The sequence below is a fragment of the Vipera ursinii genome (genome assembly GCF_947247035.1).
Source record: "Vipera ursinii genome assembly, chromosome: 9".
Classification (NCBI taxonomy): domain Eukaryota; kingdom Metazoa; phylum Chordata; class Lepidosauria; order Squamata; family Viperidae; genus Vipera; species Vipera ursinii.
Window position 1 is genome coordinate 14,099,547 of NC_139523.1, and position 279,174 is coordinate 14,378,720.

Sequence of the window (279,174 nt, forward strand, 5' to 3'; positions counted from 1 at the left end):
TCTTTTTTTTTAGACACATCCAACAGCAGAGTGACCTAAAAAGGATTTATTACATTAGGAACTATACTACTTGCCGCAATAGCTTTTGTAACAGGAATCATCAAATCTGCACTTACAGTTTATAATTAATAAACTGTAAGACTAATAATTAATTAGTCTTATTTTATCAAACCAAGGCAAAGTTCTTGCTCCTGGTTCCCTGTTTATAATCTGTATTATACCCCCTAATGAAAGTAGAAACAGAATCATAGTCTCTGCCTATTTATTTGGAAATAAGACCCATTTAACTCTGACAGGGTTTGTGCACTAAAGCATGGTTTTTGTGACATTGCGTTCAACATTTTGCTGAACCACACCATAAAGGGTTTGGTTCACATAATGCATGCACAACACACATCAAGGTGCTGTGTGAACAAGGAGATTGTGAGAAAATATGCAGAGCCTGAGTTTTCAAAGCAGATCAGGCTTTAGGTATTCTAATTAGTGTGTTGATTATCCATAAGGCATTAACTTTGCATTTTAATCTTCCAGAAATTAAAAGACAGCTGCATTTCTCTGCGTTGATGGCTCAAAAGACAGTGATGTATGTCTGTCACGATATACTCGGTTGGGCGGTCTTTTCTTTGAAATCCAGAATGCTTTCTGAATTTTTATACTGTAACCTTGTAAGGCTTTCCAGAAGTCCTTTGCAGATGAGAGTGTTTGAGTCATCTTTTAAAGGTAGGATTGTCCTTGTTCATACACAGCCCTCACAGCTCCAAATGGGAGAAATAGAATAATGAAGGAGGGAGGAAATATTGACTTTGGAAGCCCTTTTCCTTTTGCATTCCCCCCCCCCTCCGTTTCTTCCACAGATGGATCTTGGCCTCCAAATAAGTCACCTTTGAAAGAAAATGGCACAGACGAGATCTAGGTCTCCATGCGGCTTCTTTTTGAGGTGCCTGCTCATTGGGGATCTTTTCAAAATTGCTAGCAGAGCCTAAAGGGATATATGTTGTGCCACTGCTGAGGAAATCAGTCAATTAAGCCATTGTAGCATGCATCAAATTACCCGCATGATTGGAGATGGAGTAACCATCTTGATAGGCTTTCTAAAGACAGGACTGCAACTCACCCATATTCAATCTAGGTGAAAGGCTAATCCTCAGTGGGTTTTATAGGGGTGTTTTTCCAGACAAGGAAAAAAGAAGGTGTGTGGGGGGGAGAAACCCACCTTGCTATTGAGAGGACATTGTACTGCTTGCTCTTCATTAAATTGTAGCTGCAATCTCAAGCCAGGGATGCCACTTAGCAGAATTGTGGGTTCACAAATGCAGTAGGGAGGGGGGTGGTTCGCCACAATGCAAACCAAGTAAAAGGATGCATGTTATCTCTTACACTCCTCCCCCAGTTAGACTGCAGTGTTCAGAATAAAAAAAATGACTCAACTGCACCACTGTTCTCCAAGGCCAGTTCTTTTTTCAAAAGAGGTTAGCAAATATCTATTGCTAATATTTTTACCTTATGCACGTGTGTCATGAAGGATGGGGCTCTTTTTCAATGAAAAAGGTTTTGAATTACATGTCCTACTGCCAGCATGGAAGGTCTTTTGCTAGTAACTAAAACTGCTAAAGCTGAAGATTGATTTAGGTCAATCAATCAGCTATAAGTTCCGTTCCTATTATTATTAAATCTGGCAGAAGGATCTCTGTGTGTGTGTGTCTGTGTGTGTGTGTGTGTGTCAAAAACAACCTCATAAATGTAAAACCCATCCATCCCTTCCCCCCACCCAAATCTCATCTCATTTCTTGAGATGTTGGCAAATTCATCCAAAGATCTCAGGAGATAACAAGGCTAAAAATGCATGAAAATGTGTGAAATCCAAGCCATTTTTAATTTTTTAATAAATAATCATATGCACCATTTTGTGTAGCAGTGATAGATGTGCTGGCACTTGCAGACATTCTGCCAATTCCTAATTTAGCCTGACTGTTAGTAAGTAGCTCAGAAATATCACAGACCCTGCCTCCCTTAAAATGGGTAACTCTAAGAGGTAAAAGAGAAATTGTACTTTTTAATGCCTCGTTGTTAATTCTCTGCTCTTGGAAAGGTAGCAAAGCCTAGTTTTCTTCATGAAGTGTCGATTTTGATTTTTTTTGTTTGTTTGTTTCTGATGTGTTTGCAAATATTTAGCAATGTCAAGTGTATACCCCTATCTCCTGTGCTGGTACAGTCCCTTGCAGAACGGTGCTGATTTTATTGCGCAAGGCACAATAAATAAATTCGCTCCGAAGGGATCAGTGCAGCAGCACCACTGGGCCTCTCTTGCTGATGTGACTAGAGAACTTAACCCTAGAAGCACACAGCAGTGGTCTCTGGTTGAAACAATGCTTTTAAGCATGCCTGGCATCTTGGGTAATGCAAGTCAGGGGCTGCATTCTTTCGTGTTTTCATGTACCCGAGTTAAGTCCATTTATGCCTTTACATTCTCTGGCCAAGAATGTAAAGGCAGGATGATTTCAAACCGCAGAACTGACCATGTGCCTCCAGCAAGAAAGCCATGTTATTGACTAGCACTGGCCTCCTAAAACAGTTATAAAAATATGGCTTTATGATTGCAATGCATCTGCCACTAACTCACTTCTGTGCCTACTGTTATCAGGTCAAGGAACAGCTGACCCTGGGATGGTGCAGAAAGCTTTGCCTGTCTTTTGTTTTAAGCCTAAAAACAGTTTTGGTTTTAATTAGTATAGCAACCAAAGAAAAATGATGGTGGGGGGTGCTCGTTAGAATGCGCCTTACACTATTTGTCCAATTTTTGTCTTTTATCAAATTCTCATTAGAACTACAGACTTTTGAGGGGGGGAAACCCAGAATGCCCATATTTTCTCTCTTCCTATGTAGTTGTGTGATAGGAATTGGAATAATAACGACATAAGTTCAGGTTCCTCTCTTTCAGGGCTAACTTCTTTGATCAAATTTGGACTACTTTGAAATTTAAAAATGTAAACAAAATAATTTGTTTGGTATTAACCTAAGATCTCATCCTATATCTTTTGTATCAATGGGGCTAGGGTCATATCCTATTACAGGCAGTCCTCAGCTTACAACAGTTCAGTTAGTGACCATTCAAAGTTACAATGGAATGAAAAAAAAGTGTAAAAATGTTTTCACACTTACGACCATTGCTGCAGCATCCCCCTGGTCACATGATCAAAATTCAGCCACCTGTCAACTGACTCATATTTATGACGGCTGCAGCATCCCGGGGTCATGTGATTCCCCTTTTGTGACCTTCTGACCAGCAAAGGCCACGGGGAAGCCAGATTCACTGAACAGCCGTGTTGCTGACTTAACAACTGCACTGATTCACTTAACAACTGTGGCGAGAAAGGTCTTAAAATGGGACAAAACTCACTTAGCAAATCTCTCTCTCAGCAACAGAAATTTTGGGCTCAATTATGGCCGTAAGTCGAGGGCTACCTGTATTGTTACATATTCCCTGGATGGATGAAAATATGAACATTATTGGATTTCTCTTGAATTTCTATCAATGTTCCTTGGGGGTCTTAGGAAGAAAGCTCTGCCCGCCAATAGTGGTTTTTGACTAGACACCAAAACTGTCATTGTTCCAGTCAAGGTGAAAACAAGACCTCAGATAGACAAGTAGTCAGCTCTCAGCTTTCCACACAAACATCTGAAAATGGACTGCCAGACAAAGGAAGTGTAGGTATTAATAATTAAAACAGCACTCTAAGCATCTACCATGCTTTTTAGCTCTTACAGCATAATATAGAAGACCAACCGATGTGGCGTTGTTAAGCTCATCTCAGTTTTGCAGAAGAGCAATGAATCGTCCATTAAGTCAGAGTGAAATTCCCATCAAAGGTAAGTTTGCTATATATAAACTGCGATATTTATATCTTTTTTTTTCTATCTTAATATTGGGAAGATGCACCTTTCTGAGATGAGAGAAACATTTGCATTTTTTATGTTCGTCCCGGCCATCTTGACCGCATGCAGAACTAGCTCTTAGCCAAGGGCAAAATGCCTTGGAAAAACAGGATGAAGTCCACTCTGTTCAAGGAAACAGTGCAGGCCAATCACCAGGCACAATCTGTCTCCTGTTTTGGTGGCCAGGAAAACAGGCAATGGTCATCAAGTCCCTTCACGTCCTGTCGAGTCGTATCAGAGGCTGCACGCCACAAAATGCAATTTCTTTAGAAGAACCGATCGCCTCTCTTTGGAAGCGTTTGAGCAGAGCCTGAAAAGCCATATGGCCATGGATACTTTAATTTAGATTCTTGCATTGAACAAGGAGTTGGGCTCATTGGCCTAACAGAACCTTCCAACTAAGATTTTATGGTTCTAAAGGGGAGAAAGAGCTGTTTGAAGATTTTTTTTTAAAGATGGAGTGAAGCAAATCTAAAAGGCATCCAGAGCAATTAGGCTGGTCAAAGAAGTTCTGGCTTGTGCTGCACGTTCTTGATAGCCACGGTGAACATAGAAAGACATGGACCCAGATGTTGGCTCAGTGCCTGGAGCATGCAATGTTTGAAAACCACAGGTCATCACCAAAGGCAGGTAAGGTGGCCTTCTATGCCCCATGACCACAAGGTGGTTTTTGTGCTTGCAAACTGCCAAAGAAGGGAATGAGTCATAGCCCATCTGTCACTGGGTTAAAAACATAGAATCATAAACTGAAGGGACCTTTAGAGGTCTTGTAGTCCAACCCTCTGGCCAAGACAGGAGACCTTATACCATCCTGAACAAAGCCCAATCTTTTTTTTTTTTTGGAAGATCTCCAGCAATAGAACACCCACTCCGTATCCATTTTAGCCGTGTGAAAACAGTTCCCATCGATTTGGCTGTTCAAACAGAGATTAGCAAGTTTGGTGGTAGTAATCCCAACGCTACGTTGTTTTCAGAGGTGACTAGAGTTGGCATACAACTCTACAGCTGGAGAGCAGCAGAATGCGCAACCCGATCTTTCTGCCACTCCAATACCATCTCCCTGAGTCTGTGATAGATCAAAAAGAAATAAATAGATGGTAAGGCCTGTTAATAAAGCTTAACTCCAGATAGCCCTGTCAGCATAGTTTCCTCTCAACTAGAAGCAGTTGTGAAGAACAAATTTGCAGCTGTGGTCTTTTCTGAACTTGTTGGTGTGTGTGTGTGGTGTTAATGCCCAGTTCAGTCTACAGTCTTGGGATGTTTTGGGGCCCGTCTCCCACCTATGGGATAAACAGGTTCAATCCTGCTTGGATTTTTGCAACCAGCCAATGCTAGTTTACTGCCATCTAGCTGTGCCGTGTCCCTTACTGTAGTTTTAAAAAGGGGAGCCACAATTGTTTTATTTATTTCTTAGGTAATTTTTCAATCAGAATTTTCTAAGTAAGGATTCAGCTGCAAGATTGCATAAAGATAAGTTCTTCCATCTGCTACAAGGATGTTTGCATGGGATAGTTTAAAAAAAGAGGAAGGTTGTGTCCACAACAGACTGACTGAAACTCTGCCCATTTTTAATATGCATCTCACATTTGATGTTCATAAAAAGCAAGCAGAGCTTTGACTGCACTATTGTGGATGCCGTCATGACTTCTTTGACTATAGCCTGTAGAGACCTGGGTCTGCTATACGGTCAGATGCTCAGTGGAAATTACCAATTATAGTAACTGCTTCTGAACACTTAAAAATATTGTTGTTTTTTTACCCACCTTTCAGGTTATACTGCCCTCTGAAGCCAGTTGATGAGACAAGAGCCAGTGCCTAGTTAAACATGGTTTTAAAAACCCTTAAACAAGTGACAATTAAAGCTTTTGTTTGCTTTTCTTATGTGTGTAGCACAATTCCTGCCAGATGCAGAACAGAATTAATTTGGTGTTCTGAGTTCTTTTAGAAAGACAGCAGTGATCATGCCATATCTTTGGATTCTGCTGCCAGAATTCAATGGCACAATTTCCAAAATACCAGGGGCAGAATTTCCTTTATGGCTCTCTTCTCCATTCCTTTGAGCCCATGAAACGTTTGCTACCTTTCTTGCTAAAAAGCAGAGGTGCCCACAAGGTACAGTCAACACTTCAAGTTGGCAACTGTGATGATGTGATCAAACCTCCACCCATTCTTATGCAATTGAAGCTCACCTAAAAAAAACACACTGAGCTGCAATTGCAGTCTTCCCATCCATTTCCTTGGCTGTTTTGAGAACCTCCTGTGTTCACCCCTGAAAACTCTCAGCTTGATCTTTTCCTTTTAATGAACCTTAAAAAGTACACGGTTGGTCTATGCTGGCTTGTGACACTGTGTCCTACAAGGTAATGTGTTCTTTTTTATTATTCCTTTATTTGCTCAATTTACATACCAAGCTCAGGAGCTGAAGAAGCATTCATAACTCCCCTTCCTATTATTTTTGTGCACAACTCCGAGATAGGCTGGATTGATGGAGAATGCCTGGCCCAGAGTCACCCAACTGAGTTTCCAGACAGAGGAACAGCCCAGGATTCTCCAAGGCTAGTCCAATGGCTTAATAATTATAGCATAATAGCTCTTATAATGCTGAACGGATGTAACAACTGATTAAATGAATTGAACTGTGCTGAAATGAAATATTCTTGACCTCCCCATCAAAATAGTCAAGGTGGAGTTGTATACATGTACTGCATGCGGAAAGGTGATGTGCAGCGATAGGACTTTAGAACGATGTGTCTTTTCTTGTATGTATATGCTAAGTTTGTGTAAATAAGTATCCACTTTCCCCCCACCCTTAATAAAGTGACTCTTGTGTTGAATTTCTTTAAGCAACAATTTGCTGTCCTGTATGCTATTAAGGGACGTAGGCACGTGGGTGAAACAAATTGCTTACTTATCATTCTGATTTTTAATCTGCCTGGGAACTGAAATTATCTGACAAAATTGCTACATCCTTTAAAAAAAACAATGATTCTGAAACATACACTTAAACTCTCTCACAACTTGCTGCCTTCCAGATGTCTGGATGGTTCTAATACAGTTTTTTAAACATGTATAACTGACAACCCACCAGGAATATTGTCTTAGCTAGAAATGAAAATTCCCAGTTCAAATCTTATCCCTAAACGTCCATTTCTGGACCCATACAGGTAGTTCTTTACTTACATTTCATTTAGTCACCATTTGAAGTTATAACAGCACTGAAAAAAAATGTGTTATGGCCATTTTTCACGCTTATGACCCTTGCAGCATCCCCATGGTCATGTGATTAAAATTCAGACACTTGGCAACTGACTCATATCTATGACGGTTGCTGTGTCCCAGGGTCATGTGATCATCTTTCGCGACCTTCTGACAAACAAAGTCAATGGGGAAGCCAGATTCACTTAACAACCGCGTTACTAATTTAAAACCTGATTCACTAAACAACTGTGGCAAGCAAGGTCATAAAATAGGGCAAAATTCACTTAACAAATGTCTCACTTAGCAACAGAAATGTTGGGCACAATTGTAGTCATACGTTGAGGACTACCTGTATAATATTCATCAACTTATGTCAAAAACTACCTACGAGTTTCCCTATTATCAATGAAGAGATTTATCTCCTTGTAGGAACAAATGCAAATGATACTATATTGGTTCTAAATGGAAATTACTTCCATTGCTGAAATTCTTAGGTTTCATCTCAATAAATGTTAAAGTGTGGTTAGAAAACAACCACTTCTCATTTTAGGCAGTTGTCACAAGAAGCTTAGATTCCCTCTGCCCTAAACGAACTTATGGCTGGAGAAACTCGATGAATAGAACCACAATTTTTGTTCTTGCTGCAGACTGATGTTCTGGTTCAGGAGTCTTCAAACTTGGCCCTTTTATGACTTGTGGACTTCAACTCCCAGAATTCCTCAGCCAGGCATGCTGGACGTGGAATTCTGGGAGTTGAAGTCCACAAGTCATAAAAGGGCCAAGTTTGAGGACTCCTGTTCTAGTTTCTGTTCAGAGAAACTGCGCCTGGATTGCTGTCTCCCTCGTATGCTGGGACCAAAGCCTTTTGCATCCCGGTGTAGCCTATGGAAGCAGCTGTACCCCATATTTCCATGTGGCAAGAGCGGCTCACACAGAGTGAATCTGCTAGGCTCAGGGATTGCACAAACATCTCACGGCTCCTGGCTTATACACAGCCATTACTTACATCATGGAAATGGGCAAACTCAATGCATTAGCAACAGGAAGAAGGAGCAACTGATGAAAGGCAAGCCAACTGCATCAATTGGGTCTAAACAAGAAGCTGTTAGCAGGGAATGACAGAAAGTAGCTCATTATATTAAAAAAAAAGACAAGAAACTCTGTAGCAAGCTTTCCTACTATGATTTCCTCCAGATATGTATTCCATGGATGCTTTTTCAGGAGGCAACTGGCCTTTCTTATTTTTCTTTTGAAGACGTTTCGCTTCTCATCCAAGAAGCTTCTTCAGCTCTGAGTTAGATGGTGGGGAAAACGGAAGGATTTATACTCCTTACAGACAGCTGGTCATTCTAATGCAAGAAGTATAAATCCTTCCATTCCCCACCATCCAATCAGAGCTGAAGAAGCTTCTTGGATGAGAAGCGAAATGTCTTCAAAGAGAAAACAAGGAAGTCCAGTTGCCTCGTAAAAAAAAACATCTTTGAGATAACTATGACCTGGATGATTGAGAATATCCATAGACTTCCAGATAGGTAGGAATTCAATTTCCGTTACCCCTATTCCAATTACCCCTGTGAAAAGCTGGAGGGTCTGGAAGGACCAAACTATAGGCAGCCCTCGCCTTATAACAGTTCATTTAATGACCTGCTCCCCCAACCTCCATCTACGGTAGCAGATGGCTACCATATCACCCTGTGCCCTGTTGGGTGAGGGCACATTATAGAAAATACAGACACAAATAAATGCTTCTTTTGCTGGACTGAAAAAGATGTAGTACTTACTTGTGTAAAAGTGGGATTTTGCTGGTTTCTATCAGCAAAGACCACTTAGCAGATCATAGGACTAGGTTATATTTCCTAAGAGAGCCAAAATGCATCCATTAACAATTTCTATCGAAACAGGAGGACCTAAGCTAATCAACGAAGCAGCAGATCAGCTCAGAGGACTCCAATTAATGTCTCTAAAAAAGATCTTAGGCGTTGCAGGCTGCATGTTGCTTTAAAGCAAAGATTTTAAGTGTGCTTGATCATTCCTGTTGTGGTCAGCCTCCTTGAAATCATAATTCCTCCTCTGGTTGGCTCCTCCCAAGGCACATTGGTCATTTTTCTCCATAGCAACCACTATCATAGAAAGCTGAGCGGGGGAGTAAGTTCAGGGATACCAATTTAGGTCATTCTGCTTTTGAGAAAATTTAAAAGGAGAAGCAGAGGTAGATTTGTGCAGCTTGAGTTGAGAATTGATCAAGCCAAGCCATTCTCCAGAGGAAGCTTCATGCCTCTCTTGGGTTGCATCTATGTGGCCTAATGATCTTCCCTATCAAGATCAGCATACAATAGCTCCATGTTTCTCAATCCTGGGCACTTTTAAGATGTGTCGACTTCAACAGCCAGAGTTCCCCCAGCCAAGATGCTGGCTAGAGAATTCTGGGAGTTGAAGTCCACATGTCTTCTAGTGGTCAAAGTTGAGGAACACTGCCCTAGGTGCTATAGACTATCTTCCCATTTCAATTCTGGTCACTAGTTATCACTTTGCACATGAATCAGAGGCTCACAACTTGTAGCCCTGAGGACACTTGCTCTTCCAAAGCCTTAGGTTTTGAGCAAGTGCTAACTTACAAATCCACGCAGAGCATTCACTGGAGAGCATTGCCATGTATTGCCTTTAGTTTTTGAATCAACCTTGCTTTCTTCATTGTTCTGGCCCTTTTTTTTCTTTCTTTTTTTGGCACATAGCTCCTGAACAGCTAAATGATCCTTGGCTCCAAAAGACGGGACCTGCACTTAGTAGATGAAAATAAAATAAGTAGATGGAATGGGAAGGCACAAAGTGAGGGAATTTAGGTGAGGAAGTCAGAGAAAGCAATGTGCAAATGGTATATAGCCACCATTAATCAGAAGAGGACGTAGAGGACAAAAGGAAGTCAAGAATGCCAAAATGCAGGGAACCATTATTCACAGAGAAAGGCTGCGGCATCTTAGAAACCTCTGGGTCCGTGGTGCGATTCAGCCAGTTCGCACCACTTCAGCAGAACCGGTAGCTAATTTTTTTGTTGCCCGGGCCCAGAAGGGACTTTTGGAAGCGGCATCCACACAGAGAACCGGTTGTTCGCTCCTTCCGGTGCGATCTTAAAACCCATCTCTTTAAACAAGCTGGCCTGGCCTGATGGGACGGGGTGGGATTTTTATAAATGGACTTCAATTTTAATCTGTATTAATTTATTATGGGCATTGTTTAATCACGTTTTAATAATTTTTAATTTTTGTATCTAGTTTTTATGTATTGCCCTGTTCACCGCCCTGAGTCCTTCGGGAGAAGGGCGGTATATAAATTAAATTAATAAATAATAAATTAATAATTTGAATCCCACCACTGCTCTGGGTGCATGCATAAGAACTACAAGTAGTCCTTGACTTATAACAGTTCATTTAGTGACTGTTCAAAGTTACAATGGCACTGAATAAAGTGACTTATGACCATTTCCCCCAGTTACAATCTTTGCAGCATCCCCTCAAAATTCAGACACTTGGCAACTGGTTCATATTGGGGAAGGTTGCTGTTGGGGGGGTGTCATGTGATCAACTTGTGCGCCCTTGCTGACCAGCGAAGTCCATGGAGAAGCCAGATTCACTTAACAACCAGGTTACTAACTTAACAACTTCAGTGATTCATTTAACAACCGTGGCAAGAAATGTGGTCAAATGGGGCAAAGCTCACTTAACAACTGTCTCACTTAGCAACAGAAATTTTGGGCTCAATCATGGGTGGAAGTCAAGGATTACCTGTACGGTTAGCTTGGACGGCAAAAATTGGTCACTTCCCACCTCGGTCAATTACCATTTGGTTTACTGCAATACGCCTTATATGCAGTGCTTTTTTTGTAAAAGAAAAAGGTGCCGGAACTCACACATGTTATACAACCCGCCTCGCCTACCCTACAAGGTTCCATCCAAAGAAGGTGCCGGAACTCCGTTCTGAGCGTTCTATGAGAAAAAAAGCCCTGCTTATATGAGGCTGTCCTTGAAGACTATCTGGAAGTTACAACTGGTTCAGAATACAGTGGCACGCACAGAGATGGGTGTTCCTAAGTTTGCCAACATCACTCTTGTTATATGAACTGCACTGCCTTCCAGTTTTCTTCCAAGTGTAATTCCATATGCTGATTATTATTTTGGAGCCTTACATGGCATGGGACTAGGTTATCTTTGGGTCCACCTCCGCCTGAGGACATTTGCCCATCTCACCAGAGCAGATAGGACGGCATGCTCCAGGTCACTTCCCTTAAATTTTGCCATCTTGTGTCTCCTGGAAAGCAAGTCTTTTCCATTGCAGCCACTGCCCTATGGACTATCCTTCCCTCTAAGATCCAACAGGGTCCACTCTTCTATCTTTCTGGAGAGCTCCTTAGATCAGCAGGGCCGGCTGGGGAATTCTGGGATTTGAAGCCCACAGGTCTTAAAGTTGCCTAGGTTGGACACCCCTGCCTTGAAACCTGGTTCTTCACTCAAGTGTTGGGATAGAGTGAAGATTTTTAAAAATGTTTTAATTTTTAATTGTTTAGTTAATTTATTTTGGGGCTGTTTATTTAATCTCTTTTAACTTTTGTATTGTTGTTTTTTATGGTTGTTAGCCGCCCTGAGTCCTTCAGGAGATAGGGCGGCATATGTCCCAAAAATAAATAAATAAATGTGTGTGTGCGCACGTGTGCGAATGTGGGCTCTGGTGCCAGAATTTTCCATTTTTGGTTTTACTGTTTTTTATATTGTTTTATACCATCTGCCTGATTGTTAGCTGCTCAGAGTTGTTTTTAAGCTGGGTGGTAATATAAAGATTTGAACAAATACATACATTGCCCTCACCCACCTGCGCTGGAAGATCTTCCAAATAATTAAGCACCGTCAGAGTTTCCCCTCTGCTTTTGTGCCACCCTTCACCAGCGCTGCCACCAAAGTTTGCCAGCAGGACCAGATTCCACACATAAGGCATATTTTAAAACACAAGGAACATTCTGTGCAACTGACAAATCGCAGAGAAAGTTGTGCTCAACAAGGCTGGGTTGGCAGTTGCTGCAAAGCAGGTTTATACCCTGAAGTAGCATTTTTGGTGAACCACCCACATCTCAGTTACAAGCCTTGGTTAACACATTATCTCCCCAACCTGGTTGCCCCCAATAATATGGTTCACTATGTCAACCCACCGCATGATTTTAGCGCATTAACTCCCTGTCCATCATATTTATTTGTTAATTCCAGTCCCTCCCTGACTGCAGAATGGGACAGATTCTTATTCTCTTTTGCTGATACCTCCTCCAATGCAATCAGAATTTAAGTTAGGGGTCTTCAAACTTGGCAACTTTAAGACTTGTGGACTTCAACTCCCAGAATTCCTCAGCCAGCTGGCTGAGGAATTCTGAGAGTTGAAGTCCACAAGTCTTAAAGTTGCCAAGTTTGAAGACCCCTGATTTAAGCCGATCACATTGGCCCTCAAATCAGCTGCATTCAAGAAGCTGTGGTGCCCATTTTGCTGAAATTTCAAGCCAGATGCTTCCCATGACTTCCTTGTAATAAAGGTTTGATTTTATTTCCTTTAACCTAATAAAGACTGGATGAATAAAAAGCCGCATGTTTTATGGAAAGAGAGAAAGCTCATCTTCTCAGGTTGCTTTCCCCTCCCCCCCCAAACCAGGACAAATCACTGTCCCTGCGAGGTGACTTTGACAGGTGAGCACAAATGACCTTTCAAAATTCTCTCTACTGGGTTTATGGCAGGAAAGTGGGAAGGGCCAGTAGGAACGATTGATTGGAATTTCTCCAGGCAAAGGAGAAATTCTTCAAGAAAGACAGGATTTTCTTACAAAGGGCAATCAGAGCACTACTGAAAAATTGTAGAATGATAGGGGCTGGAAGGGACCTTGGAGGTCTTCTAGTCCAATCCCTTGTCCAAGGCAGGATACTTTGTTCCATCCCTGGCAAATGACTGTTCAATCTTTGCTTGAAAACTTCCAGTGGAGCACACACAACAATTAATATGAGCTGAGTTTAGTGTGGACTCGATCACTTATTAGCCCATGATCTTAACCTGCTTATCAGTGCCACCCAAACCAAGCCTTGCCAAAATATACCTGAAGGAGAAATGTTGGCAGATGGAACTGGCAGATGGCAGCAGGATCTAGGTAGCAGTTGGAGGTAGGCTTTGAAAACTCTATTGCAGACAGCGCTGCTGATTAAAAAAAATGGGCATAGCTGGATGTTGGTCACAAAAAGGGGGGATATTTTTGATCAATTAATAAGGAAGTATAGCTCAGATGTGATTATTTAGACTATAACTCCTTGACGCCAGCCATGTTGAACAATGTTGATATCATCCACATCCCTATAAACACAATTCCTATGGACTCAAACTGTAGGTTAGATCCCCCAGGAATTGTGAGGTATCAGGTTGTCCATTCTTGCCCTAACCAATTGGATGTCAGGTGCAAAGAATCAGGACTATCCATAAGGTTGCAGCAGAGGTTTATTTGAACCTATACACAAGAATCTGGTTGACTAAAGTTCCAAACTAAATTGGCAGCAGATAAGTCAATGGAATTCAGGAGGGGTCTGACTTGGAACACTTGTTGGAATGCAACAACTCTAAGCTTAACACCACCCCCACCACCCCAGCTCTGTATGCTCTTCTCCTACCCTGGGTTTGCTATTTAGTTTAACTGAATTAATTCAGGATTCAAACAGAATCCTTCTGTAAGCCACCCAGAGTCACCACGAGTGAAATGAGAGCAAGAATTCTCTTTCCCACTGCATGTTATATTAGTTACCATGGGACCCAAATTCCATCCTCCTAGATAAGACCGAATTTTTCTTTACTATCCATCTGTAGACTAACACATTGGGTTAAGATTATAAGTGTGGGAGGCATAAATAATTCTTTTGCTTATTCCGTAAGCTGTTCTTATAGGCTAGATTGAAATACAGTGATAAATAGATCATTTCCAGCTAATGTGGAAAAAGTGGGATTTTTAAAAATAGGTCTTTGGGCATGTATCTATCCGTGCGTATGCATGTGTGTCTATTTAAATCAGTTCCTTTTCCTGATTAGCTCCCACACTCTTTCGCATTAATAATCAATGCCTGAAAAATGAGGTAGAATTGATTACTGTAGCAAATTGAGTTCCGTTCTTTCAGGAATGGCATCGTTGTACTTGCTCCTCAGTTCTGGTCCAGAAACAGGCGCTGATAATTAATCACACAGAGTGTGGAAGAAAACCTGGAAGGAGACATGCTGCTTTGCAGTATATGGAGACCATTGGTCCATAAATAAATGCATCTCAGGCATAAATGCAAATGAGTGAGCAGCCACTGGTGCAGAGAGAAGAACACGGGCTGGAGCCTCAGGGACAAAAAAGCCTCAGGAGTCCTCCAACTGCTCTGCTGCTTTTCTCTTGCTCCTTCCTTGCACCAGCTTTGAGCATTTTATTAACTGTTTGTCTTTAACCCTTTCGGCCCTCACTTTTCCCCTGCCCCTTCTCAACATATCAGTCCTCGACGTACAAGCATTTCTTTAGCAACAATTCAAAGTACTGGGGGAAAAAAAGTGGCTTGCAACCAAATCCTCATCCTTACGACTGCTGCAGCATCCCCGGGATCCTGTGATCAAATTTGGGCACTTGACAACCAGCATGTACTTATCTTATGATGGTTGCAGTATCCTGGGGTTTGCCCTTTTGTGTCCTTCCCAGCCAGCTTCCAACAAGTAAAGTCAAGGGGGAAATCTGGATTCACTTAAAAATCATGTGATTCACTTAACTACAACTAAAGCAAAAAAGGCATAAAATCAGGCCTAGGAGCTGAAGTCCACAAGTCATAAAAGGGCCGAGTTTGAAGTCCCCTGCACCATGTGGTGTGAGGCTGAGGAATTCTGGGAGTTGAAGTCCACAAGTCATGAAATGGCCAAGTTTGAAGACCCCTGCTCTAAACCTAAGGGCAGCTGAGAGTGGATAGAAAGGCCACTGTAACAGAGGTCAGCTGAGACCTTTTCTCTTTCCATTCTGACTAAAAGCCATTAAGGAGAATTGATGGGATTCGTTAGAAAACAGGGAAGAAGTTGGCAAACATCAAATCATACTACAGTCCTTAAAAGGGCAGTTGATACCATCAGAAGGTGGCTCCAAGGATTGCAAAAAGGTCCAAACAGAGCTGCAATAGAGTATTACTCTTAATTCCCCATCTATATTAAGTGTTGATAAGGAGGCTTGCGTGAAGTCAGTTCTTATAATGGCATTAAATGTTCATTAAATTTCCTCCCTCTCCTGTCCTCCAAAACCCCCCACATTTGGGCATGATTCTATTCCTCTATTTCTTCGATATTAGTGTAACTCTTGTTGTGTGGCAAGTTGTCCTAGAGCAGGGGTAGGCGACCTTGGCTCTTTTATGACTTGTGGACTTCAACTCCCAGGAATTCTGGGAGTTGAAGTCCACGAGTCATAAAAGAGCCAAGGTTGCCTACCCCTGTCCTAGAGTCAAACTACCAATGCACTGCTGCCATCTGGCGGCTTAAAAAGTAATCTGATCCGATTTACAGAGAGGCATTCAAGAGGAAGAAAGGGATTTATTTACTTGCAATCATAACTTGAACAGAACAGAATAAAAGAGTTGGAAGAGCTCACCATCCAGTCAGAGCTGAAGAAGCTTCTTGGATGAGAAGCGAAACATCTTCAAACAAAAACAAGAAAGTCCATTTGCCTCGTGAGAAAAGCCCCTTTGGAATAGCAATCCAGACACGTTTACAAATATGGAACTTTAAGCAGGCCCAGCTATTTGGCAACTTATTTAGCTCTGACATTTTTTTTTAAAAAAGAACAATATAGTGCAAAGATCCAGGGGAGGATAAAGTTCTTTTTTGCTTTAAATAATATATAAACTTCGCTCAATGCAGCGCTTAAGGGACTGAAGATTGTACGTAATTCTAAAATATTTCTAAGGAGCCTGGTAACATCTTTCTGCTATGGATTAATTTTAATTTTGTGTGCGTTTGTTGTTAAACGTTAATGGATTCTCCCAAATTGTTGCAATAGTGCTCAGCTGTCGCTTACTAAGCATCATCCCAGCAAAACAATGTCTATTGGGCAAATATTTATACTGTACAGCATAATGCAACGTATCTCCTCTCTAGGAAGAAATGTATTAAATTTACATGCCCCCATCTCACTATCCAGAGCAAAATGGGTGATCCAGGGTTTCCCAATAAAACTATCGGCTAAGATTAATCAACCTGCACCATGATCCCCATAGTCCCTAACTACTGGAGATACTGGTTAGAGTTTTTCCTACCAAGCTCCCTGCAAAGAATCATCAAGAAACATCTAGTGCTTTCTAGAGTTTTACACAGGTGTTGATCTATCAACTTCTGATAACGTGGGAAAGGGCCAGGAGTTGCAGAAACCAGTCCGGCATCTGGTTAGAAAATGCTGATTCTCAGAAATATGTTTAGTGTTCTTTTCATGTATAGAGGCTATTTCTAGTTTCAGGTGCTAGAGCTAGATTAATGTTCTATATTGGTAAGGTGTAAGGTGCAGGCAATCACAGGAATGCTTGTTTACATCAAACAAGAAGAGGCATAAAGTTCGTTTTTTTAGGAACTGCCAGTCCAAACCACAGCTTTTCTAATCAAGAACAAGTATAGGTGGCCCTTGACTTACAACAGTTGGTTTAGTGATCGTACAAAGTTACAACAGCAGTGAAAAAAAGGGACTTATGACCGTTTTTCACACTTAACGACCACTGGGGCATCCCCACGGTTGTGTGATCAGAATTCAGATGCTTGGCAAGTGACTCATATTTATGAAGGTTGCAGTGTCCAGAGGTCATGCAATCCCCTTTTGCAAAATCAATGGAGAAGCCTGATTACTAACAACTGTCTCACTTAGCAACAGAAATTTTGGGCTCAATTGTGGTCGTAAGTCAAGGACTTCCTGTATTTGATGACTTCAATCTATATGTAGTAAAAGCTGTTACTATATTATAGGCTGTTAAAAATCTTATCTCTGGTGAGTAAATAAATACAAGTTGCAAGATCTAACTTTTGTTGTTCTTAGTGCAATGTGGGGATTGTCTGAAAGTGACAAATTGATCAGGTGCCTCAGGCTGCACAGACAATCTGGTCTTTCCAGCTCTACCTGAACTTGCCCGGGCTTTAATCTGAGACACCTTGCATGCAGCTATTTCTCACTAGGCTTCAACAGAGACTATGATTTCATAACATAAATGAAATGCATGGAAAAGCTGCCTTTTAATGGACAAAAACTCCCAGAGAAATCGGTCTGAAATAACCCTTGTGTTTTTTTTAATAAATGGCTAAAAAAACCAACACATTCCTATGGCTTCACAGAAGAACGGATTGCATCTTATAAGATCACTTTTACAATCTACTTATCTCCTGGCAGTACAATGGTGCAGCTAACCGTATCAGACATTACGCTGAGGCTGTGGACATAGCAGGATTCATTTCTGTGCCTTCTTTTGTAAATTGGTCGATGGTAGTGGAAGTTTAGATCTAGGCATTCAAATCTCAGTGACTAAATATTTTGGGGCATTCAGCATTACCTCGTATAAGCCTTGTTATTAAATACACCAGGGCTTCTCAACCTTGTCCATTTTAAGATGTGTGGACTTCAACTCCCAGAATCCCCCTACCTGCTTTGCAAACAGACATCAGGTTTTTTTTTCTTTAAAAAAGGACAACCCTAATATGAGGACAGTCTTGGTTTTGCTAAAGCTTCTTCTTCATCATCATCCAAGCACATAAAACACAAAATCTGTAAAGGTAACTTATCATAACATCTAAACTCAGCGTCCCCAAAAGCCAGGATTTATAAAATTTACTTCCATCTTGCAGTCCTGCGCGGAAAGAACATAACAAAATTCTGTATTTGGATCTCAGAAAGAATTAGGCTGTTTTTTGGTTTGCCCATTTATAGCAAGGCAGGAATCCTGGATTTTTGTTACATGGGAATAGGGTCAATACTTCAAAACGTCACGATTTTTTTTTAAAAAAATGAGCCTGCTGCTCAAGTAAATATTTCCCTAAATTCCAAATGATAAATACAACCTTTGGAAAAAAATGTTCACAAAAAACAGATTGAATACTCCTGTGTGAATGCCTCCTGCAATACTTATACAGGTACTCCTCAACTTACAACAGTTCATTTAGTGAGTGTTTGAAATTACAACAACACTGAAAAAGTGACTTATATCTGTTTTTCTGACCCCGGCAGCATTTTATTTTTATTTTTTTATTTTTATTACATTTATATCCCGCCCTTCTCCGAAGACTCAGGGTGGCTTACAAGCTTAGCAGTAGCCTTCATTCTATGTATATGCCTGCTTGTTAGGGCTTTCACACACACCCCAAGCGGCATTATTACAAAGTCAGCTTAATTGCCCCCAACAATCTGGGTCCTCATTTTACCTGCCTCAGAAGGATGGAAGGCTGAGTCAACCTTGAGCCTGGTGGGACGCGAACCTGCACTAATTGCAGGCAGCTGGTGTTACTTAAGGAGGCATTAGCCCACTGCGCCACCAAGGCTCATGGCTCTCCTTATTACAAGTAGTCTTGACTTACAAACGTTCACTTAGTGACTGTTCAAAGTTATATGGCCCTAAAAAAAAGAGACTTATGACTGTTTTCCACACTTACGATCATTGCAGCATCCCCAGTGCTGCAATGATCAAAATTCAGACGCTTCGCAACTGACTCATATTTATGAGGATTGCTGTGCCTCTTGATCACTTTTTGCAACCTTCCGACAAGCTAAGTCAATGGGGAAGCCAAATTCACTTAACAAGCAGGTTACTAACTGAACTGCAGTGATCCACTCAGTGACTGTGGCAAGAAAGTTTGTAAAACAGGACAAAACTCACTTAACCAACCAACTTGCTTAGCAGTGGATATTTGGGGCTCAGCTGGACTCTCTGTATACATCTAAAGCCAAGCTTCGTTTTCCTTCTAAGTTGGAGTCTTCACTCATAAACAAATCCAGTCAAATAAACATGCAAAGGTTTCTTTATCCAGGTGAGAAGCCTCGTCACCTTTATCCTCATCTCTGGCTCCACAAAAAGGCCGTTTCCATTTGCCTTAGAACAGCACGGCAAGACTAGTGTAGCTCCATTCTTTGACTTCATTAGAAATACGACTTGATTCCAACAACTAGCAACCTGCCACAGGGTAGTCCTTGACTTACGGCCACAATTGAGTCCAAAATTTCTGTTGTTGTGCTAGGCAGTTACTGAGCATCGCCCCATTTTATAACCTTTCTTGCTACGGTTAAGCGAATCACTGCAGTTGTTCAATGAATCATGGGTCATTAAGCGAATTTGGATTCCCCCATTGAGCTTGTCAGAAGCCAGCTGGGAAGTTTACAAATGGTGATCACATGACCCAGTGCAATGGTCATAAATACATGGCCTTTGCCAAGTGCCTAAATTCTGATCACGTGAACATGGGGATGCAACGATTGTTAAGTATGAAAACCGGTCATAAGTCACTTTTCCCAGTGCTGTTGTAGCTTCGAATGGCTCTTAAGTCCAGGGCCCCCTGTAGTTGCCAAACGTGTGCACATGCATGACAGATTAAATTGGGAGAAGGGGGGCCATATAATTTGCTATAAACTATTCTGGTTTTAATCCAAAGCTGGTTATGCTTCTAAAAACAAACAAATGTATACTTGCTATTTGTAGGCACGGATAAAGACCTATCACCAAGACACCAGTTGCCCAACAACTGGTCATTATCCATCATTTACTCACAACCTGTAATTTATGGCGGTACTTTAGATCTCCTTTGTAATCCTGAGCCTGGAAACTCACATTCCTTTCTAATTACCCTAAAGACAGTTTCAGCACTTGGAAGTGCAACTGCAGCCCATGGAGTAGAGATCGTTCTTGACTTACAACCATTTGCTCACTGACTGTTCAAAGTAACAATGGCACTGAAAAAAATGACTTAGTGTCAGGGGTCCCCAACCCCTGGTCCGTGAACCAGCATCAGGACGAGGCATGCCAGAAAATGGTCTGCACAAAGCCCCATCCGCAGGATGCAGGCAGTACACGAAACCATGCCCACTCCGGTCCACAGAAAAATCTCTCTCCATGGAACTGGTCCCTGGTGCTCAAAAAGGTTGGGGACCTCTTGACTTATATGACCGCTTTTCATACTTACAAACATTGCAGCATCCCCATGGTCATGTGATCCAAATTTGGACTCTTGGCAACTGTCTGTTTGTGATGGTTGTAGTGTCCCGGGGTCATGTGATCCCCTTTTGCGACCTTCTGACGAGCAAAGTCAATGGGGAAGCCAGATTCACTTAACCACCGTGTGACTAACTTAACTGCACTGGCTCACTTGACAACTGTGGCAAGAAAGGTCGTAAACTGGGGCAAAACTCGCCTAGCCGTCTTGTTTAGCAACAGACATTTGGGGCTCAGTCGTAATCACAAATCAAGGACTCCCTGTATAGTCGTCATATGGAGAATTTACCTAATCTTTGTAAATCCTTCTGAAATGCAGAACCTAACTGCAGATTGAGTAAAGGATTTTATACCCCACAAATTAGCTGCTTGATATTCATTTAAAGAACTTTTTTTTTAAAAAAACAACCCTACATTTCAATTCAATGGACTAAGAAAACACACACGTTGGATAAAACTTTTGCTGCGACATTCAAGGTCATGTACATGCTGCATGCTTTAAAAGAAAAATGGCGGATACATTCAGCCGTGTGATAAGTCCACCTTGGTTTGGTTAAGAGCCAAAGTTGGTATGAATGTCCTGTTTGTGCCCTTATAGGACACAGCGAGCTGCAGAGGTCCATATATCCTCAACCTTAATTGAATGTCTTAACCAGTGCTTTTTTTGTAAAAGAAAAAGGTGCCGGAACTCACACATGTCATACAACCCGCCTTGCCTACCCTACAAGGTTCCGTCCAAAAAAGGTGCCGGAACTCCATTCTGAGCGTTCTATGAGAAAAAAAGCCCTGGTCTTAACCATTCACCAGATGATGGGTTGGCTTTTATTACTTTTGATCTTGAGTCCCAGTTGTATTATGATGATGTAAGGTGTTGTTTTTTAACCTGATTGTATTTATTTTCATTCCCAATTACAAACTAGGGAGTTGTATGCTGCTCAGAATCAGCTGACGAGAGTGACTTATAAGCTCCGTAAGCAAGCAAGCAAATTAATAAATAAAAGGATTCCCCAGAAAGGAGGCCATATTGAGATTCATCTGCAGCATGCCATAAAATATTTGACATTATTGTTCTGAAATGACTTAAGATAAAAAGCCCAAATAAAGAGACCTACCAAGGAAAAATCTCAAAACATTAATTAGAAATTTTAAAACAATTTTTTGCTTCTTTATGGTTGTTTTCCAAGCTCAAGTGACCAAAAGAATTGGAAATGTTTAAAAACCGGAACAATAGTAATAGCAGTAGTGCTATTTCTATGTGCCCCAAATACTGCATCTTATCCAGGCTACCTTTTACAATCTCATGAGATGAAGAATAGTGGATTTAAATTAAAAAATAAAATTGGCAAATATGGAGTGGCAAATATGGATAAGGCAAAAAAAATAAAAAATGGGTGAAGGTATTAAATATGAATTTGACAAGACAATTATTTATATCTAATTATCCTACAAATCTTCTCTATGAAATTCTAATAAACACATCGAGATCAAAGAAAAGTGCACAGATTATAGTACTGTACTTTTTAAGGACACAGCATTTGTTATTTGACAGGTTTGATTTGACTACACCTCTCCCCCACTCTCCCCTCCCCCATATTATGATGTGTTTTGATATGAAATTTTGGGGGAGGGAGGGTGTCAAGTCAACCTTAGTCATGCTCTGCTAGTTTTTTTTAAGCACATATTTAACCAGGAAATCCTCAAAACGTTAGTCGTGTAAGTTAGTCACTACAGCACCAACAAGAAACGTCTACCACAATATATAGCAGGCCAAGAGTTAAAAACACTGGCCTATAAATATGGAAAGAGCTAATTCATGTCACTTGTTAACATCAAGTAGATCTTCAAACTTGGCCCTTTTATGACTTGTGGACTTGAACTCCCAGAATTCCTCAGCCAGGCATGCCTGGCTGAGGAATTCTGGGAGTTTAAGTCCACAAGTCATAAAAGGGCCAAGTTTGAAGACCCCTGAAGTAGATGATTTGGTGTTAAGACAATAGCAGAGCAGCAACTTCCAAGGCTGCCAGCAGATTGAAAAGTGCTACCGGTACCACTTAGGCTGATTAAGGCTGCACTTTTTCCTCATCTAGGAGCACTAAAACACTCACCTACCCACTAAATACTAAGGCCAAGAAGTGATGCTCAACAGGATCTCACGTTTATTATTGAGAAGTGATTAATGGTGAAAGAAAGGCATCACCCATTCCTCATTGGCTTAACAAGAAAACTGAAGAAACATTCACTACACAGTTTACAATATTTTTTTTCTTCCCAAATTAATTTTCCTGTAAACAAACAAGTTTTTACCACTGTTCTCAGCCTTCAAATCAAATCAAGCCAGACTTAATCTGTAATCCATATAATGCACAAGAACAGAACATTTCTTAGGACTCTTCGTATTTCACTTTTGAGAGAGAGAAAAATGAACCACCCCCTCAGACATGACCTCGTAGACAAATCTCATTCAAATCTTCTAGGCATAAAAAAAACAACCATCAGAGTTCTTCATAAAATTCCTCTTCCAGTCCATGGGGGGGAAAAAAAAGTTACTCATTCCACTTTCCATGGTGGACGTCCAAAAGAAAGTCACAACTCGGGTTTTCCAAGTGCAAATATAAAAAAAAAATCAGGAGGAAGAGGGGCTTCAGAAGGCCAGGAAACCAGGTAAGCGGCAGATTTAAAAATCAGAAGGGGGGGAGAAATGGGCATATGCCACTTGCGGACTTTAAAATCCGATAACATAGTAAAAAGACAAACAAAAGAAGAAACAAAAAACCCCAAAGCTTATGCTCTGAAATTACAACCAAAGCAAAAAAAAAAAAAAGGAGGGGGGAGAGAGTTTTTCACTTCTACTCTACCTAGAAGGGGTTTTTTTGTTTCTGAAGTCCTATGTCTCTTGTGAAATTTCAGTACTTTTTTTTTTTAAACTGTACGTTTATAAGAGTTTGTATGGAGTCAATGAAATAAGTCCTAATTCTTTCTGGTGTAGTCTTTCTTCCTTTTGAAAGATATCCGAGATGCATCATCTCTGTTGCAGTCTCTGTGAAAAGGGCCAGCAGTTTTATTTGACGCGGCCTTGACGTTCCTGTAGGAAACAACAGAAGAAAAGAGAGATTGTTAGTGGATAGCAGTTACTGAAATGGATTACAGTGCCACAAGATTACATGGAGGCATTTTTCCGTATTCTTAACTTCTTAATAAAATACCTGCTTTTTTGCCAATTTTCATACCTCAAACATACAGCAGCGATGGCGAACCTTTTAGAGACCGAGTGCCCAAACTACAACCCAAAACCCACTTATGTATCGTCGGGTGCCGGGTGGGCGTGGCCCGTTGGGTGGGCGTGGCCAGTGCTTTTTTTTGTAAAAGAAAAAGGTGCCGGAACTCATACATGTCATACAACCCGCCTTGCCTGCCCTACAAGGTTCCATACAAAAAAGGTGCCGGAACTCCGTTCTGAGCGTTCTATGAGAAAAAAAGCCCTTGGCGTGGCCCATTGGGTGGGCATGGCTGCGGTGGTAACGGCAGACTGGTTGGAACTAAAAAAGTTCAATCAATCAATTCCAACTTTGCGAGATCTTTTTTTTTTCCTGTGAGAAGTTGAAATTGATTGAACTTTTTTTTTCTTTTTTTTGCACACGGCGGCAGAGCCCTAAAATGAAAAGGTTTTATAAAACCCAGCTGAAGGCCTAGGAATGGGGCGATGGTGCGCGTGCCCACAGAAAGGGCTCTGTGTGCCACCTCTGGCACGCGTGCCATAGGTTCGCCACCACGGACATACAGCTTTTGAAACAAAGTGTGTTACTAAAAAAAGCCTTTCATTTATGCCTCCTCCCAGCATATTTCAATTCTTTGAAATCTCACGCAAATGCTTTGCATACGTTTAACTAACCATACATTAATTTTTCCAGTTATAAGAGTAAAAACTGCAGTATAAATTAGGACACTACCCCATGGTTTTGCTCACAATTACAAATGCCACTTTGCAATGTGGAAAAGGTCAATAAGCGTCTGTTGCATTGTTTGCTATCTATCCACATTCCAAGACATAATATGCATAGGCAAATGATCACTTCTTCATCATTTGGGGAAGATACGTTTGTTCAAATAACACACTGGTAAGATTTCTCCTAAAAGAAGCTATTTCAGGAGAAGGAACTGCGGCCCTAAAAACAGTCTGTAAATCTGTCTGGTTTCTCTGAAATTTCTTTTTCCCACCAAAAGTATATTGGCATATTATGCAAGGTTAGGGTTTCTCTCTAGAAATTCTAACTTCATAACTCTTGAGATTCTGTAGGCAACCTTGGACAAAACAAATTTTAACCTCTGCCACAAGAAATGGGTGCGGGAAAGAATAATTTGCTTTCAGAAGCGACGGAACAGAAAACATTCTAGTACAATCAAAGGCAGCAACTATAATCATATTATTTGGTGATGGTAACTCTGAAAGAGGGCTTAATCTATACAAACTATTGCTCCTGCTCATCAGAGATACACTTTTGCTCCACATTTGCTTATTCTGTGGCAAATAACAGAAGGCAGAAAGATCAGCTTCTATTGACTTATGTCTGAGATAGGAAGCCATGTTCATAGTCTAAAGATCAAGGCTAGTGGCACTCGTTAACAAGTACAAGCAAATCTAATAGCTATTCAAGCACAACCAATCCTTTCTAAGTTATTCAGAACATTGTGTCAGTTGGTTATCACACACTGGTATCAAGATTGGGATGGAAGCAATGCAAATACTGTCCTCACATACAGCTGAAGGAACAAAGATAAGATTCAGTGTATAGAAGTTTCAGGAAATTAAATACAGGCAACAATATTCAATTGTTGAATATTCTGTTGGCAAAGTTTATCTACTGACCTGTTTGGTCAATGCCGTCATAAAGAATATTTTAGCTACAAATTCTGGAGATGGATAAACTGAACCATAGACCGAGTGACACTGAATCACCTGCTAGCCACCCCCAGGCTTTGGACTACAGTCTTTATCAATGACTGCTGGCCACGATGGCTGAAATCTACGGGAGTGACAGCAAAAACTATAAGGAAGCTGCTCGGGTTGCTTACCCTGACCTAAAGAGTTAAACTACCTAGGACCGTGGTGGTGAAACTGTGGCACGCAGAGCCCTCTCTGTGGGCACGCGCGCCCTCGCCCCAGTCCTAGGCCTTCAGATGGGTTTTATAAAACCTTTTCACTTTAGGCCTCTGCTCCCGTGTGCAAAAAAAAAAAAAAAGGTTCAATCAATCAATCAATTCCAACCCTACAGGAAGAAAAAAGATTTCGCAAAGTTGGAATTGATTGAACTTTTTAGTCCCACCCAGTCTGCCGTTACCAACGCAGCCAAGTTCACCCAATGGGCCACGCCCACCCGGCACCTGATGACACATAAGTGGGTTTTGGGTTGCACTTTGACCACTTGGTCTCTAAAAGGTTCGCCATCACTGGCCTAGGAAACATATCTAAGAGCCAACAATCCATATTTCTTTTACCTTGAGCTGCTAACAGGTGGTTGTATCTGTTTTGAAACCATCTCCTTTGGTTATCAAATTAGAGATCGCTGCTAAAACATCTGAATGTCTTAAATATAATTTATTCTTGCCTCTCCCCCCGCCCTTCTCAAAATAGGGTCTTAAGATCTGTTTAGACTAAAGGTAAAGGTTCCCTCGCACATGCGTGCTAGTCGTTTCCAACTCTAGGGGCCGGTGCTCATCTCCGTTTCAAAGCCGAAGAGCCAGCGCTTGTCCGAGGACGTCTCCGTGGTCATGTGGCCGGCATGACTAGACGCCAGAGGCGCACAGAACGCTGTTACCTTCCCACCGTAGTGGTCCCTATTTTTCTACTTGCATTTTTACGTGCTTTCGAACTGCTAGGTTGGCAGAAGCTGGGACGAGTAACAGGCAACCTTGGCAATTTTTAAGACCTGTGGACTTCCAACTCCCAGAATTTCCCCACAGGTCTTAAAGTTGCCCAGGCTGGATCTGGTTTAAAACCTGATCTATCTTTCTTAGAACCAAGTCAACTGTCTCCTAGACATTTTTTCCTTTTCTCTCACCGTTCCCCCTTTCTCCCCCTTTGGTACTGTACATCCTTTTTCACTGAAAGCCTACAGGTAGGGATTGCCTTTCATTATTTGGTAAATTGCACTAGGCATCCTTTAAAACTTAGGGATGAATTTATTTAGAGCATTTATATCCTGTACTTCAATCAGAAAGGTTCCAATGCAGCTTATAAATCAATAAAACTAGAAATTCCAACCAGCAAGTTTAAAGTCTGAAATGACACAACAGATAAAGATAAATTAATGAAGGAATACTAAAATGACATTTCTTATTACAAGGATCTTAGTCTGCTAGAGTTCACAGGGATAGCTATGAGGGAGGAAATAAAACCCAATGTACAAAAATAGAAAAGCACTTTACTTGTAGAAGCAAGTGTCTTTGAATGCAGTTTAATATGCCTATGTCTTGTTTATGTGATAACGCATTTATTTCACAAGGCAATCTCTGCTTTTTGATGTTTTATTAATATTGTTTGGTGTTTTATATATTACAGTTTTAATTTAATTCTAATTTATTCCAGGTAAGCCATACTGTACTGAAAAACGTGAAGGAAAAGCCAGCCAAATAAAATTAATCCCCACAGTAAAGAACTATTTTCTGTTTGCCTTTTTAAAAAAGGACAACTTGGAGTAATACTTGTAATGCTTCCTTATCCTAATCCAGCCTTTCTCAACTGGGATTTTGTGAGGGATTGCAATTAAAACCAAATCAGCCAACACTGTATTTTAAATTTTGTGCACTCCACAATACCACAAATCACGACCCAACTGCCTCCCTGCCAATGTGCTGTTGTTGCAAAACAACAGCACATTGTACTGATTAGACATGAATTGTATTATAAACTGTTCATTTATTTTAATTTTTATGCAGGGATTCCCTGAGACTTGAAAATTATTTCAAGATTCCTTCAGGGTAAAAAGTTGCCCTATATCTATTCTATTCTATACAGATCCTGTCCTTTGCCAGTGAAAAACAGGGTCTAATGTCTTATTCCATACCTTTCGTCTGATTAGTAGACAGGGTGATGGTCACAACATTTTTTTTAAACATAATCTACTTATATCACAATGTTTTACTCCAATTTAAGTTTTTGCAATCTGAAAGAATTTAACAATACTCCTTATGCATGTATTCCAGTTCTGCTCACTGCTTCTGAGAAGTATTTGTTTACCAGTCATCATTTAATGCAAGATTACTGGAAAACACACAAAGGAAAAGTAAAATGCCATATAATACAATGCTACTGACATAACTTTATGCAGGGTTCTGTGAAAGGAAGGACACAGCTTTCAGACTTTTATAATAACCAGCATTTTGGGTTTTATATGAAATGAATCAGCATACATTACAGCAAGAAAGGCCAATCATCAGATGAGACATTAATCCAAGAATTGATTTTTATGCACAACCATGAAATCTGAGGGGCAGTCTCTCATATTTAATACAAAATCTCCACCCATTTTATTCAACTTTGTTTTAATACAAAATTGTAAATGCAATAACTCAATGAAGGATTATGTTACCAGGAGAAGCTCTTGAAAATTACGGTACAAATTCAAAGATATAATTTGAATGTCTTGCAAGTCACAGTACAGTCAGTACAGCAGTGGTTCCCAACATTTCTGGCATCAGGGACTGGTTTTGGAAGGGGTGAAGGATTTTTTCGTGCACAATCTAGATCCAAATGAAGCTTCACTCATTCACCAGCTGCTTATACAGCCCAGGTCCTAATAGGTCACAGACCGGGACCGGTCCACAGACCAGGGGGTTGGGGACCCCTGCAGTATAGCATTTTTCTGTTATGGCAAAACCTGAATCCATATATAAAGTACAGCTAAGACTGGGGCATGAAAACATTTTTTAGGTTTGCAGACTCATATCAACATTCTGACTCCATTTCTGATTAAACACCCACTTAGCCATGGATCCCAGAATGGAACAAACTATAGCTAAGCAGCGAAGCACTGTAAACTGATTGGCTGTAAATTATCTGATGAAGCTACTTGCTTCCACAAGACAGGCCTCCATGTTTTCCCCAAAACACCCAATTTCAGATGTACTGTAAGCCTGAAATGAACAATCTAAGACAGGTAAAGGTGCCTGTGGAAAATAAGGGAATATCCACCATGCTGTCTTGTACCAAAGAAAAGTGCTTTCCACTTTTACAGTGCCTATATATGAACATAATTCAAAGATAATTTTAATCCTCACCCAGGCCTTTGGTGAGATGAGAATTAAACCCTTCATTTTATTGTATCTGGTCTCTTACACTTGCCATCTTTTAGTATTATTTTTATGTTTTATTGATTTCATTGTAGTTTGATTGTTGTAAGCCTCCCCCCCCCACGTTGAGTCAGGTGGCATACAACCTGAATGATTAATAACTTAATCTAACACACGGTTTTCTTCACCATACCTAGTTATTTATCTTATTTGCTTTTCATTCTGTGGCCTAGTTTTTTGCCCATTAGGCATTCTAGGCAGAATGATGTCTGAACTGTTCTTGAGAGGTAGCCTAAAATCTAGAAACACACAGAACCTTCCAGGTATTTTTTTCTTATTAAGAGCCTTTATATAGTATCCCAACATATGACTTTTCTATGTATCTTAAGCAGCACTTTAGATGCCCACAAGTACATCCCAAAATAAACAGGCTCATTTCAGTCAAAGAACAGCTACAGGTTGAAAGCTCAAAGGTTTTTTGCCTCATGGCTCTCCTTATTACAAGTAGTCTCAACTTACAACAGTTCGCTTAGTGATTGTTCGAAGTTATATGGCACTTATGTTTTCCACACTTACAATCGCTGCAGCATCCCCAGGGTCACATGACCAAAATTCAGATGCTTGGCAACTGACTCATGTTTATGACGGCTGCCGTGTCCTGGAGCAAGTGATTATCTTTTGCAAACTTTTGACAAGCAAAGTCAATGGGGAAGCCAGATTCACTTAACTGCAGTGATTCAACTTAACAAATGGGGCAAGAAAGGTCATAAAATGGGGCAACAAATGTCTCACTTAGCAACAGACATTCTGGACTCAATTGTGGCTGAAAGCTGAGGACTACCTGTATTTCAACACAAGAACGAACCTGGGACTGCTATTCTATTCAAAAATGAAATTAAAATATCACGAATAAGTGCATGGGACACTCTTTTAATGTCAACCATATTAAACTATTCCAAAAGGAAAGGATAGAGACTTCCTGTTCTTCATACTTAGCCTGGCAATTATTGTTGACTTCAGTTAATTTGATTTACATTACCCAAGTGTGTTTTGTCCAGAAAGGCAAATGAAAAGCAGACTGCAATCATCAGGCAAATTCTTAAAGCTCAGATATGTGCTTTGTTGATGCAGTTCAGAATATTAGGAAAATATATGCATTACAGCCCTACATAAGATATTACATCTATAATTGATGAGCTGGGAATAAATTATTAGTAGCCATTTTAACACGAGCAGAAGCGCCAGCATACACTAGAGGAGACAATTTATTTTTGCCATTAAGCAACATAAAATACTTTACACAGAAACATTTATGATACTTTAATGCAAACAGAAAAACTGCTTTATTCAAAACTTGGACAATTTGCAGCATTCACTGGAATAATATTATTCAATCAGTGTTTTCATGTTAAGGTTGCAGTTCTGGGTTCTATCTTATTGATAGGATGTTACAGTTTCAAGATACTGTAATACATCCAGAGAGACTTGGAAATACAGTTTCTGCAGTATCACAGTGTTATAGTTACACAGGAAGAGTTACACAGTAACAAGTAATTATCCAACCAATGAAACAGTGTAACCCTCCCCTTTTTTTTAAAAAAAAAAAAGAAGCTGTACTAGTAGTCAAATTTAAAAAATGGAAGCTTCAAAGAGTACAAATAGATACTCTCTTAACATTATTCTGCAAGGGTGAGAACAACCAGTCTTAGAAATAGCATTTTATATGCTACAGGACAGAGACATCAATAAATGCTTCTGTCCAGCAAACCTAAAGGCCAACTCCTATTAGTCTTGGATTCTTATGGGTATGTGTCATCCAAAACTGGCATGCTGAAGATCAAATACAAATCCTATATAAGAGACTGTGAGAAACAGTTCATTCTTTAGGGAGTACTGTTAGCTTATTCAAGTTGTTTAGAAAATGTCATAGGATACACATACGTTGTTTCTGAGGTCTCTCAATTCCAGCTAGAAAGAGCAGCTTATGGACCTTTTCAGTTTTAACCTTTAAATATCAGATCACTTAATAAAATACTTTAAGATAAAAAAAAATACTTTTTTGGGGGGGGGGGGGAGAGTGCCTTTACATCAGTGTCAACTCCCAGACAGGTCCCTACAATTTTCTTGGCAAGATTTTGAAAGTGGTTTGCCATTGTCTCCTTCCTAGGGCTGAGTGTGTGTGTAACTGGCCCAAGATCACCTGTCTGGCTTGGTGCCTAAGGTAGGACTAGAATTCACGGTCTCCTGGTTTCTCACCTGGCGCCTTAACTATTACACCAAACTGGCTGCCTATCAAAAATGATCAAGCACATCCAAGTAATATATTTCTGCTGACCTGCTATTTTTCATGCCTGTATTTTCTTTACTACTTTGAATCTCCATGATGAATTTTAAAATTAATTTTTGCTTCTTCCAGATGCTTTGTTGACATGGTTACCCTAAAAATATTATGCCTATATGTTTTCACATTTCTGGGTCTTACAAATGATCATATTTTTTTCATTTAGAGACTATGGTTGCCTACATTAATCTTTCCATGTCCACAGCCACAACTGTAATTACGATGTGACAGCATAAATCCTACCCACTATAAGAAAACATGTATTTCAGCATAAACAAGCGGAACAAAAAAAGACCATACCTATGATTGTACAAGATGTACTGTTATATTAGAAAAATCAGTATGTTAAGTTAATGGTTTAGATACCAAGAATTACATAAAGGTAAAGGTTCCCCCGCACATGCGTGCTAGTAGTTTCCAACTTTAGGGGCTGGTGCTCATCTTCGTTTCAAAGCCGAAGAGCTAGCGCTTGTCCGAGGACGTCTCCGTGATCATGTGGCCGGCATGACTAGACGCCAAAGGCGCACGGAACACTGTTACCCTCCCACCGTAGTGGTCCCTATTTTTCTACTTGCATTTTGACGTGCTTTCGAACTGCTAGGTTGGCAGAAGCTGGGACGAGTAACAGGCGCTCACTCTGTTATGCGGCACTCGGGATTCGACCCGCCAAACTGCCAACCTTCCGATCGACAAGCTCAACGTCATTTTCTTGTACAATAGTCTCATGTCAAAGGACACTTAAATAAAACAAAACCTTGTAAGCAAGTTGAGAGGGTCACTAATAACTAGAGCAGTGGTTCTCAACCTTTTCTTCACCATGGAACACCCCCCCACACACACACACATACTTTAAATACCTTTTGTGGTCATGGACTATGGCCATGGACGACCAAGACTTAACTCAAAATTTAAACGATAACATTTCTTCAAGACTTCATAGACCCCTGTGACGACATTGTGCCCCCCCTCCAGGGATGAGAACCACTGAACTAGAGTATATCTTTAGCAATTTTTAGGGTACATCGGTGGTACACTGACTATCAATTCCTCATCAGTTAGTGCCTCAAGAAAAAATAATAATTGCAGAATGCAAAGCTGATCTTATTCCTTAAGTTAAAATAAAGCATGACACTAGAGGAATCATGCCAAAGATATTGATTGAAAAGCATTTCCACCCATAATTCAGTTTACAAACAATAAGCACTATTATCCAGGGCATCTCATGGAGAATGGGAAAAAGCCTACTTGCTACCACTATATGCTTAAATCTAATGCTCTTTCATACTACACAAACTCACTACAATTTGGCTAGAACAGATTCTAGTTTAAATACCTTTGCCACAAGTTATACTTAATGATGACCTCTGCAAATCTACTTGGGTATTGATGTTCACAATTTACTCGATCTTAGACCGTAACATCCAGCCTCCCTTTTATTTCTCTTCCCTGACTGCTCAACATTACCTTTTTCACATTTTCCTCCTCTTCCTGGCGTTTCTCATAGTGTGAGAAGTCATCAAAGATGGAAGTGGTGTGCTTGTAAGTAGCAATGATTTTCAGCACCTGTTTAGCCTTTTCCAGAGGCACCTCCTGAGTGTCCCTGGAGTTGGTCACTGGTTTATTCTCATTGTTCTCTAAGCGAATGTGCCGCAGTTGGCTGTTGGGAACGTCCTTCACAAAAATCCACCTGACATCAAATCGCCCCTTCCATTTGTCCTGGGACCACACGCCAGCGCACGTATTGTAGTCCACAGCAGATTTCATTTCTGCCACTCCACAGAAATGACCACTGCCGTTGACACTGAATAGTAAGTAAACAGGACCTTTTCCATTCATGGACCGATAAGCAGCATCCAGTCTCTTATTACCGTGCTCTGTACTGCACCAGATGTTATATTTAATGGAACGATGGATATCGTCTTCAGAATAGCTCTTGATAATAAAGACCCTCCCATGTTTTGGGTTCCAGTCAAAATCCTTTGGGTTGTAGTTGTTGATAGATCTCAACTTCTCCAAGACAGGGTGTGGCTCCAAAGGCGCAGACCCAGATGTGGTTTGAGACTGTCCTACTGCATTACCATCAACTCCATTTTGGCCAAACCCATTTCCACGGTTACGAGGTGCAATCCAACGGGCAGGCTGAGCTGCCTGTTGCTGAACTGGCAACTGAGTTGGTTGGGATGTTGCAGGTGGCAGAGGTTGTGACTGTTGTCCTGCTGAAGGCTGCATTGCTGGCGGACTATTATTCATCTGTTGACCCATTGGTTGGGGAGATATTTGGGTTGGTGGCTGACCAATATTCTGAACTAAAGCCTGGGAAGGGGGTTTTGCCACTGGTCCTTTATTATCCCAAGTTCCAATGTCCATATTGTGTTTAATGGGGGGTGGTGGAAGACTTGAACCTGCAATCCCATTCTTGGTCTTCAGCTTGGGCTGTTGCTTTGCAGGTTTGCTTGCAATATCCGCCCAGGATGTTGGTTTGGGAGGAGCAATAGTAGCTGGGGGCAAGCTATTAGAAGTTCCAATATTACTGGCAATAGACCCACTGCCAACAGCAGAGCCAACAACTTTGGGGACATTGCTTGCTACATCAGTGCTGCCTAGTTTCAAGGCTGCCATTCCTTGGTCTATGGTATTCATGCCAGGTGCCTTGTTCAAGGTGTCATTGGCAAACGCTGACTGTCCATCAATCATTGCTCCACCCAATGAACTTGGTGCATAAGCATAGTTGCTACTGTATCCTGAACTTTGAGTTGATTGCCCCTGAGAACTGTTATTTCCCCAAGCAGAGAAGTCAATTCCACTGGGGAAAAAATTAAAGCCATGCTGTCCCAGAAATGGTGTACTGCCAAGGGCCCCTGGCTGTCCAAACATGGCATCTGGGAGAAAATGAGGCTCTCCATTGCTTAGCTGTCCATAAGAAGTCAAATAGGGCATGGGTGGATCGCCCCCAGTAGACCAAGCAGCTTCGCCCAAGGAGTAGGAAAATCCAATGGATGGGCTGTAGTAATTCGGCATGTAAGAATCGGACATGGCAGTATATGCGTTGTTCTGGAAGAAAAAAGCAAGAACTAAAGAGTTAGACTGAACAATACATGCTACAGCACAAAAACTAAATTAAATCTATGTAGATCATTCTTCCATGTTACCGTTCAAGCCAAAATTATGCTTTAGAATGCAGGACTACACGAAAAAGCGAGATATTATTTTAGTGCATCAGAGAAAAATGGGGCCATCCTACTTCTTATGCAAACCCCCAAAATAAATTCACTTTTGCCACTAAACACCATCTAATGTGTGTGGGGGTTGTACTTTTTAATCTAGGTCAGTGTTTTTCAACCACTGTTCCGCGGCACACTAGTGTGCCGCGAGATGTTGCCTGGTGTGCCGTGGGAAAAATTGAAAAGTAATTATAAAATACTTTCTTTGTGTTTATTTGATTCCTATTCAAGAGAATTACTTTATATATAGTCAATATACCTCTACTCCGCGAGCTGCATTGGCTTCCGGTTGCCCTCCGGGTGAAATTCAAGGTGCTGGTTATCACCTATAAAGCCCTACATGGCCTGGGTCCGGGATATCTGAGGGAATACCTGCTGCCGGCATCAAACGCCCTTCGCCCAGTGCGCTCCCACAGGGAGGGTCTGCTCAGGGTTCCGCCGGTGAGAGATTGCCGGCGGGTGACACCCAGGGATAGGGCCTTCTCAGTGGGAGCGCCTGCCCTCTGGAACCAGCTGCCGGTGGAGCTGAGGACTGCCCCCGACCTCCGATCATTCCGCCGGGGCCTGAAGACCTGGCTTTTTCAGCTCTCGGGCCCAGACTGAGGAAGAATTTTTAATTTGGGGTTTTTTAACTGACTACAGGGTTAATTTAATACTTTTTAATTTGTTCTTAATTTTTGTATTTTGGATTTTTAATTCCCTGTAAACCGCCCTGAGTCCTCAGGGAATAGGGCGGTATATAAATATAACTAAATAAATAAATAAATAAATAAATATAGGCACAGAGTTAAATTTTTTAACATTTTCTAATGGTGGAGTGCCTCGTGATTTTTTTCATGAAACAAGTGTGCCTTTGCCCAAAAAAGGTTGAAAAACACTGATCTAGGTAGCCCTTTACCGAGGTATAGCTCGATAATGAAACACATAGGAAGATGAACTACAAGTAATGCTAGCTTGCTTCCTTTTTAAAAAAAAACAGCTTGTAAGAGGACTAAAAAAATAACTTAAATATTGTTTATTTAAGTGGTTTATGGAGAAAGGAATTCCACACATCACCTTAAAGTAATAATACTAATGCAAATTAAAACATCACCTAAGTGAAATCTTGGACTTTGTTTCACAAGCCAACGAATATACAAAAGAAGATAAAGAATTTTTTTTTCACCTATTGTATTTCAATACCAAATTTCTTAGCAACAGAATATTATATCTTTCCAACCAAACCACTGGAAATATCCCATGTGTGTTTTGAATGGAATAACTGGCACCAAAGGGAAGGCAATCACTGACTACAGGATTTCTATCATTTCATTCTGTAATTCCACCACTCAAACCTTTAAATTTCTCATGTATGTTAGCTCAGAATTCAAAATACAAAAAAAAGTCAGTGGCAACCCTTCACTATCAACAGCTTCAGATAACAGTAAGGCAATCTTCTGTTTACAGTACTCAAGTGTAGGTATAAATAGCATAATAAATATAAGATTAGAAATAAACCAAACAACTGAAGAGTTACTGTTTCCCCAAAAATAAGACCCGACCTTTTTTCCCCCCTCCAAAATAGGCACCAGGTCTTATTTTCCGGGGGAGGGGGGTGTTTTCCACTCACCTCCGGCACCAACAGCTCCACCCAGCCGGCCCACTTCTTCTGGGACTGAAGGAGCAGCTTCATTCTGCAGCTGAGAATAGACCTCCAGCCTGCATTTTACAGTCAAAGGCCTTTCCGGAAGGCCACTGCAGCCGAGAACCAAGCTATGGATTCAATCCATAGCTCGGTTCTCAGCTGCAATGGCCTTGCAGAAAGGCCTCTGATTGTGAAATGAAGGCCTGGAGACACTACAGAAGACGTGTGTGGGCAAGGAGAGGCCTGGCTGATTTTTAGGTGTGTGCCTTGCCCCAAAACTAAGGCTTATTTTTGGGGGTAGGGCTTATATTAGGCCCACACCCCAAAATCAAGCTAGGGCTTATTTTCAGGGACGGTCTTACTTTCGGGGAAAGTCATATTGCTTAAAGGAATTTTATTACTTTAAGGGAACATTTAGGTCTGTTTAAAGAAGTCTATGCTGATCACCAACTGCCTACAATTGCTCTAAAATGATGCCTAGGAATGACAACACCGAGATTTGTCCCACCTTCATTCAACTGAGTATTTAAGAATGATAACAGCAACAGAGAAATATAATTCCATAATTATATTTGTTATATGACCATTAACTGAACCCCAAACATCAGATGGCTGAATATAATTCATGTCTAATGTTAGGCCGAGGTTTTAATTTAACATTTATTTATAAATCATTGTGTCTGAAGTGCACTTTAAAACAAAATAACTTCCTAAAGGTCCAACTGCTTTAATAACATAAAGAGATTAAACAAGCATATCAGAGTTTTAAAGGTGTTAAACAGAGGGGTAACACTGAGTATGGTACTGTACTCACATAAAAATGTTCTAAATATTCATTGAAATTACTTGGAAATGGACTTTGCCATTAACTGCGCAGGTTAGGAATATATCCTGTTGCAGCAAGTGTGTGATAAGTAACATGTCTAAAACATCCCCTACTCACCACTTAAAGGATTTTCTAGAATGACTCAATGTCTCATAAAGTTTTCTGACGACTGAAGTAATGACAAAGCTCAAATGCATGAGTATTTTTATCAAAATCAGATTAACATTGCAGACTATTCTTGCCTATGTTTAACCAGTGATATTCCAATTTACAACAGGAAATTAAAAGGTTAATAGGTTGCATCCTTTCCTAGTAAAAACAATCTGCAGAGATAGTGCTCTGCTGTCACTGCTAGGAATAAACTATGACAAAACAGCAACAAAATAGCCTACAAATTAATGGTTAATCAACTTGTATGCGTTTAGATCCCTAGCTTAGGACCCATCTTTTAAATAGAGCTTATTCTATATAAACTTAAACTTGGGCATGTTGACATTTACAGGTCTGTTCTTGTTTTTTAGATATTTGGAAGGAGGGAAGTCATTCCCATCAACAGCAAGGATATAATTACAAGAGTACAATTGCAAGTTTAACTCATGTGCACCTTTTTATAATTGACAAGTAGCCAAGAAACTGGGCAATGAAAATGCTTATTGTAGTTCACATTAGCTATCTCCTAAGCTGGAGTTTTAATGCACAGTTTTCTGTGAAGTTCCCAGATCAAAATATTGCTACTGTTTCTCAGCTTAAAGTTGATACCTCTCCTTTATGATTTTATAACTTGAAAGTTCATCTACAATGTTGTAGTTCGCTTTCCTTACAAGACCTCTCAGAAACTGCACAATTACAATATATACTTAGCTGCAGACCTAAGAATATTTTACAACAGCATTCCTCCAGCCTTCCAGCTATTTTCACACTACAAATCCTATTCTCCAATTGTTCGCCATGAACAATGAACATGTACTGGGCACTAGAACCCAACACCATGCAGAAATTCCTAGAATCCTCTTCCAAATGATGAAATTCTTGGCCCCCAAACCTCTGCAAAAGTTTGTGCACAGAAAAATATCTGTGACTTAGTAAACAAAGAAAATGAATTTAGAGCTTAAAAACTAGAAGTCTCGACACTTAACCTGCTAAAAGGTTGTTTAGAACAATGACAAGTAGGTAAAAAGAACATTTTTTGACTCAGTCTTGATTATTGAAGACTAAAAGACATTTCCATGAAATTTTCTTGGCAACCACACACACAAAAAATGCTATTATGATTTTGGGGGATATTTTTTCAACTTCCACATTTAGTTTACAGCTTATATTTCCTAGCTCTTCTAGCTGAACACTAACAAGACTCATCCCTATTTAGCTTTTGGGGATCAGCCAAGATCAGCCATGTAAGAGAACACATTCTACATATAGTTTACTAGCTCTCAACCTCTATGTAATGTTAGACCGTACTAGATGTATGGTCTAGTTAAGATCCAAAGCTAATTAAGGTACTTTTCAATCTAACAATTTCAATCATACCCACAATTCATTTTTATAAATTAACAGTTTATTTCAGTACAAGGTGAAATATAAGCCACCTAGAGATGCCTTTAGGAGAGATGGGCAGCATATAAGTTTAATAAATAAACATACGTGGAATAGAGTTGGTCAGCTTATTTTAAATGTACTTACTCAGAAATTCAGACAATTCTGTACAAAATTATTTCTTAATGTATTAAAGTTGGTCCCACTGAAGAGGCTTTAAAGATTTATAAAGTGTAGGACACTGTTATAAGCTGCTAGCAAGCATTAACAGGTAATTAGTAAATGAGCTGAGTATAAATTATGAAAGCAGAGAAATAAACAGAATTCTAGATGGCATGAGTAAAAGGGCAGAATAAAAGCAAAGAACACCATGAAACAAATAAGTACATTTTTTAACACTCACCGGTCTGGCCTGAGGACTCAAGTAAGGTTCAATATCATCATCATTTAAGCTGTCTTTCTGATGCACTGATCCATTTTGCACTAAAAACAAATGTTTTAACAAGGTTACTCAATTCTGATATTAATGTTCAATAATTTAAGAGATATAAAATTGAAGAACCTTTTGTCAGAAATTAAACGTTTAAGATTAGCTATTACTGCTCAAGGATAAGAGAATACACTCACTTCTCATAGTATCCATCTGTTTCATTGGGGATTAGTGGTAGGTAGTGAGGTTAAATTAAGTCTTGCAAATAGCTTACAAAGTCTTTGTAAATAGCTCCAATGTATTTTACTAGACACTACAGCACACCTGGAAATTGGGTGGTATACAAATTAAATAAGTAAAAACATCATGTAATGTGACAAACACCCCTCCCCCATCTGAGACTTGAAGGGAAGCTTTAGTTGACTAACATATACAGGCGTGTGGGGAGGAGGGAATAAAGCCTATCATCCAATATATAGTGGGCTGTCATGCAGAAGGCAATGTCAACACCTTCCTGCTGCACCAAGAGTCACGATTATCATTAATTAGATGGAAATTACAGAAAAATAAATCAATCATGTTTACATGTTAATCATGGTTTAGGTATGAGCATACATAATACACTATCAAAAACAAAAACCACATTATGGTTTAAGTATGATGTGAAACTTCTTCCCTCTATGGCACAAGGTGCTTCATTAAGAATAAGATATTTTTTTAATAGAGCAATAGTCCTAAGAGGAACATTTTTGTTGCTTCTTTTTTTACAAACAGAAGTTAATCATCTCTCAAGGATGTTGAGGACATCTCTATGCATCTGAGGAAGCCAGCTGCGGCTCAAACATGTTACATCTTTTAATAGAATTTGTTAGTCAAAAAAAGATGTTAGCGGATTCCTGACTTTTTTCAAGAATATTACTGCACATTCAGCACTAGATAAAAGAGTCAGACTGAATGACCTTCCCTTCATCTGGATTTTAAACTTTTGAACTCATAATGGAGTTTACAAGCACTTCCCCTTCTGACAATCTATGTCATATTTACAGGCATTTCAAGAAAAAAAACCCTGCATGGTTTTCAAGGAGTTTTAATTTGCTTGTGGAAGCCATAAACTGGGCCCTTGAGGCAGCTGACTTTGCAAACTACTCTCACTTCAGCCTTCAAAGGCTACATTTAAAGCTACACATGCTCATTAAAACAAGGAAGGAAAGTTAACTAATCTTATCTTTTACACCTTCGTATTTGTTTTTCATCTATTAATATCTGATCAGGCCATTTCTCTCCCCCCACCCTTTGGTTTGAAATACTGCAGATCAGCTACCTAGGTGCAATGATTAAGAACCAGCAGTTTTAAATCAAAAGCCAGTTTTTACTTTTAAAAGTCTGCCTGGAAGAGAGGCCCTCCCTTTTTGTATGCGCTTCACACCAAGCCATTCCTTATTTTATCACCCTTCTGCCAATATGGGTGGGTGGCCGAGCTGGAGAGAATAGAGAATAAAGAGGAATGGGGAGAGGGAGAGGGAGAGAGAGAAGAAAGAGAGAAAAAAAGAGAAGAAAGAGAGAAAAAAAGAGAAGAAAGAGAGAAAAAAAGAGAAGAAAGAAAGAAAGAAAGAAAGAAAGAAAGAAAGAAAGAAAGAAAGAAAGAAAGAAAGAAAGAAATTCATCTATCGGAATCAGCCACTGAATCCCCTTTATGAATGTTTCAGGCGGCTTTTAATTCTGACTCAACTTTTACAGTAATCTACATCCTCCAGCAGCCCGATAAAAAAAAAAAGGACCTATTCACCGACTGCTTTGCCTTTTACAGACATTCAACTATCCTGGCCAACCAAGCTGGCCGTTTTCAGGGTGGCTGGCAGAAGGCACCTCCGCAGACAGGGCAGAGATTGGAAGCCTCCGATCCCACATCTTGGCGGGGGTCTGGCTGTTTAGGGCAGCGTTTCCCAACCTTAGGAACTTGAAGATGCGTGGACTTCAACTCCCAGAATTCCCCAGCCAGCATAGCTGGCTGGGGAATTCTGGGAGTTGAAGTCCACGCATCTTCAAGTTCCTAAGGTTGGGAAACGCTGGTTTAGGGTAGCCCCCTCCTCCTCCCTAAGAGAGCGAGGCAGCCAGGCCCGCACACGGGAGAGAAAAGGGCGCTGGAAGTCGGAGCCGCCCGCCCTCCCTCCCTCCCTCTCCCGAGGCTCCCTCGGCAACCGCCGGCCCGGAGCCCCCCGCCGCGGCTGCGGCTTCCTCACCTTTGCTGCCTTGTCCCTTCGGTCTCTGGAGCGGAGACGACGACGACGCGGCGGCGTTGGCCAGAGCGAGGCAGGAAGAAAGGGGAAGAGGGAGAGAAGCGATAAGTCATGCGGCGGCGGCGGCAACAACAGGCCCGGCCGGGAAAGAAGGGAGGAGGGGAGGAAGAAGCCCCAGCCTAGGCCGCTCCGACCTGCCGGGGGGGGGGGAGACGGCACGAAGCGAGCGAGGGAGGGAGGGAGGGAGGGAGGGCCGGGCCCGGCAGGGGTTTCTTTTGCGGAGGGAGGGAGGCGAGGGAAGTGGAGGCGCGAGCCTTTCTCCGTCCGTTTGGCCGCCCCCCTCCCCCCCGGCTAGGCCTGAAGCCGGGGCCTTTCCCAGCGTGGCGCCCCTCACGCCTGGGGCGCCGCTCTCTCCCGCCGCCGGCCTCCCTTCCTTGGCTTACCTGCTCCAAGAGGCTGCTGGCCGACATGGCGCTCCGTTCAGCGGCGAGGTTCCGAGGCGAGCGGCGCGGCGAGGCGAGGGGCGGGGGTGGCGGCAACCGCGGCGGCTTTGTCCGGGGAAGGAGGAGGAGGAGGAGGAGCAGCAGCAGCAGCAGCAGACACACCGCGCGGATCGCTCTCGGCTTCCTGGAGGACTCTGACTGGCTCGCCCCGCCCGCTGCTCCGCCCGCTCGGCTCGCGCTGCGTCGCCGCTCTAGCCGCTCGAGGGCTGCCCACAGCTCGCGCTCTATGGTGCTCGCCCGCCCCGCGCACGCGCGCGCGCGCGCGCACTCAGGCGCGGAGAGAAGGGAGGGGGCGAATGGGCGGGCGCGGCAGGCAGGCCGGCTCGGCTCGGCTCACCAGGCGACGGTCACGCGGCCGAAAGGCGAGAGGAGGCGCGCGCGCGCGCGCACGGCGAGAGAGCAGGCGCGAAGCCAGGCGGGGAAAAAAAGGGGGGGGGAGAAAGGGGCGGGGGTAAAAGAGGGAGGCGGTGGCGGCAGCCGCAAGCAGCATTGGTGGGAAAAAAGCACGACGGGTAAAATGGCTGATGCGCTTGTGGGGTCTTGTTAAGGGTGTTGGCAGCGCCCCCTTTGGGGAGGTTTGGAAACGCAGGGAAGAAAAGGCCCAGGAGAAAAAAAAAGTTGTGAACGATGCCCGCGTCTCTTTTCGCGCGTACATGGCTTCTGTCGACACGCGTTCTGACTTGAATCTCGTGTGGGCGAGGGATCAGGAGAACTGATTGCAGTGATAAGGACTGTTCCTTCGACTGGGCTTACATCAGTGAACCCTAATCCCCAACTAGCGTCTCCAAATCACCCCTATCTGAAGGACCCCCAAGTGGGGAAGACAGGGAAAAGTAACGTTCGCCTCGGAGTTGAGTTTAACGTTGATGGACAGTTTTCGTGGCAAGCTCAAAGTGTAAGTTGCAGTTTTCTCCCTCTTTTGCTGACTTCACCGTCTAGCCTACTACAGTCTTGGATTTCTCGGGTGACTCCAGATCCGTGTATAAACCAGGAAGAAACTGATTAAACCAGGAAGAAACTGGCTTGCCTGGCTCTCTTTATCTGCCAAAGTCGGCTGGTGATTAGTTATGCATAATATGCTAAGCCATAATGGGTTTGGTTTGGCTTGTCAAGTTTTGGGATTCCAGTCACCGTGATTTGTAAAATATTGTTGGATTGGTACATGTTCTATGGTCTCCTGCTTGAATGGGGGATTGGACTAAAAGGCCTCCAAAGTCCCTTCCAATTTCATTATTCCATTATTTCCTTCTATTTTCTCCACAGACGCTTGTGGGATAGACTGGGTTGAGAGTGGTAGCCCTTACAGTCATCCAGTGTGCTTGTGATTGATGGCAGACTTGAATCTTGGTCTGTCTGATCCTACACACCTTCATCACAAATCACACCGGCTCTTATCATGTGCTTTAGAATAGATGCGCCATCCCTTGAGTATAAAACTAGTGCATGAAAACCTGGACTTATTGAGTCAAATAAACACATAGTAATTAAACCATGTTAGTTCACATGTTGTACTGTGCTTTGAACACTGCACTGAAAAGTTACACTTAAATATTCTGAATGTTTTGAGTCAGTACAAATGGATCATTTTTAGCAAACAAAACCTTGTTGAGAAAAAGGGCATGTTAGTTTAGTAACCTTTTCTTTGAACTGGAATGGGCTGTTGGGTTTACAGCTGAGATCAGACACTTTTATTAACTGTGTTAACTAAAGAAGAATTAGGAACCAGCTTTGGACAAATGAAAAGTCCTAAGTTGTCAAGGATGGTTTGTAAATTTCTGCCATTTTTCATCTTCGTAAGGACACTGATCAGATCCATACCCTGTGCTTAACCATATTTTCATCATGCTTTGTTAAATAACCCACCTTTGTTAGAGTTCATGCCTTGCACTAAAGCAAAAAGAGATCAAATTGAGCCTCAGCACAATGGGTTGAAGATCCTTCTCCCACCAAACCTATCACCTACTTTTTATTCCTCTTTTTTGCTTTTGATGGAGAAGACTGAAGCTCCAATAGGCTGTACTACTTTCTTTAGCTTTAGGTGTGAAAGGGGCACCATCCACTTCACACAAGAAAGCGAACATAGGTGGTGTAGAACAGTATTTTTCAACGTTGGAACTTTAAGACACGTGGACCTCAACTCCCAGAATTCCCCAGCCAGGAACAAACACTCCTGTGGACCAGCCAGGGACCATCCTCTTTTCAAGAGACTCCATTTCAACATTTGGTGGGAGTTCCCCTTTGGTTTTCTTGTGTATATGTGACCTCAGTTTCCCAAAGAAAGTGAGGAAAATGATTTCACTTTGACATGATCAAAAACAGACTGACTTTTCTGTTTCTCTTTACTACGGCATTAACATTCTTTTAAAAAATAGCGAGTCTTAAATTATATTCCACTGACTTTTGACTGGTTTTAATGACCCAAAGAAGAATACCTGTGCAGGTAATCCCCAATGTACGACCACAATTGAGCCCCAAATTTCTATTGCTAAGCAAGGGAGTTGTTAAGTAAGTTGCGCCCCATTTTATGACCATTTTGCCACAGTTGTTAAGTGATCCACTGCAGTTGTTAAGCGAATAATGAGGTTGTTCTCCCATTGACTTTGCTTGCCAGAAGCCAGCTGGGCAGGTTACAAATGGTGATCACGTGACCCTGGGGATGCTACAGTGGTCATAAGTGCAAAAACTAATCATAAATCACTTTTCCCAGTGCTGTTGTAACTTCCAACAGTCACTAAACAAACGATCATAAGTCAAGGACTACCTGTGATCACACTGCCAGGAAACAGTCCTTCTTTAGAGCAGGGGCCCAGCCCTGCTGATTTCTTTTCTGTGGGGAGAATGGTGGCATAGCCGCTATAATTGCTGATGGATGTGGCCAGACAAGACTTCTTTTTGCAAGGCCGTTCATTCTGAGCAGCAGGGAGTTTTTGCTGGCTTCAGGCCCTTCCCTTTAATGCTCAGCCCCACGTGGTTCTCATCATATTTACCCCTTCCTTGAATTCCGATCTCTGAGCAGCCCTTGTGCTAACCTTTGGCCATTCCAGCTCCATCAGGCTACTCAAGTCCTTCCGTGAGGAGAAAAACAGAGAAGTGAATGGAGACCAGGTCAACACAATGAACAAGTCTCTTAGGCTTTTGTTTTGCTTATCTTTTAATGCAAAGAAAACCCAAACAAAACAAATGGCGCCACCCGACTCCTGTAGGGATTTTTTTTTTCTTTACAAAAAACCTGCTGTTTTAAAACGGTTGAACTGGTTCACTCTTCCAAGTCTTCCAACTCTGAATTTTAACTTCTTAAAATATGGAGAGGGGGACCATAAGCGCTGTGTTATAGCCAGGAAGAAGGCGGGGAAGGAAATCCTTTTTTCACTCCTTTCTCTTCCTTCCCATACGGAAGATACTCAAAACAACCCACACATATCCAGCCTAACAAAAAGGGAGACCAGACAGCCACATTGCTGAAGTGATCTGCCATCCAGACTCCTGTAATCATTTTTTCCAAAAAATTATGAACATCAAACATACACACACAGAGACGCACACACACACCTAAGCCAGCATGGTATGGTTTCCCAGAGTGCTGAGTAAATTGCAGGCATGCCCTGTTGGCTGAGCCCAATTCTCCCGCTATGTATACAGATAACTCATCCCCGAACATCCAGATTGTCCATTCTGTACTTGAGAGAGCAGGTGGCCATTGGGTGCTATGTCTGCCGTATCTGTTCCTAGTTTCTCCCTGTATCTGCCTGCATGTGCATAAAGCGTAAGCAATTCCTAGAAATCTTGTAACAACCAAGGGAAAAGAAAACCTGCTGGAGAAAGTACAAAAAGAAAGAGCCAAGAATTCCAATTTTTGAAGCCACAAATGGGCAAACAGCTTAAGGAAAATGTTTTTTTTTTAAAAAACAAAACAAAAACAATACATTCCAAAGAAGGTTGGTGACCTGATCGATCAAATCAGGTGCTTTGTTTTTCCTCCACTTCCAAAATGCAAAATGCTTGGAAAGTCAGAAACTGACATGAGATTTCCCTTCCTAGGATGTGAAGAATAGCTAAAGATCCAGACGGAAGCTCTTGCTTCAAGGTCACTCTCATCCAGTAGTTATTTCCACTTTGTTTCTGAGACAAATGATCCAAGAAGGGTCACTTCAAATCTGGGTTTACGGACTGCCATCCCTCCTCCCCGAGTGATAACAGCAATGGCTTGTTTCCCCTTTCACTAGGCAGGTAAAATTCCGACTCTCCCTATTCCCACAAACCATCATCCACACTGGAAAGCACAGCCTGCCTGCTCTTTCCCCCCTGGAGAAAATGACTGCTTAAAAATGATCATCAGCATTTGTGTGAACTTACCTGAAAAGGGGGGATCAAACAAATAAAAAGGTAAGAGGTGAACAAACATTTAGCATCGCAGGATGGCTTGCTGACTAGTCCTCCAAGACTACGATCTCTACATTATGGACTTGATGCTGATGTTCATCAACCTCAGCCACCACCTTTTCCTCAGTCCTCAACTCTGTCCCCAAAATCACAGCTTTCCCCGCTGATTCTTCAGGATCAGCTTCTGGATCAGGTGCTGGGTCTATTTCTATGATTGTCTGTCCATCCTCTGAAGTGCCTTCAACAGCCTGGATGCTAGAAGTCAGGCCAGACTCCATGGCCACCAGTTCCACAGGATTCATCATGGTGGCCACATTAGCGAGAGCCCCACTGTCCTGCATCGCTGCCGAGCTCAGCAGGGCTAAGCTTGAGGAGGGGTGAAGTGTCACTGTATCGGATGAGCTGGTTTTGGAGGAAGAAACCACCGTGGCATAGCGGAAAAGCTGGGAACCTGAGGGCAATGTGTGGACAGTCACTGGGCTGGAGCCCTGGCTGATCGTGGCCATTGGAATGTTGCTAACAGAAAACTGCTGCCCCATGGGTGCGATGGTGATGGGTGAGATGACGGTGAATTGAGGTTGCTGGATGGGAGCCGAGGGGCTTAGAACTGTGGCTGAAGCTGGACGTTTCAACCGGGGCCTTTTGGGAGGCTTTGGAGCATTGACTGGCATCAGGACCACATTCTGAATGGATGGGTTCCTTGCAAGCTTCTTCTGCTCTTCTAGTTGGCGATCTAGTGCTGCAGGAAGTATTAATGGCATAGTCTAGTCAAGGAAACGCTTTGGAAATTATCAGACAAGCAGCACAAAAGACAAATGGAGATAGGAAAACAATTTCTAGGCATAACATTCGGTCATTTCTCCTGTGCCAAAAGAACAGAACAATGGACAGGAATGTCTGCCTCATGAGGATAACACCAATTACTTTGTGAACAAAAAAAAACTGGGATGGAGAGGAGAAACTACTTCTCCAAGTACTGCTTAACCCCATCTCAGAGCTGCAGACTACAGTAGCTTTAAAATTAAAACAACATCATGTACAGGTTTTCAAACCTCCAACGTATACTAAAACTACCAAAAATATTACAGCAAAAATACTGGCCAGAATATAGCTAGTGCCTCTTTGGAAAAGATAAACGTGTATTGTCCCAAAGCTGCTTTTCCAAAAGGCAAGTAGACTTTCTTGGCTTTTTCCTTGAAAACGTTTTGCTTCTTATCCAGGAAGCTTCTTCAGAACTGATGAGTTCTTCTTGAAGCAAAACATTTTCAAGGGGAAAAAAAGTACATCTACCTTTTGGAAAAGCAGCTTTAGGACCACCATCACCCGGATGATTGAGAATCTCCATAGACATACTGTAAATGTACATTCAATGTCATATTTTTGGTAATTGTAAGGAATTTGCTGTATTTAACATAAGGAAAATGGGGGAGGAGGAGGAGAATGTACAATGTATAGTTTAGCCTCCACATCAAAAAGGCAAATTTGAGAGAATATGAGTGTACTACTGCAACCAAGCAATCAAGGAATATTTCTTGCACAATTAATTGATGAGCTAAGAGAGTTCAAATTTCAAAATTACCTGCAAGAGTGTTAAGAAATTGCTCCTCTCCCTGATCTGTTTGACTCTTCCTGTTATCCAGCACTCTTTTCACTGTGTCCATCAGACCAAAAGTATGAGCGACGTTATTTAAAACAGCAGCATCTACAGGAAGACATTCACAGATATTGACTAATATTCTAAATGGGATCCAGCTCCCAGGTAGAAAAAGCTGAGCTATTCCTTGTTTGCCCATGCAGGATTACTTAACACTTTGGTAGCACTTCCTGTCTTGATTATGCAAGATGCACCTACAACAGCCATAGACACTGACACGAAGGAGAGAGTATTTAATAATTGAAAAAGATAAATACTTATAATAATACTATCTTCCTGAATTTTTAGCAACCTACTTGCTCAAGAATTCCAAAGCAGGAGCTGTTCATGCCCTTCTACCCAATTTAGTCTGCAAATAACAGTGCAGGTGAGACTACATCAGAAATTTTACAGTCAACAAGTGCCAAATGTAATATTATGTAAATTGCAATGAGACATTTTGCAGAAAATAACACATATACAACGTCCTGAAGTGTTTTTTTTTCCCCTTTAGCCTAGGGACAGACCCTCCTGGCATCACTATTGATATATTTTCAGCATAAGGCAGACCCTCTTCCCCCTCCTCCTATTATTATTTCTATTATTATTGTTGTTATTGATCATTGCACAGTCAGCCAGATATTCAAACTGAATTTAGCATTTTTGTCTACCAATCAAGTCTTTATCAAGGAGTTGGGAAAGACAGATCTCTATGTTTGATCTTGTTACAGATATCGTCGCAGGATGGAAGCTGTTCCCAGTAAAGCTTTTGCATTATTGTTGTTGTTATTATTATTAATCATTGCACAATCAGATGTTCAGACCCGGTTTGGCATTTTTCTGTTGTTATTATTATTATTATCATCAACATTGTCACCTGGCCATTCTAGTATGCTTTAGGAGGGTTTCTTGGTGCTCTCTGAGCTTGCTTGTTTTCTTGCAGACATTTCATTACCCAAACTACCCTAGCACTGATAATATTACCTAGTTTGGGTAATGAAACGTCTGCAGGAAAACAAGCAAGCTCAGAGAGCACCAAGAAACCCTCATGTCAACCCGGAGCTACAAATATTTTCCTTTATTAGTATGCTTTATAGAAGATTCTTTTTCCAATACTTCTAGCTTCTTCACTCCTGAAGCAACAGGCCTTTCCTCAGGGTGACTGGAAACGATGGGAGCTACATTTAGACAATGAATTGCATTCTGGAAAAAGATGATTTACATGACTTTGATGGATTTTAGTGGGTTTTGGCATTTTCCTACTTTTGACTTTTTTTAGGATTGCACTGCATTTCAAAATAGTTACTCATAAGAAAATTATCATTGGAAAGTAGTTAATAAAATGGCAAAACAAGCACTATCGACTCATATAATTCACAAAGCATAAATACAAGTACTCCTCGACGTACGACCACAATTGAGCCTAAAATTTCTGTGGCTGTTAACAGCTGTTAAGTGAATTTTGCCCCATTTTACAATCATTCTAGCCACAGTTGTTAAGTGATTCACTGCAATTGTTAAGTTAGTAACTCGGTTGTTACGTAAATGTGGCATCCCCATTGACGTTGCTTGTCAGGAGGTTGCAAAAGGGGGATCACGTGACCCCTGGACACAGTGAACATCATAAATATGATCCAGTTGCAAGCATCCAAATTCTGATCACGTGACCATGGGGATGCTGCAATGATCGTAAGTGTGAAAAACAGTCATAAGTCACTTTTTCCAGTGATGTTGTAACTTCGAACAGTCACTAAATGAACTGTTGTAAGTCGAGGAACACCTGTAAGGCAGGAAGTCTGCCCTAGTGGTTATCATTTCATATCAACATGGAGACTGCTGACCTCTTACCCACCGGTAATCTGGAAAGGGGACTGGGCAAGCCTTTGCTGGACCCCTCTTAGCACCTCCTCTATCTCTTTCTGAATATTACACACCACTTCTTCCATTAAGCCCACATCCGCAATGCCTTTCCAAAATATCAGCATGTCCTCTGCCACGGAAAGATAAACATTTTTAAAGAAAGAACTGGCAATTATACAACAAAATGTCTACTACTGGGATCAGCAAACTACTATACATTATCAAGCACCTTAAGGAATTGATTGCTAACTTGTCAACCCAAACTACACTCTTACCTGGAAGTATCACTGAATTAAAAGACACCAATTCCAGACACACGTAGACCAATGTTTTTCAACCTTGGCTAATTGAAGCTGTGTGTACTTCAGCCCCCAGAATTCACCAGCCAGAATTCTGAGAGGTGAAGTCAAATCTTCACGTAGTCATTGTTGAGAACACTGATGTAGACAGTTCATTGGCCGTTTACAAATTATGCTTGTAGCCCATGTATGTTCACAAACAATTGCAACAGGCTGAAAATAGTTTTCAGGGCATGTTAAATAAAACACTAGAAGCCTTTGGTCTTTTGGTGCAAACTGTCAGAGGATCGTTCAAGGAAGGTGCATGTCACTGCTCATGAGTCAAGTTTAGGAGCAGCTTTCCCCAAACGGACCCTACAGAAAGATTGAGGATGCAATGCCGAGCGATCCCAACCATCACTGACAAACGTTTGCTTCTCTTACTCTACTTCCTCTCCTTTCCAAAGTGTGTAGAGGAAACGAAAAAAGTGTGCAAGCTGCACAGAAAAACAGGAAGGACCAACCTGAAATCTCCTCTGGGTCTTTCTTGATTCCCTCATCGGTTGCCATAGTGACCGCTGCTGTCATAGCAGAATTCCATTCAATCCCTTCTTCTACACTTTCCTCAGATACTGCAATTTGTGTGATGCTTCCTGCACAAGAGAAGACCAGTCTGATACTCTGCTGCCACAGTAAGTCCTCACCCACCCACACACCTAGGTGATACATCAGGATAAGTTCTGTTAAGCCAACTATTCATCTGTAAATCTATGACTTGATATGACATGATGACAGGGTTCACACCCTCTGTTAAGCCATACACCATAATTTCCAAATTACAATGGCTGGGACCTACAAAATACAGCTCAAAGCAAACAAAGCACATTAGGTCTTAGCACTGTGTGTGAATTCAGTCATTCCACCCCAGTCTTGTCCATTTGACTCTTATCTGGAGATGGCAGTTCCTCAGATTCTCGGCCAGTAGGATCTCAGTGCTGGCTGGACAGTTTGAGAATTGCTCTCTGAAGATGCCACATCGGGCAGGTTATGCTTTGGGCTGATCAATGTATCCTGAGGACTGGCACAATGAAGCCATTGCTTTTGAAATGTTATGTAAACTCTGTAGATGCTGCAATGAATGAAGAAATGTTTGGGTGTAACTACCACATTGTGTATGTTACATTAGTTTCTATTTCAGTTTGATGCTGGCTGTGGAATTCTGAGAGTTTCAAGTCCACCCCAGGTTTAAAGTGGGGTGGCCGAGGTTGAAAGTCCTACCTTTATACAAATTTTTAATGTTCAAAGCCACATCTGAATTGTGTGAAATGTGTGAAATGCTTCGCCTTATACATTAAATTTGTTATGCTCTAATTAACTGAAGTAGCTGAACTGAAAAAAAAACCTTTCTCAGAAAAAGAAACAAAATGTGGAGTGGGAAGTAAGATAATATGTCCTCCAACAGTGGGCATGATGCTCTTCTGTCTCAAAGCCCTTTGGATATAGCCCAGTGTGCTCAAGATTAAACCACATGATAAACATTTCACACAGTTCAGGCATGTTGTCAGCCCTTTAAGATAGACAAAGGCAAGAAACAGAAGTTCCTAGAAATGTTGGAAAGTACCTAAATGCAGTTAGGATATTTAACAGAATTTGAAAACCTGTCCAAGCCCCACTCTATTTCAACTTACACTTAATCTAATCAAGGCAGAATTCTAATATGTGAGAGGAGGGAGGGAGGGAGGGAGGGAGGGGGTGGATGAATGACAAGATAAGGGTGAGTCTTAATGACCAAGGAATATACTAATCAGCAGGAATTTACTTTTTTACTTTTTTCCTACCATCAGAAGTGGGCGTCTGTACCAGGCTTGGTTGCCCTGGTACTGGGGCCCTGGCACTGCTGAAGAGGAGGTCAAACTTCGTGCTTCGGCAAGTGTTGGTGCACACTTTGTCATGCTGATAGAAGTCAATTTGCCCCGAGTCCATCATCTTTCTGCACAATGAACGGAAAACAAAACAGTCATCTCAGGGGTGAAAATCTGTTCAAAGAACTGTCTAAGAGAAAAATGTGAAAAGATGAAGCTTTTGACTGTCACGCATCAAATAATGCTCAGTCCCCTTTAGCTTATGCATAACTGCAGTCATATAATTCAACAGAAAGGTTAATATGAGGTGTATGGTTCTGTGTCGTAAGAAATTTCTCTTTCCATCCAAATTTATTCAGCAATGTGGAAAGGAATAACAACTATAATTTACTGGACCCTCCATAGTGGCCCTCATTATTCATTGGAGGCTGTTCCAGCCCAAAGACTGTGGGATAATAAAATCAAGGATAATGAGAGCCTTACAAGAATACTTTATAATTGGGCAAAACACCTCCATCGTTTTGTGCGTATTACACACCCAGAAAAATTCTCCAAAAGTTCTCTCCCAAATAGAGCCATATGCATCATTAATGATGATCTCTAATTTGTATTACCAGCTTTAGGCACTTGAAACTGCAGTTAAGGAAACCATGAATAACACCATCCCCTTATAAAAAGTAGTCCTTGACTTATGACCAGTTGCTTATTAACCATTCAAAGTTCTGACAGACCCCAAGAAAGATACTTGCAACCCACATTTGAAATTCTAAAGAATGCCCCTTCTGTGGTCATGCAATTGTATTTTGGGTGCTCAGCAACTGGCCACATTAACCGCTAATTGCAATGTCCCGCAGTCACATGACTGCGATTTATAACATTTTTTGCCAGAAACTGGCATTTACTTCTGGTTTCCAGCAAAAGCCCTTCATGGCATGGGTCCGGATTACCTACGGCAACACCTGCGGCCAGCGTCAACTTCCCTCCGTCCAGTGCGCTCCCACAGAGAGGGCCTCCTCAGGGTGCCACCGATCAAAGAATGCCGATTGGTGACCCCCAGGGGGAGAGCGTTCTCTGTGGGCGTGCCAGACCTGTGGAACCGCTTACCGGTTGAGCTCCGGATGGCCCCCGACCTTCGCTCCTTCCAGCGCGATCTCAAAACATTTTTCTTTGAACAAGCTGGCCTGGTCTGACGGGATGGGGTTGGGTTTTTATAACTAGTTTTAACTTTAATATGTATTGATTTTATGGGCATAATGTTTAATGGCTTTTTAATTTTTGTATTCGATTTTTATTGTGTATTGCCCTGTTCACCGCCCTGAGTCCTTTGGGAGAAGGGCGGGATACAAATCAAATTATTAAATTAAATTATTAAATTAAATTTAAAAAATGCCCATTGTGTACAACCAGTCACTTCATGACTATGGTGTTCATTTAGCAATCATGGTGATTCATTTAATGACCACCGCAAAAAATGTTGTAAAATCAAGTTGTTCACGTGATGACCCACTAAACAAACAGTACGATTTACAACTTATTTCTGGGCTCAGTTACGATTGTAATACCTGTAAGATCAAAGTCTTATTCCAGAACCCCCCATCTAACATTCTATATAAAATGGTCCTTGAAATCAATGGGGGCTTTTATTAGGAAAGTTCCATATTTTAAAATACATAGGTTTGAACTCTCAGAACCATTTTTGTTTGGCAGGAAATGACCGGCACCATAGTTTTAAGGAGAGAGGAAGACTTCTACCCAGGCGTCTCCACCAGAGTTTTGGTACAGCTAGTCCTTGACTTACAGCCATTCATTTAATGACTGTTCAAAGTTACAACAGCACTGGAAAAAGTGCTGTTTTTATGCCCGTTTTCACACTTATAACATTGCAGCATCCCCATGGTCACATGATCAAAATTCTGAGGCTTGCCAACTGGTTCATATTTGTGATGGTTGCAGTGTCCCAGGGTCATGTGATCACCTTTTGTGACCTTCTGACAACAAAGCCAATGGGGACGCCAGATTCACTTAGCAACTGTGTTACTAACCTAATTCACTGAACAATTGTGACAAGAAAGGTCGTAAAATGGGGCAAAACTCAATTGTCTCGCTTAGCAACAGAAATTTTGGGCTTAATTGTGGTCATAGGTTGAGGGCTACCTATACATGACAAGACGGTTACCTCAACATGATTCCTCCTAGGCGGATGGCTCGCTTCCAGTCCTTCAGGGTGGACTTGCCAGCCAGGTGAACAAAGTGCTTGGGGCTGATAAGCTGGTCATTGAACTATCAAAAGAGGAAGGAACCATTTATTTTCTCATGGTAAGGATATAATCCAACCATTCAGTCTTCAAGGCAACACCCATTATTCATGGATACATGTGATCAAGACACACTAGGACTTTGTTAATACAACCTGGGCTTTGTGATTTCAGGCTGACACTGGGCAATTTGCAGACCTGTTTGAGGATAAAAGTGAGTGGATAAGTGGTAGAATTTTGGCCATCTAATTATATATTGTAGAATGGGATTCTCAAACATATATTATGGCAGATATAACTCCATGTTCTTCCTACAGTGGTATCCAAGTCTTTGTGGCAGGGGGAGGTGTCTCCTCCTTGCAAGAATGAAATAAAGGCATTACCTTCAACACTGCCACCTAAATAGTTTATTACTAAGAGTTTTATGTGTACCAAATACTCCTGTGCATATCCAGTGGAAAGCGGGACATTTTTCAAAGGAAAAGAATACTCCTGTCATAAACCCAGGAACACAGAACAAAAAGAAAGAAAGTGAGCTGGCAAATTCACTTTCACCATGGTATTTACCTTAACACATTTGACATTGATTCCTGGACACACAAACTTTTTCCAGAGCAACATGGCCTTGCTATCTCCACAGGTAATGGGATAGGCAATCTCAATTTCCTCATTGCTTTCAAGGGCACTGGCATCTGCAGATGGAAATGGAGACGTTTGGGAGAAATATAGAGATCTCCATGCTGATTCATCTAACCCAGGTTTGTTCAGCCTTGGCATCTTTAAGACTTGTGGACTTCAACTCCCAGAATTCTCCAGCCCACCCAGTTCTGGGTTGAAGTCCACAGTTCTTAAAAGTTGACAAAACTGGACACCTCTGATCTAACATTTTCTCATCCTGTATCTTTTAACCTGGAGATCCTAAGTGAACTAGGGATACTCTTGTATGAAAAATCACATGGCAAGCCATTATTTCTTTCTTTAAAAATACTCCCTTTTTATGACCCTTTGATCCCTTAATTCGGGGTAGAATCAAGGCAACTGGATGGAGCTGAGCATTTACTAGCCGGATAGCCTTCCTGACACCACGTAGAATTTGTAGCACATATTTTTTTCTTTGCACCTTAGGAAAGAAACATCTGCCGCTACCTAGGATTGAACTCTCAACCTGAGTGAGAGGCAAGCATCTTCACCACTAGGCCACCACACCACTCAACTTCTTTCTTAGAGACACTGATAAAACTATGTAATTTGTTTCACATTTACAACCTACAATGGAACCATAAATATTGTACTATATATGTATTTAGACAAGCATCGGAGTAGAGTTTCGTAATAGCCAGAAGAGTTCCAAGTATAAAAGGAATATGATTCATTGTTGTCCTTGTTGCTATTAACAAGGCAGGGTTTCTTATGGACTGAGTTCAATCTTACTGTACTAATACATGGTCTGATTTGTTGAACTCAGCCATAAAACATGATATACAAATCACAACCCAGCCAGGAATCATGGTACATAAATTTCAGTGGCTAGACTCACACTGTACACCAAGCCAAAATTAAACTACAATATAAGTGCAAAGTACCTAGAAAATCATGTTTGAATTGCGTGTTTCGGAAAATGTAGATCTTTGGGATACTAGCCCCACAATCTCACACTCTTGAATATCCAATATAATATGCAAATTTATACAACACTTTCACAGGAAGAGATGGTGAAAGAAAGCTCCCTCTTAGTTCAAGAATCCTTTTTTTCCATGGATTCTGGTTTTTTTCAGTGCTACAGGCTTTATTCCACCTTGTGAAAATATGTACAAAGGTTGGTATTTCCCTTAATTATATGAAGTGGGGGAAAAGCTACCATCCGTGCCAGTAACTATTGCAGAAACTGTTATGCTCCAGGATCAGCCCATTTCCGCCTTTGCTGAGCCAAGTTTTGCTTTGGAAGAAAGACAGTGGACATAGTATTTCTTTTTCAGTGTTGTCCTCTCAATATTAACCCAGGGATGTACAATGGACTGAGAGGCAGTGACTGCATTAAAGCCATTCGGTGCATCCAAGTTCATCATGTCTTCCTGGTCCTGCTTCAGCACACTAACCACTGCACACACAGCCTGCAGGCTTTACCCAAAGCACCCCTATTACACTGCAGTACAATTGAGCTAACATAAAACTGGTGCATCATTATCACTGAGAACTCACCGATGCCATCTTCAAGTTTGTGTATGGTATGTGTTTCTACAGCCATCACAGCCGCATTCGTTTCAGAGGTCTCTTGATAAATCCTGCTGTAAGTGTGACAATAAGTACACAAATGATACAATTATTTGAAAAAGGGCGACATGAAAGAACACCTCCCCTCCACATCAACCTGTGTACCCCTAGCATCAGAAGAGATCATATTTATGGAATTTTCCGTAAATTGTTCCATATTAATGGGAATTTGGCACTGTTCAACAGCAACCCAAAATCTTAATTTTAATAGTTCAGCTTTTGGTTATTGCTCTTCCCATCGGTTTATATGGCAATAACCTGTTGTTAGACCTATCAATGTTAGTTTGATATATTTAACATTAATATTATGCAAGTTTCCCTCCATAATATTTTATTTTGGATTACATAAACATTTGTATAAAAAGTAATATTCATAGCAGTATTTTTTTCACCAATTTCATAAGGGATACCGTACTTTTTATCTCAAAGGAAAGTTAATGTCATGATAATCAAGTTCTGTTGCTGTAGCTGAAAGGACTCAAGTCTACATACAAGAAAGGAAATTGTTATTAAACAGTAGAACCTGTTTTGATGCAACTTGCTTCACAGTGGAATGAACTGACTGGGGGGGGGCTGAACTCTTCTTTATTAGGAATGCTGTACCAGTTGCAGGTTGATCAAATTGTCCTTAACTTTGATTCTGTCCTCTATCCAACCATAAAATGAACGATGGAGTTCCTTCATATTTTTAGCGTATCTAGAATTTCCCAGTACCTCAAACTCTTGTTAAAATTCCATCTTCTGCACAATTGGTAAATCACAAGAGTTTCGTCTGCTTTCATGCCTGCAGTCTCAATACTCCTTGCAACAGTCCTCTAAACCCTCAATTTGGGCAAAATTACTTAGGAATATTTTGTATTGCTCTTGGCATGTCACTCACCCTTGTTGCACTGGCTGTAGTTGTAATATAACCTGGGTTTTTGTATCTTCTGGGTTTCCCCCCTCTGTTCCTTCAGTTGGCACAACAACCACATCTCCTACAGGAATGCTTACTTCAGCATTTGCCATTTGTTCACATGAAGTCTGAGCCACCGGGTGACAAGTATGCTGTAGCGGACAATAAACAACCGAGGCAACCTTGATTTGGGAGTTGAGAACTGTAATCTCTAATTGCACACAATTATCATATTCTATAATAGTAGGTCAAAAGGGACCACATACGTGATAAAAATATCCCCAACACCTCTGGGGCTTCTCTTAATAGTCTTAACCTCTTCTCACAACCTACAATTGCTCTCAGAATAATTGACCAACCTATCTACCACTATTGCCTTGGGAACTCAAAAGTGGCTTGGTCTTGTTAGCTTTTTTGCACGGTTTAAGAGGTTATTGTGACAGCAATTAAAAGATGCACAGGCATTCCCTTTTTTTCTCTATTCTGGGCTATACCTGCTACAGCAGAAGCATGAGCCATCTGAAAACAAGAGGGGGTATTTTTACATAACTATTATTTAATAATGAACTTGAATTCATTAGAAAGTGAAAGCTGCAGTCCCATATACAATTGGCTTAGCCGACTACCTACGGTAGTACCTAGCTGATTTGCTTTTTCTTTTTTAAACCAAGCAATTAGGCTGAAGCACTGAACAGTGTCACTCAACATGCAGAGAAAGCTGGAAAGCCTCTCTGCAATGATTGATGTATCTATAGAGGGCTTGAAAAATATGTAATGGTGACTTGGATCTTGGTGGGAGGCATTTGCTGCTTTTAAGTGATTCAAGAATGTGGGCGTTGCTTTTGCTTTCTCTTTGTTCCTTTGCCAGCAGAACAATACCAGAACCAAACCCCCTCTCCAAAAGGACCCCCAAATGCAATTTTGGCTATTGGTTGCTCCCAGATCAGGAGATGAGCTGTGGAAGCAAGGATTTATGGAATTTCCACTAAGACTAGTCATACACATGATTCTTTGGAAATAAGAACTTTAACACAAAACCCTATTTCATATGTGAAATTGTATGGTTTCCTTGTTTTCAGATTCAAAATCACAGGCCATTGTTACTGCAGGATCAGATGATCAGTCCAACAAATTCAACTTCACACTACCAACCAGCCCCTCCTGCTGGCTGTAGAAAACTCATTAGCAGTAGACAAATGTTAATGCCAGTTCCTCCTCTCATTTTGCATCAGAGGATACCCAGAGAAATACTGTGGTAGTATTGAATCTGAAGGTTAGATATAACTGACTTTTCTGTCTAATAATCTTTCTAGAACTGTTCTAAACCCCTCTTATTTGTCATTGTATTACACAATAACAATGAATTTTAAAAATTATTCAGTATGTAAAAATGTATTTTATTGTGTCGCTTAAAGGCAAGATTGAAATGATTAATGATTAATCTCTGACCCATGTTGGAAAATAGTTCTTTAAAGACATGTCTGAATTCAGGATAAATTGAATGAGACTGCTCATCAGTTCAATGGTTATCAGCTAGAGCTATTTTATAGAGTATTTGCCTCAAATAAATTCCCCTGGATGTTAATGGATTTACTTCTACAAAAGCAGAAACAGTATCATAGCTTTCCTAATTTACTTTTAGGTAAGTCCAAATGAATTCAGTACTGTTTATGCTTAGTCAAATCACAGCCATTATTTTAGATTAATGGAAGTAATGCCATAAATATCGGCAGGCAATAATAGAAGGCTCAGAATGCCTTAGCTGCTTATTGTTATGGGAAAACAAAAGGTGAGGCAAGCAAGAACATTATTTGCATCTTTATTTTTTTTTAAAAAAATAAGGTTTAGCAGTTTTCTTCATACGAAACAGAGTTGTCCAATCAACAATGGTATCCTTCCAATAATGGTGCCAGGTCATCAATTTTGTCCTTATTTTAAAAAGCCAAAAAAAAAACCCACCCCTTAACACTGAATAGTGTTATCATGGTGATAGAAGAAGGACATTTAAGGACCATTTCAGCTGTGATTTTTTTTTAATTTGGAAAAGCATTGTTTTCTAGAAATGCAACCCCAAAGCCAGCATTGTGCCACATTAGCATTGCCATTAAAAAGAGGGGTATGGAATACAATTGCTTTTTATTGCAATTTATTTGTTTTTATTCTACAGAAATCAAGGCAGCCTTGTCATAATTTCTCATTTATAAAGAATGCCAATTCTTGGTAAGCCACACTTTGATCTCGGCTACTCCAACAGGTTGTTTAAATTCATTTATCCTACATCCCACTGCAACCACCAGTCTGTTATCTAACATAGCGTAATGGATATTCTGTACCATAAATCAGATTTTCACCGAGCCTGGCTCCTGCTCTAATAATGTATTAAATTGGAATGCAGCCCAGAGACACCAGGCTGTTAAACATACAGCAATCCTAGTTTCCTTCAGTTTTAATTTCTGTTATGGATCCTACTTAAAACCGGTGGCGGGCTTCTCTTTTGAGTTTTGACTCCGTTTATTGAGTTTTGACTCAGTTTAAAGAGTTTGATTAACCCCGGACGATTTCGTCATTAAACGGGGGACGAGCTTTTAGCTCGGCCAGGGAAGGAACTCCTCAATCCGGCCGCCTCAGGAAGGAAGTCGGGGCTTCGAACCAAGTGGCCTCTCTGCTCGGGAAACCGCGACTTGCAAGCCGTCGGCGGTTCTTCCCTCAGAAGCGCGAGCATCAAAGGCGGCGAAACTCGCTCCACTCGCTCCCCGCCCCGCCCGGCGGTTCCAGGGGAGAGCCGGCGGGGCAGAGCAAAGCGGCCCGCGCGCCTCTTTTCTTTTGTTTGCGCCCGGCCCGACCTCACGCCCGAAGACTCCAGCTGCCATCATCCCCAGCTCGCCAGGCCACTGGGGATGATGAGAGGTGGAGGTGGCGGCGGCGGCACGAGGCTGAGGGGAAACAAGCCCGCGCGGTCCGGCCGGGAAGGGCTCTCCTGACTGGGCGCTCAGGGCGAGTTCGACCGCGCCCGCGCGTCTGAGGGAAAAGCCCGCCTCCCCCCGCCGGCCCCGCCCCCTCGCCTGCCCCGCGAGCCCCTCAGCCCTCCGTGGCCCCGCCCCTCTTCCCTTGCTTCAGGCCAGGCGCAGCAGCAGCCGCCTCCTCCTCCTCCTTTCCCCACCCTCCACTATTCTCCCCCCCCCGCAGCGGCGCTGCGACGTCCGCTCTCCCGGCGGCGGCACGTACGGCGGGGTAGCGGCCGTGCGCTCTCCCAACGCAACCCCCTCCCTCGTCGCCACGCACTCTGCGTCCCGGCTCCCGTAGCGCAGCGGCAGCAAGAACGTCGCCTTGCGTTCCCTCCCCCCCCCCGTTACCGTCTCCGAGCGGCCGAGTCCGGGGCTGGGGGGGGTGGGAGGAGGGAGGGAGCATGCGCAGGAGCTGCAGCGGCTCGCCTGCCAGGACTTCCGGCCGCCTCCTCTCTCTTAAAGGGACCGCGAGAGCCAAAGCAGTTTTGGCGCTCCTGCGGCTGTGCGCGATGGGATGTCTTTGGGGGCGGGGAAAAGGGTTGCCTTTGAAGCCTTTGGGCACGCCGGTCTCCGCTGAGCGAGGATCGGCTCTTCTCAGCCGTTCTGCCGACTGCCAGAGTGGCTGCTGCTGTGTTGATAACATCTGCAAGTTTTGCAGCTATGGTATATAGTTAACTTAGTCAAAATAGGTAATGGGACTGTGAGGCAACATTCTCCGGAATGCTCTCATTTATTATTATTTATTTTATTAATCCCATTTATATCTCGCCCTTCTCCGAAGACTCAGGCCGGCTTACAATTTAAAGCACAAATCAATGTGCTTAGCAATAGCTAATTAATTAATTGCATGCACGGATCGTTAAGTTTCCAGTTCAAAGCAGGGCCTTTTCATGCTAATCCAAAGACAGGTAGTCCTCAATTTACAACAGTTCGTTTAGTGACCGTTTGAAGTTACAGCGGCACTGGAAAAAGTGACTTATGATCGTTTTTCAGACTTATGACTGTTGCAGCATCCCCATGGTCACGTAATTAAAGTTCAGACGTTTGGCAACAGACTCATGTTTATGACGGTTGCTGTGTCCCGGGGTCATGTGATCTCCTTTTGCGGCTTTCTGACAAGCAAAGTCAATGGGGAAGCCAGATTCACTTAGCAACCGTGTCAGTAATTTAAAAAGTGCAGTGATTCACTTAACTACTGAGGTCGTAAAATGGAGCAAAACTCACTTAGCAACAGAAATGTTGGGCTCAAATTATGTTTGTAAGTCGAGGACTACCTGTAACGGTTTTCCTGCTGCAAATATTTATTTTCCGGGAATTTAACTCTTATCACTTCTAAACTACCAGAAATCCAGAGACCTGCTAAATGGCAAACTACAGTAACGGAGAATTTATGTCTTGACTGTCATCCAGTGATCTGGATATTTACAGCCCAAAGACAGCAGCCCTAGTCCCATCGCTCTGCCAAATCTGGAAGGAGACGGGAAGCCCCTTGTGTGACTTTCAGCAAATGAATGTTTTGCCCAGCTGATGGCGCCAGCAGCCTTCTGATTCTTTCTCAACCTCCTTAATATGTGTGGACTTCAACTCTCAGAATGCCCTAGTTGGGCTGGGAAATTCTGGCAGTTGAAGTCCACACCTCTTAAAGGGTCTGAAGTTAACAAACGCTGGAAAGGCTTAGGGCACAAAGCAAAAGGTTTGTGCTGTTATTAAGTCTCCAGTAACAAGATACCTCACTGTCTGCAATTTGCTTTTACACCCATGTCTTTATAGCTATAATCCCCTAAGAGTTATTGACCCAGTTCACAGGGGACATAATATGGTTTTGACTTCACCCAAAACCATCCTTAGGTTTAAATAACCCAACTGGAGTTTATTTAGCAAATGGCAACTAAGTAAGTCAAAGTTTAGAATGATGCAGGAACCTAGCCATGGAGAAATCAAAAGGCGCCAGATAATATCTAATCAGGTAAAGGTAAAGGTTTCCCCCGCACATGCGTGCTAGTCGTTTCCAACTCTAGGGGCCGGTGCTCATCTCCGTTTCAAAGCCAAAGAGCCAGCGCTTGTCCGAGGACGTCTCCGTGGTCATGTGGCCGGCATGACTAGACGCCAAAGGCGCATGGAACACTGTATCTAATCAATAAACTATCAATAATGTTTTGGCACAACCTGGTAGTTTCTCATCTCAATCTTGCAATGAAGGTGACCTCTCCACTGTCCCATTGGATCAAAGCAGAGCTGACATTGGACAGATGCCAGAATGCAAACTCCCAATAATTAAATGATTTTCCCCATAAACCCCCAAATTAATTACCAGCCTGGGGTCTTGGGAAAAAATAAAGAGGCTCAGGATTGTTTGGTATATTGTCAATCCCACCACCACCACCCCGCCCCTAGCATAGTAAATTCACCAAGCCAGATTTATATAGCTTAAACCATAATTTAATACACTAGAATGACTGCTTTCATTTAAAACACTAAGTCTTTAAACCAGACATGTCAAACACAAGGCCCAGGGGCCGGATCCGGCCCGCGAAGTGGTTTCATGTGGCCCGCGAAGCCATCCTGGAAACAGTGAGGGAACGGCCCCCACTGCCTTGGCCCTGGTCCAGAGACCCTCCTTCTGCCAGAGACCCTCAGATCTCTCCCACTCCCACCCAGGCCCCCATAGGCACCCTTGATGCGAACGATGTAGAGCTGGCCACACCCACCCAGTAGGCCATATGCACTCTAGCCACGCCCACCCCATAGGCCACACCCACCCTGGCCATACCCACCCAGCCCCTTGAGGGCAACCGCAGTGCTGATGCGGCCCTCAATGAAATTGAGTTTGACACCCCTGCTTTAAACCCTGGTTTCTCAACCCTAATAGCTCAGATATGTTTGTTCTTGGCTCAGTGCTGTGCCTCAAATCTATCATTTTTAAAAAAAATTATTAATTCATTTTCAGTCTTAATGTCTGATTTTGTAATTGTAATGTATCAATATTAGAGGTACAGCAGAATGAATACATTTCCAAAGAAGTCAACACTTTATTTATTAGAATTATATCCTGTCTTTTCGCACAGGAGCTCAAAGCAGATTTTGTAGTGTTCTCTCCCCTTGTTTGTCTCCACAACAACAACCATGTGAGGTGGGTTGGACTAAAAGTCATCCATCCAGCTCTCATGCCTAAGATGAGACTAGAACTCGGTGTCTCCTGGTTTTCTAGGCCAGCACCTTAACCCCTACACCAAACTATCCAACCTCAGTTTAGTTCTCTGTTCTTCATCAACACTAAACAGAGTGTTTCACACAAACTGCCTTCCTTTGGCTGATTCAGCCTAATAATTAAAGGGCTGATAATAATAATCAGCCAAAGATGTTGATGGTAGTGACTGAATACACTACTACATGCAGAGGTTTACCTGGAGAAGTTGGTTAAATTCCAAGTGGAGAACAAAATAAATGAAGTGAATGTTAGTTAAAAAAAACACCTCAAATTGGTTTACGTAACAGAAACATGACTATAAAAATATGAGATGTTTACAAAAGTAAAACAAAAGCACTATAATCTATTACCTACCCTAAAACCAAGAGTAGTTAGAACAAGTCAACTGCCTTGAATACACAACAAAGAATACAAACCATAAAAACAAACCATGCCTCTGATGAAATTAGTTGCCAAGGTTCAACGCCTCTGCTTTAAACCACCTTTGCTATATTGTGACCAAACCAGCTGCCTTTTCTTTTTCAGGGCTCAACACCCAACCTATGGTCAAGAAACCATTTATTATTATTATTATTATTATTATTATTATTATTATTATTATTATTATTATTATTTTATAGAATAGAGCTGGAAGGGACCTTGGAGGTCTTCTAGTCCAGCCCCCCACCCCCACCCCACCCCCCACCCCTTAAGCAGGAGAACCTACACCATTTCAGGCAGGTGATAATAATAATAATAATAATAATAATAATAATAATAATAATAATAATAATAATAATAATAATAATATTGGAAGGGACCTTGGAGGTCATCTAGTCCAACCCCCTGCTCAGGCAGGAAACCCTATACTATTTCAGACAAATGGCTGTCCAGTCTCTTCTTAAAAACCTCCAGTAGTTGGAGCATTCACAGCTTCTAGAGGCAAGTTGTTCTACTGATTAATTGTTCTCGCTGTCAGGAAATTCCTCCTTAGTTCTAGGTTGCTTCTCTTTGGTTAAGTTTTCATCCGTTGCTTCTTGTCCTGCCTTCAGGGGCTTTGGAGAATAGCTTGACTCCCTCTTCTCTGGGGCAGCCCCTGAGATATTGGAAGACTGCTATCATGTCACCCCTCATCCTTCTCTTCATTAGACTACACATACCCAATTGTCTAGTCTTTTCTTAAAGATCTCCAGTGATGGGGCGCCCACGATTTCTGGGGTGATTTATAAGGTGTGTTAAGAGAGGGCAGAAGGACCCTACCCCGATCTCTTTGTGCTTCCCCCTCGAACTAGGATTTCGATGGCTCCCGATCCACCCCTTTCCCCCTTTCTAACACCGTTTCGTCGTGGTTTTCCACACACACACCCTCCCCGATGAGGGCTGATTGCCTCGGTTGTTGGACAGCTGGCGGGCTGGGCGTCGACCGCTCTTCCTCGACGGGGCAGCGAGACCCGTCTTGGAAAAGTTAGCGGCTCGGGCGGGGCCAATGACCGACGGGAGGCTTGGCCCCTTCAGCCAATCGCGCGAGGCGAGGGGTCGAAGCGAGCGCGCGCCGGCCGCCGCCAGCTGCAGACGGGCGCTGTTCGGCCAGCTGAGGCGATCGAGCGGGCAGATCCTGCCGTGGCGCCGATCGACGATGCGCCGGGGGCTCCGAGGTGCGCTCCGGCTGCTCCAGTTGCTGTGGTGGCCCCTGGACCTCTCGACGGCCAGCAGTCAGGCGGGTAAGTCGCGGCTACGGCAGCGCGAGACGGCCGGCTTGTTAAGCGGAGTGGCTCTGGAGCGAGCGGGGACGTTGAACGAGGAAAGGAGGCTGGCGAAAGGAGCGCGACCGCTTGAAGGAAAAAACGCTTTGCGCCACCTTCTCTCCCAAGCTTTGCTTGTCAGAGGCGCTGCGTGACAAGCACGAGGCCCAGCGCCTCTGGAAAGCATCAAGATAAGGAAGAAAACGATTAAGAAGGAAGAATGGGGGGGGGGGGGATTTAATAGAGGTAGTCCTTGAATTACGACCACAACTGAGCGCAAAATTTCATGTGGCTAAGTGAGACATTTGCGAACGAGTTTTGCCCCGTTTTACGGTCCTTTCTTGACACCGTTGTTAAGTGAATCCCTGCAGTTCTTAGTGACACGGTTGTTAAGTGAATCTGGCTTCCCTACTGACTTTACATGTGGGAAGGAAACCCACCCACCCACCCACCCCGCCACTGCCGCCGCCAGACACTGCAACCATAATAAATATGAGTCAATTGACAAGCGTCTGAATTTTGATCTCATGACTGTGGGGATGTGCAGTGGTTGTACGTGGGAAAAATGGTCATGTCACTTTTTTCACTGCCATTGTAAGTTTGAACGGTCACGAAATGAACTGTTGTAAGTCGGGGAGTACTTGTCTTCCAAATCAGCAGGGCTCTCTTCAGAGAAAAACAGGGGTTCTTTCTACACTGAGATCTAGCTTGCATGTTTGTAAAGAAGCAGCTTCACTATTGCCTGTTGAATCAATGTCTGGGTTTGTGCCATACTGTGGGCTGAACTCCCAAGCCATTGTCTGCAAACCACAGTGGCTCTGGCAACATGCCAAGTCACAAACCAGTCCCTTTTTGACAGCACAGCTGAAAGAGCTGAGTTGTTAAATTAGTGGTTAAGGCTGGAAGAAAGCTACTATTTTAGGGTAAGAGCAATTGCTGAAAGTAGATCGTCTTTTTTTCCAAAGCTGAATTGACTAGAGAAAAGTTTCTCTTCCCCAACAGTCACAATTTGTCTCTTCTGGGCTGTGGCAAATAACTTTGTTGTTTTGCTTCTGATTAATTATCAAATGGCCACAGTCAGCTAAGATTTCTTTAATTAAAGGAGTTGCAGCCCTGGGAGAAACACAGCTGATTCTTTTGCAGAAGGTCACTGTTCCATGGCAGCACATTTGCCTGTGGAAACAAAATCTAAACAGGATCCTGATGTGAAATTATTTATCATCCAAAGGGTTGTGTGAATAACAGCTCAAAGAACCATGGAAATAATTTTCCAGGTTTATGGGTAGTCTTTGACTTACGACCACAAATGAGAATAGAATTTCCATTACTAAACAAGGCTGTTTTTAAGTCATACCTGATTTTACAACCATTTTCCCCAAAGTTAAGCAAAGCACTGCAGTTGGCAGATGAATCATGCAGTCATTAAATGAATCCGGCTTCCAGCATTGACTTTGCTGATGGGAAGCTGGCTGGGAAGTTTCCAAATGGGGATCACATGAGCCCAGGATGCTGCAACCATCGTAAATACAATCCAGTTGTCAAGCACCCAAAGTTCGATCACATGACCACGAGGATCCTGCAAGAGTCACAAGATCATAGAATCATAGGGCTGGAAGGGACCTCGTGCTGCCTGCATCCCATGGATGGGGCTTTGCTTGTTTGCATGGACCGGTTTCTGACATGCCGTGAACCAGTACTGGTTCATGGACAGGGGTTGGGGGGCCCTGTTTTAAAGGCTTTTTTTTCAGCCTGCCCCAATCTGATAGTCTGACTTTTGGGGACTACATGTTCAAATATGCTAGCATGCTCCTAGAATTCTGGGAGTTGACGGCCACACGTTTTTAAAGTTGCCAAGCTTGAAAAAGACTGACCTAAACATAAGTTTATAGATACTATCAATCTAAATAAATTCCTTCCTGGAGAGAATGTTTATTTCTCATCTTTCTTGTAGATCCAATCAGGAAGATTTTGCGCCCCTTCTGGGAAATGCAGCAAATAAATGACCGATCATTTATGTGTAGAAATAACAACAGTGGTGGCCTGAAAGGAACTGTATTCATAAAAAAAAACTTTAACTCAAGAGAGAGAAGTATTTCCTTCATTATTGCAACATCTGTCCTGTTTCGTCTTTCCCACATCCTGTTGAAAAATACATTGGCTAGCTAGGTTATTATGTTGGTTAATGTGGCACTATCTCCCTGTTGAATGAACCGGATAGAATAAGAATAAGAGTAGAACAGAACAATTTGGCTAAGTGTGATTTGTCTCCAGTTCAGAAGCTCTCATTTTACATGCTAACCAATAGAATGTTATTATTCTTATTGGTATCATATTATGATTATTATTACTTCTAGTGACCTTAATGATGTCACATCATCGGCCACACAGTAATCCACCAAAACTTTTTCTGCCTCTGGTTATTAAACTGTGGCCTTAATGAATGACCGTGCCTCTACTGTATGTGCGAAGGGGGGGAAAAAACAGGCAAAAAACAATTGGTCATATCGTGAGGTTCTACCCAGGCCCTCATACCAAATATGGAATGATTTCACTCCTTGCCTTCCAGGGGACGGTTGTGGTCAATCAGTGCTCACATCTTACAGTGGGACATTGTCTTCCAAGAACTTTCCAGGCACGTATCCAAACTCGACTTCTTGCGAGTGGCAAATTCACGGAGCAGCAGGCAGCCCCCTCAGCCTGGCATTTGGAGACATGGACATCGAGGCCTCCGAACAATGCAAATATGGCTTCTTGTTGCTTTCATCTCCCTCAGACGGTTCCAGCTTTGGTAAGGACATTCCTTGACTTCATTGCTAAAGATAATGATTCTAATTATACTTTCCCATGGAAGCGAAAATGTAGACATCATTGTCAAGGGTGGAAGGGTGAACTTGCACATCCAAGAGCACCCTCCCCTTTCCATGCACTCCATCTCCCATGGATCACTTCCAGGAACAATAGTCTGAACAGCTCTCTCTGAACCAGGACTGATTCCTAGGATAAAATCAGTTTCATATAGATTATTTTTTTCTTATACTGCAGCATTCTAAGAGTGAAGAGTGCCCAAGGTTTGTAATCTTAGTCTAAGCTGACGAATGGCATACCAGAAGCCATAGCTAAAGGGAGGGATCTTCAAACTTGACAATTTAAAAACTTGTGGATTTCAACTCCCAGAATTCCCCAGTCAACCATGCTGACTGGGGAATTCTGGGAGTCGAAGTCTACAGGTCTTAAATTTGCCAGGTTTGGAAACCCCTGATCTAAAATAACGGTTGCAACTAGCCAAAAAAATGAATTTGCTTCCATTATATTTGAGTGGTTTAAAATGAACCAGAGTGAACAGGACTCCAGAACCAAATTTAATGATTTCCACTTTCTACTATCTTAGAAGTTATAACTTGGCAGCAATTTTTGAAGGTCTCTGAAAAGCTTCATGGGCTTCAAGTTATATATCTCTATAAATGGCTATAGAAAGACTGTACTTCTTTGCTACAGACTTGTTTGTCTGGTTGCCTTCCTTCCTGCATTCTTCCACAGACTGTCAACGTGACCTTTCATAGTTGGGTTCTTTGATTATCCTACTGGAAGCAGGGGAAGAGAGGTATATCGGCTCTTGAGAGAATCTGAAGTGTGTCATTTAGACCCAGCACAAAAAAGATCTTGTCTTCTGGAGCGCTTTGACCTTCTTAGATCTCTGTTCCTTCACTACTTCCTTGGCCTGTTGAATTTCTTCCCCTGGTTTGTCCTATATTTAGTTCTGTTCCATTCTCATCACTTCTATCACTTTCAATTCCTGCGAAAGGCTGTTCCGTGATTCTCTGGAATACAGTTCTAGGCAGACATTTCCAAATATTGTTTTGTTTGTTTCCTTCCTTCTTTTCTTTTTCAGCTTCTCCCCTCCACTTTCAAGACCTTTGTAGGTTTATCCAATTTGAAATCCATTAAACGTCTTCTATGAAACCCTGCAAATATTGGGGTGCTATTTTTCAGCAGGAAGGAAACTTGAATTGATACATGCATCTCCTTTTTCCTTCTCTATAACTAATTTTCTAAGCAGGCCATCTTTAGAAAGTTAGATTTTCCAGAACGTTCTTATCTAGGACATTGCATTAAAACCGTCCACTTCAGCAGCATACAGTATGTACATGTGTAAATATTTCCATTGGAGACTTCTTTTTAACAAATATGAGTTTGGAATCTCTGGCAAGACATTTGCACCAATCCCCACTTGGATATCTTTGTACATTCCATTCTCTCCCTTCGGAGATCATTTTGTCATATGCAGTACAACCATTTGCTAGTTGGTGTGTGAGATTGTTAGGGGGAAAAACAGATTGGTCTTTATTGCAAACTGTTTCCAAACCCAACAATCACATATTGTTTCACAATGATTTACAGCCCTCTCTAAGGGGTTTACAGAGTTAGCCTATTGCCCCCGACAATCTGGGTTCTCATTTTACCAACCTCGGGAAAGATGGAAGAATGAGTTAACCTTGAGCTGCTCAGAAGGAAACTCCTGGAGTGAGTAGTGAGTTAGCCTGCAGTATTGCATCCTAAACACAGCATTGCCACCACAGCACAAAAAGTGATCCGGTGACCCAGAAACACTGCAAATATCATAAACATGAGCCAGTTGACAAGCGTCTATTCTGATTATATGAGCATGGCAAGGCTGCAACAGTCGTAAATGTGAGAAATGATCATAAGTCCCTTTTTTTTAGTGCCGTTGTAATTTCAAATGTTCACTGAACAAATTGTTGTAAGTTGAGGAATACCTGTACAGAAAGAAGGGCAGAAGCATTTCTTAAGCTTCAAGAAAGGACGTACTATTAAGAAGAGGCTCAAGCTGGCTTCTTCCTGGCTTAATGAGGAATATGAGGAAGGGAAAGTAAATTACAACCAGACTTTACAATGAAGTTACTATTGATTGATTATGTGCCATCAAGCTATTGTCAGCTCCTAGATAGATTTTCTCCATGTGATCTGTCCCTAACCTAGTCTTTTAAGTCTTCTAACAAGGCACCCATCACGAATGTAATTGAGTCCAAACACCTCAGTGCTCATCTTGCTCTTTCCTTCTATCTTTCTTACTACGGCATAATGTGTCTCTTATTACAGCCTAGGTCAATTTAATGTAGTTTTGTTCCTTTTGTGGAATTATTTTCTTGATCTGGCCTACCTCAGATGGCTGACAACTGTGGACTTTAAAAAAGAAATAATCTCAATTCCCCAAACATCCTCTGTTCTTGAAAGTCTTTGGTATACTCAGAAATCTTTAAGGATACCGAATTGGTACCCAATTATATTTAACAGAAGAATTGGGGGTTGGGGGTTGGGGTGGAGAATGACTCTGTGAACCCAATTTCATTTTTTTTGTCATTTCAACCACACTGAAATTCAGTCGAGTTTAGTTTCGCTTTTGACCCCATCTGCTTTGGAGACTGTGACTCCTACACTTCTACCTAAATCCCATCTTTGGGCCAACAGAAGGCTGCACCGCTGATTTAATTCTATTGGTCGTGGATTGCAACTCTTTCCAGACTCTTACGCAGTGTTTTTATGCTTTTGATTTGTTGATTTCTTTTTTAAAAGTAGATTTATGGAAGGGAGGGGGGATTGTGCGCCACTTTTGAGTCAATTGTGATTGGGGCAGTCTCTGTGCCCTGTTAAATCACCACAGACATAAACCTCATCCTTGATATTGCAACAGGGTTTGTGATCTGGTGCTCCTGACAAAACCCAGGCATCCCATGCAAAAATTGCCCAGTTTCCCATTGGTAGCCAACTCTCGTTTGAGTTAGCTGGACTTTCTCTTTTTTTTTTAGAAATGTTTTGTTGATTTTTTACAACAACAATCCTTAGTGCCTAGTGTACAGTGTGTTGTCTTGGTTCATAAATTTTGAAAACAACAATCAATAGTAATTAATTAACAGTCAGTAATAATTAATTTTTATACTTTCATAATTAGTATTTTGATTAGTATATTTCTTTGATCTTCTCTTCTCCCAATAGTATTCTCCTTCTTCAATCTTAAACAAATATAATTGTTAATATTTTCAGTGCATAAATGATTGAATATGAATATTTTTTTCCCATGTTTACACAAATGATAATAGCGTCCATACATGACCTTTTTTCTTATCGACTTGGGTTATTTTTGTAAAAATCATCTTATTAGTTCATCATCTACCCTATTTTCATAATTCTTGTTTAAGCTTAACTTCTCTTTAGTATTCAAACAATTCTTAACGGTCATAATTTTCTCAGCATTTATCCTCTAAATAGTTAGCTGGATTTTCTCCATCAGCTCCTCTTTTGGCAGTGGGGACTTTGAATGTGGACAGAAAAAGTGTCATGCATTTCCAGGAATGTGTGTACTTGCCCCATAGTTTTCTCCCTCCCTCAATGGTTTGGCTCCACCAGAGGCCCTGTGACAGTTGCTGGCTCTGAAGCTGAGCCTTTTCCCGTCTCCTTCCAGCTTTCAGCAGAAATTCTCCGGCCTGGGCATTTTGAGCAGGTCTGACCTCGGAGCCGAGAGAGCTGCCCTTATGACAGAGAAGGGAGAGAGGCCTTTTGGCAGCGTTAGGGAGCATTGTTTTGCTCGGTTGGCGAGGAGCAGCAGGGGAAATGATGCAGCTGCCGGGAGGCAGCACAAGGATAAAGGAAGCCGGATGGATTTTATTTGTGTATTTATTGCTTTTGTATCCCACCCCAATTGCTTCAAAAAAAGCATTTAATGCCACAGCATTGTAAAGGGGCTTTTGAGATGGGGGCAAAATGAGGCTTAAGAAGGATCTCATCTTGATCCCATTCACAGCCGCACCCCCCAGCCCCCACCCCCACCCCCGTTAGAATTGAATTGGCTAGTTGTTACTTTTGCTTCAACAGACTTGTTGCCCCCATCTGTCCATCCCTTTCTTTCCTTCCTTCCTTCCTTCCTTCCTTCCTTCCTTCCTTCCCTCCCTCCATCTCTTCCCCCTCCATCCTTCCTTCCTTTTTCTTCCTCCTTCCCTCTCTCCTTCCTCTCTCACCTCCCTCCCTCCCTTTATGTTCACTGGCATCATAGAGGGCAAAGGAAAAAGCCTTGAGGGACAGGAGAAAGACAGGAGAAGTTACCAAGGCAACTGTAGGATAAGCAGAGCTGGAGCCTGGGCCAAGAAAGCAATGTGAGAAAATGTCTCAGACATGGTTGACCTGAAGGTAAAGTGGGGGGGGGGAGGAAAAGCACATTCAAACTTGTAAGATTCTGTTACTGTAGATATTACAATAAAAATAGTCCCGATCTCTCTGGCATTGATTACTTAGACTGGTCTAGCTTGCTGAGATAACCTCAGTCTTGCAAGACTGAATGTGTTTCCCCCTCCCTCATCTTCATGTGAACCAGAGATGGGCTTGTCCAAGACCTTTTTCAGATTATTTTCTTGGCCAGGCTCAAGCCTCTCTCATCTGACTACTGCCATGGTATGCCATGCTCTTCCTCTGGTCTTTCAAAGCCGTTCTTATGCCATCTACGGGCATCTATTTCACCAATCATTCACTTGTCCCTGTGGCGCTGATGTACACATTTGTGGTTAAATTTTCCTATATTAAGAATTGCTCTTGGACCTGTTTCTTCTTTATGGGTCATTGTATTCTTTTGTTGTGGCCAAGGGCACAGCAAGTGCTCAGAAAGGTAGCTTACCTCTTCTGCTGAAGGGATGATGCTTGAGTGGAACCTTATCCAATGAAGACAGGGCTAGACTCTAGCACAGGCGGAGGCAACCTTGGCTCTTTTATGACTCGTGGACTTCAACTCCCAGAATTCTGAGAGTTGAAGTCCACGAGTCATAAAAGAGCCAAGGTTGCCTACCCCTGCTCTAGCAGAAGCATCTTTGGATCTCCTCTCCTGTTGTTGGATATACTTTTCCCCCCCATCACCATCCTTACCAGCAAGTCTAATGGAGGCACCAAAGAGTATCAAAAATGGAAGAGAGGTGTAGGAGACGGCCAGGCTGAGCCCGAGGGAGGGGTCAAGCATGTCATCAGTCAAAAGTCCCTTGACACCCACAAGAGAAATTCCTTTCTATGCTTAACTCCCCCAAATTTCCCTTGATCGTTAGTAGTCTCTTGTAGAGAGCTTAATCTTGCAATAAATCTTTACAGAGGTAGTCCTCGATTTACGACCACAGTGCAGCCCAACATTTATGTTGCTATGTGAGACATTTGTTAAGTGAGCTTTGTCCCAGTTTACAACCCTTCTTGCCACAGTTCCCAAGCGGATCCCTGCAGTTGTTAAGTTAGCAATGTGGTTGTTAAATGAAACTGGCTTCCCCCATTGACCGCAAGTCAGAAGGTCACAAAAGGTGCTCGGATGACCCAGGGACACTGCAACCATAATAAATATGAAGTGGTTGCCAAGCATCTGGATTTTGATCATGTGACTGCAGGGATGCTGCAAAGGCTGTAAATGTGAAAAGCGGTCATAAGTCACTTTTTCTGTGCCGTGGTAACTTTGAGCGGTCACGAACTGTTGTAAGTTGAGGACTACCTTTTTCATTTGAACTTCCTGAATCTCCTGTTTTCTCCGGCACTTGACATTAGGCTTTGTTTTTCAATAATAGGCTCCAAAATGTCTCCTTCAGTAGAGGAGGAACTGCTTCTCTCTTCAGCACGTAACTGAACTATCTGGAAAACCCACAGCTTTGGGAAAACATTCTTTCCCCCATTACTATTACCATTAGTATGGATGACTGTAAGATTACCAGACATGATGAGACCAGGAAAAAAGTATTGGGAAACAAAAAATTGAATCCTCTGCTGAAGACTCAACCCCACATCCTGTCTCTTAAAGCAGAAATTTGCAGCGACAGTTGTTTATACTTCAGCTCTGGCATTCCACTTCCAGAGACACAGAGAGTTTACCACCTGAAAATAGTGGCAAAAACCACCAAGGTCAGCAAAGGCAAGCGAAGGCGAAAGCAGGAAAGCATATCTGCAAATGTCCTGCTGTGTTTGTTTCGCTTCACACCTATTCCACAACTCTTTCCCCACAGCCTCGGTTGCCTGCTTGGGTAAATAAACCTGCTCTTTGGCTTGTTAGTTGTAAGGGCCATTCCAAACAGGCTTGGTGGAGGTGGAGGTATACAAGTTTGCTCAAAGGAATTTTGAGGGATAAAGACAGAATTGGTACATGGAAGAAATTCCAGAGGTTTTCCTATAATTTGGGGTCCTGGGATTTGGGAGGTTGGGAGTGCAGAGTAGAGTTTAAGGTGGGGATACGGGGATTGCATACTGCTGACTCAGTTGTGGTTTGTGGCTGCTTAATCAGCAGAGTTTCCAATGTTTGCAGCATTGACACAGAGATAGTGTTGCCATCATCGTATATCCTAGAGAAGTCATTTTCCTTTGGTTTTGGAGCTGTTTTTCTGTGCTTCACGGTCTTCTGTTTCTCACATTTTTATTTTATATTTATTTATTAAGTTTTTCTTACTTAGATGTTTGTTTCTAGCCTTGCAGACAATGAAAAGGTTTTGTATCGGATTTAGGGAACACAATGGCCATCGGTTTTAATGCCATCATTTACAGATACTTTTAATTTTAAAAAAAATCTGGCATGCTGCAAAATAAACATCAGCCTGGAACATTTATAGACTACTAAAACTCTTATTCTCATGATCTTTACCCGAGTGAAATAATGCACCATACTTTTTGAATCAAGGTAGCACAAATGGGTTAACTTACAGAACACATCCAAAATCCAGGACCTGTGATTCCCGAGGGCAATAAAATTTGAGAAAGTTGTGGCCGCTTTAGTGTTCCTGACTGCTGCTGCAATGCTGCTGTGGTCATATGCTCTTCATTTTCAACATTCTGTGACAATTTCCAAGCCAGTCTCACAATCCTCGCACCTTCCTTCTTCAGTAGCAGCCACTTACCTGCATGCTAGAAAGGGAAGAGAAGATTTCTGATGCTCCCTGACAGATTCCCATGAGGAAACTCAATGGGGAAGCCAGCAAGAAGTCAGAAGTCATTTCTGCTCCCACTCCTTTCTTGCCCACCCTTGTTCAATCTGTTTTTCTGTTTAGGTAAAAAAAATATCTCTGAACCAATGACCCAATGGGGCATGCATTAATCTATTCATCTCTATATATTTACATAATTTATTTTTTCCTTGTATTGCATTATTGTAATTCATGATTTTTTTTAAAAAAAATGTATGGATTGTTCACTGCCCAAAGTTGTGTATTTAGGAGGGGTGGCTATATCAATTTCCTAAATAAAATAATATTAATTTGCTTAAGTTTTAATTATGTTTGATCATAAATAAACCCAGATTTAGTTTTCCAGCCGTATACTTTTGGAACAGAATTTCTGGCATGCCACAAAAAGGTCTTGGGTAGCCTTTAACTGGAGAAAAATAAATGGAACAATCCTGTTTTATGAGATGTGTATGCAACTCTAAGCCTGCACTGTATCTTTGGACTGCTGTTGTGACACTAAGAGAAGCAGACTTGTTCTGAACTATTTTGAAAGCTTGATTGGGTGCTCTCAGAAAAATGAACTGGGCTCCTTTGGAGGAACATGAGAAGAACTTTGCGGGATCAGGCCACAAGACCCATTCTCCAGGATCCTGCTTCTCAGAGGCGCTTCCAGGCAGAGAATTGAAACAAAGGAGTTCCCCCTTTAGCTACTTTTTCCCAGCAACTAGCAAATTACCATTTCTGCATGCAAAAGTCCCCTGGAACAATAAATCACTCTTTCCAACAGGAATCCTCAGCCAACAGAAAGGAAGCCAAAACTAAGGCATGGGAAATGAGTGGGGTGAATCAACAGGCCTGGGGGCAGTTCAAGATTTGGCAGAGCAGTGTACTAAATCCTAATAAGGACCCTCTTGGTAGAACACAAATACTTTGCAGTGGGCTGATGTCTAATTTCGGGTTTTTTTTCTTTTTCCTTGTTGGTTGCGTCGTGACCTTTATTGAGTCCAAACTCTTTAACTTTTGGGGACAGTGAAATCTTAGTCAGCCTCCCACTGTCTGTCTTGGAATTGTACTGGCTGGGAATGTCTGCATAAAATCTAGTCTATAACAAGATGTGTGGGATGAGATTTAACCATGATGAAGCTGGGCTGAGGGAAAGGAGTAAGCAGTGTTCCCAAAGGCACTTTCCTCTCTTCCTTTCCTAGCATTATCCCTTTCGCTCTGTTGCTAAAATCAAGTTCTTGATGGAAAATTCAACAAGGTCCAACTGGGGGAGGTTTGTTGGGAGAATAGAGGTTGATTGATTATCGCTGAAGGATACATCAAATGGCTAGTGTGACTCTGGATGGAAAAATTCCAGAGTTTATGCTCTTTCTTTCTCATTTTTCCCATTTCCAGGTCCATACTGTGGCAGTGCATATCCTCCTCGCTCGGTCTTGGTAATCAGTTCCACCTCCATAACCATCTTATTCAACAGTACAAAACATCGCTCAGGTCGTGGCTTCCTTCTTTCTTATGCCAGTGGCAACCGGTCAGGTAAGCAATACATCTCCATTGCATATTTTGCTTCAGCTGCCAAAGCTGCACACTGCTTAAAAACAAAAGCAACAGTGATGATGTTACCTACGTCTGCAAGAAAACCGCCCAGCTCAGGGCGCCCCAAGCCTGGTTCAGAATTCCAGAGGGAACATTTACAGCTGGCCTTCATCTTGAAAGAATTGCCACAGGGCCAGTTGCAATGTGCATTGCCATGAGTTATTTATGAGTCACCACTCCACCCAAGTGGCATCTTGCAATCTGTGGGGTGAAATCATGAAAACGGGTCGCCTGGAATTTCTTTTATCCGGTGAAAACGGAAAATAGCACCGGTAGCTGTCCACATTGGGATACGTTGCATTCCTCATATTGGTTTCCCGTTTTCTTTCTTCTGTTCAGTTGTGGTTTATTCCTAAAGACTGACTGGACGAGTCCCTGCAGTTTTCTTGGCAAGGTTTTTCAGAAGCGGCTTGCCATTGCCTCAGTCCTAGGGCTGAGAGAAAGTGACTGGCCCATGGTTCAAATGGCTTCATACCCAAGGCGGGACTAGAACTCACAGTCTCCCAATCCTCCTGAAGCCTGAACCACTAAACAAACAGGCTCTACCTTGCAATTAATTTAGGGCAGGGGTCTTCAAACGTGGCCCTTTTATGACTTGTGGACTTCAGCTCTCAGAATCCCTCAGCCAGGCACCCTGATCTAGGGGTCCCAAATCTTATTCAGCCAGAGGAAACATAAAGTGTGTATTGTGGACACTCACATAAACATGGCCATAGCAGATATATTCAGCCATACACATTTACCAGAAGCAATGAAGTGAAAATCCAAAAAGTACAACTAGAATTTTTGGATTTTTTTAAGTGAGCAAAAGGACCTATATTTTTCAGTACTTCATTTTTAAATGCAGAGGCAAAATAAATGTATTGAAGTTTAGGCCATACTTACACCAAACTAAAATTGAATGGACATATGAAAGAGAAATAACAGAGATAGTTTCAGGAATCAGATTCAAACCAGATCAAACAGCTCCATGTGACTCTTGAGTGTTTTCTGGGACTTGCACATTTTTCCTCAGAGTTTTTTTTCTTTAGATTACTGTGTGGTATATTTAATTCACTTGGAGGTAATGAAAGACAGAGTCCAAAGTACATGACACACTTAGTTTTTAAACAATATTAATGGTATCTTCTATTTAAAAATGTAGAAATACTCCATTGCTGAGAATTCAGCAACTTGCAGCATCTTTGTAGCCAGAAGGAAAAAATGTTGTGCAATGTTTACAGAAAATTCAACAAACGCTTCATGATTATATAAACAAAATCACAAAGACATTCTCTGCATGCAAGAAATTTCAGCAGTAAGCTGTACTTTCACTTGAACGAGAGTTGCCTCAATCTTTTTGCTGCAAAATGACTTTACCCATTTCAGCACCTCAGAAAAGTGGGATGGAGACTAGATCCCATTGTAGTTTATGAGCCAACTGTCAGGTGCAAAAAAAGTCAGGAACCAGGATAGAGTTCAAAAGTATTAGTTTATTTCATGCTATCTATACACAAGAGTTTGAACTACTAATGGTCAAGGCAAATTGGCGCCAGATAAAAATCAATGGACTTCAAGGGTGTGTGTGTGTGTGCTGGACTTAGGTCTCTTATGGGGTGTAGAGACTCTAAACTGATGATGCATTTGACCCCACCATGTGGCTCAGGCTGGCCATCTCCAACATCAACAGGCTGCATAGAAAACTTCCCTTAATGACAAAAAACAAATTGAAAATCCACCTCCCTTATTTTTCCAATGTAAAAATTAATCCAATTGTTTCCATCATCTGAACTTTTGTGACAATTTCTAATTGCCTTCTTCCTAAATTTATGTATTAATATAAATACAAATATTGAAATGGAGGTGCTGCAACCCCCATGATAACACCCATCTTCTAAACCCTCTGTGTTGTCTCATTCTCGCTTTCAGATTTGATTTCATGCTTGCAAAAAGGCATCCATTATAACAAAGAACAAATCAGGTAAGAATTTCTGATAAAAACCATCCTGGTTGCTTCTAAATAAAGGAAGATCTTTTATGCAGTAGAACAAAATGAAATGAGCTCATTAAAGCACACCTATGTGCAATAGGGGAAGGAAGTTTAAACCTGGGTTTTCTACCAACCCTAGTTTTAATTTTCTAATTGTTTCAGAAATGGTAGCTGTGGAAGCAGTTTTCAACAGGTCAAGGATACACAGAGCTTATTTCTGTTAAGAAAAGGACACCTTAAACATTATTTCCAATAGCTCTATTTCTCTGCCTTTGTTTAAAAAATCCTTAACTAATCTCAAAAAAAGCAAGCAGATCCAGTTAGGAGTTTGTGCTGTATTTTGCTGTATTTCCTGAGATCATGTTTCTCAGTCTTAGCCACTTTAAGATATGTGGACTTCAATTCCCTGAATTCCTCAGCATTTCTCAACGTGGCAACTTCCCCAGCATACTGGCTGGGTAATTCTGGGAGTTGCAGTCCACACATCTTAAAGTTGCCAAATTTGAGAAACATTGCTTTAGTTCTTGCTGCTACCCTCAAGTAAGGACTGGAATCTGTCTGCTTTTTGGTGCAGTTGGCTCATTGTGTGTTTTTATGCAGTTTGCTGAGTTGTTATGTAATAAAAAGGAACCCACAAAACATAGAAATAGCATCAGAACTATTTGAATCTTATTTGGCTAACAGTCTTTTGCATCTTTCTCTCTCACACAAATCATGTTCTTTTCTATTATTTTTATGCAGAGCTTATTGTCCTGCAGGCTGCAAGGGAGTGGCTGGTGACATCTGGGGAAATGTGAATCAAGGATACCGAGATGTGGGTTGCTCATTGTTGATCATGCATTCAAATGTGCTCTTGTTCAGAAAGTGGTGGCTTCAGAAGGTTATTTTCCTGAGGACATGGAAGTTTCAAATGCTAGCTGATTGCAGGGCCATTCCCGTTCCCATTTCAAGAGAAACTTCCCTTGAGGCAATCAAGTTCAACTTTCTTTGTGAAGAGCTTCATGATGCGCTGACCGTGGTCCTGACTTCATTGGCCTTGATTTTTGTTAATCTTGACCAGCATACATCTATATCTTTCAGTTTAATGATATGGGTTTCAGATTGGGACATGAGGAAGAGGAGTTAATAATATAGAGTTTGGTTCACAAAGGGTAGTAATTTATAGATCGTGTGATCAAGAATAAGATTGTTTCAGCTGAAGCCTATATTTGTGGAATTCTAACTCAAGAAAGATTTACCTATCTCATAAGCCCAGGATTTCAAATCAGCTCATTTCAAGTAACTTTCTCTTTTCACAAGTATCAACTATTGCTATTTTAAATTTATTTCAATTGCCTGTGATTATATTTACTTGATATTAGACTCCTTTTAAACTGTTCACACTATTCTAGTTTAAGCTGTTTGAATATGGTTAATGATATTTTTGGTTAATGCTATTTTTCTATATTGGAAGCCACCGTGTGAGATCAGAGTCCTTAAAGGCAGCCTAATTACATCTCTAATTAAGAATAATTTTTGTATTGGCCCACCTTTTAAGCAAAGAATAGAAAAGCATCAACATGACTCAAGGCAAAGGGGGGAAAAACAACCAAAATCTGCAACACATTATAGCAAAAAACAGAGCATTTTTAAACAGCAGCAAAATGTGTAATAATGTCACACAAAACCTATTTAATGATTATTAATATTATTTTTATGCTTATGTTTCTCTTGGGTGGCAGTTTGGAATCTGTCCAAGCCATTCCATAGGCAAAATTGGTTGCTCTGATCAACCCTTCAGCTCTTTCACAAATGTGAATGAAGTGAGCCTAAGAAACTATAATGAAAAGCAGAATTGTTCTCATGGTACACTTTCCACTTGATTTCTGTTGCCTGGAGATTTGTCACAATCGTCCCCTTTTGTTTATTGCCCTCCAGACATCTGTTCTTTGCAAAGCAGCTGTCCATGCTGGTGTAATCTTGGACGAGCTGGGAGGACCAATTGTGGTATCGCAAGAGAAAGGAGTCACTCTTTACAAATCTAGCGTTGCCAACGGACTGCATTCAAAAAGGTGAGCATCCAACAGAACTGTAAAGTAGCCTACAAGGACCACAAAACAATTGGTTCCTTTAGATCAGGGCTCTTCAGACTTGGTCCTTTTATGACTTGTGGACTTCAACTCCCAGAATTCCTCAGCCAGCTTGAAGAGCCAGGTTTGAAGACCCCTCCTTTGGATGATCAGTTGATACTTTGCAGTTTAGTCTCAGATAAATTAAAATAATCCTTATTTTGCTATCTTCCATCATTTTTCATAAAAATAAAAATCCTATAGCCTTCTAAATACTATTGCTTTATTATGGAAAAATCAATACTACCCATATTAATGCACAAAGTATTTATCATTTTTTTGTAAAGTAAGCAAGATATAAAATACTAATTGGCAATTTGTAGAAAGACACGATCCTCTGAGACTGATTGTTCATTATGGTGCTGGCTTTACAAAATGTACAGTAGTTGTTTTTTTTTCACGAGTTAAAATAAATAAATAAAAATAAAATCCAGCAGAACCAGTTCCCATGCTGTGCCAACATCTGCCTTGCCTCTTCTCTGATGGTTTCAATTCATCAGGAAAAAAGCTTCTGTTTTTACTGTTCTCAGACTGAAAGTTCTTTTCCAAGTTAGTAATGATCTTGGGCTTAATTGATGGTAAAAAGAGCCACTCTAAGTATCCTGAGACCCTAGAAATAATGCAGAGAAGAGCAACAAATGTAGTAAGGCAGGGGTGTCAAACTCAATTTCATTGAGGGCCGCGTCAGCATTGCGGTTGCCCTCAGGGGGCTGGGTGGGTGTGGCTTGGATGGGTGTGGCCTACTGGGTGGGCATGGCCAGCTCTACATCGTTTGCATCAAGGGTGCCTATGGGGGCCTGGGCAGGAGTGGGACAGATCTGAGGGTTTCTGGCAGAAGGAGGGTCTCTGGGCCAGGGCCAAGGCAGCGGGGGCCGTTCCCTCACTGTTTCCAGGATGGCTTCGCGGGCTGCATGAAACCACTTCACAGGCCAAATCTGGTCCCCGGGCCTTGTGCTTGACATGTCTGTAGTAAGGAGTCTGGAGGCTAAACTGTTTGATGGAAATCTTCCAGTATTTAAAGGCCTCTCACAAAGAGGGAGTCAATTTATTCTCCAAAGCACTTGAGAATAGGACAAGAAGCAATGGGTAGAAGTTCATCAAAGATCCAACCTAGAACTAAGGAGAAATTTCCTGATAGTGAGAACAATTAATTAGTGGAACGACTTGTCTCCAAATGTTGTAGGTGCTCCATCATTGGAGGTTTTCAGGATGGAGGTTTTCAGGAAGAGGTTGGACAACCATTTGTCCAGAATGGCATAGAGCAGAGGTGCCCCACCTTGGCAACTTTAAGACTTTTGGACTTGGCGTGACTGGCTGAGGAATTCTGGGAGTTGAAGTCCACAACTCTTAAAGTTGCCAAGGTTGGACACCCTTGGTATGGAGTCCCCCGCTCAAGCAGAAGGTTAGACTGGAAAACCTCCAAGGTTTTCTGTTAATATCTCTGTTATTCTGTATTCATTTACGTATGTTTCATTTTGAACAGGGGATCATTATCAGAAAAGCGCCTTGTTTTTCACAAAGGTAAGTCCTTCAACGCTATCCATTTCTTTGTACGCTTGCTTGGAAAAACGTCTGCCTCCTGTTTCTAAAATCAAAATGGCAAAATAATCATTTACAATAAACTGATGCTATTAAATCAGCAAAGTGCTGTTGAGATCAGCAATTGGGTTTCCTCTGGGGAAAAAAAAGCAACCAAGGAGAATTTCTACAATAGGAGTGCTCTATTAAAAAGGGCCTCTTGATGGATGGCAATGGAGCAGAAATCTATTGAATCTTGGATAAAAAATGTCAGCTATATTTAAAGGATGTTAATTCCATTCTATTTAGGGGTCCCTTCCCAATCTAGAACATTTCAGCTGTCTTGAACTAAACCTCTGGTCTCTCCAGACAGCATTAACAGGAAATTATAATGCAACATTTTTGGAGAAATCCTGAGGGAGGAAAGCTGGTTTTTAGCTAAAAGGTCCAGAAGAGCACTTAAAGTCAACAATTAGGAACAAAGTAATATGCAAGTGTCAAGTGATAGGGCCAGAATGATAGACTTCACTTCCCCACTCAACCACGTAATTCATGATTGCAGCCAACTGCTCTCAGCCCAACCCATCACCTTTTCAAATCTTTCCTGAACATTCAAAGGAAAGCTAGGATAAAAATGCAATACTGAGTATGTATTTTTCTTGAAAAACAAGAGTTCTGGGAATAAAGAAATCGTGATGAGCTGGGCAGGGTAACTGTGAGGCTGACTGAAGAACTTCACTTCACCGGGTCCTTCTTCCCCCAGACTGTGCCAGGGCTTTGGAAGTTGCCAGCTTCAATGCTTCATCCTGCTGGCATGAGCAGAACATGCTGGGGGGCCATCATGCTTGGGCCGCTGAGCAAGCAGCTTTTGCTGCTGATGGTTCGTCTTGGGCAGCCGATCACAGCTCTGCAAATGAATGGCTGGAAATAGATTTGGGTGGAAAGAGGAACATCACAGGTCAGTAAGTATCCTCATCATTTCCCTTTGTCTAAAAAAACAGGGGTATCCAACCTTGGCAGCTTTAAGATTTGTGGACTTCAACTCCACATTCTGGGAGTTGAAGTCCACAAGTCTTAAAGTTGCCAGGGTTGGACATCCCTGATTTAAATCAAATCATATTCTTGGACTCAGTGTCGGATCTGAACGCCTTCTCCTTTTTCGTCCATTTTTGGCCTCCACCCTTTCATTCTCTCTGCCTTGCATTTCCCGGCCCTCCTCCTTTTCCGCCTACCCAGTCCGGTTCAATATGAAAGATGGGTGGACTGAACAAGCCTAATATATTCTGGCAAATCCACCCTTTGTTTCGAGATGCCTGTGTCCACGTGAGGTTTTTGTGTGGCCACCCTATAATGGAGCTTGTTTGATGAAGAAAATGGAGGCCTTGTAAGACCGAGGGACTGGAGGCTGGGTGGAATGCAAGAAGGGAGAAGGAAGGTTATCAAACCTCTCTCTCAATGGGGGTTGGTTGGAGCAAGGAGGCAGCCTTGGACATTCCAGCTGACCAACCTGAAGCTCTGCTGGACATCTCTTCTGTTTTTTTCCCGGCTGACCACAGTCCTTCAGTTAAATAGAAAAGAAACTGTTTTTGATTTTGTTCTAAAGGAGAAAAAATGTTAGAGAAATTCTTATGGCTGAGGGGTTGGCTTTGGTACTAATTGTTATTCCAAGGTGGTCAAATTTGGGGTGAATACTCTTGTTTTCACTGCAGTCTTGCCTCTCCAGCTGTCTGCAACTTCCCTGGCTTCTCTACTGCTGTTTAATGTAAAGGAAAGACATTAGGAGCAACTGCCAAGGGAGTCTTGTAGCATCCTTTTTCATCAAAGATTAAAATTAAGGTCAGCAATCCAGCCAGCATCTCTGGATTTCTTGTTTGCTTGAAGAAATAGATCTTGAAGGGTTCAGAGAGCTTGGAGAAAAGTTAGAAGGGTTCCGATAAAAAGTTAAGAGAAACACTACTGATCTGTTTTAGCCATTGCTTGTCTCCTTAGAAACTATTAGCAACTGCCCAATCTATTGTTATAACAATAACAATAATACAGTTGAAAGGGACCTTAGAGGTCTTCTAATCCAACCCCCCCCCCCCCCCGTTTCAGACAAATGGTTGTCCAGTCTCTTCTTAAAAAGAGCATTCACAACTTCTGGAGGCAAGTTATTCCACTGGTTAATTATTCTGTTAGGAGATTTCTCCTTAGTTCTAGGTTGCTTCTCTCTTTGATTAGTTTCCATCCATTGCTTCTTGTCCTAGTTCTGAGTCTAATCAGCGCAGGTCTGGATGTGCATTCTTGTTTGAAACATGATGTCTCTAGAACAACCATTTCCCCTATCTGGTATCTGCAGAATATCTTGGACAACCACCATTCTGTTGTAATATTTTTAGTTCCTCCTTCTTGGATAGAGGTCATAGCTGGACAATTGAATGTAGTTCCATCATAAACATACTTGAGTTGTGCCTAGAAATTACGATACAAATTTTAACCATATCTCTTCTAGGAATTGTCACCAAGGGGTCTTCCCATAAATACAATTACTACGTCAAATCCTACCAGGTTCAGTTCAGCAGAGATGGCAAGAACTGGAAGACCTACAAATCCAGCAGCACCAATGAGGAAAAGGTGAGGTGGATTAAAATGAACAGCTGCTTTTAGTAAGGGTGGAAAAGATCGATCACCATTATTGGGTATTGAGTCTGTCATCTGTACTTCTATAACTGTCTGCTTTGGTCCAGCAACCAAACAGGACAGGTACAGACTTCAACAGATAGGACTGCAGAAAAAGCAGTTGCAACCAGCCTGCCTTCCATGGAGGACCTGTATACTGCATGGGTCAGAAAGAATGCTGAGAAAGTATCTACCAACCCTTCATATTCTGGACATACTTCACCCCGCAGGACACCTCTATAGACCATTGCATGCCAAAACATCTAGGCACATCACCCTGCTAAAATAATAATAATAATAATAATAACAACAACAGTAGTAGTAGTAGTAGTAGTAGTAGTAGAGTTGGACGGGACCTTGGAGGTCTTTTAGTCCAACCCCCTGCTTAGGCAGGAAACCCTACACCATTTCAGACAAATGGTTGTCCAATCTCTTCTTTAAAACTTCCAGTGTTGGAGCATTCACAGCTTCTGGAGGCAGGTTGTTCCACTGGTTAATTGTCCTCTCTGTCAGGAAGTTTCTCCTTAGTTCTAGATTGCTTCTCTCTTTGGTTAGTTTCCATCCATTGCTTCTTCTCCTGCCTTCAGGTGCTTTGACTCCCTCTTCTTTGGGGCAGCTTCTGAGATAGCACTGTCTTATGTCTAAAGATATTTACTCATGTTATATGGCTGTATTACTAATACCTTTCTCATCTGTTACCTTCAACTAGTGGTATCTTTTAATTGTATAACTTCGTTGTTTATATGTACACTGAGAGCTTCTGCGCTGGAGACAAATTTCTTGGGTGTCCAATCACACTTGGCCAATAAAGAATACTGTACCAACCTGAGCACTAATCAGATCATGAGACCAGGGAGCCTCAATTTAATGGACCAATTAAGTAGAGGGGATGCCCCTTTTTTCTAAATGCCTGTTACATTTTAAAGTATGTCATCATGGCCATTTATGTAATCTTGGTAATAACGTCATTACGAAAATGATATAAATTACCACAAATGGCATCATTTGAGTTATTACAACAATGATATAAATTGTCACTGATAAGGAGAGCTTTGATAATTTTTTGCTTCATTCGGGCCACTTTGGATGTAATAGTTACGATCATTATTTTGAGGAAAGATCTGAATGGAAATGTTCATGGAGTCCAAAGTCTGATAAATGGGAGACTGCTAAAATAAGGTTTTATTGTATATCCAAGAACTGGACAAGGGAAAAAGTTGTGCAAAACTGTAGAGGGAAAAAATCATTTCCAGAGGAGATTGGAACAAAAGCCAAATACAAAATGGAAAATCCCAAATTTGATTGATATACAAAATGATCAAGAGAGGTTGAACTGGAATTAAAGCTGGTGCATCAAAGTGGAATTTTTATGAGATAGTGATAGGTTGTGATAGTACAATTTATGACCACAATTGAGCCCAACATTTTTGTTACTAAGCCAGACAGTTAAGGGAGTTTTGCCCCATTTTAAGACCTTTCTTGCCACAGTCATTAAGTGAATCACTGCAGTTGTTAAATTAATAACACAGTTGTTAAGTGAATCTAGCTTCTCCATTGACTTTGCTTGGTAGAAAGTTGCAAGAGGTGATCACATGACCCTGGGACACAGCAACCGTCATAAATATGAGTCAGTTGCCTAGCGTGTGAATTTTGATCACGTGATGATGGGGTGCTGCAACGGTCGTAAGTGTGAAAAGCAACCATAATTCTTTTTTTTTCCAATGTTGTTGTAACTTTGAGTGGTCATTAAATGAACTGTTGTAAGTCGAGGACTACCTGTATTCATGTGAAGAGCAGAAAAGGAATCCAAGGCCAAAAGAGAAAGTTGGAGCTTCAACTTTCAGGTCAAGTAGAGGGCAACTGTAGAGCCCAAGGAAGAACTGAAAATGCTTTTGAAATTGAAAATCCATTTTCTGTGGCACTAAGTAAAACCTGTAATTCATGGGATTATAGTTTAGCACAGGGGTCTTCAAACATGGCCCTTTTATGACTTGTGGACTTCAACTCCCAGAATTCCTCAGCCAGGCATGCTGGCTGAGGAATTCTGGAAGTTGAAATCCACAAGTCATAAAAGGGCCAAGTTCGAAGACCCCTGGTTTAGCACAAGGGTCTTCAAACTTGGCAACTTTAAGACTTGTGGACTTCAACCCAGATTGTTGGGGGCAATTAAGCTGACTTTGTAATAATGCCGCTTGGGGTGTGTGTGAAAGCCCTAATAAGCAGGCATATACATAGAATGAAGGCTACTGCTAAGCTTGTAAGCTGCCCTGAGTCTTCGGAGAAGGGCGGGATATAAATGGAATTAAAAAAACAAAAACTCCCAGAATTCCTCAGCCAGTCAGGGCTGGCTGGCTGAAGAATTCTGGGAGTTGAAGTCCACAAGTTCTAAAGTTGCCAACTTTGAAGACCCCTGGTTTAGCACATCTGGAGCACAAAGGAAAGGATGGCTGCATTAGATTATGTCTCATTTGAATAGTGATGGTGTTGCTTTTATTTTGCTGACCTCTGTCCTTCCTTCCTGCACTGAAACCATCCCAGATCTTCGAAGGCAACAGCGACAACTACCAGGAAGTGTCCAACGCCTTTATCCCACCCATCCTGGCCCGTTACCTGCGCGTTGTACCCCAGAGCTGGAACCAGAGAGCTGCGCTGAAAGTAGGGGTGCTTGGATGCCAAACCCTTCGTCAGAAAAACAACGGGGCTGAAGGTAGAGCGCCAACAATATTTGGAGGGCTGCAACTTCCCTGTCCTTGTTCTGAAATTGAGGCGATTGGTAGCTTTCTCAGGCAGTACCTGTGCTGTCTTGCATTAACAGACTTGCCTGAAATTATTCTCTTTGCAGGCCAGAATAACCCAAAGGTGTTCCTTGGGGTGACCAGCACCCCAACCATTTTCACAACAATCCCAGGATTAGTGATCAATCCAGAAAAAAAGGGTAAGACTTCTTGCTCACAATGCCAGAAATGGTTTAATTAAACTTCAAGATAAGCAAGGGTAGGGTAGGAAAGAATTAACAACTGCTTGTTTGCAAAAGAAAAACAAACCAGGGATAACCACAAAGGCTGCAATGCTGTCCACTCAAACAAACTAAGAATGGACTTATACTTTACACTAAATCCTGAAATAGTTGACTTGGCCAAGAAGCTAGTATGCTTTTTAATTTATTTATTTAACAGCATTTATAAGCTACCATAGTCTGGAAGGACTAACTATGGTTTATGACTAAAGGTATTGTGCTTGACAGTCAAAATGTGATTCATTCAGTAAACCATCATTAAGTAACCATGATTTACAGCATGGATAGCCAACCTTTTGGCTTCCTTGGGCTGCACTGAGTGAAGAGGAATTGTCTTGGGCCATATATAAAATATAAAATATAAAGCTTTCTAATATAAAATGACATAGTAATGTTAACAGTTTATGATCTTATGAGCCATATTACTAGCTGTCCAGGGCTGTGGATTGGACATGCCTGATTTAGAGTGTAAATGGAGTCCAGATCATAACAATTAAATCATTTTTCCAGGTGTAGTTTAGTGCCATGAAACATTGTGGTATATTGAATGAACTGTGGGTTCCCATGAGGCTGTCACATCATCCTTGTCTAGTATGCTCTGAACTGCAAGCAACCATGCTCCATAATTAGTCCAACCCTGTAGGAGATGACCAGGCTGAGCCTGAAGGAGGGGTCAAGCACATCATAGGTTTAGAATCCCTTCATACTCACAAGAGAGTCCAGCTCATCTTGAATTCCACTGACTCTTATCTACTGCCAATTTGTCTTGACCATAGTAGTTCAGATTCCTGTTGAGAGATAGCAGGGAATAAAACAGTACTCATTTGAACAACCTTGATTCCTGGTTTTGCGCACTTGGTAAACCCTAGAATATTACTGGGAGGTGGGCTAGAAGCAGCCTTTGGTGATTTATTTCCTCTTTCTGCAGGTCCTCCATTACTGGTGATGCTCCTAGCTGGAGGTTCACTTTTGATTGCCGCCACTGTCTTGCTGCTGGTCTTTCTCTGTTATAAGAAGAGGTGAGTCTTGTTCCTTTATCCCTGGAACTTTTCGGAACTTTTCTGAAAGATGGGCGCAGTCATGGGCCCACGCTTCATGTGAAGCTCCAAACCAGCAAGTCCCATTTATTTATTTACATCCTATCTTTATTATTTTTGCAAATAACTCAAGTCAGTGTGGCTGGCCTGGGAATTCTGGGAGTTGAAGTCCACATATCTAAACATTGACAAGGTTGGCAGAGAGGCACTCTAATCCACTCTGTACTTTTCAACCCGTTTTTCATCCCTTCTTCTCTTTGGCAGGAAGGCACCAATCCAGAACGAAGGCAGCTTTATAAAAGGTAAAGCACCAAACGATGCAGAGCATTAAAATACAATAGTAGAAGGTTCGCTGTGTTTCGGGTTAATGAGCAGGTCCTACCTACGAAACCAAATTGAGGCAGACACCCTGACTTGCTTTATCTAAGGCTTTTGCATATTGGAAATCGTCTTTTGCCTTTTCCGATCACACTGTTCTGTACCAGCCTGCTACCGGCCCTGCAGAAAAGGCAGGGACAACCCCTTTTACAAGAAGGCAAGAGGCTGGAATTAAGCCTGCCAAATTTATTAACATAAAAACACAGAGAAAAGAGAGCAAACACGAACCATGAAACAGGAGCTTTTCAAGCGGTTGCCTTCAGGAAACCAGCCCTCCCACGCATTCCCCTTTTATACAGTTCAGGGCGTGGCTTCTCTGTGCCTCCTTCCGAGGTGCCCCATTGCCTTCCTCTGTTTACTCCTGATTGACTGGCTCCTGCGTCGGGTGTCCTTGAACAGGGCCAGCTGTGGGTCATCTTCATCCACGCTATCAGGCTCACACAGCTGGGTCTCCGTAGTGACCAGGTGGGAGGGGCCTGGCTGAGGGCTCTGCGGAGCCTCAAGGCCATCATCAGCAAGCTCTTCAACACCCCCCCTCCTCCTCTGAGTCGTCCGACCCAACTGCCGAACCCACAGGCTGACCCTGAATCACAACACACAGATGGTCGGAATTGCCTTTTGCATTTCAGCACAGGAAGCCATGGCTTTTTATGAAATGTCCCAGGATTTATTGGATGGATGCTGATCATTGTGTGTTTTAAGCTGCTTTATTGATTTACAGAGAAGAGCGCTTTGTTTTCTTCTTACATCCGCATGCAACTTTGGGGCGGCGTATGAAAGTGCAGCACATCATGTCTCCAATAAATGAAGAACAGCTTCCTTCTAGCCTGTGCCAACTTTCCCATTTATTTTTCTTCCTTTTCGCAGCCTCTTGATTTTATTTTGCTTTTTTTTGCAACAGCTGTATTTGAAAGGAGTCACTTGAATTCAGAAAGTGGATACATACTCAGAACATCTTTCTCTGAAGCTTTTAGGTTGCCCCATGGGCAACCTTTATGTTCAAAGCACTAAAGTGGAATTGCAAATTAGGGGGACAACGGAGGAGCTTGTAATATTTGTTTTGCTGTGTCACTTCTATCCAGTTTGGGTTTTAACTGTAATTCAGAGGTTTTCAAAAATTTTCTGGCTGCAGAGTTAAATGGTTTTTAACTCAGGTTTCTCCAAACCTTTGGTTTGCTTGGGCTGCACCGAGCGAAGAGGAATTTTACTTTAGATATAAATTATCTAAATAACTAAAATAAATAACTTGTCTTAGGCTGCATATAAAATATATACTTAATGCATAAAAATTACAAACTTTCTTTTTTTTAATTTTATTCAAATTTTCATTTATCTCTAAATTTTATTATCTCTAAATCTATAGATTTATATTACAAGCTTTTCCAGTAGTACCCCTCCTAAAACTCCAGACAGAGAGGCCAAGTTCTCGTGATTAAAAAAAAAAATGGCTGTGTTCTAGTAAATTCTGCTCTCATTGCATTTCCTTGTTTTGAAGTCAAGGTTCGGACTATCCCCGCTTTTTCCTACAATAAAATTAATTCATCTGCATACTGAAGTTCATCATAGCACATATGTTCATTGTGCCAGCTGTGAGTTCTTGTAGGGTACAAGTATTCTTGATTTACGACCATTCATTTAGTAACCATTCAAATTTACAATGGCACTGAATGAAGGGACTTATGACCAAAAATTGTGGCTCTTGCAGCCCCCCCCCCGTCACATTGTCAAAATTTAGATGCTCGGTATGACTGCAGAGGGAGGTGCAACTCCCACACATCCAGCTATCCCTTTCTCCCATCTATGCCTCTTTGGGGCCCACCACACTGGCCTTGCTGGGGGGGGTGGGGGGCAAGCCAACTCAAAGCTTTAGCCACATGTTGCAAATGATGGCAGGAGAAGCTGGGTCCTAAAAGGAGTCAGACTTAATTAAGTCACATTTAATTAAGTCACATTTAAGACAAGCTTAATTTTGTTTCTCTTGATATTTCTGAAAATGCTGAGACTTTATAAAGCTGCCACCTTCCTCTCTCTGTGTAACATACACAACAGTGCTTTGGATACACAAAGGTCTGTATATGGAAGGTGAATTTATAAATACCAGATGAGATGAATGGTGGCTGAAGAGCACTGCAAGCCTTGCAGAATTTTTTTTTAAAAATTCACTTTAATTGCAATATGCCCATTGGCTTCTAGCTTCTGCTGGTTTCTCTAGGTGACCCTGCAACTCCATTTTAGGTTACTTGATACCAGAAGCCAGCCAGGTATGTTCCAGGGGGAACTTGCAACTCTCTGCCTCTGAAATTGCCTCTTTTCCTGGGCCGGCAACGCCGGTAGATCTTACTGGAGCTCAGTCACCAGGTGAGTTACTTTCTCCTCGTGCCACCTAAGAGATCATGTATCCTCTTCTCCTGCCCTTAAGATTGGAAGGTGTAGAATCATAGTGAAATCCCATATATGTTCAGAAGGATCTATGCCAGGGATGTTCAATTTGGCAACGTCAAAACTCGTGGACTTCAGCTCCCAGAATTTCCCAGCTAGCATGGATGGGTCATAAAATGGGGCAAAGCTCACTTACCAACTGCCTTTTTTAACAATGGAAATTTGGGGCTTTTTGTGGTCGTAAGCCAAGGACTTACGGCAGTGCAGAGTAAGTGCTGCATTTTTCCTCCCTACCATGCTAGAAGGGGCTTGTTGTCTTCTGCTCTTGCCTGCAGTGGAAGATGTTGTCTTACTGCTGATATTGAAATAACAATTCAGCTGTTCATCCAGTCAGTTTTGGTATAAAGAATGGAGGTGAGCAACCTCTCATGCTTTGCTTTAGCACAGGGGTCTCCAAAGTTGGTGATTTAAAGCCATACTGGTTGGGGGATTCTGGAAGCTGAAGACTACAAGTCTTAAAATTGCTAAGTATGAGCTGTGGTGGCGCAGTAGTTAGAATGCAGTACTGCAGGCTACATCTGCTGACTGCCAGCTGCCAGCAGTTCGAGTCTCACTGGCTTAAGGTTGACTCAGCCTTCCACCCTTCTGAGGCCGATAAAATGAGGAGCCGGGTTGATGGGGGCAATATGCTGACTCTGTAACCCCTTAGAGAGGGCTGGAAAGCAGTGAAGTGGCATAAAAAGTGCTATTGCTATTGGAGAACCGCTGCTTTAGCACATCCAGCAAGCAGCTTTCTGCATCTGATCAAAGCAGAAGAGTCCGTGTGTCAGTCAAGCCTGAACGTGGTCAGGTCTCCATCCTCCTACAGGAATGTCTCCTTCTTCCCCCACTCTCTCTTTCTTCTTCGCAGAATATGCTGAGCCAGACCTGGTTCAAGTCAGCCCAGGCGGCCAGGTGGCCCCATCCACCTTCAAGCCAGCCATGGACGAAGGTTACACGCTGCCCCTAGTGGTGAATCCCTATGATGTTCCAGGCAAGCAGCATGAGTACACGGAGCCCTTGTCCCTGGAACCTGAGTACGCCACCCCTTTCATCGAGCAGCCTGCAGAACTGGGGAGGGGCCCTTGCAGGACGAACCTCGGTGTCCAGATGCTCCCTTTCTCTGAAAGACTGGGGGGCTCCCTAGCTTCACCGGGGCTCCACAAATCTTCACTGCAATATGATTTCCCAACTCAGTGGCCGGCAGAGAAGTTGGACAGCCAAGTGGGTAACACCAGCCAGCAGGAAAGATCTATCCAAACTGACCTTGGCTGCCTTCCTCCTCCTCCTCCTCCTCCGCCTCCAAGCGAATGGATTCCAAGCCCGGGAGATACAGCCTCATTTCAGGGCCGCCATTTCCAACAGAGAAATTCCCCCTATGAACACGTCTATCACAAACCCTTGTGAGTCCTGCAGGAAGGAAACCTTCCAATCAGGCTGCTGTGAAAAAGGCTTTGGGGAAGGACCCAAAGCTCCACTCCTTCCAAGTTCAAACTGACACGATCTATCACAGTTCTTCAACGTTGTAGATAAAGGTGTAAGGCCAACCAATTGCTGCCCAGTCCTTTTTTTAAGCAAGGAGACTCCAGTAGATAAAACTGTGGCCTTCTTTCCATGGGGCGGCAAGTGGCTCAGTGGTTAAGATGCTGGCCTTGTTGGCTGGGAAGTCGGCAGCCCAGGTTTGAGACCCGAGCTCCATGTGACCTTGCTCCAGTTCCTGCCAACCTAGCAGTTTAAAAGCATGCAAGTAGATAAATAGGTACCACTTTGTGGGAAGGTAACAGAGCTCCATGACATCATGCTGGCCACAGGACTTGAGGAACATCTTCGGAAAGCACTGGCTCAATAATGGCCTTAAAATGGAGTTGAGCAACCCACTACACAGTTGGCAATGACTCGCAGAGTAAAATCTTCAGGGGCTCCTTTATTTTTACCTTCTTCCTATGAAATCTGCATTCAGCATCTTGCTGTGCTCCTAGAATGACCTTGATGTTTTGCAAAGAACAAGATGTCACCATCTTTCCTTTGATGTGCAAACATCCACCAGTGGAGGGATTAAATCTAGCTTTGAGGCTGATGATAAAATTGTGTTTTCCAGTTAGACTGGTTTGGAGAACACATGACAACCAGACAAAGGAACCCAAGTTTTTCTCCCCATATATCTTACTGCTACCTCCTAGGATTTTCCATCTGTGGACATTGCCTTACTCTACCTAACAACAGGATCAGCTGATTACATCTACAAAAGACAATCCTTCATTTGATCCATGCTTACTTTCCCTGACCAAGCTGGGGAACTTTCTAAGTCTCAGGTTGTTAAAACTCATGAGAATGACAAGTATTCCAACAATCCTTGCTTGCCTGCATTGTAATCCAAAAACAATGTGTGGGGGTGTAGATTGCATTTATAATTTCTTTTGGCTGCATTGCAGATATTAAGAACAGATGTACATCATGTTATGAGATTCCCAGCTGGAGGAAAAGAGTGAAACTTCATTCAGCAGAGCTCATTAAACTTACTTTCTATTCTTATTCCCTTGAAAAATATTTTGTAAAATAAATTTTAAAAATCTACTGCTTTTTTTCCATATTCCCCTTGCCATCTATTACTAACACATCTGCTTTGAGTTTTTTAATTTTTGCTCCTATTCAGAAATGAAAACTCAAAAGGTTTCCCTGGCTGTAGTAGATGTTTGCATTAATAGTCAAATGTAAATGCTCCCCAGGGATCAATATCCACGAAAGATTTCCAAGAAAGAGGAGGTGAAAGCCAATGTGATCATCACAAGGTTTATTAAAGGTAAATACTTACAGGGGAAAACATATCATGCTCCCTAGGACAGACAACTGGTATGTATGTTGTTGGAATATCTCTGCCAAGGAACTGGTTTGTACAGCTTTTATAACCACGTGCAAAACAAGATATATGAGAAACCAGCCTAGCAGTGAAATGCCCTTCCTGTAAACCCCTCAGTGCTTTGCACCTGGCATTACCTGTGTGCATTCCCAGATACCTATGCATCTTACTATATTTTATACTAAAAGTTCACAAAGTGGTTAAACTTCACATTAGTGTGTTTCAGTGTATGCACACTTGCATGCATTTTACAGTAGTGAAAAAGAAACATGGTTAGGGATGGTGATTCTCTGGCCTCCTATATTATGTATTTAAATATAGCTGCCCTCCCCCAGAGATGCAAATACCAAACAATAAAAGCAGTTAAAATATACATCAGTGCAGGCAACCCAATTAAAACAATCATTAATGGGGACAAACCAGAAGCCGCACAGCCACATCAACTCCAGGCCTGAGACCAGAACCAAGTCTTAGTGTTTTTCAGTGTCTTAGAAAGGAGGGTGCAGCCATATTTGCCAGCCTTCCAAGTAGATCATGCAGAAAATGCAAGAGGATAAGCTAATTCTATTTTAGGCTATACAGGTAGTCCTTGATTTACAACAGTTCATTTAGCGACTGTTCAAAATTACAAGTATTGAAAAAAGTGACCTGTGACTGTTTTTCACACAACCGTTGCAGCTTTCCCATGGTCACATGATCAAAATTCAGATGCTTGGCAACCGACTCATGTTTATGACGGTTGCAGTGTCCTGGGGGTCACGTGATTACCTTTTGAGATCTTCGGACCAGCAAAGTCAATGGGGAAGCCGGAATCACTTAACCACCGTGTTACTAATTTAACAGTTAACAATTGTGGCAAGAAAGGTTGTAAAACGAGGCAAAACTCAACTGTCTCGCTTAGCAACAGACATTTTGGACTCAATTGTGGTTGTAAGTAGAGGACTACCTGTATTTACAGAATCATCCAAGTCTGAAAATACAACTCCCACCATCACCACCTCTTTTTACCACCTGAAAAGTTAGCAGTTTCTTGCTCTGCCCATTATTCAGTTGTGGGCTTCCCCTACTTTTACAGGATTGCTCTCTAGGCAGGGTATCTTCCTTTCGCCTCCCAAGGACATTCCTAAAAAACATCACAGGGGGATGCTGGTCCAGAGAGTGAGGGCTGTGACAAGGAAGCAGATGAGAACGCTTATTAGAAGGACCTGGAGTATACCCACTCCGTTGTATTGCACGGCAGAAACAGTTGAGGATAAGGGGTCCTTCAGGGACCCCAGCCCTATGCCACGCATGGCTTTTTAAATAGTGGTCAAATGTGGTTCAACAAGAGTTCCTTCCAGCCCCTGCTGCCATGCCCAGTAGCAAAGGAACACTATAGGTCAGCGGTCCCCAACCTTTTGGGCACCAGGGACTGGTTACATGCTGCCTGAATCCCACAGGCGGGGCTTTGCTTGTTTGTGCAGACCGGTTGCTGGCATGTGCGGCCCGGTACTAGTCCATGGACCAGGGGTTGGGGACCCTTGCTGTAGGTAACATCTGGAAGACCAAAGACTCCCTTGCTGCACTGACAGTGTAGAATATTTCATGGCCAACATAGAGAAGTTAATTTTCTCCCTCAGGAATTTTTTTTCCTCAATTTCTCAATTTCTCAATTTTCTCCCTCAGACTAGTCTACAGTCCAGGAACACCCTTGTGGTCTCCAATACAAGTACTAACCAAGTCCAGCCATAGTTAGCTCAAGGCCAACAGATGCTGTTACCTCACTTAAGTGTTCACAAAGATGCAGTCATAGAACTATTTGTTGACTTTGTCTGAGGCCAGCTAGCAAGATTGGAAACGGTGATCATGTGACCCTAGGACACTGCATGTCCTAAAGACATGACAGGTGCCCAGCACCCAAATTTTTATGACATTACTCTGGGGGTGCTGCAACACTGATAATGGTGAGGACTAGTTGTCCCATTTTGACAGTCATAAGTGTGAGGACTAGGGCTAAAGTCACTTTTCTCAGTCTGAAGTGGGAGGATGAATTATAACATACGGTAGTGCAGGGGTCTTCAAACTTGGCCCTTTTATAACTTGTGGACTTCAACTCCCAGAATTCCTCAGCCAGCATGCCTGGCTGAGGAATTCTGGGAGTTGAAGTCCACAAGTCATAAAAGGGCCAAGCTTGAAAATCCCTGCGGTAGTGGGTGAGATTCTGCCAGTCCCTCCCTCTCAGCCCTAGGAATGAGGCAAAAACAAACAGCCTCCGAAAGCGACCGCTGTTATTCAGTCGCGCATAACTCTTTGCGACCCCACGAACCACAGCACGTCACCGCGGTAACAACGCTGACGTTCTCATCCTCTGACGTCTCCCTTACCTTTTCTGCCTTTGATAATTTCCAACATCCGCACTCTTCCCACGCTTCCTCTCTCTCCTCATTTATCGTCCAGAACGAACTCAAGCCACGTTTAACAACGGACCAGCCCAAAATTGTTATTCAACAGCTATGAAGCGGGGAGCCGGAACAAGCGATTACCAGCTACCCCCCTTTGCAAAAATTATGCTTCCGAAATCTCTTGATAGCGATTCCGCACGGAAAGGAGCAAGCCGCAGCCACCCCTCTCCATGTGCTACTCACAGCAGAAGCCCTTTTTTAAGCGCGCGCTTGGCGAGCGCCGCTGCAATTAATCCGCGACATTGTTTTAGATCACAGCGAGAAGAGTACCAAATTACAGCCACTCTAGTCCTCTCCACGGAGATTTGAATTACTACGTGTTGTTAAGGACGGTTCTAAATCCGGTTTAATTTTAAAACACGGCAACATTTCTCTTTTTCTAGCTGATATGCAAATTAACGCGCGGAATTCTGGGTAGAAGGGCTGGGAGTGAGTTTTCGGAGTTTAGACAGACCTGTCAAATAGATTTAGCGCGGGAAGTGGAGGGGATTTACCTTCTCTAATTAATAGGCGCACCAGATCGGGCTGAAAAAAAATAAATAAAGTGTCTTTGCTGGAATAAATCAGTTCCGCTGAAGTACAAGGCAATTCCTTTGAAAGTAAATCGTGTTCATCTATATTTGTCTCCTGGTTTTTCTTTTCACTTGAAAGTTGGCTGGCTTAACTTTAATGCACAGGGGGACCTTCCGAATGAAAGCTCGACTGCATTCGCACAATACGTTGACCCACGGCCGAATGGGCTCCACTTCTTAGATTCGTGGGGCTGGCTGCGCCATAAACCGATGGCATGCCTGGGCTGCATAACCAAAAGGGAGGGGCTCATCTAGTTTGCAATTCAGTGGGTTGTGCGAACGCAGTTCTAGTTCATTTGGAATTGGAACCGCAATCTCCCTTCTCCAAATCTTGGGTTATATTTGAGGAATGCAGGTATTTCTAAGTTCTAAGATGGCGGCGCCTGGAATGGCTGCAGCTGCATTGGCTTTTGAAGGTGAATAGTTTTGGGAGGGATAGTAAGGGCTATAGGCCACATGATCAGGAAGATTTTAATGTGTTTGAGCAACATGGTGGAACTAAGGTAACATATGACATTACGACCGACAATCTTTGCTGGCCTGGCGAGTTTCTAGTTGTTTTGGAACTGTTGGTGAGACCGTTAAAAGTCGTTGGCGCTGTTTGAATTTGTTCTGCCAGCAGCAAGATCTGACTGCTGGCCCAGTGATGGATTCTACTGCAAATCAGGGCTGTTTCCAGAGGAGGCAGAGGAGGAGAGGACCTGGAGCTTATGGAGCGAAGGAACTGGATGAGGCTGTCGGCAGGCCCAGAGGAAGAGAGAGAGGCTTTTGGAGGAGTTGGTGGTGGCGGCAGCAGCGTGCCCCAGGGGCGAAAAGAAGCAAGGCCTCTTTAAGGAAAGGGTGGAAGAGTCGGCATCAGAAAAAGGAAAGAAGGCGAGGTTGTCAGAATACAAGCTAGCTTGAGGGCTAATCCACATGGAGCCCCATTTCCATCTGTCCTGTTTGCCATCGTTCACTCCCTAGAGACTAAAATGGACAGTGTGAAATTTGAGCGGGCCCCGAACAAGGAGTGTATATCGGAGGTGGTGACCCTTTGAGAGCTGTATGCAACGAAATTTCATTTTTATGTATGCCGATTGGTGTACATTCAAAGTGACAATAAAGTTATCATCATTTATTTCCCTTTCCCAAAATATTCGTGCAAAATCCATCGGTTTCCCTCATTCTTCTCTCTTCTCTGTTCACACAAAATGCTTAGCCTGCGGACCGAAGTCGGCACAATGCGCTGAAGAATAACTAACCCAAAGAAGTAAGTTCACCAAAAATAACTAATCTCAGGTTGCCCAAATGAACCTCTTAAAATTGACAGTTCCCCTGGACAGGCCCGTGCTGCGAGCGGGCAGTGCTGTCTACCGGGGCAGAACGAGAGCCTTCTTCTTCCTCACGGTTATTCCCGCGGTTGGGCGGGGTTCGCTTCTTGCACAGAACAAGACCCTGAAAAACTTCCCCGCGGGCGCTTGAACTACAACTCCCGCTAGCGGCGGGAGTTGTGGCGCTTGCGCAGTCAAACCAGGGCCGCCCAACGAAAGAAGGGCAGAAAGGGACTTCCCCCATTGGTGGATGAGCGGGCCAGTTGGCGCGCGGGCTGATAAAAGGGGCGTCTCCCGACACTTCCGTGGCTTCGAGGTCGTGACCCCGGAAGTGCTCTGTAGGCGGAGACCCGCTGAAGGCGAAGGCGGCTGGCAGCTCGACTAAGGGAACCCGGACGCTATGAGAAGCTGAGACGCCGGTGAGTGAGTCGGCCGTGACAGAAACAGCGTGGTGGTGGCGGCCGGGAGGAAACCCCGCTTAAAATAAGGAGAAAAAGGAGTCGGAGATGGCCGTTTCCACGTTAGTGTTCGGCGTGGGCGCCATATCTAAGTGTAGCCCAAGGACATCCCCCCACGCACACACACACACACACACAGACCTTGAGGTAGGCTGGCCTGAGCGGGGTGCCTGGCCTCCAACCTCCCGTGGCTGGCTGGCTGGCTGGTTTCGGGGGGGTTGTAACTTATTCACACGCTCACACACTGTCAGCCCGATACTCCAATAGTTGGTTTCTCTTAAATCGGGGGTCTTCAAACTTGGCCCTTTTAGGACTTGTGGACTTGCAACTCCCAGAATTCCTCAGCCAGGCACGCTGGAAGTTGAAGTCCACAAGTCATAAAAGGGCCATGTTTGAAGACCCCTGTCTTAAATAGGCTTCCTGCCCTTCTCCTCTTGACTGCAAGCGGCCCCTGCTTTCGTGTTTTCAAACACCTGTATGTCGCCTTTTAGCCTTGTGTATGTGTTTTGAAAAATAATAAATTGTCTCTTAGTGCAGGGAATTGTAGTCCACAAGTCTTAAAGTTGCTAAGGTTGGAGACCCTTATGTTAGTGCATTATTGTTATCGGTACTGTATTTTGTGGTAGTCCCATGTGTACACCTACTCAAGCAACGCAGTGTGGGAAGTCAGCTCCCCAGAGAAGGAAATATTAAAAGGGCAGGAAGATACATTTCCTAAAAAGAAGTTTAAAAAGGCAGAAAAGCATGCCCAGGTTTTCTTAATAGCCCCAAGTCTCCCTCCCCCAAGCAGAAACCAACTCTATAGAAATGCAGATGTAAACCATTCAGGAAGGTTGAAGCTAAGAAGACTTCTAAAATCTACATACCCTGCCCCCAGGGAGGTGGGCTGGGACAGACAACCAGCAAGAATCCTAGAGGGGCACACCTAGGCTCAGGAAATACAAAGGAAATACAAAGCTTGAAACAGGAAATAACCCCAGACAATAGAGTCCAGGGGGTATAAAAACCCACTACCCACATGTGCTCACTCTCTTTTCCTGTTGGATCCATCTTTCTGTTTGGCTTTCCTCTGCAATAAACTACAACCTTCTCAAAGCAGTTGCCACTTGGAGGAACCATGATGAAGACTTTTCTTCCTACAGCAGAAAACTCATTAATAATAACCAAAGCTGTTTAGTCACTTTGAACTTTTAATTACTTGATGAACATAATATCACCGAGATTGTCTTTGGGTAACTGCTGCTTTGATTTCTGTAAACTCATGCTTGTGTTGTCAATGATATCATATTGACTTTAGCAAAATGTTTGGATCAATAACCTCCAAGATTATAAGACCATTTTTAAAGGAGATGTAGGAGGAAAAGTCCTCTGTTCTGGTGGGGGGTTTTTTGCATATCAAAGTCTCTATTGTTTTTCAGGCTGGAGGCAGGAATGCAGAATGCTCTGAAAGAATTTGATAAGTGTTCACAGCCAGGGAGCAACTGCTATGTAGGTTAATTCTGACTATTTACTTGCAGGAATATTTTTTTTCTTTTTTGAAAATGGCCTCTCCATTCAATGGCCCCACAGCAGTTTCTGATGTAATTAAAGATCTAGATACTCAGATAGCTGTAAGTAAATTGGCTTGAAGTGACCATTGCATGGCATGCTAGCATCATAATGAAAAGCTGAAGGTTTGTGTCTTTTTAATTTTAATCTTGCCAAGATTGAAATCTAATGGTAAACAAACTTTGCAAGAATATATTGCTTTCTTGTTAATTAACAATATAATATGATCTGTGTGTAATTTCTTAAGTCAAGACATTGAATATGAGACTAAATCTTCAGAGTCCTTGTACAAATTAGAATTTAGGTTTGGTTTATTATTCTATCAATCTCTCTGTATTTTAGCAATTCATTCTTGTTGGAACCATTGAATATTTTATAATTATCCCCTATCCAGAAAAACCTAGTTTTAACTTGGTTTTAGGACAACAGTTAATCCATGAATGATAAATTGGATTGTACCTACTTACTGTGCAAGAAACATAAATTGTGAAGCTTTCAAATAGGTGAGATTGAAGAAAAAGCCAATAGTCAGTATGTATATTTCTTTAAAATAAACCTGAGAGAAGATACATCTTCCTGGGAAATAGATATTGAGAAAGCCATGCAAATAGTTCTGGAAGTGGCTAATCCATGTTGCATCTAACACAGTGCTTCCTCTCAATAAGAAGTTATTACAACTACCCTATTAATTTGGAAATCAGAGAGAACGCTTTCTATGCAAACCAGTATCCTAGCACAATGTGAATGAGGCAAAGTAATTAAACTTTGCCCAGTATTGGATAGGAAAGAGAATCTAAAGTTTATTCTGGCTTTGAGCTCCATGCCCTTCCTCGCTTTCATAGCCAGCTCTTTTTAATGGCCGATGGGTTCTCCTTTGCCAAGAAATATTTGATTATATTGAAAGCAGTTCTGGATTCTCCCTCCAAAACTTAGTATCATTGTCTTTTTATCACAGTGTGTTGAATAAAGTAAAATGCATGATAATAAGAATCAAATATTAACATTGTAATATTCTAAATATTCTTTTGTTTATTATTCTGCTTGGATCTTCTTGTTAAAATTGAAGTAATAAAGATTATATTGAACTTTCTATTTTTGATTGTACACATACAGCATGGTTTGGTCTTGAAGTGGTGTTACAAGGTGCAGTGTTAAAGTAAACTAATATAGCCTGAGCTGTATTAATATACTACTAACTTATGGCTCAGGGGGAAAAAACTAAGAAATGGGCTGTTTGCAATACTTGCTGTATTTTCACTGATAAGTTGCTTTTCTTAGTAACAGGTTCCTGAACTCAATTAACATGTCCAAGATACTGACATTTCAATCTACACCTTGTTTTTAACTTTGAGGCCTGTTTCTTCTTCTAGCTGGTTGGTTTGGGTCCACATAATCCAAAAAAGAAGCAAGACCTGGATAAGCTCTATGACCTCAAGACTAAAGCTCAGCAGATTATGAACCAGTTTGGTCCGTCTACCTTGATCAATTTATCAAACTTTTCTTCAATCAAAGCAGAAGCAGGCAATACTCCTCCTCATAGTTCCATGGCAAACAATACCTCTGTGGCAAAGATGCCAGGGACCCCCAGCAGTGGGGGGCGCCTCAGTCCTGAAAGTAATCAGGTAACTGTCCAGGATGTGAGATGTAGTCAGCACAGCTGGAGGGCTCTGGGTGGAGGTGGCTTTAGAGCAGGGGTGGGAAACTATGGTCCTTTTCTGACTTGTGGACTTCAACTCCCAGAATTCCTGAGTCAGACATGGTGTCTCAGGACTCCTGGGATCTGAAGTCCACAGGTCATAAAGAGGCCATAGTTCCCCACCTCTGCTTTAGAGGATCCACTTAGGGGTACTATCGTATATGTTGCTGACTGGAAGTGCTTCTAAGCAAGATCTTTTGATTTTAACTGTGGAGAAGTGACTATAGCAGAATGAACCTGGTAAAATATGCTAATATTTTCTATAGATATTAACGAAGAAGAAACTGCAGGATCTGGTTAGAGAAGTGGATCCAAATGAACAGCTGGATGAAGATGTGGAGGAGGTTGGTCTTAGCTGAAATGAGCATCACAAACGTCTAAGCCTCTGATTAAAATGTGCCGTTTTATTTCTTCTAATTTTTCGCTTGGGGATGTGCGTCTGTGTCTTAAGAATGCTCTGTCAGTACCTTGAATTATCAGAAGAATAACCTGAAACAGCAGCAGCCATTCTTGCTGATGCTGAATTCCATTTTGACAGATGTTGCTGCAGATTGCTGATGACTTCATTGAAAGCGTGGTGACCGCTGCCTGCCAGCTTGCACGGCATCGCAAGTCTAACACTTTGGAAGTAAAGGATGTCCAGCTGCATCTTGGTCAGTGCAAAGATATAAATGTGTCTACTTCATTATAGCTGCCAGCTAACTTTATCACTTTTGGATTGTTTTGTCCATAACCTGCAGAGCTACGTAACCTAGGCTACATTGCAGGAACAATCACTTTCCCCTCCAATTATGTTGATACTGTGCCATCAAGTTGTTTTTGACACCTAGTGACTATATAGAAAGATTTTCTCCATAATCTGTCCCTCAACAGTTCTGTCAAATCTTCCACTGGTGCATTTATTGCCACCGTAGCTGAGTTTGTCTATCTTGTACCCCACCCCACCCCCACTTGTGCATAGTAGAATATTAATTCATTGCTTTCTAAATGACTGAACCTGCTTCTCATGGCTGTTTATTACTCGTTTAAATTGTCTTCTGCTTATGATTTTATTTCTTCAACTACAAACCATACCAATGCTGTTGCTGCCCCCAGAACGCCAGTGGAATATGTGGATCCCAGGTTTTGGCTCTGAAGAAATCAGGCCCTACAAAAAAGCCTGCACTACAGAAGCTCACAAACAGGTAAGGATCTCTTCCCCTCTCCCCCCCCCAAAATAATTCACACCTAAGTAAAATGATGCTGTGTGAAGCAGAGGGTTCTACTGTTCAAATTCCACCTTGGCTTTTTTTTTTAAAAAAAATCACAATGCATGCCTAAATCTCTCTTCTTAATTGTTTATATGATTTAACCATAGAATAAATAATAGTATCTTCTGAGCTACACTTTTTCCCCACTTAATACTTCATTGCGGTTCTATTTTTAAAAAAAATTGTGGGGAATGTTGTTCTGAACCAGGACTGCCTACCCTGAAATTACTATTTTGACCTAAAAGGGAATAGGTAAATAGAATCTTTCCTCCAAACTCAAAGGGCAATTTTGGAGATATAAAATGATATGCCTTGGGAGTAATTTAAACTGGGCGGAAAGGAGAAGAAACCTCTTTAACTGGAGCCTTAATCAAGCTTGAAAACTCAGTAGCTACGGGTATTCTGGAGGGATGGATTCTTGGGTGAATTGTAACATTACCTGTTTGAGTTCCATTAATCGTATTCCTAATTTAACTTACCAAGTCTAATGGAAGTCATCCACACATCTCTTTCCCTCATCCCCCAAGGCCATCCACACTTTCCATTATATCAAGAAACCCATGTTCATGCTGTCTTTTTCCCCCCCTTTTCAGAGAATGGCATTGATCCGCAAAACTACCAAGAAATAACTCTGGGAAGAAATCAAAAAGAAAAAAAAAGAGACTCTTGTAAGAGAAAAAAGTCTGCCTCTGAAGCTGTGGAGTGTCCTTGAGGTCATCTGTTGGATAATTATTATTTTTTTTTGCCATGCTTCACAGAGAAGCATATATTTTCACAGTGCAGCAATAAAGGGTTACTAGAGAAGATCTGCCAAACATCAATAGGTCTCCTCACATCTGTTCCCCCAAAGGAACTTATCTCGAAGCATAGACTTTTATTTTCTCCTCCTATGTGATACACGGTGTCCAGGATTGTCCATGGGATAAAATATATTGCTATTTTTGAGAACAGTATTAGAAGTGGCCATAGATATTTTTTTTCCTATCCCCCCCCCACACACTTGTAATGTTGCTGTTCAAGGTATTTGGATTTCTTTCAGAAAATGAATGAGGGATCTCAAAAGAAGACCACAGTATTGACAGGAGTGTTTCAGTTGGAAGTGAATTTCTTTCCTTTTTATTTAACGGTGGCCTGGGGGCAAAGTTGAATTCTTTTTGTACCACAAGTCCTGTAAAAATGCAGTAGAAACAGATTTGAGCTACACAATTTAAGAAAAGCAGTCTGCTGGCATGGTTAAACTGCCTTACTGTTCCCAAGATAGTCTCTGACAAACAGAAGTTTGGGTACAATTTGTGGTTTGTTCCTTTTTTCCCCCTGTAAGTGAGTGAGATACACTTTTTGATTTCCGGGAGGGCTCTGCATTCTAAAAGCACACTTGGCACCCAGCATTTTACTGGCATAGAAGTATTTGCTGGCTCAGATATTGTGGTGCATTGTGAAAGCGACTTCACTATTTCTGGAGGGGAAGGTTGTTTCTGAAGCAGACTCTTGCCGAAAATGTATATTCTCCCATCCCACTTCACACTTGATAAGCTATATTGGAGCAGCCAAGCGGTGGGGGCTGTGCTTGGCCAAGACTCTGAATGGAGGGAACAGCCATTGATTTGGGTTCCCCATCCTCATTGTCTTTGGTTCTCTGTATAAGGTCTGACTGCATCAGCTTTGCGTTGAGCCACCCGACAGGGACTTTAAAGAAGAATCTGTGTAAGTTTCCACTAGTTGAAAATGTAACAATAAATGAATACCCTATGTATCTGCTTTTCTAAGGTGTCTTGTGAATTATGCTAAGGCGGCATCCACAGTTATTGAGTTCTTTGAATAAGAAAATGGCATCAACAAGCTCGGTCAGTGGTGGCAAACCTATGGCACGGGTGCCAGACGCAGCACTCAAAGCCCTCTCTGTGGGCACTCGCACCATGCCCCGGAGGTGGCAACTGTTCCTCTTCAACCAGCCGCCTGCTAATTCACCGAGGTCCCATGTGGTTGAATGCATCCCGGCACGGCTGGTTTCCCTCCCCCACTGTCCCATCCCTCCTGGCCTCACATGCTCTCCTTTTCCCAGGCACGACCCACTGCATCACCTCAGCTGTTGGCCGACCATCCATCTTGGAGGCGGCTTCTTTGAACTGCTGGCGATTGGCTGCGGAGCCCCAGAGTGCGCCTGTCGAGGGGCCGGCAGGCTGTGGCTACTGACGGACACTGTTGGCCCCCATGTGCTTGCTGGCCTCTGTGTGCGGGGGCCGATGGTGTCAGGCAGCAGCTGCCCCAGCCCTTGCCTTGCCCCATGGCAATGGCACCCCCACCCTGCCTCACCTCCACAGGATGAGTCCTGCCTATCGCCCCACCTGCCAGAGACCTCCTGGAGCTCCCCCAACCCTGCCCACCCCCCACAGGTGTCCCTCCTCACGAGCAACATTGAGGTGGCCACACCCACCCAATCTTCCATGACCACCAGAGCCACACCCACCCAGTGGGCCATACCAACCTGGCACCCAGTGATAAGTGGGTTTTGGGCTGCAGTTTGGGCACTCGGTCTCAAAGGTTCGCCACCGCTGAGCTAGATGGACCACAGTGCTTCTCCTAGTAGGGAAACCAGCTATGAATGGTGTGAAACATTCACGTTTCCATTCTTCTAGATCTTCCCTTTTCTCAGGGTAATGCTTAGTAGAAAGGGATATTAGCTCTCATTTTATCCTCAGAAACACTATAGAATTGAGAAATAACGAGCAGCCTAAAAGTAACTCAGAACTGCACAGGGGGATTGGAGCTGCATCTTCCCAAGACAGTCCACTTCTTTAACCCAGTGTTTCTCAACCTTGGCAACTTAAAAAATACGTGGACTTCAACTCCCAGAATTCCCCAGCCATCACACTAAGGAAGTTGCCAGAGTTGAGAAACACTATCTTAAACCAATACAGCCACATGGACCTCTGCTCTATCTCATTGTTAAAACTGCCCATCTCACGTGGGCCCTTTTCTCTCTTTGCCTCTGGGATTAGCCACTGACCTGCACCCAGCTTCTGGCTCTGATGAGGAGTTATTAACTGTGAAGACATTTCCATGTGACGCAGGAGATATATTCATACAGGGCTGTTGATACATGTCTGCTTGTTCATGCGATTCAATGGAAGCTGTAGGAGGCCACATTCATAATCCAGCTTCTAGTGCTTTCTTAAGGGCTTTTTTTTGTTTTTTTCATTGAAAAAAAAGTTGATTAAGGAAAAAAGATGAAATAACCACTGAATGGGTTTAGATGAGCATATTTAATCCATCCAGGTGTATTAAGATAGAACTCACACCATTTCTGACCAGCAACCATGCTAGTGATATATATGTGTGGGCTGTACCCATGCACTGAAGTGGACTGTTTATTTTAAATGCAGCTGCAAAATCTGTAAGGTGAAATTATTACTGTGGTCACAACAAATACCATGCTTCAGAGTCAATGTCTCCTAATCCTGATATCAATAACTTATAATGCCATTTGTCTTTTCCAATGTCATCTACTACGTAACCGGTAGATCTAAAACTAGGAATCTGAAATACATCTGCAATGTCTTTAGTGTCTACATTCTTTGTTACTGAAAGCTAAATTAATTACCAATAAGAAGCATGGAAAACTCTCCTCTTTATGCCTGATTGAACCTGTGAATATTTTATAGTTGTGATACTTAAGTATATCATTTGGTACCCTAGGAAACTACAAGAGCTTTTTTAAAAAAAAAAAATCAAATTGTCAGTACTTAAAAAGGCGAAGTCTCCTTTTTATACATTATTATTGCACTGCTGTAGAATTAAGCATGTTTTAACTTGTTAAGTCTGCAAAGTACTTTCATCTTTAAAACTGTTGCGTGTACTGTACTTGTTCGAGGAGAACACAGGAAAATTACAAAGGAAAAGTGACAGTATGAATGAAACAAGCAGTGCCACTTAATAAAAGTCTTACCTGGAAGAAATTTATTTCAAGCTGTGCTACTTTTCATTTGTTGCTCTGCTTGGCATTAAGAGGGCATCTTAATAGAGATAGCAAGTTTATATGACATGGCACCACCTGCTAGTTCTACATCTTACTTTACAAAAGCAGAAAACAGTGTTCTCTTTTTTCCTAACCACATGATAAAGCACAGTCTAAAATCTGCCAGTTAAAGAAATTGAAGTAACTGAGTTGGTTACCAATCAGATTAGAAAGTGATATATGGTATTGGGTTTCTTAGATGATGCTTATGTTTGTCTCTTATATTTCAAGCTGACTCTTCACTGGAGTATCAGACACAGCAAATTTTGAAGCAATGTAAGACTGTTAACTATAATTATACTGGGGACAATATATTGTCACTTGGACATAATGCTAACCATCCTTTAATGTCACAGACTAGTGATGCCGTGCAACATTGTGTCCTGTGTTTATTTGAAGGTGTGAATAGACGAGTACAGATGGAATTCATGAGGTTCACCCTAAACAAATCAAGGTTCACACTGAAAGATTTCAGCCAAGGTAGCTTGAGAATGATGAATAAATAATCACCGGCTCACAAATCATTGACTAATAGCAATAGCATTATGACTTATATACTGCCCCATAGTGCTTTACAATGCTGTATGGGCGGTTTACAATATCAGCATATTACCCCCAACAATCTGGGTCCTCATTTTAATCAACCTTGGAAGGATGAAAAGCTGAGTCAACATGAAGCTTTTTTTTTTTTTTTAAAAAAAAGATTCTGTATTATCCCCACCACTTCAGTGACAATGGGTAGATTGGGAAAGGACTCTTACCACTGTAAGTAATTTATGGAAACAAATTTAATGAACATGATCCAGTTTTTCAAAGACACAAGATGTAGCTTCTGCAACAGAAAATTATTCTCAGCTCTGATGTGAAGTGCACCAAGAAGCTAGAAGTGTGAGGTAACTGCCAAGGAAAGACAAGCTGAGCTCTGACAGTGAATCCTCGTTTAGTGTTAGAGATATGCAGTGCTTTTTTTGTAAAAGAAAAAGGTGCCGGAACTCACACATCATACAACCCGCCTTGCCTACCCTACAAGGTTCCATCCAAAAAAGGTGCCGGAACTCTGTTCTGAGCGTTCTATGAGAAAAAAAGCCCTGGAGATATGTATGGAAAGTTGATCACAGCTGCCACACCAAACTACAGTAGGTACCGTGCTCCATGGGTATCCCAGCTTGGTTCTTCATTAGTTCAACCCTAGCCTGGCAGCTACACTTGATCACTTTTAAACACTTTCTCTACATTTGTGACTTGCAAGACTAAACGAGATTGTAGGCCTCTGTGACGGAGTCTTCAAGACTTGTGCCCACAAGGTAGGCTTACAAAATTTGCTTTGAGCTTTTTCTGCTCTGCAAACCCCATTGTGCACATATAAATCATATTTGACGACTCTGCAGATTGTGAGTACTTAAACCATTAGTCAACAAATCGTGGCTTCACAACCCACAATGTAGCAAGATGTATAAATTCTTTTGCAAAATTGTTAACACAAGAACATTGTCCCAGTGGCACAGTGGTTCTTGTCTTTAGTTAGCTAGCAGGAACACGTCTTTCTCTTTTCCTGAGCAGGAATCTCTGGCTGAACCGGCGATGGCAGTTTGGTTTTCACTCCATCCCACTGTGGACCAGGTTTCATTACCCCACTTTTCAAGGCTTTGTAGATGCCCAGAGTTAACATTTGGAAAACTGCCTCCACATTCCTGCTGCTTTTCGCCGAGGTCTCAATATACTTTGCTTCGAGGGAAACAGCCAGCTTCTCAGCTTCCCTTTGTTTCACCTTCCGTTCAGCCTCCAGATCACTCTTGTTCCCCACCAGCACGAAAACTGGGCAGTGAGGTTTGACTGTGTCCACCACTTCCTGGTGCCAGCTCCTGATGTTCTCAAACGATGCCCGATTGGTTAGGTCAAACATCAGGACTCCCCCAGCTGCATTACGGTAGTAAGAACGTGTCACTGATCTACATCACAGAAAGAAAATTTGCTGAGCATGGAAACATTGCAAGAAGCCAGAAATATCTTAAATTAAAGCAGGGTTTCCCAAGCTGTACTTGCGTTCAACGAGAGAATAAGGACAAATCTATCGCTTTCACCCAAATGGAGCCAGGAGCATCCATTTCTATTTTTCTTAAGGAAAGTAATTGCTTCCCAGTCAATGGAGGTTATTTTATTTGGCAAAAATATTACCTTTCTAATTTTATTTCCAGTTTAATGTTAGTGCTTAGTAAACATTAATTTTGCATTTACAGTATGCACTTTGCTGTTTACAGTTACATTGCGTGGAGGAACTTTCTGGCACATTAATTGGAGCATCTATTTTTGTGAAATTCCAATAACTTTTAATATAGACATTTGCATAATAAATACATTAGAATAAGCACAAGTCTCATTTCATTCATTCATTTTCCATCACTTGGCTGTCCTTCTTGATCAGGGATTCTAGATTCTTTTTGAACAAAACTCACAACTTCCAGAACCCCAAAAAGTCTGAAACCCCCTGAACTAAAGCATTCAGTCAAACTAATCAAGTTAAACTAAGCTTTGAGGTTCTCTGTTAATGTGTGAATTGTAATATTGCTCTGGTATTTTATGTTCCTTAGGGTGTGGTGGTAGAAATCTTACTCCAGCAGTGCCATTTTTGGTATCCTTGGGAGTTTCTGACTGACTCACAGAACACCATCTGGAGCATAGAGAGTGAAGTAACAAGGTTGGTGGGGGTTTTTGTGGTCACACGAGTCATAGGGAGTGACTCTAGTTCCCTGTCTCACCTGGATGCTTAGATTAAAGCAACTCTGAATGTAAGGTGAGGACTTCTTGTAAGGGAAAGGAAAAAAAAACTGGAGTCTTTCAGCTCGTCTGAAACTAAATAGCTTTGCTCTTTCCCTGGGAATATCTAATCACCAGACTGTTGCAGTTAGTAAGATCCTCATCATGGCGTTGCTCGTTTTATTCTTTTTCTTTTCCTCGTGTGTCCCATCTGTTCCTTTGTTTGCTTATTACTCACATTTACACAGCCACCCTTCTCGGAAATTTGACACTGGGAGGCGTACAAATAAGAGCCTTGGTGGAGCAGTGGGCTAATGCCTCCTTAAGTAACACCAGCTGCCTGCAATTAGTGCAGGTTCGCATCCCACCAGGCTCAAGGTTGACTCAGCCTTCCATCCTTCCGAGGTAGGTAAAATGAGGACCCAGATTGTTGGGGACAATAAGCTGACTTTGTAATAATGCTGCTTGGGTGTGTGTGTGTGAAAGCCCTAACAAGCAGGCATATACATAGAATGAAGGCTACTTCTAAGCACATTGGTTTGTGCTTAAATTGTAAGCCGCCCTGATTCTTCGGATATAAATGGGATTAAAATAAAAAATAAATAAAATTAAATTAAAAAACGACCATAAAAAAATAACAGTGAAACATTCCGTAATAAAAAGCATCAATACAGGTAGTCCTAAACTTACAGTCACTCGTTTAGTGACCAGCTGAAGTTTACGGCACTGAAAAACATGACTTGTGACTGGTTTTCACAGTTATGACCATTGCAGCGTCCCATGGTCACGTGACCAAAATTCAGACACTTGGCAAGTGGCATGTACTTATGACGGTTGCAGTGTCCCAGGGTCATGTGGTCACCTTTTGCAACCTTCTGACCAGCAAAGTCAATGGGGAAGCCAGATTCACTTAACAACCATGTTACTCAACAACTTCAGTGATTCATTTAACAAGTGCAGCAAGAAAGATTGTAAGATGAGGCAAAACTCGCTTAACTTGCTTAGCGACAAAAATTGTTGTCGTAAGTCAAGAACTGCCTGTACATTACACCAGAGGTCCCCAACCCCCGGGCCGTGGACTGGTACCGAGCCGCAGCCTGCCAGAAACTGGGCTGCGCAAACAAGTGAAGCCCCATCCATGGGATGCAGGCAGTACACGAAACTACGTCCCCTCCGGTTTGTGAAAAAACCTCTCCCCACAGAACCGGCCCCTGGTGCCTAAAAGGTTGGGGACGTCTGCATTACACTGACTGTCTTCATACTCTATGAGAATCTAACCAAAAACAGTGCTGGGAATCTAAAGTTTTTACCCCTCTGAACAATTAGGAAGCAAAGCTTAAGCTTCCTTTCATTTGCAGGCTTCGATTCATTTCATTAACATCTTCCAAGGCGTGGAAAAAGCCCATCATTTCTGGCCCTTTGGCTGAGAGATCCCAGACCAGCCTGTCTCCCAGGACTCACCTGAACCGTTCTTGGCCCGCCGTATCCCAGAACTGCAGCTTGAAACGCAGGCTGGGCTCCATGTCCAGAAAGTGGACATAAAAGTCCACCCCCACCGTTTGGTTCATGGACTCCACAAAGACCCCGTCAGCATAGCGCTTCAGAAGACACGATTTCCCCACCGTGGAATCGCCCAGCATGATGATCCGGAACTGATAGTCCCAGGGGGAATCCACAGCCATTGGGAAGCTGTGGAAGAAGGAGAGCCTCTGGAAGCTGCTATCTCTTGTGTGCCTGTGTCGGTGTGGGTCTGTGGGCGTGCATGCGTGTGCACCGGTGGAGCACAGCGAGAAAGCTCATGCCGGCTCAAAATAAAACAGGAACACTCCCATCCGGGGTTCAACCTGGAGTCCCGAGCAGTGGAAAAAGTTCTCACCCAGGTAGGAAACTGGTTGAGACTTGTTTGAGATTAGCACAGGTAGCTACTCTCCCTTTGACCGCCTGAGGCTGCAGCTCTCTTACTCCATGTTTGGGCAGGCAGGCTGCTCCTAAGGGGGGCAGGATGTGCACACTCTCCCTGTCCTGCTCCGCCCTGAAAATGGGCCGTGTTTAGCGAAGGCCAAGCCAGGCCAGGCCAGAACACATTTCACCTGCATTCAACAGCCTTCAACAAGGTTTATTTTCTTTGAGGGACGCTAGTCAAAGTAGCCTCCTTAGGCAGCTGAGTGAACAAAAGCCTCCTAAAACTCAGAGGAGGTGGTTGTGCAAACACAGCCAAAATGTGTACACACACAACCCCATGTACAGTAGCTGAACAATAATTTACACAATAAGAAGCTAGGCCAGGAGTAGGCAACCTTGGTTCTTTTATGACTTGTGGACCTCAACTCCCAGAATTCCTGAGCCAGGCATGCTGAGGGGAAAGGGAGAGGTTTCCAAGCTGAGCCATGCTGGCTCAGGAATTCGGGGAGTTGAAGTCCACGAGTCATAAAAGAGCCAAGGTTGCCTACCCCTGACTGCTAGGCTAACATGTAGTTGCCTAATCGGTAGGCAATTCTGTCTATGTGTTGATGCACATGTATGTGTGTCCTTGCACGCATTTGGTATATTGCAGTCCCGGATAAAGCCAGTTTACAGGAAGTACGGTAGATGTCCCTTTAAAAAGGCACTACATATGTGCACCATGGCTGTGAGAAAGAATATACTGCTGGGCCATCTCGCCAAAACTGAATAAGTTTGTTTAGTGCAGTGTGTGAATTTAGTCCTGAAGCCCTGGTGGCACAGTGTTAAAATGCAGGATTGCAATACTGCCCACAGCCTGAAGTTCGATCCCTGATGTGGCTCAAGATTGACTAAGACTTCCATCCATCTGAGGTCGGTAAAATGGATTGTTGGGGGCAATATGTTGACTCTGTAAACTGCTTAGAGAGGGCTGTAAGGCACTGTAAAGCAGTATATAAATCTAAGTGCTATTGCTATTGCTGTTAGTCCCAAAATCCTGGCATGTATGTGTTTTCTGTGGAAGGAACAGACTCAGTGTTAGACACTCAGCATTTTATATACTGAAATCCCATGTGCAAATAGTCCTTGACTTACTATTATTTCTTTAGCAGCTGTTCAAAGTTACACTGGCATGGAAAAAAGTGAGTTATGACTGGTCTTCGCACATATGATAGCATCCTCAGAGTCATGTGATGAGTGCTTGGCAACTGATGTGTATTTACAATAGTTGCAGCATCCTGGGATTGTGTATTTGCCATTTGTGACTTTCCCAGCTGTCTTCTTTCAGTGGGACTTATTTATGGTGAGCAAAGTTTAGGAATCAACTTTAAAAATGATGTATTTTATCATATGGGTAAAAAGGGAGTGGAATTTATAACACCTGTCGGTATTTGTGTATGATACAGTCTTTCGTTCCCCGAGTATTTATGTGTAAATGTTGGTTCTTATGGCTATTTCTGTAGGTGAGTTTCAGCTAGGAGGGTAGGCATGGTGCCCAGATAGAAAATGACAACCAATGTTGGCTAATATAGAAAGCAAGCAAGCAGGACTGGTTCATATTAATGCTTTGAGAAACCACTAGGAAATCCATCTGGTGTGGGCTAAATTGGGAAGATCAAGCAAACTACCCCAAGAAAATGCAGGAAAACTACTTCCAAATCACATGGAAGCTGTAGGGATATGTCCCCAACAGATCCTGAGTGGATTTCAACTTAGGAAGTGATTTTATTTTACTGTTATTTAGGATTAAGGTTTACTATCAAACCCAGAGAAAGCATCACTTTTCCTTCAGCAATAGGCTGAACAATGTTCTAAACCAGGGGTCTTCAAACCTGGCCCTTTTATGACTTGTGGACTTCAACTCCCAGAATTCCTCAGCCAGGCATGCTGGCTGAGGAATTCTGGGAGTTGAAGTCCACAAGTCATTAAAGGGTCAAGTTTGAAGACCCCTACTCTAAACCCTTGTTTCCTTCATTTCAAGAATTACACACTGAGAGATCATTTATTGTGATCCAGCATGGAAAAATGGCCAGTGAAGACAATGACAATAAACAAAGCTATACATATTATTATTATATATACAGTATATATACCATTTAAAAGGGGAAGTAAATGTTTTCACATCAGATATTTTCGGGATATATTTTTTTAAGTTAAGGAGGTTACATTGTGGAAATGAAGACTTCCCCAAAACATTTGACAACCATAAGATTCTCCCCAGTTCTACACAGCAAAGTAGAAAAAATGAATAATGGAAAGAAGCTGTTTCTAACCTGGAAAATGCAGAACAAGGCTGCACGATGGTGCTGGGATTAGCGCAACGGTTTTTACTCCTGACTCAGCACTCAGCACTACATCTGTCTGCAATCCTTCTCACAACTTGTCCCTTCTATTTCGCATGAAACAAGCTAGCGGCTGGATAAGTGAGGATTTAAAAACGTATTTATTTGAGCAATCTGACCTGGTCTGATGGGTTAGGGTTGGGGTTTTAATATGTTTTTAATTATTGTTTTAAATCTTAAATTTGGGCATTATATTTAATCGTTTTTTAACTTTTGTATTATGGTTTTTTATATTTATTGCCCTGTACACCGCCCTGAGTCCTTCGGGAGAAGGGCGGTATAAAAATTTAATAAATAAAATAAAATAAATAAATATGGGACATGGGCCAGAAAACCTGTCCAGGTTGGGACTACGAGCTGCAATTAACAGGATGGTGATGTGAAAGTGGAGCTCTTTCTAGGATGTAACCTGGACCGGAGTTTAGTCTTTCAAGCTTTTGGACTCGTGCTGCAGCCCATCCTCTCACCAGGAGTAAAGAGAGAAATTAGTGAGAGAAAAATTCCCAGAGGTTGGGCTTCAGCACGAGTTCAAAAGCTTGGAAGACTATAAACCTCCCTCTGGTCCCGGTGACCAACCCAAATTGGATCCTGCAACATTATCCTGGTGCATTACTTTCATTTGTGATGTTTTTGTAGTTTTGATGCTAAAAAAAACCCCATTTTAAATTGAGAATTAAAAAAAACAATGCTCTTTTCTTTTGTATCTAAAAACAACGGGAAAATAGGTCACTGATTTTCAACAGGAAACAAGATCTGAGATGAGATCAGAAAGAGCTCTGGAGGATGTAATGAAGTAGTTGGGGGTCACAAGTTGTGGATGGTCTCACTTGGGTAAGGATCAACCCAATGGATTAAGTCTGTGTTTCATCTAAGGAAGAATTCTATTCTGAGTAGCCAGTGTCCTGTAGCATCCAGTTCTAACCGAGTTAACACTGACATGCTTCCTTGGATGGCTTCTTCCTTTGCAGACTGCTTGCTCTCCTCTTATGAACGATTTTCACGCCATCCCAGCCTTCCTGCAGGTCAAACTCTTTGTTTCTCAGAGCCTCGTAGATAGCATTGGTGATGGTCTCGAAAGCCAGGTCTATGTTGGTGTCAGTTTTGGCAGATGTTTCTATAAAAGATGTGCCTAGAGACGTGGCCAAGCCTTCTGCTTCCTCCAGGGTGACCCTGTTCATTGATTCGAGATCACATTTGTGGCCAACTAGGAGGAAAATTACTTTGTCCATCATGTTGGTCACCTCATTGTACCAATCAAAGATGCTCTCAAAAGACCTTCGATTGGTCATGTCAAAGATCAGCAGCACACCAACCGCGTTCCGGTAGAAAGACCTGGTGATGCACCTAAGAGGGGGGAAAAGGCCAAATTGATACATTAGCTTTTTCTCCAATATATCACAGTTAATTAGAGCAGGGTTCTCAACTTTGGCAACTTTAAGACATGTGGACTTCAACTCCCAGAATTCTTCAGCCAGCATGGCTGGCTGAAGAATTCTGGGAGTTGAAGTCTTCAAATTTGAAGACCCCTGATCTAGAGGACAGAATTATTCCAGCAGACATTGATCTTTATTGTAATCTATAACAAGATATTCATGATAGGCTACTAATATTTTATAGGGTTTTTTATGTACAACCTTGCTTAACAAATAAATATCCTAAAATAACTCCTGTTACTGAGTTTATAACTGTGGCCTGTAGAATTCATGCTTTTCTAATAGCTATGTAAACTAAGCACTATCCTAAGACTTTTTATTATGTCTGTTATGCTATGGTTGTTATGTTGTCTGGGTCTATGACCTATGATAAACATCCTACTAGTGCAAGATATCAGAGCTATTTGTTGAGGCACTTGTCTGGATACTAACTGTTTCCTTCCATCATGTGCCCACTGACCTTGATCTGGAGTGGTGTTTGCAAAGCAATTTATTTTTTTAGATGTAAATATAGGTGAATTCTATTGAGATGATATACAGGTGATCCTTGACTTCTGACTGTAATATCAGTCTGCAATTTCAGTTGTAAGTCATGATAGTCATAAAGCAGGTCACCATGTGACCTTGTCTGATTTTATAACTTTTTTGGTGCAGGTCATTAAGCAAACCCGTTGGTTACTATGGAGTATTTTTTGCTGGAAATCAGAAGCAAGCACTGGTTCTACACAAGAATTATAGATTACAAAACTTAGTGTTTTATAATGCTTATAACTGCATGCTTCAAATATATCCAATAAGCAGTACACAAAGATGCTAGTTGTAACTAATCCAGATTATATTACCAAAATTGCTGTATGTGTGTTATATAAAAAAGTAAGTAATAGAAACTTGGCAGTATCTTGGTGTGGGGAGGGCACTGAGCCTGGGACATTGGACATGCAAAGTCATTTGCTCCGGAGCAATGTCCCTGAACAGGTAGTCCTCGATTTACGACCGCAATTGAGCTCAAAATTTCCATAGCTAAGCAAGACAGTTGATAAATGAGTTTTGCCCCATTTTATGACTTTTCTTGCCACAGTTGTTAAGTGAATCGCTGCAGTTGTAAAGTTAGTAACACGGTTGTTAAGTGAATCTGGCTTCCCCATTGCTTTTGCTTGTCAGAAGGTCACAAAAGGTGATCACATGATCCTGGGTCGCTGCAACCGTCATAAATAAGAATCAGTTGCCAAGAGTCTCAATTTTGATCACATGACGGTGGGGACGCTGCAGTGGTTGTGTCAAAAACGGTTATAAGTCATTTTTTTCAACATTGTTATAACTTTAAATGGTCACTAAATGAACGGCCGTAAATCGAGGACTATCTGTAATCTGGAATATTCCTGCCCCTTCTTTAAAAAATATACCAGAACCAACTAGAATTGTATGAAAACAAAATTACTGTTCCCTTTTATCTCCCAAAGGGTAGTCCCACCAGTGTTTCACAACACAAACAGGATCTGTTGTTGTTAGTTGCGAAGTCGTGTCCGACCCATCGCGACCCTATGGACAATGTTCCTCCAGGCCTTCCTGTCCTCTACCAAAACAGGATCTAGGATCTCCTTAATGATCTGTGACAGTTCATTATCAGATTAGCTTAACCAGTTCATAGTCCATTACTCTGCGAATCTGATGACACAGGTTAGGTCTGTGAAGACTTGCCAGTTAATAAATGGGATGTCTTTAAGGTGCCCCAACATTGTGTTCTTTTGTCTTCTATCTCCCGATTAGCCTTGAAATCTCAGCTTCAATCATATCGTACACCTCCCAGGTTCTCTTTCTTGCAGCTGCTGGCCCCACACACCTCTTCAGATAACAGATGCCAGATGTAACCAGGAGGTGGGTGGGGAAAGTTCTCAAGGCCAAGTCATTGGGTGTGGGGGGGGGAGATTAATTCATAACCAAAGCAGGAGTTTGAGACAGTCTTCCTAGGACCCTCCTTAATAAAAGGAGAACTACCTAAGCCTAAAGGGAAGGTGGCTGAATTATCGCATTTTGACGAAAAGGAAGTTATCTAGATCTCCATTTAAATCCTGGGGCAACTCTTAAGAGTGACAATTCCTAAGCTCCACGGTCAACATTCTTCACTGCTTACAGAAGGTCAGTCTATAAATCAGAACTTCAGAAGCGGAAGTCTGCAGCTTATTTGCTGCACAAATATTTTGTGCCTTCTGAGGTTGGTAGCTGAGAAACCCTGGTTTCTGAAGGAAAAGACGTAAGGTTGCTCACAATTTGCCTCCAGTTTCCAAGACCTTATCTCTGGGTTGGTTTACACTCCTGCTGATGTAGCCTGTCAGCTGAAGTTGTGGTCCTCAGCAGATCAGCCAATTTGCTTTTTAAATTTATTATGCATTATCTGGTAGATTGATATCAGTTTTCCTCCCGGAGCTCATAACAATCCTTTCCCATTTTCCCAACAACAATTCCAACAATTGAGCGAATAACTGGTCTAAGTGTTCACTGAAGACCTTCTGTGACTGGGGGAGGGGCTAGAATCTATGTTTCCTTGCTCATCGCCCAACAACTCCATAACAACATCATGCCGCTTCTCACTTTTGGAGCAACGTAAGAATTCAACAACATGGTGGAAATGGCTGGCCATTTTAGGTCTGTGGAGGTGCCAAACCTACCCTTGCTGAAAGGTACCACCCTCAGTGGCCTTCCATTTGTTCTTCTTCGGTTCTGAACGGGGGTTCCCCTTACAACTTGCCCAATGTTTTGACCTTTAGATATCCCTGCTCTGAAACATTTTGACTCGAGGGCTAGAATATTTCAATCTTGAATCATTTAGCACCCTTCTGGGCTCTCCTTACCTGAACCTTTCCTGACCAGCAGTGTCCCAGAGCTGAAGCTTCACCTTGATTCCTGGAGGGAGCTCCATCATCTTGCTGTAGAACTCTACACCCACTGTGGGACATGGGGTCGGGATGAAGCATCGCTCTGTGTATCGCCGCAGCAGAGATGTTTTGCCCACAGTGGAATCACCCAGCAGGAGGATCCGAAACTGGTAGTGCCAGTTGCCACTGGGTGGGTGGGCCGGCATTATCAGCCCCAATTTTGCCTCAGTAGATACTTCCATTGTGGAAAGGTTGACAGTGGGAGCAGGAGAGCAGTCTTGGCATGGAACCTTGAGAAGAACCTGATTGTCCCTCCTCTGCTGATCTCAACAAAGTTCTGCTACTGACAGAAGAACTCTACAGGATGAAGATACAGAGGTCTCCACCCTCGAGACTCCCCCTCACACACACCAACTACTATCTCCTCTGGAGCCAAGAGACAAGCCAACCCACCTCTGAGGAGGAATTCCTTTCACTCCTCCTCCCTCAGCTCCACCTATCACATTCCCTTCTAGCTTGGCTTCTCCAAACAACAAAGGTGATCTGATTTCTGTTTTTGAAGGATGATTAGGGAGAAACGTGGATTGCCTTGGACATTATGTGGTTTTAGATTTTTCTTTTCTTTGATGTCCTGTTTTAACCAGAGTCCCCTTTGTGAGTTAGGCGGGGACAATCACTGAATATACAAACACACAAATCTGTTATTTCGGATACGCGTGCATGAGGCACTGCGCCTACTAGACTTCTCTAGAATATCATCTCCAAGCTCGCTGAATTGCTGCCATTGTGGAATAAAGTAGAATTCTGGGACCTCCCAGAAGAGCAGATTTCAAAGACCAGATTTAGAAGGCGGTGGATTCCACTTCTTGTAGAAATCAAGCTCATCAAAGAGGATGTAGATGTTCCATCCCGTAGCAGTTGGGCTTCTTGCTTGATTCAGAGGACCATGACCCAAGCCTGTACCGATGTGGTTTTTTTTTTTAGGACACTCAAATTCTAAAAGAAAACAAGGGGAGGAGCTAAAGGAAATCTACCAGTTTTCTTCCCCTTTGCAAATGGACTGTATCACATCCCCCACACAGCTCTTAAGAACAACATGCAGTCTTCCTCTTTTCCTTTGCACGCCAGTCTCTTGAAAATCAGTCTTGCTGTTTTGTTATCTATACATTCTTCCAGGCATTAACTGATAAAACTATTCAGATTTGTAGTAGCTTAACGGAAGACCTTTCTGGAGGACTTTTGTTACTTACAACGCAGCAAACCTTCCTCTCCAAAAGCAGAGCTAATGCAGGACTGGGAAGCCCTGGGAAGTCCTCTTCGCCCTTCCCTGCTCTCCTTAGCTGCCTCCACGCTTATCTAATCTCTTCCCCCAGTCATGTGCCAGCAGCTCCTAATATTATGCATGAGGGCTAATTCACTCCCGTCTCTTTTGCACATATAGGACAAAAGTCCTTGAGCAAGGGGGGGGGGGCCCTCTTGCTTTTTCTTTCCAACTTGATCTGAAAGGCGTATCTTCTTCCATCTAGCAAAATATTGGTAAAGCAATTTGGAAAATGAGTTTGCCAAGATCATCCAACACCTTCTTAATATCCCATGGTATCAAGGCATTATAGATAGGGATGACTGGAGAAGTTGAAACTTCATCAGCAAAGCGGGTGCATTTTTTAAGTTTTTATCCCCTTCGTTGCTTTTTTGATTACTTGAAAACTTTCTCACGCTTTCGTGGCAGGGAACTGCATTACTGATTTTGACTAATCTTGATTATTCAGAGACGCACAGAGACTTTGGGAGACCAAAGTCCCCGTCTCTTCCTCCTTTCACAAAGCCACCATGAAGCCAATTCGTAACCAAGTGGGTTGACCTCGGCTCTTCCCAGCTTACCCCCCAAATCTGTAAACCACATCAAATTTCCTCATCCTCAAACTATATTAGACTATGATTTCCATCCTCGTCAATACCTCCAAAACTGAACAAAAATTTTAGCTTGGTTGCATTCTAACAAACATCCCTCTCTTCCTTCATTTAATGCACGGAGGGTATGTTTTAACCAATTTTGAATGCATACCCCTACTTGGCAGAGAATAACTTCTCCCTCCAGGCTGTAGAGTGGTTGCTTAAGTTTTCCCCAGCAGGCCTTCAGAGACACCCCACACATGCAAAAAACAAAACAAAAAACCCAACACCTGGTTTTGTTTCCTTCGTAACCCAGGTGTGCTGAATTTCTGTCTTGACATAGTTGTGAAAGGCATAGTCCTAAAAATAGAACTGACCAAACAATTACATCAGCCCTCCTGTTCCTTGTTATTTTCAAAATCCAGGTGAACTAAGGATCAACTGTGCATGAAAAACATCAGGTATCGTGTGTCTGTGTGTTTTTTGAGGCTTTGGAATCACAAGGCATGGAGAAAAATGCTGGCAGGTTTGACACTTGCATCCATCCTGCCAGCGTGATGTCAGCTGTGGTTTATAGCTTGTTCACTTTCTACGCATGTCTAACCAACTGCAGTTTGTTGTTAATCCTTGATTTACAGCCACAATTGAGCCCAAAATTTCCATTGCTAAGTGTGTTAATTTTGCCCACTTTTATGAGCTTTCTTGCCACAGTTAAGTGAATCACTGCAGTTATTAAATTAACATGGTTAAGTGAATCTGGCTTCTCAACTGATTGGTGTCAGGTCACAAAAGATGATTCATACGACTCCAGGAAATTGCAACCATCTTGACTGAGTCAGTTGCAGTGTCAGAATTTTGATCACATGACCACAAGTCTTAAATGTGAAAAACGGTTGTGCGGTTCAGCCCCACTGTAACTTCAGTCACTAAATTTATTTATTAATTTAATTGGATTTGTATACCGCCCGTAAGTCAAGGACTACCTGTATACATTCACATAAGCTGTCTTATCATCTGTGTGAGACCAGCCATTTAAGCCATCCAGCCTGTATTGTTTGCTCTGATTTACAACCTTCTCTAACATTTATTATGCTGCTCACCTGCCCTATAAGGTGGGCTCTGGGTGGCTTACAAGTGATAAAACATCTGTAATCATGTCTTTTTTTCTTTTTGAAAAAGAACGATGCTTTAATTCAAACTGAGGCACACAAGAAATGTTCAAAAGCAAGCCCACCCAGGCTTCAGATTGCCTTCTGAACCTATTTCAATGAATAGTTGAAATACATTAATTAAAACTTGCAATCTTCAGTACAAGCCAAAGCTGGTTGCCAGTTTGGCTGCCAGGATTCATCTATGTTAGTTTATCATTCACCGGTGATTAAGATTGCCAGGATGCATTTATGTCAAGGAGTGGGCAAGGAGAGAGAACAAGAAGAATGCACAACACAGGGGGGAAAAAAGACACAATCCTTTTAGTTCCATACAACTACAAAAAAGACATAGCTATTATCAGAAATTTTTTCCAAGAAGTTTCAGAAATTTTTGCTGGAGTTTTTTCCCATCTTCAGCAAGCCCTGGGCTTTTTCAACAGGCCTGTAGCAAATTCCAAGGAAATCTTTGAAGACCTAAAAAAATTTTTTTTTTAAAAAAATTACCAAGTAGTTTTTTTCATTGCCCTCCTGAATCACTTCTACACTATCCCACTGTGTATGTGCCTAGTATCCCCTCTCTGCACTTCCGAATACTAGGTTAGAGAGCAAAGAAGAGATGAAAAACTTTTGATTTCTGGAAACAAACAATGCCACCAACACCCCTGCCTCATCTCAGCCCCATATCCGCAGGATTCATCCAGCTGTCACCATTAGAAAATGTGTCATCATAGACAAGGCAGAGGTGGCGCAGATCTCATATGCTGCACCAGGGGTGTCCAACCTTTTTTCAGAGGGCCAGATTGGATGAAGTGAACATGCTGGAGAGCCGAACATTTTTCCGAACATTCTTTGAACAATTGCAATTAAATGCAAATGAATTTATGCCAAGTTAATTGCAAATGGCATACTTTTCATTTTATAACATTAAGATTAACTGACAGCTGAGTTTTCACAATGTATTTTAAATAATTTTTTTTAAAAAACTTACCTGCACTAATGTGAAGGGTGAAACTGAGATCTGTACTACAGCAAATAGGCTCGGTCTGGTACAAAGGCAGTGGTTTTGATGCGCAAAATGTCACGCAGATGAGAGTCACTTAGTCTTGTCCTCGCACGGTTCTTGTTAAAGTTCATAGCAGAGAATGTCTTCTCACACAAATATGTTGAGCCAAACAAGCTCAGCATTTTCTTAGCAAATGTCCGAATCTCCTGAAACCTGCCCTTATCCAGTTGGCGGTAAAAGTTCACAAGAGAGAGCTGTTGGTGACGACTGCGTAACTCGCTGTCACAATGCAGCTCAATGAGCTCAAGCTGCAGCTGATCTGGAGCATCATCGGGGTCAACAGAGAATGGAGAGGAGAAAAGGCTGATCTCCTTTTCAATAGCTGCAAAATCTTGAAAGCGCCGTTTAAACTCTCCAGCCAGAGATGCGATGTCTGCTGCATACCTGCTCATTTGCACGCTGATATTGTCCTGTGAAAAACTGTTCATTATTTCCTGCAATGCTGGGAAATGTATGGTATTGGGCTGTGTTTGTGACAAATGCCTTTGGAAAAGTTGCAGCTTTGTTCCAAAGGCCTTGAGGTGTGAATAAAGCTGGTTCACCGCTGCATCTTTTCCCTGAAGACTCGTGTTTAGTACATTCAGATGCTTTGTTATGTCAACTAGAAACCCCAAATCAGCCAGCCAAATAGGATCAGATAGTTCTCGCATCGGTTGTCCCTTTGTTTCCAAGAATTCTTTGATTTCCTTTCTGAGAGAGTAGAAACACTGCAGCGCAGACCCTCGACTGAGCCATCTTACATATAAAACATCTTCATATTCAGCCTGGATGTCCAGTAGAAACTGTTTAAACTGGCCGTGGTACAGAGCTGTAGTGCGAATAAAATTAATAGTCTTTACAACCGGTTTCATAACATGATCATATTTGAGATATTTAGCACAGAGAACTTGTTGATGAATGATACAATGGAGTTTAATAGCTTCGCCTCCTTCTTCAATCACCTTGTTACAGATTAAGGTTGATAAGCCACTTCTTTCACCAGCCATAGCAGGTGCCCCATCAGTAATAATCCCAGTAACTTTGTTCCAGGGCAGTTTCATGTCATCTATTGCGGAACTAACAGCAACAAATAAATCTTTTCCTCTAGTTTGGTCCGTAAGGCTCTGGAGGTCAAGTAGCTCTTCAGTCACATTTATTTCATCGTCTACCCCTCTCAAAAAAATCAGCAACTGAGCTGTGTCAGATAGGTCTGTGCTTTCATCACAGGCTATTGAAAAGAAGTCAAAATCCTGTCCTTTGGACGTCAACTGTCTCTTAATATCTGATGAAATATCTTCAATTCTCTGTGCTATAGTGTTACGAGCCAGGCAAATGTTGGCAAACTCTTGCTTCTTCTCGGGACAGATATTTTCAACCATTTTCATAACGCACTCTTTAATAAAATCACCCTCGGCAAAAGACTTGCAATTTTTAGCAATTAACATTGCCACGTCATAGCTTGCCTTTGTGGCATTTTCATTTGACTCACGGGCTCTTGTGAGAAATCGCTGTTGTGACATTAAAACTGCTTCAAGTTGCTTCAACTTTTCACTGCGGTCGCGCCCTGTTAGTTTGTCATATGTGCTATGTTTTGTCTGGTAGTGTCTTTTGATATTAAATTCTTCATAAACGGCCACAGTCTCTTGACATATCAGACAAACACAGTGATTCCGTATTTCAGTGAAAAAAAATTCCACTTTCCACCTTTCCTGGAAACGGCGGCCCTCACTGTCAACTTTCCTTTTCTTATTTATAGTCGCCATTTTATAAATTGGCCAGAAGGGGAAATATGTTTATGAGAGTAATATGGCAGGAATCACATTTTGGAGAGCTGCTCCTTGTTCATATTCAGCAAGCATGATTCTGCTTCTGTTTGACCTTGACAGATGGAAATTGTGTTATTTGCTTTGACAAGGTCAGACTCTCTGGTAACAGCTCACACACTTCCACCACTTCACAAATTCTGCTAGGCCAGGGCCCTACCTACCCCTGTCCAGCTCCCCACATCCCAGCCCATAAAATGGCTGTCTCACACCTCATATATACTGCAAGTCCCGTGGAGGAGGCAGCTGGAGATGAAGCAAAGCAGAGAAACTTCACACTGATCAAAGCCTGGCCCGGACGTCACCACCCACTCTCTCTCCCAACGAGCTGCAGTCAGGCATGTGCACTGCCCTCAAGCAGAATTAATTTAATTTAATTTAATTTAAACTCCATTTATATCCTGCCCTTCTCCGAAGACTCAGGGCGGCTTACAAGCTTAGCAGAAGACTGTCTGCCACAGAAGAAGGGGGGTGATGTCAGGATCGGGCTTCCAATGCAGCCCTCTCACCGCCCTCCCTCCTGTGGCAGACAGTCTTCTGTCGCTCCCAACGCGCGGCCCTCAAGCAGAAGATGTAAATGCGGCCCTCCCACGGCCCTCCCTTCTGATTGAGGGCGCGCCTTGTGAGCGACCAGTGGCTACTCACCGGCCTGCTCCCATGCAAACTCTTGCTGACAGTGCCGAACCGGCAGTCACCATCGGATGCCCGCCTTCCCAAACTCACGTGTCCTACTTTTCTTGCTCGCCTTCTCCAACTCCAAACTCACGTGTCCTAGTTTGGAGTTTTGGAAGATGAGCGAGGAAAGGAGGACGCACGAGTTTGGAGGCAGTAGCATAGCTTGTGCAAAAGCGTGTGTGTGTGTAAAAAAAAAGGTGCCGGAACCTTTTTGAGCGTTCTATGAGAAAAAAAGCCCTGTGAGCGACAGGGCGGTGACGTCAGGATCGGGCTCCCGATGCGGCCCTGTCACCGCCCTCCCTCCTGTGGCAGACAGTCTTCTGCTTGCCGCCCTCAATCAGAAGGGAGGGCTGTGGGAGGGCCGCATTTACACAGAGCAGGGAGGGCTGTTAGAGGGCCGTATTAAACCGCCCCTCAGGCCGGACTTTGGACATGCCTGTGCTACACGTTCAGTTACTTAAAAACTGGCTACCGGGTATTACACTATGCAATACAGATCTACGATCAGCAGGAAGCACTGATATTTACATTGCTGTCGTTTGCTGAGCCGTCCACTCCACTAGATGGCCTTCTCCAGAAGAAAAACAGGTGGTCACCACATTGTCCTGTTCTCCTGTAGAAAGAATGTGGGCGCTGATCGTCAATATACAGTTTCACAACTAATTTCCACAAAATGGTAAATTAAATGCAGTGCACGCTAATAGTAGGATGTTAAAATGAGACATGGAGGAAGGTAGTCTAAAGTTACTATATAGATAGTCCTCAACTTACAACCACAGTTGTGTCCAAAATCTTTGCCAAGTGAGAAATTTGTTGTGAGTTTTGCCCCATTTTATGCCTTTCCTTGCCCAATCTGTTAAGCGAGTCACTGCCGATCTTAAATTAGTGACACAGTTGTTAAGTCAATCTGGTTTCCCCATTGGCTTTGCTTGTCAGAAGGTTGCAAAAGGGGATCACGTGACCCTGGGACACGGCAAAATATCATAAATGGGAGTCAGTTGTCAAGCCTCCGAATGTAAAACACGTGACCATGGCGATGCTGCGACGGCTGTGTGAAAAATGATCATGTCACTTTTTTCAATGCCGTCGTAACTTTGAACAGTCACTAAGTGAACTGTTTTAAGTTGAGGGCTACCTATATTCAGTAAACACTTCTATTTAAAGATCCCTTGACCACTTAAAACCTAAGAACGGAAATGCTGCAATAGAAATAGGAGCATCGCTGCTCAAAGCAAATTCTAATTATTTCCCAGAGTACACCAACAAGCCAGCATTGCTTTACTTTAGTTCTCCCCAACCTGATACTCTTTCAAAGAGTGGGGACTGCTGAATCTAAGGAGGCCCACTCATACCAAGCACACATTTATGCTTGAAGATGAATTGTGACACGTATTTTATTTTTATTTTTTTTATTTTAATTCCATTTATATCCCGCCCTTCTCCGAAGACTCAGGGCGGCTTACAAGCTTAGCAGTAGCCTTCATTCTTTGTATACCTCTGCTTATTAGGGCTTTCACACACACACCCCAAGCGGCATTATTACAAAGTCAGCTTAATTGCCCCCAACAATCTGGGTCCTCATTTTACCTACCTCGGAAGGATGGAAGGCTGAGTCAACCTTGAGCCTGGTGGGACTCGAACCTGCACTAATTGCAGGCAGCTGACCGTCTGTTTCAAGGCAGCCCAGTTCAATGCTGGATTCACCCCAGCAAAGATGTTAGGACCAGCTTGTTTTATTTTGCCTCCTTTTTGACCACAAGATCAGTAATTGGATCTGATGGGAAAGGGATAGGGAGGGTCTGGAATGCCACTTTCTTTTCATCCCACCGTCTCTCTGTATCACATAGAAACACCCCCCATCTCCATGAAAAGCATAAACAAGAGTACCTTGCAGGCCGAGCTGCTAGCCTCGACGGCTACAAGGGAAATGAGGATGACGGCATCTTTCCCCATCACCGAGCACTTCCAGTCTGTAACTGAAACATATAAAAACACCCAACATCTGTATTAAAAACCATTTGAGACTGTCTGAGCAAAAGCAGGGATGACTGCATTTCATTAGGATTTTAAAAATCCTAAACGTAAATGAGCATTAGAGCCCCCATTTCTAGACAGTTACTATTAAATGAAAATACTACTTGGGGGGAAAAAAGTCTCTGAATGAAAGCTATTCAGGTTGGCTTACGAACACTGAACAACATGGTTTGCAAGATCTTAAAAACCAAAAACCTCAGATTAAATAAGCCCTTAAGAATCATGGAAACAAAAAGAGAATAGAAAGAAGTTGAAGAGATTATGTCTCATGGGAACCATCTCTAGTTTATAACTAGAGAGAGAGCGAGAGAGAGCAAGCAAATGAATTCCTCAAAAGTCTGCAGCAGTGTTTCTGAACCTCAACAGCTTTAAGTCCTCCTGCCTTGGGCAGGGGTTGGACTAGAAGACCTCCAAGGTCCCTTCCAGCCCTTTTGATTCTAAGTCCACACAACTTTAACCTTTTATTTATTTATTAGATTTATATACCGCCCTTCTCCCATGGGACTCAGGGCAGTTCACAAGTTTTTAAAACAATACAACAAATTACAAAACTTAAAAACAATTAAAAAGATTATATTGACCTTGAATAAAAACCCCAATTAAAATACAATTAAAATCCCAATTAATATTCTCAGTCCAGGCAAGAAAGCTCAAAGAGCCAGGTCTTCAGGTCCCGGCGGAATGAACGAAGGTCGGGAGCAGTCCTAAGCTCCGTGGGCAGCTGGTTCCAGAGGGCAGGCGCACCCACAGAGAAGGCCCTCCCCCTGGGTGTTATCCGCCGGCAATCTTTTACCGGCGGCACCCTGAGAAGACCCTCCCTGTGTGAGCGCACTGGACGAAGGGAGCTTGATGCCGGCAGCAGGTGTTCCCTCAGATATCCCGGACCCAAGCCATTTAGGGCTTTATAGGTCATCACCAGCACCTTGAATCTCACCCGGAGGGCAACCGGAAGCCAATGCAGCTCGCGGAGCAGAGGTGTTACATGGGAGTATCGGGAGACCCCCATTAACCTTGCTCTAGAGGAGCATGCAAAAGAATAAAGAGGTGTTCAACCCTGTGGGCAGGTTAATGCTTCAGAGTGTAGAAAGGTCGAGTGACACCCTCAGCTACCAATGGCTGGGAAGTCAAAGTCCTTCTCGTCTTATTCTTGCATGTTGTTGGAGACCTTGTGGCTACTGGCTAAACCACAACTCTTGGTTTAACATGCCAACTCATTTTCTTGACTTGAACCAAGGAACTTGGGGATCCTCAAAACTTTTGAATAGTGACTTTCTAAAATGATGAATTTATGCTAATCACTTCCCTCTTATGATTACTGAAAAGCAGTTATTTCACTGGGGTGAAGCTAGAGCGCCAAGCAGAGCAGGCTAAGGTGCTGGGCCAAGAAACAGGAGACCGTGAATTCCAGTCATCCTTTAGGCAGGAGAGGCAAGTAGATGGCTTTGGGCCAGTTGTTCTTTTATCAGTCCAACCCGCCTCACAAGGCTGATGTTGTGGGGGAAATATCTGGAATTGCACAAAATAAAGATGAGTTGAACAGATTAGAATAGAATGCAAGATATAAACCTAACAAATAAAGCACAGAATGACTTTTATTAAGCTTTGTCTATCAGATTAAAAAAGTGATCACTGCCTCCCCACCTCAATTTGAGATCTCTCAAATTAACTAAGAGGAAGCGTATAGACCAGTATTTGTCAGTCTGGGCCATTTTAAGACAGGTGGACTTCAAGTCCCAGAATTCATATTGGCTGAGGGTGGGGGAATTCTGGGGATTGAAGTCCACACATCTTCAAATGGCAAGGCTAGAAACACTGGTCTAGACCGGGGGTAGGCAACCTTGGCTCATTTATGACTCGCAGACTTCAACTCCCAGAATTCCTGAGCCAGCCCAGCCCAGCTTGGAAACCTCTCCCTTTCCCCTCAGCATGGCTGGCTCAGGAATTCTGGGAGTTGAAGTCCACGAGTCATAAAAGAGCCAAGGTTGCCTACCCCTGGTCTAGACTTACATTGGCTATAACCCTCTGCTGAGGATAATTTGAAAGTGTTCTTACGTCAAGTCGGGATAGGCTTTTAAGAACAGCCATGTCCAGCTCCAAAACAGCAGTCCACCTCATCTCCTTTCCTGCTGAGCTGATGGGAAGAAAAAGAGAATTAGGAGAAGCCAAGCCACTACAGGACTCGGAAATTAGGCAGAGATTTATCTTAATGATTGCTTTTTAAATATTTCCAAGAAAAAAAATGTAAAAATTTGCCAATTGGAGAAATATAATTCATTACTACACCAGGTTTTTTTTTAAAAAAAGGATTATGTCCAAAACTATTACCATCTTTTATTTTTAATTTTGTTCTTGATATAACAAGAAATTACAAAGTATTTTATCTGCAGTTCTTTCCTCGATTGCAGTATATACATCACCTATAAAGTTAGCTTCTATAAATCCAGAACTCACACAGTCTTATGCTGCTTTGCCTTCAAACTACAAAATGCCACCAGTGAATATGGAAAAACATGTATTTTCCCCAAAATGTTGCTGAAGAGTTATGGGAGAATAAACCAAACAGCGACCGTCAAAGAAAAAATATTATTTTAGGCTCCTTTTTGACTGCATCAGCTACAGGTAAGACAGATGCAGCTTCGATAGGGCCATGTTAAAAAAAATGCTCAGCCTTTGCAGGTAAGACAGACAGGAAACGCAACATGAGCTAAATTACCTCATTGTAAAGGCTACATTAACAGAATTTTGCAAGTCTGAAAATAGAAACTTCCTCACCACTTTTAACAGCCTGATCCATTAGGATTTGGCCCTTCCTAAACATTGCTGGTTAGGCATCCCGTTTACTGCTTTTTTGACAATTTGCTTTATGCATTATTTAAATCAGCGCGTTGGCTGGGGAATTCTGGAAGTTGAAATCCATGCATCTTCAAGTTGCCAAGTTTGAAACACATGGTTTAGAATTAGATCGAACTCGAAAAATGAAATAGTCCATTCTGCAAGCTGAAAAGCACCAGGACACAGCAACTGGAGGTGGGAATTGCAATCCAACACATTCAGTGTGGAAAGCCAGATTTGATCTCAAGGCCCAGCTGAGCTATTATTAGCTCCTAGAAGAGTATATTTGTTAACCTTGGCAATTTTTAAGATGTGTGGACTTCAGCTCCCAGAATTCCCCAGCCAGCATGGACTCCGTTAATGGAGATAGCAATGCCCACTGCCTTGGTGGAGCAGTGGGCTAATGCCTCCTTAAAGTAACACCAGCTGCCTGCAATTAGTGCAGGTTCGAGTCCCACCAGGCTCAAGGTTGACTCAGCCTTCCATCCTTCCCAGGTAGGTAAAATGAGGACCCAGATTGTTGGGGGCAATTAAGCTGACTTTGTAATAATGCCGCTTGGGGTGTGTGTGAAAGCCCTAATAAGCAGGCATAGACATAGAATGAAGGCTACTGCTAAGCTTGTAAGCCGTCCTGAGTCTTCGGAGAAGGGCGGGATATAAATGCAATTAAAATAAAATAAATAAATAAAATAAAGGAAGGAAGCAACCTGGTGTACATTCCCTGGAATCTGAAAAAAAGATCTTTTAATGGCACCAGTTGAACTACATCCCTAACCACGTTAGAAAAGCAAGCTGGCTGGAGGTCTCTGTGGGCCTGATAGAAGAATCCCCGTTTGAAGACCTTTTCTATGGAAGGCAGGATTCTGCCAATCTAAATGGGCTCCCGCAGATTCTGAGATGAAAAAAAAGGGGGGGGGGTTGTATCTGGACGACCTCCTTTTAGATCTCCCACCGCCGAAGCAACGTGGACACGAGAGGGAAGCACCATTCCCCACCCAATTAGGGATTTTTAATTCCCTGTAAACCGCCCTGAGTCCTCAGGGAATAGGGCGGTATATAAATGTAACTATAAATAAATAAATAAATAAATCTCGCGTGAGAGACAAATGGCAAGAAAGCGCCCAGACTCCGGAACCAAGCCCGCATTTCCCTTCTTCCCGGGGATACAGCATTCTCTTACTTTGAAATTAAGCGGCTAAACAGGCATCGCTTCGAATTAAATAAGAGGATGGCGATGGATGGAGACGCTTCGCCCCGGTACGAAAAAGGGAAGCCTACTAACCTGCCTCTAGATCTCCCGAGTACGGAAAGAACGCGGGAATCGCCGACGTCGCCTTTTATAGCGCCTGGAAACGTCTAATTCGATTGGCTCCTTTAAAAAAAAAAGTCCCGAAAAGGCTCTTGGGAAATGTAGTTTCTCCAAATCCATGCCAGGCCAGCAGGGCGCACACACTTTCAAGTTCTTATGAAACGATTTTATTATATCAAAAGAATGAACAAGGGGGAAAAATGGATAGGCTTATTTCGAACAGTGGATTATTAACACTGAAATTAAAGAGAGCAACCCAGTTTGCTCCATCTGGGAAGGCACAAACAAAAGAGCTGTAAAATATTTGACCAAATGGCTTGGAAAATCGAGTTTGTTGCCTCTTTTTTTGCCAACAGAAAAATTAGACTTTTTTAGCAACACATTTCAACCATCCCTTGCTGAAAATCAGGTACAAAATTCCTGCACTGCCAATTCAATGGATTCCTGGTACCTTATACACGCCAGGGACCTATTCAAAATATGTATGCCTCCTTAATATACTATAGACATATTTGTGGGTATTTGGATTACCTCTAACTCAGGGGTAGGCAACCTTGGCTCTTTCATGACTCGTGGACTTCAACTCCCAGTCATGAAAAAGCCAAGGTTGCCTACCCCTGCTCTAACTAAAGGAAATATTAAACTTCATGTTGCCTAAAGCTGCCATTTTGTGTCCCTGAAAACCAGAATTTGTAACCAAAGTGCAAAGAATATGTAGACTTTTTTTTAAAAATTTTTTTTCATGTTCCATCTACCCATCATTGTCTTTGTATCTAGACAAGAATCAAATCTCAAATGTTCTGCTTGTGGATCAAATGTTTGAGATCTACAGCCTATCCACAATCCCGTGAAAGGACATGTATTCTGATTTTCAGATACAATATTACCTGATGTAAAAAAAAAATCATACAATTCAATATATGTTTACTTGAATATTCCATTTCACAGGTACACAATTTTTACAGGTTATTCTTACCCGGTAAGACTTAGTGACTTGCATAAATTTCTCTAAATTTCTGAATTGGAAATAAACCCTGCTGTAAATGTTCACCTTTTCCTTTCCCTGCAGAAATGAACTAGGTGGACATCCACTGGAGACATTAACACCCATTTGCTTTTAGCAATTTTCCTTTAATCTCACTACAATAAACGCAGTGTAGTCGTGGGATCATCCTATTAACAATACAACTTGTATAGCAACAAGCAAGACACTTCAGGCTGATATGGCCAGTAGTCATACCTAGAGATACTAAAAATGCCAATTTATGAAACTGGTCCAGCATTGCTCAAAGCGTCAAAATCCCGGCCTTCGCTGCATCTTATAACAAAGATAATATATAAAGGACAGCGTCTGTGTATTCAAGTGAGGGAAGCATCTTTTATTCTTCTTTGAACACAAGATTATTTATTTATTCAGTATAGTTGCCCATCTCAATCTAATTCACCTGTAATCAGACACTAGGAACTTCTGTCAATAATTGCTGCATTTTAGTTCATTATCTTCATATTAAGACTGACTTTGAATTGCACATCAGTGCAACTCACGAGTGAAATTGTGGATTTTTTTTCCTTTTTTTTTCCTAGTAGAGTTCTGAAGTCCTAGGTAGGAAATTCTGTTGCATCCTTTCAGTGGCTCCCTATAAAAATATTCTCCAGCTATGGAGTACACAACTAAAATTTCTCTGATCACCTTAGAGTCTTCATATTAAAACAGAATATCTGGTTGTTTTAACAGAAGTAGCCTCTACATGCTTCAAAATAAACAGTTTGTACCACTTTCGGAAACTGCTAAATATTTGTCCAAGTTATTCCATCTGCTCCCTCAAAATTTTTTTTTCCATACTGCGGTTTTGCTTCAAAATCATTTCTACAGTTTTTTTTTCAGCATATAAAAGGAAAGTGCTCATGGAACTGATCCATGAACTGACTCCTGATCCCATTTACCCTATGGAGAACGCACCTTACTGTGTAAAAGATACTTTTTTATTATTATTATAGTTGGAATTAAGATTTCCCATCTTTTTTTTATTTAATTCATAAATTAGAACTTCTTGGCTAGGATAAACAAGTCTCGTCTTAGGATCAATATGGGGCAGGTGGGAAGGGAGAAGAAATAAAACTAAGTCCCCAAGTTCTAATTTCATCTCAAATAAGTGACCACAATCCCCCTCTGCTACTATCTGCTGCTCCACGAGTCCAGGAAGAACCCAAAGCCGTCCTCGGCATCCTTGACTTGAGAATCTGGAGGAGAGAGAGGGACGAGTCCGTTTGCAGCTGCAACTTCCACGCGCTTGGCAGGAATCCAAGGCCCACTGGCCCACGGCTCGGAGGGAGCACATCAGCAACACGGCAACTATACAGCTTGCAGCTCTGAAGAAGCACTGTCCAAAGGTTGCCAATGGCATTCTATCAAGGCATCGTAGAGTTCTTCGCTCTGTTCCATAAACTGCTTGTTAGCTTCACTCACATCCATCTGGGGCATCGGATCTGCCAACGGAAGGAAGCCTACATGAGTGAATTTTGGAAGACATTTGTGTGAGTGCTGAAATACAGAATTCTTTGTGGTTTGGGCTGTTGCATCTTGATTTAATAAGCTCCAATGCCAATTTTACCTGCACAGGCAACCTCTTTGAACAGTCTACAAAACCAGAACCTCCGACATTGGTTTAATGTTTTGTCCAAATTGGACGAAACAAAAAAGGACGAAAGATTTCACTGAACTTAGTGCAAAGAGTCTGTTTGGGTAAATAAAATGCCTGAGTGTACAGCAACTGGGGAAATATACAGTTGTGAAAATTGGGCCATTTTCTATGTATTCATCTCAAGCACTGTAGCTTAGGAAATGATGGAGAGCTTTTTAATCCATTTGAGTGTAACTTTTGTTCCTCAAACTTTTGGAGCAAAGTCTTAGGAGAGTTACATACATATAGCAATATCACTTAGACTTATATACCGCTTCACAGCAGGGGTCCTCAACCTTGGCAACTTCAAGACTTGTGGACTTCAACTCCCAGCTGGCTGATGAATTCTGGGAACTGAAGTACACAAATCTTAAAGTTGCCAAGGTTGGAAACCCCTGCTTTATAGCTCTAAGTGGTTTGCAAAGTCAGCACATTGCCCCCAACAATCTGAGTCCTCAATTTACTAACCTAGAAAGGATGGAAGACTGAGTCAGGATCGAACTACTGGCAGCAGGCAGAGCTAACCTGCAATACTGTATTCTAACCACCCTGTCACCACACAAGGATGATGCAGCACAATCAAAAACACACTTTTGACCAACTGGGGTTTAATTCCCACTAGCAGCTCTATATTTGTAAATGCAAATACTTGCTTAGATTAGCAAATATATTTACTCATAATACATCTAGAGTATCCAATATTTCAACCTTTTCAAAGCTTTCTGCTGGCCCCAAAGTGATTTGGTTCGAATTGCCAAAGTAGAAAAAGAAACTAATATCTACTTCTAACGAGAAATTACAATAAGCAACCTTACCTTCTAATGCATCTTCACCCACTTCTTCATATGTCTGCAATAGTGAGAATTAAAAATTATAAAGGAATAAAAAAAATTGTTTACTTAGAAGCATTTAACACAAAGCTTTATGAAGACGTACACAAGATAAGGACTGCATAGTCTTGCTGTAAGGAATAATAATGCCTAGAAATCTTTACCCTCACCTGCATGGTACTCTGCGTGTAGCCATATTGTGGGTAGCTGTAGCTGTAACTCCCGGTGTTTTGATCATATCCCCAATGGGCATAATAGTTCTGATATTGCTGGTAGTATTGGTTATAGTTATAGTTGTACATGTGATTGTACTCCACCATCTTCAGCCGGTTACTTGGAAAAGAAACAAGGGTGGGAGATAAAGAGAGAGTCACTGACAAGGATTCTATAACATTTCTGAGCAAAATTTGATCTATGACAAAAATCCTGAAACTGCACTCATGTCATTCCAAGGCCATCAAATCTATATATTACTAAAAAGTCTGTCTGTTTGTAACCTTCAATTGGATGAAACGGTGCATCATAAGGCAACGATTTTTGAATCAAGGTGCCTCAAATGGGCTAACTTAAAAGTTTGTATGCAAAATCTTGGACTCAGGCCTCTAAAGGAAATGAAATTTCAAGGATCTTCAGACCAGTTGTATTGGTAAAGTTGTGCTCCTTACCGGCTTCCCACAAGCAAAGTCAATAGGGAAGCTGATAGGAAGTCAGAACTTGCTCCCACTGCTTTTTTTGTCCACCTGTGGCCATTCTGTTTATTTGTTTAGGTAAGGAAATATTACTGAAACAATGACCCAATGGGTCACAGGTTGTCCAGTAAATCATATCTGTATTCTGCTGAATAGTGTTTGTGGCAGCTTTATTCACTGCATCTCGTTATCTTAGGAATAGGGAAGCTGTGACACTCCACATGGGCTGAAATATAGCTCTCAGCATCTTCGGCGTAAGAGCAGGTTGGCTGGCATTGCTTGGGAGTTTGAAACACCTGGAGGCCCACAGGTTGCCTGAATTTCTACTAAGGCTTCCAGTCAAGTTTATAAGGTGGCTCTCCAAGGTATCCATCCTTAAATTAATGTACTCCTCTAAAACTTTTTGGATCTTTTAGGAAGTCATCATGGCTTCCAACGTAAGGGCAGAATCATAGTGTATGACCCAAACGAGTGGAACTGCCGAATTAAGCCCACCTTCCATCTATACTTACGCTTTTGGTATGGCAACGCTCAACCGTATTGGCTTAGAACCAAGGCCGACAGCTCCCTGGCACTCTACTAGCGCTCTTTTTTGTTCCAGTTCATCTGAGAATTTCACAAAACCATAGCCTCTGTAAAAACACAGAATAAGAAACAGGAAGGTAAAAGGGAAGGCAAGCTTGCATGGAGTCTATGGAGATTCCCAATCATGCAGGTCACAGTAAGCTTGCACTTTCTAAGAAGATCTAGCAGAACTATCTGAAGTGCTGTTGGCTTGCTTGTAACACTCATTTTACTATAAAGGGAAATATACGCTCCCTGGAGGCCAGGGGCTTCAAAACATGTTTTAACTTACACTTGATATATCGCAGAGGAAAAAATGACTATATGTCTATTTAGGAAATCATATTTATTACATTAAAATTTAATGACACTGAAAATGTGGTTTTTGTCTTAGCTTTTCAATGCAAATTGTCAGGACTATTCTCTCCTAAAAGGCTTAGCTTTCTTTTATAAAGGCTGACAAGATTCCCTCTATGAGGAATGGGCATGCAAGAATTTTGTTAGTCTAGAACAGGGGTAGGCAACCTTGGCTCTTTTATGACTCATGGACTTCCCAGAATTCCTGAGCCAGCCATGCCAAGCAACCAAAATTTGATCATGTGACTGCGGAGATGCAGTCATGAGTGTAAGAACTGGCCAGAAGTCACTTTTTTCAGTGCATTTGTAACTTTGAACAGTCATGAAACAAATGGCTGTAAGTTGCAGACTACCTACACCAGCATAGCTCAGGAATTCTGGGAGCTGACGTCCATGAGTCATAAAAGAGCTGAGGTTGCCTACTCCTGACCTACACCAAGTACAGATACACGAAAGAATAGCTGCAAATGTTCTGAATAAAATAATCTGTGCGCTGGGATGGATGCTGGCAGGTTATTTTAACTCTGTTGGGCCACTGCAATGAATAAGCCCTCATCACACAGTTCAAAGAGACATCTACCATAATAAATAAAAAAGTTAAAGAGATAATAGTTTACACTGGACGGATAAACTACCGAGGCATCAACACTTTTACACATCTCTTACCTCCATGCCCTGGATTAGCATCTTAATATTAATTACAGATAAGTATAGAATTCCAGCTAAATCTTTTCAGATTTGTCTTAACCATCATATAGAAAGAAGGAGCATTTTTATACAAAGACAGCTTTGCTTCATCCATTGCAAAACAGGAGGAAACAATGCAAAGCACATGTTAGAACAGCTCACTTGGAAACGCCCGTCTGATCCACGACCACTTTTCCACCCCGACATGATGGGTATACTTTTACAAAAAATTCATATATCATCCCGTCATCAACATCAGGGGAAAGATCCCCAACAAAGAGGGAATACTCTGGGCTGTGGAAAGAAAATAGAGAAAGAATAGGAATTGTCCAAAGCCAGCCGTCAACAAAACTCAATTAGCACCTGTAAATTATTTTTAGGAGATCAGCCAGGAATGTTCAAATTTGGGGTGGGTGGGTGGGTACAATGGGCCTGAAATCCAGTGGTCGCATTTTTGCAGAATGATTGCAGAGCTTCAACATGTCCCAGCCCTAAAAAGGCAGCTGTGAGGCATATAACCAGTCAGAACACTGAGAAAGCTTTAATATTCAATCATATTTAACACCATCACCATCTAGGTTTGTTATAGTCACCCCCCTTGAAAAATCTGCTCACAGACATTCTTGGAAATAAAAAGTGCTGCTGGAGGCTGGTGTTTTGCTTTGCTGGAGGTCAGTTCCTACCAGCTTTTTTAAAAAGAGAATTTTGAAGTATTTAAGAACTCAGGCCAAAGAATCTGGTAGGTAGGAGATAAATGCATATGGTGCCCTCTGTAGAAAAAAACGGGAACTACAGGGAAGGAAGACAAAATGAATTAAAACCTATTTTAACTCGTGCGCCATAATTTTAAACTTTCTCTTTAAAAATGCAGCAGGAGGCTGTTTCCTTCTTTTTTTTCCAAGAAAATCAATGACAGTTGTAACCTGTAGTTGTGCTCAGTCTAACCAAAACTTTTAAGCCAGTATTTCTCAACCTGGAACTTTAAATTCCGGTGTTTTTGCTTCCTAGGGAATTTATGGGAGTTGAAGTCCATACACCTTAAGGTTGCCAACGTCAAGAAACACTGCTTTAAGCAACTGCTTAATTTCATTTTACATTCTCCTGTCTCTCGATATCTCCAAATACCTATTCAGAAACATACATAAGGAAAAAGGGCTAAATTTATTTAGGCACTTGGGTGAAAAATATGCCGAAAAGTTCTCTTTGTGAATTTTCTTAAGGCAAACCCTTCCCTTGGAATACCCTTTAGTTTTCAGTGTAAGTGTAAGTTGGAACTGTCCCCATGTGGTATCAAGGAGCTTTCTACCATCTGCTCTCCTGTGATAAGCAGAACTCCCAACAACTTTTCATGATCTGCCATAAGTACTTGTGCTTTATTATAGACAGTTTCACTTCCTCTATCTTAGTTAACTTCTGAACATTAAATGATAATAGTTTTAATAACAAGATATGGAAGCTATTTTCATGTTCCTAAACCAGGGGTGTCAAACTCACCACGTCATGTGAGCCTTGGTGGAGCAGTGGGCTAATGCCTCAAGTAACACCAGCTGCCTGCAATTAGTGCAGGTTCGCATCCCACCAGGCTCAAGGTTGACTCAGCCTTCCATCCTTCCCAGGTAGGTAAAATGAGGACCCAGATTGTTGGGGGCAATTAAGCTGACTTTGTAATAATGCCGCTTGGGGTGTGTGTGAAAGCCCTAACAAGCAGGCATATGCATAGAATGAAGGCTACTGCTAAGCTTGTAAGCCGCCCTGAGTCTTCGGAGAAGGGCGGGATATAAATGGAAATAAAATTTAAAAAATAAAAATAAATGTGACGTGTCATGACGTATCGCAACTTTTTTCCCCTTACCGAAACCGGGGTGAGCGCGGCTTCTGCGTGATGCATCTGGCCTGTGGGCCAGCAGTTTGACACCCCCAGTCCTAAGCATTTCATTGAATGGCAGTCTTTACTAATACCAGAAGAAACCATAAACAGGGCTCCAAATGCTTTTACAGTTCATAGAAACAGCCTCAAAGTTTATTGATGTTTCCACCACCCCACGCCACCCAAATATAATCTAGACCAGTACTTCTCAAGCTTAGCAATTTTGAGATGTGTGGACTTCAACTCCCAGAATTCCTTAGTCAACATTTTCTCCAGTTTGGAAAGAAGAATGAAATGGCTTTTCTAGAAGAATGAAATGGCTTTGGCATGGCACTGCTTTTCAATGGACTAAAACACGCATGAACTAAGGGCTCAGTTCTTTTGGAATCCAGGCTATTGCTGCCATTGAAACTTAATAGTTTGCAGAGTTTGAAAGGTGCCACAATCCTCTTTGCTGCTTTAGCTAAGAAAGTGATTGCTGAGGCTGCTATCAGTTAATAATATGCACTGGATAATAGCAGAGTTAGCAACATAAGCTGGAAAAACATGTTGTACAACTGCCAGGGAATTTTCATCCACTAGCAGGACCGAGTGCCAAAGAATTGAGGCCTTTGAGCTATGGTGCTGGAGAAGACTCCTGCGAGTCTCTTGGACTGCAAGGCGATCAAACCGGTCAGTCCTAGAGGAGATCAACCCTGACTGCTCTTTAGAAGGCCAGATCCTGAAGCTGAAACTCAAATCCTTTGGCCACCTAATGAGAAGGAAGGACTCACTGGAGAAGAGCCTCATGCTGGGAAAGATTGAGGGCAAGAGAAGAAAGGGACGACAGAGAATGAGGTGCCTAGATGGAGTCACTGAAGCAGTAGGCGTGAGCTTAAATGGATTCCAGAAGATGGTAGAGGACAGGAAGGCCTGGAGGAACGTTGTCCATAGGGTCGCGATGGGTCAGGCATGATTTCACAACTAACAACAACAACAACAAGCAGGACCACATAACCCCACTGCTTGGGACGTTTGTGTGAGGATTGCCCTTCATGATTTTCTTAGGAAAAATAAGCTGAACAACACACTGGAGCCCCATAAAAGATAAGAACATGGACATGCTTCTCTTACGAGTTTAGCTTACCTGTTATCAGGCTGTTTCCCATACGTGGCATAGTTTAATTTAAAGCGCTTTGTCTGAAATACAAAGTAAAGATGCAAAAACACAATTTAAACATGACAGTTCAATAGAAATAACAACTACAGAGTTTTAAAAAGTAACTTGAGTTTTGCTACACCGTGATATATTTGTACACACTGAAACATGTTACTGTGATAAGCACCTTCCCTTACTATTCTGATTACTTTGACGGACCTAAACACATAACACCATCTTGTGCAGCAAGATGGGTGGAAGGTGACTTTGAGGCAATCACCAGGAGACTGCGAGCTCTAGTCCCACCTTTGGAATGAATATTGGCTAGGTGTCTTTGGGCCAATCATCAAGAGACTGTGAATTCTAGTGCCACTTTAGGCATGAATGCTGGCTAAGTGATTTTGGGCTAATTATCAGGAGACTCTGGAGTTCTAACCCTGTTTAGGAATGAAAGCCACTTTGAGTTGAGCAATATGCAAAGAAGGCAGGATAAAATATATCTTGCCTTCATTATTTTTATACACTACTCAAATAATTCAAGATGGGAAACATACTAATACCCCTTCCTCTCCCTATTTTCCCCGCAACCCCAGGAGGTGAGTTGGGCTGAGAAAGATGGGATGACGATTTAGAAATTCTAATGACTTAAGTGGGGCTCCCACACAAATGTGGGTGCTTAGGATTTAGCTCGGCTTTTCAGACGAGCTCCTTTACTTACAGGGGTGGCACCAGGAAGGGGCTTCCCGTTGATTTTATGTAAACATTTCTCTGCTGTGGCCAGATCAGCAAATTCTACAAAGCAATAGCCTGCTGGAATCCTGGAAGGAGAAAAATAGGTCATTCATTGCCTGTGTTTGTGCGGGCCAGTGAAAAATGTTGTGGAGAATAATGCTACCAATGTTTACTAGCCACAATAGCTATATATTACCTCCGGTGTCAAGGCAGTACGCCTCTCAAATCCCAGTTGCTGGAAAACACTAGCAGGAGGGCGCTATTGCTCTCATGTCCTGCTTATGAGTTTCCCAGAGGTATCCCCTTGGCCACTGTGGGAACAGAATGCTGGGCTAGATAGGCCTTTGATCCAGCATAATTCTTCTTTATGTTCTGTTTTACTGCAAAGTGAGAGATCAGGACTTGGCAATCATATCTCAAACAACGTGTCAATTATGTTCTGCAAGAGAGGCCATAGAGATGGCGACCAGGATGACAGCTTTTCCAGTAGTGGCAACCTGTTTACAGAGTGATGTTCTCAAGACAAATTAAGGCGGCATTCATATAGATACCAGACTGAAATTACATGCACTTGAAAAGGAATCATTCATCATCTGTCTCTTGATTGCTTTAACAATTTTGGCAGAAAAGTTTTTTGGGGGGTGCTCCCATTCTTAGAAAGGACGAGAGGGAGCTACAATCAATCAGTGAAGAAGACTGATCTAATGGGCTGACTCTGGATAAGCATCGGGATTAATTAGCAGGGGACCACTTTATAGATGCCCCAAAGTCATAACATGGCTTGTTTAATTTTAGCCTAATGTGGAGTAGGAACTATATAATATACCATAGTTTATGCTTCACATAGCAGTTACAATATAGTGGCTTATTCAATAAACCATGGTTAAACAGTGGTCTAGCGCAAGGTAGGAATTAAAGCAGTATCCAAGTCACACAATCTATAGATGGGTTTAAAATAACCTCTCCTTGCCACCAAAATATATGTATATCAATAGCCAATAAATGAAAAACAACCCAACAATCTATTCTGAACATGCACATCAACAGCCAATAAATAAAAAACAAGCAAATAACCCCATCAATCTATTCTGAATATACACATTAATAGCCAATAAATAAAAAACAAATCAATACCCTGTCAATCTATTCCGAATTATCTTCACACTCAAAACTAGTTGTCCCATAGTAGCAAAAGCTCTTGAAATGAAGTTCTCATCCATATAGGGCTCCAGCTAGAGAGAGAGAGAAAAAATAAATAAATAAGACAAGAGTAACATAATGCAGCAACAATAAGAATGATATAATTAAGTGCCATTTAAGAGATGCAGCTTGAATCTTCTTGCCTGCAGGAGGCTGTCTAAAGTTATCCAGGAATACACCTGTTATTAGAACAAGCTTCCTGAAATGAAGCTAATAAACTCTTTGAAGAAAGAGAACGTGAAGCTGCAGTAGTTTTCACATTTCCATGCTGTCAAAACATAGCTCCAAGCAAATCAAATCAAATATAGTGGAATGATGGAAGACCCAAGACATCTGCATGGCCCTCTACTTTGTTAAGCATGAAAACATTTCAATGATAGCTAAACCATCCACAACAGAGATAAAATTCTCTACCTTTGTGTACTGTCTTTTAAAAAATATCTAAAAGTAAGGGAATCACGTAGCCTGTCTCTGTTCCATGAAACAACCCATCGGTATTATAAAACCGCTACTGAAATTAAAACTTAACGTGTGTTACTGAAATAAAAACCTTCTTCCTTTGTTGATGTCTTTACTTCCTTCTCCTTTTGCATCCCTATTTGAAACTGAACATGAAAGAGCTCTGTGCTACCTTGAAACTGAACACATTTATGTTGGCATTCATGGGCCACCTCCCTCATTTCAAAGGCACGAAGTGTTGCCGTAGGTGGAGGAGACTACAAACAGGATTACTTCAGGATAGCACTCTGTGCATTTGATGGAAATTGACAGATGGAAATTTGGCCAATGTGCAGATTTTTTAAGTGTTGTCCATGAGTTTTTGGTACGGCACCCAGTATGTTGATTGCACTGGGACCACCATGGTCTATTATTACTGTTTAAGTTTATTATGGTAGAGATCCAGACAGTAGTTAAAGTATCAGGCTAGAAAGAAGACATGGGCACAGGGTGGGTGAGTGACCTTGGGCCAGTCTTTTTCTCTCAGCCCCTGCAAGGCCTTGGGGGAGCAGTGGGCTAATGCCTCAAGTAACACCAGCTGCCTGCAATTAGTGCAGGTTCGCGTCCCACCAGGCTCAAGGTTGACTCAGCCTTCCATCCTTCCCAGGTAGGTAAAATGAGGACCCAGATTGTTGGGGGCAATTAAGCTGACTTTGTAATAATGCCGCTTGGGGGGGCCCAAAAGCCCTAATAAGCAGGCATATACATAGAATGAAGGCTACTGCTAAGCTTGTAAGCCGCCCTGAGTCTTCGGAGAAAGGCGGGATATAAATGGGATTTAAAAAAAAAAGGCGGCAATGGCAAACCACTTCTGAAAAAACCTTGCCAAGGAAGCTGCAGGGACTAGTCCAGGAGTCAATGCTGACTTGAAGACACACAATGAAGGCTACTGCTAAGCTTGTAAGCCGCCCTGAGTCTTTGGAGAAGGGCGGGATATAAATGGAATTAAAATAAATAAATAAATAAATAAATATAGATAGATAAACATGTCTCAGAACAGAACAGAACAACAGAGTTGGGAGGGACCTTGGAGGTCTTCTAGTCCAACCCTCTGCTCAAGCAGGAGACCCTATACCAGGGGTCGGCAACCTTGGCTCTTTTATGACTCGCGGACTTCAACTCCCAGAATTCCCGAGCCAGCATAGCTGGCTCGGGAATTCTGGGAGTTGAAGTCCGCGAGTCATAAAAGAGCCAAGGTTGCCGACCCCTGCCCTATACCATTCCAGACAAGTGGCTGTCCAGTCTCTTCTTAAAAGCCTCCAGTGATGGAGCACCCACATCATTACGGCCACCCCTTTCCAGAAGCCTCTGGGCTTACGACATCCTCCCCCCCCCAAATCAAAAGCCCCAGCAAAGACAGGGCAAGCAACCCTGCCGCTGGGAGCCATCCAAGTCCCACCGGCTCTCCCGCTCTGGGAGCAGAGCCGGGATTTGGGGGTCTCCAAGACCACCCCCACCACCCCACCCCAGCAGAGGGGCGCCGTCCGGCTCTCGGGGGGGGGGCGGAGGGGGCGCTTCTCATTCTTTCTCCAGATCCAACCACCCAGCGACGGGCAACTGCACGACTCCGGAGGGCAGCCAGCCCCATCTCCGCCTGGATCCGCGAGGAACCCCCCACCCCTCCCCGAGAGGGTCTCCTCGCATCCAGCCCCTCGACGGCCTGCGCGGGCCCCGCTGGCCGCCCCCTCGGCTCCCGCCCCCTCGGAGAGGCCAGGGCAGCGAGCACTCAGCCCAAGCTCTCTTCCCGCCAGGAGCTTCCAGGGAGGCGGCGGCGGTCGGGTCAGCCGGGCGCCCGCCCGCCTCCCCCGACCCACCCGCGGCTCAGCCCCGCCGCCGCCGCCGCCACTCACGTCTCCCATCCACAGGCTGGCGGCCATGCTGCTCTCGCCGCTCCAGGGCGGCCGGGCCGAGGGGCGGGCGACGGGGAAGCCTGCCCCGCTCGACCCCGCCGCCGCCGCCGCCGCTTCACCGCGCTTCCGCGGCCCCACCTGGCTCTCTCCGCCGGCGCGAGCCCGCTCCCCCTCCCGCGCGTCTGGGCGAGAGGCGGAAGAAGGCCGGAGCGGCGGCAGGGCCCCTCCCCCTCGGCGCTGCGCACAGCGGCCCCTGGCGTCGCGGAGGAGTCTCTGCACAGCCTGTGCTTCGGGGACCGGCTGGGCTCGGCTCTTTTTTTTGCCGCCTTGGCCGGCCTGAGGGCTCGGTGGGGCCGGTGGCAAAGGGGCTCGGCGGGCGGGTTCAAGGGGTTAAGGGATTTCCCTCTTGCCCCGAAGCTTGGTTGACCTAGCGAAGGGGTAGGCAACCTCGGCTCTTTTATGACTCGTGGACTTCAACTCCCACAATTCCCGAGCCAGCTATGCTATGCTATGCTGGCTCGGGAATTCTGGGAGTTGAAGTCCGCGAGTCATAAAAGAGCCAAGGTTGCCGACCCCTGACCTAGCGCCTTTCTACATGGTGGGATCCGAGGGTAAGTACTGTCAGCTAAGAGAAGAAGAAGAAGAAGGAGGAGGAGGAGGAGGAGGAGGAGGAGGAGGAGGAGGAGGAGGAGGAGGAGGAGGAGGAAGCTGTCTGAGGTAGGTTGTTTTATCACCCAAACTAGCACTGATAATGTTACCTAGTTTGGGTAATGAAAGGTCTGCAACGGGGGTCTTCAAATTTGGCCCTTTTATGAGTGGGGGACTTCAACTCCCAGAATTCCTCAGCCAGCGTGCCTGGTTCAGGAATTCTGGGAGTTGAAGTCCACCAGTCATAAAAGGGCCAGGTTTGAAGACACCCCCCCCCCCGTCTGCAAGAAAACAACCAAGTTCAGAGAGCACCGAGGACCTCATCATTTCAAATCTGAGCTACAAATATTCTCCTTTATTGGTTCTTTTCTGCTCTTTCCTTCTACCTTTCACAGTATTATAGACCACTCAAGAGAGTAAATTTGTAGATTAAACTGTTCAGTGAATCCATTCCAATCACTCAATCCAATCTAATCCACAGTATTATATCTTAGCTGTTTGTACGACTGTGTTTGCATCACTTTGAAACCATCCTTTACAATTTGCCAGTAGAATTGTTTGGAACCTGGCTCAATATCCCAAAACAAACAAACTCACTTGGAATTCCAGCAACAAAGTTTTATTTAAAAAGAAGCGTTTGCAAAGGCTTGGTGAACTGAAACACACACACAGGAGTTCAGTCACACCTCCAGGAGCTGTTTGACACATTTTTATATCCTGCTCCGGACGCAGATTCCCCCCTCCCCTATCGCACTCAACGCCCCTTCCCTAATCATCCGAAAACTACTCCGGGCTGCCTAAAACCACTGTCCCTCCCATGTTCCAAGAAGCCCCTTTTGTACACATCCTATCTATCATCAACTACCGTAATTTTCTGTTAACAATGCTTGGCTGTATTTCCTCTGTATTTCCTCTGCTTGTGGTTTAGGTTAGCTACAACTTCTGCTTTTCTTATTTGTATGAAATTTACTTGTCAGAGTTTATGACTTTCAGGTGGCTTCTTCTATCGATCTTTAGACTCATTAGAAATTTCTGAATAATAATCTATATTCCTTTCAGAATCCAAGGGCTGGAAGGGACCTTGGATGTCTTCTAGTCTTCAGAATGTATTTTTTACTGGTATCTCTGCAAAATACATTGCAACCCATCTCTAATATATTTAGGAAGAAATTGGGTTTATTGGCCAGATACGCCTTGACTAGGGGTCTTCAAACTTGGCCCTTTTATGACTGGGGGACTTCAACTCCCAGAATTCCTCAGCCAAACAACAGAGAAAATCAGTGGAAAGGTCAGGGAAAAGATGAGAGTCCTCCATCTGGATTATATTTACATCTGTCTGGACTATATTTACATCTTTCTTGAACTTCTTTTGAAAGAGAATCAATGAACCGGCCTCATGTGGGACTAGAACTCACATCTCCAGGTTTCTAGTCTAATGCCTTAACCAGTTCAAAAAAACTGGCTCTTGTAATTACAGGTACCACCTCACCTTTAACCTAGACACAGATTGTTGTTTTGGAATTCCTTTGTGGGTCCTAGTCAGCTTGTCTTATAAATATACTTTAATCTTTTCCGAATGTTAATTACTTGAATTTTTAAGATTGCTTGTTTGCAGACCACTCACAGACACATTTTTGTACTGCTCTCAGACTAATAAACAGACTGGGTGAATCTCTGCATTCTTGTGCCTAGGGGCAGGGAGGAGATTGTCTTAATGACTGTGGAAACAGATTTTACTTCTTAAGTTTCAGTTGTTGGAGGTTTTTTCCTTTTTAAAAACCACCATTGAAGCTGATCTCTTCAGAGTGGATCGGTTTACAGCCATAAAATAAAATGCCAAAAATGGAAAATTCTGATAGCGATGGTGGGAATGGACTTAGAGAGAAAATGGCACCATTTCCAATTACAGCATGTAATCAAAAGCTATAAACTTTTATGAGCTGTCTCCACCTTTCACCCTCACATCCAAGACAGGGGTCTTGTAAAGTACTGGGCCAAATATTTTTCTTTCCTTGACCGTTTTTTGGAAATGATTAGCATGGCTGGCTGGGGAATTCTGGGAACTGAAGTCCACATATCTCAAGGTTGCCAAGATGGAGAAACTCTGCCCCATGGCTAGTGTCATATGGGTTGTATTCTCCTTGATCTGCCTTCTTATAAATCACAGGTGGAGAACTATGGCCCTTTTATGACTTGTGGACTTCAATTGCCTGGGTGTTGAAATCCACAAGTCATAAAAGAGCCATAGTTCCCTACCCCTGTTTTAAAAAAAAGTCAAAGGGACAAATACTGTATCCTGCAAATATTCTGCAAAACAACTAGTGTTAAAACAACACAGAAAAAATCAGTGGAAAGGTCAGGGAGAAGAGGAGAGTCTGGACTATATTTACATCTGTCTGGACTATATTTACATCTTTCTTGAACTTCTTTTGAAAGAGAATCAATGAACCGGCTTCTTCCTCCCCCATCCACTCTCTCTCCCTTTTCTTTTATTCAGCTTTCATTCAAAGCAGATGGTGGTGTTGGCACTTTTGTATTTGTATCTCAGACAATTGTGGTGGTATTATCTGCCAGTCCTCCTGCAACCTGATCCCTTTGCTAGTTTGGCAGAGAAGGTATCCATATGGCAGCAGTTGGCTTTTGGTTGTTCCCAGGGTTCATTTAAATGATCCTTTTTAGATATTGTTTGGCTGTTGAGGATCCAGTGCTTTAGATCTGAGGTCCCCAATCTATGGGCCGCAGCCCACTACCAGGCCGTGGCCTCTTGGCCGCCGGGCTGCATGAGAAGCTGGGCAGTGCACACATGTGTGTGTGTGCTCACCCCCCCCATACCACCATTGCCACAAGTGTTGTGTGGGCAGCAGCAGCCCCGCTAGTATTGCAAGGATGGCAGCAGCGCTGCAAGTGGAAGGTGGGCCGCGGTGAGATCCTCACGCGGGGGAGGCGGCACGATCCTCACGCCAGGGGGCGGCATTGCTCCAGGCTGCTGCGCAAGCCTCGTCCAGGGGTGGCGGTGCAGTCCTTGTGCCAGGGGCAGCATCACTGTGGGCTACGGTGTGAGCCTCGCATGGGGGTGGCAGCGCAAGCGTCGCACCGGAGTGGCAGTGCTGTGGGCCATGGCGTGTTCGTGCTGGTGGTAGCATCACCAGGAGCCTGGAGGTGGCAGCACCACAAGCCTCACACAGGCACCACCATAGCTGAGAGCCTCGCATGCATGCTCGCAGTCCCATTTGCGTGGTGCACATGCTCGCAGCCTGTTTGTAAATGCGTGTGCACGTGTGGCCATATTCACGTTTGTGCATATATGTGTAAGGTGCCTGCCCCTCCCTCTCCCACTGGGCCGCCAAAACAAAAAAGTTGGGAACCCCTGCTTTAGATCAGCTGCGCTCCAACAAGCTTCCTCAGATGTACTAGGCTGCAAACCCCATCATCCCCTGCCAGCACTCCCATTCCTTGTGGGTGTTGGCTTGGTATTCTGAGACTTGGTTGCACCAAACCTCAAGACCCCAGCATGAGAAGTGACTCTGGTTCTTATGCAGAGATGACAATCTTTCTCTATTAAGGTAGCATGCCATTCTCCCAGGGACAAGTTCTTCCAGGCTACGTGAAGGGATGTGCAGGGCAAGGAGAGATAGTGGGGAAGAGGGCCAAAACTGGATGGGACATCCATTCTTCTTCTATGTCCATTCCTTTTTTTCTCTATATAAAGGTAATCCTTGACTTACAACCACAACTGAGTCCAAACTTTCTGTGGCTAAGCAACATGGTTGGTAAGTGAGTTAGATTTGGCAAGCGAAGTTGATCTCTCTTTCCTCTCCCTCCTGCATATATGTGGTGCTATGTGTACATGCCAAGTTCCGCCAGTAGTAAGAATTCTCTGGAGTTCAGAAAAAAAATCTCCTGTGCTCAATGTTTGGCTGTCTTCCAGATTGTCACTCAGTTGAAGACCCAGCCTTCTCTCGGAGGTCTATTTAAAGATGAGTTTGAGTTCATTACTGTTCAGAAGGCAACAGAGAGGGATGCCCAGAGCAGGAAGTTCAGGATGTTTGACAACTCTGGGGCAATCATTATTCTGACCTTCTTTTCATTGGCCCTCATACCTGGATGGGTATGTACTGTATATTTCTATGAAGATATAGCAATGGAAATGGGAGGGTGTAGACTTCTCAAAAGTGCTATTTTGAAAGGCAACTGGACTGGGTTTTTTTTTCCCTTGAGGAAGAAGAACAAAATGTTTCATTTCTCATCCAAGAAACTTCCATCAGTTGTGAAATTCATCAGTTGTGAACTGATGAAGTTTCTTGGACACTTTTGAGACAACTATGACCTGGATGATTGAGAATCTCCATTTCTTGGATATGATGAGATGTGGTGCTGGCGACCAGCTTGGCTGGCTTCAAAAAAAGTGCTAGACCAATACATGGAAGTTCTGGGAACCTGTGGCTATTAGTCTTGCTGTGATTGCTTCTGAAGGACATCTGCTAGGAGACTTGTGGGCTTCTGTGTGCAGTTGATTGGCCACTGTGAGAACAGACTGCTGGATGAAATGGGCCAGGAGTCCAATCCAGCAAAGTGTTGCTTATGTCCTTATGAAGAAGGAGCAAAGCGTAATGGTAGGCTTTTTTTTAATGGAAATTGATCCCTGCCCAAGCCGTCTTGATCAACCAAACTCCCCCCAATGTGGAATATAAATTCAAGAAATATGCTATTATTGTTGTTATTGTCATGGCATTGTTTTTTTATAATAGCATCATCAACAATGCAGGGTGTCTTACTATGAAGAAGAAAACAAGTCTTCAGGTGCTTAGGGCAGAGGTGTCCAACCTTGTGGACTTCAACTCCCAGAATTCCCCAGCCAGCCATGCTGGCTGGGGAATTCTGGGAGTTGAAGTCCACAAGACTTAAAGTTGCTAAGATTGTACATCCCAAGCTTAGAGGGTGAGGAGTCTAGGAAGCCTCCTTACAACTAGTCCATGTTGTTCAACTTTGATGTGGGCAGAAAACTATGTGTGTTTACTTCACTCAAAAGTCTTGGAATCTCAGAAATCCACTGCTTCTTCCAAACATGTGCTGCCCTTCATAGCCCATTCTTCAACTAATTCCCTCAAATGTGTCTATAAGAATCATCAGTTGGTCCTTGCCAGGGATGAGATGTTAGTTCATTCCCTGAGGTGAGATTGGTCTGCTTCACTGACCTGATGCAAGGGCGGGTGTTGTGTGTGTGTGTGTGTGTGTGTGTGTGTGTGTGTGTGTGTGTGGTGGTTGCAACTAAGACTGCAGAGATGGAGCTGGATTCTCTTACACATTTGGACAGTAATGAAGTCATACGGAGCAGGAAGAACATTGACGTGGCTAATTTTCTCACCCTGAAAAGTTCACATTGACCTCGTCAATCCTATTTCACCTTGTAGACTAAGCAAGTGAGACTAGAGCAGAGGTCTCCAACATTTTGGGCACCAGGGACCGGTTCCATGGAGAGCGATGTTTCTGTGGACCGGAGGGTGCATGGTTTTGGGTGCTGCCTGCATCCCGGGGATGGGGCTTTGCTTGTTTGTGCAGACTGGTATCTGGCATGCTGCGCCCCGGTATTGGTCCACGGACTGGGAGTTGGGGACCCCTGGACTAGAGCATTATAGAACACAGAAGTTGGACCCAAAAGAGGTGATATGATAGCAATATTCCAATATCTCAGGGTTGCCACAAAGAAGAGGGAGTCAAGCTATTCTCCAAAGCACCTGAAGGCAGGACAAGAAGCAACGGAGGGAAACTAACCAAAGACAGAAGCAACCAAGAACTAAGGAGAAATTTCCTGGCAGTTAGAACAATTAACCAGTGGAACAACCTGCCTCCAGAAGCGGTGAATGCTCCAACACTGGAAGTTTTTAAGAAGCGACTGGACAGCCATTTGTCTGAAATGGTATAGGGTTTCCTGCCTGAGCAGGGGGTTGGACTAGATGACTTCCAAGGTCCCTTCCAATATCATCATCATCATCATCATCATCATCATCATTAAAGAAGAAGAAAAGATGGCGAGTCCAACTAAGAGCACCCACACCCCAAATATAGCTGATAAAGGTCCCAACCACCCTAATTGGAGACCTGGGGGAACATCCAGATCTTCTGATCTTCTCACAACACTATTTGGATGTTTCATGTGGCTATCTGGGAGTCCCATCTCTTCTACCTCTTACTTTCTTATTGTAGCCACCTGCCACCCAGGAATTGCTATGTCAGTATCTGAGTGACATTTTAAGAAAAAGAAAAAGAAAAAAGATTTGAGCTCACTGTTGCTCATGCACTGCTGGGTCTCTGTCTCTTTTCCAGGTGGCATCTCAGGCATGTTCCTACCCTTGCCAATGTCCCGCACAGAGTCCCCCCTGCCCTCTTGGCAACAGCCTTTCGCTAGATGGCTGTGGTTGCTGCAAGGTATGTTCCCGGCAGCTTGGGGAGCTGTGTTCGCTGCAGGAACCTTGTGATCCCCACAAAGGGCTCCACTGTGACTTTTCCAAAACCCAGAAAGACGGAGGCATCTGCTTAGGTGAGTAGTTTGCTCCTGTTCTTCTCCTTTTACAAGAGCCTAATTTGCACGTCACGGATAGCGATTGTTCCACCCCATTTCTGTGCTGGTCTCCCAACTTCCCGCTTTCTGGGGACCAGTGTGGAATAGCAATGAAGAAAGGTAACGATTGAAGATGTGGCCTTTCCCCGCAAGCTTTTGGCCAGGACAGGGTTTAATCAGGACTCAATAGTATGGCTGGTCTGGCACCTAGTGGGAAGAGTTTTGTTTTGCTCTTTTTATTTGTTGTTGTGTTAAATGAGAGAGATTGCGGGGGGGGCAGGCAGGCAGACTATGGCAAAGGAGGAGAGAGTGAAGAATTGGCTGTGCCAAAAACTAATTAGGACATTGATTGTCTATAACAGGGGTGTCAAACTCAATTTCATTGAGGGCCGCATCAGCATTGCAGTTGCCCTCAAGGGGCCGGGTGGGTATGGCCAGGGTGGGCATGGCCTACTGGGTGGGTGTGGCTAGAGTGTGTATGGCCTACTGGGTGGGCGTGGCCAGCTCTACATCGTTCGCATCAAGGGTGCCTATGGGGGCCTGGGCAGGAGTGGGACAGATCTGAGGGTCTCTGGCAGAAGGAGGGTCTCTGGGCCAGGGCCAAGGCAGTGGGGGATGTTCCCTCACTGTTTCCAGGATGGCTTCATGGGCCACATGAAATCACTTCGCAGGCCGGATCCGGCCCCCAGGCCTTGTGTTTGACATGTCTGGTCTATAAAGACTGAATGTTAAAATAAGCAGGATATGTATAAGCTAAAAATTATTGATAAAGGTAAGAATGTTATTTTTATTTAATTGATATAACAAGAATGGGATTAAACATGAGACAGTAAATACTAAGGGAAAAAGAGAGGAAATATTTAATGTGGTAGTTTGAGACTTGTACTAAAGATACTTGTAGGTCACTGAATTATTGATTAACTCAGCCACTGCGTCGCTTTTTAAATGCTTAAATGTAACATTAGAAAATCAATAAAACATTAAAAAAGAAGAAGAAGAAGAAGAATTGGCTGTGCCTAGCTTTGAAAAATGGGAATACAGTAGAAGGCAAAATATGATAGCATTTTTCAAGTCCCCTGAAAGAATATTGCACAGAAGAAATGTCTTCTGGATCACCCCAAGACATAGGGCCAAATAATGTTCTTAATTTACAGAATGGCAGATTCTTTCTGAACATCAGAAAAAGCTTCTTAACATCAGTTTAGTGGAGCCAACCGTGGGGTGGTGGTTTGGTGGGTTCCTTTCGGGGATGTTTTGCAGGTCAAGATTGGATGCTTTGATTTGGATTCCTGCAGAGAATTGGATCTAATGGTTTAAGTGACCCTCCCCAATACTCTGAGGCTACAAAAAGCTTGTCCTTTGGTGGGCTTCGGTTATAAGAAGATAGATTTCATCTGCACTTTAAGGGCAAAAGCATTGTCCAGTTTACAGGTAGTCCTTGACCGCCACTGATCCCAAGATTTATGTTGTTAAGTGAGTTTTGCCCCACTTTACAACATTTCCTGTCACAGTTGCTAAGTGAATCACTGCAGTTGTTAACTTAACCCCGGGTTGTGAAGTGAATCTTGCTTCCCCACCGACTTTGCTTGTCAGAAGGTCACAAAAGGTGATTACCTGACCCTGGGACCCTGCAAACGTCATAATATGAACCAGTTGCCAAATCTGTGAATTTTGCTGCAACGGTCGTTTATGAAAAGCGGTCATAAGTTACTTTTTCTACTGCTGTTGCAACTTTGAATGGTCACTAAACTGAACTGTTGTAAATCGAGGACTCCCTGTGCTGAGATGGATAATGGGCTGAAATAATTGCTGTCTCTAGATATGAATGATCTACAACAGTATTTCCCAGCATGGACAATCTTAAGTTATATAGACTTCAACTCCCAGAATTCTTAGCAGTGTCTATGCTGCCTGGGGGATTCTGGGAGTTGAAGTCCAATAGCTCAAAATTACGCCAGTTGGGGAATACTGTTCAATACACTTCCCGTTTCCTTGGTTTTACAAAGCCATAATTCTATGTTCCAAGATTAATCTCTTTTAAAAGACTTTAGTGTGTATGCATTCTGTTCAGAGGGGGGGAAAAAACTCCAAATGATCCAAACCAAACTAAAGCAAGTATTCATTCATTTCCAATCAATGGGAATTTGAATGAATGGAAATGCATCTATTTTTGTTTTTATTGCTCTGCAGTGGGAGCATTATTTGGCATGGAAGAAGGAGAACTTTAGTTCATTCAAAGGTCATGAAGAGTAGCCAAAAAGAGAAAACATTAATAAAATTGTAAGTTTTATTTTGTTTGGATAAGTGGCAAGTCTGCGTGTCCATCCTTTAGTACAGTATACTAAAAATGGCTACCCTTTGACATGGAATTTGGCAAGCTGGGGACTAATACACCGGAAATGTCATGCCATTTGATTGGAAAATACCAAAGGTTACAGACCTCAGAATACTCACTGGATTGTAATGAAAATGAATTAATTAACGATTAAACTGTCTAAAACCAAAGAACCACGTCCTGCTATTAAGGATGGATTTGCTGACATTCGACTGCTTTTATAGAAAATACGGCTGTATTTATAATAAAATACGCAGAGCTTTCCATTCTGTTTAACGCTACCCAGTGTAAGTGTGGTGATTGCTTGTGTGCACTATACGCGCATTCTGTGTTAAGCTCCCTGCTCACACATCCCTTTGTGTTCCTTCTCCAGCTCATGAAGGTTCCTCCTGTGTCGTGATGGGCAAAACCTATCTAAACGGAGAGAGCTTCCAGCCCAGTTGTCAGCTGCAGTGTATCTGCATGGATGGGTCCATTGGCTGCACTCCCCTTTGCGCTGGTGGGGCACGTCTCCCTCCCCCCGATTGTCCCTTCCACCGCTGGGTAAAAGCACCGAACAAGTGTTGCGAAGAGTGGGTGTGTGAAGGGAGCCGTCGAAAGACCCCTGACAAGAAAGGTACGGCTGGCGAGAGGGGAGAACTATGAACAGGGACCGAGAGGAGGCACTGTAATTGCTGAATCAAGGTAGATCTTATGGCTCTGTTGAACTCACCTTGGATGAAGGGTCAAGAGAAAGCCAGGGAAGCCCAAACAGTCTTGAGGAAGAGGAGAATGAGATTGTTTTATGCACTTAGGACTGGTAGAAGGGAGAGGATCATAAGAAGTTATAGAGTGGCCGCTTCCTGTGCAGAACTACGGTATTTGTCAGGGCTGGGCAATGTTGAAGGAAACCTGCGTCGTTGAACAACCTTAAAACAAAATCTTGAAACAGAGCCAGGAGCCTGCCCACCCTCTTCCAAAAAAGAAGAAAAGGGCAAATGAAAAGAGCTCTTCAAGAACAAGCAGAGCTGTCCAAAGGTTGTTTCTTCTCCTTCTCCTTCTCCTTCTCTTTCTCATTATTATTATTATTATTATTATTATTATTATTATTATTATTATTATTATTATTATGTTGGAAGGGACACTGGAGGTCATCTAGTCCAACCCCCTGCTCAGGCAGGAAACCCTATACCATTTCAGACAAATGGCTGTCCAGACTCTTCTTTTAAGAAAAAAGGAGTCCACTAGACAACAGAGAAAAGGGAAGGATCGTCAGTCAGAAAGTTATGTAAACTCTTGGCTGAATTCATACACCATGTTAATGTATACAGTATAATGTGATTTGCTTGGATTTGGTTTAATGGACTCCGTTGAGTTGCATTGATACGTCCAGAGCATGACATAGATTTACAACCTGACCACCCAGATATTCTTCTCTTTACAGTCAAGAGAATAGCTTTCTCATCAGTTCAGAGATTTTAAAAAAGAAGCCTTAATTAGCTATTGAACTGAGTCCTGAAAATGAAAACGTCCCAGCTGCTAATAATAGACATTAAAATTTTTGGAGTAGAACAACATTGTCGCCAGCAATCTCAATGACTTTTCAGAAAGAGATATTTCAGTATCTGTCTCTTGCTGGACAATCCTTTAAAATTCCTCTGTAAGTGGCCAATCTCCCATATGTGTAACTAATTTCTAATGCTGTTCCTCTTGGCCATAAAGTGGATTTTTAAAAAAATATTCACCCCCTCCAATATGGTGCATTATTGCAGGATGAGATGAAGCCAGTGTGGATTTAATTCAATGAAAGTCAAGTCTTTAAATCAGTCTTCTTCAGCTTGGTGCCTTTCAGATGTTTCAGGCTGCCACAGCTTGGCCAAATGGATGAATGAGGTTAAGGCAAGCTGTGTGAAAAAGAAATCACATCTCTTTTACTTTTAATTTTTAGAATTTGCTCATGGAAGTTCTTTTGCCCATCTCAGTTTACAGGAACAAACTTGCCGAGAAGCATGAGTTAAAGCTTAAGTCCACACTGAATAACCTTCAGGTGAACTGCTTGGTGCAGACCACTGAATGGAGTGCCTGTTCTAAGACTTGTGGGATGGGCATCTCTTCCCGTGTTACCAATGACAACCCTCAGTGCCAATTGGAGAAGGAGAGCAGGCTGTGCTTGGTTCGATTCTGCAATGCCTCTCTGGACAGGAGCATCAAGGTACAGTGGAAATTGAGTGAAGTGGGTGCAAGTGTCAGATATCAACTTCTGCAAGGGGATGGGAGGACGGTTGGCGGGACCAGAAATGATTGAAAGAAGCTGGATAATTTATGTCAAGAATCTCCTGAGATTAGTAGGCTGAATTGAACTAATTTTCATTGAGGTGGCAAATATATCTGATTGTACATTACAGGGAGGAGCTGGATGGCTTTCTTGGACCTGGGGGAAAAATGGCAGAATATGGGCGGTGTTGGTTTGATGGGGGAAGGGGCCAGCAGTGGCATCTTGATAGTGATGGGCAGAGGGAGGGACGTATGACAAAAGACAAGGCGGTATCTAGTACTAATTTTGCTTTTCAACTCTCTGGGCTGAACCCCACTACCTGGTTGTCTGATCCTCAGTGGGCCTACCTAAGGCGGCTTCTGCTTAAAGCCTAGTTAGCCTGTAATAAAATACTCATCATTCTGGACTTTATCATATCTCCATGTTTGCTCCCTAGCATAAGAATAAAGGCCCAATTGATTGGTCATCCCAGGCACCTGATGAACCCTATTGATTTTCAGAGGAAACATCCCTTTAGGACTTGGTGAATGGGTTGACCAAGGTCTTAGTCATCTCTTGGAATGAGAGGGGGGCAACAGCCTTGGGTTGAATTGTACCTGTTGTATTCATTTTAATTAGATCAATTGGAAGAGGTTATCAAGGCCCCTCAGTCCAGCCACTGCAGTTTCCAATAAAACTTCCTTCACAAATTCTATCCAGCATCTCCAGCAAAGAGGAAGCTGGAGCTCACGTCTTAGTATGTTTTAGATATTTTTGTAGTTATACATGCTGAAAGATCCTGCAGAGGATGATGGATTTTTTGCATAATAAACATTTTGTAAGTAGAAAACTGAGCTAATAGAAAACTGGAGAGCTGAGAGAAAATGTGCTTTGGATTGTATTTTTCATATTTATGCCCTGCTTTTCCTCTTATTAGTTCAAGATAACAGTGTTATGGTGTAGATATTATTCTCGTGATAAACCCTTAACATGGGTTTGGTTGAGAATAACCCAAATGGCTGAACTGGTTGAGTGGTTCAAAGATCCCAACTAAGGACAGGTAGTTTACAATAGTCAAGGCATTTCTGGTTTCTGGTACTGTAAAATAAAGCATTTTCAGAACCTTGGAGAGCTCCATATAGGAATACAGGTTTGTTTTAAATTAACTGTGAAAATTGTTGTTTTAGCATCTGTCTAACAGAGGGGTGTCAAACTGCCAGCCTGCAGGCCGGATGCATCACCAGGAAACCGTGTCCACCCCATTGCCAGCAATGGGGAAAAAGTTCCGATACGTCGCACGACGTCACATGAAGTCGCGAGTTTGACATGTCTGATCTAAAACCTTAAAACAGTGCCTCTCAATCAAGGCCAATTGAAAATGTGTGAACTTCACCACTGAGCGTAGATCACCATCCTCCAGACATTTTATGATTTTTTGCAGTTGCAATCCTGACAACATGTGTTACATACCCAGAAAGATTTCACAAAGCTGTTCGTTATCTGGAGCTGAAATTAGTGTTGATGGTCCCAGTTCCAGCCAAAGTTTGAATATAGACGTGGTAGTCCAGGCAAGACAGTTGATGTTTCCAGAAAGGCAGCTTAAAATCCACAGATGGATAAACACAAGGCCAGATTCTCACGCACATTGTTTTTCCACTCAATTGCTGTAAAGCGTTGTCCCTTAAACTAAAAGGTCCGGCTTTCACCTGATCAGAGCCTTGGTGGAGCAGTGGGCTAATGCCTCCTTAAGTAACACCAGCTGCCTGCAATTAGTGCAGGTTCGCATCCCACCAGGCTCAAGGTTGACTCAGCCTTCCATCCTTCCGAGGTAGGTAAAATGAGGACCCAGATTGTTGGGGGCAATAAGCTGACTTTGTAATAATGCTGCTTGGGGGGGCAAAAGCCCTAATAAGTAGGCATATACATAGAATGAAGGCTACTGCTAAGCTTGTAAGCCGCCCTGAGTCTTCGGAGAAGGGCGGGATATAAATGGAATTAAAATAAAAATAAATAAAATAAATCATCTCTGGTACCAGAGCCTAGGTCCTCACAGTTGGATCTGCCTGGAATCACAGCTCAATCCTTCTCTCCTTCTTCTGATGCAAAGTCACATATGACAGTATGGATGGTATGATAACCATCAGGTTGAAAAAGGCCGGGATAACTCAGACCCCATCCAAGCTGACCCATATCTGTTTTTAATTTCTTTTCAGAAAGGGAAGAGCTGCCTGCGAAAACCTAAATCTCGCGAGGCAATCCACTTTCAGTTCACCGGCTGCACCAGCATCCACTCCTATTGGCCCACATTCTGTGGCAGCTGCACGGACAATCGCTGCTGTACGCCACGTATCACCACCACAGTGAAAGTGGAATTTCGGTGCCCTGAGGGAGAGTCGTTTGTTCGAAAAATGATGTTCATCAAGTCTTGCTCTTGCCACTATGACTGTCCTGCAGATAATGATGTCTTTCTGGCCAGTTACCACCGGTCAATGGTAGGGGACCACTTCAAACTAAAGAATCAGTAATGCTGGATCCTGCTCCCACTTTAAGCCCAGCAGATTGAATGTATCTAAAGATGTATTTGCTGATCACAAATGATCTGAGAGGCTTCATGTCCAGAGATGAGTAAGGTATATCTGGCGTGCTGCATTCTAAGGACTAATCTACTTGATTCTCCACCAACCCCCAACCCAATCTTCTCTGAAGACCCAGATTCCATGTTCTTTCCCCTATGAAGTATGGAAAGCACATTGATGTGTCCTATCTACATTTGGTTGCTGAATTCTATACTAGCAGTTGTGCTATATGAATGCCTATCAGCTCTTTCCTTCACATAATCTTGGTCATGCACAATGAAGCCCTTCAGAAAAATGTTAGCTCACAATGGCCTAGTGTCCTCTTGCTGCAGATGTTGAACAAGCATGCAGAAATATGTTCAGAAGCAAGTGAAGAAACATATTCAGAAGCTAGTGGCAACGAGAGATTTGGAAAATCTTGAACGATATGCATATGTAAAAAGGTTTGATCCTACAGAATGCCTGATCTGCTGAAAAGCACTGATTTGGACAGCCTACATCTCTGCAGTGGATTCCTTCATCAGGCTATTGGAAGATGTGCATTGCAGTCTTGAAGTGATTTCCGATGACGTTTGTTCTTAGTGATCACACAGTCATTCATAAAATTGATCCAGAGAGTCTTAGCTTTCAGAATAACGGAAGAACAAAGTTGGAAGGGACCTTGGAGGTCTTCTAGTTCACCCCCCTGCTCAGGCAAGAAACTCTAGACCATTTCAAACAAATGGTTGTGCTCAAGGTTGACTCAGCCTTCCATCCTTCCGAGGTAGGTAAAATGAGGACCCAGATTGTTGGGGGCAATTAAGCTGACTTTGTAATAATGCCGCTTGGGGTGTGTGTGAAAGCCCTAATAAGCAGGCATATACATAGAATGAAGGCTACTGCTAAGCTTGTAAGCCGCCCTGAGTCTTCGGAGAAGGGCGGGATATAAATGGAATTAAAATAAAATCTCTTCTTAAAAACCTCCAGTGTTGGAGCACCCACAACTTCAAGAGACATGTCGTTCCACTGATTAATTGTTCTAACTGTCGGGAAATTTCTCCTCCGCTTGAGGTTGCTTCTCTCCTTGGTTAGTTTCCATCCTTGATTAGTTTCCTTCCATTGCTACCACTTCTCAGCTTTCTAGGTTTTCTTACCACAGTAATTTTCCTTTCATTCTTTTTTCCCTTTCCCATATGTACAAATCTGTTAAGGTGAAACCGAAGAAATAGCTTGCTTAAACTGTTAGTGCTGCTATTGCCTATGGATTGTTTGCAGGATGTAATTACCTCCTGCATTTCCACCCCTGAGTATCTCTAATAACTCTTTGGTTCATTGCCCTTTCAAATACTGATAATTAATTTACTGTCCCCCACCCCTAGCCTTTATATAATTAATTATAATGAACACATTTTGCTATGGATCACTTTTATTTATCCCTTTTAATACAACTTTATTGAATTTTCTAAAAGTATAAAATAGAGCCAGAAAAAGCAAAACGAGGGGTGCAGATGAGAAGTGGAAAAAAAGTATAGAAAAAAGTAACTTCCAACTTTCTTTGATAAAGATACAAGCATGAAATATAATGATGCTTTGAACTAGAGTAAACCGTAGCACAGTACTTCTGTAGTCATAAACAGTTGTAATCATCAAATCCTGAGGTTAAAATTTCATTTTTTTTTCAGTTTCAAGCAAAACATCTGAAAACATGCAGAAGTGAAGTTAGACAAAACCATTTTTTTAACAGAAGTCATTTCTGCTGACTCCATTAACTTCACCATCCATCCTTCCATTGTGTGTATTTTTATTTCCTTCTTGATGTTTTTCTTCTCTATTTAGAATCTCAGTTCATGATTCAGATGGGTCAGTTCAGGATAACTGTGCTTGCTGCACCTCAAGATGAGAGTATTGAGATCTTTTCAAATTGGATCATTTTTTCAAGCTGATCCACATGGCTGGATTGAATCAACAAATACAAAGTGGATTCTGCGTGGTTTGCACAGGTTTATTTGCAACCATCTGCATCCCATACACAGCCTGGGGAACAAGCATCTGTTGTAAATTCCTAGAAACACCAAGGGGATCTCAGCAGACCGTGAATAAGACAAGGACTCTCAAGGTGAGGTGAAAAGCTTAAGATAGGATGTTGCTAGTACCAAAAATTAAATTTGGGAGTCATTAGGGAAGAAACATGTCGTATCAGTATTAATGCTGGGCAGAGTTTATGTTTTATTTTTTTAACATTACCAATGTTAATGTTCTCAAACTACTTACGTCATTTATAATCTGAACTCAATTTTCTTAGTGATTCATTCATATTCTCCCTCCCTCCCTCTCTGAATCTGTTGGATATGCTTAAACTACAATGCATGTAGTATCGTCACCAGCACGGTCCGCTAGAGGATGCTGTTCATTAATGCTTAGAAATCCCAACTGTATAAGAAATACACCCTCAGCTTGTTTGTTTTTAAACATCTCCCAAGAGCCAATATAAAACCCAAATACTTTAGCAAGTTCTAAATGATCCGAACTGTTCCTGCAGAATAAGTAGCCCTGTTGCTGACTTCCTGTCTTGTCGTATCTGCTTGCAGGCCAGTGGAAAGGCAGACAACCAACCAAAATCTAAAGCCCCAAATGTTGAGCTTCAAATGGCCACAGAACAGATGTGCAAAGCAGCTGCTTGGTTGTTGTGGCCTGAATGTAAGCAGGCTTTAAGGAGGCTTAGCAGCTTATGGACTCTACTCCATCAGCGTATCCTGCTAGAGTGCCAAACCTTCCGTGCTTTAAGCTGCAGTGCCTGTAGAAAACAGTATTCTGATAGGCTGATGTTGGATGAGGTTATGGAAGACCTGGAAGAAGATATATTCTTGGTAGGTCCTTATTTAGAGCCCTCCACCCCACCTCTTGAATGTCTTGATGCTGTTGCTATTGTCTGTTTGTTCTTAACTTCCTCCGAGCTGAATTGGTGCAGTGGCAACCAGGCAGGTTGGCTCCATTAACACAGTTGCTGATAAAATCTGTAGTATTTCATTTCCACACAGGGCAACTTGAAGCCCCTATGATGCCCACAACCAGAGCCTTGGTGGAGCAGTGGGCTAATGCCTCCTTAAGTAACACCAGCTGCCTGCAATTAGTGCAGGTTCGCATCCCACCAGGCTCAAGGTTGACTCAGCCTTCCATCCTTCCGAGGTAGGTAAAATGAGGACCCAGATTGTTGGGGGCAATTAAGCTGACTTTGTAATAATGCCGCTTGGGGGGGTGAAAGCCCTAATAAGCAGGCATATACAGTACATAGAAGGAAGGCTACTGCTAAGCTTGTAAGCCGCCCTGAGTCTTCGGAGAAGGGCGCGATATAAATGGAATTTTAAAAAACAACAAAAAAACCCAAGACACAACAGGCCTTGTTCCCTTCTGTTCATGTTTATTAGCAACTGGTAAACAGAGATGTATTGCTTTTGACTTTGTAGGAGCAGACTGCCTAACAGCTGGTCGTGAACTAACCCAACTCAACTTGGCAATCAGGAACAACTACATGACTTTCCATGTTTCCTTTTCCTTTCTGATCTTTCCCCCCCTTCTGGATTCTGTCCTTTGAATAAGCCAGTAAATACTCCAAATAAAGAAAAAAACAGCAAGCAACACAGGGAGAAGAAGAGATGAAACCAACCCAGAACATGTTTTCTGTTGCAGCAGACCAACCACATAAGAAGCATTAGGTGCTTGGTTATTTTCTGCCCCTTTGAGACCTTGGCCACCAGGTGACAGTGTTCACTTTGCTAAGCAGAGCAAATAGCAGTCAAGAGTGTAAGGTTTCAACTCCATTGAACTGAATTTAACATATTTGTGAGAAGACACATTAGAAACAGCCCTGCATAAAGGAAGGGCAACAAGCTCAACCATTCATCCACTGGTTAAAAATAAGAGGTCCTTGGTGCTCTCTGAGTTTGGTTGTTTTCTTGCAGGTTTTCATTATCAAAACATGGTAATATCATCAGTGCTCTGGGCACATTACCTAGGTCAGCGTTTCCCAACCTTAGGAACTTGAAGATGCGTGGACTTCAACTCCCAGAATTCCCCAGCCAGCATAGCATAGCTGGCTGGGGAATTCTGGGAGTTGAAGTCCACGCATCTTCAAGTTCCTAAGGTTGGGAAACGCTGACCTAGGTTGGGTAATGAGCCGTCTGCAAGAAAACAACCAAACTCAGAGAGCATCAAGGACCCCTCATTTCAACCGTGAGCTCTAAATATTGTCCTTTACTGGTTAAAAATAATTTACAGCGTCATTTATGGGACACTTGAGCAAAATGGTAGATAACAATCCCAGTATGACCCAAGTGGCAAAAATCCCATGTTGGATTTTTAAAAACACTTATTCCATGCTATCATTTATGTATTGCATTTACCTCTCACCTTTCTTTAGGAAATTAAAGCATCACTCATATACCCCTCTCACCTTTTTATTCCTAAAACAACCTCCTGAAGTACATTTTGCTGAAAGAGTAATTGACCAATATCGTCCAGGAAATTTTCATGGGTGAAGATAGTCTTCACCTTGGGTCTCCCCAGTCCCAATCCAATATTTTAACCTGTTTGCCTTGGAAGTAAAAACCCAATGAGTCCAATGGAGCAAACTAAGGCATTTTCACTGCTTACTTAGTTCTAAATGACTGAACAAATTGTTGTACAGTAATTAAATCATATCCGACTCTTTAGATACATGGATCATAGTCTGCCAGGCTCTCCTGACCTGCACCGTCTCCCAAACTTAGCCCAGATTCACATTCCTTACGTCAATGACACTATCTGACCATCTCATCCTCTGCTGTCCCCTTCGTCTTTTGCCTTCAATTTCTCCCAACACCAGAGTTTGTTTTTTTTTTCCTTTTCCTAATGACTTCTCATTTGGTGGCCAAAGCATTTGTGCTCCAGCTTCAGTATTTATCCTTCCAAAGAGCAGGGTTTTATTTCCTTTAGGATTGCCTGATTTACTTATAGCTCTACACTTTTCACCTAGGCCATAGAAAGTCAACTCCTGTTGGGAAACTCGGGTTTTGCTGCTGCATTGGGCAAGTGGGGAGGGAGAGCTTGCAGCTGTGGCTCATCATTCATGTGCTTTGACATCCACCCCGTTCCATTCCCTGCAGTTAATTATAAGAGAGAGGACTTGGTGGCTTAAGCCGCCCAGCAGGAAAAGTGAGCTTTGCACGTGGTGACTTGTTCCTGCAAGCGGCAGTCAACACACTGCTTTCCCGATAGCCGTCCTCCCAGCCCCCCATCCCAGCCCTGGGCCCCCCTCCAGGCAGACCTATCATTTTCTTCCAGGTTATCCTTCTCTGCATGTGTGTGCTCACCAGATGGGGCCCATCCTGGGTGTGCCAGCTGCTTCTGAAAGGATAAGAGAATCCTTTCTCGGTATTTAGTCCTGAACCCTAGCAGAGCCAAGGGACTTATCAGCTGAGCCCAGCTAACTCTTGGTGGGGACGACAAAGGTCCAGTGTTCAGGCAGCCCTTGTGACATTTTGCAGTTAAAATAAGGCAAGGTAGAAGTGGGAAGTTTCCCCCCTTTCTACCCCCCCCCCCCAGAGATCTTCAAATGGTAGACCTGTTTGCCAGGGCTTCTGACTTTGCTGAATTAAAAGCGAAGAATTGTTTTGGGTTTTTTTTCCTGGCAAAATTCTAATTTTTGCAGAGAGTTCAAAGCAAAATTCAGTCAGTAACTAATTAAGGAACTGAATATACAGTAGCTCTAAGGCAGTGTTTTACAAACTTGGCAATTTTAAGACGCATGGACTTCAACTCCCAGGGAATTCTAGAAGTCCATGGGTCTTAAAGTTGCCTAGGCTGAGAAACACTGGTCTAAACTGACTGTAATCCTGCATTAAGCAAAGGACTATTCTGTCCATAGTATCATGCTGCACCAAAGCCTGTGTTAAACTAATTAAATTGTTATTTTTCATGTGATTGAGATGGGTCAACTGGCTCCATTGACTGAAGTTTTGTCTTGGCTACACCCGATTTTGGAACACACGTTCTGAGATTATTACTCAGAAAACAAGGATGACCTTCTAAACATTTTACCTCTCTGTTCTTTTCCAGATCAAATATTTGTGATCATAACTGGTTATTCATTATCCGGTAGGGACTTTTTAGAAGCTAGGAAAGGTTATTTCACCTGTAGGGTGGTTTTTTTTACTGTTTTATTTAAATAACTTTTTCTATACTCATCTTTTTAAAAGTGGAATATAAATACAAAAAGCAATTTTAAAATAAAAAATAGAATTACAGCAACCTATGGAAAACAAATGGGATAGGAAGGCCAACACTAAAAGTTGAATTTTTAATAAAGGTACCTTAATAAAGATAAAAAAATATACCAGGATTTAGGACCTGGCATACTGCAGAAAGTGTTTTTATTTTATTGTTTCAAAGTCAGGCATTTTAATCCTGATGATTTACAGTATTGTAACAGTTTAATTTTTGTCTTAACTGGGCTTTATTCAAAAAAGCATGATTAGGCAAATTGTAGCCTAGCCCAGTTATATATTTAGTGTAATTCTCAACACTGCTGAATAGTTAAATGACTACATTGATTTTGTAATAAAGGAAATTACAATTAAATTGGCCTTTCAGCCAGTAGTTTTAAATTAAGCACTATTCCTCTAATGCAGGGGTGTCAAACTGCCAGCCCGTGGGCCGGAGCGTCACAGAGAAACCACGCCCATCCCATTGCCGGCAATGGGAAAAAGTTCCGATACGTCGCGTGACGTCACGTGACGTCGCGAGTTTGACATATCTGCTCTAATGCAACAGTGGATTTGATTTCCAAGACTACAGTCACCAGACAAAACATGCAGTCAGCTGCACAATGCTCTTATCTAATGCCATACCAAAATCTATCTTCTTTTTTCCTGAATGTGTACCGTATATAAACTGGGATAAAGTTTAATATTATTTTAATGCCATCAGAGACAATCTCTAAAACAGGAGTCTCCAACCTTGGCATCTTTAAGACTTGTGACTTCCAATTCCCAGAATTCCCCAGCCAGCATGGGTTGAAGTCCACAAGTCTTAAAGTTGCCAAGATTGGACACGCCTGAACTAAAAACAGGAAAAAACCTGACCGAAGAAGCCTGCTTTATAAGGTATGTTTGAAAGCAGGAAAAAAGGGGAGTCTTGTTAGATTTTTCTTGAAGAGGATATTCCACAGCTGCAATGCCACTTCTGCTTAATTTATGATCTACAGTGCTATGCAACCACAGAAAACAGAGCTGAGTGCCTGGAGGCTTAGTTAGCTGTGGTAGGGGTGTCATGCCAACAGAGCCAAGAAATCAGAAGAAAAAAAACCAAAAACCAGCCTGCAAAGGGAGCTGAGATTAATGAGGACAACAGCAGTCTTTTGAAAGCAAATACACTGTACATATTCCAAAACCACAGGATAGATTGGGCTTGAACAGGTACTGTTTTACAGGCCAACCAAATCCTTCCCTCTCCCATAAAAAGTATATCAGGTAATCCTTGACTTATCCCCATTCATTTAGTGGCTGTTCAAAGTTATTGGGGGGGAAAAAAGACGACTTTTTTTCACACGACAGCATCTCGAATGAATGAATGAACCTTTATTGTCAAAGTACAGCCATGTATACATTGAGATTGGCTGAGCCTCCCTTCATGCCCCCCCCCAACCTACAGTGACACAAACCCTCATCTTATTACACCATGTGAGCTAATTGCACAACACACCGGCCTCACAAGTCAATCATGCAGAAAGTTTATAAAATTATTTCCCGTTCAAAAGCCTAACAGCCCATGGATAGAAGCTGTTCTTCAGACTGTTGGTGTGGTTGGCTATACTCCTGTATCTCCTACCCGATGGTAGGAGAGTAAAGGTACTGACCAGGGTGTGAGTCATCCCTGAGAATTTTCCTCACTCTTCCAAGGCAGCGAGCCCTGGCGAGATCATCCAGTGGTGTCAGGGGACAGCCCACAATGTCTTGTGGTGTGCTCACCACCCTCTATAATACTTTCCTATTCACAGCTGTCAGGCCAGCATACCAAACCACCATACAGTGCGAGAGGACGCTCTCTATAGTAGACGTAAAAGAGGGTCATTAGCCGTTCTACCCTGTTCTTCTGCAAGACACTCGGCCATCGATACATATTTATAATAGTTGCACTGTTCTGGGGTCATGTAATCCCCATTTCTAACCTTCCCAGCCAGCTTCCAACAAGCAAAGTCAATGGGGGAAGCCAGATTTGCTTAATGACTGATGATTCATTTAACAACTGCAGTGGTTTGCTTAACTGTGGCACAAAAGGTCATAAAATGGGGCAAAACTCACTTAACAACTCTCTTGCTTAGCAATGGAAATTTTGGGCTCATATACCTGTATAAAGATCGTGATAGAGCTCAGCGGTTCTTCTTGCAGGCGCTAACTGGAACAAAGTAAATGGGGCTGCTGTGAATATATTGACTGTAGTATGTTAAGATTGGCTGTCCGGGAGCCAGTGTGATGTAGTGATGAAAGCACCGGATTAGGAGTGGGAGGGAGGGAGATCCCGGTTCTAATCCTCCCTTAGCCATGGAAGCCAGCTGGGTGACCTTGGGCCAGTCTATCCCTCTCAGCCTTTGTCTGGGTCACACACATTAGAAAGCTGGCAGACAGCAACCCTCCTTGGCACGTGATTCATGATACGCTTCAGAATTAAGGGGAAAACAATGGACCCCTTAACTAAATGGGACAGAGACTAAGACACATAAGTTAAAGTTGAAGAGTTGGTTACTTATCACCAGGTTTCTTTATTTGCGCGAAACCTGGGAAAAGTGAAAATAGATAGTGCTGTTGCCTTTAAAACAGCAGTCCCCAACTTTTTCAGTTTGGTGGTCCGGCGTGGAGGGGAGAGGGGATGGTTTCATGTGAGTGGCAGGCTTGTTTGTGTGAGCGCACAACTCCATTTCTGTGAGTGGTGGGTGTGCTTGCGAATTAAGCTTCGCGCACGAATGCCAACGCCAGCCGCTTGTGCAATGGGAGCTTTGCCTGCGAGTGTAAGGGTCCACCGTTCACATGAGTGCCAGTACCTGCCACTCACACCCACTCTTGCGTGGCACAGTTCTGAATGGGCCATGGCCCAGGGGTTGGGGTCCCTTGTTTTAAAACAAAGCAAAGGTAGTCCTTGACTTACAACAGTTCATTAAGTGACCGTTCAAAGTTGCAACACTGAAAAAAGTGACATATGGCTGTTTTTCACACTTACAACTGTTGCAGCATCCTCCATGGTCACGTGATCCAAATTCAGACACTTGGCAACTGGCTCATATTTATGACTGTCTCACTTAGCAACAGAAATTTTGGGCTCAATTGTGGCCATAAGTCGAGGATTATGTGTATAAGTACCTCAGCTCATGTGGAATTCAAGTTTCTACGGGGTTATTGTGCATTTTATCTTCTTGCACAAAATAAATGGAGCATTTTATTACAATTAATAATTACATACAGCTATAAAGGACAAAAAGGGAAGCGGTGGCTCAGTGGGTTAGGACGCTGAGCTTGTCGATCAGAAGGTCGGTAGTTTGGCGGGTCGAATCCCGAGTGCTGCGTAGCAGAGTGAGTGCCTGTTACGCGTCCCAGCTTCTGCCAACCTAGCAGTTCGAAAGCACGTAAAAATGCAAGTAGAAAAATAGGGACCACTACGGTGGGAAGGTAACAGTGCTCCGTGCACCTTTGGCATCTAGTCATGCCGGCCACATGACCACGGAGTCGTCCTCGGACAAGCGCTGGCTCTTCGGCTTTGAAACAGAGATGAGCACCGGCCCCTAGAGTCGGAAACGACTAGCATGCATGTGCGGGGGAACCTTTACTGTTTACCTTTATTGTTTTCTTGTTAATTAACAATATAATATGATCTGTGTGTAATTTCTTAAATCAAGACATTGAATATGGGACTAAATCTTCAGAGTGCTTGTACAAATTAAAATTTAGGTTTGATTTATTATTCTATCAATCTCTCTGTATTTTAGCAATTCATTCTTGTTGGAACCATTGAATATTTTATAATTATCCTGTCTACAGAAGAACCTAGTTTCAACTTGGTTTTAGGGCAACAGTTAAAGCAATGTTTGCAGTTGCCCAGGAAGGGAATTACCAATGCTTTTGCTCGAAAAGGGTTTGCTATGGTTTGGTTCAGCGTTTCTCAACCTTGGCAACCAGAAATCCACACACCTTCAAGTTGCCAAGATTAGGAAACACCGATTTAACTAATTGCCCTGCTTAAAGTCTTATGCTTCTCAAACAGAGAAATAATTACTTTTTTAAAAAAATCGATCTGTTGCATAAACATCCAAAGGAACACCTATGGCTTGAATGTATGGGGGGGGGAAACAAGCATAAAAGCTATTTTACTCAATGCGATGAAAAGAAACTTGATAAAAACCATAAATCATAAAGATAAGCCGGGATTAAGAAGGTAAAGCAACCAAATTCATCATCTTTAACAGATGAAGGCTCAGTTGCCACACACCATGCTGTCAACCGATGACAGCAGATGGCAGGAAAGCTGGCATAAAAAAGAAAAAAAGGGGGGGAACAATATTGTAAGCGAGAGGGATTAAAAAGTCCCCCCAAGACCACAAAACAAAACCCAAAACAAAACCCAACAACCATCCGGCTCCTGATTTTGCCCTCACTTTGATGACGGACAGGGCTGTGTGCTTAGCCCCTACCTGTACTCTTTATACACTTATGATTGTGTATCATCTGACCCATCCATTGCGATAATCAAGTTCGCAGATGATACAACTGTGGTGGGTCTTATTACAGGTGGGGATGAGACAGCATATAGGGCGGAGGTACAAAAACTATCCATATGGTGTAGTAACAACAACTTGCACCTAAACATCGGCAAGACGAAAGAGATGGTGTTAGACTTCCGGAGAAAAAAGGAGGAACCTGCCCCACTTTACAATCGGGGAGGACTGTGTAGAGAGAGTTTCCTCCTTTAAATTTCTGGGAGTCTACCTCTGTGAAGATCTGACCTGGAAAGTTAACACAACCCAGGTGGCTAGAAAGGCCCAACAGAGGCTTCACTTTCTTAGGGTCTTGCGGAAGAACAGGGTAGAACAACAGCTAATGACCCTCTTTTACCGGTCTACTATAGAGAGCGTCCTCTCGTATGGTATTGTGGTTTGGTATGCTGGTCTGACAGCCGCGGATAGGAAAGTATTACAGAGGGTAGTGAGCACAGCACAAGACATTGTGGGCTGTTCCCTGACACCACTGGATGACATCGCCAGGGCTCGCTGCCTTGGAAGAGTGAGGAAGATTCTCAGGGATGACTCACACCCTGGACGGTATCTCTTTACTCTCCTACCATCCGGTAGGAGATATAGGAATATAGCCAGCCGTACCAACAGGCTGAAAAATAGCTTTTATCCGTGGGCTGTTAGGCTTTTAAATGGGACATAATCTTATGCAGAATTGACTTGGGAGGCCGGTGTGTGGTGTAGTTGGCTCACATGGTGTGGTAGGATGGAGGGTTTGTTGTCACTGTGTGTTGGGGGGAGAGAGCAGGGGGGGAGGCTCAGCTAATCTCAATGTACACATGTTGTACTTTGACAATAAAGGTTTAATAATAATAATAATAATAATAATAATAATAATAATTGTTGTTTTGTTGTTATTGTATTATTATTATTATTATTATTATTATTATTATTATTATTATTATTATTATTATTATTATTATTATTATTATTATTATTATTATTAAACTCCGTTTCTCCTTAAGAAAAATGAAAACAAACCGAGGCTTGGCCGCTTCGCCTCTGACGTCACGGCTTCACCTGCGGCACCCGCGAGCTCCGGGAACGCGGCGCCCCTAGGGAAATGAAGGGCAGGACGGCGAGCCAATGGGCGCGGCGAGCGGTGGCCGAGGGGTGGGGGCGGGGCGTGGCCCGGCCGTTGGAGTGACGTCAGAGGAGGGAGGTTGGCACCCAGGGCAGGTGGAAAGGACTCTCCGGAGCGGCTGGAAGCCTTGGAAAAAAAAAAGTGGGGGGGGAAAGCGCGGAACTGCGGGCTTTTCCCCGCCTCCTTTCAAGGGGCGAAGAAGTTCAAACTTTCCCACGGCCGTCGGGCTCGCTCCGGCCTGCTTGGCAAAGAAGCTGCGGTGCAGGTAAGGGCAGATGGCGAAGGACAAGGTGGGATACCGACCCGGAGGACTGGGGGGAGTTTTGCCCCCTGGAAAAGAAAGAAGGATGCGGAAGATGGCATGGGGATCAGAAAAGGGGAACTTTCTCCTTTCCAAGTCTTGCAGGTGGGAGAAAAGAGGGGGGGGCGCGTGGAAAGGCGATGCCTTCGCCCTCCACCCCTCCCACCCCCAAATCTGGCATGTCGTAGATTATTGGGGGGGCCGCCCACATAACTGCAAATTTAAAAAAAAACGGTGTGGGGGGGAGATATTAGGCTGGGTGGGATTTCCCCGATCTGAGGGTCAGGCTGGCTCCCTCTTAGGCTTAGACCCCAGAGTGTTATCGAGCGGGGGTGCAAACGCGCCACCCTTCGCCATCCCGGGGAACTCGTTAACTCGCCTAACCTGCTTTGAATTTTCTTCCTGCCGATGCTGGAATGACTTGGCATTTTGAGCGCCGGGGTGCGGTGACGTTCCCGGTGCCGTTAATCAGCAGAAAAGTGCTTTATGGGGCGGGGGAAAAGAAAAAGAAAAGAAGATTCCGAGTCTCTAATGGACGGGGGGGGGCAAGGACCGGTGCCTGCGTTTCCCCTGCCTCTGTTCCGGCCGTGGTAGAAGCCCTGTGGCAAAAATAAAATAAAATAAAATAAAGTCGTGAGTCTGGGGGCATCTTTTCCAGCTGGTAATTTGTACGAAGTGGCACCAGCTTTGCCGAACTGCAGCTCACTTCATCAGATGCACAGAGCACTCCGTGGCGTTTGATAAAAAGAGCTGCAGCCTATGAACGCCGTGTGCCTCTTCCTAAAATTTCTCAATAGGAAAAGATGCCACCAGACTCCTGATTGTTCATGCCTGCTGATCACAAAAATGTTTCTTCTCCCTTCCCTTTCCAGGGGGAAAAAGGCTGGGAAGGAACAGCTGTTTACCTTCCAAAATCAGCTGATTGGGGTGCCCCATCTCCCAGCTCTTACTGTTGCCACTGCCATCACCATTGTTTTGGTTGTGAAAGGTTTATCCCTTGTCACTCTTGAGTTTTATAAATCCAGCAAATTCCAGCCGAGGAAACTAAATTGCGTCAGGTTTACCTTGAGGAAATTCTCCTGGGGAACATCTGGTCTCTTGGAACCTATGCCAGAGCTGGGTACATTTTGTTGACTGGCCTGGAATTCAGCAATCTACAACAGGGTGGAAGGCAAAACAAACTTTTCTTACAGGAGACCTGCCATCCCAACCTTCAGTGCAGGTTCAAGGGCTGAGTAGCTGTAACACCACAACCGGGGGACAATGATAAAAGCCATCTTGCAAAGAAACTCATTTGATTATTAAACAAATGCATATGGTCACCCAACTCAAACATATGTGACTTCCCTTGGTGACTTAAAAAAATCACAACGTTAATATAAATCCATAAAAAACCCACTTTATGGCAGCAGCAATGCAATATTTATTAATTAAATCTGGTAGGGAGCAGCCTGGGGCAGAAACTAAGAAGGGATCTTGATTTTTTTGAAAGAAACAAGAAATGCTAAGGGTGATTGTCTCTCCAGCACAAGCATTTAGAATTCTGCTTGAGTCTGATGTGGCAACCTCCCTTTAAAAAAAAAAGACTTCTGTTACTTTAAAAATTAATGGTAGTTTGGTAATACAGCAGCTTTGTTGACTGGCGGCTGCTTCATTGCATATGTGTAATGTATCCTTAGCTGGCAAGTACTCTACACCCCTACATGGAGAGAGTTCTCTCAAGTACTAACAGTACTAATCACGGAGGTGGGATCATGGATTTGACAACCTCAGGGCAGAACAACCCTGAAACTTAGGAAGCTCTGCAGACCGATTTTTGCAAGGCTAGAATGTGACAACTTTATGGTTGGTTGCACATGGCTGAAGGATCAGTATTCCTAACTAGGTCTCATAATTCACAGCAGCTGCTGAGAAGTGTTCTCATCATGTAGGAGATACAGGCAGATGTTTAGTCCTGAAAGAATGCATGGCTTGCTTACGTGAGATTGGTTTGGAAGTTCTAATGTTGGATATTGGAACTGCTTATTGTGTAGTTACTGGCTGTCATTTGCATAAGGAGCTTTGCAAACCTTGGAAGTGGATATTTTAATTGGAGCTTTTCCTTCTCAAGCCCTGCTCTATAGATATTTTTCTCTCCTGTGCATTCTGTTTCTTGTTCGTCTCCATTTTTTTTGCTTTTAAAAGATGCAAAAATTCCTTCTCAAGAGAATATGAAGTTAAGAGTATGCCACTAGCATGTTCCACTAGGTTATTTTTCCCCTTGTGTTTTGCCTTATAATTTGAGAACTTCCTCCTTCTCTTGTTACTATTTGTATTACTCCTACACTTTCTCGTTACTCGTCCCAGCTTCTGCCAACCTAGCAGTTCAAAAGCACGTCAGAATGCAAGTAGAAAAATAGGGACCACTCCGGTGGGAAGGTAACAGCGTTCCGTGCGCCTTTGGCGTCTAGTCATGCCGGCCACATGACCACGGAGACGTCCTCGGACAAGCGCTGGCTCTTCGGCTTTGAAACGGAGATGAGCACCGGCCCCTGGAGTTGGAAACGACTAGCACGCATGTGCGGGGGAATCTTTACCTTTATCTACACTTTCTGGCTTAAATTGTGAGGATGCTAACCCTATAGCATACCTTGTATACCCTGGAGTTTTGCATATCAATTACCTATTTACGAATCTTTGTGCCAATTTTAGTAAGGGGACGGTTATATATTCCCAGAATGCAGAAATTGTGTTTTCTTTTTAGATTTCTGTTGCACAACAAACATAATCCTAACCAGAGCTGGGTTAATCAGAAATACCAGGGATAGCAGGCAACAGAGGAAAATAGGAAGGATTGTCTGAATGAGGCAGCATGAATTTTAAACGTGACATTGGAACTCTTCAAGGAAGCAAAAGGTCTTGGACTGGCTTCCTATTTAATTTTTTCAAAAACTTTTTGTAGCGTCAGGGTCAGTCCTGAGATGTGCTTCATCAGTTGTTATGGTTCAAACCCTGCTGCACAACCACACCCAGCCCTGTGGAAAAGCATGTGTAGGTTACGTCCTAGGGATTCTCAATGAAATCACCAGACTTCATTCACACGCTTGAGCAAGGCTGTGGTTTGCCTATTCGTTTTTTTTATGTTTATATATTTATATATTATAATTTTACATTCCCAGACAGAATTTTTAAAAAAAACAAATTATAGCTAATCTTATATGACTTGTAAATCTATGATTTTTAAAAAATCTAAAATGGGGCCGCTTAACAATCATCACATTCACTTAACAACTGTGGCATTTTTAAAAAAAAACAATTGCAGCATTAAGAACCACTGCAAAAACAGTTGCAAAATCAGCCACGGTCACATGATGACCTGCTTAATAACCGCCACAATTTATGACTATAAATTATGGGCTCAGTTAGGGTTGTAAATCAAAGGCTAGTGTATTGGGAAATAAGAGGTAGTGGTACAGTATGTATTTGCTGGGAGGAATCTCAAGATTTTGCAAAAGTTAGCCATGCTGATTAGAGAAGAAGATGCTGGCAGATCTAGATCAGCGTATCCCAACCTTAGGAACTTGAAGATGCGTGGACTTCAACTCCCAGAATTCCCCAGCCAGCTGGCTGGGGAATTCTGGGAGTTGAAGTCCACGCATCTTCAAGTTCCTAAGGTTGGGAAACGCTGATCTAGATGACGCCAGATAATGGAATGATACAGTGCAATTTTGCTGTCAACAGATGGGAATAAGATTTTGCACTCTTGATTATCAGACATTTAGAAATGGAACAGTTTAGACTGGAAAAAGAAACACATTAAACGTGGAAAGATAAATCATGCAGAATTATCAAAGAGCCATCCTGATCTTTCAGCTGGTCATTTATATTTACTTCTGAAAATACTTCTGCTCAGCATGTCTTCATTATAGAACAGTGTTTTCAAATTGGCAACTTTAAGATCTGTGAACTTCAAGTCCTTGAATCTCACAGCTGGCTAGGGAATTCTGGGAGTTGTAGTCCACACATCATAAAGTTGCCCAATTTGAAAAAAAATTGCTATAGAATTTCTTACCCAACAAAGCTTCTAGCAAGGGGTCAAACAAAGCTAAGGATTCCAGCAGAGAATAATGGCAGGTCACCTTGCTTGGCCTTAAGTCCTTCACTGAGTTGTTTATCTTGCAAGCCTAGCATCAGGTTCTCTGAGACTGCGGGCTTTTGATTTTAAATTGTAACTTAAAATCCATGTAATCCTATTCTTGTTTGTTTAGAAGTAAATCCTGTGGAGTTCAATGAGACTTATTCCCAGGTCAGTTTTTATAGTAGGCCGGGCTGACCTATAACTCTTCATACTTGAATTCTCTATCATTTTGATGGCACAAATACATGCAAGCTGCCCTTTAAGCCTATCACAAGAGCTTATCCTATTTGGTTTAGATAAATATTTGAGTAGTTGGGGCTGCTTTTTTGGTGGGAAAAAAAGGGAAAATGGGTTGTTTGAGAGCTGCATAGGGAAAGTGCACAGCTAACAGACATCATAAGAAATGGAAAGCTGAGATGCTTGGCCTGCTGTTCCCTGGGGGGAGCATTTAAAAAGCATTTGTAGGGATCAGAAATTTTTCCCAGCTTTCACAGTTTTCTTTAGGTTGAAAATTGAGGAATAAATCACTGTTATTTACATTATAGTCACCTCAAAGTGACTGTTTTGGCAAAAAGAGGAATTTAAAAGCCCCGTTGAGCGGGGATATTATTGAATTCGTACATCAAAAGATTTCAGATGATCCCAAAAGGTCTCGTCAAAAGCAGTGAGTTTTAAACACATTACAGTTGTTAATATTTTTACTCTGGATCATGTATAATCTGTAGCTGTCCCTCTCTTTCCCCTCACCCCACCCCACCACAGTTTAAAGCCTACATCAGTCCAGCCCCTCTATGCATCTAATGGTGAGCCACATGAAAGCTTAAGTTCTCAATGAAACTGGTTACAGCAGTCGGAAAAGGCTGTACCATATTTCATCTGATTTTTGCCATTCTTATTTAGTAAGCACTTGGATAAATATGTTTCCAGGGGAATATTAAAAATTTTGCATCAGAAATGCAAATGTCAAAAAAAAGAAAAGATGTTTTGGGGGAAAATGCTAAGCAAATTTTGACAGAAAAATGCTATCTATTTTGTCTTCTTAGAAACTTTGAGAAAATTCTGGTTTGGCTCTGACAGTGCTGATTCATCAGCAGTTTTCACATTGCCAGTTGAATGGGCTGCAAGTTGCTTGGAAAATGTAGCCTGGCCAGTAGGCAGACAGAGAGGGGTGGGGTGGGGGGAAGAAGCTGGGGAATTTTTAAACACATTGCTGATGGATGAAAGAGAAAGAAAGAGAAAGAAGCAAATAGTCATTATCATGTGGCTGCTGATGTGTGCAAATGGATTTCTGTTTAATATTCTTCAAAATGGGAACCGCAACAAAAAGTTGCAGTTGAAGTGCTCCTCTTTTTTTGGCTAACCAGACACTTGTACCTAGCCAGACTCAGCATTCTGTAATGAGGAAGCTATGCTCAGTTCTCATGAGTTTGCTCTTATGAAAGGGAAGTTAAACCCCTCCCCCCATTTTAATTTCCTTCTTTTTATTTCTGCAAACTCTGACGTTCCTCTGATGGTGCTGATTCTCAGCAGTTTAGTTCACGTGGCTGCGAAGCATAAATTTTCGGTGGTCCGGGATACTGTAATAAAAATGGATATTTCACGATTTGAATTGTAAGGTGCTTTGTAAATGGCAAATGCAAACCCTAAACTTCAGTTTAACTTGCATTGAAGTATAGCAATGCATTCCTGAACGTTGGGACTGATGCTTGTATCACCTTTGAAGCTTGTTCAAGGACCTGTTTGCATATTAACAGGAGCACAGCAGCTATGCCCAGTTTATCAGAACCAGCAAATTACTTGGATCTAAACATTACTGAACCCTGCAATGCTTACTACTGGCTGTGTAGATCCAGTTTTCAACAAGAGACATTCTTGCTGGTTGAATCTCAGCCTTTTAACCATTGAATTAGTCAAATGAACAACATTGCCGTTTAAATTGCTAGCTCTGAAGGAGAATACCCTCTCAAAGAAAAGGAAAGAAATTGGCTGTGCTCAATTACTTACCCCATGTGCTGAGGAAATAATAGTAATAATAATAATAATAATAATAATAATAATAATAATAATAATAATAATAATAATAATAATAATAATAATAATATGATGATGATGATGATGATGATGATGTTGGAAGGGATCTTGGAGGTCATCTAGTCCAACTCCCTGCTCAGGCAGGAAACTCTCTACCATTTCAGATAAATGGCTTTCCAGTCTCTTAAAAACTTTCAGTGTTGGAGCATCCACATTTTCTGGAGGCAGGTTGTTCCACTGGTTAATTGTTCTAACTGTCAGGAAGTTTCTCCTTAGTTCTAGGTTGCTTCTCTCCTTGACTAGTTTCCATCCGTTGCTTCTTGTCCTGCTTTCAGGTGCTTTGGAGAATAGCTTGACTCCCTCTTCTTTGGGGCAGCCCCTGAGATATTGGAACACTGCTATCATGTCACCCCTCACCCTTCTCTTCATTAAACTACGCATACCCATTTCCAGCAATCGTTCCTTATATGTTTTAGCCTCCAGTCCCCTAATCATCTTTGTTGCTCTTCTCTGTACTCTTTCTAGAGTCTCAACATCTTTTTTACATCATGGTGACCAAAACTGGATGAAGTATTCCAAGTGTGGCCTTACCAAGGCATTGTAAAGTGGTATTAATACTTTATGTGATCTTGATTCTATCCCTCTGTTAATGTCTAGGCTAACCCTTCAGGCATGGTGCCAATGCTGGGGAAGGGGCTGGGAGCATTTGAAAGTCTTACTATCACTTCATTTTCTTTACAGAACAAGGGGGATTTGACTGTCAATGCTCTGATGTTCCAGCGGATGATATTAGTTTAGCTGTGGTGGCGCAGTGGTTAGAATACAGTATTGCAGGATAATTTTGCTCACACTGTCAGGAGTTCGATCTTTGCTCAAGGTTGACTCAGCCTTCCATCCATCCGAGGTCGGTAAAATGTGGACCCAGATTGTTGGGGGGCAATAGGCTGACTCTGTAAACTGCTTAGAGAGGGCTGTAAAGTACTTATTGCTGTTGCTATTTACAATCTTTGCCATGGTTGTTAAGCCAATCGCTGTGAATTATGCAGTTGTTAAGTGAATCAGTCTTTCCCCATTGACTTTGCTTGTAAGAAGGCTGCAAATGATGGTCACGTGACCTCAGGATGCTGCAATCATTATAAATCCCTGCCAGTTGCCAAGCAGTTGAATGTTGATCATGTGACTGTAAGATCTGATGGTCGTAAGTGTGAGGACTGGTCATAAGGCAAAAAAAAAATAAGTACCATTGTAACTTTGGTGGTTAAACAAAAGGTGGTAAGTCGAGGACTTCCTGTATTATACATTATACAGGTAATCCTTGACTTACAACCATTTATTTAGTAACCATGCCTCTGGGAATGGGGATGCTGTGATGATCATAAGTGTGAGGACAAGTCATAAGTCGATTTTTTTCCCAGTGCCATTGTAACTTTGAATCCTTGCTAAATGAATGGTTGTAAGTCAAAGTACCAGTACTTCACCACCAGAGGATGGTGGTTATCTGCTAACAGAGCTCCTCTTTTGACTGTACCTATTTATTTATCTCTTTGATGTGTGTTGCTGCCTATCGTATGCAGCATAACTCTGAGCAGCTCATAATCAACCATAAAACAATAAAAGCTGTAAGAAACATAAAAGCCAACAAAGAACTTCCCGTTGACATCCAACACAACTCATCCCCAGACATCCAGAAACAATATTAAAGGGGTTCCCTGAACCCCATTCTCACCCTATATCCTAAGACTTGTATGAAAAGCCATTCATGGGTCATGGGAAGGCCATAAGGATGGGGACCTGCCGAATCTGGGATCAAAGTCAGATCTTAAAGGCTTTTCAGAACTCCATATCTCACCTTATTGCAATTTAGGGGCTTGTGAGCATTTTAATTTGCACTGTTGATGCAACTGGAGGTGTCCAACCTGGCAACTTTATGACTTGTGGACTTCACTCCCAGAATTCTTCAATCAGCATGGCTGGCTAGGAAAGTCTGGGAGTTGAAGTCCACAGAACTTAAAGTTCCCAAGGTTAGACACCCCTGAGATACACTATCGCAACAACACGATTGGGGGTCTGGAGCCCATAGGCAAAACTTAGTACAGTCCAAATTTACGCTATGTTAACCAATTAATGCAATTTTTCTCTCTTCCCCTTTAGCCGTTTATCTATTTTAATTTTGTTCAAATGTCCAATGTTATATCTTGTTTTTGTTATATTGGTATAGTCCAGGGGTAGGCAAGCTTGGCTCTTTTATGACTCATGGACCTCAACTCCCAGAATTCCTGAGCCGGCATGGCCGGTTCAGGAATTCTGGGAATTGAAGTCCACGAGTCATAAAAGAGCCAAGCTTGCCTACCCCTGGTATACAGTAGTCTGTATCAGTCAATGTTATAAATAAGCTGTATTATGACTACCATAGCTGAAAGGCAACAATATAACAGGATACTAATAGGGTTAGTTTGTAGTTTAATTGCAAGAAAATGAAACAGATAATCTTAGAATGTAAATAAATTATTTAAAGAAAATTCAGCATATTTCAGCTCAAAAATCTCAGCTTTTGGGACCTTTTGTTCCAGAAAGTAAATAAGCCATTTTAGAGGTTTAATACCTACCATTAACAATATAGCCATTGCTAAGTTTTATTATTATAGAATAAAATAAGAACACAGTGGCTTGTGTGGTTAGGATGCTTGGTTGTAGATTAGCGAGCCCCCATTCTAGATCTGAGTGCTAAAAAGAAGCCCTCAGGGGTTGCCACATACAAGGGAGTCAAGCTATTCTCCAAAGCACCTGAAACAATGGATGGAAACTAATCAAGGAGAGAAGCAACCTAGAGCTAAGGAGAAATTTCCTGACAGTTAGGACAATTAACCAGTGGAACAACCTGCCTCCAGAAGCTGTGAATGCTCCAACACTGGAAGTTTTTGAGAAGAGACTGGACAGCCATTTGCCTGAAATGGTATAGGGGTTCCTGCCTGAGCAGGGGGTTGGACTAGATGACCTCCAAGGTCCCTTCCAACTGTTGTTGTTCTTGTTGTTATATTTATTTTTTACTTACATTCCCTGAACTCCAAATAAATCTGTTTTAAAATCAGCAGTAAAACTATTGGGCGTACATGTTCCTTTAAGCCAAATATTTCTCAGTTCCTGTTTTATGTGCATTAGTTCTGGTAAAGAGAATGAATCCAGATAACCATTGACCATTTTTATTTTCTTGTTTTGGCAAAATATACTTAGTAGACTGGTTTGGCAACTGCTCTGAGGCTGCTTTTATTGTAGCTTTTTTATGTGGTAAAAGCTGACAAGCGACTCACTGAGCCAATTGAGTGGAACAAGTTAATTAGTTACAGGAAAGGCCCCAAATCAGTGTGTATAAAAGTCCTTGTGAAAAATCAGTGGGATATTCTAAGCAGCCACACACAATTGAATGGTTGCAATAAAAAGAAGTACAACACATGAGCTTGGGATGGGCCTAAATCAGGAATGTAGCGTTGTGGGATCAAATATGATTTTTGTTGCTTCAGTACAATTGCTGTTTTTTCTCCTGGGACTCCTTATGGATAGGCTGGAAGAGGTGGTTCCTCAATTTGTCTTTTCTGTAAACTCAGAATATTAAGATTAAGGAAGATGGAAGGCAAAGTGGAACCCAAATGTGGATGCTCCATCACTGGAGGTTTTTAAGAAGAGACTGGACAACCATTTGTCTGGAATGGCACAGGGTCTCCTGCATGAGCACGGGGCTGGACTAGAAGACCTCCAACTCTGTTATTCTGTCCTGTTAAAATCTCTTCTGAATGAAGGCAAATATTCGTGTCCCAGGATATTGTTGCAGGATCCAATCGGTTTCTTGGAAATTCTCTCTCACCAGAATGAGAGAGAAGTTTCCTGAGGATGGGCTCCAGCATGAGTCCAAAACCTCTGCTCCTGGCTGACTGACCCAGATTGGATCCTGCAAATCTCTTCTCTTCCTCAGGGCAAAAAAGCTTTTAGAAAAATTCTTGGGCACTCCTTACTCTCCTGCTGAGCATTATGGTGCAGTCTTGAACTGGTCTGTCATTAAAAGCAGATGGAGCCAAGAACAAAGACCTGGGACAGAATGGAATCAGGGCTTTAAGTTTGCAAAAGTAATCGAAACCAAATACCATTAACGTAAAGTTCGTAAACCCTTACTGTGCATTTAATTTAATTTCGAGATCTTAATAATTTTTCCTCCCACTTAGTTGCGTTAACAACTGCACTGGTTCGCTTCACAATGGTGGCAATTAACCAGTGGAACCACCTGCCTCCAGAAGCTGTGAATGCTCCAACGTTGGAAGTTTTTAAGAAGAAACTGGACAGCCATTTGTCTGAAATGGTATAGGGTTTCCTGCCTGAGCAGGGGGTTGGACTAGATGACCTCTAAGGTCCCTTCCAATTATATTATTATTATTATTATTATTATTATTATTATTATTATTATTATTATTATTATGGCTGTAAAATTGAGTGTGGATCATTTAATCAACCATCTTGCTTAGCAACAGAAATTCTGGTCCCAATTGTTGTAAGTCGAGGACTACCTGTACACAGGAAACTGCTTATGAGAGAAACCCAAGCTGCCATGCTTAAAATGAGCAGATTAGTATTATATTTGTTTAGGGCAGTATTTTTCAACCTTGACCGCTTTAAGATAGGTGGACTTCAACTCCCAGAATTCCCCAGCCCGCATGGAACTTAACCTCCCAGTCTCTTAAAGTTACCAAGGTTGAAAAACGCCGATTTAGAGCAATGCTCGATTCTCAGCAGGGTATACGAACACCTTAGGCTGGATTTGCGTGATAAAACAGCTGCTAAGATCGGCCTGTTGGGAAGGAATGCTCAGATGCCTTCCAGGAAATACATTTTCCAATTACTGTATGAATGCACAACTCCCTGTTTGCATTCGGCTGCCTTGCATCACACCCCGTCCTTAAATTATTTTTCCCCCCACTGCTGGCTGATCAATTCAAGGCTGGCCTTTGCCAGCTGGCAGCAGGTTGAAAACCAGCTCCAGTTTCCTTGTTTGCAATGGATTTGGGGGTGTTTTCACACAGTGCGGAACCTGAAAGACAGGCTCTCCAACTAGGAGTGTTGTTTGCCAGTTGCCCAGTTTTCAGAGTTGAGCAAACTGCCTGGATTGACTTCCAAGTCTGCTTTTCAGAACCGCCGAGGAGAAAGGAGCAAACAGCAGATTTCTTTGTGTGGCTGGGTGCCACTAAGCCTAATCCTTTTCTCAAGGAGACATTGTTGGTTTCTGGCCATGAATTCTCAGCAATTTCATGCCCCTTGGCAAGGCTCTGTCCTCTCCTAGCTTAATGCGTGTGTTGGTGAGTTTCAAGCTGTTTGATCTTCTGAGAATCTCAACTTGTCTGAGCGGCAGACGAGTCGTGTGCATGGGATAATTTCAATTTTTCCAGAGCACTTGAAGAACTCTTAGAGCTAATCGAGGAGGGAAGAATGGAAATGAGATGTCTTCAGGGTAGAATAAAAAATAAATAAATAAGGCAAAACGGCACCCGAAGCTTGGCTTGCACCCAGGCAACGCTTTGATTGTAGCGTTGTGAGCAGTACAGATGATCCTCGACTTTAAAAAGTTCATTTAGGGACCGTTCAAATTCCTCTCTTGTTGGTGGTCATAAATTGAGGACTATCTATATTTAAAAGGTCCTTTTCACTGGGGAAAAAATGAGCCAGGTACATCATGTCTCTTCACCTCAATGCCTCCAGGGCCCGGAGAAACCCTAACCCTTCGAAGATAAAAATGGTCAAGCCTTGCTTTCTTCCTTCTCCAACTGTTACAAACAGCCTGGCATAGCTGCAGCTAGTCCTCAACTTACGACCACAATGGGGATCAGGTGGTTGTTAAACGAGTCATGCCTCATTTTTGCCATGGTGGTTCAATGAACAACTGCAGTTGTTAAGTGAATCACACAGTTGTTAAGTGGGTTTGACTCCCCCCCATGGCTTTGCGTGTCAGAAACGGTCTGGGAAGGTCACAGGTGTTGGTCGCATGACGCCAAGATCCTGCAAGTGTCGTAAATCCCTGCTGGTTGCCAAGTGCCTGATGGACATGACTGTAGGGATACTGCCGGGGCTGTAAGTGTGAGGACCGGCCATAAGTCACTTTTTTCCAGTACCATTGTAGCTCCAAATGGTCGCTAAACAAATGGTTGTAAGTTTGAGAACTACCTGTAAGCAACAGCTGAATCTGCACAGGTAGATCCTCGAGTTACAACCACCAATTGAGCCCAAAATTTATGTTTGTTAAGCGAAACATCCGTTAAGTGAGTTTTGCCCCATTTTACAACCTTTCTTGCCACGGTTGTTAAGTCAATCACTGTGGTTGTTAAGCTAGTAACATGGTTGTTAACTGAAATCTGGCTTCCCCATTGACTTTGATTGTCAGAAGGTCGCAAAAAGGGATCACGTGACCCCCAGGACTCTGCAACCATCATAAATATGAGTCAGTTCCCAAGGGTCCGAATTTTGATCACGTGATCCTGGGGATGCTACAGTGGTCGTAAGCGTGAAAAATGGTCCTAAGTCACTTTTTTTCACTGCCGTTGTAAGTATGAGCAGTCACTAAATGAACTGTTGTAAGTTGAGGACTTACCTATATTGCCCAAACCTTTTTGATTCCCTCCCTTTTACAATTGAATCTGTTAGTGGGCTTCTAGCTTCTAGCAGTTTTATTCCTCGTGTTTTCTTAATGGAAGTCCCTTCCTGCTTCTTATTACATAACTAAAACCATCGCCCATGAATCAAATGCAAGTAAATCCTCTTCTTTGAAGCCATTTCCCATTGAGTTTGGCTGAGTAGACCTGAAGAGATCGCAATTGCTATTGGGTGTCCCTGACTTGGGATCGGAGCAAGAGATTTCAAATAGAAATACGATCTCTGTGTATTGTATACATGCATGCGCTTTCAGCAATCCTTTGTGATCCCTGTTTTGCATACGGCAGGATTTTTTGTGGGGTAAGAAATACACCTCGGTAACCCTAGGAGAAAGCAAGATCCAACACAACTGAATGAAAGTGACAGTTAATTAATTTGCCTTGACATTTACATAAAATTTAAATTAAGTGTAGTTAATATGATTGCTCCCAAATCATCTAATTACTAATCTTCTTGTAAAACATCAAATATTTGGTAGCAAACTTTTGCAGGGGTACTTGAGGCTTTTAAAGAGCACAAGCAGAAATGAATCCTTACATTGTTTTATCTCTCTTTGGGATAGCATCTGTCTGTTGATTCCGTAAAACACTAGGCAGATAAATTGTTCCCAACCAATAAAACACAGATGCAAAATTTTAAATACAGAAAAACCAAATCAGAAACAATTAAACATGAGAACAGGGTATCCACCAAGTTCTGCAAGCTATAACTATAGCCTTTATAGTCCAAGTAATCCTTGACATATAACCGAAATGAAGCCTGCCCATTCTGGTTGTGTGTGTGTGTGTTGTAATCATCATAAAACAGGTCATCCAGGTGAGCAATCTGATTTTATGACCTTTTTGGTCATGGTTGTTAAGCGAATGCAGCAATTGTAAAAGTGGTGCCGTGAAGGTATTAAACAAAGCAATGATTCACTAAGGGCAGAGCTTTGCCAAAAATGAGAGTTCTGGTTCTTCAGTCAAACCATAATTAAATGAGGTCCCGCAACTAGGGGACATTGACATTGCTATTGCCGAGTGCCCGGCCGCATGACCACAGAGGGGGCCCAACCGTCGGAACTTTGAATCCGGGTCATCCTCTTTTTCAGTAAGTCGAGGACTATGTGTAAGTAGATGCCCAAGTTAGGCAGAAGGAAAGCGGTAACATCTTGATCAAAAAGACAACTCAAATATCTAGCAGCGGGATATGGTGCTATGAAATAAAACAAAAAAAAAGGACGCGGTGGCTCAGTGGGTTAGGACGCTGAGCTTGTCGATCAAAAGGTCGGCAGTTTGGCGGGTCGAATCCCGAGTGCCGCGTAACAGAGTGAGCGCCTGTTACTCGTCCCAGCTTCTGCCAACCTAGCAGTTCGAAAGCACGTAAAAATGCAAGTAGAAAAATAGGGACCACTACGGTGGGAAGGTAACAGCGTTCCGTGCGCCTTTGGCGTCTAGTCATGCCGGCCACATGACCACGGAGACGTCCTCAGACAAGCGCTGGCTCTTCGGCTTTGAAACGGAGATGAGCACCGGCCCCTAGAGTCGGAAACGACTAGCACGCATGTGCGGGGGAACCTTTACCTTTACCTTAATAAAACAAACAAAAAAGAAGCATCTTTTTGTTTCTTTTTTTAACTAACTTTTTCCCTTTAAAAAAAATATTAAGGGCAAGAGCACAAGGCTAGCAGGGAGGGGTCGCCTTCCGATAAGTATTGATTGTGATGTTGACATTTTTCACATCATTCCTGCTGGGTTTTGTTTTTTCCCATTGTGTTTCATTCTGCGGCTGGGTGGGAGTTCTCAGGAATGCCTGCAGACCCCCACCCCCTTTGAATCTGATACCTATTCTTAACCTTTGGAAAGACCTTGCTTTGATCTGGCTGATACAGCAGAAACACTGGCTGACCTTTGCCGCTGAAGGAAGCATTTTTCCCTGTTTCAGGGGGGGACTGGATGGCTTGATAAGGGTGATAATGGAAGTGTATATTGAGTGAGGAAGATTCTCAGAGATGACTCACACCCTGGACGGTATCTCTTTACTCTCCTACCATCCGGTAGGAGATACAGGAATATAGCCAGCCGTACCAACAGGCTGAAGAACAGCTTTTATCCGTGGGCTGTTAGGCTTTTGAATGGGATGTAATCTTATGCAGAGTTGACTTGGGAGGCCGGTGTGTGGTGTAGTTGGTTCACATAGTGTGGTGGGATGGAGGGTTTGTTGTCACTGTGTGTTGGGGGGAGAGAGCACAGGGGGAGGCTCACATGTTGTACTTTGACAATAAAGGTTTATTATTATTATTATTATCAGACTGCAGCCAGATCAGATGGAAGCAGGGGGGCACATTAAGGGGAGGGGGGAAGGATTGCTAGGCTCCAGAAGCAGCCCTGAGCACTTTAGAATATTAAGTTTTCTGGGCATTTGCTTTGCTGAAGAAAAAAAAAAGCCATCTGTATGATTTATGAGGAGGGAAATCGATGTAAGCCACTGAAATAGGTCAGGGCCATTACTTGGGCCAGAGAAAGCCAATTGTAGTGCTGCTTCATTTGCCTTGAAAAGGTCAAAGGGCAGCAGGGTGATGGCGCACTGAAAGATAAGATGGACCTTAACTGTCCAGAGATATGATGCAATAGGAATGTGTCTGCTCTGAAACTGATTTGAAAGAAACACTTTGGGACTTGATATGAAGCATAGCTGCTCCCTGCGGATCATAAAAGCAACCAGGTCCTCTGACAAGCCAAGTCAATGGGGAAGCTGGATTCACTTTAACAGCTGCAGTGATTCACTTAACAATTGTGGCAAGGAAGGTTGTAAAACTGGGCTTAACAAATGCTTCACTTGGCAACATACATTTTGGGCTCGGTTGTGGTCGTAAGTTGAGGACTACCTCCAGTTGCATCATTCAGATCAGGGAAGCTAGTGTTGGGGTTATTAAACCGAGCAGCCACCCTCTCTGCAGCCAAAGGTTTGGACGCATTTGTCACCCTAAATAATAATCCTCTAATCAAGAATTGCTCTCCAGCAGAAGCTCGGTTCATTTGCAGCCTTAGACGTCGACGTAAGCATCGGCGGAATGTGACCCACTTATTCGCCCCACCTCCCGTCCACGTTGTGCTGTAATGTGACTTGCTGCAGCTGATGTTGTGTCAAGTACACGTGTCGGTGGGGAGAAGACAGATTATCCCTCCTGAGGTCGGCTAACGTGCAAGCAGCTTGCTGCTTCCGGAAGGCAGATGGGCATCTGCTTGGGGATCCCCTCGGAAACCGGAGAGAAGCGAGCCAAATAGCAAGGCTGGTTCCTACGCTGTGGCTGGGCTGATGTCCAGAGCCAGGCCGTAGTGGATTTGGCCATGGGTTAGTGCAGGAGGTGGTGCTCTTTAAGATGCCGCCACTGCCAAAAGAATGAATGAATAGCACCAAGGACTGAACGGGACTTGGATGGGAGAAGAAATAAGCAGATCCCTTTTTCACAAGGACTTTTTTTTTTACTATATATCACGTTTTATCAACAACAATAACATGCAAAACAGAGAATACAGAAAAACATACATCCAACAGTAGTAACAACAAATTGTGTACAAAAAAGAGGGGGGTGGGAAATGGTCCAAAACATCAAATAAGTCTCACATTGAACATACAAAAACAAAACGAAATGAAACAAAACCCACCCCGGGCTGGATGCTGGAAAGAAAATAATAATAATAATAAACCCTGATAAATTCTCCTTCACTTACATAATGGGTCTACAAATAATTATAAGCTTTCTCATCCTTATTTAATGAGAAAAATATATAAACAAATATTTCAGATGAGATCTCTATCTAATCCTTTTTACAATGTCTCTTCAATCTATAGCAGGGGTAGGCAACCTCGGCTCTTTTATGACTCATGGACTTCAACTCCCAGAATTCCTGAGTCAGCATAGCTGACTTGAAGTCCATGAGTCATAAAAGAGCTGAGGTTGCCTACCCCTGATCTATAGAAAAGAGTATCAATTTCGCGCTTCCTTAATCCTCCGTAGATGGCTTGCCCAAGCAAAATAGAGAGCAAGGCCCGGAATAAGTTTTGACAGTAAGGTAAAGGTTCCCCCGCACATGCGTGCTAGTCGTTTCCGACTCTAGGGGCCGGTGCTCATCTCCGTTTCAAAGCCAAAGAGCCAGCGCTTGTCCGAGGACGTCTCCGTGGTCATGTGGCCAGCATGACTAGACGCCAGAGGTGCATGGAACGCTGTTACTTTCCCACCGTAGTGGTCCCTATTTTTCTACTTGCATTTTTACGTGCTTTCGAACTGCTAGGTTGGCAGAAGCTGGGACGAGTAACAGGCGCTCACTCTGTTATGCGGCACTCGGGATTCGACTCGCCAAACTGTCAACCTTCTGATTGACAAGCTCAGCATCCTAACCCACTGAGCCACCGCGTCCCTTTTAGTTTTGACAGTATCCCTGACTTATGTTTAAAGAAGTTTAAATTAAGTTTCAAAAATAAAAAATCTAAAATACAAAACAACAACACAAAAGGAAAAGGGGGATGGAGACAACAGAGAAAATTTTTAAAAGTAACTTTAAACCCCCCCCCCACCAAAAAGAACATGGGGAAAAAATTACTTCCAACTCTCTTTAGTCGAGATGTAGTTAAAAAACAAAACAAAAAGGAAGAGCGAGAACTAAAAATATGAGATATACATACCAAACAGTCAAATAATAATAATAATATATGACATTATAGTCTCTTACTCTAAATAAAATATATAACCCATAAATGCATCGTAATATCAATTCCAGAAACACACATAATACTGCTAAATGTTTCTATAGTCAAATATCTATAATAAGCCAACCTCTACTTTAAATTTAAACAGATACACAAAAGCTTAAAATAAAAGGTGTATCTATTAAGCTCCAACAGGACACAACGTTTCTGTAATCAAAACTTATCTAATCATCACATCCCAAAGTAAAACTTTTATTTTTATCTTTATCAAGCCCAAAGTCCAAACATGTTTTTCCACGTACAAAGAAAAGCAGTCAAATTATTATCTTTAATCAAAGCAGTCAAATTTCGCCATCTGGGACAGTCCAGTCACTTCACGATTCATTCATTGTGAGGATTTGTATATCAGCATTTCTGCCTTGTCTGTGCGATTTTGATCAGGTGGTTAAAAAAAAAAAGTTTGCAACACCCTCTCTGTTTGAAGATGCCGTATGATATGATGCTGGTCATGTGTTTAAACAGGTTCGTCCAGGCTGAAAAGTCTTCAAATTTCCCTTAAAGCTTCTTTTGCTTTCTTTCCAGAGTCACCCTTGTTTTCCAAACCCAGAAATTGCCTTTTCATTCTAAGGAAATTACCCATTTGAGTACATTGATCCATTTGCCTTCCTGCGTCTTTCCTTTTTTCAGAAACAATGCCAAAATTTGGGATTTCAAAATTGGACTACATTATAGATCTCCTCGCCGGGAGATCTGCATGTGAGAAGACAGTGAACAGCATGAAAAAAACAGGCTGTGATAATAGTTTATACTGTATGAGGAATTTTCTGGGGCGGGGGGAATAGTGGGCAAGAGGGGAAAAATGTCAGCACCTTTTTCAGCTTAAAGCCGGCATGCTCAGGACATGCAGCCCTGGATAGGTAGTCCTCGACTTACAACAATTCATTTAGTGACTGTTCAAAGTTACAACGGCACTGAAAAAAGTGACTTATGGACGTTTATCACACTTACAAACATTGCAGCATCCCTGTGATCAAGATTTGGACGCTTGGCAACTGATTCCTATTCATGACGGTTGCAGTTTCCTGGGGTCATTGATCCCCCTTTTGTGACCTTCTGACAAGCAAAGTCAGTGGGGAAGCTGGATTCACTTAACAAGCGTGTTACTAACTTCACAACTGCAGTGATTCCCTTAACAACTGAAAGGTCGTAAAATGGGGCAAAACTCGCTTAACAAATGTCTCGCTTAGCAACAGAAATTTTGGGCTCAGTTGTGGTCGTAAGTCAAGGACTACCTGTAATGCAGTCCCACAAGATTGCAAAAAAAATATATAGGAAGTTTGTTATTTATATACTTTAAACTATATTATATATTTTATATGCAGTCCCAGACAATTCTTTTTTATTCCATGAAGCCCAGGCAAGCCAAACGTTTGGACACCTGTGGCTTACAAGTTTGAATATACTGTAATTGGTCTTTGGGACATAATAGTCATAAAATATAATTATAGAAGGGATAAATATAATCATCAGAATACAGTCATGAAAAGGGTTGAATAAGAAGAGATGGATATTTATCAGAAAACTGATGTACATGAATAGCAGGAGGAGCTCTGAAATCACAGTCACAGCTTTTTGGACCATAATCTTGTAGATCAGGGGTCCCCAACCCCCGGTTTGTGGACCAGTACCGGGCCATGGTATGCCAGCAACTGGGCTGCACAAACAAGCAAAGCCCCATCCATGGGATGCAGGCAGCATACAAAACCACGCACCCTCCGATTCGTGGAAACAACCTCCCTCCATGGAACCGGTCCCTGGTACCCAAAAGGTTGGGGACCTCTGCTGTAAATGCTCCTGAGGCCAGCCAAGAAACTCTGTCAAATCTATGGCTCTGTGGCCTTTAAACCATTTCCCAGGGAGGCCCTGAACTCTTTGAAAGTGTTGCTGGGGGTTTCCAATGAGAACTAATAGCTGAAATGCACCTTGTCTATTTTCAGCCTCTCTGTGTGTGACAGCATTAGGGATGGGCTTTCAGATACCTACAACATGCCAGCAATGTCACTGGTGTCCTTGCTCCCAAGCTAGCTTTAATAAATACTTGCAAGGGATCTTATGCTGACTCTAAATGTACAGACCCCAAAACGCTCAGTATTATCCCCAGCCTAAATAAACTACCTGGGCATTATCCAGAGATCATGGACATTTGGGTCCTTCTATCTTCCGGCCAATGGCAAGAGATTCTGATCCCAATAGCGGTCATAAGTCAAGGACTGCCTCTGTAAATTAGTAGCAATTCTTCCTGGTTTCGGGAAGGCATGTTCTCAGCCCTAGCTAGAAGTATGGGAGATGGACCCCATATGCAAAGAAGATGCCCTGTCACTGGCTGATATTTCCCCTGCCCCTAAAGAAATAGAAACCAAGTCTTTAGTTTGGGTGATTCTGTTCATCAGATCCTTTTGCTTGGACTTAGCACATCCTTGTCGTTTGTAAGCTTTGGCTCAGGGTTTGATATGTAGTGCAAAACCAGCCAGGGGTGCTTGATGCTTATTTAGGAAACATAGTTAAGCAAAACATTTCCTAATAAGTTATGCAATTTAGCTCTTGGATAAAGGGCTGATATAAGAAGGAATGTAGGAAGCTGTTTTTTGTTAACAAAAGTGACTTCTTCTAGACAAGCTGTGCCTCGTTTTGAGATTCCCAACTAGGAGTCCTGCATTTTAGAGCAATTCAGTCGTTCTCTTCCTTTTGATGCAGTTACTCAGAAGTAACTCCTTCTCCACATTGTACCATCTAAGCAAGCATGCTTGGGGTGGCAGCCATCTGCACCTTTGTGTGTGGTGTGTGTGTCTGTGTGTGTGTGTGTGTGTGTGTGTGTGTGTGTGTGTGTGTGTTCAGTCCTGTGTTTTCTGTTTTGATCCGTGCCCGCTGGGACCTTAAGTAATTAATATCCCAAATGGTGCCATGTCTCATTTTACACCAGAAGGGACCTGGATGCAAACTGAGCATAATTTCTTATCCCTTTCATTGTTCAGGCCCAACCTTTGTGGACACTGCCGTGCACATGATTGCCTTCCTTTCTCTCTCTCCCCACCTCCAGCTCCGAGAAACACACACACATACACACACACACACACACACACACACAGAGCTTTGGGTCTTTTCAGCATGATAAAATCAACCTATTATTTTGCCCCGCAGCAGGACTTGTCCCAGCTGCAAAGCTTTTGTTTACAGTAACTTCGTAGCCGGATGCTGCCCCAACCCTAATAGTGCTTAGGTAACTATTAAAATTGTCGACGGATTAGGAACTGGGGTTGGCCAGCACAGCCATTCACAGAGGATTCTGGCTTTACTTTTTTTGCTTTTATTTTCTTGGTCCTGGATCCCTTTTGTCTGCCCTGCTTTATTTCTTGATGCTTACTGGGAGGCGGCAGAGATAAACCATTTGTCATGATGATCTCTTCCCTTCGCCAACTTCCAGGGGCACCTGGCCATCCCCAGTGGGTTGAATGAGGAAACTCATTTGTGCAGCCATGTTTAATTCCCAGGATAGTCTAATCTCTGGCACCATCTGTGTCCCCGCCTGGATGGAGGAGGCCAGAAAGCTCTTGGGATTTCTTCCAAGAGGTGAATGTCAAGAGGGTTTGTTTATTCACTGTCTGTCCAGATAAGATCCCCAGGTCAGAGGAGGACAGTTCTGTTTGCTTTGAAAGAGCCGCTGAGCCGGATCTCAGCTAGCCACAGAGCCTGGCTTTCAGTAATACGCCCAGAGGGGAAAAACGGGGCTTCAACCAAAGCAGCAAAGAAACTTTTCTGGGGCAAGATAGCCCCAAACGATCTGTGGCTCCTCCGCTGTCAACAGTCCCATGGTCTTTTCCTCCGGCAATAGCAGGCTTGGCCACCTGCAGGCTTGGCCAGCTTCCTGGATGCGATGGTGGCCTGTAGCGTTGGTGTAGGATGAGAGTTCGTTCTCCAAGCTTGTGGGTTGGTTTCCGAACGTTTTGTTAGCAGGCTGGGTAACATCTTCAGAGGAAAATGAATTCCTTAAATTCCGCTGAATATGTTACCAAGCTTGATAACAAAATGTTCGGGAATCAACCCACAAGCTCGGAGAGCAGACCTCCGCTCTCACAACAGTTCGTTTCGTGACTGTTCGAAGTTAACAACAGCACTGAAAAATGGGACTTATGGCCGTTTTCCACACCTACGGCCATTGCAGCATCCCTGTGGTCGCACGATCAAAATTCAGACGCTCGGCAATTGGATCGTACTTATGACGGTTGCAGTGTCCCGGGGTCATGTGATCACTTTTTGCGACCTTCTGCCAAGCAAAGTCAATGGGGAAGACAGATTCACTTAACAGTCGTGTTACTAACTTAACAACTGCAGTGATTCCCTTGGCAACTGTGGCAAGAAAGGTCATAAAAGGAGGGGGGGCAATTCATTTAACATCTGTCTCACTTAGCAACAGAAATGTTGAGCTCAATTGTGGTCATAAGCCGAGGACTACCTGTACTGTAATTTTCTTGCAGTGCTTTATTTTGAGGATACGGTACCTTGTGCCTTTGAAGCAAGAGGTCTCCAGTCCCCCTGGCAGGGAGAGGTGGGGTATTGCTTGAACTTAGTTCATTGTGCAAAGCACCACTGAGTCTTGGTGGTGCAGTCCTGCAGGCTACTTCTGCTGACTGCCGGCTGCCTGCAGTTTGGCAGTTCGAGTCTTACCAGCTCAGGGTTGACTCAGCCTTCCATCCTTCTGAGGTTGGTAAAATGAGGACCCAGATTGTTGAGGGCAATATTCTAACTCTGTAAACCACTTAGAGAGGGCTGTGAAGCACTGTGAAGCAGTATATAAGTCTATGTATTGTTGTTGCTATTTACAATCTTTCCATAGTTGTCAAGTGAATTGCTATTGGTAGTGTTACTTTACTCCAGGGGTCTTCAAACTTGTCCCTTTTATGACTTGTGGACTTCAACTCCCAGAATTCCTCAGCCAGCATGCCTGGCTGAGGAATTCTGGGAGTTGAAGTCCACAAGTCATAAAAGGGACAAGTTTGAAGACCCCTGCTTTATTCTATCTAATGATCGAATGGTGAGCCCTGATCCCTGCTTTACTAACAAATATTACTGTTCTTTGTCTTCATGCAATTGTTGGTCCATGGGGAAAGCTGATTTCTTCCTTTGAGAATAATTAGTAGAAGTTTCACGTTCAGGGGCTGAGGACACCTCTTGTTGGCCCAAGGGATGGCTATTAGCTCTTCACTGTTTGCAGGCTTTCTCAGAGCATTTCACTGCATAAACTGCATTCAAGAGACGTTACATTTAAGTCATCAGAGTTCAAGGGAAGTCATAGCTTCCTAGAGCAGAAGTGTCCATTCTCCTGCTTAGTGCAGAAATCCGTATTACTGCATCCTTGAGAATTGGCTTTCCAGAGCCTGTCTGAAGACAGCCAGCAAGGAAAACTGCACTTCCTCCGTAAATCATTCAACTACGCCCTGATGAACTGACGTTGCGTTAAGAAACATTCCTGACATTAAGCCAGAATCTGTGTCCCTTGCTATTTTCTGTATTATGCTATGTCCTGGAACCAATTAGAAGATTTGGATCGCCTTTTGTATGCTATCCTTTCAGAACTTCGATGGAGGTGGTTATCACCCTTTGGGTGTCTTCTCTCAAGGTTAAACATATTCAGTCCCTCCTCTCCAGTTTCCAATTCTTTTATCAAAAGCCTTCCAAGATAACTCTATTTTAACCAAACTTCTGCAGAATTTGAAATCTACCTAAGAAGTGAAATTACCTCTGAAAATGGGAATGTCACTTGGTAGAATTACATGTGTAGAGACACTGGGCGCAATCAATTTGAAAATATTTCTACTGCAGTTATTTATTTAGAAGATTTGTATTCTACTTTGCTTTTATAACAGAGTTCAAATTCCTAGGCTTCTCAACTGTCTTTTGCCCACAGTGATTAATCTTGGTGGACTTCAGCAGCATTGTTGCCAGGTCTTTGTTGTCCTAGGGTGAATGGCTCCATCATGGCACACCACATGATAAGCTCACATTAGAGTTGGTACAGTGTGCAGATCCAGCCATTCTCAAGAGAAGTCATAATTGAAACTGAGGTTCTTTGGACCTGCACCATTGCTTTTATCTTGCATCCTGGTTTTGCCCTCTTGGGTTCTTTCCATTGGCTTCATCCCAACAACTCCTGGCTTGCCTCAGATTGCTACACACAGAGAGTCAATCAGGAAGCAGGTGCATCACCAATGGGATTGTGGCGTCTCCGAGCTCATTTAGAATCCTGGTTCATCTGTTGTGATGGTAGACAAAGCCACATGGAAGAGGCCAGCAGCTTAATGTGGCTGGGTTGGCTGTTTTATTTTATTTATTTATCTAATTTATATAGATTTGGGTGTAGCCTTCTATAGGCTGTACCTAGGAGGGTAGAAGGCTATACAGTTGGATGAGTTAGCATGCCAGTTTTACTTTTGATTCATTTTCTGCCTTTTTTTTCTTAAAAGTTAGGAGGGACAGCTTCTCAGCAAAATTCCTACCAAGGAAATACAGTACTTTATAGACATATCTTCATATGTCACTCATTTAATTTCTGTTTGGTATAGTCTTCTTTGATCATATTTATAAACGTATGTACACACAGGCACATACATACATATAAATATATATATTTTTTAAAAAGGATAGTCCGGTATCTCTCGTTCGGTTTTAGTAACATCTCTCTGGAACATTTGAGTCAGTGTTCACTCCTGACAACTAGTTCATACAGCTTTCTTGGCAAGATTTTGTTATTGCCTCCTCCTTACTGGCCCAAGTTCCTTTGTGTTTAAAGAAGGATTAGAATTCATGGTCTGCTGGTTTCCAGCCTGGTGCCTTAAGCACGCCACCAAACTAGCATTCTCTGGGACATCTAGTTTTTTTTTAAAACAAACAAACACAAAGAAACAAAAAACAAACATAAAACTCTTTCCGCTTTAAGAATGCTTGTATATATGACTGTTTTTCAAAGCTATATTGCTTGGCTAATAAATATATTGCTTCTCTCACTTTTCCCCCATGTAATCTACACTGATGGATTCTGATGAATTACCTATCGGATTCCTGCAATTGGCTCCTTTTTTGGTGAGTATGAACTTTGTGAAATTCTTAACGAGTTGAAACCGCTGTTCCAGAAGCAAAGGCTTTGTTTAGTCGCACTTCTTTTTTATTATTATTATTCAGTTCTTCTGGTTTATGTTGTTTAGTCCTTCCTTTCCAATGTAACTGAATGCTTACTGGATTAATTTTTTTTTATTTTTTTATGGGGTAGAATTCTAGCAAGTAGTTTGTTATTCTACAGCAGTGGATATTTTCTGTTGAATGTTTTCTTATGTAGTTCGCTCCATATTATAAATCATATTTTTGAATGGGAGAAGTATGTAGTAGAAACATTAATATTTGATCGCTGATTGGCATCATGGAGATTTATATGAAACCTGCCCAGAAAAAAGGAATTTATATTGGAAATCTTTCTTGAATTTCTGTTGTAAATGTAAGTGCCTTATTTATGAGTTACATGCCGATGCTTCTGTTTAGCAAAGACAACTGCTCCCATTTTTATTCAGATGTCAGCTGCCTTGGTTTATTCTGTTTTGTTCCAGGTAGGTAGGCTTTAGGATTGCAGCAAAACAATGCTGAAATTCTTCAGGTTCTCCTGACTTTTGCGGATTAGGAAAGAGGCACCTGAGGATAAGGTTGGTGGTGAACTTGAGTTGAACAGATTAATAACAGGCACTAAGAATATAGAAGTTTTATTGAAGTCTATTCACAAGAATCTGGTCAAATCAAGTTCAACACTAAATTCGTACCAGATAAGGGTCAGTGAAATTCAGGAGAGGTTGGACATATAGTGCTTGTGGGAACGCAATGACTCTAAGATGATGACATGTTTAATTCCACCCCCCACCCCCCAGCTCTGCCTGCTCTTCTCCTACAGGCACTGAATTGAGGGGAGGAGTGAAAGGGCTCATTAGCCATGAGTGGCTTGTGGAGAGGAAAGGGCTGAAGGGAGATGCTCCCTAAAACTTTGCAGTATTCATCCAGTAGTTGTGTAGTGAGTGTTTTGTCTGGTGAGATTACTATCTATAGGCGAGTGACAATAAACTTACTACACTGATCAGTTCTTTGAGTTGTTTCTGGTTTCTTGTGCCTGATAGAAGATGACAAGTGTTTTTTCCTGTGGTCGGTAATCAAATTGAAGAGGTTTGTCAGTTTCAGCAACAAGGGTAAATGCCTTGTAAGTTTCACCTTGAACCTGTTCCTTTAAGGAAATACTAGCAGGTGCCCCAGAGTTTAGGCAGGCACACGGTCAAAGTGAGGTGGATTTTCTTCTCTGACAGCAGCATGAAAGGGGAAGCTAATGAAACAGATCTGAGTAGGTTCATTCATTCAGACTTTTGGATTCTTCTTTTGCCAAATTTAAAGTAATTCCTTCCTCCACTAAAGAAGTGAGAGGGAGGCATCTGTTTCGTCATATTTATATCTTTCTTCTGTGGAATACAAAGTGTTGTATGTAAATTTATGTTTGGCTGCGCCAAATAGATCTTGTGCTGTTCAAGGCTAACTGGATCTGGATCTGTTTAATTTCAACGAGACTGTAGTATCTGGTGCTTTCAGTCTGTTCTTTGGAAGCCCCGACCTAGTTTGCTGATGTGGAATTAATCCATTTGAAAGGGCTTTCTTTTGGACTAAGTAGTAGTGGGAAATGAGAATCAATGATATAACATGATTTGTTTGACTTATGGCACAGCATGCTGGGTGAACCCAGATGCTGTGAATTGCAAGTCACAGTTGCTGACTTCCAGAGCCCTGGTGGCACAGTGGTGAGAATGCAATATTGCAGGTTAACTTTGCATTCCACTGCCAAGAGTTCGATCCTGACTGGCTCAAGGTTGACTCAGCCTTCCATCCTTCTGAGGTCGGTAAAATGAGGACCCAGATAGTTAGGGACAATATGCTGACTCTGTAAACCTTTTAGAGAGTGCTGTAAAGCACTGTAGAGCAGTGTATGTCTAAATGCTATTCAGTAGCAAACCACGATTTGTTAAACTATTACCGTAATAATTTGATGTCTGAACTGGGCCAGAGACACCATTCAATTTTACTGCCCAAGTTCCTCTGTGCATTTGTTAAATTTCTTTTCTGTATGCATATTTGAAGGAGCAGCATAATGTGCCACTGCTGAATTTCAATACTAGAGGCTTGTTGCATAACCTTTCCATGTTTATCTGGAAACAGAAGGCTTAGCTGGATCAACAGATGGGCTTTACTCATTGAAGAATGCTGTAGAACTTAAAAAAACACTAACCACCATCCTGTTGATGATGCTAATAATACAAAGCATGAAGGTAGTGTTTCATTGCGAGAAACCTGACCACAATTGATTTTCCCCCCCAAATGTAGTTATTATTTAATTTATGCCAGTTTTTGACTGGTAGTTACATAGATATATATGACTTGTAGCTGAAAAGAAATATTAACTCTTTACGTTAGGGAAGTGAGAGTTCTTTGCTTTCAGCTTTGGGGAACAATGTACTATATACAGGGACCACAAATCTCTCAAACCAGCATTTTCTGCCTAGGAGATGTGTTCTACTACAACTCCCATCATTAGAGCCATGGTAGCACATTGGTTAGAATGCAGTATTGCAGACTAACTCTGCCAACTGCTAGCAGTTCAATCCTGATCAGCTCAAGATTGACTCAGCTTTTCATCCTTCCGAGGTCAGTAAAGTGAGGACCCAGATTGTTGGGGGCAATAGAGAGGGCTGTAAAGCACTATGAAGTGGTATAGAAGTCTAAGTGCTATTACTAGTGCTATTACCAGGGCTTTTTTTGTCATAGAACACCCAGAACGGTGTTCCAGCACCTTTTTTGGGTATGGTAGGCAAGGCGGGCTGTATGACATGTGTGAGTTCCAGCATTTTTATTTTGTTTTACAAAAAAAACGCACTGGCTTTTTTACCCATAATGCATCAAATCCTGTCTGGGTGATTTGCTGTGGAAAGGCTTAGATTCTGTTTGTTGTGATTGGCATGATAATGAATTATGCAGAAGGAAGCTAGCAATGGCCTCCCTCCCTCCTTTTCCTTCCTTCCTTCCTTCCTTCCTTCCTTCCTTCCTTCCTTCCTTCCTTTTTGTCTACTCCCTCTATTCGAGAAACTTTGGATGGTGAAAAGAAATATAAATAAACTAGCTATATCAATCCTTTAAGAAGAAACAGGGCTGAAAAAAGCCACAATATCAGTTACTCATAAAAACCACACCCACACCAGAGTTCCATTAGCATCCTGTCCTGTGTGCTTGGGGGGAAAAGCCTTCCAGAATGCCAACAAGGTCAGGGCTGCCTCCATCTCAGCACAGAGGCTATTCCACAAGACAGGTGCCTGATGGAGAAGGTAAGCAATGCCACCAAAGGGACCCACACTACTAGACATAGTAGAATGGGCAGAAATAGTTGCTATTGACTGTTTCTTTACCCCAGGCACCATGGCTGTGGTATCTAAAACAGAGGCACACAAGTAATGGTTGCCATGTTGTGTTCATGAGACAAAAGAGAAAATACATTAAATACAAAGGAACGTCACATCAGTTGCATGCCGTCTCCATTGGCATACTGTCTCAGTTACCTCCATTAGCTTTGCTCTGGCCTGCCCACTGCACCCTGAGCGCACCCACTGAAGGGACTGCTAAAGTTAAAGAAGACTTAAGAAGCAAAACAAAAAACAAAAACCTCATCGGACCACGGAGCTTGCAAACATTGTTTATGAACAAGTGCACGGATTGCAGCCCAGATGTTTTTCTTAGAAGAATCAGGTTACGTCTTGCCAAGAAGCACGGCTCCTTCCTCTAAGGAAACATCTGAAGTCAACTTTCCAAAAATGGAATTACGGTAATGGCTTCTAGAAAGGACGCCTTTGCTTTTACAGCTTTGCCAGTCTGATAATGAATTGAAAGGATTTGGTTGTGGTGCTAATGAGGAAACAACCTAGATCCACAACGACAACAAAACACAAGGGAGTATCTAAAATTTGATCAAGGAAAGCTATGATTGACTGGAAAAGATCTCAAGTCACTAACTGGGGTCCTCTGGCCACGGGACCTTCTATTAACCATTGAAATTACCGGTAATCCTTGACTTACAACAATTCATTTAGATACAATGGCACTGAAAAAGGGGACTTATGAGCATTTTCCACACTTTAAACTGTTGTAGCATCCCTATGGTTACGTGATCAAAATTCAGATGCTTGGCAGTTGGTTCATATTTATGACATTGCAGTGTCTTGGGGTGATATGATCACCTTTTGAGACCTTCTGACAAGCAAAGTCAATGGGAAAGCCAGATTCACTTAATAACCGTGTTACTAACTTCATACTTTCAATCATTCAACAATCAAAGTTGACTTAGCCTTCCATCCTTCCGAGGTAGGTAAAATGAGGACCCAGATTGTTGGGGGCAATTAAGCTGACTTTGTAATAATGCCGCTTGGGGGGGGGGGCGAAAGCCCTAATAAGCAGGCATATACATAGAATGAAGGCTATTGCTAAGCACATTGGTTTGTGCTTAAATTGTAAGCCACCCTGAGTCTTTGGAGAAGGGCAGGATATAAATGGGATTAAAATAAAAATAAAAACTGTGGCAAGAAAGATCGTAAAATGGGGCAAAATTCACTTAACAACTGTCTCACTTAGCAACATCAAGTTTGAGCTCAATTGTGGCCGTAAGTCGAGGATTACCTGTATCTTCCTATCCAAGGAATATAAATGCAGCACCATGGAGAGTTTGCCTTGGTAGAAAACTTATCTTGCCTGGGACTGTAAAACATTTTCTCCAAACTTTGGGTTTTTAACCAGTCTTCACAGCTGTCCTTTGGGAGTTGTATTTTTTTCTTTGCTGAGCTTTGAATGTGAATTGAGGCATTATTTATAGCTACAAGATAGAAGTCTTTTTGCTTTTCATGTTCCAGACCACAAGAGGCAGACAGATTCAAAGCAAATTTGAAAATGCCTTCCACAAAAAATAATTTTAAAAGTGGCTTATTTTAGTTAAGATTTTTAAAAACTGGACAGAAATTTTAAATGCAGAGGTTTAGCATATCTGCCATGAGTTGTTTAATATATTGGCAAGGAGCTAGTTATTTAATTAGTTTTAATATAATTCTTTGGTTGATACTTTGGACCGAAAAGAAAATGACCATGCACTAAAAAAATCAACTAGGGGTTATATATACAACTTTCCTCTTCAGTGTTCTGACTTCTTTTATATTAAATTATTAGGTATTGCAACTGGGCAAGGTTACAACCTTATTGGTCAACCTCTGCTAGTAGATTTCTCGGTTTAAATAATGAAGTTAGCAAGTTGTGGGCTTTGACTTACTGTGCTCTATTCTAAAATTTGCTTTAGGATAGCAAACCAGACTTTGAAGCTATTGTTTTTTTATTGACTTATTGATTGCAATCCAGGAACAGCATGACTGCAGATGGACATGGTTTATTTCTGCTTTCTGGGCTTTCTCCTTGTGTGCTCTTTTTATACTCCCGATTCATAGCAGTGCAAACTAGCAGTTGCTCAATAATGGGGGAATACTTTTTTTCTGGAATTACTACAATCAATAAATGTATTTTACTTATCTGCAAAATTGAGTTTGTCTTATATTTGTTTTACTCAAGAAGAGATAAATAAATAAACAAACAGCTGATTGTGATATGATTTGGTATCAGCTGTTCATTCTGGAGCCCATGCTGTAAGGCATGAGTTTACTTCTGGCAATTAGAGTGCTCACAGCGTGCAGAGGATCAAAAGTTTGTTGGTCCTTATTTTGGATATGTATATGCAGAACTGTGGAGTGGACACCAGGCTGGATAGACATACTATATATATATAAAATACAGTGTTGATGTGGATTTTTTCTCTCTATGATTTCTAAGGTCATTTTTATCTAAATCTCCTTTTTGGGTTGTATGCCATATTATGAAGCTGGCCTATGTTATACCAGGGAGCGAATCTGCCAGCCAACTACAGCTCCTGAACCTCAAAGGCCTCCAATAATACAATACTGGTGAAGTTTAAATATGAATTATTTATTTATTTATTATTTATTGATTGATTTTATATATTGCCCTATTCCCGAAGGACTCAGGGCGGTTTACAGGGCGAATTAAACAATACAAATAAATACAATTAAAATAGAATTAAATTAAGACTAGCCCACAATTAAAACAAATTAAAATTTAAAATTTAATTAAAACCCCCTCAGTCCAGGCCAGAAAGACCAAATAACCAAGTTTTCAGGTCCCGGCAAAATGAGCGAAGGTCCGGGGCAGTCCAAAGTTCCACCGGCAGTTCATTCCATAGGGCAGGCGCACCCACAGAGAATGCCTTCCCCCTTGGAATCACCCGCCGGCATTCCCTAACCGGCGGAACCCTAAGGAGGCCCTCCCTGTGGGAGCGCACAGGACGATAGGAGGCTGATGCTGGCAGCAGGTGCTCCCTGAGATAATCTGGACCCATGCCATTTAGGGCTTTATAGGTCATCACCAGCACCTTGAATCTCACCCAGAAGGGAACTGGAAGCCAATGCAGCTCGCGGAGAAGAGGTGTTACATGAGAGTATCGGGAAACTCCCATTACTACTCGTGCGGCTGCATTCTGCACCAGTTGAAGCCTCCGAGTGGTCCTCAAGGGCAGCCCCATGTAGAGCGCATTGCAGTAGTCTAACCGGGAGGTCACGAGCACATGAGTGACTGTGCGTAGGGCATCTCGGTCCAAATAGGGTCGCAAAATGATCAGTACATTTACTTCAATAGGTTGCACCCCAAGTTTTGGATATTGTAGAACAAAGTGAGAATTCAATCTGGTCCATGAGTTGAATTCAGTCCCATCAGATGGAGTAAACCATATGGAATAGGAGACCAGATTTAAAACAGCCTTCTGCAAAAGCCTTGCAGTCTAATGTCATCCATTTGTCCATGAAGGAAATAAGCATGAGAAAAAAACATTTCTAAGTGTGATAAGAGATCAGTCAGTTGATGGTATTGACTAATACAACTGTGAGGTTTTCAAAAGATAATTTATCCCCTCTAGCAAAAGCAATAAAGAATCTTTAATAAATTCACTGCTACTTTAAAGGCTCATGAATTGCAAAAGTTTACAAAAATTGTCATTAAGATGCCACAGGTCTGTGCTTCTATTTTTAGAAAACTCAAGTTGAAAAATAAAATAGTTTGTATATGATTTTTAATGATTACCATGCTTCACATTCAAATGTTCAAAGGTTTTGAAGCGGTAGTGCTTGCCTGCCTCACTCTACTTGTTCATAGGTTTCAAGCCTATTTGGCAATTTAATACCTTAAGAGGTGCTCAGCCAATTGTCAATACCATAAAAGTATACTGGTTTGTTCAAATAATTGTGAGCAATCATGGGAATGCCACATTAACGTAAAATTGAATAATGCAAATGTATTACAAATTGTTGTCTCTGGGCAGTGGATTATGTAAGTTAATCTCAAGCAAATCATTATATGGCAAAAAGAAGAAAGGTTATCTCTGAGTCCAAGGCATAATAGGCCTGTTTATTTTATGCATATAGGTATTTGGGGCATCTCAGAATGTGACAATCAAGTCAATGGTAGTGGGGGGGTTTTGTGTGTTGCTTGTGCAGAGATTTAGTTGCCTTGTTGTGGCCTTATTGCCTTTTTTGATAACAACCTGCAGACACCTTTGCCTATATACGGTAGAAGGTAAAATGGGACCCAGCATGGAATAGCTATCATTATTTTTTCTCTCCCGGACTGGCCTTCAGATATAAAAATGAAATAATAAAAATAACTCAGTATTTCTGAGGAATATCTCTGGGGAAATAAACGTCTTCCAATGTAACCTAGATCAAGCGTGGCTGTTTTGCATTTTTAATGCTCAGTCTCCCTCCTTCCCCCAATTTCTTGGAAAGCCTTTATAAACTTCTCTGGTCTCCCTGCCGTACGCTCTAATCCTTTCACCTCTCTCTCCTCTTAATGATTATGCCAGGATCACCACTGTAAACATGTCGTTTCAACCCTTCACTTAATGACCAATGTTTGTTTTTGTGCTAAATGACAAGTTGAAAGAATCTTAAGATGCGGCAGTTACGCCTCCTCAAAGGGTATCCATTCAAGAAGCTGACAAGGGCTGGCTGTCTTTAATGTAGGCAAATGTCTTTATTTTAGGAAATCTTTCTAGGAGGCCGCCATTATTAATATGCATGACCAGGAACATTTTTTTCCTCCATAAAAGGCCTTCAGCACGTGGGGGGCTGCATCTGCGTGTTTTTCTGCAACATGAGTGGTCTATTGTTAGCAGCTACCACCTCCTGGGCTGCTGTCTGTGCAGGAGCCCCAAGAGAGGAGGGAAAATGTTTTGAAATTCCCTGAATGGAGAGTTTGCAGCCAGCTGGCTCCGGCACACAGACCGAGGTGAAATGAGGACTTTTTTCAGACTTTCTTTCCCTTTTGGCTGCTTTCTCTTTCTGGAAAATTAAGTGCATTAAACAAATTAAGCAAAATAGAATATAATCCCTTGCACGTATTATTTACATGTATTATTTACACAATTATCAATGAATAGTAAAAATATAGAAACAAAAATGCTATCTATAGCCCCCAGCTCCTTCGTGGAGAAAAGACAAATAGACTGCCTAAAGCACTGATGGTGTTTTAGTTATGTATTATTTCAGACATTGATTATGCACATCAAAATAAACATGTGCATAATCTAATAGTGTAGGATTAAAATTAATAAACTGGAGAGTAATGGATTAGATCCAGAATACTCTCAGAATCATTTATTGAGCAGAGGTCCACTCACTGTTTCTTGCTCATAGGAAAGGAGGCAGTTGTCCCCTTTTTTCTGCAGCCCTATTACTGTATAGTGCAGGGGTAGACAACCTCGGCTCTTTTATGACTCATGGACTTCAACTCCCAGAATTCCTGAGCCAGCCAAGCTAGCTCAGGAATTCTGGGAGTTGAAGTCCATGAGTCATAAAAGAGCCGAGGTTGCCTACCCCTCGTAAAGTGAGACCATATCTGTTTCACACATCTTCCATGGATCCCTCCAAAGCTGATTTTCTTTTCAAAGAGTGTTGATATCAAAGTAAAGAAGGACGGAAGATAGTTCCTCCAACATAAAGGCATTGTTGAATGGAAGATCTTTTAAAGATTGAAGAAACTCTTCTGTTGACAAGTGACTGTTGACAAGTGACAAACTCGAGAATAACAAAATTGTTAATGCACTAAAATACATTGTATTAGTTACTTTTAAACAGAGACAACAGTATATGAAATACATTCCAAAAATTACCCTTTGGAAAATATTTGTCCCGTCTGTCTGCTGGAAGCTAGAAGCAGCAGCAGACAAAAATATCTTGCATGTACCTGCCATAACTCCAATCATTGGTTGACCTGGAGCAGAATGATTCTCTGGCAAGAAATCTAAGTATAATACATTCTTAAAAGGACAGTGTTTAGTTTCCCTTCCAAAAACATTTACTTATGTACCGTAATCTTTCTTTTCAGGCTTGGCAAATCTCTCTTCTCTGTAACATTTAAATGCAGGGATCACACTTGTAGCATATTTAAACTTTCAAATGTAGAAAATGTCCCTTTTAAAGGACTTTTTACCATCTTCATGGTGCAAGAGGCAACGTGGATTTTGGTTCACTAGAAAACAAAAGCCATTTCTTCAACTGCTTTAATCTGGTCCTTTTAAAGCAAACTTTTATTTTGGTTTAAAATTGATCAAGCTTTGTAGTCACACAATTCTACTTTGATTGTATTATATATTTTTATGCTTCCAAATAATATTTTTAAAAGGGATTCATGATCTGCTTAATCCCCCTGCCGCCAAGGTCAATCTGAATTTGATTCCTGGGAACTATAAAGGCAATCCATGTAGGATTTTGGCAACAACATAAAGTGATTTGCCATTGCCTTCTTCCAGGGTATTCTTTTCCATTGACTTCTTGGCTTAATCACCAGGACTGGGATTGCCTGCTAGTCTTCAACCCAAGCATTATTTAGCACTTGCCCTGCTGAGCTTTGAGATCAACTCAGCGCTACAATAGAAATAGCTTCATTCAAAATTCTTGGATTATAATCCAGGTCCCCGACTGTGAAATCACATATAAAGGTGGCATTTATCTACTGTTCCTTCAGTGAAATTTCTCAAGCGCTCCAGTTACAACGTTGGCAGGCATGTTACAAACTACTAATAACGCTACCCAAGAGGTACTCAGTACCACAGAGTTCATCCTTTAAATATCTCTTATATAAGGCTGTACAGTGGTCCTCAACTTACAGCCACAATTGAGCCCAAAATTTCTGTCATTGAGACATTTGTTAAGTGAGTTTTGTCCCATTTTATGACCTTTCTTGCCATTGTTATTAAGTGAATCACTGCTGTCATTAAGTTAGTAACATGGTTGTTAAGTGATTCAGGCTTCTCCATTGACTTTGCTTGTCAGAAGGTTACTAAAGGTGATTGCATGATCCCTGGATGCTGTAACCATCATAAACATGAGTCAATTGCCAAGTGTCTGAATTTTGATCACGTGACCATGGGGACACTACAACAGTAGTGGGAAAATTAGTCATAAGTCACTTTTTTCAGTGCCACTGTAACTTTGAATGGTCACTAAATGAACCGCTGTAAGTCGAGGACTACCTGTAATTGTAAATATTATATGTCAAAATAGAAATTCAGCTATACTTACTTTGGATCAATATACATAAAGTTGCACCTTTCATATCTAGTTTAAAGACATCCATATTGCTAAAGCTGTGCTTTTGAAATATTGAACTGGTTTAGAATAATTGCAGATTTGAAAATGTTGCAGTGGAAAGGCTACAGTGAGGCCATACCTGTTTTTTTGATTAGAGAACACTGCAGTGAGGTCCTGTCAATGTCACTTGCTTAGATATTTGAGAATGTAGTAATGAGATAGTATAACAGTTATGGGGTCAAACCTCAACCAGCAAACTCAGGTTTAAATCCACACTTGACCACCAAATTCATTATGTGATATTTGGCTAGTCACTTGCTCTGAGCCCAAGATTGTTTTAGGTGGGATAAAATGGGGGGAGGTCTCCAAATAAGCATGAGACAAAATATGGGATCTACATGCAGTATATAAAATAGTAAATCTAAGGCCTGTTCACATATTGGACAAATCTATAGTTTATTGATTTTGGTTTTGGCTTACTGTCTTGCGTCAACCCAACCATTATATACTTTGATTTATAGATTACTGCAGTATGCAAAGCCAGTATGAGAGATTAAGCTTCCCTTGTATGTAAAAGGAAGATTAAAAGAACAATATGGAAAGGATATTACAATGGAAAAGAATTCTAATTCTTTTCCATTGTAATAACCTTTCCATATTAAGAATCCTGGAATTTTTGTTTTTTTAACTGTTGTGCGTAGTAAATGGCATGCTGTTTATAAATATTGGTAAAGGTGTTAGGAAAAAAGAGATCATTGGATTGCAGTGTTGATATGTTCATGGAGGTGTATGTGTATACATGAACTTTTCCCCCATTTTTCGTGAAGCAGAAGCCATGGATGTTTTAATGCTCAGTGACTGGGAGTAAAGTATCTCCTGTGCTGTGACACATACTACAGAGAGCCACCAGGTGCCTATGATAAGGGGATGCATCCTTTTCATATGTCACCAATGTGAAAAATGCAGATAGCCCTTGCCTTACAACTGTTTGTTTAATGATGATTCAAAGTTGTAAAGTGATTTACAACCTGTAGTTTCATTTATGATTATTGCCCCACCCCTGTAGTCGGATGATCTCAACTGCCACACTTGGCAATCAGCTTGCATTTACAACCAGCTGCAGCATCCTGCAGTGACAAAGCACCCATTGGGGAAGCTGGATTCATTCAACAACTGCATGATTTGCTTAATGGCCAGCATAAAACTTGTCAAATCAGGTCCAACTTACTTATGACCACAACTTGTGACTGTAATTCCAGTCCCAATTGTAGTCGGAAGTTGAGGACTACCTGTACACAGTTAAAAAACTCATGCAACACCTTTTGCTGCTATAGCAGGAAGGCCAGCTGCATCTCTCTTAAGCTGCCCAATGTGTGTGTGCCTTTAGTACAGCACTCTTCAGAGCAAATATGTGATAAGAAGCTGTTTTTTCCCCATGAAAGCCTTATTTTACAACTTCCTCCTTCCGTTGAGCAAGCTAGTTTCAGATTTATGACTTTTTAAAAAGGCATATGCTAAACTTAAATATGTGCAGCCGTTATTGCTTGGTGTTTAACTTGTGTTATGATGCCATAGCAAAGAAAGCTGTAGATATTTGTTTCAAGGAGCTTGCAGAAGTAAAATGCAATAGGAGGGAGGCTCTGCCCCTTTATAGTATGAAGCACTGTTGACATTGTAGTTGCTCCCCAAGATACTGGTAATCCTTTGTTTTATAACCACAATTGGGATTGGAACATCTGTCAACGAGGTAGTTATTAAATGAGTCATGAGCAATCTTTTGCTGTGGTTTTTAAGTGAATCTGACTTCCCCCATATACTTTGCTAGTGGGAAAGCTGACTGGAAAGATCATCAATGGTGATCACATGATCCATGATGCTGTAACTGTTTTAAGTACATGCTGGTTACCAAGCACCCAAATTCTTATCATGTGACCACAGAAGTGCTGTGGAATCAGTTTTAAGTGCGAAGATTGCAAGTCACTTTTCCCACCCATTGTAACTTCCAACAATTGCCTAAACTAATGGTTGCAAACTTGAGGACTATATGTAATTTGTCATGTTGGGTATAGCAATATTAGGCATTAAGTCCTTACTATCAAGGCTACCAAATGGTGCAAGATTGTATGAGGAATTCAGGACCGATGCAATTAAAAGATTATTTTCTCACAGAATCCAGCACCATTTGGCAGCTTTGATAGAAGGTACTTATCAAACCTGACGTGCGGCAGACAAAAGAAAGGATTTGACAGAATACACGGTAAATGGATATAGGATATATAGTGCAGATCAGAGTCAAGTGAGGTGACAGGTTTAACAAAAGCCAAAGAAACGGAGCCTCCACATTCAGGGGCAGTGTACCTCTATGCCAAATGCTTGGAAAAACCGGTTTTTTTAAAAAAACAAAAAAACAAAACAGTAGGCCGACTTTTTTTGGGGGGGGGGGGGGAAACGGTTTGCTTCTTAAACCTGAATCCTTCACTAGATAATCACCACCTTTTCCCCTTTTGGGTCGAGTGGACCTAGCAGCTCAAGGGCTTAGTTTGAGCTTTGAGCTCTCTGACCCTGGCTGAGAATTTTAACTGGGGTTTTATTTTCAGGGATAATTTAATCTTTTAATTCTCTTTTAACTTTGTATTTTATATTGATATGATTTTAAAATGCCCTGTAAACCGCCCTGAGTCCTTCGGGAAAGGGCGGTATATAAATCTTAATAAAATCTAAATCTAGTGTTAAGGCGTGCGGAGACTGCCACGGGAAGCTGGATTAATCGAGTAAAGCGGGGTTCAGCTTCTCCTGCAGACGCCGAACGCTTTAAGCTGAGCTGCTTTTTGCATCTGACGCAGCGCTTGAGCCTTCTCCTCCATTGGATGCCTCGCTCCCTTCGTCCCCTCAGCTCTTGCTATTATTACACCTTGTCAGCCCCGCCTTTGGATAAAGACGTCGGGGCCGACGAGCCATTGTTATCTTCCTTTTTTGGGGGGGGGGGGGGAAAGAGAAGAAAAAAGCAGGTTAAGCCCCCAGGGCGACCCACAGAAAAGGCCGCAACTCCCAGAGCGGGAATGGAAATTGGGAGGGGGGTTGTAAAAATAAAAGAGAGCGCGCCTGCGCGCGCACCTTTTCCTCATAACTGACCCAGATGGCCGTTGGGAGTCATTTATTTTGAAGAGGGCGCGAGCCACACGCGCGCGCACTCTCGCTCGCTACCTATCTACCCCCCCCCACACACACACACACCCCGCCGCGGCCACTGCCGCCTTTCTCATCCTGCGTTTTTTTTCCTTTTCGCCGCTGCCGTTCCGTCTGCCACGAAGCCTTCCGCGCGTCCCGCGCCGCCTCGTCCTCCTGGCCGCCACACAGTCTTCTCTCCTCTCTCTCTCTCTCTCTCTCTTTCTCCCCCCCACCCCTTCTCGCTCCGTTTGGTTCCCTCCCTCTCCACTGCCGAGAGCCAATGGCTGAGCTCCTGAGGAACTCCGCCTACTCCTCTCCGCCAATAGAAATTTACTACTATGTTATGGGGCGCGGGGGGGGGAAGGAAAGGAGAGCTTGGGTGAAGGGGAGCGAGAGCGCGGTTGAACGAGAGCCAGCCGAGCGGCGAGACCGTCTGGGGCGCGGGGGGGGGGAGGAGGAGGCGGCGGGGGCGGCCTTCAACCACTGCCGGCGCCCTCGCGAAAGGCTATCGGCCTCCAGCATCCCCACCTGGGGAGAGGCGGCGACGCAAGCGGCTTCCGTCCTGCGCCCCTTTTCTTCTGCTTCCCCGCTTTTACCTCAGCGAGGTGCGTCGTGCTGGCCGAGAGAGAGAGGTTGGCCGACTGACTGGACGGCCGAGGGACCGGAGAAGGCGAAGCGCGAGAGAAGCGACCGACTCTTCTTCTCTTCCCCCGGCAGGGCGGGGCCGCTGCCGGACGGCCCCGCGAGGCGCTCAGGTGCCGTTGGCCTTTTGCCCGGGCGGTTTGAAAGCGGCGTCTCCCTCTGAGGTGCGAAAGGAGCGTCCGGCTTTGGTTGCGGTGAGGGGTGGCTGTGGCGGTGGGGGGGGGCGGTGGGGGGGCAGCGAAGGTGTGGGACGGAGGAGAAGGGGGTGCATGGCGAGCCGGGGCTGTCTTGGGGGGGGGGGAGGTAGAAGAAGAAGCGTGTTGAGCAGCAGCCGCCGCCGCCTCCCGGTCAGAGGACGGGAGGGGATTATGGGACGACGGAAAACGGTGTGACTCAGTGAGGTGAGCGCGTTGGGATTGAGGAGCGCGCGCGCCAGTGTCGTCGGGGGGGGGGGTGGGGGGGGTGAAGAGAAAGAGAGACGAGGTTGAAAGATTAAAAGGGCGAGCTTCCGCGTTAGCCTCCCGCTCTCTTCCCCTTCCATTTCTATTATCCCTGGTCAGTTGGCTGGCGGGGAGACCGTCTCTCAGATCTTGCATCTTCCCGGGGTTTCTTTTTCTTTTTTGTAATGGCACCAAAGGTAAGAGCGGTGACAGTTTTGAGTTTGCGGGGGGGGGGGAGGAGCCGTCTGCAGTTGTGTAAGCGTTTTGGGGAGGGGGGAGGAAGAGAGAGACAAAGCTGATCAGGTACAGGAAATCTCTTGCGTGCTGAGAGGAGGTGAACGCCGTTCCTTGGAGCTCCTCTTCTTGTTTCTGACAGCAACCTCACGGATTTCAAAATAAAAAATGATAAAGGCCTACTGATAGCCCTGATTAAATATTTCCGTTTAATGTTAATAACTGACGCTAGATTGCTTTAATTGTCATACGTCCTAAATGCAACGTTTTGTTTGTCTCATGCAACGTTTTGTTTGTCTCTTATTTCGGTTCTATATGTTAAAGGGGGGGGGGGATTTTGTCTTATTGTAATTTAGCTTGATTTCTTTTTGTTGTAAGTTTTTCTAAAGGTCTAAGGATCCTATACCAGATGTAAGATTTTGAAAAAACACCTTTAAAGTTGTTCAATGAGATAACAGTATGAATTCTTTTTCATTTATGATAAATTTATGGTAAATAGGATAGGTGATTCTTTAAGCAAGATTGTGATAGTTGTACAAACTTTAACGTTGAGATGGTATAGGGAACTGCAACCAAGTTATATTTTGTGATTGGTTTTCTTGCATTTACAAGTATTGTTTTCATTGCAAAACCATACGTTGGTTACTGTAATAGAAACTATTCAGTTAAAAAGTACCCAGATCACTTTTAAAAAAAGCTAGTAAGTTTTCACTTAGCTATGGTTGCCTTAAATTCAGTTTGATGAACCACTGCATGTATTAGCCAAACCTGGTTGAACTTGGCTGCTCTCAGAAAGTTAAGCAAAGTTAGTACTTAAATGGAGAAATGCCATAACCTGGGAAGTATAAAAATCCCAGATAAAGTCAGTGACAAACCACTGGTAGTTACCAAAGGTCGTGAAATGTTTTGTGGAGTCACCAAGGTTTAAGCTTGTATACCTATGTATTGCAAATGATTTTGGGCACAGGATTGGTTATGTTAATATAATAGTAAATAGTTAAAGTACTTCAGTTGCTTTGTGTTGTTTGTAGAAATGTTAACCCCACTGGATATACTATTATTTAGCTGTTATTATCTAATAAATATTCCAGAACTGAAAGAAGCTTCTTGGATTAGAAGCAAAATGTCTTCATGGAAAAAACAGTCCAGTTGCCTTTTGAAAAGCATCTTTGGGACAACCATGATCTGGATGACTGAGAATCTCCATAAACGTTCCAGTCAAATGTTAAGAGCATAATATGATTTGTAGCTTTCACTTTACTATATGCCTTGAACACATTTCACTTATGTTGGATTTAAAGCTTATTCTTAAATAATTTAACCTTAATTTGGTGAAGTATTTCAATTCTGATTTCAGGAAAGATTCCCCTCCCCAAACAGTCAGTGGGTAAAAAAAATTACCCAGTTTGTCTTAAGTTCACTGGCAGTGTTATCAGTTGTGGCAGCTGTCAGAGTTTTGTTTAATGATGTAATTCTGGGTTAATAAGAGAATTCCAACTATAGTCTTTCAACACTACAACTGTATGCTAGTAGATGATTCAATATTGATTAGGCCTAACCTTTTATAAACAACTTTATGAGGCTTTGAATGTCATAAATATAAAATTAGGAGAACCGGAATAAGTTTAAACAGATGAGGGATAAGTAAATATATGGTGCTTGTTATGAGTAACTTATCCTTCAAGGTAACTTATTTGTTATGTGTACTTTAATACTCTTTTGAAGATACCAGTAAGAAATTGCATAATTAAGGAACTGTGTAAAAATACTTTTTTTTCTTACTATAAGGTACTAGGGCAGGGGTGTCAAACTCTCAATGTCACATGCTGTATCGTGACTTTTTTTACATTGCTGGCAATGGGGTGGGCGTGGTTTCACCATGACGCATCCGGCCCTGTACTAGGTCATTCCAAATTCAGAGGCAGCAATATGAAAAAAAATCTCATATCTTCCAGGACAATGAGAGCTACTTAAAATTCTTTGCCAAAGACACAAATGATAGAGTTGGACTTGATAGCATTTAATCTTAACAGATGATGACTACTATGAAATACAACTTAGTTGCATTTGTTCATGCTCTAATAACATATTTTGACTATTTCAGTGTGTTACAGTAGGTAATTGGAGAGCATCTGAAAACTTCATTTGCTACAAACTGGCTTTCTAACTGGAGCAGAATACAGTGATCAAGTCACTCCAATATTTACACTTTGGTACTGGTTGTCAAATTATTTACCAGATTTGATTGAATGTATTGGTTGTAATCTTTAAAGTATTTGCTCCCCTTAGGAACATACTACTTGCCAGCTCCTTTTAGAAAGGGTGTCAAGTTACACCTTTAATATAGGTTGTCCTCAACTAAGCAAGAAAATTGTTAAGTTAATCATGTTTCCCATTTTACAACCTTTCTTGTACAGGTGTTAACTAGGTTAAGTTAGTAATGCAGCTGTTAAAGTAAATCTGGCTTCCCCATTGATTTTGTATGTCAGAAGATTGTAAAAGGTGATCACATGACTCTGGGACACTGCAGCCATCATAAATACATGCTAGTTGCCAAGGACCTAAATTTTGATCACATGACCATGGGAATGCAGCAGTGATCGTCTGTATAAAAATGGTCATAGGATACTTTTTCCAGTGCTATTGTAACTTTGGTCATTAAACAAATGGTTGTAGGTTGAGGACTACCTTTACATATTTTCATATATCTGGTATTGGTTTTTCATGGCCCCATGTTTTTAATTACTAGATTGTAGTTGCGGATTTATATTAACTTTTTGATACATCACATTAGCAATTTGAAGAAAGTAGTATTGAATTTAAGTCACATTGATTTTCAATCTCAGTACCAGTTTTTTTGATGAGTGCCTTACTCAGATTGTGGTCAGGGGTATTGGAATGTTTCAGGCATACACTTAACTCATATACTTCAGTGCAACTTGTCTGAGAGTTAACTTACATGTTTGACATGATGTTGCCACTGCCTCATGCATTATTCTTAGCACATGCGTTTTCCCTTCAATGTATGTATTTCTTATCAAGTCTTTGGAGAGCTGATGGGCTACCTATCTAAAAGAAGCAGTAATGTTAAAACAGCTTTCTAAGCAAACAGTTTGTAAAATTTCTAGTACTAGAGCAGGGGTGTCAAACTGCCTGCACATGGGCCGGATGTGTCACACGGAAGCTGCGCCCACCCTAGCTCCAACAAGGGGAGAAAAGTCACAATATGTTGCGACGCATCACGTGACACGGTGAGTTTGATACCCCTGTACTAGAGGAAACAAACTGGTAATCTATGAGGAAATAACACTTTATTATTCTGGTGAAATGGAAATAAAGGGTTAACTGCTACTCATTAGGCAAGCAGGCAAAATGCTAAGGGAACTCGAGTACAGTTGACTATTTGATATAATAAGGGGAAAAAGGAGATAACCAGTATAATTCTATAAATAAGCAGAGAGAGGTTTTGTTTGTAAAACTCTTAAAACTATATATTCTGAATTTCATACAAGGTTATTGTTGAATGGAATTTTAATTATTCATAATCATATGGCTCTCTGGCAAAATGAAAGGCAGAATATAATTCAGTTCTCCCCTTAAAAATAAGATACTATGTTATCAGGAAACAAGGTGATAAAGAGAGGAAGTAAATTTAGTCTAGAGCATCTGTATGTTTGTCATTTTGGGATGCTGGCACTGAGATTTTCAAGTGTATTCTCAAAATAAACTTATATGAAGAGACCTGATTCATAAAATTACCAAAAGTCGGACAAGACTAAATAGGTAACAGCATAATCATCTGTGTACTTAAGACCTTACTGAAGAAAAGAGTTCTGAGCTGTGAAGTTTGTTTGCTTCGTTATTAAACTTGTTACTTATTGCAAGCAACACTGGCTTACAGCATCTTCTGCAACCGTTTAAATTCTTTTCTATGATATCAAGAGCAAACTTTAAATATCTCCTTCATTATGCAAATGTTATTAAAAGTGGATATAAATGATATCTAATATTTATATTAGAAAGATTAGTGAATACTGGCCCATTGTCACCATAAGAAATGGTAGAAGATTTTAAAAATCTGAATTATAGAAAGTAGTTTATGGAAAAATTATTTAACAATGCTTTGTTATGAAATGGGAAGGATAACTGAACAGCTCAGACCATTGATACAATAATTTTATCAGTGCGAAATCACTTAACAAGTAGTACTTGACTTACAAATCATTCATCTAGCAACTGTTCAAAGTTACAATAGCGCTGAAATAAGTGACATACAACTGTCGCAGCATCCCCACAGTTATGTGATTGGGACTGGATGCTTGACAACCAACTTGCATTTATGATAGTTGCAGCATCCTGGGTTCACATGATCTCCATTTGTATCTGCTGCAGTCACATGATGCTTGCTTAGCAACTGCACTGTTTAACAAATTTTCTAGTTCCACTTTTTGTAAGTTGAGGACTACTTGTAGTCATTTCAGTTATCTTAAAAGCTTATACAGTTCAGGGGTTAATATCTTTGTTTCATAGACTACTTTATATCTGCCAAATTATAGCCCTTTTTGTGTAATACAAAACTAATAGTCTTGCTATTAGCAATTAATCTTGTTTGTGTGTTGATCATTTGTCTATATTTTATGCTTGTAGATTAACTGCCTAGTCATTGTAAGGTTAAAGTTTCAAACTACCGTATATTCTAGGAAATACAGTTGGGAACAGAATTTCTGTTGCTAAGCAAGGCAATTGTTAAGTGAGTTGTGCCTGATTTTATGACCCTTTTGACACAATTGTTAAATGAATCAGTGCAGTTGCTAGGTGAATCATACGATTGTTAAGTGAATCCTGCTCCTGCCATTAACTTTGCTTATTAGAAGCCAGCTGGGAATTTCACAAATAGTGATCACATGACCTCTCTTAAGTGTTATATTAGACATTAAATAGCTATAAATAAGTGTTTAATAGAGCCTGATAACTGAATAATAGAAATGTTTTTGTGTTCTATAAATACATTGATTAAATCTTTATAGAGAGCCAGTTTAATGTCGTGGTTAAGGCATCAGGCTAGAAACTGGGAGATGTGAGTTCTAGTTCTGCCTTAGACACAAAGCCAGCGACTTTGGGCTAGTCATTTTCTCAAGACTAGGAAAGAGGCAAACTACTTCTTAAAAACCTTGCCAAGAAAACCACAGGAACTTGTCTAGACAGTCTCCAAGAATCGGACACAATCGGAAGAAAAAAAAACCTTTGTATTACTATTGTACATTTTCTTTGTAAATTATCAGCTTCCAAAGATAAACGTAATTGTGTTGCTTCATCAGTAACGGGTGTGGTCTAACATTTCAAAGGTTAGGTATATTTTTACTTCCTATTGTCTTTGCTACATTAACTGTCACGTTTAATACTCAAGAGGCCAGTTTTCCAAATACAGTTTTCTAATGAAAAGAAAAAAATTGCCCTAGCTAAACATAAAATTTGTTTATGAATATTTATAAACATCAAAACCCTTGTGGTCATCACTGGAGGCTTTTAAGAAGTGACTGGACAGCCATGTGTCTCTTGCTTGACAGGGGGTTGGACTAGAAGACTTTCAAGGTCCCTTCCCACTCTGTTACTCTGAACATTCTGAATCTTAATTCAATAGAACGTGTTTAAGTTAATTAACCTGAGTGACAACTAGACAACAGATGAAGATGCTTTCATTGTAGCATAGCTGGAGAAAAATTATATAGTGGCAGTATGTGCTATTGAATATAAAATGGCTCAATTCTGATTGGATTACTTTTGATAAGCATTTTTTTATCCTTTAAGAACCACAGAATCTTTATTTTCTTGAATAGATCTGTACAGTAGTAAAAAAACACCATTATATTTTGCTATATTAAATATACAGTATTACACTACCAGAGATGTTCAATATTTGATAGATGAGTATTTATAATATATAATGAAGGAAGTGTAATAGAATAACTGGCGGGAGCCAGTATTTTATTGAGACATTCTTCATTAACCTGATTTGTATTTAAAAAAATCTCAAAATGGAGAATTCAGAAGAGTAAGAAGAGAAATACACTACAGTGAACAACCTCCATCAAACCAAAGTTTACACTATCAAAACCTAGCATCTTGGCTACTAAGTGTGGCATGAATATGGTATCTAAGAGAATTTATTCTAGACTGAGCTACTATTATATTAATATTATTAATAGGGGTCTTGACTGATGTTGGAGTGAAACTGAGGAACATAACACCACAAATAGAGCAAAAATATTTCTTCAGATTTAAGAGCAATTTGCTTTCCACCTCTTTACATTAGCATCATTCATTCCATAATTTAAATAATTATTTCCCATTTTAAAATCTGAAAAGCAACTTTTTAATCTTATTTTAATTTCAAAATAGAAAAGAAAAGAGCCCTTTGATATGGTTTAGGAGGTTTAAAGTTCAGAAAAAAGTACAATAAGGATATACAGGTAGTCCTCGACTTATGACCACAATTGACCCTAAAATTTATGTTGCTAAGTGAAAAAATTGTTACGTGAGTTTTACCCCATTTATGACTTTTCTTTGCCTCATTGGTTAAGTGAATCACTGCAGTTAAGTTGGTAACACGGTTGTTAAATGTATCTGGCTTCCCCATTGACTTTGCTTGTAAGAGGTTTACTAAAGGTAATCACATGAACCCAGGACACTGCAACTGTCATAAATATGAACCAGTTGTCAAGCATCTTAACGTAAATCACATGACCATGAGAATGATGCAGTGGTCATAAGTGTGAAAAATGGTTAAGGCCACTTTTCAGTGCCATTGGTCACTAAATGGTCTGTTGTAAGTCGAGTACCTGCAGTAAAATAGTTGTGCATGCCTCTGTATCTTTCAGGATTTTTCCTTGCGTTTATTTGGAAAATGTTGTGATATAATGTAATTCTCAGTAAACCATGGAGACATTCATTCACTTAATTGAAACCTTAGGTGGAGTTTGTTTGAAAGATACATATCTCACTAATATACCAGTATAAACAACTCTGCAAACAAACATTGTTGTCTTGTGTCCATATTTAAAATGGGAAATATCCCTCCTCCTGGGGATTATGTTGTTTACTTTTTTGAAAAAACAATTATGGCCTTAGCTGCACGTAAGCATATATCTGGTTCTCCACTTCAAAGTTTGAGTGGTAGAGGGATTTGTAAAAACATTCTATTTTGGCTGGTATTCTCCCAAGTTGTTTTGGCATATAGCCCAAAGTATAACTCAGTTTCTCAGTTTTGCACAATATAAACATATTTGTATTAAACACAAGGTGAAAGGGAAGGAGTCAGCATTACAGCTATGGTTGTGTTAGACAGGATAGTATTCCAGAAATGGTTTTTAGCTTCTACATTCCTATGTAATTTCTAAAGTATAAACAAACAGCATTCATTCTATACTATTATAGTTCTATATTACTTTCAAACTGCTTTTCATGGAAATCACAGATAGATTATTTAACTATAACATAGAAAAATAAACTTTGGCAACTAATGCAATTGGATGAGGTTGGAATTTTACAGGTCTGAAGAATCAAATTGCAAACATTTTTATTTGAAATAGTTTTAGGACATTGGAATTGAAATCTGCAATGTATTATATAGTAAGTCCTCCAGTTGCATGATATCATGTATGCTTTTACACTAATAAAAATGTCTACTGATTTCAAGGCTAAAATATAAAATTTGAAAATCTACCTTTTTATCCCCATTTAAGTGGCAATAGTTTAGTTAGATGCACATGGAGCTATTTTGTGCCACATCTGGAGAAAAGCTCCAGTTCAGGACTGAAATTTGGACTACATTACAAGACAGCTGCCATCATTATTGAGTTAATATTTGTGAAACTCATAAAAACTCTAAATATTTTATATAGGTAATTACTGTAATTTACATATAACCTTATTTTTCTATATAGTTATGCTAAACATGGTATCACTTGATAAACTAGCCGCTTTCCAACAAAATCCTTTCTTTAGAAACCTGAAAGATAATCTGTTTTCTTCTCTCCCCTGAAATATGTATAGTTTTATATAGGCAGTATTGTAAAGCTCATTAGATTTTAGTAGCACTCAGTATGATGGGATAAAATTACATTGCTTAAAGGCATACAATGTTTGGTAAAGGGAAAAAAAGGGTTGGGTTTTGTTTAGCTTTGCATATTTTTTAGCTTTTATTGTTTGAAGCTCTTCTGTAGAACAAAATGAGAAATAGAGTAGTTGATAGAATGTATTCAGATATTTTCTCTCCTGTTTTGTGGAACCACTTTCTGCCTTCTGCCTTAATAGCTTTGATCCAAAAAATGTTTTCTAGGCAGGTCTAGACCTCTTATGACACATAGTAAAGGTGTCCATGAATTTCCACTTCAGTAGCTGCAGAGGCCAATATAATGCTTAATCTTTTTAGATTTTTAAGAGCCTTCAGACTAAGATATGGAAGTGAAAGAACACCTGATGTCTCATTCTAACCTCCATAACAAGATACTAAAGCAAAGAGGCAGCCAGGTAGATATGCCTTGTTTTGAGGGATGATTTCTCAGAATAAAGTATTGTGGAAAGAATATGTCGTTACCTGCTATTCATCAAATCAGTAGAAATAGTCTTCCTTACTTTCTCCCTGGACAAATACAATAAATTCTTAAGTCATTGATTACCTGTTTTGATGAACTCTAATATACCTAATACTTCCCAAGGTTTGATAAACTTGTTTGGCATTTGTTTATTCACAAATGGCTACTCTCCTTTCACTTTCTTGATTCTGTTGTATTTTCATATCACATTTTGATCTGGACTTGAAGCTTGAGTGTGATTTTTTTAAATAATATCAATTACTATAATTTCTCCCCATCTACCTAGTGTATTTGAGTCTAATAGGAAAGAAGATGAAGGAAATCTGCATTTCTTGTTCTTTTAGATATATTGATATGTATTTCTTCCAGAGACATAATTATCTTGGCTTTTCCCCTCTATCAAAGTTAGCAGGAAGAGGAAAGTAAAGACAGAAATAAGATGGTCAGAAATATGTGCTTTTGTTGTATAACATTACCACCCAAACCTGATTTTATTATAGGTAACATAATTCAGTGTGTGGCAAGAAATAGTGGGTTTTGTAATACTGAACATCCAATTTACATGCCTTTGATTATGGCTCTTCACTGTACTGTTAGTATACTCATTTGCCTAGGTGTTAGTGAACCATCTTCAAGTAGACTGTTTTGTTTTATAAGTAAGAAGCATTCAGAAAACCTTGAGAGTAATCCATATAGTATACAACAAACCTCTCAAAGTTAATTTTGGCAATCTTGCTTAAGTCTTCAGTTTTAAAATTTTGCATTGGATTTTATTTTTTGTACCTGATAAACTGAATATTGTAATTACAAAGAATTCACATCCAGTACATTAAAAATATAGTCGACACCTCAACTTACTGAAATGATGCATTGGAAAAGAATTTTTATGAATTATAAATGTTAGTATTTTTTTCCTGGATCCTGCTTTGTATTAGTATTTCATGTCTTCAATTTTTTTTTCTGCCACTAGCAACATGACAACTGAAAAGAGTTTAGTGGCAGATTCTGAGACTCCTAAACAGCAGCTCCCAAAAGAGGAGGAGGTGGTTGCTGAACCTGGTCCCCAGGAATATCTTCTGGAGAAAGCACCCGAGGGGGACAATCCATCCAAGAAGAAGCTGAAAGCATCCAATGGTGACACACCCACCCGAGAGGATCAGAGTAAGAACAAAGAATGCAGTTCTGAAACTCGTGGCCTGTCACGCTTATTTTCATCACTCCTCAAGAGGCCCAAATCTCAGGTATCAGAGGAAGAAGGCAACGGGGCAGGAACAAAAGAACCTGGTGAAGAACACCAGAAAGAGGCTGATATAGAAGTTGATCTTGATGAAGAGATTTTGCTGAAAGCCCCAATAGCAGCTCCTGAACCGGAACTTAGGACTGATCCATCTTTAGATCTTCACTCACTCAGCAGTGCAGAAACTCAGGTAAATATCATGTAAATGTAATACGTTCCAGCTGCTTAGATTTCTAGGGAGATTCCTCTTAATATTCTTCATATGACCTTAATTTAATATAGTTTATTTAGTAATTTAGTTTAATATAAATAAAACAGAACATATTTTTATGGGGACTTTCATGAGTTTTATTCCCAGGAAAATATAAATGCTCTATTACACTAATATTGAAACTGCTGTACTGCCTTCCAATTCCAATTCAAGGAATTAACAGGGCCTTCCAGTCCCAATTCAGGGTGCACAAAGTGTCACAAAGCTTGTGTCAAAGATACTTGCAGTTGTCCCCATCCTGTCTTAAATTCTGGCACGGATATGTCTAACATCCGCAAAATGTCTGCTTTTCCAGTGATCGAGCCATAATTGAAAACAAACTGCCTTTTGAGTTGAGGCATGCTGCTCATTTGCATACGGATTTTAGATACTTTTTATGGTGCTGCTTTATGGTTTTTACTGATTATGTGGGTGCCACTTAGAGACATTTGGCAGTAGGCAGCATGTACATTTGTAAAATAATTAGTCCATATTTTACAACTTTATTTTGAAGAAGTTTGTTTAGGTTCAAGTTGTGAAATGTTTCACATCTTTAAGGTGTAATTTATGGAACAAGGTATTTTGTTACATTTTAAATTATATTGGAAAAGCTATATAATGGCATTTAAGTTTAATACATGTACATGCATGCGTGCACGCACATGCACACACAAACACATATCAATCAGCTAAAGAGTTTCCTGGTTTTAAAATGTTTTACTTGTGAAGTATTTTAAGTAATAAAGATTTATAAAATACTAATATAAACACATAGGAAAATGTTTTATTTATGTTAGAATATTTTAATGATTTCAGCCTGCTCAAGAGGATAGGAGAGAAGATCAGGACCAAGATCTAGAGGACATAAATCTTGAAATTAAGGAAGAAAAAGAACAGGTGGAGTGTTCCAATACAGGTGAAAAAAAAGAAAACAAGGGAAAGGTGGAAAAAGAATTAAAGAGTGCTTCCAAAACTGTAAGAAGACCCCGGAATAGCATGCATTGCAAGATTACCTTACTGGATGATACAATTTTTGAGTGTTCGGTGGATGTAAGTATATTTATATATTACTGATTGTTTTTCTGAATTGTAACTATTATGGAGGGGGGGAGAGGAGAATGTGATTGGCCTGATCCAGTGTATCTTTTTGAAATGATATAACACCCTATTTTTCCCTATAGTAGCCTAAACAAATCCACCCTATCTTTAAATTACAAAGTTCATTTTTTAAAAAATTGTATTGATAAAATAACTGTTTGGAGGAGCCACTATTTTATAATTTGCCCCAGGAATTTGGTTAATTTTTTTTAGCAATCAGTGGCTTTTTATGTTTAATATGTTGGGAATGAATGACATCGGGTGTAAGGCAAAGTGACTTAATATTGGTATGGAAGGAACTGATTGGAACATACTACAGACGTCTTTGAGCCTAGCTAAAAACATAGTTGTTGCACCTTTAAAGCTACGGATAACAGAAGTTGCATATGATACACTACCTTGTCCCTTTTGCTTGACTGTTGCACAGATTGGGAATTAAGTATTACTGTTCTTTTTAAAAGTTCATTGATATTTTGAGTCACTAATTAAATCTAAATGCATATTTATGGCCAGGTTTTCTGTATTTCTATAGCTGATTGAGCAAAGTCATTGTTTTAATTGACTTTACATGTTTTAGTTAGTGTATGAATGTTACATTATTATATAGTGGTATTAAAAATAGTGCTATTAATATTATTTTACCATTACTTTATGTGTCTGTACCTTTGAAGTGTAATCTTTAATTCTACATGTAGAGAATGGAAGTTGAACAAAAACGCCAATTTGGAGATTCTTTTTTCATATGGGAGGCTCAGTGGTAAAATCGTGATTTCACTGTCTTACATTCCATCTGTATCATCTTTGATTAAAGATCCTAGGTTGAAGTCCTTGGAGAACTGCTACTAGCAGAGAAGACAACAGGCTGATTATATAAAGCAGCTTTTTATATCCTTTCAGCCTGACATCTGTTTGTGAGCTGGGAGGGAAAGGCTTGCTGATGCTTGAAAGAAAAAAAACCACCCATCAGTGCCTCAAGGAATGCTCCTATATTGATTTATAACCTTTAGACTGTAGTGGAAACTTACAGTTTGGCCATCAGCCAAAATCAGGTTTATGAAATTGTGGAGAAATACAGATGAAATAAACCACCCATAATTCAACTATCTGTTGTTCTGTCCATTTAACTAATTTTTTAGTATCAAGTGATTACTACAACTTCCATGGGTTTGTTAAAAATAGGCTGTGCCAAATAAGTCATTTTTATTTGCCTTGCCAGTTTACAGTGTTAGGTGACTCCTGCAGAGTTGCAGCATCCTGGGGTCATGTGCTTACCATTTGCAATGTACTGATGGCTTCTCCAATGACTACTTCTTAGAAGTTAGTAATGAAGATAATCACTGCTGGTCCCATGACTGTGGGAAGGTGTGATCCTCATAATTGCAAGTAGGTCGCAACTGCCCAAATTGTCCCATGACCAGTGGAACACTGTGGCAGCCTGGTTGCAGCTATGAGGACCTGCCATAAATGACCCTTGTTCAATGCCATCATCACTTTGAATGGTCGTTGAACAAGTGATTGTTCAATGCGGACTACCTATAGATGGAGTGTGCTTGGACTTCAGTAAGGCATTTAATAACATTAATGATGTATATATTGGCTGCCTATCTTACCACAGGGTAACTCACTTCAAGATTCACAATTGGTTAAATATCTGTACCTAATATGTGAAGAAAGGTATGCGAATTTAGGAGAATTGCTAACATTTCAGAAGATAGCTTCAAGGTTCAGAAGGAACTATACACTTGAATATTGGCCCCTGTCCAACAAATGCTGTTCAGTGATGAAAAATGTAAGGTTCTGAACCTTAGGTAAAGAAAACAGGTACAAATGGGTGGTACTTGGCCAAACAATAGTATTTGTGAGCAGCATTTGAATGTCTTGGTAGACCATAAATTAAGCATGAGCCAAAAGAGCCATGTAGTCTTGCGTGGCATTAACAGAATTATAATGTCAAGATCATAGAATTGATTATTCCACTCTGCATTTACACTGGTCAGACTGCACCAGTGTGGTGTAGATGAAATTACAATTCCCGTAACTTTTGACGTGGTCAGACTGCATTTAAATTACTGCTTTAATTTTTTGTCACTACAAGGCAAGATGAATGCTAAGGAACTAGAATACAGAGAAAAGCAGCAAAGATAGTCACAGGCTTAGACACTGTATTATAAGAATTGGATATGTTTAGTTTAAAGAAGAGGAGTCTAAGGAAACATAACTGCAACCTTCCAATACTTTAAATAACTATCCCAGGGAAGAGAGTATAGATAGTAAATGATGAACAGCTTTTATCAAAGAAAGACTTGAGTCTCAAGTATGCTTGTATGCCCATTCATGAAATATTTATTCATTCATTCATTTATCTCCCCCACCTAGGACCAAAGCTAAAATAAACCTTTACTATAATTATCTGTAATTCTGTATAGAAAAAATGCCAAACTATTTGTATTTTTCTACAGAAACATGTCAAAGGACAAGATCTTCTTAAGAAAGTATGCGATCACCTCAACCTTTTGGAAGAGGACTATTTTGGACTGGCCATATGGGATACCCCAACATCTAAGGTAAGAAAACTTTACACAAAAATATTCTTAATAGGTCATTGGAGGAAATTAATTTGCTTAAATTTGGTGGAATGGTGGGGAAGAACTGAATTTTATTGGGAGAACAGATGATAAAGTGCATGCAACCTGACATTGCTAAATTTGTAGAAATTGGCTCTAACACAGAAAGGTACTAAACTGCATAATTTTGCACATACTGGTAGAAGATCTTCTGGATAGATCAGTACCATGGACAGCACCTGTCCCCAATGGCTTCTGAAATTTCTGAGCAGGCCAATGTACATGCACATACTATATCTACATACATAGATGGAGAGCTTATATAATTGGGGAGGGGGGAGTTGGTAGTTGTGTTTTGCTTTCAACTTGAAAACTGTCCAAAAATTTCCAGGCTTGTAAAATTGGAATTCTGCAACAATTAATATTGATAGTGTGTCTGTGTATTTTATTTTATTTTATTGTTTCTTTATATTTCACTTTATTATTAGAAAATCTTTTAAGATCATCAGGAGTTATGTCAATATCTTGATTATGTTAACATGTTAGTAATATTTGTAATTTTATTCTATTACTATGCTAGCTTTGTGCTGTATTAATGCAGCAATAATACATTTTCACATGATGTTATTTTTCAACATTTCAGATGATAAATATTTACTGTTTTCTTGTAGACATGGTTGGATGCTGCCAAAGAGATAAAAAAGCAGGTTCATGGTAAGTGGATTAAGACTTTTTAATACAGTGATATGTATAAATAAAGACAACTGATATTAGATTCCTCAAACAAGTAGCTGTTAAAAAGGTTCAGGGTGAAATGCCTATGGATCATCCATAGAGTCATCAAAAAGTGATGAAAGGAATCAGCAAATATATTAGTAAGATCTGCTTTGTAGTTTATCAAGTACAGTAGCTTATTTCTTAAAATTCATTCTATTGTCCAGGTAACTTGCAGCTATAATAAACTGTGAGGTCTCACAGCAGGGTGTTGGACTAGATGACCTCCAAGGTCCCTTCCAAATTATTATTATTATTATTATTATTATTATTATTATTATTATTATTATTATTATTTGTAGCTTTGTCGCTGGGTTCACCCATCACAATATACCTGGTTTGTTTATCGTTGGCTTAGCTTATTGTGTGAATGCAACAGTAAAAGGGTGGTGTCGCAAATTGGAGGGGCTGGCTTGCAGACACGGAGCAGGAGCCCAGTCAGAACTTGCTCTCATTCTATCTGGGCAAGTGAGCTGTGAACTAGTCCAAAGAAAGCAGAAGAAATATAGTTTTAGAACAAGCCTAGAGCATGAAGTATTAGAACTCTAATTTTATGTGCACCAAGCCATGATTTCCATGCGCAAAGCTGGGTTTCTATCAGTACACATTTTTGCTGTGCCAGCTTTATACCCTTGCATTTTATTGAAGGAAACTAAAAGTTTGTATTAATCATACATTTTGAATGTATAAGCTTGGATTTATATATTAGCTAGTACTTACAACAGTGTTCTGTAATAGACAGTCCTGTTTGGCACTCTACTTGCTTGGGATCAATTATTTCCTCATTTACTATCCAGATATAGACTCTGGTGTATAGATACCTAGCATATAATTTGCTATTGATATTCAGTAGGCTAATTAACCTATAATTAGGTGAGTCAGTCTTGTCATGCTTTTTTACATGAAACAATTATTGTTACCCTCAGTTCTCTGGCATCTTAGCTGTGCAGTTAATATATGAAAAGAGAGAGGCCAGTACTGGTGCCCATCAGAGTTATATTTAATTAACTTGGAAGGAATACAATTACAACCCCAAGCTTTACCACACTTAAGTTGATTAATAATATTTTTTACTTCCTTACATATTACTGGGGGCCGCTGGGATAGAGGGATAAAGCCACATCCATCATGTAGGTGTCGTCGTGAGGATCATAATACAAGGCTTGCAGATAATATATGCAGGTATTGAAGGAAATACACTGCATTTGGGTGGCATCGTAGGAACAATTTGTCATAATATACCAGGGGTCTTTGACTTTGCAGCTTTGATTAGCTGTGACCATTTTTTTTTCCTTCTGAACAAGGGTTTTCCCTCCCTTTTTGAGCAAATGGTACAGTTTTAGTCCCCGAGATGTGGCCTAAAGGTGAAGATGCTCACCTCCCATTTAGAAATTTAAGAGATCAATCCTAGGCAATGACAGATGGCTCTCTATCAGGGTGTAAAGAGAAAATATCTGCTGCGAACACCACATAGGCATCAAGAAGGGCAACCACCCAGTAAACACTCAGTTCCATTCAGTTACCCTGACTCCATTCCAAATAAAGGGATTAGACTAGGGTTGTAAAAAGAAAAAAAAGTACAATTTTAGCAGCAACGTAGCATTTGTTAAACTAATTCTTGGAATGGTGACCCCCTCCAGTTCGGATTGGTCTTTGTTTTCCTTACAAAAGATTGGTGTCTGATTACAAGCCCATGATATACATTTAGTTGACTCCTGAATGTGATTTTATTTAATTTTTAGGAATTGAAGTGATATTATAGCTGGTAAGCATAGGATTAAGATACTATTTTAAGGCAGAGAGATTCTAGGTTTGTTTTATTGTAATTTATTTTTGGTCTATAATACACTGGAGAAATTTTGCTTGGAATGTTTATGTTTATAATGTGTTATTTCCATATCTTCTGAGTGAATTATAGCAAAACTGATGGAAATGAATTCGGTCAAGGAGGAATGGAGATCTTGTGGTTTCCAGATCCCTTTCAGTGTCTGTTAGCTCTTCAGTCAGTTGAAGATAAGAATGATGATTTAATAATTTGCAGACTATAGCAAATTAACCAAAAATCTCACTTAATTTCAGGAGGTCCATGGATTTTCACTTTCAATGTCAAGTTTTATCCTCCAGACCCAGCACAATTAACAGAGGATATAACAAGGTTTGTGATATCATTATATCACTATTTCTTAACCATGACACCTTTAAAGATGTGTGGATTTCAGCTCTTCCCTAACCAGCATGCTGACGGGTATTCTGGGGATTGAAGTCCACACATCTTAAAGTTTCTAAGATTGAGTAAAACTATTCTAAACTAATAGAAAATGCATTTCAAAGATTTACTAGTACGAAAAATAACAAACATAAAATCAAAATACTTGGTTTTGGGTAATGCATATAAAAGATATGTATATAAATATAAATAAATAAAATATATAACAGAAGCCTTAAACTGGTGTTCCTCAATCTGCAAGAAAAGATGTAATGAGGACACAATTATAGGGGAATAGGTAAAACAGTTTAATGTGCCCATCAGTCTTGGAAGACATATATATATGTAGTGTTATTGGTGAACTTGGCTTCATTATACGTGTCCTCCTTTTTTGAGAGAGAATTCTATTTTTGTATTCTGACAATTCATCATCTTCATACAACAGAAGAAAATAATAATATTCTGCTACATAATGCTGATCTTGTGCTTATTCCGTAAGGTAGAAAGTGAGCAACCTTATCTTTTATCACGTGTATGCCAAAAACAAGTAATACTTGGTTTTAGGAAGCTTTCTTTAAAACTCAAATGATTTTCAATCCATCTGGTGGATTTTTTAGTTAGTTGCAAGTGAAGAGGTGCTTTGCTGGGTATTGATGCAATTGAATCTTTGAATTCCTTGGTATGATGTTTGTATTTTGCAGGTATTATTTGTGTCTCCAGCTAAGAAAAGATATTATTAATGGGCGGCTTCCTTGCTCCTTTGCTACGTTAGCTTTGCTGGGTTCCTACACAATCCAGTCTGAGTTAGGGGACTATGATATAGATCTACATGGTGCAGATTATGTCAGTGAATTTAAACTGGCCCCAAACCAGACAAAAGAACTAGAAGACAAGATCACAGAATTGCATAAAACATACAGGCAAGTATTACACCTGTCATTGAACAAGTGTTGTATAACCAATTAAAGTAGTGTGTGTGCATGTGTGTGTAGAAATATGATTATCTTTAAAACATGGATACAGTGGTAATTATTGATTTCACTTAGGTTATAATCTATCATTATAAGTCAAAGTAAATTATTCCTGAAAATTAAAAATTTAAATAAACTTAGTATGTTGGGTGAACTCAACCAACAGTGAACAGGTTTAATTAAATTTCATGGTTCAGTGGACCCAGGACACCTTCTAAGTGCTGCTAAAATGCTATTTTGGCACCTATTTGTTTATAGATCTATGAGTCCAGCTCAGGCTGATATGGAATTTCTTGAGAATGCTAAAAAGCTGTCGATGTATGGAGTTGATCTTCATCAAGCCAAGGTAAGAGAATATATTTGTTTATAATATTTTTATATGTTTGACTTATATATCACACCCAATTGCAACTCTGGTTGGTAAACACAGGATTAAAATCGAACAAACTGAATAAGCAAAATAAGAAAGTAAAAACAAAGTAGTGGTGAGCAAAAGCAAGCCCAATTCCAATAATAATACAAATAAAAACTTACTGCAATAGATTCACCTAACCTCCAGATTCCATGTCTGAGGAAAGGGCCAGATCTTCAAAATTTTTAAAATACTAGCAGGGTTTGGCATTCTCCAAATGTAGGGGTATAGCATTCGAAAGAGCAGGTGCTGTAACAGAGAAAGCTTGCTTTCTGGAACCCACCAGATGGCACTATTTAATAGGCAGGCCCCAGAGTATGGGAGATGGGAAGAATCTGTCTTTTTACACACTCTGAAATCCTGCGCATAATCTAACCATACTAATTCTAGCACCCATCTGCCTATGCTCTTGAGTGTTCTAAAGAATGTAGAGCTAATTCAGAGAAGGATGGTTTCCCAGCTTTGCCAGAAGAGGTAGAGTTGGCCCTTTCCATAATGCTGTTCTGTTTTTATGTTGCTTCATGTACAAGCAGTAAAGTCCAGAATTAAATTTAGGAACTTTCAGAAGGGATTTTGCCCTTAGTGAAAACACTGAAAAATGACTTGACAATTATGAAGAGAACGCTTTTATTTATTTATTTTGGGCGGGGCAGGGGGGATATGCTTGAATGAATGCAAACAATTGTGTCTGAAACTTGTTGGATTTTGTTGGACCAAGGCTAATGTAATAAAAATATGGAACATTTAAGGGAAAACTGTATTTGAAGAGAGCATATTACCAAGGTCAGGATTTTGTCAAGAGAACAGTATATAGAAGAAATTAAAAATAACTAGTGCAGAAGTCATGGATAGGGTCAAGCATTTTTAATGTTTAGGAGACTTCTGATGAGGATGGTGTGTTAGCACATCTCTGAAGAAGCAGAAATGATATCATGACTATGACTAAAGTACTGGTGAATAGACTGGTACTATGGAACCTCCCTGGATAAGGGGAGGATGAGACATAGCCTGATTGAGAGGAAGGAGTAAAAAATTGGTTTGTTTAAAGTTAAACAATGTCCTTATCCTTTCCTTTTTATCTCTTCCACTTTCACTTTTTCTGACTTTAGTTTGTACGATCTTTTATTGTTTTTTTATTTTTTAAAATATTTTTTTTAAATGTTGCAATAAGAACATATGAGTATTATATCCTATTTTCTTTTTTTCATAGGACTTGGAAGGTGTAGACATCACTCTAGGAGTCTGTTCCAGTGGTCTTCTTGTCTACAAAGATAAACTGAGAATCAACCGTTTTCCTTGGCCCAAAGTGTTGAAGATTTCTTACAAGCGCAGTAGCTTTTTTATTAAGATCCGGCCTGGTGAGGTAGGTTATGGGGTAATTTTATTTTCATTCTAATTGAATGTATTTGTCCTATCTTAGAGAAATATTAAGGATAAACTATTTTTCAAATAACAACTTAATCCGGATGCTGAACAAAAATCTATCCACAATCGTGCATATCTTGATGGATTATGACTTCCTTTGATGCTTCTTATAAGGAAATGTCTTTGGGCTTGGGTTGAATAGTGCAGATGGTTTGATATGTGGCTTTGTTGATTAGAAGCTCCTAATTTGTTGTGTTTCATTTTATGTTAGATATACTTCAATCTACTGTATATCAAATGAACATCTCTTGAATGAATTCAGAGTTCTTGCTATAATAAGGATGTGGATATTGCTATTAGTTATATTAGGTTTGAAGAGTAAAAATTCATTTTAGATTCATATATATATGTTCATGATATACATATTTCTATTGATAATAGCATATTTTACCAGTGTAGCTGTGTTGTCAGCATTTAAAAAATGTGTCATCTTGTATTAAAATTTGACCAAGCCATGCTGTGATTTTAATGTAAGATCATATTGCTTTTTTCTGCTTTGGGAAAATGTTTTATAGAAATGGTATTTTTAAACAATTTCAGTTAGGTTTGTATCTATTTTAATTCTAATGAAAGGAGTAACTTTTCATAAGCTATTTGATTCGCTAAATGGTAAAAATGAAGTATTCAGTTTCCTATAACAGCTACTTTATGCAGTCAAACCATTATAGTTTCAATGCAGCCACATAGCTGAAATTTTTAAAAAATGATTGTTAGGGTTTTACTTTGTTTTCTATATTTTTACTTATTTCTTCCCTCCTATTTTTCCCACAACCATTGTGTGAGGTGAGCCAAAAGAGAGTGACCGATCCCTTTCTTCCCTGTTTTATTTTTCCCCATTGTTGTTTTTTCATTTCCTTTGTAATTTGCTTTCTTTAGTTGATGGTGATTGGATAACTTTTTCAATAATAGCTTAAATTAAATTAAATTTACTGGCTTTGTTCTTAATGGCTATTTCTCTTTAAAGATTCAATTTTAAAAAATGTAATAAATAGTTTAATCCAGTGATAACTTGTGTGTCAATCAAATTTGCTCTATACTATTTTCCATAGCATGAACAATATGAAAGTACTATTGGATTCAAGCTTCCTAGCTATCGAGCAGCTAAGAAATTGTGGAAAGTCTGTGTTGAACATCACACATTTTTCAGGTTTGCATTTGTATTTTTAATTGCAGGCTAATTAAGAAATGGGTGTTTCTAAATCCACTTCTGATCTGAGTTGGATGAGATCAAATGTGGTCTCATACTTCAGACCTCCAAAGTCCTAATTGGCCAATGACTAGTGGTAGCAGGTGGCTTTGATTTCCCAGTATTTGTCTCTGAAAGTAGGTTAATATCATTAGCAAAGACTCTTCTTTTGTCCTCACAAGGGATGCACAACTCATCCCAAGCATGGAACAGCTGGTATTATTAGTCCTTGTCCTAATCAAGATACAAATGTGGTCGGTCCTCATTGATTACTTGTTCAATGACCATTCAAATTTACAATGGTGCTAAACGAACAGCAGTTACAACTGATCCTCATACTTAATAGCCACTGTAGCATCCCCATGTTCATGTGATTGTGATCTGGGCACGATTGTGCCATTGCAGTTACCGGCTGTCATGTGATCATGATTTGTGTCCTTTCCCACGAGCTTAGGACTAGCAAAGTCAATGGGGAAGCCAGCAGGAAGATGCAAGTCACTGTTACATGAAGTCCTCACTTAGCAACTCATACAGTCCTCAATGATGGCAACTGGACTGTTGACTCTAAAAAAATGCATTCGTGATTTTTTTTAAAGTTTTAACATAAGTAGGCAAAGACTACTTGTATTTCAAATTATTTTGCCTATTTATAGAATGAAATGGAACTTCTGTTACTAACATGGAACAAAAAGCAATTGCTTCAGGCAGAAGTGGATTGAATGGTGGGTGATGGCCACCATAGTCAAGGAAATAGTCAAGGAAATTAGTTGCTAAGGGGATGATTGGGAGGCTTGTTCTTTATTGCTGAGACCACAGTAGAATGTAACAGGTGCAGAGGCCAGTACATTGGCAGTAGCTGAGGGGAAGAGCACAAATCTTTGAATAGCATAAAATTGTTATCTACCGGTATATTCATAAATGAATAACTAAATGTAAACAGTCAGCTTCTCTCATAATAAGAATGAGCTAATTTGTATATAATGATTCATTACTTCAAAATATACAAACCTGGAGGTAGCCCCTGTTTCCAAAGTTTCTCTAAATAAGAAAGCTTTCACTAATCAGACCAATTATCCTGTACAACCTAAGCTGTCCTCTTGAGAGTTCTTCTATCAAACACTTGCCTCTTTTAGCTAAGCATAGAAAACTAGAAAGGGGGATACTTTAAAATCTCTTACCCAAAGCCCAGAATTTAATATAAATTGTGCTTATTTTATAAGGGGAAGCTATAGTCCTGTGCAATCTTACACATGGGGAATTTAATGAGAAATTCTCTTATTAAATCAGTGAAGCCAAATCTGTAAATATATTTTACCAATTGGAAAACAAATTTTTAGAAAACAAAGAAATGTAGCAATCACACATCCCACAAAATCTCATTCTGATCTATATTTACCTTTAAAAAGTAGAGTGAATTCTGGCAATTTGTTATCTCATAGCTTCACAAGCAAGAGTGTGCCTTGGGGTTCCTGCTGATGGATGTGAATGGCACTTATAGGGGAATAAAATAATGATACAATTAAGTTAGTACTCACTATTGAGTGGCTGTCATTTTATTTGAGTTGGAATCATATCCCTGGGTTGTACATTAATAACATTAGAATATGCATGTATCTTTTAGATTAACGTCAACTGAAGCACTTCCCAAGAGCCGATTCTTGGTGCTGGGTTCTAAATTTCGCTACAGTGGCCGGACACAAGCTCAGACCAGACAAGCTAGTGCCCTGATAGATAGACCTGCGCCACAGTTTGAACGAACAGCAAGTAAACGTGCTTCTAGAAGCCTTGATGGTGGTGAGTACCCTAAACTCTCTCCTCTTTATTATAAATTCCAGTCTTAAGTTGGTTCTTTACGGATACTACTGAGTTGGTTTTCAGTAATATTTTTCTTAAATGTGTAGTGTGTGATTAAAAAGTGTTATTAGATTCACATGGGAAGTTTGGGGAAAAAATGTGGAGTTGAAAACTGACATCTGATTCTTACCATACCCTGGCAACTCTGTTTATTTTGCCATGTTCTGGGGGTCATGAGGAAATAACTATGATCTCCTATGTGACTCATTGTTCCTTTTATGTAACATGAATGCCTCATGAAAAGACTTCCATGTTGGTGACATAACATGAAGACAAACAATTTTAAAACTTTCATAAAAGTAGCTTTTAAAACTTCCTTAAACACTTAACAATGCTTCTTCTAATATAGCTAACAATTATCAATTTTAAGAACCATTTCAAATTTGGAGCTAATTTTAACTGAAGGCAGATGAATATAAAATCGAAGAAATCAACAAAGCAGTTGTATCCAAACTGAAATTTAGCAACTTTTTTTTCTATATACAATGTTTTGTATATTCTTAACATGTGCACAATTTCTTCAGCTAAACGTGGCTCTCAAAAAATTCAGTTCAAACTCGTAGAGGAGGAGAAGCAGGAGGATGTGGTGTTGGTTGGGGTTCCGGAATCAGAACCTGTGGAACAATTTCAGGAGAAGCCAGGTATCACTGTGGGTAGCTGTGATTCTCTCTCTGTCCCTGTCTCTGCGGTGCTTTTTCTATCCTTTTGCGAGCGGAGACATCTTACCTGATTCTGAAATGCTTCACATGTTCTGGGGTATATTTTTCCTCCCAGGAAATCCACCCCCCTCCAATCTCATAAAGGAATAAAATGAGTTCTCGATGATTGGAAAACAAAGCCCTTCCTGTATATTAATACTTAAATTCTTGCATCAATAATAGAGCCACAAATCTCAGTTGCTTGAGAAAATAGTTTGGATCTAAGGTGTCAGATGAATGAAGGAGAACCACTTTCCGTATTCGTTATTATAAAAAAAAAAAACTTTGCAAAAGAGTTGTTCAGTCTCCCTGGGCAGCTGTATTCTTCGGTATGGATAGTTTGTAAGTGCTGTGCTGGAAATGTCATTTATACAATCCTAAAGTTATATTCAAAATTAGGGTATCTTTGGGTTTCTTTTACTGTAATTAAAGCATTATTTTTCATGAGGATTTCATCGTATTTTTAAAAACATTAAGCTTGTCTATAACAGTATAATCTGGCTAGGAAAGCTGTACAAAGCAAGTTAGATTTCTTCCAACACACATTTCAGAGCATATTTAAGGCATTAAATTCAGTCTCAGTTCTGCTGCTTTCACAATGCTTTTTTATTTTGTCATTCTTAATGATAAGACATATTTAGAGCAATTTGTTAAATAGCTTATTTTAATATTGTTCAGATGCAGTACAGTAGGATTATTCTTAGATATTTTCTGTTGTATAAGTCAGATGTCTAGATTTTTGAGAATTGGTATCAGTTTCTGCATATATTATTAACATTTCATATTATAAGACTGAAGAAATTTAATGGGAGAGTAGTATCCTTTTATAAACAAAGCAGGATACTACATATACAAACGCATACCCCTCGTTCTTCTGGTGTGTTCAGGTAACAGAATGGTGACAAGTTGAAACCTTCAAAATTGTAATATGTTGTTAGAACAGTGATATTAAATTTGCATTCTATAGTTTGTGCACAGTAGTACTAGTAAATCACTTATCAAATTGGATAGAGAAAGCAAGTAGAACAGTTAGATTGTTTATATTTAGACCTAATCTAAAGAGAGATTGCAAGCTCATTTCATATCTTTGAAGCAGTCGCATCTTTTTTAGAGCTGAATGACTGCTTTAAATGGAAAAAAAATACAGAGCAATGTGTCTATGCATGTATTTACATGCAAAAATAGCTAGACAGAACTGACTGAGCTTGGAAGAGGAGACAAAATTCTGTGTACAAGTTTGCTTTAATTCTTTGAAATTTTAAACTGCATGCATAACTTTTATAGCTATACATGTTCTAGACATAAGTACAATAAAAGAAGAGGAGAAAGAAGAAAAATCAGTTGTGCAGGATCTAGAGCCAAAATCGATATTACTTGAAACTATTCAGGAAGAGTCAGGTATCTCAGTAACAACTTATATTTTGTTACTAATATATTTTCGTTAGTGACTAATATTCATTCTTTATGATTTATCTAATCATTCACTAAACTTATTATAGCAATCAATACTTACCAGTAGTATGGCACATAATGGGTAAAGGAGGGCAAGAGGAGAAGGGGACGACAGAGAATGAGGTGGCTGGATGGAGTTATTGAAGCAGTAGGCGTGAGCTTAGATGGACTCCAGAAGATGGCAGAGGACAGGAAGGCCTGGAGGAACGTGGTCCATGGGGTCACGATGGGTCAGACACGACTTCGCAACTAACAACAACAACAATGAGTAGAGAACTCTAGGAAGCTTATTTATATGATAGACTTGAAATTGTGAAAGGGGGCATTCATAATTAAAGTTGCTCTAAAAGAGTTTATATGAGGTTTAGTCTAATTTTGATAGTATGCATGTGTTTTGCACTGTTTTCCTGCTCTCTGGAACATTGTCAGTGTGAATGAGCATGAACTATGAGTGGTAGCATGGGATAGATCCATACTGAGGGAAAGGAAGTGAAGTACAGATAATCCTCCACTTAAACCATTTGTTAGTGGCTGTTGAAAGTTAGGGGTCCTTAGCGCTCTCTGAGCTTGGTTGTTTTCTTGCAGACATTTCATTACCCAAATTAGTTAAAATGATCAGCAATAATAATGTTACCTAGTTTGGGTAATGAAATATCTGCAAGAAAACACGCATGGAGAGCCCCAAAGACTCCTCCTTTCAACCCTGAGCTACAAATATTCTCCTTTATTGTTCAAAGTTACAGTGGCACTGAAAAAAGTTTTTCACACTTTGCAGCAACTCTGTTATCTCATGATCAAAATTTGGATTTTGGTGATTGGCATGAATTTATGACTATTGTAGTGTCATGGGTTCACCTTTTGTGATCTTCCAGCAAGCAAAGACAGTGTGGAAGCCAGCTTCATTTAACAACCATGTTAACTAACTTAATAGTGATTCAGTTAACAACCTGTGGCAAGAAAGGTCGTAAAAAGAGGCAAAATTCAGTTATTGCTTAACTGAATGTTGGGCTCAATTGTGATTGTAAGTCAAGGAGTATCTCTATATACATTTGGGAATTAGGGAGACTTTAGTAGTGCCAGTTCAGCATTAAAGAACCAAAACAAAATATGGAAGAGAGAGTATCAAAGGCATTTTTTTTAGCTTGAGTAATATCATTTGACGTTGATCAAGTGCAGTATACTTGATTGATGAAATGTGTACTCCAACTTCAAATTAGATTTTGAAAATGTCAAACTTGAGGCAATGTAGTTTTTGAGATAACATTTTGAATAGTAATGAGTGTGTGAAATAAATTAATACAGAAGTAGCATGAAGTACTATTGCTGCTCATTCTTCTGCTGCCTTTAGTTTTCTTAGGACCCAGTCTGAATTTATTGTTGCATCTTGGAGGTGATATAATTTATGTTGTGTTTCACTGTCCCACTTAGGAGAAAGAAAACTGTTAAAGACTATTGTCATGTATTTTGGGCTTTTTCTGCACTATTCTGCACTATTCTCACAATATAGGACATACAGTAACTGAAACTTGCTTTTAAAAAAGCAGCCAGTATTAAGACTGGGCCACCCTTTGAAACAAAAATACTTTTAAAAAACAATATTTATAGCTGATAAGGATTTTATGTCCTGTCAGTAACTCAAGTGATCTTGTTTTGCATTTATCACTATGAGTAATAGCAGTAATTAGGTGATGATATATTTCCTGTGATAATTATTTTCAGCAGTTACCTACTTTGTACAGTGACTCTTGAAATAAAAAAGCTTTTTACATAGTGTGTTGTTCACTAACAATGTGTTGCTCTTGGTGGTATTAAATGTTTTCCTTAGCATTTTTCTTCGTGCATTATTTAAAATAAATTCTGCTTTAGACATGCCAATTGCTTTGCATATCTTTCTTTTGCAGTGTTGTGGCTTTCTTCTTGATTCTGTTCTGTACTATAACTGACGATATATCTATTTCTGCTTAGCAGTAGCAGTGGTTACACCTGATAGAAGCCCACGGCCTACATCTGCACCAGCTATTGCTCAGAGCCATGTTATTGAGCCAACTGTACCAGCCGTATCTGTCAGCAAAGAACCTGCAGTTCTTAAAACTGAAAAGGAAACAGTAAAAAAAGAAGTAAAACTTGAAGGAACTTTGCAAGATAAAGCCAAAACAGAACCAGCGGAAGGATTTCAGGTATGATGGTCCACCATTTTTATCATTATTGGTAAAGATGGTTTTGTTTGTTTTAGAATAAAGTAAGAGATTGATCCCACTCCGAGCTAAACCACTTAAATAGGCAGCTGGTAAAAGTATTTATCGCTTATTCTGGTTTTGTCCTCAGACTGAAGGTGAAAGGGCAAATTACAATGATTTCCAAGCACAGCTTTTACAACTTAAGAAAGTTTCAAGTCAAACATTCTTCTGGGTTTCCTTATAAACAACTCATTTTCTTAAAGTTGCTTTTACTTATTCAGTGGGTTAGATTTTGTCTCTCTATTTCATTACAGATTGCTAAGAGACTTTGTCCTGATTACACAGATTGATTTATTCATTTGATTTATTATGGGTGCCAATTCCAAAAGAATCCAAATGTTTAAAAAGTCAATACAGGGCTTAAACATATTTCTTCAAAAGTATGGCTTAGCTGCAGTTAGCTAATTCTTGTCATTGATGCAAGTGAATTCAGAGTTTGGAATAAAGCTACTGATAACCATTATTAAGAGTGGTTTCTTTATCATGCAATGTGTTAATAATAGGAATCAATAGGAAGGGATAAGTATTTAAGACATTTTCCAACTATATGCATATAACTTTCATTAATACTATAAAGGACTTGCTTGAGAGTTTCTTCAAACGAAAATCTAAAAATTATATAACATGCATTGTGTTATGCCCTAAATATGTGAAATGAGACATTATTTTAGATATATTACCTTTGAATTAGGATCTAAAGAGTTCATTATATTCATTGTTATTATGCTAGTAATGTTTTATTATCTTGCTCTATATTTTAACTCTTATTTTTGATTGATTTTTCATTGTGCCCTGAAATTTCTTACATATAAATTACAGTAATTGGAATGGATGCCTGTGGGTTTTCTCTCTTCAAATTCCATTCTTCAGACTAATAGAGAAAAAAAAATAGAAAACCTATTCATAATCCAGACTTCAGCATGAAAATGTCTAAAATAATATATTAAAAATTAATTTTGGTTAAATAAACTCCTTGATTTTATTGCAGTTAAATCCTATATTCTTAAATTTAAAAATAACACCTGATTGGTTTCAGTCGGATTTATTGACAATGAATGTATATAGTTCAGTTCGGCTAATATCTTATTATATTGTATTAAAGTTGACAGTTGAAATATAGTCTGCCATTGCTTATTAGTATTCAGCAAGATTTTAACATTTTAATGTTGGTTTTAAAACCTTGGACTGTTTAAAAATGAAAAAAGTGTGCATTCTCTCCTATCTTTAATAGCTACATAATTGATTCACCCAATTCAAACACTGAACTTGCAAACATCTTTAAGAAACATGTAACCAAAATGTATGGTTAAGTCAAACCAATGTATAAACAATGGATCCTTTTCTCTGCATATTGATGCTCTTGATAATCAGTCCTTACTCTATGACCAAAGCCATATGTGTAAGAACAAAGGAATTCAGAATTGATAGATTTCCCCTGCTGGGACCTTCTTTCTTCATTCTTTCCCCACTTCTATTAGACACTTTGTGTAAACAGTTTGGTTTAACACTCTTTTATTGTTTTCCTATAAGGTTTTTGGATTTCTTTTTCTGATTAGTGTCTTCTTATCTTGGCTGCTTCTGCTCTGATACCTTGTTTCTCACTCAGCTGATGTTCTACTGACTGTTTTATCTCTTGGTTCCTTGTTCCAAACCTGCTACCGTGCCCTGTGCTTGTTCTCTGTTACATTGGTCAAACCGGCATAATTCTCTTTCAAGCAAATTTTTCTGTAAGGAATGGATTTCAATCTAATCTGTTTCTTGAATTACTGCTCCAAATCATCACCCCAATTCATTTAGAACAGGGGTCTGCAACCTTGACAGCTTTAAGACTTATGGAATTCTGGGAGCTGAAGTCCACAAGTCTGAAAGTTGTCAAGGTTGCAGACCCCTGAGTTAGAACATACATTGCAACAAGAATCAAGTTAAATACAATGTAGAGATTTTCTCATGCTTCTTGTAATTTTTAGAAGCTCATCACAGCCAGAAATAACAAGAAGAAAAAGTTGGAACAGACTTTTTGAAGTGTATAGCTGTATGAAGTATTTTAAGCCTTTACATATTTATACTTATAATAAAATTGTTTTGAAAAATTCAAAATGCTGAATAAAATAACTATACGGGACTAACAAACTGTCAGTATAAAGTATGGCATTTATTTATGTCTTCATAAGAGTGCATGTTAATGCATGTTTACATAATGCTTCAAAAACAAACAGTAGTTTTTGAAGAAATGCTATCTTCAAAACACTATTAACAAAAAAATGTTTTTGCCACTTTATTTTTTAATGTAGGTGGGGAAAACGCATATCAAAATGTCAATACCCAGCACAAATGGCGACCAAAATCAGGTTTGTCTGGTTAGGTTGCTTTGTTTTCTTTAAAAAGAAAAAGGGGGAAAAAGGCTAAAACAAATCCAAATAAATGTACCCATTTTTTTTGTCTTTTTTTTTTAAAAAAAAACTATCATAAAACAGCAACGTGCAGAAAAAGAGGAAGACCCGATAAGAATGAGGAAGGTTAGCTGTTTTTTTCCACTTCCATTGAAACAATTATCATATCACTCATGCATATGCAACATATTTTTAAAAAGACAATATTTTGGTTTCTTCCTGTGCTTTTATCAGTTGATGCTTGTTTGTAAATAAACAAAATCAGAATTAGCCAAAGAATTAGTAAACGTTTCTTTAATTATACTTCTCGTTTCCTAATTATTTTGCACAAAACTTTCTATGAGGAGTCAACCATTTAAGAAGTAAAAAACAAGTATTACTGTAATAGAAAAAGCAAACAGATGTATTTAAATTTTGAAATATGTATTAATAAATACTAGTTTCAAAAATGTTTTTATGTACATTAGAGAGCCAGGAGGACGCTTCCACTGCTCTGCATAGCTATTGTGTCTCTGTGGAAAAACAGCTTGCAGAATGATGGAGTCATGATAACTGTCTTTTTAAAAAGAACCCATTACATTTTTTCGTCATTCATGAGCAGGACCATACACATTCCTCATATTCTCCACGTGATCTTAATGATTCCATACACTATGCCCCATTCGCAAATCATTGCTCTATGAATGTTAGTTTAACCTTTTTCGTTTTCCAATCTGCAAATACCTGCAAGAACAACCTTTTTAATTTTTGTGTGTGTGTTTTTTTTGTTTTTGTTTTTCCCCCCCTTTCTTTCACAGAAAAGATCAAAGAGACTAGATGGTGAAAACATTTATATAAGACATAGCAATTTAATGTTGGAGGTTTGTATGACTTTGAAGCTTCTTTCAGTTGCATTTGCCTGGACCACTACATTCTTTGCTAAACTCTCTTCGCCTCTGCTGTAGCATTTGTGTTTTTGGGGTGAAGTGTGTGTGCATGCTGTTGCATGACTTCATTAGGAATAGGCTTTTGCATGTCATAATAAACATGACATTATGCAACCATTTTTCTTACCTGTTTACATTGTTTTCTTGGTATCTGAAAATATGTGATTGGGATCATTCTTCACTTAAATGTATTTCTAAATCACAGCAACTCATTATTACACGATTTATGCATAACAGTCTCCAAGCATGCAGTTATATGACTGACACAAATAAGCAAGGTTGTCTGTTGTATTTTGTGATGCCATTCTGTAGGCTAGAATCCCAGAATATTTATATAATATTGAGTTCAATCAGAGTAGCAGACTTGCCCTGATCTTCAGTTTTAATTTCAAAGCCTTTTCTTTTAAAGTTTTTCAGGTTGTCTTCGCTTAATGACCACCTCATTCAGCAACTGTTTCAACTTATAATGGAGCTTGAATGAGTGGTATTTACAGCTAGTCCTTATACTAAGATGCTCACTGAGTATTTTTGTCACATCCCACATATAGGTAGCATGTCGTAAACTATCTCTACTTCTATCAATGCTGTTGATAACAAAACTAGAATGGTTATATACCTTCAAAGAAGGGGAAGGGGAAAACTAAACTTGTCCATAGTTAAAAAGTTCATGTAGTTGTTTCTTCCATCTCAAATGTGGCCAGTTTCTCAACAGCATTTAAACAGAATAATTCCTCCCCTTTAAATTTCCCAATAAGTGTGAAAAGAGAAAGTAGAATGTCATCACTTCATTCCTGATGTGCAAGATCATTTACTTTATTTAAACTGAATTGGCTTGATATTTCTTGTCATTCTAAGTGATAATTTTCAATTTCTTTGATTACATATATGAGATTGGCTGCCTTCACTGCATTTTTGCCTCATTTGAACATGATTTTGAATATAGTGAACATTCCAATCATATATTACTGATACAGGAGAATGTGTGTTTCTTATACTGATTCTGGTTTTGTGTGTTACTATCTTTTAATCACAATTTCAGAAATAGCATAGGAGATTTTTGTGCAGTGTCAGGATTTTTTTAATGTACTAACTAATTTTTTATTATTTCGTGCTATATAGCTTTGAGTTTGCTATAATGCAGAGCTTGGGGCAAAATTAATCTGGTGTGTAATCTAGTCAACATAGGATGATCTGGCAAGAGGCAGTGAATATTTCATCTATATCATTTTAATTCTTCTATAAGTCAGCTTTTTAATTTCTTATCTACTCTTGGCAATTTTTTAATCCAAAGCACTTACCTCTTTTTTGTAGTAATTTTATCATATCAGGTTCTGGAATAAATATGTAGCCCAATGACACTTTCTAATTTGTTTTCATATATTTAATTTGACCCTAACTGTATTGTTGAAAATATTCACAGACCATCATCAATCAGATTGATTGTAATAATTGCCCACTCTTCTTTTTCTTTCCTTTTTTGATTCTGTTTATGAAGTATTTGGATTGTCCCAATCTAATTCTAATAAATAGAAAAATTTTGGTCCAGAGAAGCCAATCATAAAGTTATATACTTCAAACAATAAGATGAAGACAGGGGAATTAAAAGTGCACTAGATACAATTAAACTTTGGTATATTTTTCAGTCATTTTAAGATTGCAATATTCGTCTAATACTTAAATTGCCACACTATCCTTCAAAACAGTAGCATAATTGATATTAATTTACAGGTAGTCCACAATTTACAACCATTTATTTAGTGACTGTTTGAAGTTATAACAGCATTGAAAAAAGTGACTCATGGCCATTTTTCACACTCCTGTGGTCACGTGATCAGAATTTGGATGCTTGGCAACTGGAATGTATTTATTGTAGTTGCAGTGTCCTGGAGTGATGTGATCACCTTTTGGGACCTCCTGACAAGGATAGTCAATAGGGAGGCCAGATTCACTTAGCCATGTTCCCAACTTAACAACCAGTGATTCACTTACCAACTCTGGCAGGAAAGGTCGTAAAATGGGGAAAAACTCACTTTACAACTGTCTTGCTTAGCACTTGAAATTTTGGTCTCGATTATGGTCATAACCTATGCTCTTTTGTTTTCTTAATATTGCAGTAAAGGAAGGATGACTTTACTTTTTATATAATATTTTTGAAAGGTCTCGTGTTTTAACAAACCATTTGTTTTAATTCAGACCAGGTTTTTTTTTACTGAAGATAGTAAAATAAAATACATGAAAATATAAAATGAATAATGCTCCTATTCAATAAAACTTTAAAAATTAGCTGAGTTATTAGTCTTAAAAACATTCAACATCAACAGTATAAAATGGGATATAGCCTTTTTTATATACTATGTTGCACAAATATTTTTATATTGAACATTGAGTTTGATTTTGAAATAGAGAAGACTGAAAATATCCCAGAATTTGCAGAGAGGTAAAATCCAAGGATTTTTCAAATGAAAATGTGCGCAGTTCAATTTTATTGTACCAAGCAAAGATTTTTCTTGTTTGGGAGTACAAAGGTCCATTTTCTTAAAAAAAAAAAAAAAAGACTAGTTATTACAGTGCAAAGCCATAGAATCAATATGTATCTTCTGAAGATACATTTGTCAATCTGAGGAGTGGCAGCATCAGGATAGAAAGGCTTCCCTGAGCTGTGCAGGCTGCGTCCAATCCTTGTAATAATAATAATAATAATAATAATAATAATAATAATAATAATAATAATAATTATTATTATTATTATTATTATTATTTAAACTTATATACCGCCCTTCTCCCGTAGGACCCAGGGCGGTTCACAAGGCAATTAAGACAATATAACAATACAAAAGTTAATAACAAATTAAAATAAATTAAATTATCCTTGATTGAATCTAAAACCCTTAACTCTAATTAAAAACCCCAATTACAATAGGTTAAAAATTAAAAGTTCTCAGTCCTGGCCGGAAAGCTCAAAGAGCCAGGTCTTCAGGTAATAAGGTCACGGGCTGAACATTTTGTGATTAAATACCTTTTCCCAAACATGCATATATGTATCCATAGACAAACCTTTCTTGCAGATGCACCAGCATATGAGTGATAAGCTTCTGAGATATGGATACTAATAAAAACTATTAACTCTCTAATCTGAGTTATGAAACGGTGTTGTCCAAATGGGATTTTTTCATGTATTTTATTAAAGGTAAATCACGTATATGAAGTAATGAAGTCATATTATCCTGGATAATGGTAACCAAAATAATTGATTAGCTTTGTTCCTTTTTTGCTCACTAAAATGGCTTTTCCCACCAGTGAATTTTATACAATAGTCAATTATGTCCACTTAATTTGGCAGTCTCATTCTTGTTTTTTTTTTTCCTGCCAAGGGTTAAGCTTAGGAATATTGCTCAATGATTAATCTTTGTGGATTTTGGTATCAATACTGTAATCACACGGATATATATCACACCAATCAGTTATGTCTGCAGCTGGTAAAAGCCTTTCAGATATAAGATTAACAGCAGGCAAAAAGGCACAAGAGCCAAATTCTATGACTGAGTTTTTTCCCATGACAGGCAAATTGTATCTTTTGGCTTGTGTGTTTGTGTGTGGATTTTTTATTTGATTTCCAAAACAGTGCTTTGGAATGTGGAGACATATATACAATTAACCACATCTTTTCCCATGATTGTGTAGCAATTCTGGAACACAGCCACACTGTCCCAGGAAAAGAAGCATCTCCTTTAAGCATTTGCATATAGACACTACTTGATACACTTGTGCATGTTCTGAAGCACCTTCTTGGAATCAACTCCAATGTATTGAATAAATCTAGACTCTAATAATATCTGCTGAGTGTTGGAAATGTAATATAGGTAACTGTTCTAAAGGTAGAAAATTGCCACTCCTGAAATAATAATTGGAAGTTTATTTTTGTTAATCTAATTTAAAAAATGTTGCAAATAATGTTGAGCTTTATTTGGAATATCCTGCACTAACCAGTACATTTTATATATCTGAGGGGAAAAAGAAAGAATTGACTAATTTTCTGCAGCATCAAGGGAAGCTATAGATTCGCTTCAGTAAAACTTTCTGTGGTTTGTGTTGGATTTCCCCCCCTAAAATAATAGGATCTAGATAAAACCCAAGAAGAAATAAAGAAGCATCATGCTAACATCAGTGAACTGAAGAAAAACTTCATGGAATCTGTTCCTGAGCCACGGCCAAGTGAATGGGACAAACGCCTCTCTACTCATTCTCCTTTCAGAACGCTTAACATCAATGGACAGATTCCCACAGGAGTAGAAGGAGTGAGTACTTATATGAAGCACTGGTGATTTATTTGGCTTTGATCTTCTCTAAGACCACTTTTTAATTCTCTAGGAACTGGAATTCCTCTTTGGGGAGAAAGGCAGACAAAAGATTAAGCAAAGCTGTTTAAGTGTTTCATTACTCTTTCTTGTATATTGGATGAGCTATTAACTTTTTTTAAAGCCAATTTTCTGTTAGGTTACTGTGGAAATTGGGGTTGGAAATCTTACCATAAAATATTATGGAGAGAGGAAAGGGGAGGGAGACACACAGAGAGAGATTTTAACCTAGCCAATTTCCATGCCTAAGTGAGAATTAGATCCTGGTTCTTTCTTCTCCTAGTCCAGAACCTTTGCCACTATACCTCTGGTGGGTGATACAGGGCAAGTAATTCCCTCATCCCTAGACTTGGAAATTGAAAAATATATATCTGCCAATCCACCCTGAACCAGCATGGTAGCTTATGCTCTTTATCCTTCGGTAAAAAAGTCCCTGCTAGGCTTGATTTGATATGATAATATTTATTTAATTATGAAATTTATAGACTTCCCCAATCTGCTATGACTCTGGGTGGCTTACAGAATACAACCATACAATAAAATACTATGAAATATGAAAATCATCAAACACCTAAAAAACCCCAAATCATTTAAAAAAAACAAAAAGTCATAGAATCATCACCAGCACTAACCCAAATCTTGAGGATTGAGCCAGGTCTTAGGGCTTGTTTAAGTAGAGTCAGGGTGAGAGTCTTAACAAATCTTGGGGGAATGGTATCCCAGAGGCAGGTGCCACGAGAGAGGAGCATCCCCTCAATATACTATAATAAAATACAGTGGCACCTTGGTACTTGTTAATTGGTTCCAGGAGGCGGTACAAGTACTAAAAATGAGTACCAAATAAACCCGCGTGACTAATATATGATCCTTTGTTTCCGCTGGAAAGGGTAGCAAGTCATGAGGCAACCAATAGTGACAAATTCTAGCTTGCGTGTTGAGTACCAAACAAACAAGTATCGGGACAAAATGTTCCTTTCAAATTTTCATGTCAAATTGAATTTTAAAACAGTTGGGTACCAAGGTACCACTATACAATATATAATAATATTGGATAGAAGGGTAGATGGATACATACATACATACTAAATACTTTTGGTACTAGACAGTTTGCATATGTGCTAGTTATGTATGTAGTGTTATGTCTCAGTTATCATTTATTGTCAGTAGAGGGCATTTAGTTCATCACTGTAAAATTGGAGTAGTAATTCTGTATTGTTGAAAGTATTAGAGTATATTTTTGCATTTTTACAATAATTACTGAACTTGGCATTACACTCTGCAGTGTAATTGTAGATATGTTGGATTAAACCTGAATAAATATTCATTAAAAATACAGATAACTATTTGTTATGGTATTTCTATGCTCTGAACTTGGAACATAGCATTGCTTTGAACTTCTGATTGGCAGTGTATTAATAAATACATCATATATACACATATACTTCTTTTGGAAACAAAATGAAAGTCATAGGCTATTGCCGCCTTTTGGGATTTTTTTGTAAACCTAATATATTTGACAACCTTGGGATTTCCTGATGGATTTAGCTTTTCAACATGAGCTGTGTTTTGCTGGGTGAAAAAGAGGTGAATTTAATAATAGTTTTCTGCCTGTGCCATAATAATGTGCATGAGAACTCTTATAAAAAATAGCTGTTATATAAATATGTGAATTTTTCTCCAGTCATTATAGATGTAATAATAATTTGTGCTTAATTTAAATGTAGATTCAATGCAGTAATCACTATTTTACCTTTAAACCATCTAGCATTGTTTTGTTGACTTGCTTTAAAATATCCTAAATTATTAAAGGTATGGGAATGAAGAAATTGAGAGGAAAAGGGTTTGATTTTGCAGCTGATTGCCTTTTTGTTGGAAGATAGAAGTAGCAATTGTTTAATTATTGTTAGTAACAATCAAAACAGCATGGAAGACCTTTTCATGATTAGCTCCTGAAGCTCTGATCAGAGTAAGATTGCTAAAGAATGCTATAAAGTTGACTATATAAAATTTTGTTCTGATTATATAAACATGGAACGAGAATAATGTATATTTTCTTATATGAAAGTTACTGTAATTTTAGGGCATTTCAGAAGAATTACATTTCTCAGATCATCAATATTTCAGATAATAAGTATTAGTGGACTTTTCATTATAATTAATTTTAATACACAGAAATCTCCAAGTGTCTTAACTTGCTTTCTTAAACAGAAGATACATTATGATTATTGGTCATAGGAATTTTCATTTTTTAATTTAACCTTTGTAATCTTAATAGTCTATAAACTAGGATTTAGTTCTGGTTTATTTGTCTATTTATTAGAAATACAACTGAATTTTCCATACTTTGTACATGTCCAGGTCAAGAAAGCCACATTTCAGCCCTGTGAGAGACAGGTCGCTGGGCCAGAGGTAAAGCTGCTGTTTTAATACATGCTTCCAAAGCAGATTTTTGTTACTGCATTGGTACTGGCAATCCCAAACCCTCAACAGCAGCTGTAGCATTGTTTGGGCTGCCTTTTCAGTAATGCCATCTCTCACAGCCTTCTGATCTAACATTTTAAGTGGATTTGCAGTGCTGCAAGCTTTTGCAGCTTTTCAATTGCTTCTTTCAGCGCATGGCTGGTTGACAAAGTTGCATGAAGATGTTGCCGTAAAGTTTGAGAGAGAAAAATTATGAAAGTGTAACTCTACCCTGTTCTTTTTATGTTGTCTTCCTCTCTTTTCATGTTCTTTTAATTTTCATGTTACTCTTGCATACTTTATCATTTCATTTTGCTGCCCAGTCTTCCAGCTACTTTTTCCCTGATCTCCATTACTTAGGGGTGTGCAAAGACTCTGTCCCCAAATATCAGATTGATCAAAGAAGACTGAATCAGCTGAGAGAGCTTAGAGCCAAATTTTTCCTGTCCTAGATAGCAACTTTCATTTGTCATACATGGAAAAAGAAAAGCAACTTCAGAATGCTCCAGCTTATGCTCAGTTTTCATATAATACTGCAAAATACTATTCATATTTAAATAGTTTACATGCTGATGTTATATACAAATAAAAAAAGAATAAAATTTTGTTCTTTGTAATCTTACTATTAGAAATGTACATTGCATTGTCTTTGTTTTTAGGAAACTGAATAATTTGCACCTTAATCACAGTGTAACATGGAGGTAAACATTATGGTATCTTCCATGACAATACTTTCTTCAGTATTCAAACAATGAAGTTTGTGCTATAGTTGAAATATCAGATCTAACAAACAGTACAATTTTGAATTTCAGTATAGCATAGAAAGTCACAACTAATATTTTGTATGATATCAGTTCTGTTTGTAAAGCAACAGTATTATTATTACATACGTAATTCTATACCTTAACACTCAAAGATGTATTTAACCCATGGATAAAGTTGATTTAGTGTGAGTTTCTGCACACTGTTCTATTAGTAATTCAAAATTTGTTTAGTCGGTCAGAAAGCAGCTAATTTCTCTGTGGAATTTGGTTTCCACTTTTTAAGATTAACAGAGGAGTTAGTTGCATAACTGGTACAAAACATATTTTGCTGTCATTCTGACAATTTCTATAATTTGTCCTTGCATATCCCCAAGTATCTTTTGAGCATTTTCCATCAGTCATTTTGTTCATCTCTCTGTCTTTCTTGATCTCCTACCATGAAAGCAGACACAGGAACACCCTCTGTTAGTGCAGGATGAAGATTATATTAAAAAGCAAGAGAAAGTTCCTGAGGGAAGTTTACCCCATCGAGCAACTGAAGAAATCCAGGCCAGAATTTCTATTCCAGTTCCTGAGGAGCAGAAAACACTCAAAACATGTCACCTGTATACTAACATTTTTTCTTTTCCACGCTTTCCTTTTCTGATGTCCTTTTTGGTGATCTTTGCAATGACTATGTGGTGGCTGGTTTTTCTGTGATTAAGGAACACACGGGCTTGTATGAAATATCAACAAAACTCTGCATCCTTCGACTTCTGGCTAAAGCTTCTGTCTTACTCTTTCTATTTTATTCTTGACTGTATTTGTATTTGTAAGAGACAACAGGGAACATCAGGCAAATTCCATTCTGACAAATTTTAACATTGTGCAATCCCTAAAAATCAGATTGTGTCAATGATGTACTTGCTTGGATGGCTTCTCTCATGTTCAAGACTCTTCATGTCTGCATGTATTAGTATAGGCTTGCTGTTAAAGTTGGATGTTGACCACAGGAGTTTGTAGAGGGGGGTAAAAGCAGTAATCATTGGAAAAAAATTCCTTCAGTATACCTGAGAATACCTGTTATAGACATTTTTAAAGTTGGGTCTATTTCCAACGTGTTTCATAATGGATTCTATATACAGCTTCCATTTAAAATTAAACAGAATAATGTTTAATTATAAACCAACATGATTTAATTCCCTTGGTATTATAAAATAGATTTTACATCTTGCTATTAAAACACTTTTCACACCTCTTGTCTTAAAGCAATTTCTTTGGGAAATGTGATTTTGTGCATCAATATAATGTAGTCGGGTGAATTATGATTTATTTCTGGGCAAGGATAAAGTGGACTTGCAGCATATGTTGCCTCACATTAATTGTAAGGGTAGCATATTCTTTCTGTGTCTGCCTATGTATTCCTAGATGCATATTTGTGAATCATGTATCTTCTCTGTATGATTTTATTTAAATGAAAAATTGTAACTTCTAGTTGCTGTTGAGATTGGGTTAGAATGGTAGAGAGCCAATAACATTGAAATAGTAAGCTATAATTTCAATTGCTCTCTTATCATTATTTTAATTTTTTTCTAAATTTTTATGTGCTTTTCTTTTTTTACAGAATATGTACTAAATTGTTTTGTTTTTCCTGCAACACCTGTCTGTATGAAACTAGTATGTTCTAAATGTGTGTGTACTGTTTGATGCATGATGTTCCTTATACTATTTGCAGTTATGTTAACACTTAACTGAGCATTATTTTAGGTAGAGGTTTTGACGTCTAACTATATACTCTGTTCATTTAAATCTTTGCATGTTGCTTAAAGTTTGAAACATTCAGATGTAAAGATAGTTATTTGATATCCAATTTATTGGTATAATTTTAAAATATAAAGTTCTGATTTTGACTCTTCATTACTGCATTATGCAAACATAGATGAATGGATTTTATACTCCTAGAATAAATTGAGGACAGCTTTCCAAATTTTTTGAGGGCAGAATTACAGTATTCAGCCTAAGCAGTTATAAACTTGAATCTAGAAAGAAGGAGTGTGACAAATTACTGAACAAAGTTTTAATATGAGTGAAGTTTAAATAATGTGATATTTTAAAATTAATCTTTAAAATGTTTATTACTTAGAATTATGTATAGTTGTGTTGTATGTGCAAGTGCAAGGTACATATGAGGTCTTTATCTTTTTGACAGTTTTGAAATTTAAAATTCTTTCAATTATGCAGTCATGTCTATATAGATTAATATTCATCCTGGGGGAAAAGCATAGGTCCACTGATTTCTGGATATCTTACCTGCTTTCAATACCATGGGCCATGATTGTCTTTTAAAGATGTGGATTTGAGCCACTGCTTAGATAGCTGTATTTCTCTATATACTGTTATTTTCTGATAGTGATGTTATTATATTGCTTATAGAACTTTCCTGTATTTTTCTGTATAGCTCTGTTTTGTCTCCCACATCACCTAAGACAGGGGTCCCCAACCCCTGGACCATGGACTGGTACCAGGCCGTGGCATGCCAGCAACCGGTCCACACAAACAAGCAAAGCCCCATCCACAGGATGCAGGCAGCACACAAAACCACACACTTTACGGTCTATGGAAAAACCTTTCTCCATGGAACCGGTCCCTGGTGCCCAAAAGGTTGGGGACCTCTGACCTAGATATTGGAGTGAAGGCCATCAGTCATAGTCAAAGAGGTGAAGCAGTATTTGCAATATACAAACCATGTAAGATAAACCACCTACCATCAATGAGTCATTGAAAGAAGGTTTAACTTTTAACCTTTATCTTTCTCTGCATGGATTCACATTTGACTCATAAAGGATTGCATTTATAGCTAGCATGTGGTGCTAGATCCATCTCTGTCTTTGGATGCTTACATAGTATCAATGACCATGTGTATAATGATCAGTAATCTTAAGGCTAGACTACTTGGGACTCTTCAGTTGCACCAGAGTTCTTGAATTGTAACACATTGGGACCCATAGAATATGTGCAGTTGCACTGTTTTTAAATCTATTTCTGAACAGAAGTTTGAATTCTGCCTTCCATACTTTGGGGCTTAGTTGTTTTAAGGATCACTTTCACCCACATAAATATGAGCAAATCTGATTAGATGAGATGGGTAGTAATCATATAATGGATCTTCTTGCAGATGTAGCTATGGAATGGAATTTCATTATACTTGTAGCTCTTCTAATTTTTATAGGTTTAAGAATAATTAGTGATACATTACTGCTAATCTCTGTTTTTCAAGTGTGCGTGTTTGTGTGTGTCATTTTTGATGTTTTACTTTTGGATGTTTTTATTTATCCTGATATACCACCAGAAGAGCTCCCGTCAAAATATTCCTAAATTACCAATTTTTTTCTGAAAGTAGAATATAAAAGCATCTTCATGAACAAGTCAATTAATTGTTGTACACTACCCCAAGTCACTTTTTGTGAGATGGGCAGCCATATAAATTGGATAAATAAATAAAATGGACACCACAAACTTTTATGTTAGGTTATATAAGGACATTTGGTGAGTTCAGGGTGACAATGTTTTTCCCTCTTACTACTTTATGAACTATGGCAAGGCTGAGAAGATATTTGGGTGAGTTCCAACCATAAATTACTTGGTTCAGTTCTTGATTATTTATAAAACATTGAATTAAGTACATGCATTTTTTTTAAAAAAAGCCCACATTAGGCAAAAATAGATCATACAGCAAGAGAATGGCTAATGCATAGGTTTGGATCAACCTGCATTTAGTGATTGAGCGGGCAATTATACCAAGGGTTCTTTTCTGTTTTCTGTATCTTATTTATATGTATGGATTGTTATTCAGTAATAACTCAGGACAATCCTTTTACTTAATTATCAGTCAGTAGCTAATCTTGAAAGGGAAAACCTAGGCTCTATCTAAGATTTTAGAGAGCGATGTAAGTATGTAGTAATAAGGAAAGGGTTGATAACTTCAAAAGTAGTGGAAATAATCATTTATCATTATCGCTAAAAAATCTTCATTGCAATAAAAACACAAAATATCGAGAAGAATGGTTTTGATTCACACAACCAAACTTCTAATATTCATTTTAAGGTTTCATTAGAATTATCTTTTGTTTATCCCTGATTATTTTGAAAAGACAGAAGCATAATACTCAATTTATTATTGAGTAATTCAAGTTTTAATATCCATCTAGTTTGCACTTATAAATTAATGGTAGCCTATTGCTTTTTTCAAACTTTTGAAGTATACTGTAAGAATGATACAAATGAAAACAAGTTAAATTTGGAATGTTATCTTTGTGCTTCATAATGCTGCTTTTTAAAGTTTATTGATCCTTTTGAAATGTATTATCTTTCACTAGTTGGTCTCTGGAAATTCTTGCTGGTGAGTGTAGTATGTTACCAATTGTGCATTTTAAACATTTTCAATATAGCTGCTTCTGTACATATTTTCAGTATGGGGATAATCTAATATTATTGATACATTGCTTGAAATACCCATAATATCCACTTGTTAAGGAAAATTCTTACAGAAGATTATTGAAAAACAAAATAATTTTAAGGGGATTATCCCTGATTGCTTACACTATGTATTAGTTTATCTCCTTCTTTTTTTATTTGAATGATATTTTAATATAGATCCTCTGCCTGATCCAAAAACCTATCAAGAATTGCTGTCTCCATTCACGGCAGTGTCAACAATGGAGCTATTAACAAATTAGTAGAAGCTTTTGAGGGGAAATTTGTAACTTTTGCAAGTTAATATAGGAGTTATCTTGAGTCACCTGTTAGGTGGTTCTGATGTTCAAAGATACACTAAAAGCAATCCACAATTTCATTGCATATTTTCTTTAGCAAAAAGAAATTCAAGTGAGACACTTGAATTTTGAGACCATAATTATGACTGTACTTACCAATTGGTTCTTAAGCATTCAGTACAGATTCATTTGTACTAGTAGACTTAAGAGAAGACTTATGTCCTTCATACAGCTGGCCTCTTAAGGTGTTCTTTTTATCTCAGCTTCCTTTATATTGTAAAGAGGGCTTCCCAAAAATAACAGGGTGCAACCCTCCATTATTTATATTTTCCAAGAATGCCTCTGGGATATATGTGGGGTTCAGAGGCATTATGGGAATTACGCGTAATGCTTGAGCTGGCACTTGCTTTCCAGCATGCTAGGGTGTTGTTTTTTTGCTATTTTTAAATAGTCTTATTAAAGAATTAAAATCAGATTAGTTGGTGGCAAGAAGGACAATCTGCAGGCATATTGATGATCTTCACCTAATAAACTGCCTATTAGAGCTGTGTCAGGAGCAGGTCATTTTAATCAATGTTGTAGTAGTCTTTCTTAAATGAGATTTTTTTAAAAAAAACAGTAATATGAAATACAAATAATTAAAATACAAAATATGAATAGAAATGTCCAGATTAAGTCTTACACTAATAGAATAACAGCGTTGGAAGGGGCCTTGGAGGTCCTCTAGCCCTGCTCAAGCAGGATACCTGTACCATTTCAAACAAATGATTATCTAGTCTCTTTTTCGAAACCTCCAGTGTTGAACATAGTTTTGTATGATCTCTTTGAATATCAGAGTAGAGCTCCTATCATGAAATACAGAAGTCTCTTTCCCATTAAATTTATCGTTAATTCCATTGAATTACACACTTAAAGGAACATTTTCAGACTTTTCTGAAAACCACAATAGAACTCCTTATGGAATGTGGGAAAGAGTATTGAGTAGCAGGGGTTAATACAAAGGGAAGACTGGCAATTCCTGATGTAACAAATCTGTTTACTGTAAATATAAAAAGACAGGACATTTCCCCAAAAGCTACATAACAAGAACAGATTCATCCTATCAAATGGTATGTGTCCATCCCTCAATTAATTTGCATGTGGCTAAATTTCTATAGCTATTACGTTTTGAAAGTGAGTGTGCTTGCTTTATAAATAGCATTCCCAGTCAAAATTATAGTTATGGTAGAGTATTCTTTGAACTTGAGAAACTATTTCTAGTATAGTTAAAATGTTTGTGTCCTGCATTTAAAGTCTGTCAAGGACAAGTCTGATTTCTGGCTGATTGAAATATTACAGTCAGTGTACCATACAACTTTTCATCAAGGGTTGGATATATTCGCTGCCTGAAGTTATTTGTAAAAATAATAAAGGCAAGATACAAATCAATAAATAAAATATTCTTAAAGTGTCAAGAATCTTGAGAAAAAGTTTCTGATTCAAATTAATACTTCTCATAATGAGTTGCAAAAAATTATAGGCAATAACTAGCCCTGATGAAAATATGAAAAATGCCAAGGCAGTAGCGTGCATCAGATACACAACCAATAAAGCTGAGTTTGGAACATATCCCCCAAAACACTGACATAAGCTTTTCCCTCTGGCACAATATGTCTGTCTATGTGCCAAAAGAAGTGGAAGAAGTCATCAGAACTAAATGTTGCAATACAAGTAAAAGGTCATATTTCAGTGGAGAACCCAGGATAGTATGTTGTCTGCTTTTTATCAAATTATCAAGATTACTGTTTGGTAAACAGGTTTTTTACCCAATAATGTAGGGTGTTTTTTTTAAAAAAAAAACACCCCAAGATACTAAAACCTAGATGATGTACAGTTCATGGAATAAGAAGATTCAGATAACAGGTTTAGCATAAAATTAATGTTTAAACATGCCAGTTCACAACTGTTGATTCATCCCTTCTAATACATGTTGATAATAAGGTGCCATCATTGAGTTGCTTAATGTTGATCATTTCTTTAATCTGAGGCTCTGTCATCTCTAATCAGAAAAGAGTGTTTAAATTACTGCCATATTTTAGGTTTGCTTCTATAGCTAAAAAAAGCAGAAATGGCAGACTATAGATTAAAATACTTAGCTCAGATTACTTACCAGGGGTCATATTCTGATTTGGGGGGGGGGGTAGGGACAGATATTATCTGTGTTATAATATACTTTCTGTATATTTGAGTGTGATATCATGACACAAATACAGAAGGGCAAAGCTTGCATCATGCCATCATAATCTTTATTCATCATTTTGCTACCATGATGGATAGGACCAGACACCTTTGCTAAGAATCACCAATAGTTACTATGTTCACATGTACAAGTATGAGTTCACATTTAGCATTCAGTCTTGCTGTTTGTCTCATCCAAACAGCTCCACTATTTGAATATTTTGTCTTATCAGATACAACTGCTGTTATCAATAGTCTCTATACATACACTACTATTTGACAGAAGCAAAAAGATTTTTGAAAACAAAATGTTGCATGTACTGTTTGATCTCTTTAGCCAGCGTAGAGTTCACCACCTTAATTTAGTCAAATACCTAAGTGACTGTTGAAGTATTTTTCCCTTATTTGATTGGCTGTCATTTTCCCTCATTGAATAAGGCAAATTTTTAGAAAATGTTCATAATCTGTTATTGCATAATCATTTACACAAAATTAGTGATTTCTTGTCATTTCCAGTCAAAATTGTACAAAATTTTACTTTGTTGTAGAATATTTCTCAGTCTTTGGATATTTGACAAGCTTTTTATAATGGTTTTTTTAAAAATAAGATTCCATCCCTTGCAGCAAAATCACATTCATTACAAATATGAATTCCATTAATTGCCTGTGGCTTTTCACTTAATATGAAAAGTTAGATTTGTAAATGAGTTTCATTTATTACTGGGTTTATGAATTTCTGGCTTTGCCCATACATCTTATCCTATTAAAAATATTTAATCTTATTCTGTGGGTGATTGGACCAGGCAAATTTTCTATACTATTTCTAACCTTGAGCATGTTTTCATCCTTGTCTTTTTTTCTATTACTATTTCTTTTCTCAAGTTGTAATATAAGGGCTTGCTGAGATTTATAATGATCTTGTTGAGAACTTTATAATATGTGCACGACAGAAGACAGTATAGCATCATCCTTGGTGAAATTCTCTGGCTTGGTTCTGATGCTAGAGATAAGAAACCCTTGCTTTCTATTAGGCTGATTGGATTTCTTTGTTTACCCAATGCTGTTACTTATTTTACAATAAAAGTTGAAAATAGCATGCAAAAGTTTGCAGTCAGATAATTTCAGGCAAGCAACATCATTGCAAATATATAAATAATGAGGTAGCTTCTGATCATCTCTTGATGCCTGGGATTTTCTTGTCATTATATCATTTGGATCATTCTTATAAAAGAGTCAGTACTCTTAACTTGTGCTTTGTTGAGAGCTTTAGCAATTAAGATGGCTCCTAGTTTTATGTATGAGAAATCCAGCTTATATGTCATAAAAATCTGTTGTTTCCAAAGGAATAGTTTAGAAATTTCCTCATTTCTCTTTGAAATATCAAAGACCTATAACTTCAGGATGGACAATGTTATTTTTAAGTTATAAGAAATTGAAAAGTGTGTTTAAGGATCCTATTCAGCAATGTGAAAGCATTATTTATGTGCTTATGTTTTCAAAACTTGAGCTTTCAGTATGATAGATCTGTGTTTTATATGTAAGCAGTGAGGGTAATGTGTTGTGTATATTTTCCCAGTGCACCTTATAGCAGTTTAGGACAGGAAGGAGAGAGTGGGTATTCAGAAATAATATGGGTAGGGCAGCCAAAGCTAACACCCTCCTTCCCCAGACTTACTCCACTTTAAGATGGCAAATAGCAGATTGTGTCTGTTGCCATGATCTCTGAACATCCAGCTTCTTCAAAAGTAGCAACATTCTCCTGCTGGCAGGAAACTGGTTGATTGGCCCAACGATCCTTAGTTTATTGAAAGTGTAGTTGTTATTACAGAGAAAGCTGCAGTAGCTTTGCCCACTTCAGATTTGGAGCTAGACCAGGACAACTACTTGATCTGGACTGTGCGCTACTGTTATTGCCTGTCCAAGTGGCTATAATATAGCCTTTTAGAAGGCACTTGAAATATTCATCTTTAGCTATTGCTAGTAGTGTACACGGGCTATACTAAGTCTCATTCTAGAATTTGCACTGTTTCTAGATGAAGTGCATTCTATTCCTAATTCTTTCTGGCTTTTTTTGTGTATTCATTTCTTTTTAGAGTGTGCGTGACTGTCCCTTCAAAGAGGATGCAGAGGATGTGACAGAGGGGAAAAATATTACCTCTCACTTTGAATGGGAGGTCTCAAAGCATTCAGTAGGCTTTAGTGAGAGCCAAATGTCAACCACACTGGAGTCTACACAAATTCATGAATCAGACTCCTTTTCAATAAGCAGCAAGGAGCAGAAAGAGGAGGGTGCCACTGCTCTTCTTGAGAGCAAGGAAGAACTAAGGTGTGAAAAGGGATTTTACTCAAATATGGAAAAGGAAGCTGAGGATTCTAAACAGGCTGAGGTGGAAATATCTGTAATCCCTGTTTCACCTCCATTGTACCTCCATGAGCAAGAGGAGGAAGCTTGTGTTGAAGAAACAAAATGTATCTGCGAGCCACTTAGAAAGCTAAATGGAGCATATTACAATCCAAATGTTGATCATGAATTTCCTGCTCTCATTCGCTGTTTCCAGGTAGTAAATGTGAACACAGAATATCTTTTGCAAACGCCTGTGCTACATTTTCTCAGTCACTTTGCAAACACTGGAGCAAGCATAGCTTTACATATCCATGAAGAAGGATTACGTTTTGATGTCCTGGAGTAATTTCCCAAAGCTAACCAGTTATTTAATTTCATACTGTCTATATAAATTATTACTCCCTTCTTCATCCTTATCTGAAATAGACATGTCTTAACTAAACAAATTTTTCTTGATTTGTGCAAAGAAAGGGAAATACAAAAAGCTAAGGATGTTTTATATATCAGAAAAACTAAGTACTAATTATTAGTACTGATGTTTTATTCATTATGACAATAACAAAACAACTCATAAGGTCTGGAATCAACAGATTTGGAAATACCACTTTCCTCCAGCTTATAGGGGTTTTTTTGCTTGCCTGCTTCAGTGTTCCTTATTAATCCCATCTGCTAAAATACCTAAATATGTAATCTGATAATAAGGTGATACTTTGGGTATGCAAAGGGATATGATGGGCATGTGGTCCTCTTACTAACATTGTTCTCTTTGAGTTAATTATCAGGTGGTGGCTGGTTTTTCTTTTCCTGTTACTCTTAATACTTGAATATCCATAAATGTTGATTTGGCAGTGATTTGATATAAACTGGTGGACGTCACATTTCAAACTGCAGGTGTTGCCTATGCACTCTCTGTAGGTTTCCTACGTTCAATTTAAATTCAACTAGTTTCTGAATAAATAAATAAATATTGTGGCACGTCAAAACTCCTGATATTCTTCCTACATGGTACAGCACATATATGGTAGTATATACGTAGACATCTGTCATTAAACATTAATATGAATAATGAAATGAATCTATTTCCATTATTTGGCCAATCAGATGTTTAAAAATCATGTGGAATCATTACATTTCATTGTAATTTTCACAATTCTGCAAATGAGTGCAAACAACATAACATTTGTAATGTTCATGACACATCTATAAGTTGAACGTTGGAATTCTATTAATAATACTGATATAAGGTGACTAACTGTACTTTACTTTGAAACTATTTTGTAGCCCCCCCTTGTGAAAACTCAGACCGTTACCATCTCTGATGTGTCTAATACTGTGAAAAGTGAAATTCCAACTAAAGACGTTCCTATTGTCCATACAGAGACCAAGACTATAACTTACGAAGCTGCACAGGTAGGCTGCTTCACTTCTAACGGTATGATGTTATTGTAATATTTCATACGATTGCTAGAAAATCCAAGAAGTTTCATTCGTAGTTCTTATCTAAAAGACTTTAAACATTTTATTTCAATGGGATGGTTTGTTTCCTGCAGGGAATTCCACTTGTGACAATTGCTGTGAGAGATACCATTATTCTTATCAGAGAAAGTCATGTTTTTCTGAAACAGAATTGCATGCGGTCCCCCACTGTGGTCCATAGAGCTCATTCTGGCCATGATTGCTGAAAAACTGAGAATACGGTCTTCCAACCTTTTGAAGTGGGAAACAGATGAAAATGATAACATAAGATCTAAAAGGGTGTACCACATTTACAAACGCTTTCTCCAGAACCCTAAAACAGCTCTGCTTCCATGCCTGATGAGGCCACTTTGTGGCTATAAGTTTCCTGAAAAAAGTTTTTGAGTGTGGTGCCTGAACTAGGAGAATTAGGCAAGTCTCTGCTGAGAGCTGAGCTGGCTTACACTGTGATGAAGGAGATTTATGAGTATATTGCTCTCCAGAATCATTTGTGGACAACTGCTGTGGATCCTGGAAACATAAGCAATGGCCCCTGACTAAGAAAAAGATATCTGTCATCTTGGGTAGTTTGTACTCTTAAGTAGAAATTTCCCATGTATATTCTCACTAAGGTAGCTTGCATGTTGTTGAATGGTACCAGAAGGACGTGTGGGAAGCTTTTTTCAAAAATCTACACAAAGATAGACTTAAGGGGAAACCATTTTCTTATTAGTTTTGTGGCTGCAAAGTGCTTTCCATTTTTTTTATTTTTGCCTGAGGCAAATATGCTTGGTAAATCTGTGCTCTCAACCTAAATATGTAAGTGGATGCTTTGGCAAACTGTTCTCCTTTAGACAGGAAACTATGTATACATTCAACAAAAGGAAATTTGTTACTGGTTTGAAAAAAAACAGTACATTGTTTTCATTGTATAGACAGGAATGGAATCTAATAATTGCTACATTTATTACCACAGGGAGCTGAGCAGCTTTTAATAACATATCCTTGAGAAGATGCCATTGTACGAAGTTCCTGTTTGTAAACTTCCTATTGGCATCTAACTGTGTACTGGGTGGGCTGGATTAAATTGATATGGGTCTTGACTGATCCAGAATTTTGTTGTTAGTGTCCTACCGTATGCAGTAGTTGATTAATAATGTTATCTCTTTTTCATTTATAAGCAGTTTTTCAGTTTGCTACTTTTTTGTGAATATCTTGTTTCCTGCCAAATGAGTTACTCACTGTAGGGCCAGGAAGTCATTTATACTTTGATGTACTTCTGCCTTAGATTGATGACAGCAGTGGGGATTTAGATCCTGGAGTTCTCCTTACTGCTCAGACTATCACTTCAGAGACTACCAGCAGCACTACAACCACACAGATAACGAAGGTAAAACCAGTACTAACTAAACAAGTATTAAGTCTCATTGACAAGCTGCAATCATGTCAAAAAATTAGATACATAAGTTTCATTTTCTGTGTCTTAGTAATCCACATAGGATTGAGCAGTAGAATGAACAGAACACAGAAGCACCATTTTGTTATAAGGCAGTGTTGTTGCAGATTGGAAAAGCCTGCGTTTTGATGAAAATTGTGGTTGTTAGAAATCATGTGTAAGAGAAAGGAAATGAAATAATATTGTTTTCAAGAGAAGGATCTTGCTGCCTTGGCTACATAAAGTTCCTTCCCTGGCTACATTAGTAGTTAGAAAATTGCAGTGGGCTCAAGTTATCCTTTAGATTTACAGCTTTTGATTACAGTTAATGAATATAAAGTGAGCAAAAAACAATAAACTAAAAACCAAAAGGTATGACTTACTCTGAGTTACAAATGCTCTCTTGAAAGTTTTGTTGCATGCAAAGAACCAACCTGTGTTGATACTTGAAACACTGGCATTTATGGTGAAGTTGGGAAAACCTGCTTAGCCAGTGTCAGAAATCACAGAGAAACTTGATAAATTTGAAGGTTATTGCAATTTTTCTTAGAAGCATTTTTTTAGTTTAGTTTGAACTTAGTTGAGTTCTGACTAAATACTTTCTATTTCCAGACATATTAAAAAAGAATGTTATAGTAACTTCACTTTTAAAATCATTTTCTACCCTTTATAATCTAATTTTATATTCTATAAAGCAACTTTCCTGTGATTTGCAAGAATGAGACATTTGGTTCACCATTATAAATTTTCAAAAAAAAATTGAAAATGATAAAATAATTGAGAAGAAAAATTCAAAAGATGATACAAGTTTATAGTAGTGCTACCTATGAACTAGATTTTTATTTAAAGGTAAAGGTAAAGGTTCCCCCGCACATGCATTCCTATTTAATAAACTGATTACATTTCTCTTTTAAAAATAGTTAAAATTTCTGTAAGTTTTATCATTTTTAATTATAAAATGTTAATATTTGTCTTCTTATGACAGACCGTAAAAGGTGGAATTTCAGAAACACGAATTGAAAAACGAATTGTCATCACAGGAGATACAGACATTGATCATGATCAAGTAAGAGACTGTAGTGACTGTTGTGATTATTGATAATGGAACAGGATTTTTTTAACAATAGGAGAGTAACTTTAAATTCAGATTCTGAAGTTGTTTTTGAAGTAATGAAAGTCTTTTAAACTCAGTTCAAATGTTTTTCTAGGTGAGAACAGATAACAAGATACCATTCACAAACAAATATACAGTTAAAATGAAATATAAAAACACTTTGATAAAATATTGCTTTGATAACACTAACATAATTTTCCTCAAGTGTTAAGCTTGATCATGCTGATTGTAAAATCACAGATTGTGTGTGTGGGGGGCAATCCCTACAAATTAAGTTGAGGCAGCACAGAAATAATGTGTTCTTTATATTGTTGCTCTTCAGGTTTTAGTTCAGGCCATCAAAGAAGCTAAAGAGCAACATCCAGATATGTCTGTAACCAAGGTCGTTGTTCATCAAGAGACTGAGATTGCAGAATAAATAGTTTATTACCAGGTAAGTTTCCTTTTAGCACTACTTCATCATAAAGTATTAAAGCTTTAGTCATAAATGAAGATTGTTACTAGGAGTCTTAAATATGCTTCCTATTCTTAATATCTCAAGTTTAACCCATTATAGTAAACCTTTACAGGCAAAAACTGCTGCTAAAATATACATATATTAGGGGCAGAATCCAGCCATAATAGAAGTGAGAATGTTTATAATAGTAGCCTGTTTCTGAGTCTGTGAATCATATCATAAATACCCTTCTTCCACTAATGTTTAAAAGTGGTAGCAATGAGTGTTTAAGATTAAATAGGTTGGGTCTGCAGAACATAAAACTTGCAAGTATCATGTCATATGTTATTTCTTGCTGCCTGCCAGGTCTTGTTCCTGCACTATTATAAGCAGTCCATTCACTACCAAATGGCTGAGAGAAACCTATAGTAAACTACTTGAAAAGAATTGGGTGCTGCCAATATTGCCATTAGAAGCAGTGCTGAGCATGCTAAAGGGGGGCCAAGTTTCAACTTCAGCAATGACCTTTTTACCTTCTTCCTATTTTTTTTTATATAGGTCTAATAAACTCCTAATTTTTCATATCATTATTTTTTAATGTGTACTTTAAGAAAGGGCAACTGGAGTGACCTATTCAAGATAATAAAAAGACATTAACAGTCGCTTGAGTTGTTCAGCTCTGCAGTAGACCTCTCAATCATTGTGGCCATCCATTGCAAGTTATCGGAAACTTGTAGAGAAGTATCCTCTGATAAAGCTAAGAATATATTAATTATTCATGTTCTTCCTGGTGCAGTGCTCAGATAATGTGCAACTTGGGAATGAAACCTCAGCGCACCATTTAATTTAAGAAATTGTCTATATGTTTCTTATGGATTATTTATGCTACAGATTTGTTTCACCTGACATCTTGTTTGATGGTGATTTAGTTGTACATAAGGACCAGAATAGGGTTTTTTTTTCAATAGCTTGGAGTATTTTCTCTCCTGTTTCCTTTTGATCAGTGCTAATGTTTCTCAACAAGGCACCACTTTTTGAGTGAGCTATCTTGCCAGCATTTAAAGCCTGAGAATTGTTTCATGCACAAGTGAACAAAACTGGGCACTTATGTTTAGAAGCATTCTTAACTCCATGTATTGACAAAGCATCATGTTCTGATTTATATATTTAGGTTTTAAAACTATTGTATGTTATCCATGGAAGAATTATCCTATGGTCAATTTAGGAAACCTAGTTTTTGGGGAAAAAACAAAGTTTTCTGGATTTTGAGTATGCATTGCAACAGACAAGGTTGCCATTTCTGAGCAAACATCTTGACAAAAAGCCTCCATTTATGTAATAGAAACCAAAAATCCTTGGAGGCTACCTTCAGGCACGTGGATTTTATGTATTTTATTTTTTTAATGATTGATCATTATGGATACCTTTTGTCAAATATTTATTTCACATAGCTATAGTAGGACTTACACTTTACAGCCGTATCTGAGCGGTTTACAGTGTTAGCATATTGCCCCCAACAATCTGGGTTCTCATTTTACCGATCTCGGAAGGATGGAAGGCCAAGTCAACCCTGAGCTGGTCAGGATTGAACTCTTGGCAGTGGGCAGGGTTAGCCTACAATACTGCCTTCTACCCACTGGCCACTATGGCTCATAGATTTAGCTTTTCATAGAAAATGTCTTTCCTACTATGTCACGGCTTTCTCACTTTCATTCAGCAATCACATATTATGTTGCCCATAATATGGAATGGTCTTTCTATTGTTGAAGACTTGCTTATTTGTCCTGGCCTTCCCTTGATGGCTTGTACTGCCAGCTAAGCCTTATTATTAATAAACTGAACCAATGATATCTTATTATGGTAGTTTAGGCTTTTTGGTTATGCATTGTATGCTTTTGCATTTTTGTAATTTTGCTATAAAAAGCTTAAACTTTCCAGTGAAGATGAATATTGATTATTTGAAAATATTATATAATTGATATATAACTGATGCCCATTTACAGAATATCAGGAGTTCACAAACATTTTTGTAAAATACTAAATGTGTGTCCATTTTCATTAAGGAATTTGTATCTTCCTAGGTGATGCCTGTTTCATTCTTTGAAGGCCACCCAAGATCTACCAGCAGAACTACAAAGAAACTTTCGAACACCATGACCTCAAACTTGCCAGATTTATTCTCAATTACACATTTTATCATTTATTGTTAGGAAGTTGTGCTTTTTGATGTTTACTTGGGATTCTCTTTAATACTATATGTCCCTTTTCATTGTTTTTAATATTGTGACCGACAATTTGCCATATTTTACATGTGCTGATGTGCTTTTTAAAAAAAATGATTTTTTTTTCATTTCCTTTTCCTATGCCATTTTCTGAATCTGTATTATGATGTCAAAAAGAGTACACAGGGCTTATCAAAAAATGTTGCCTTTAAGTGTGATGCTGTTCACCTTTCTGTTCCTCAAGTAGCTTGCAATCTCTCCTACCTTTTGAATAAGTTAAGTGGCATATCAGTAATTTAGAAGTAGCCCCTCTTGTCAGAAAAATCACTGTATGCAAAACTTTAATTTGATTGACTGATCTATAAAATGTCCAGAGTATCCTAACCAGAGCATACTTTGCCTGTGGATTTCCTTCGCTTTTGTGGATATGTCTGTCTTTAGCTGCTTGAACATATCCAGAGGTTGTGGTGTTTATAAAAGTAATTCAGTAGTTGCCTAGGTTCAGGGACAATGGAAATTGCTTTTTATACTGTGAATTGTAGAGCTTTTAAATGAATTGTGGTAAGGCATTCAACTCTCATCTGCTCTTTTCTCTCCCTCCACCTTTGTTTTGCTTTACAGTCCTTAGTAGGTGTTCCTTGTAATTCTATCTGCTGTTTAGCCCCACTAAGCTATGAGACTAAGACCCTGAACACAATTAAGTTAGGCTATGATTTATCATGTTGTTGTTTTTCCTCCCCCATAGTCATTTGTAGGTTTGGGTGGAGGGTTTTGTTTTGTTTTTTGTTTTATTTTTTTGTGCAGAGGGGGGCAAGAGGCAAAGATTTAAAATCATACCTTTTAAACAAAAGCTAAACTTAGAGCTCTGGCAATATATCCGGATAAGGAATATAATTCCATATAGTTGTTAAAGACAATATGGCATTCCTTTCATGAAGATGGTATTGAAGGCTATCAGTCAGAATAGGGACCTGTTTCCTCAGTGAAAAGTTATCTGGAGAGGGAATATATGAATTTCCATCAGAGAATCTTGGGGGCAGCCCTAACCACAGTGCACTGGTGTGGTATCTCTCTCCCTTGTTTCCTTTAGATCTTTTAGAATTCCTTATAAAAGAACTTGCTTTCCCTCAAAAACAAACAAACAAACAAGAAATCATGAACAGAGGTTGTTGCACTTTTTCACTATTAACATTAGAATGAAAGCGTAGAATTCAGCATTGGTTGCTGTCCTCAGCCCCCTATTACTACTACCTAAGGCAGGGGTAGGCAGCTGACTCAGGAATTCTGGGAGTTGAAGTCCATGAGTCATAAAAGCGCCGAGGTTGCCTACCCCTTACCTAAGGAATATGTTCAGAGAAAGAGCAACAAGTAATTTATGAAAGGGGTCAGTGGGAGGTGGTTGTTTGTTTTTTTTAAAAAAGATAATACACAGATAGGACTACTCTTTTTTAAAAAAAATACTTCACTTTTCTATGAGTATTGCAATTTGCATGTTCAGTGATTGGACTCCAATTTGAAATTCCCGTAAATTTCAAAAATAGGCCATTACCTAGTTGGATAGTTCTTTTTTCCTAAAATATGTGAAGGCTCTGTAAAGATAACAACAAGAAACAGCTCTACCTTTTTCTTAGAAGAACTCAATTTCCGTAAATAAAAGCTTTCATTTACTATTTGGCATAATGCTACTTGTCATATTGCATGTTCCTTTCCTCCTCAGATGTGAGTGGATTTTGATTAAAGAGTGGATTTTGATTAAAGAGTATTTTAGGACTGGAAGATTTAAAGATAGTGCTATGTGAAACATTTTGAATACAAAACATCCCATTTGAGCTTGAAACCCTAATTTTACATTGAAAATGAAGTGTTTGTAACATTTTGAAAGTGTTTTGAGATGGAATGCTGTTTGATCAATTTTGCTTTACTATGCTCTGGACATTACATCATGTTTCCAATGAATGCTGATTGATGCCAGAGGGAAGCCCATCTGGAAACAGATTCTCTCCCCCCCCAGCCGGGAAATAAACAAGATTGCGTTGTAATAGTATTAATGAAAGTAATTGTGAAAGCAGTAGAATAAGTAAGTTTCCTAACAATATAACACTGAACTAGAATAAACTCTGGGCGCTTAATGTGTTTATTACAGAATTAGCTATTTATTGTGGTAGACAAGTAATTGGTATACTTTGGTGCAAAATATTAATATTTCTGCTTTTACTGATGTTTTATTCAAAAGTATAAAGCAGTTTTGAAAGAATTCTATTACTCACAAAGCTTGTATTCCGTAGGGTTTCTAAGGACAAGTTTTGCCCTTTCGCCAGCTGTAACTGAGCATGATTTTTATACACTATGGATAGCTAGCCAATGATGTTCTGCTCTGTTTAGCTGACTCTTGCATGGAATGTAAATCCCTCATTAAAAGATATTGCCTCTGCATAACAAGGGGAATGCATGTCAGATTGCACCTCTTCCTGGCCTTTCCATCTGTTGCCCTCCCATTTTCTACCGCCTTAACTTTTGACCTCCATTTTCATTCATGCAACAAGATTAATTTCATTGATTCACCATTTTTGTGTTGTGCGATAGATGACACCCAACTTTTCTTTTTCGGATTTTTAGCTTATTTACTAAAAGTATGTAATGAAATCTGAGTAAGTGTTGCATTAGACTGCAGTAAGGAAGTCCAAGGTGGGATAGTATATATCTGCATTGTGTGATTTCTTGCCTCTTTTTACAATAGTCAGAAGCAAAGCAATGTTCATTTAGCAGTTTGTGTAAATATTTAGGATTATGTTTTCCTAGAAATTACTTAGAAATATGTTAGTTTCAAGAAATGCTCAAAATCACAGGACACGTGAGTGGAAAAGATGAAAAACTATTCTATCAGATAAAAAGATGAGTTGCAACTGGGCAACAAGACATATCCCAAAGAAAAGGGTTATTCAAATTTTCTTTTTTATTTTTGTTTCTATATATTTATTAGCAAGGCAACTTGAACTCAGGAGTTTAATAAAAGTTCTGCTTTCCTACTCATGGCCAGATCTAAGATCCCCACCTTCCTTTGAGTATGCCTGAAGATAAAAGCATTATAAAGCAAGAAAAACTTTACATTTTTGCAGATTAAGTTGATTTACATGATATACACCAGGGGTGGCAACTTTAAGACTTGTGGCTGGGGAATTCTAGGAGCTGAAGTCCACAAGTCTTAAAGTTGCCAAGGTTGGATATCCCTGATATACCTAAATGAGTGTGCTGTTTTCATGTTAATGTTACTCTGCTTCTGATTATTGTAATGAAACATTAAAAAAAAACTTAACAATATGCATATACACGCCTTCCTTTGACTGGCAGTCTAACTGTGCAACAACTCCTGCCAGCTTTTATTTCCCATTGTCCATAAACTGTAAAGCTAAACTTCATAGCAGCAAAGGCTGAAAATGTTTAAGCGTCTTCTTAAACCTCTTAGGAATCCTGGGGCTGCTGCCACATAGTGATTATTTTCTTTTCTGAAATTCCTTCCTGCATACAATGTGGATCCACAGTGTTTGCTGCGAAGGGGGTTTCTGTTTACCATCTGAGCTTAAATATTGGCCCTCTTGCTGGCAGCCTTTGTAACTGAACAAGAGTTGTGAGTTTGTTTCCTCCTGGCTACTTATATCCCACAAGTGAGCAATATTTTATTTTGTATAGCCAAGCATGCTGGAGAAATAAAAAAGGAGCCAATAAATCCTTTTAAAATGCATTTGCCAAGCTAATTTAAGTTTCCATAGCAGACACTTTGAACTGTCTACCATTGACAATAGGGATTTTCATGGTTTGAGAAGGAAAAGCATTTGTAGGCTGTTTGTACTCACAATCTCAGAGCTGCCATCATCACCTTAACAGATCCCAAAATAAACCTGCTTCTAGCATTCTCATTTTCTGGGGACCAGCACTGCCATTACTGGAGCAGTAAATAAAATATAGTCTATTTATTTATAATGATGAAATGACTATGCTCCCAGTTATTTCCTTCCCCATTTATGAGATTATCTAGAAACTATCTTAACTGTATAGTAAATGGAAGCTATTTATCTATGAATGTGTGTACAGAAGGAAGAGCAGCAGTATCCAAATTGGTCAAATTAGAAGGGAAAAAAATAGGTTTTCATTTGCCAACTATTAAAATACAAATTAACTTTGGGGACTCAAGAGGGTGTTGGGGATTCATAAACTGTGATTTTTTTCCATTTTCATAATAAGGGGCAGTTTTTTAAAAAAATGTATTCTAATGGGTTGGTTCTCTTTTTTACACATTAAATCACACTATTTCACTGCAGATATGAAGGAGCTTTGTAAATTTTTTAAAGACAATTGTATAGAATAGTTCATTCTTTTTTAAAAAAAATAGGAACGGAATAAACAATTAGCAAATCTTTATAGTTTATGTAGTTGTTATTTTGAACTTTTGTAGTTAAAGGAAAATTAGATGTAGCATTTAGATATGTGTTCAATCTTGTATTGCATTTTTCAATAAATTTTCAGGTAAAAAAATGATGCTCTTGTCATTTATTAAAGCAGGGCTTTTCAACCTTTTCACGGATTGTACTACTTGATAACCAACCAACCCTCCCCCCCCATTTAAAGTTGCAATTGCACTGAAATGACTTGTGACCATTTTTCACACTTATGACCATTGTAGCATGCCCAGGGCCATGTGATTTATATTTGGGTGCTTGGCAACCGATTCATATTTATGATGGTCACAGTGTCCCAGGATCATGTAATCTCTTTTTGCAACCTTTTGACAAGCAAAATCACATCTTGGCTGCTGGTGGCCAAGTGCTAAGGCGGGACTTCCTTCCCTCCCTCCTTCCCTGCCTCCTTCTTTCTCATTCCCATCTTCTGAAGGAAGAATTTGAACACACACAAGCCCATATTTTCCCTCTTCCATATATTCATCAAACAAGGAAAAGCCTCCAGAGACAGAAAAGACAAGCTGCTGAGGGAACTAACTTAAAAAGGCACATTCCCCTTTAAGAATTAGCTACTGGCTAGAAAGGAAAGTTAAAGAGCCAGCAGCTGGCAATTAAGGAAGAAAAAAAATGTAAGTACTGGCTGCCAGCTAAGGTAGCCTCCCCAAATGGCTCCATTCACAAGTAAAGGAATGCTACAGGCAAAATCCATTCAGGAGAAAAATACTTCAAAATCCCTTGCAGCAAAACCTAACATCTAACAATAGCAGAGCAATAGAAGCTAACACAGACATGTCAAACACAAGGCCCGGGGGCCGGATCCCGCCCACAAAGTGGTTTCATGTGGCCCGCAAAGCCATCCTGGAAACAGTGAGGGAATGGCCCCCACTGCCTTGGCCCTGGCCCAGAGACCCTCCTTCTGCCAGAGACCCCCAGATCTGTCCCACTCCTGCCCAGGCCCCCATAGGCACCCTTGATGCAAACGATGTAGAGCTGGCCACGCCCACCCAGTAGGCTATATGCACTCTAGCCACGCCCACCCAGTAGGCCACGCCCACCCAGGCCACACCCACCCGGCCCCTTGACAACCGCAATGCTGATGCGGCCCTCAATGAAATTGAGTTTGACACCCCTGAGCTAACACGAGACATCAGCCATCAGCGAAATAGAAATTGCCAAACACTCCTTAAGAACGCAAATCCCAGAACTTCAAAGTCACAAAAGCACATAAGAATCCTTCCACTCTGCATCTCCCTCCGTGCCTCACCTCCAGCCAATGCTGCCTTTCTTCATTGCTGCCTTTCTTCATTCCTCGTGGAGGATGACCCCGCCCTCATCCTCCTCCTTTCTCTTCCGGGTGAGCCGGAAGTGCCAATCCTGGGGCCTTTGCCTCACCCCAGCCAGTCTGCAGCTCCGGAGGACTCTCTCACAGTAAGTCCTGCACTGCGCTGGCTCGTTCCTTCCCCCACTACACTTGGCTGGGCAGGGACGCGTACCACCTGCCACGTGCTAATGTACCACAGGTGGTACACATATCACTGGATGAAAAGCCCTGCAGCTCTACTTTGCCCAGATTATCTGGATTGTAGTTTCTGAAATATGTCGGCTGAAACTTCAGTTCTTCTGTTTGGTTCATACGTAGCCCCAAATGCCTAGTTTAAGTACTGTTAAACCATGATTTTACTGTGTAACTTTAAAAACAAGCTGCTGTTACCTTTGCAAAACACTGGTTGAGCACACGCACTCTGGTAAGCCAAACTCTTAGTTCATGTTGTATGAACCCAGCTTGGTAAGTCATGTTTTATCATTTTGAGAATATAACTTTTGATAGCAACCTGTGGAAAGAGCAATAGTGAGCACTGAAACCTCCAGCCAATCTGCCTTGTGATCATGAGAGTCTTGTCAACTTGCTTCAAGTAGACCTCAACCCCCTCGTATGTCCTTAATGCCCAGGAAATTCCAGAGTCACAGGAAAAGTTGTCCTGCATCAGAGAAGGGGAACTTTCATGGCTGCAGGCTCTCTCCTTTGTGTTCATTCGATTGTGAGTATGACCATGAGGACCTCCAGGATAACTTCTCAGGTATTGATCCTATCAAGTGATGTGCAGTTATATTGCAAATAATGTTTGCTCTCCTTTGCATTCTTCTGAATGGAAAGCTGCTTTTTTGTATGCAAGTTTTTCCATAACAGGATGCAGAGTCAGGGAACAGTCCAAAATCTGTGTCTGCTGTTTTGAGCAGTGACTAGGTGAGTGAGTGGCCCATTCATGGAATGTGCTTTATCAGCCTCATGTTTCAGTCTGGTGTGTCTACAAGTCGGGGCTCAAATAGGAAAGTGTTTTATGCTGCGGCATCAGCAGAGGGAGCCTATTCCCAACTTTGAAAGTAACCATTTGTCTCCTCAAATGTTTTCCAGATACATTGGAATTACAGCCCCTAAAATTCATCTCTGTATTTTTTTATATCTATTTGGCATTTATAAACCTCTGTTTTCAAAAGAGGAATATTTGTGTTCAAAGAAGAAATGCAAATAGTCTGCTAAAATGTGTTACATTGTACCAGAATTATTCAAAACTGTTGCACCATAAAATTTAGCTAGTAAGAATTTAAGAGCCAAAACACATTATCATCGTTTCTAATATGCTTCAATGTTAGGAAATTACTTTTTAGAGCTCAATGAAATTTCATTGCCTCAAAGTAAATTTGCTATGGAGAATTCCTACACACACACACACACACACACACACATAGACAGACACCCATATAAAAAAGAAGCTTCAAGTACTTGACTGAATAGATTGTACAATATTCAGTTTCCTGATTGTATGCAATTTCTGGTGTTTGGTCCACTTCACTGACTTTGAAATATAATTAGTGTCTGTCTTGCAATATATTCCATCTGGATTGTAATTTCATATCTTGCTGCAGTGATGAAATAAGACCCATATCTGCGTCAAGCAATGTTAGAATTAAAAAAAACTAATTTGCTTGCACAAAGATTAAATAATAGTGGGCCTTACATATCTGAGGGAATTTTTATGAAAGATCAAGATACAATAGAACTACACATCATTAAGCTTAATGATTAATATCTATAATTGGCTTGGATTCACACATGGTGAATCCATAGCTATAGTTCAGTTTTCATAACGTGCTGGATGGGTTCACACAATATAGCATCAGGGTAATTTCACTGAGGCAAAGTACAACGGAATAAGCCAGCTGTTATGTCAATATCCTTCCAGTATATTTTGGATTTTAGTTTAGCACTAGAGTTGGACGAGAGCCAACTTGGTGTAGGGTTAAAGCATCAGGCTAGAAAGCAGGAGACTGAGTTTGTCTTGCTTTAGGCACAAAGCCAACTGGGTATCCTTGGACCAGTCATTTGCTCTCAGCCCTAGGAAGGAGGTAATGACAAATCACTTCTGGAAACCTGTCCAACAAAATTTCCAGGACTTGTCTGTGCGGTCTTTGAGATCAGAACAAAAAAACAACCTTGTACAGTTAAATGCTGCTGGAGAATTCAGGGGGTTGAAATCTACACATCTTAAAAGTTGCTGAGTTTGAGAAACACTACTCTAGAAACTTGATTTCCTTTGTTAGTACCTCTGGGATATACACCTTCCCATTACCTTATAATAGACTGCATTACATGTTATAATACAATCAAAGCAACCATTTCCCCCTTGTTTTGATAAGTCTGGAAATGCCCTAACACGGGTCCTGGCTGAGGAATTCTGGGAGTTGAAGTCCACAAGTCTTAAAGTTGCCAAGGCTGAGGACCCCTGCCCTAAACAGAACCAGCGGTTCCCTTTTATAAAATGGGAATCATAACCTGAGGATCTAGTTGGCGGAAGGCAGAAAGGGGCTAACTGGGGGCAGGAGCGGTGTTTGTGGATATAAACTCTCATCTACCTCAATAATACGGCCATCCCTAGCCCAGTGCCCTCCATATGACTCAAGAGCATAAAAATAGCAGCGCTGAATCCTGCCAAGGACTCCCCAGATGTTTGTTTCTCCTAGGAGCTATCCAGGTATCTCCAGGATGCTCACCATCTTTAACCACCCTTCCATTGGTATTTGGGCAAAAGCTGCCACCAGAGTGGAAATCTGTCTTCACTCACAGCTCTCATTAGACCTTTTCCCTATGAATTTATGTTGTCTACTTGCAAAGCCAAGTTAATGACCATCCTCATATCTCATGCATCAACTAACTATGGATTACAAGAAGAAGCATCTTCTTTGGTCTATGTCCTTAGTTTACTCCTTGTGTTTTCAAACCAGGAAAGGAACTGATGGGTTTCCCATTCCCTGCAAGACTTTTTTAAGCTCTTCTATACTGTATGTCCCCAGCACCACGTTTTCTAAGCTAATGAGCCCCATTGTGCTTATTCTTTTCCTCCTAGAAAAGTATTTTTGAGTTTCTCATTATGAGGGTTGCCCTCTTCTACTTTTTCTTATGTTCTGTTGTCTCTTTTTCCAAATGTAGCAACGGGAGCTGCGTGCAGTAGTCCTGAGGGTGATGATGCACTGCCTACTTAAATATTTCTGCTCCAATGTGCATCACTTTACACTTCCTTAAATGGAACCACATTTACCATTTGTTTGATAAAAGTCATACATTTTAAAGAGAATCTTCTGGAGCTCTTCACAATTACCATTGGATCTCACTGCCATCCATGAATTTGGCTAGCTTACTACCCACCCTTAAACTAGGATCTAGTATGACCAAGTTAAAAAGCACCAGTCCTAACACACAATCTTGTGAGATTTCCCCCCTTGAAAGGGTTATTCTTTTATTCTTACTTTTCTTTTTCTGCAAGTTAGCAATTTCTAAAAAGACAGATCTTATGCCATATTTGAACTATAACTGCCATACTTTCTCACCAGCATGGCCAGTGGCCATGTTAGGGATAATCTGAAGATATACATAGAAATTATCTAGGGCTTGGATCCAGAAATCCAGCAGAAAATCTATTTTTGCAGTGTCCTTAACCTGATATCTGGACAGACTGCAATAGCAGAAATCATTTTCTGCTATGTGTTTCATGTTGGCCACCATTCTAAATCAATTCATATGTTAATTTCTTCCAGAAAACTGATGCTGCAGGAACTGTACCTGACAGGATAATGTGCCTCACATGAAAAGCAGTGTCATGTGCCCGCGGGCCGGATGCGTCATCTGGAAGCCACGCCCGCCCCATTGCCGGCAATGGCGAAAAAGCTCCGATACGTTGCACGATGTCACGTGATGTCGCGAGTTTGACATGTCTGTGCTAGGGCAAGAGTTTCTCAACTTTAGCAGCTTTCAGGTGTGTCAGCTTTAATGTCCAGAATTCCCCAGCCAGCAAGGAGTTGAAATCCACACATCTGAAAGCTGTCAAGGTTGAGAAATGCTGCCCTAGGGCAAGGTCACAAAATTCAAGATAGTATTTCAATATTTTGTTGATATCCTGTAGACACCCCCCTGTGACAAAGAGACTGGGTGTTTTACAATGTAAGGTAAAGGTAAAGGTTCCCCCGCACATGCATGCTAGTCATTTCCGACTCTAGGGGCCGGTGCTCATCTCCGTTTCAAAGCCGAAGAGCCAGCGCTTGTCCGAGGACGTCTCCGTGGTCATGTGGCCGGCATGACTAGACGCCAAAGGCGCACGGAACGCTGTTACCTTCCCACCGTAGTGGTCCCTATTTTTCTACTTGCATTTTTACGTGCTTTCGAACTGCTAGGTGGGCAGAAGCTGGGACGAGTAACAGGTGCTCACTCTGTTACGCGGCACTCGAGATTCGACCCGCCAAACTGCCGACCTTCTGATCGACAAGCTCAGCGTCCTAACCCACTGAGCCACCACGTCCCTATGTTTTACAATGTACTGCATTTGAAATACACTCATTAGATTTTACCTAGTCATCTTGCAAGGGCAGGTGGGTAAGTTACCTTCTCGGATCTCATGCAAACCCATCACATTCGACTGAGTAACCGCTGTTGCACTTAGCACATGGCACCAACGTAGCTGTAAATGAGCAAGATTTACAGTTTGGAGCACTTTGCGACTCAGAAACAAATGACATAACCAGAAGACCCTTTTCATACCCTTTTCCAAAACAGACTGTGGAGCAATTGAGATAGCTGATCCTCCCACCGTTCCACCCTGGGATACACAATGGGAGTGAAGAAGGAGGCTTAGCCAGACCTCAACTATTTCATTCCTTGGCTAACATCCCAGCAGATGCCGATGTTTTGATGGCCCCGCTTGATTTGACCTCATTATTGATTCCGAATGATGCTTTCATTGGCAGCCTGTCCAGCGGGTTAAACCAGCTATGGAATGTCGAGAGTTCCCTCAGCCTTTGAAGTGGGATGAAAAAGAAGCATAACTCTTACACCAGCCCTGATATCCCAGCCTTATACTACAGATGCAAGAGTGGAAGGAAAAGTTTTATGGGAAAGAAATCACTTTGCCTTCTGGTTGGGAAGGGAACACTCAGGAAATCATCATACTTTCCATTCAAGTTTTAAATCAGGAAATTTGGGCATTGCATTGGTGGAGAGTGGAAGGTTAGGAATTGCTACTCAGGCCTGCAATAGATGTTCCTGTCTGGATTATACCTGTTCCAGATATCAGCCATTCATCGCGTCACATCCAGTGGTGGGATTCAAACATGCAAACAACTGGTTCTGTGCGTAGATCCCACTTCCGGAAGTCCATCCTGGGCCTGGGCAACAATAAATTAGCTACTGGTTCTGCCGAAGTGGTGCGAACCGGCTGAATCCCGCCACCGATTGCATCCCATCCTGTTCTCCTTTGAATTTTCTCCAGGATATGCAAAGAGGTATAAGAGTGAAGAGAAGAGGAATAAAGATGATAAGGGATCTGGAGGCTAAACAATATGATGAATGATTGAGGAAACTAGGTATGTCTAACCTAAGAAAAAGAAGAGCCAAGGGTGATGTGATAGCTGCCAAGTGCCTGAATTTTGATCACATGATTCTCGGGATGCTATGATGGTCAAAAATATGAGGAGCAGTTACAAGTCACATTTTTTCAGTGCTGCTGGTCACTAAATGAATGGCTGTAAGTGAAGGACTACTTGTATTCCAGCAGGAAAAACCTGTGCAAAGTGGGCGGGGCTAAACAGAAAAATCCACCTTTTTGTCTGGTCTTCCCTTTTCAATCTCTCTTCCTGACGCCTCTCTTTCTCTCTGCATAGCTTTTTTCTCCCACTGAGTAGGAAGAGGCTGCTGGAAATCTGGTATGGACTTTGGCAAAGGATGTTTCACCCATGAATTAAAGGGGTTCTCGTGGTAACTCATTTTCTGGGGACGGAGGCAATGTGTAATTTATTTATGTAACTGAAGGGAATATATTTAGACTTCTGGCATTCGGTGATATTTACTTGACCATGTAATTACGTGGTCAAGTTTCAGCCTGCAGTATCTTCCCATGAAAGAGCAGTGAATAGGGCAAAGATGGCAAAAAAATAAAAATAAAAAAAATAGTGTCCCGTTCTTTCCTTTGAAATCAGGCTCAAAACAAAAGGATGTTTTGGTTTTTTTTTTATACATCCCTGATGACAGTTAACTGAGGACATGGCAAAGAATCTTGAAAATGCAAAAGGAATGTAGCGAGAAGCATTCAGAATTCAAGAAGGAAAAATGTAAAGAGAAGGAAAAAAATAAGGCATTTTTATTTGTTTGTTTGGTCTTAAGTTTAGATCTATAATAACCTGATATCTGATGTGGTTGATACCACAGGAAGAGCAGCAGCATCTGGAAAGGCCTATAGTCCAAATAATTTCATGTTTTCCCATCTGGAAATGCTTGTTGGATGAGATTGGTCAGAAGGAACTTTCAAATTTCCTATTTCCATCCTCTTGGAATGTCTTTCCTTCCTTCCTTCCTTCCTTCCTTCCTTCCTTCCTTCCTTCCTTCCTTCCTTCCTTCCTTCCTTCCTTCCTTCCTTCCTTCCTTCCTTCCTTCCTTCCACTTGTGGTGCTAAAGGGAAACAATCGCACCCAACAGCTCAACCAAATGGATCACTAGTAAGATTTAAATTTTAAATCTCTTTACAAACATTCATCTACATTTAAGGCCCAGAGCTTTTCCCCCAGCCCGTTCTTCAGATGAGGCAACACAGAACAAACAAAACAATACAGAAGATCATCTGCATTAGCAACTGCGCTCAGTTCTGGGAAACTGCTGCAGACGGAAGCCTGTTTTAAGCCATAAAAGTTTTTATTCTTTCACTCTCCCAAAATAACATCACTGTGACGTTTTTCTGCAAATCTAGCTTTAATTCTAATGTTCCTCCAAGGCCGTGTGTGCAGCATTCCCTCCTTCAGTTTCCTGCACACCAACATTCCTAGGAAGTCAGGAAGGGAGCTGTTGGCCTAAAAATCACTGTGTGATCACAATGACTGTCATGAATACATACATACCAGTTGCCAAACGTCTGAATTTTGATCATGTGACCACAGGGATGATACACGGGGCTGTGTGAAAAATGATCCTTTTTTTCTCCAGCGCCGTAACTTTGAACAGTCGCTAAATGAATGATTGTTGAGGACTACTTTTATATAATATTGTTAATGTATATAAATGTGTGTGTGTGATATATGCCAAAGACACCAGCCTGAAGATGACGAGTGGGACCTCGTCGAAATGTCGCCAAGACACCCTCAATCCTACACAGGAAAAGACCTGAATACGCCAAGACCTACATACCTTTACCCGTGAAAATCTACGAAAACACACACACACACACGTGTGTGTGTGTGTGTGTGTGTATAAAACAGCCTGCAATATATTAGCTGTTCAGGCTCTTAGGCGGCCTGTGGACCATGGGCTGGACATGCCTGCTTTAAAAGATGGATTTTTTTGGTTTTTGTACCTTCGACTCAATCTTGACTTCTAGCAACTGCCTGGAAAAAATCCCTGACATTTTCTTGGCAAGGTTTTCAGAAGTGGTTTGCCATTGTCTCCTTCCTAGGCTAAGAGAAAATGACTGGCCTAAGGTCACCCAGTTGTGCCTAAGGCAGGACTAGAACTCAGTTTTCTGGCTCCTGGCCTGCTGACTTAACACCAATCTGGCTCTTTTTTAACAGTTTGGGAGCCCGATACTTAAGAAAATATAGCTCTCTCTATAAACCTAACACTAGGTTTTGTGGGATGGCTCTGATCATAGGATTATAGGGTTTCTGGCCTGAGCAGGGGGTTGGACTAGATGACCTCCAAGGCCCCTTCCAACATCATCATCTTCATCATCACTATTATTATCCCATGGTTGGGAGAACAGTGCCATGTGGATATGAAATTCTTCTCTAACATGATGCTCTAACTTTGGAAAGCCTTCCTCTGCCGCCCTTGTTTGCTTTTATTTTTACTCTGGCATTCAAGATTTCAGCATCCTCTTCTAGCTGTGTCCAGCTGGTCCTTATTTAAACAACTCCCTCTTATGCCTCTCTTCATGTGTTATGGCTATTTTAATCTTTTAAAGTTTTGCTTCTGTTCAGTTCATTTTAGCGTTTTCTCCCATTTATGGACTGCAATCCATCCTGAAAATTAGAAAGATTAATGAAACAAACAAAAAAACATAAGATGAGATCGCTTGAAAAAGATTATGACATCACTATCCCAAAGGTGCTTTTTCGAAAGGCAACAGGACTTTGTTTTCCTTGAAGACGTTTCGCTTTTCGTCCAAGAAGCTTCTTCAGTTGTGACTGAAGAACTTTAACTGAAGAAACTTCTTGGATGAGAAGCAAAATGTCTTTAAGGAAAAACAACGAAAGTCCCATTGCCTCTTGAAAAAGCACCATTGG

At 40.8% G+C, this 279,174-nt stretch overlaps 10 protein-coding genes across 32 annotated transcripts; 4 read left to right on the forward strand and 6 right to left on the reverse strand.

The window, feature by feature from the left end:
* Positions 1–22,508: 22,508 nt before the first annotated feature.
* YTHDF2 (YTH N6-methyladenosine RNA binding protein F2) lies at positions 22,509–41,609 on the reverse strand. Its single transcript, XM_083370031.1, has 5 exons — positions 41,311–41,609; positions 40,871–40,895; positions 38,604–38,683; positions 32,461–34,047; positions 22,509–23,451 (listed from the first exon to the last, which is right to left on the reverse strand). Exons 1-5 carry the CDS (start codon positions 41,335–41,337, stop codon positions 23,428–23,430), a joined length of 1,743 nt encoding a protein of 580 aa, XP_083226157.1. The 5' UTR covers positions 41,338–41,609; the 3' UTR covers positions 22,509–23,427.
* Positions 41,610–44,503: 2,894 nt separating this feature from the next.
* Positions 44,504–60,199, reverse strand: GMEB1 (glucocorticoid modulatory element binding protein 1). Of its 3 annotated transcripts, none has more exons than XM_083369638.1 (10): positions 60,158–60,199; positions 56,790–56,956; positions 55,838–55,923; positions 54,206–54,330; positions 53,560–53,663; positions 51,360–51,511; positions 50,046–50,174; positions 49,236–49,373; positions 47,330–47,452; positions 44,504–46,489 (listed from the first exon to the last, which is right to left on the reverse strand). In XM_083369638.1, exons 2-10 carry the CDS (start codon positions 56,915–56,917, stop codon positions 45,798–45,800), a joined length of 1,677 nt encoding a protein of 558 aa, XP_083225764.1. In that variant the 5' UTR covers positions 56,918–56,956; positions 60,158–60,199; the 3' UTR covers positions 44,504–45,797. The 3 variants fall into 3 exon arrangements, with proteins under 3 accessions (XP_083225764.1, XP_083225765.1, XP_083225763.1); XM_083369639.1 differs by having other exon boundaries at positions 55,838–55,920; positions 60,087–60,177; XM_083369637.1 differs by having other exon boundaries at positions 60,087–60,177.
* A 4,387-nt stretch (positions 60,200–64,586) lies between these two features.
* LOC310644741 (discoidin, CUB and LCCL domain-containing protein 1-like) lies at positions 64,587–93,983 on the forward strand. Its single transcript, XM_083370032.1, has 15 exons — positions 64,587–64,717; positions 67,305–67,526; positions 76,096–76,233; positions 78,202–78,253; positions 79,004–79,076; positions 80,180–80,313; positions 81,854–81,891; positions 82,652–82,846; positions 84,380–84,501; positions 87,085–87,253; positions 87,389–87,481; positions 88,491–88,581; positions 88,864–88,901; positions 91,213–91,335; positions 92,267–93,983. The coding sequence occupies exons 1-15, from the start codon at positions 64,633–64,635 to the stop codon at positions 92,800–92,802; spliced, it is 2,109 nt and encodes a 702-aa protein (XP_083226158.1). The 5' UTR covers positions 64,587–64,632; the 3' UTR covers positions 92,803–93,983.
* A 4,918-nt stretch (positions 93,984–98,901) lies between these two features.
* TAF12 (TATA-box binding protein associated factor 12) lies at positions 98,902–105,306 on the forward strand. Of its 2 annotated transcripts, none has more exons than XM_083370001.1 (6): positions 98,902–98,994; positions 101,952–102,203; positions 102,544–102,621; positions 102,816–102,930; positions 103,373–103,461; positions 104,121–105,305. In XM_083370001.1, exons 2-6 carry the CDS (start codon positions 102,036–102,038, stop codon positions 104,154–104,156), a joined length of 486 nt encoding a protein of 161 aa, XP_083226127.1. In that variant the 5' UTR covers positions 98,902–98,994; positions 101,952–102,035; the 3' UTR covers positions 104,157–105,305. The 2 variants fall into 2 exon arrangements, with proteins under 2 accessions (XP_083226127.1, XP_083226126.1); XM_083370000.1 differs by lacking the exon at positions 98,902–98,994 and adding an exon at positions 100,426–100,643 and having other exon boundaries at positions 104,121–105,306.
* A 3,012-nt stretch (positions 105,307–108,318) lies between these two features.
* On the reverse strand, positions 108,319–112,158 carry LOC310644858 (ras-related protein Rab-39B-like). The gene is made up of 2 exons (XM_083370173.1): positions 111,758–112,158; positions 108,319–109,491 (listed from the first exon to the last, which is right to left on the reverse strand). Exons 1-2 carry the CDS (start codon positions 111,976–111,978, stop codon positions 109,068–109,070), a joined length of 645 nt encoding a protein of 214 aa, XP_083226299.1. The 5' UTR covers positions 111,979–112,158; the 3' UTR covers positions 108,319–109,067.
* A 2,068-nt stretch (positions 112,159–114,226) lies between these two features.
* RAB42 (RAB42, member RAS oncogene family) lies at positions 114,227–121,169 on the reverse strand. 2 transcript variants are annotated; one of them, XM_083368935.1, is made up of 3 exons: positions 120,951–121,169; positions 118,862–119,881; positions 114,227–115,923 (listed from the first exon to the last, which is right to left on the reverse strand). In XM_083368935.1, the coding sequence occupies exons 2-3, from the start codon at positions 119,125–119,127 to the stop codon at positions 115,506–115,508; spliced, it is 684 nt and encodes a 227-aa protein (XP_083225061.1). In that variant the 5' UTR covers positions 119,128–119,881; positions 120,951–121,169; the 3' UTR covers positions 114,227–115,505. The 2 variants fall into 2 exon arrangements, with proteins under 2 accessions (XP_083225061.1, XP_083225062.1); XM_083368936.1 differs by lacking the exon at positions 120,951–121,169 and adding an exon at positions 120,136–120,191.
* Positions 121,170–122,231: 1,062 nt separating this feature from the next.
* Positions 122,232–132,192, reverse strand: LOC310644691 (general transcription factor II-I repeat domain-containing protein 2-like). Of its 5 annotated transcripts, none has more exons than XM_083369959.1 (6): positions 131,618–132,192; positions 129,556–129,634; positions 127,357–127,445; positions 125,998–126,082; positions 122,918–124,849; positions 122,232–122,403 (listed from the first exon to the last, which is right to left on the reverse strand). In XM_083369959.1, exon 5 carries the CDS (start codon positions 124,732–124,734, stop codon positions 122,953–122,955), a length of 1,782 nt encoding a protein of 593 aa, XP_083226085.1. In that variant the 5' UTR covers positions 124,735–124,849; positions 125,998–126,082; positions 127,357–127,445; positions 129,556–129,634; positions 131,618–132,192; the 3' UTR covers positions 122,232–122,403; positions 122,918–122,952. The 5 variants fall into 5 exon arrangements, 4 of the variants coding, with proteins under 4 accessions (XP_083226085.1, XP_083226087.1, XP_083226086.1 ...); XM_083369961.1 differs by lacking the exon at positions 131,618–132,192 and adding an exon at positions 131,516–131,609; XM_083369960.1 differs by lacking the exon at positions 131,618–132,192 and adding an exon at positions 129,957–130,110.
* A 359-nt stretch (positions 132,193–132,551) lies between these two features.
* TRNAU1AP (tRNA selenocysteine 1 associated protein 1) lies at positions 132,552–144,955 on the reverse strand. Of its 2 annotated transcripts, none has more exons than XM_083369642.1 (9): positions 144,738–144,955; positions 142,324–142,421; positions 141,176–141,275; positions 140,446–140,498; positions 137,615–137,746; positions 136,357–136,476; positions 135,326–135,488; positions 135,141–135,174; positions 132,552–134,131 (listed from the first exon to the last, which is right to left on the reverse strand). In XM_083369642.1, exons 1-9 carry the CDS (start codon positions 144,762–144,764, stop codon positions 133,998–134,000), a joined length of 861 nt encoding a protein of 286 aa, XP_083225768.1. In that variant the 5' UTR covers positions 144,765–144,955; the 3' UTR covers positions 132,552–133,997. The 2 variants fall into 2 exon arrangements, with proteins under 2 accessions (XP_083225768.1, XP_083225767.1); XM_083369641.1 differs by having other exon boundaries at positions 132,552–134,149.
* Positions 144,956–149,317: 4,362 nt separating this feature from the next.
* Positions 149,318–159,037, forward strand: LOC310644246 (CCN family member 2-like; the record flags this gene model as incomplete). The annotated part of the gene is made up of 5 exons (XM_083369074.1): positions 149,318–149,493; positions 151,710–151,923; positions 154,653–154,895; positions 156,241–156,470; positions 158,726–159,037. The coding sequence occupies exons 1-5, from the start codon at positions 149,428–149,430 to the stop codon at positions 159,035–159,037; spliced, it is 1,065 nt and encodes a 354-aa protein (XP_083225200.1). The 5' UTR covers positions 149,318–149,427.
* Positions 159,038–171,043: 12,006 nt separating this feature from the next.
* Positions 171,044–269,319, forward strand: EPB41 (erythrocyte membrane protein band 4.1). Of its 14 annotated transcripts, none has more exons than XM_083369057.1 (24): positions 171,044–171,229; positions 220,664–221,101; positions 221,978–222,211; positions 224,719–224,823; positions 225,495–225,537; positions 227,677–227,752; positions 228,505–228,723; positions 229,033–229,120; positions 230,397–230,549; positions 231,661–231,758; positions 233,419–233,591; positions 234,176–234,292; positions 235,634–235,747; positions 237,767–237,978; positions 240,330–240,386; positions 240,513–240,554; positions 241,226–241,288; positions 245,470–245,649; positions 257,995–258,459; positions 259,527–259,655; positions 260,989–261,090; positions 262,121–262,201; positions 262,572–262,682; positions 264,767–269,319. In XM_083369057.1, the coding sequence occupies exons 3-23, from the start codon at positions 222,158–222,160 to the stop codon at positions 262,665–262,667; spliced, it is 2,667 nt and encodes an 888-aa protein (XP_083225183.1). In that variant the 5' UTR covers positions 171,044–171,229; positions 220,664–221,101; positions 221,978–222,157; the 3' UTR covers positions 262,668–262,682; positions 264,767–269,319. The 14 variants fall into 14 exon arrangements, with proteins under 14 accessions (XP_083225183.1, XP_083225192.1, XP_083225193.1 ...); XM_083369054.1 differs by lacking the exon at positions 171,044–171,229 and adding an exon at positions 195,688–195,923 and having other exon boundaries at positions 220,645–221,101; XM_083369060.1 differs by lacking the exon at positions 171,044–171,229 and adding an exon at positions 210,217–210,519 and having other exon boundaries at positions 220,645–221,101.
* The last annotated feature ends 9,855 nt before the right edge of the window (positions 269,320–279,174 follow it).

Coding starts and splice junctions, on each gene's coding strand:
- YTHDF2 (XM_083370031.1), bottom strand. CDS start 41,337: ATGTCGGCCAGCAGCCTCTTGGAGCAG. Junction 38,684..40,870: donor GAAGGGACAAGGCAGCAAAG/GTGAGGAAGCCG, acceptor ATTTGTTTTTAG/TGCAAAATGGATCAGTGCAT. Junction 23,452..32,460: donor AGGAGGAAAATGTGAAAAAG/GTAATGTTGAGC, acceptor TGTTTCCTACAG/GAACGTCAAGGCCGCGTCAA.
- TRNAU1AP (XM_083369641.1), bottom strand. CDS start 144,764: ATGGCCGCCAGCCTGTGGATGGGAGAC. Junction 141,276..142,323: donor ATTCGGAATAGATTGACAGG/GTATTGATTTGT, acceptor TTCTCCTTCCAG/GATTCCAGCAGGCTATTGCT. Junction 140,499..141,175: donor CCCTTCCTGGTGCCACCCCT/GTAAGTAAAGGA, acceptor TTTGTATTTCAG/ACAAAGCGCTTTAAATTAAA.
- GMEB1 (XM_083369638.1), bottom strand. CDS start 56,917: ATGGCAAATGCTGAAGTAAGCATTCCTGTAGGAGATGTGGTTGTTGTG. Junction 55,924..56,789: donor CTACAGCCAGTGCAACAAGG/GTGAGTGACATG, acceptor TCACACTTACAG/CAGGATTTATCAAGAGACCT. Junction 50,175..51,359: donor ACAGACGCCCACTTCTGATG/GTAGGAAAAAAG, acceptor TCTCTTGTGCAG/GAAGCATCACACAAATTGCA.
- TAF12 (XM_083370000.1), top strand. CDS start 100,575: ATGGCCTCTCCATTCAATGGCCCCACAGCAGTTTCTGATGTAATTAAA. Junction 102,931..103,372: donor GGATGTCCAGCTGCATCTTG/GTCAGTGCAAAG, acceptor TGCTGCCCCCAG/AACGCCAGTGGAATATGTGG. Junction 103,462..104,120: donor CTACAGAAGCTCACAAACAG/GTAAGGATCTCT, acceptor CCCCCTTTTCAG/AGAATGGCATTGATCCGCAA.
- LOC310644858 (XM_083370173.1), bottom strand. CDS start 111,978: ATGGCTGTGGATTCCCCCTGGGACTATCAGTTCCGGATCATCATGCTG. Junction 109,492..111,757: donor GCGGGCCAAGAACGGTTCAG/GTGAGTCCTGGG, acceptor TCTGTGATGTAG/ATCAGTGACACGTTCTTACT.
- EPB41 (XM_083369054.1), top strand. CDS start 195,883: ATGAATTACCTATCGGATTCCTGCAATTGGCTCCTTTTTTG. Junction 225,538..227,676: donor GATAAAAAAGCAGGTTCATG/GTAAGTGGATTA, acceptor ACTTAATTTCAG/GAGGTCCATGGATTTTCACT. Junction 259,656..260,988: donor TAACTTACGAAGCTGCACAG/GTAGGCTGCTTC, acceptor CTTCTGCCTTAG/ATTGATGACAGCAGTGGGGA.
- LOC310644691 (XM_083369959.1), bottom strand. CDS start 124,734: ATGGCGACTATAAATAAGAAAAGGAAAGTTGACAGTGAGGGCCGCCGT.
- LOC310644741 (XM_083370032.1), top strand. CDS start 64,633: ATGCGCCGGGGGCTCCGAGGTGCGCTCCGGCTGCTCCAGTTGCTGTGG. Junction 80,314..81,853: donor AACGGACTGCATTCAAAAAG/GTGAGCATCCAA, acceptor CATTTTGAACAG/GGGATCATTATCAGAAAAGC. Junction 82,847..84,379: donor TGGAAAGAGGAACATCACAG/GTCAGTAAGTAT, acceptor TATCTCTTCTAG/GAATTGTCACCAAGGGGTCT.
- RAB42 (XM_083368935.1), bottom strand. CDS start 119,127: ATGGAAGTATCTACTGAGGCAAAATTGGGGCTGATAATGCCGGCCCAC. Junction 115,924..118,861: donor GCTGGTCAGGAAAGGTTCAG/GTAAGGAGAGCC, acceptor CCCCCCTCTTAG/GTGCATCACCAGGTCTTTCT.